Source organism: Ciconia boyciana, chromosome 10 (assembly GCF_034638445.1).
Source record: "Ciconia boyciana chromosome 10, ASM3463844v1, whole genome shotgun sequence".
NCBI lineage: Eukaryota > Metazoa > Chordata > Aves > Ciconiiformes > Ciconiidae > Ciconia > Ciconia boyciana.
In genome coordinates this window covers 35,664,915-35,953,272 of record NC_132943.1, presented here as the reverse complement: position 1 = coordinate 35,953,272, position 288,358 = coordinate 35,664,915, and the positions used below count along the sequence as shown (strand labels likewise).

The 288,358-nt window shown below is 40.2% G+C and overlaps 9 protein-coding genes and 1 long non-coding RNA gene across 39 annotated transcripts in view; 4 read left to right on the top strand and 6 right to left on the bottom strand.

The window, feature by feature from the left end:
- The window catches only part of ASNSD1 (asparagine synthetase domain containing 1), a 9,514-nt gene extending 5,044 nt beyond the window's left edge, over positions 1–4,470 (top strand). The window contains exons 4-6 of one of the 6 annotated variants that reach the window (XR_012044372.1): positions 1,301–1,397; positions 1,502–1,560; positions 4,391–4,470. Coding sequence is in view for 3 of the 6 variants with exons in the window: in XM_072874657.1 (XP_072730758.1) it covers positions 1,301–1,362 (62 nt within the window). In the remaining 3 variants the exon portion in view is untranslated. Of the gene's footprint in view, positions 1–1,283; positions 1,477–1,501 lie in introns of those variants that run through there. The other 5 variants (XR_012044373.1, XR_012044374.1, XM_072874657.1 and 2 more) reach the window with 5 other exon arrangements.
- Positions 4,471–7,764: 3,294 nt separating this feature from the next.
- On the bottom strand, positions 7,765–14,194 carry OSGEPL1 (O-sialoglycoprotein endopeptidase like 1). 7 transcript variants are annotated; one of them, XM_072874663.1, is made up of 8 exons: positions 13,709–14,194; positions 12,284–12,639; positions 11,249–11,636; positions 10,143–10,347; positions 9,911–10,059; positions 9,262–9,392; positions 9,037–9,108; positions 7,765–7,922 (listed from the first exon to the last, which is right to left on the bottom strand). In XM_072874663.1, exons 2-8 carry the CDS (start codon positions 12,493–12,495, stop codon positions 7,829–7,831), a joined length of 1,251 nt encoding a protein of 416 aa, XP_072730764.1. In that variant the 5' UTR covers positions 12,496–12,639; positions 13,709–14,194; the 3' UTR covers positions 7,765–7,828. The 7 variants fall into 7 exon arrangements, with proteins under 7 accessions (XP_072730764.1, XP_072730762.1, XP_072730763.1 ...); XM_072874661.1 differs by lacking the exon at positions 13,709–14,194 and adding an exon at positions 13,189–13,312; XM_072874662.1 differs by lacking the exon at positions 13,709–14,194 and adding an exon at positions 13,083–13,156.
- A 149-nt stretch (positions 14,195–14,343) lies between these two features.
- Positions 14,344–21,215, bottom strand: ORMDL1 (ORMDL sphingolipid biosynthesis regulator 1). Of its 2 annotated transcripts, none has more exons than XM_072874669.1 (4): positions 21,076–21,215; positions 19,318–19,498; positions 16,766–16,917; positions 14,344–15,261 (listed from the first exon to the last, which is right to left on the bottom strand). In XM_072874669.1, the coding sequence occupies exons 2-4, from the start codon at positions 19,489–19,491 to the stop codon at positions 15,126–15,128; spliced, it is 462 nt and encodes a 153-aa protein (XP_072730770.1). In that variant the 5' UTR covers positions 19,492–19,498; positions 21,076–21,215; the 3' UTR covers positions 14,344–15,125. The 2 variants fall into 2 exon arrangements, with proteins under 2 accessions (XP_072730770.1, XP_072730769.1); XM_072874668.1 differs by having other exon boundaries at positions 19,318–19,511; positions 21,076–21,208.
- On the top strand, positions 21,082–73,028 carry PMS1 (PMS1 homolog 1, mismatch repair system component). 6 transcript variants are annotated; one of them, XM_072874651.1, is made up of 14 exons: positions 21,180–21,300; positions 23,901–24,041; positions 24,332–24,486; positions 31,776–31,958; positions 34,066–34,168; positions 35,850–36,013; positions 47,085–47,201; positions 50,989–51,111; positions 53,165–53,308; positions 54,654–55,549; positions 60,870–61,325; positions 61,872–62,002; positions 69,766–69,926; positions 72,634–73,028. In XM_072874651.1, exons 3-14 carry the CDS (start codon positions 24,355–24,357, stop codon positions 72,823–72,825), a joined length of 2,802 nt encoding a protein of 933 aa, XP_072730752.1. In that variant the 5' UTR covers positions 21,180–21,300; positions 23,901–24,041; positions 24,332–24,354; the 3' UTR covers positions 72,826–73,028. The 6 variants fall into 6 exon arrangements, 5 of the variants coding, with proteins under 5 accessions (XP_072730753.1, XP_072730754.1, XP_072730752.1 ...); XM_072874652.1 differs by lacking the exon at positions 23,901–24,041 and having other exon boundaries at positions 21,082–21,183; XM_072874653.1 differs by lacking the exon at positions 23,901–24,041 and having other exon boundaries at positions 21,168–21,300.
- Positions 73,029–112,455: 39,427 nt separating this feature from the next.
- Positions 112,456–118,117, bottom strand: MSTN (myostatin). The gene is made up of 3 exons (XM_072874359.1): positions 117,745–118,117; positions 115,201–115,574; positions 112,456–112,836 (listed from the first exon to the last, which is right to left on the bottom strand). The coding sequence occupies exons 1-3, from the start codon at positions 118,115–118,117 to the stop codon at positions 112,456–112,458; spliced, it is 1,128 nt and encodes a 375-aa protein (XP_072730460.1).
- Positions 118,118–146,815: 28,698 nt separating this feature from the next.
- LOC140657531 (uncharacterized) lies at positions 146,816–159,411 on the bottom strand. Its single transcript, XR_012044378.1, has 3 exons — positions 158,358–159,411; positions 152,282–152,512; positions 146,816–148,708 (listed from the first exon to the last, which is right to left on the bottom strand). It is a non-coding gene; the product is annotated as an uncharacterized lncRNA (long non-coding RNA).
- MFSD6 (major facilitator superfamily domain containing 6) lies at positions 155,681–260,852 on the top strand. Of its 11 annotated transcripts, XM_072874698.1 has the most exons (13): positions 155,681–155,817; positions 162,891–163,128; positions 164,173–164,225; positions 224,241–224,295; positions 227,734–227,964; positions 228,214–228,295; positions 229,617–229,666; positions 240,787–242,383; positions 247,868–247,965; positions 253,573–253,734; positions 254,314–254,412; positions 256,197–256,477; positions 258,362–260,852. In XM_072874698.1, exons 8-13 carry the CDS (start codon positions 240,840–240,842, stop codon positions 258,542–258,544), a joined length of 2,367 nt encoding a protein of 788 aa, XP_072730799.1. In that variant the 5' UTR covers positions 155,681–155,817; positions 162,891–163,128; positions 164,173–164,225; positions 224,241–224,295; positions 227,734–227,964; positions 228,214–228,295; positions 229,617–229,666; positions 240,787–240,839; the 3' UTR covers positions 258,545–260,852. The 11 variants fall into 11 exon arrangements, with proteins under 11 accessions (XP_072730799.1, XP_072730800.1, XP_072730798.1 ...); XM_072874699.1 differs by lacking the exon at positions 227,734–227,964; XM_072874697.1 differs by lacking the exon at positions 229,617–229,666.
- On the top strand, positions 155,748–159,563 carry C10H2orf88 (chromosome 10 C2orf88 homolog). The gene has a single exon (XM_072874711.1). The coding sequence runs from the start codon at positions 155,748–155,750 to the stop codon at positions 156,009–156,011; it is 264 nt and encodes an 87-aa protein (XP_072730812.1). The 3' UTR covers positions 156,012–159,563.
- On the bottom strand, positions 159,464–211,090 carry HIBCH (3-hydroxyisobutyryl-CoA hydrolase). 3 transcript variants are annotated; one of them, XM_072874708.1, is made up of 15 exons: positions 210,834–211,090; positions 209,826–209,868; positions 208,904–209,044; positions 207,342–207,426; positions 205,756–205,836; positions 203,578–203,630; positions 184,861–184,939; positions 177,682–177,827; positions 176,681–176,767; positions 174,651–174,709; positions 173,784–173,865; positions 167,317–167,436; positions 167,011–167,044; positions 161,858–161,910; positions 159,464–160,440 (listed from the first exon to the last, which is right to left on the bottom strand). In XM_072874708.1, exons 1-15 carry the CDS (start codon positions 210,863–210,865, stop codon positions 160,225–160,227), a joined length of 1,311 nt encoding a protein of 436 aa, XP_072730809.1. In that variant the 5' UTR covers positions 210,866–211,090; the 3' UTR covers positions 159,464–160,224. The 3 variants fall into 3 exon arrangements, 2 of the variants coding, with proteins under 2 accessions (XP_072730809.1, XP_072730810.1); XR_012044377.1 differs by having other exon boundaries at positions 160,300–160,440; positions 161,690–161,910; XM_072874709.1 differs by having other exon boundaries at positions 160,302–160,440; positions 161,799–161,910.
- A 608-nt stretch (positions 260,853–261,460) lies between the features above and the next one.
- NEMP2 (nuclear envelope integral membrane protein 2) lies at positions 261,461–283,307 on the bottom strand. Its single transcript, XM_072874976.1, has 12 exons — positions 283,066–283,307; positions 281,984–282,040; positions 279,791–279,890; positions 276,566–276,860; positions 273,932–274,047; positions 272,107–272,335; positions 271,862–271,934; positions 270,755–270,848; positions 269,930–270,044; positions 268,973–269,198; positions 266,532–266,708; positions 261,461–264,336 (listed from the first exon to the last, which is right to left on the bottom strand). The coding sequence occupies exons 1-12, from the start codon at positions 283,305–283,307 to the stop codon at positions 264,111–264,113; spliced, it is 1,950 nt and encodes a 649-aa protein (XP_072731077.1). The 3' UTR covers positions 261,461–264,110.
- Positions 283,308–288,358: the final 5,051 nt, after the last annotated feature.

The following is a 288,358-nucleotide window of genomic DNA, read 5'->3' as shown; positions in this document are numbered from 1 at the left end:
GCTCTGCTTTAGGAGAGGGTTATGGTTTTAGAAGGGAGGGCATGGTGAGGAGCTGGCCTGGGTTGCCAGGGACAAAAAGAGCTGAGGGTCTCGGGCCTTGTCACCTTTTGGAGATCCGCCCTTCAAGCATTGGGCTTGCCCTTTTGTTACTTGACAAACAGACACCCCACATGCACCCTGGGTGTTCAGGGTCATCCCGTGCAGCCTCCCAGTCCTTGGCTGGTTCTGCAGGGCTGTGTTGGTTGGTGGTCCCCAGCCTGGGGCTCCTCTGCTCCCAACCTGGGAAGCTCCCTCCAGGCTGTTCTTTGTCCCTCACTGGCTCTCCTAGCTTGCTGCCTCTCCTTTTAGCTTTAGCTCTGCTACTTTTACTTCTAAAGTTGCAAAGCATCCATTGTGTATTTCAAGGAAGATTTCTTTTAAACAAAACAAAAAAAAGATGTCTGTTAAATTAAAAAAAAGGCACTCTGGGTGAGTATGTGGCTGCAATCATGGGGTTGAAATAGAAATATGAATGGACTTCCTCTGAAGAGAAGCTTGAGTTAGCTTGTTTTTCTAATTATGTATGGAAGGATTGCAAAGGTAATGTAAGAAAAACTGGATACATGCTTGCCAGTGTTTTTGGTAAGGTTGGAGCTTAGTACTCAACTTGATACCTTATAGTTCTAGTTTTTATATTTGTCCAGTTAAGTAGAGAAAGGAAAAATCATACCAGAAAAAAAAATTAATTTTCATACAAAGCATAATATACCTATTCCTACAAAGTATCTCTAAGAGTGTAAGTAAATTTTCAAAATAATTTGTCAAGTCTGTAAAGAAATATTTATTACAAAAACTTAAGTTTCAGACTGCTTCAAAGCACTAGCAGATTTCTTACTGGTGCTCTGAGGAAAATGGACTCCCTAGTGCCCTGGGATGTTTGCAAGAGTTTTCTTGCATCATGCTCTGAAGCAGGTGGAGATTGGACCAAGAGGAGCATTAGGTTGATGAAATGTGACTATTCATTATTTGTTATCTCTGTAGTAGTGTTGCAGTATTCCTAGGAGTTATGTGTCACCTAAGACTCTAAGAAAAAAAAGTTGTGCCTCTTATACATAGGCAAATAGTTTCTTTTTCAAACTAAGAGGCCCCTGACACTCAGAGAAACATGAGAAAAAAATTTGGAAGGCTTCTAAAAATAGTTGTAGATAGTAGGAAGAAACCATATAATTTGGTGTTGGCAAACTTTTCCTTTTATCCAGTTATAAGAAATTAATTTATTGTTGTTATTTATGGTATACTTACAGAGTTTATAACTTTATAGAGTTTCTTGGCCAAATGTTTGGTTCCGGGGAGGAAGACATTTTAAGATACTTCATGTATTGAAATCACATTCTATACTATTTTAGAGCAACCTACAGGTATGTTACTGTCTTTTAATGTTGTCCTTAAAAGCTTTACTGTTTTCTTGCAAATACTAGTGTAGTTCTTGATTAAGTAATATTCTCTCTCCTTTTTTTGTTAGCCTCTCTAAGTATTGTATTTTAGAAACTAGAGAATATTCTTGAAGAGTGCTCAGGCCTGGTAAGTGTTCCCTAGAGCTGAATAAGCTTGATGAGGCAGCCTGCTTGTCAAACTTAGTAGCACAGAAGAATGCTAGTGCCTTGTTTGTGAAGTATGACAAAAGTAAGTAGCAAGAATTACTTACTGCCATGTCCCCTAGTTGGCTGGCTTCAAAAGGTGACGTACAGTGCTCAGTGGAGATTCCCAGTGGGCTGCTGGGCCAGCTAAAAAATTAATGTACCCAGACAGCAACTTTGTAGCACTGATGGATTCAGATATGCTCTTGTATTATTAAGAAGTTCATCAGATTTTGAGAGAATTGGCTGTTGGAATTTGCTGTTTAAGCCTTCCATCAGTTCAGATGCAAATTATCATCACAGAACTTTTTGTCAGCTTCCTCCAGCTTGCATTGATACAAAAATGGGATAAATTTTGATCAGTGTTGATGACATGGCAGAAGTTTGGGGTATATATACCCAAAGAGAAATGTGTCGGGTTCTTTGAGCTCTGGTGCTCCAAAATGGACATTGATACTGATAGGAAAACCCAAACAGATGGAAATATTTTTTTGAGTCTTTGTTCAGGAGGTGAGTACAAAAACATTCCTATTAAAAAAAAAAAACCTAATATTGCATGTAGTTTATACATGGCATTCCTAAAAGCTGGGATTATTACTTGAAAGAATACAGCTCAGTGGATCGCATGCAAAATTATAAGCTGATATGAAATACTGTGAATTAGCACATTTCCAAAAGAGCTCAGCTTCCACTGTGGTATTTAAGTGATTGGTCAGATTTTCAAAAGTCCTCAGTACTCTGAAGCACTCTCTAAGAATAACAAGAGCTCCAGGCTTCTGAATTCAAGATACATCTCTAAAGACACATGCATATATTTTTTCCTAACATTTTACATACTTTTATTTATATTATTTGCCATGTCTGTATAATTAAGATTTAAAATTAGTTGCCTTGCTATATAAGGTGGTGCTAGCAACAAAAGAATCTTCTAACTTTCTAACTAACGTATAACTAGTAATTCCCAGTGTATTAATAAAAATACTGTCAGGTTATATATGCAACAGCAAAGTGCATCTGACACATATATTTTTAAAACAGAAGAATAATGCTTACATTTAGGTGGTACAAACATATTTTTATGGCAGGCAACAATAGTGTTCTAAAAGGTTTCATCTGACTGTGAAGAATTTTGTACTCATTCCTGATTTGCAGGTCTAATTGGCTTTTTTTCACTAAACATGATTTTGAGGGAACCCGTGATGAAAATACGAATGAAGATCCACCTTACAATCCAAACAGTACAGAAAAGAAAAAAGTGTCTTTTATGCAATATGCTGATAATATGCTGTTTAAATTGACACTTGGCAGTACACAAGTTGAGCTACATGAAAATGTATTTAGGTTTGATGCGGTGAATAGGTTCACCGATGTGATAAGATCAACAGAGGCCTATTAAGATACGGTAACGTATCAGACCGCAGCAGAGGTTAGTTAGCTCTTCGGCAAAAGCTTCTGAAGAAACAATTGGAAAAAATCGTAGCTGTCTGCAGGAATACGGAGTACCTCAAGTTAATGAACTCTGATTCAGTTTTTACTGGGGTTTAAAAAGAAGATGGAAATCCTGAATTTAAGTAAACGTCTTCAGCCATATACTAGTAAGAAAACTGTAAATTTACTGACTTCTAAAATTCAAATTTGACATTGATATTTTTATATCTTCTAGATATCATATCTTGTAGATTTTTCATATGTTTAAATGATAATATAAATATATCTTTTATATATTAAATACTAAAATATCTTCAGTGTTTTAAGCTGTTGTCATATTACTACTTCTAAAAAAGAAAAAAAAAACATCTTTTTTTTATATCTTGTGGAGTTTAAACTGAAAGAGAACTGCCACTGGTTTGTTTTGGGGGTTTTTTTTGACCACATTTCAACTGTCAACACTTTCAATATGCACAGAGTGAGGATTTTTATGTCCGTTGAGGGAACAGAGTTTGATGTTGGTACTCCATCAGTAAAGGATACTTCATTAAAGATCATGATTCTAGTTTGCTGTCTTTCTCGTAGTGTATGTGTGTGTATGTCTTTACAGCTAATAAAGTATGAGAGAATATTGTACTTGGTTAAAATTAGCATCAGAGATAAGGAAAAAAGAGGCTTGCTCCAGGAGTGAATAGGTTTGTCTAGACTATGTTGTTGCTTGGTTACCTAAGTATTCTTACGGACCAGGCTAACACAGAGTTCAGTACTTATTTCTCAAGGGAGTATGCCTGAAGAATATTTGCTGCTAATACTGAGCTGGACAAGCTGGCACCAGATACTTTTATCGTAAGGACAGCATTGCCCTAAAAGTAGCATAGCCTTTAGGTGGCATTTTGGGATGGCCTTCAGTAGTCTGAAGAATGCTCAAACCAGATTCACCAGCGAAGGTATAAACTATTCCCTGAGGGATGCTTCATATTAGATACGGGTTTAATTTGCCGTGGCGTGTGCAAATGATCTCTGTAAAGAGGCAAAGCACTCTTAAACGTGAAATGAAACCAAAATTGTACTTCAGCTTCCTTGTTTGCTGAGCATCTGAAAATGCAATTCTATCGATCATTTTATTGATGTAAACAATCCTTACAGCTGATGTAGTAACTGTTTTCTCATAGGCTTCTTGTTGTGCCTCAGGCTATAAGGCTCAGTTGTTTGACAGGGGTATGCCAGCTAGAGAATACTACCCCATCCCAGGGATGGAATTTGATGGTACGAGGTAAGGAATGTGCACAGGAATATAAATACTATAGTATAGTCTTTAAAATAATACAAGTCCTTTCTGATTTCAGGTTGGCGTTCACTTAACTGAAATTGCTGAGTATACTGTGAAGATTTGAGAGGAATAAAGATTTTTGTAGCTTAAAATGTATTTTGATTCGATTTTTTTTTTAACAGGTTAAATGACACTCACTATCAAATACTAGTTAAAGTTCTGTACATATAGTACAGTTGCTGGCAACATACAGGGTTGCTGGCTAAATATTGTGCAATCATTTATTTTGTACAATGCAGTTACTTTTTCTGGAAATAATGAAACGAAAGTTCTGTAGAAACAAATGAAAATCATAATTGTTCATCAAAATAAGAACTTGGTTTTTTCGGTGCTTTAAATTCAAGCATGTGAAAATATCCTTACAAAAACACAATAAAACCAAGGGTTAAATTGTAGACGAGCAGAAACTGTGGTTGGAGGGTTTTTTTCTTCCCTTATTTGAGCACTGTAAAACTTTAAAATATCCTATAGGAGGCAGTGGTTGTATTATTTCATGTAAGAAAACTGCTTATCTTGCTATAGATATATTAAATTCCAAGTAAATGTTTTCAATTGTACTAACTACTCTGGAACTTATCCGGATATATTTCATGAAGACAGAATTTCAAGTTTAAATTATTTTTAGGTTTAAAAATCTTACCAATTGTTTGACTGTTACGGTTACTGAATATACTTTAAAAACAAAATGACTCCTGAAGTGACATAAAATGATGACATTCTATGGGTTTTAATAATGTCCAGAAGGGCAACAAGCAATGAGGACAAGGTGTATGTCGTGTACACTATAGCAGTGTAGGGCTGCAAGGGATCTGCAGAGGTCATGTAGTTTACAGCCTTGTTCTGAGTGAAGAATGAAGTATTTGCAGAGCATTCTAACAGTTATTTTAATACATAACATGCAGTGATTGAGGAATCTGTTTCAATAGGTAACATGCTCCATTACTTCCCTTCCTTAAAATAGAAAGCTTCTCCTAACAGCTTTTTAAGCCTTTTCTGCAAATTAAGCTAAACACTTTAATCCGTCCCGCAATGAAGAACTGAATGCCGATTTTATAACACATTTTAATAGACTGAGAGTTCTTCAGTATATCACCTTCCTTGTTTTAGTCAGCCTCTTACTGCAGTAAAAAACCCCAACCCTGTATGTCTCTTATGTGTTATTCCTATAATAAAGACCAAATATATGCCTCTCTTAGCACTATATTGTTGATTCATATTAGATTTGATTCCATTACAGTCCTACCAATCTACCTCATTATTCCTAGTTGGTATTTTGTATTTGCTTGTCTTTAAGTGTACTAGCCTACTGAATTTTATTTTGTTGATTTTTTTTTTTTAAAAAAAACAAAGATCATCGTATTTGTAAGTAGGTTTTCAGAAGTGGTAGCAGCTGCTCTCCAAATGGTGTAAGATGCAATTTTGCCACTTCCTTTTATGCTTTCAATTTTCAGCCACAAATTAAAAAAACCAACGGTACAGAATGAAACATTGAAGCAAACCTTTCAAGACCTTGTGTGGTCTATAATCACAGTTCCTCAAAAGGCCATCAGTAACCACTCACTGAGCACAGATTTTCAACCAGCTGTGTAATCTATTGGATTTACTGGGACAGAAATGCTATCATGACAATTTCCTGGCCTAATTCCTTGTTACAAGACATCTCCACTTAAATATTTCACAAAGTCTTTACTATAATTACCTGGGGCATCGTTCCCATGTACTTGTTTTGGAAGAGCTTTAAGTATTTTTTTTTCTTAATTTAAAAAAAATAATCATTTTCACTGTGTGAAGTCTCAAACACTTGATTGAGACGAGAGAAACGTAATAGCGATCTGTTAACTGTATTTGTAGCATTATGCAAGAAGGTTTCTGTGGTGTTAGAATCAAGCTCTCTGCTCCAACCAACAGCAGTTTTGGGAGGTTTGGGACATACTGGAACCACTCCACCTCCAGTTCATAAGGCTGCATTGCTGTATTGGATTTTGTCAGCATTTATTGTATCACAGAACACAGCTATTGAGGGACTTCTTCCTCCTCAATGTTCAGAAAGTTTGGAAGCAGGGAGAGACTTTTGAGCAGCAAGACTGCCTGGCTTGTTGATCCCAAGGAAGGTACGACCAGCACTAAAAACTGGGATAACTGAGAGATGAGGTGTAATACGGAGGAAAAAAGGTTTTGCTCGCTGTTAGTTTCACAAATTCCAATCTTTCATCTATGCTGAAATCAGTGAGCCCCATGTATAAACATACTGCTGGATAGGGCCTATGAAATGTGTTAGTTGAATTTATTAAAGAATACATTACTTTACCAAGAAGATAAACTACTTAATGATACCGATAAATTACCTTACCAAAAGATAAATTACTTGTAGTTGAAATCTCATGAAAATGAGACTCCAGAAATGCTACGTAACAAGATGTAAATACTATGTACTCTTCCAGTGCTTTCTGTTCAATGAGGAATCTTAACCTTCTTCCAAAAATTAAGTATTGGAGAACAAATAATGCCCATAGCTTGTTAATTTGTTGCATCTTGCCCTTAAGTTAAAAAAAAAAAAATTAAAAAAATTTAAAGAAACAGGCAACTTGTTTGTCTGTTTATAACTGTCCCACAAATCCCAATTACTTGTTTGTATTTAAATGGAGGCAATTTTAAACACATGCATTATGAATTAGAAAACTTATTGAAGAGGGGCTTAATACTTGAAGTACTTATTTCAGTAAATACCATTGCAATGAATAATAATGTAAAAGCCTATTGTATTATCAACAGTCAAATAACCCATTATTCACATCAAAACGCAGAACTTGCATCTTAACAGCTCACTTACACTGTGATTAGCTCTACTGAGGTGTTTAGAAAAAAAGGAGAAAATCAAAAGGCACTAGCCCTATACCCTAACATTTTAACTTTGTATAAGTAAGTAAAAATAGGCTTCTCACACCAGCAGCAGAAAATTAGGTACTGCTGAAACTCAGTTGTACCTGCACAGCTAGCACATTGAGATCTCCTCGAAAATCTGTGCTCTCTTGTGTTCACTTTCTGTAACTTTTCAATCATGAAAGGTATGAATTTTTTTAACAGGTAGTGTAAATTATAAATCTTACATGAATTATATATTATATATTGTTAAATTATAATATGGTATCTATTAGAAATACATAAACCTTATTATAAGTTATAAAGTGTAAACAATGGAGATCTTTTCATTTGTGCAAATTTTTACTAGAAAGTACACTTTTAATTTTTTGTTTTGCTATTGTTTTAATACCTAGAACTCTTAGACATTTGTGGAACAGTAACTGAAATTATTTTGGTGATACCACACAGCATTTGTTTCTCTGACAGGTGATTTTTCAACACTTGTAAACCAAGTACTGTCAGTAAATGTAACAGCATTGAAACAGTTTTTATTGAACAATTTATAGTTGCATTTACTTTACTAAGTTACTTTTTAAGATGCCAACCATCGTATCTTCTTGTTTAGTTTTGGCACCTTGATGGAATCTTCTTCAACTCTTCTTGAAATATCAATTCCAAGGGGAGCTCTAGAAAATAATAAAATGATGTATTTGTTAAAAATAACTGACATTGTTGCCATCTCACAGAGATGTGCAGATTCACAGACCTTTTTTACAACGAGCATGGGAGTCACAGTATTTTTGCAGATTCCCTGCACCGTAAGACTGCGTGACCGTTAAAATGGTCCATCTGAAGCTGTACCTAGGAAACGTCTTCACATTGAGGAAATGTTTGCATTTAGCCATTCCAAACTCGGGGAAACACAGTTGTGATTTCAAAACCATCTTTTGGGGGCATTGTTTTATTCAGATTCTGATTTTAGTTAATAACTCATTTTACATCTCACTGATGAATGCAAGACACACTAGAGATTCACAGGTATCTGTTTATGTGATACTCTTAAAGAATGTGCAGTCTACAGCAAATAAAACTTAGTATTTTATTCACTGAGATATATAAAGCAAGTTATTTTTGAAGAAGAGTATTTTATCATTTTTCATATGAAAATTATAAAACAATTTTTTTTGTCCTGAGACCTTCCAAGTCTGTATTCCTGGAAGTGGAAAGAGGAAAAGCCTGAAAAAAATTTCAAGTTTAAGACCAGCTGGTACTTTCAAAATACTAGAACTTTGTTTGGCCTTAAGCCTAGGATCTACTTAAATCCATAGAACAAGTCTTACCTAAGAAGTCATTTAAAAAATCAGTATTACCAGTAAAAAAAAAAAGTTATTATCAGATGTTGTAAGTCAAATTATTTTTTTTAAATTGATTGCTCATTTTGAATACACAGTTTGACTTGGAGCACTTTGATTTATGTCTAGAGTGACCGAGAAGCTAGAGGGAGTGTATTACAGCTTAACTTGCCCCAGTTTTCCCATATCACAATGGTAATAGGAAAATACATAGAACTGTTATGATGTATGGTAATTTAAGTTTCTGAGCCAAAACAAACATAAATACCAGACACGATCATTTGTATTTCACAACTACATTGAAAAGGAAGTGCTGGTAACTTTGGAAGCTTACATGCACTGCAAAGACACCCCTCATCAGCTTCTGCTACGCTTTTTAGTCTACACCTCCTTCCACTTTCAGTGACCACAGTGAAGAAACGGACTGTGAATGAACTGAGTCACTTACTTTGGTTCATAGCGGATGCCATCAGTACTATATAAAACACCAAGTCCTGCACGTAACCTTTCAATGCCATTCCTAAGCAAGAAAGCAATTATGTAAAAATGTATGTCATAACTATCTGAATAAGTGTATGTATGTGGTTTGGTCACCATAAACAGAAGTTCTTGATTCTGACATCAGCTTTTAAAGAACATTATAGAAACACATGCAAAGAGAAACGACTCTTACCACGCAATCATAACACCGTTATCAGTGCACAGTCTTGGAGGAGGACACAGAAAAGCAAAATCATTTGCATCTGCCAAAGTCTGTAGACCTTTTCGGATATACTGATTACTTGCAACTCCTCCTGATACAACCTGAGAGCAGTTTCAAAAAGATAAAAGGCATTAACTCAAAAGTACTGATGGGTCACACTCAACTAACATCCATTTTAAAAAAGGTTAATCGGATGAAGTTCTAAAGACAGCAATAAATAACGCATTTGAAGATTAAAACCCATCTTTGAAGATGAAAACATATCAGAAAAGAGTATGATAAAAAAAGCTTATTACGCTAAAAGAGATTCCTGAATAAAAGCATGTTATAACTAGAACAGCTGTCAAGTATTGGGGACCACTAGGTCACATTATGTGGCCTAAATTGTTATGGAAGGTCAGATTAGATGGTAAGAAAATATCTTTCTAGCTTAAAACCAAACTATGACAGACTTTATTGTAAATATTTGTATGACTATTACTTTAATCCTCGTATTTTAACAATGTAATACATACTGACATCTTCCTTGCCTGTCAAGGGAGAAAGCACAACAAAGCACCTGCATCTTCAAATGATGTTATACCGTCAAATATAAAAAGGAAAAAAAAAGTATACCCACCAAAGTTGCATTTTTTGACGATAATATGCTATTTTTTATGCAGAACAGCATGGCTCGATATGTCCGCTGGATAATATGAACCGCCACTGCATGCTGTACAGCAGCAGCGATATCCTTAACACAGGATAGGATCTCACCTTCTTGAATACCTATAAAAATGTATGATCAAATGGGTTTTCCCGAGTATAGCTCATCAGAAACATGGTTTATATCTGACTTTGTTTGAAAATACCTTCTTCTTTTTCTTTTTGGATAATGGCTTTATTGACAAGGTTCTGAAGTCCAGAAAAAGAAAAATGACAGTTACGGTATTGTTGCATGGGAAGTCTGAAGGTGTGCTGTTGCCGGTTTCCAGTTTGAGCCAAGTGCTCTATCGCCTTCCCCCCAGCCATGCTGTGGCACTCTGGGTGCTTTCTTAAAGAGAGTCTTCTTGCTACCTAAGGAGGTAATAAACAACAGACTCGGAATAGAGAGCTAAATTAATTCCTCCTGTAACTGCATCGCTGTATTGTAGACCGTGGAGTAAAATTAGACACCACAAAATCCAATCCAGCGTGAAATTACAAACAGGGTGCAAGAAGGACAAGACATGCGCCAGCTGGATTTTTTTTTTTTTCTGGAGTAATTAGAACAGTTCTAGAACAATTTGGGCAAACACGAGGATCAACAAATTTTGCAGGAAACAGTAATTACCCAATTTTTATGCTATAGGAAACACACACGGACTGCCATACTGTATCACCGGATAAACAGGAACAAAATTGGTTTCAACTTTCAACAATCCCCTTTTGACTCCACTCACTCCCCCACTTTTTTAATTAATACACACAAATACTGTTTAAAAACTCTGCTTGTGTTTGAGAACAAAACTGTAAGTGATCAATTTTACAGATTGTACTCAGTGACCCAGATAACTTAGATTCTGAAAGCCAAACCAGGCTTTTCAAACTGTACAAAAAAACTGGTAAGGAATGTTTTAATATGTACGCTTTTAATCCTGACAGCATCCTTTGAAATATTACTATCGATCTTCTCAAATTCATACAACTCATTTGTATAAGGGGTGTCAATGAAACTTCCAACGCCAGTTTTGGTTATGTTATTTGCTAAAAATATAATTAGTTTACATATGTTACAACTGATGCCATGCATAGATTTTTAATAGCCTCTTGTGTCTTAAATCTACGGTATTTCAAAATAAGGGGAAAAAAAGTTAAGTAAAGCTCATATTGCACTGTATTACTGTCCTCGGGCTGATGATAATACTACCATTATGTAGTATAGCCAAAATAAAAAGAAAAAAAAAGCACTAGACTCACTCACGTCAGGAAACATTACCTTGTCCAGCATGTCCCCCGGTGCTATATCTATGGACTGTCCAAGCAGAAGGAAATCTGAAACTCCTTGTGCTACTGCCAAGAGGCAGTGGCCTCCAGAGAGTAAAAGAACCAAGAAGGGAAATTCCACGTGATGCGTCAGTCTGACGGTCAGTGCGTGAGCCTCCATGTGATGGATGGGTATGAACGGCTTCTGGCACCTCTTCACCAAGTTCAGGCTGTACTGCAGCCCCACTCCAAGGCTTAGTGCAAGCCCCGGTTTTACTGTAGTTGCGATAGCTGTGAGTTCATGTACAGAAACTCCGCTGACACTAAGCACTTCTTTTACTACTTGCTCGATGTTTTCTCTGTGAAGTTGCTGTGCCACCACAGGAATTATTCCACCTGCTCTAGTAAAAGCAAAGAATTACAATGCGTTTGTATTTCGTAACAGATAGAATGGCGTAAAAATAGATTTTAAACACCTCTTAACCTTGCCACATCCTGCCTCCTTCCTTAGTACACTCTCAAATGCCTTGTTTAGTATAAAGGGCATCTATGCACCGAAGAGAGCACAACTGTCACTGGGAGGACAGAAAAGGATGTCACTTGCCCTTTTCTAGTACACATACCTCTTAAATGTATCTCAACGCTGTTCCAAAACAATGCCTGTAACTTAATAGTCACAACCCCTCGCTTGTCAGTTCATGTACTTAGCCACCAATGCCTATATTGGATTAAATTTCCCTTAAAAAATTTGAGACATGTAGTGGTTTTAACAGTAGTAATGATTTCCTCTTTAATTCAAGCTAGATAAGTAACCTGTCTCTTTTTGAAAGAAAATACTGGAGGAAACTTGTTAAATGCACAGCATTTCTTTCCTCACCCTCAGTAATATCTCGAGCAGAACGTGGCGTGGCCCAAGAGCTAGGTCTTTACACCTACCCACTTCTTACTGAGTTTTCTGGAGGAGAGAAGACTTTTATACGGATGATATTACAAGAATAACAATAAAATCATTATTAAGGCAAAAGCCCTAAGAGAAGTATATTCTCACTGTAAATGGACTTCCTTCTGACAGTGCAGCGCTTCTCCCAGAACATTGCCGGCATCGTCCACCACAGCAGCGCCGGTGTCATCGCAGCTCGTCTCTATTCCCAGAACTAGTTTCCGAAGATGCTCTTTTCCAGAGCGAGCAGAGCTGCTTCTCAGCCACGCCGCTCGGCCGTGTTTAATCGATTTCAAAAGGCTTTTGGCAACGCCGTTCATTGTTAAAAATCTATCTGATAGTTATGTCTGGAAAAGAACTGTACGGTTTATTATTACTGGAGGGCTTCCAAGCACATGCTCTGGTTCGATGTTCTGAAGAGGTGCTATTAAAGTTACGAACGACCGCACATGACATTTAAGACCCTAAGAAAAAAAAAAAAAGAAAAAATTAAGAGTCGGGAGCTAACGTCTTTGTTTTACCTTAATCACGCTTCCAGAGACTTCTTCGCCCACGCTTGCTGCGTACGGCGCTTCCTGCAGCCCTAAGGGAGGGACACAGCACAGCGTGAACCCGCAGCGGGCCCGCGGCGTGGGTTAGCCCTCCGCTGCCCCCCGCGCGGGCGCCAGCGGGTGGCAGACTTGTCTCTTAGCATCCTCTTCGCTGCTTCGTGGTCGAAGCCCGGCCGCCATCCGCAACAGGCCGACCGAGCTGCCTCGCGGCGGCTGAAGGCGGAAGGAAGGCAAGGCGCGGCCCGGCCCCGGCCCCGGCCCCCCGCTGCGCAGGGCAGCGCCGCCCGCCCGGCCCCACCGGCCGTAGCCACGTTTGTCGCCGCGCACTCGCCCTCTACCCTTGCGCCGCCATTTACCGCCCCCTCGCCTCCCCTTTTCCCAGCGGCACGTTTCCGCCCCGCGGGGGCACACGGCCAGCCGGGGCCGGGCCCGGGCAGCCGGCTCGCCCGCCGCCCTACCCACCCGCGCAGGCAGCAGGCCCCGCGGCCGCGCACCGCGCCGGGGCGGGCCAGGCAGCGGCGCTCCCCGGGGCAGCGGCGGGGCACGGGGCGGGGCCGCCGCCGAGGCCGCGCACGGGGGCGGCGGGGCGAGCGGCGCGGCCGCAGCGCGCAGGCGGAGCGGCTGGGCGGGCGGGGGCAGCGCGCTGCGGGCTCCCTGGAAGGCCGGAAAGACCAGGCCGCCGGCCCAGGGCAAGTCACGATCGCTCCGCAAGTCAAGAGCCTTGTGCAGCCGCCCGGAGGCCGCCCGGCCCCGGCCCCGGCCCCGGCCCCGGCCCCGGCGCTACCCAGCGGGCGCCGCCGGGCCGCCGTGCCCATAAATGCGGTCCGTGCCTGGAAACCCTTGTCACCCGTACGCAAAACCGCGATTTTCCAAGGCCTTGTGATGCTCATTATTTACAAATTAGCCGGTTACCACTTCCCCTACAAATAACACAAAGAATTCATTACTTCCAATTGCTAAAAAAAAATTTGTAACTCATTACCTTTTGCTTTTTGAAACAGCATCTTTGTCGATAAAGTAAATAGCCAGAAAATTCTCTTAGCAAGAAAAGAAGTAAGCCAGTGCAGGCTTTGCTTTTTTTTTTTTTGGCCTTTTTATTTTTTTTCCAGCTCACTGGCTGTCACTGCAACCAAAATGTAAACCGAGCCTTAAATGGAGTCTTCTGTTAAATCCGAGCTGGTTGTGGTGGGCAGACATACAGTAGACTTCAAAATTCATCCTTTTTCCGAAACAGAGAAGTAAGTGCTCAGAGCTCTAGATGTATCTCCTTCACTCTAGTTCCAGAGTTGCCGATATACAAGATTACTCCGTACTACACAGTACCCCTAAAACACAGCATTCCTCCACGTTTCCAAGACATGCAAATTCTCTATACCTTTTTCTGCAAAAGCATACAGTTAGTCCATGGGATTTGCCTATTCACCTACTTCTAGTCCAGCTTCTAACTTATGTCCTACACAGAGTTTCTCTTAGGTGTTCTGATGCTGTTGCTCCATAATGGAGCTACTTCTACACCACCAGCAACCCCTTCCCCCACAATTACGGGCCTCTCAACTACTGAAAAATAACCCATCAGTCAAGTATCAGAGAAAACAGTCAATAATCCACACCATCAAAGAAATTTCACTTTTTCAGGATGTCCCACTTACACATAGAAAAGTCAGTATCCTGGTAAGCAAAATGAAATAAACACAACAGTAGCAACTTGTAAAAGCGTACATAAACTGAGCTATCAAGTTGATGTAGAAATCCCCTGAGCTGACAGTTAAGGACTTTCTTCGGTCTTTGTGACAAAAAAAAAAAAAAAATAAATCACAAGAACAGATAAGGCATGGATTACACCATCAGTTTATGCTAGCTGTCACAGTATGTACTGTGAGACAAACTTTCACAATGCACTAACAAGCACAACCACCTACAATCCATACAGCAGAAACTAGCTACTTTCACTTAATCTAAGAATGCGGCCTCACCAGTCCTTGGCACTGAGGATCCTGCATTTCTATGTACAGTTACCATTTGCATTATGGTTGACTGCGTCTTTGTGAAATGTTACTCTCCATTTCAACTGCTACTCGCGCCTTCCTTACACGTCTCTTGCATCAGCCAGGCATACATACAGTCTTAGTGGTGATTACGCTTTAGAGCTGGGCCTGCCCAGTTCTTAATGGAAATCTTTCTTCTAGAGGTTTCCGATTCACATTTAAGTATTCAAAGGGATCTTCTTATAAACTCAACTGTCATCCCAGACAATGCTGCAGGAAGCAGGAATTGTGTCTCAGATGTAAAAGCATCTCTCATTGAATACGATTTGATACACGGCACAGCAGACTACTCGTTTCCTTCATCTGGGGAGCATCAGTAGCCATGTCGGGGGCAGTCAGTGTCAGACCTTCTGCTTAATATTTATTGATGCCAAAGATTCGAACGCCATGCAACTGTGGCAGCTTGGGGATAAGCACGGTCAGGAGAGAGGTGGTGTTGAGGATAAAGTGTGTTGGATCATACTTTGTGTAGAAACTCGCCAGGAAGTACCTGCGGGAGAAAAGGCAGCAAGCTTAGCTGCTAACACCCTGGTCTAAAAAATAAACAAACAAAGCACAGCTGAAAAACGTGCTTTAGTAACCAGTCATATTTTACTGATTAACAACCGATCTATTCCTGTATTAAATATCTCACCTGAGATTCTAGAATATCTACAGCAAAATTGCGGACTAATTCTCTTCTTCCCATACTTCTCAAGGTGCTAACAAGCAACTCTCGGCTAGCATTTTCCTCCAGCATTTCTCCCTACCCTTTAAGTTGGAGTCGCTGACTTCTGCACCTGATTTGTGACACAGGTTTTAAATGGTCTAAGATCTGTTACCAAAATACTCACAGCTCTGCTACCCTAGCAAGCTCAGTGACAAAGCATTTGACGTTTTTCAGTTCAAAAATCATTTATGCCCAGCACATGTGCTATTGGTGTGATTTTAAAATGCTTCCCATCTGGCAGACATTCCCAGTACATTTTTCTTTTAAGCTAGTCCGCAACCTGTTCAACTGAAAGAATAAGGAAATGTGCCTCAGAAAATCCAATTCACTACCACCTTCTTTACGCTTTGAGCCAATAATTTCATCTTGTTCTTTGCAAAAACTAGTCACAGAAATGAGGCTGATTGTTGGGTTTTTGGGTTTTATTCCCAGCAAAACGGAGATGTTTATTCAGCTACTTATGCATTATTAGTGCATGAAGAGAACCATACGCAAGTGTTATGAATACAAAATTCCCACTGGAAAGCGAGAAGCTATCTTTGAAGAAAGAGAGGATTTTTTTGAGGAGTTATATGTATTTTTTCAGTTTCTATCCTTTGTGAACCAACTTTCTAAACATGATGCAGGATCTTCCCTTCCCCCCTACCCCACCATGCAAGTGGACAACTTCCTTAAGGGAAAAAAAGAAAGACGTTTTAGAGTTGGATACTAAATACGTATCTGATTTCCTTTAGTTACACAACCATACTTTTGCCAACAGAGACAGGCGGAGTAGAATTTCTCAGCCATTTACATAACTAGTGTAAACAGAAGACAATCTGTACAAAGCAAAACCAACGTGCAAAATCCTGGACTCCATTCAGTGAGGACTGCCACGCTCCTCGTAACTCACCAGTTGCAAAATGGTTAATAAATGCTGTCATGTGCTAAAGGCAATTAGTTTAGATTTTCAGTATTCATGACTTCACAATCTCTTAAAGAACTTCAAGAGTTAACAGTAAGTTTTCCTCATAACGTTTCTAATCTTTAAAACTTGCCCCATTAATAACTGTTTACAAACTTGGACTTCAGTATGTGAATTAGAGTGTTGAAAGCTGCAGGAAGAAAGATTGTTGATTATATGGCCTGTAAATATGTAGTCCCTACCTCTGTGATGTAGAAACAAACAAACAAGCAAAAAAAGAGAGAAAATGCTTTTAGAATGTAAATTGCAACTCATTTGGTTGCAGCTTTTGAAATCATGGGTTTATCATTCAATTAATCCATAATACGGTTTTGAACTCACAGAATTATAGGAGAGATTGTGAAGAATTTTCTTGAAGATGTAAATTGTACTCCATAATCCAGTTGTTCCCAGTGTGTTAGTAGCCTAGCTTTCCCCTGATCAGGTGTTTCAAAAGGAGTTCCCTTTACTGCATGCAAAAACACATACATTCCCTGGGGAAAACAAAAAGTGAATAGAGTGGCACTTTCAGCTGTATTTTGTTATAATTGTTACATTGTTCAATGCATTGTAAAAAAAAAAAAAAAGAGAGTAAATGAACTCTCACCCAGAAGAGCTGCTAGCCTGTAAGGACAAATTATAGAAGAGGAAGGAAGAGACAAGAAGTGATTTGCCCGAGGTTGGGCAGTCAGAATTAAAGCCACAGTCTATGTGACATCCGATCCACTGCCTTATCTTCTACATTAGCTAGCAAAAATTGCATGAGATCAACAGAATTTTAACAAGCACTGTAACAAGTTTAGGGCTGCCAATTTATATTACTGCTTTCCTAAGACAGCGTTAAATGAGTTATGAGGTAGAGTCCACACAGAGCAAAAAATCTGCCTACGAATACTGGCAATATTACAAGAACTTCTGAAAGCTTTCTCAGTCCCCCAGTGCTTCAAATACTTAGAAGTTGACTACGAGCAATCTGTTGAATAGCATCTGTCCTTCTCTTCGCTGCTTCTCCTTAACGACATTGGACTGTTCTTTGCTGTTGTTTCTATTTGATCGGAGCATGCCACGTCTGGCTGTTCTGAAAGATCGATTTGGGACCAAAGATCAATCAGACAGGGCAGTCCACCCTCTTCCAGTTTTAAGAAACATTTGTTTTCTATCAAAGAGAGCACACCAACTGCAAGCAAGAGGCTCTATCAGAAAATATCAAAGACTTCCATTTTCTTTCTTTCAGGTGCGTTCATTTCTTACGCACAAACAGAAATTGTTATAGAAAGCTTTATATAGAAAAATCACATTTCTTCTGAATTCTTCTGAAGGAGGTGAAAGTTGAGCAAGTCACTTCACGTCTTCTTCCACTTTTGTTTGGAACAGCCCCCTGATTGGAGACCTATTAACCTAAGAGATTTAATTTGCTTAATTAATTCTTCAATTCATGATGTTTGCAGCATCTCAGTTTTAATAACTTAACCAAAAAGGCACTTTTAGGACATATCCAAATGCTTACTACACATTTTATTTCGCACTGGTACTTGCAGAAAGGACCAGCAAAAATGCTTTCAGGGTCAGCTAAGAGTTTTCCATTAGTGGAAATCCAAGATTTTTTTGTTTGTCAACAATTCAAGGATTTGTTTCCAAAAAAGTGCCATTTAAATGCTGAAACAACCAACAGTGAAGTTTATACTCATCTTCTAGTGTTCCACTAGAAAACTACTTGCCAGTGCATGCTCTCATCCCTGTTGTTATTACAGCTACTTGCAATGAATTTGGTAAGGCATTTGGGAAATATTTAGTAATGCTTGTCTCTGCCAACATCTTCTGAATTCAGGCATGTCTGATGCTGTCAAAGATAACATACAAAATGCTCTAATGATGCTTACAAACCCACTATTAGTTTTAAACCTAGCTACATCTAATCTAACCTAGCTAAACCTAATACTTTTTTACAGGATTCTAGAGGATATTATCCAAAGTCAGTCTTTAAACTATCATTTTCCTAAATAAGGAAGAAGCTATCTTTTTGTCAAGACTTCTTTGCTGTTAATCTTGGAAAGCTGAGTTAGCAAACCTCAAGCATGATGTAAATTGCTGGATTATGGCCCTCTTTTCTCCAAGCTTGGCAGGACCAATATACATACTCGCATTACTTTATAATGATTACAGCAAAATTATAGCATCCTGGGGAGAGGAAGCAGAAAGATTCTTAAGGTCTTCAGCTTCCAAATCCTTTTGCATACCAAAGTCATCGTGCAAATCACAATCCACTGAACAACAAATGGTTTCACAGCCTGGGTCAAAGTACTCCAGTTTTTCCCTCCGCTTTCAAATACAATTTTTCTTATGTCATGTATAGTGACAAAGTTGTACGCGGAAGTCATTCTGAGCTAAAATTTAGCTAGCTTGACCAGAAATCAAAGCAAGAAGAAAAAGAGCACAAATGTTTCTGTCCAAGAAAACAGGTAAAGTGCTGAAATTAAACATTTTGGGATACTAACAGATTTATGTAGAAACATTAGTAGATAACATCCAAGCATTAAAAATTTAATTTATTTTATGGATTCAGCACAGCTCTCTAATATACAAAACACTGTAAAAGTCGTTTGGCATGATGATTTTATGTTTGCAAGATTCTAGCTTAATTAAACGCCTTTTAAAAGAATACATAAAATATGTAAGGAATATTTCACCTCTTTTGTGCTTAAACCCAAAGTGATCACGTATCATTCCTCCTCCCAAAACCAGCCAACTCATTTAATAGTGGATAAGCCAAGGTGGCGTTTTGGCTAGCTGCATTTCATTATCCATACAGCCTGGCTATTTTTCTCTTCTCCTGCTACCACAAATAAATACGTATGACCAACTTTTCAAATTTTGTTACGAGAGAGGGTACTTACCAGGTTGTGAATCACATTTGTTAAAGTCCAGGCAACAGGAACAGTAAAGAAAGGAATGCTGAGCAAGACAATGTGCAGCATGCCAACTCCAAGTGCGTATGTCAGCCACATTCCACGACTGTTCATCACCCGTGTGTTTGGATTTACCTCGCTGTGGGCAACTCCTACGTTCATTTTTACCCTATAAAACAGAACTGTTTGAAGATTGAGACTACTGTTATAGAGAAGTACTTAATGTATGCAATTTTCGATTTGGGAAAAGGCTGTTTTAAATACGCAGGTCTGGAAGGAACACAGTGCATAAGCGAAGATGTACCTCAAGATCTTCAAAGAATGGTTTATAGACAAGTCAGTACAAAGGGGCTGTTGGGAACTGGTTTTTAACAAAAGCCCAAACAAATAAAACCTACAAGCCTGCTACAGAAGGGACATTTTTAAAAAAAAAGTAAGCTGTGCTGCTAGAAGCTGAAGATGCAAACCTGTAAGAAACCAAGCTTTGTAACTTTTGTCCTCTAAATTCCTTTCTCCATCCACAACAATATCCACAGTTCTTTTCCACTTCCCATATCAGACAATTTTCCTCCTGTTTCTCATTCATGTAATGGCTAATGAAGAAGCCTGCGTATACCCATTGCCCAGCCACCGACTGCTAGAAAGAATGAATAAGGACTAATTTATGCTTGCTTTTCTTGCAGCAGAGCACAGATTTCAGATTTTCCTCCTCTCCCCATCTGTTAGTTTTCAGACAGACATTTCTGTCTTTCAAATCTGGCTGAAATTAGCCAACGGGTTCCAAAGTTTTCTAAGTGACACACATACGCAGAGATACACAGAACAATTTCACAATGCTGATTTCTTCAGGAGATTGACAGAACTTACTGGAGGCGACACTCTCGTCCTATTGTACTAAAATTTGTAATAATAATTAGAAAAACCTCATTGCATACTTCATACTCACGCGATCTGTAAGTCTATTTATATTAATTTATGGGACTGGGAAGGAGACTTTTGAACTTCCTTCTAAATCAGTCTATAAAAGCATTGTTTAACCAGCAAAACCAGCTTGCTTTTGGTAGGATGTTTGTTTCTTATACTTGCTTAGTGCTGTAAAGCACTGTTAACACCCAAGTATTTTGCACTGTTAACAGCAGGCTGGGGAATAAAAATAGAGGTGATGAACCTGAAACTGAACCGGGGCAGTGCTGATTTTAATCAATACTTGTTGCAAAGTATTTCAAAACGTGCAGGGAACACGTTACCTGAGGCGGGTGAAGTGCGATCGTTCCCCTCTCCCTCCCGCCCTCCCTCCCTGGGATGCAGCCCCGCAGGTGAGCGAGTGCCTAGCCATACCTCTGGACATGGTCTACCATCTCTTCCTATCTTTTCCTCACGTTCCTTGTCTACTCAGGTAGGACACCTTGTCTCAGTTCGCTGCACCCCTGTGTTATCTCTCTCATGGCCAGGAGCCCAGCCGCACGAAAGAAGCGGGACGCTGCGCCCGCACTCCCGGCGCAGGTCGCCCCCGCAGGACCCGGGGCCTCCCTGGAGAGCCGCTGCCCTTCCCGGCCACACACCATGCGGGCTCCCCGGCAGACCCCCTCCCGCCGTCCCGGCCCGCCGGGCCCCGCCGCTCGCCTCAGGGCCGGGCCTGGCAGCAGCCGCCGGGCGCCCCGGGGCCTGCTGGCAAGCACTGGCGCGCAGCCGGCAGCGGCGGCCCAGCCCGCCTTCCCGCCCTCCGCCTCCCGAGCCCGGCCCCACCTTTCCGGAGACCCGCCGGGCCCAAGCGTCGCCGGCTCAAGAGTCGCCGGCCGCGCTGTGGCCGCAGCCGCCTAGGAGCAGCAGCGGAGCGCAGGCTGCCGGCCGCAGGTAGAGCCCGCCGGCCGCCCGGTGGGCAGGGCTGCCGGGGAAGGGAGGGGCCGGGCCGGCCGCACCGCCCACAGGAGCGGCGGCGGCGGCGGGAGCGAGGGCGCCGCAGACGCGCAGGTAGCGCAGCCCTGGGACTCTGCGGGAGGCGGGCGCCCGCGAAGGGCGGAGGGGAGAGGGGTGGTGCGGGGCAGCAGCCCGCCCGCCGCGGGAAACGCCGCTGCCGCCGCTGCCTCCCCCGAGGCCACAGCCGGGGCGGGGACGCTGCTTCCCCGGGGCAGCTGGCGGCACCGCGGCGGGAACCGCTGCCGCTCCGGGCTGCGTGGGACGGGCCCGGGCCTGGGCCTAGGCCCGGGCCTGGGCCTGTCGCGGCGCGGCGGCCCCCGAAGCGGGGCCGGGCCCGGCTGGGGAGCGCGGCCCGCTGGCCGGGGCGGGGGGCGCGCGTCCCTCGCGGCGGTGGCTGCCCTCACCTCGCCCCGCCTCGCCGAGGGGCGCGGCGACGCTGCGGCCGGCCTTGTTTCGGCGCGGCACCCCGTGCTTTTCTTAGCGAAAAGCAGAAGCGGGAACTGGGGCCGTTCGTGTCCTTTTAGGTGACCTCAAGGGTGACCGTCCGCAGGTTTTATCTGCAGCTTTCCTCTGTTTTTTTTCCTCATAAACTGCAGAATTACCTGAGTAGGTGTTCTGGTGGACTCCTAAGAAAGGTGGCTGTTGGAGTAGGGTTTGGGTGCTGCTCTAGAAATCTGTGAGGCTGCAACTGTGAAGTTTAAGGAGTTTTTGTTCGTAGTTTACCTGATGGCATGCGGTATTCCAGCTATTGAGGGAGCCCTGGTTGCTGGGGTGTCTGTCTTCGTTTAGGGGGATGGAAGGACTACATTGGTGATGGTGCTCAAACACAGAAAATACTATGCCTTCCCACTGAGCACGGATTATAGTATGTCTGGTCAGCGAAGAGTTATGGTAGTAAGGTGGCTTGAGCTGAAATATGTATCTTTTAGCTAAAAGTAATCGGGTTGGATGCATTTCCATCAGTAGCAAGTACCAGAGGTCCCTCCCTCGCAGCAGGTGCCCCTGAGATGTGGCCAGCATGGCTGTATGACTGCGCGCGTCCTCCCCTGCGATGCAGCGAGCAGCCGGCAGCCCTGTGTTGGGGTGCTTGGGTCCAGGGAAGGGGAGGGCACACCAGGAGCTGGTTCTTCTCCCAAACCACCTTCATCAGTCACACCTCATAGAAAATTTCTCCTTGGAATCTGCAGCGTTTTTGTTTTAAGACCTTCCCTTGTCTCAGTCAGTGTCTTTTGATAAAGATACCCAGCTCTGATCTGTCACTTGTCATTAGTAAATCATGAAGCACTTGAGATGGGAGTCCCGTATAACACGTGAATGGATGAGGAAAGCTGCCATCCTGAATGTGTGTACATGATTAATATTGGTCTGTCTTCAACAACATACGTCTTCCCATGCTCTTCTTCTTTTCCAGTTTGTTTGCTGGAAAACTGATCGGTCAGATCTTTTTACCACATCTGAAAGGCAAACTTCCTTTGGAATGTAAACAACAAGCATGAAGAGAAGACCTCTTTGTAGCTGTTCTTAGAAAAGTTTTAATGCTGCTTCCTCTTCAAAACACTACCTTTTTTTTTCTGCAAGTAACCATGTTTTTGCTTTGTCTTTTATGTTTAAGGAGTGGCAGTCTTTAGAAGCATATCGAGGCAGCGTCTCGTAATTGTTTTATCAGCTGCATGTACCCTGCAGGATAGTGGTGCTCTGGTGTGTTGGCCGCAGTCCCTCGCTGTGTCCTGACTGTGTCAGGAGGAAATCTGGGTTTGCTCCATTCCTCCACACGTGCTCATATCCTTGGGACGGGTGCTAAGTGTGCGGTCAGTGTTCTCCAGCAGATAGCTTGGACTGAATCAATGGGGAAGCCAGGACTGCCGGGATTGTTTGCGTTTCAATGCAAATAACATTACGTAAGGTAACCCAGTAAAGAGTGCTGCTGTGGAGAGAAGAAACATTGCTTGTAGGACAGAAAGCAACCCAAGTCTGAACCATTCTTGAGGTGCAAAGAGTTTTCTAGCAATCGTCTTTCTCCCCCTCTTCTCACATGCTTGAAAAACTGTGGTTGAATTCCTTGTGTCATGCTACAAGGATCAGCAGAGATTTTTCCTGGAGCTTGGTTGATTGTGTCTACTTGGGTACTTAAACAGCAGCGCATGCAAAAATTTGCAGATCCACTTACAGTCTCTTCATGGAAGAGTGTCTCTAATGCAGCAGGAATTTTATAACCCTTTGTAAGTGTTTTCAGTGATTTAAAAAAAAAAATAAATCTCCATTTGCTTATGGTAATATGAGGCATCTCCATTTTCAAGTGGAAGATACAGAGACACAGAAATAAAGTGACCTGCCTGGGGGCATGCAGTAAGTCTGATCAGAAAGGCAAGGTTATAATTCAGAAGTTTTTCTTTTTCTCATTATTGCCAGTAGATCCCATTGCCATTGAATATAACTTTTGCCTCAGCACCACTGTGCTTCCTCCCCACTTCTTTCCCAACTCCAAAAACTCACCTTCAGGTCGTATTGCTTCCATGAATTTTGGGGTACTGGGAATTATATGTGCAACACAGCAGTGCTGAACTCAGAAATTGTAAATGTAGGGAAAACATGATGCAAGGAGTTTGTTTAAAAAAAAAAAAAAATTCAATTTTTTTTTTTTTTTTTTAAATCAGTGCTGGAATTAGACCTGATGCTGGGTAAATACCCTATCTGAAGACATTTCTGACTAGCACTCTGGATTACCATCTGGTCTGTCTACTCTGCAAGATCACGACTGCATGTTATAGTAGTTTACAGGAGATTACTATATACATGTGAGATACTGTTTTGTTCAATATATCTCTGAATTCTTGATTTTTTTCATTAGAAGTTTAATCTGCTGAAAATAATGTTTTCTAGTCTAGACCTCTGTGTTCTGTTTCTTCCACAAGTCAAAGTCCCATTGACTGAAGAGGAAGCTGGGTCCTGCTGTATCTGAAAATTGTACTCTTTAGCCATAATGTTATGTTTCGCCTACATTTAAAAGTTGCTGTAAAACAATTCGTTAGAAACATGTATTTGTAATGTGCCTTTTACATTCTTTTTCTGTCCTCTTTCTGTGCAGCTTCCCTGACTCTTAATTCCATTATGAAACAGCTGTCGGCAGAAACTGTTCGTCTCCTTTCAAGTTCTCAGGTGATTACATCAGTTGTCAGCGTAGTGAAGGAGCTGATAGAAAATTCCTTGGATGCCAGTGCCACAAATATTGACATTAAGCTGGTAAGTCCTCTTTCTTTCTCTCACAAAGAACTGGATGTAAAATAAGATGCCAGGAAAGCTCTTCCACTGCAAATGTATTTCTTAGGCTATCATGGTTTGGGGAATGGAAGGGCATTAATAGTATTTATACATATATATTTTAACCTCAAATAAAAATGGTCCAGAATCAGTTTCCGTTAACGTTTTTGAGGCCCTACTGAAACAGTAAGGCATATTTGTGCTCCTGAGTGTATCTTGGGGAAAAACTGTCAACTTCTTTAATACTCCTTTTCCTACTCACAAATTACTTTTTCTGACTTATAGCTTGTTTTAAAAGTTGTTGGACTTAAGTTTCACTGCTAGACTGGCATATTTAATGCTCATGACAAAATTTTGTCGGGAAGGTGAAAATGGAAACAATGGAAAAGGTTGATGGCCATGCTACATGTTTTTGTAATATAAATTACCACATGGTCCCTAATTAGCATGGTGAGCTCTGGCTACTTCTAACATTTTATTTTTATAAGATGTTAAAAAAAAAGTTGGCATATCACTCAAGGGTAGTTTCTGAAAAAAGAAAATATTGCTTATAATAAAGAACTTGTGCTTTTTTCCCCAAATTGGGTAAAATGGCTAACTGATCAGCTTCTCTTGCTGCCATGAGTAGTTCTGGTTTTGCAGTATTTTGTCAACAGCTCCATAGTAGCAGTATCTCCTAGTTAGTAAGAAAGTGTGTTGTAACAGTCTGTATAAATGGATGTATCCAGAATTGCATCCAATTTCCTTTCCTGCAAGTAACAGTGAATGTATAAGCTATTCTTGAATTAAGTGTTAGACAAATGCTCTTAATTAGGAGGGCAATTCAATTTCTGGTTGTTTCTTTGTCCATGTCATTTCTGTCTTTTCTGAATGAGTCTCAAGGGTTTTCCATCTGAGTATGGTTTCCTGCAGATGCCAAGGAACACGCTTAGTTGTTATTTGCCTTAAGTGAGCTGAAGATACTCGGTCTGCACTGTGGTCTGCGATGACCTCTATCTTCTCAGTATTTAGACTGCATAGTATCTTGCTTCATGAGTAACTCCAAAGTGAGTAGTGTGTGCACAGTTCTGGGGGTAAGCGTATCAGAACCAGATCCTGTGAGCCGATCAATAACTGCAAGAAGTCAACAGAAGGTTTTGGAGCCTTCAAAAATTGTTAGAACAAACCTTGTCTCTTCTACTGGAGTGCTGATATGGAGGAGAAGGCTCTCTAATCAGTGTGGGTTTCACGGTGCAATAACCAGCTGTTTCCATAGTGAGAGGTCCCAAATCAATTAAAAAGAGGATTTTCAGCCATTTCCAGTGCATGAGTCATCTGCACGACTGTTACATTCTTTGTCAGTTCAGCCCAATGCAGATCACTGTATTTCTAAAACAGATAAACCTGGCTTTACCCAGGTTGTCAGTGAGTAAACGAGATTTGCTGATTGTTCTTCTGTGGGTACTAGGGGAGAAGAGAAGACCTGCACTTTGCACAACTGTACACAGTAATACTGTAAAACAATGGATTTTTTTCTGGGATTTTTTTGTGATAATATTTTTATATCAAAATACTAGTTTTATTGCATGAAATTTAAATAAGGTTGACCACATAATAGAGTCCAATGACCACATTAACTCTGGATTTGTTCAAAAGCATAATAGAGAACAGAAACTTTGAAATTTCATTTTACAGCTTGATGTTTTTTGCCTGAAACTCTCAGCATTTTCATTGTTTTAACCTTTTTCAGATGGATTAGGAAGGCTACCTGATTCATTCAGACTTGTTACCCGATTTGCCTAAACAAAGACAGGAATGGCTTTTTTGGAGACAGACAGACAGGAGTTAACCTGCAGGTGGGATGGTTCTCGGGTAGAAACCGAGGCAGTGGGCAGTTGTAGTGGGAAGCTTTGGCTAGTGTTTTATTCTTGTTAACTTCTTGGTTGACTGAACTCCAGGGGGTGATGTTATAGAGCGTCCTTGCACTGTGTATCAACTAGCTTTCACACAACACTGGGAAAAACATCAGCTTATATTGTAGTTTTAGATAATGTGATAATGCTTTAATTACAATTAAAAGCCAGTCGTTTGATTAGAAACTGAACTGTGGCCTTTCTATAAGGTGTTGAGTGGTATGTATTTATTAATTTGAACCTCAGCTTTGTTGCTTTTATAAATACGAACGTAGTGGAGCTTGCCTTGTTGTTAGCAGCAGGGTCAACTGCCTCTGTAGCATGGCTGTGCATTAAGCATATGTAGAATGCTGGTTTTATTCTTGACATGATGTCCTGGCTTCAGGTTAAAGTATGCTAAAAACCATTGACACAGCAATATAGTTGCTTGTGTATGGATAAAGAGACTTCACGGGCATCAGTCTGTCAGTTTCCCTGACTGACCTCTAACAACAGGAATTTATGAGAATAATCTGCACAGCCTGACTGAGACCTGCATATTTTAATTAGTAGAGAAGATGAGCAACAGCCTGTGCTAGTAGTTGGAGCAAAGTTGGGATTCGGGAAGGACAAATCTTAGCTACAGGTTTACTACTATTACATGAAATGGCTGTTGTAAAAGGCAGACACTTGTTTCTGCACCTTTTTTTCGATGCATGAAGTGGGAGCTTTAATCCTTAGAACCTTCTCAAAGGAAGTTTAGCTCGGGGTGAGGTTCCACTGTACACCTGATCCATCTCATTGCCTGAAAAGCAAAGTCCTACATCCATCCGCACGGCATTGCTAGACATTTCTGCCTCTCATTATCCATTCATGTTGCTAATGCAAAAGAAAAGTAACCCAGCAAGAATAGTGGATTATTTGTGCCAGTTTAATAAGCTGAATTGACCTTAGAGTTCTCATGAGTAACAGGGCTGTAGCTGAAACAAAGACAGGACGGGGCAGTTGTGAATAAAAGGAGAGAGTTGAACCATATGGTTTGGCATCAGTGGTCTGGTAAAGCAACTTAAACATCTTATGGGATCACGACCTCAGTAGTATTTAGGTTGTGTAGCATGGTGGGAGGTGTTACAGAATACAAAGTTTAAGCACTGTAATATTTTAAGTGAAATGTGTGCAAGTAAAAATGAATAATATTAGAAAAGAAATATAGACTCATTCATGTAACATTTTGATTCAAGTTAAAGAAGGTAAATCTCACTTTTCCTAAGCAGTTAAGTGGTCTGGAAGTAAAAATTAGAATGGAAAATAGAGATTCATTGTAAAATGCTCAAACCCTAGTGCATACAGCAGCAGGGAAAGGTTTCCCATTTATATCTCTTTATGTGTTTTTATGTTCAGTTGAGGTGTATTGCTGTTTTGCTTCCCAGTAGGAGGTTGACTCAAATATTAGCAAAAGCATTGTTTTTCACCTGAAGATAGCTTTAGCACCATTCATTAATAAGGAAAATGAAATGTACCCACATTTCTGTTGTGTATCAGTTAAACATATACAGTTCTGTGCCTTCCTCAGAGGCTTTTGATGTTTCCTAATGCAGATTATGTGTCAATACAGATAGTATCTTTAGATACCTTCCTTTTGTTTTTAGTTGCATTATTTTTTTACTTCGAGAAATAACCCTGGGAGTACATTATATTTTTTTCATAACTGTTTTCAGTCTATGCCCAGATGGGACAACAAAGTTAGTTCTGTTTAATCAATCAGCTTTCTGTGAGCAGCTATCACATGCTCTGTGCAGCATCAGTGTTGGTAGCCGCTCATTCAAGATACTCTTTCTAAGCAAAAACAGTTTTAAGGTCGCCTACATGTATTACACACTATGGCACATTTTTCTGTATGTTGCACCATAATCTTTTCAAAGATCCAGATGTGATTCTGTAAAAGAAGTGTAGTTAGGGATCCTGCAGCTCTAATTGCTTTGTCCTCCTGGCTTGTGATTCTTTTGGGTGCAATTTACATGTGCAGATTATAATGTAGCTGGAAGGAAGCATTTGTTTGCTGCACCTCTTTGAGATGTTATAGAACCTGAATTCCATCTTTCATTTAGCTGTCCTAGTTATCTGGGTTTTAAGAGTGTTAGCCTATTTATGCTGGTGCTTATGGAAATGACATATTTAAATTAGAATTCAGTAAAATATGTATTGCGTATATGTAAAGGTAAATCACAAAGATTGAACTTTGCTTGCTTGAAAGCTATTTTTAAAAGAGTCTCTAGGAACCTTTACTTCATTCTGTAAAGTATTGTACCACTTTACAAACTTTCTTACTTCTGTCCCCTTTCATGCCTTGCCCCCGTTAGAATTTCAGCTTCTTGTTGTGGTTTAACCCCAGCCGGCAACTAAGCTCCCCCCAGCCGCTCACTCCCTCCCCCTCAGTGGGATGGGGGACAGAATCAGAAGAGCAAAAGTGAGAAAACTCGTGGGCTGAGATAAAGGCAGTTTAACAGGGAAAGCAAAAGCCACACACGCAAGCAAAGCAAAGCAAGGAATTCATTCACTCCTTCCCAGGGGCAGGCAGGTGTTCAGCCATCTCCATGAAAGCAGGGCTCCATCACGTGTAACAGTGACTTGGGAAGACAAATGCCATCACTCCGAACGTCCCCCCCTTCCTTCTTCTTCCCCAGCTTTATATGCTGAACATGATGCCATATGGTATGGAATAGCCCTTTGGTCAGTTGGGGTCAGCTGTCCCAACCGTGTCCCCTCCCAGCTTCTTGTGCCCTGCAGCCCACTGGCTGGTGGGGTGGGGTGAGAGGCAGAAAAGGCCTTGACTCTGTGTAAGCGCTGCTCAGCAATAACTAAAACATCCCTGTGTTATCAACGCTGTTTCCAGCACAAATCCAACACAGAGCCCTGTACTAGCTACTGTGAAGAAAATTAACTCTATCGCACCCCAAATCAGCACATTCTCCACCCCTTATTCCATACCATATGATGTCACTGTCAAGTCCCACACTATCCAATACATCCTCATTAACCACCAACCCCCTTCCCATCCTTTGGTGTAATATACAGATATGATTCCCTTAGTCTATGGACCACCCCTGTGAAATGTCTGTAAAATGTCCATAAATGTCCACAAAATGTCCACTGAGTTCATTTAGTCCATGACTTTGGGCTCCACCTGTTATGGTGGTCACTCAGGACAGGAGAGGTGGTGCGTTGCGTGGAGTTACTGGGCACCAAAGCCAGCTCAGCTCTGGTCACTGCTGCACTTGCGCTGCTTCTTGTAAGGCTTCTCCTCCATTGGTTCAGGTGGTTCCTGCTATAGTCATTCCTATAACATGCAACTCAAATCCCGGGTTACAACAATTTAAAGGTATTTCCATTACAGTCTCCGCCCCTGGTCCCTTTGGACCAGACCATCAGGTTTGACATGGCAATGAACTCCTCCCCTTGCCCCTTCTCCGGCTTGGGCTTACCCACAGACTGGAGTCCCTTGGGGGCGTACCTGCTCCAAGTGGAGCCTTATCTATGAGCCACGGTCTCTCCAGGGGTATACCTGCTGCAGCGTAGACTTATCCACAGTCACTTTGAGGTGCACCTCTTCCGGCGTGGCCTTCTCCATAGGCCTCAATGCCTTCAGAGATAGACCTGCTCCAGCGTGGCCTTACCCACAGCCACAGTCCCTTCAGAAGTAAACCTGCTCCAACATGGCCTTACCCGTGGCTGCAGTCCCTCCAGGGGTGTACCTGCTCTGTTCTGGGCTTACCCCTGGCCACACGCTTTGAGGTGCTCCAGCACGGCCTCATGCAAGCCTCTGATGCTTCAAGGTGTACCTGCTGCAGCATGGGCTTATCCACAGCCACAGATGCTTCGAGGTGCATCTTCTCCAGCGTGGACTTATCCTTGGGCCACAATCCCTTCAGAGGTATACCTGCTGCGGCACAGACATAACCACAGCCACAGACGCTTTGAGATGTACCTGCTCTGGTAGAGGCTTATCCATGGGCACAGACCCTTCGGGGTGTCCTGCTCCCACATGGACTCATCCACAGGTCCCAGTCCCTTTGACTCGAGTTCGCACTGGAGTTCCAGCCTGTCCAGTGCAGCAGCAGAGAAACAGCAGCGATGCCCTGGCCATCTGCCAGCCCAGGCGCATCGCCATTGCTGTTATCAAAATGTTCCCAGGCAGAGCAGTTGGGTGATCAGCAGGACAGCAGCACAGCAAGCAGCGTAAGCAAAAAGCAGCCACTAACGAGCACCAGGCTCTAATATACAGTGAGGCAAGCAAGCCCCATGGCAAGCACAGGAGCCTGCCCATGAATAGCTGAACAGCAATAACAGCTATAAATTTGATCTAGCACATTCCAATCAAAGCTGTCGTTATCTTGAACCCTTTGAGCCCCATGCTGGGCACCAAAAAGGACTGTTGTGGTTTAACCCCAGCTGGCAACTAAGCCCACCCAGCCGCTCGCTCACTCCCCCCCAGTGGGATGGGGGAAGAGAATCGAAGGGTAAAAGTGAGAAAACTCGTGGGTTGAGATAAAGATAGTTTAATAGGGAAAGCAAAAGCCATGTATGCAAGCAAAGCAAGGAATTCATTCACCACTTCCTATGGGCAGGCAGGTGCTCGGCCATCTCCAGGAAAGCAGGGCTCCATCATGTGTAACGGTGACTTGGGAAGACAAACACCATCACTCCAAATGTCCCCCCCTTCCTTCTTCCCCAGCTTTATATACTGAGCATGACGCCATATGGTGTGGGATATCCCTTTGGTCAGCTGGGGTCACAAATCCAACACAGAGCCCCATGCTAGCTATTATGAAGAAAATTAACTCTATCCCAGCCAAAACCAGTACACTTCTGTATATTGAGACACAATATAGAGACTGGAAAACTACTGAAGTGGTGAAATCACATAAATGAAGACTGAAATTGAAAACAGTTCTAAGTGAGGGCCCACTGACTGCAATGGATACAGGGCTGCATTTGTGGTGATTTCAAAAAAATCAGTACCACAGAGGTGAAAAAGTCTTTAGCTTTCCAGCTATGGATCTCTTTTTGAGCTTAGGTTTTGCAAATTTCATCACAGTTTAAAAAAAATTTACTTAATTCCTGTTTTAATTTTACTGTATTTATATTAACGTGCTGTTTCCAAAATACAGGGTATGAATTACATTATTTAATTAGGGAAACCATCACTACTACCCTAACATGTTGTATTTTTCTTTTTTTCTTTTTTTAAGCTGAGACATTTGATGGTTGCTCAGTTTCTCCAAATAAGCAAAACTCCCACTTCTATCTGGATGGCTAGAAGCTGTAACCTTAGCTGCTTCAAACTTGTGTCCTAATTCATTCGGTTGTTTTAGTGCTCCGTTATGTTTTGTTCTTTTTTAGGAGAATTATGGGTTTAACAAAATAGAAGTAAGAGACAATGGCAATGGAATCAAGGTTGCTGATGTTCCAGTTATGGCAATTAAACACTACACCTCAAAAATAAGCTCTTCTGAGGACCTTGAAAGATTGACGACATACGGTTTCCGTGGGGAGGCTTTGGGATCAATTTGCTGCATATCAGAGGTGAGCAGTTGCTATAAATGTGTCTAGTCTTTTGTGTTGTGGGGGGTTTTTTTGTGTGTTTTTGAAAGTTTCATTAAAATATCAGTGCAAAGACTTTAAATTGTTCCTGCAGCCTGCCAGGGGTATGTTTTCCGAACAGTTTGGCTTGTGTATGCTGCCTTTCCCCTCCTCCCCAGAAGTCATGTCATACGGTTAGGAAGCAGTATGGATTCCTTGTTAGTGTCAGTCCTGCTTTTCTGTCAGCACTGCTGTAACCAGTATCTATTTATTTTCCTCAGTTAGAATAGGTCAGAGACAGATTGCTTAGTGTTTCCTTTTCTTTTGTGTCAGGTTATAGATAGATGATTCCTTATACATACGCATATAGATACCATGATTGCTTACAACACTGGCTTATCCTCTTTAGTGTTATCAGCAAATATAATGTCAAAGAGTATGGCTGAGTTTGCTACCTGAGTTAGGGGAAATCAAAATGAGGAACAGCAGATGGTGGCCAGGAGAAATAACTTCAGGGAACTCATGGCCCACATAGCTACTGTTCCAGTAAGGATTTCTGCCTTGATGTTATCTAGGTGATTAGCAGTCATGGGATCTTGCCGGGCTCTGTGTTGCTCCTTGACATGTATGTGACTGCAGTTGCACAAACTTTGTTGTTGTATGAGTAAACAGGAACCTGCTCCCTGGCCTATCTGAGCCTGATACATATGTTTGTGTAAAGAGGACTGACAGCGTACTGATATTTAGGTTTTAACTTGTTGACTGGAAGTAAGTTGATTCAAAACCATCTGAAAAGTATTCAGGCTATTAAGGGCACAGCATCTACCTCTTCCGTTGTGCTCTGCCTTTTTGTATTTGTGCTGTGCCAAGGTCAAGTTTTGGATTCTTCTTTCTAAGCCTGCCAAGGATTAGAACCTGCAAGAAGATACTGATACCTGTGTCTGACCGGAACCGTCAACTGTTGAAGTCAGGAGAGATGTTAGAGCTTGACTCCTGGCTACCTTGGGCTACATTCACCTTGCACTAAGTAGGAGTGGGTTGTGTGTTTGGATGGAGATTTCCAAAGATGCTTTCAAAGTGTTGGTGTTTTGACAGATGATGACAGACCTCAATCACTGGTTCCTTCTAATGAGTTGTTGGAGCAGGATGCCATCTGTTCTGAGCATTTAATCAGCTCTGTGGTATGTTTCTTAAGAGATGGGAGGTGGCCTGAGTATATTAAGTACTTTAATAGCTATTACTTTAACCCTTGGGTCAGTAATTATGTTAATTAAACACTACTGGCATTAATCGCATTCTGGCTACCCAAACTGCCCCCTGAAGTTTCAGTTAAGAGGTACTTTACTATTGGCCCTTAAGTAGGTCTGTAATATTGTCATTTCCAATTAATCAATTACTGTTTTTTCTCTCCAGAGGCATGGCTGAACTCTGAATGATTCATATGAGACACTAAAATAAACCAAAATACCCTGAACCTCTATATGTGTGATACCCTTTATGTCTTTCAGGTGGTTAAAAGTGCAGTGGCTCTATTGTTCAAAGTATTGATACTTGAACTCAGGGAATTGTAGTTTTATTGAACTTCTGGTATATGACTGGTCTTGCTAAAGTCATTCTGTGTATTACCTTAATAGCTTACAAAGCATGCAACTACTGATTGCTAGATACATTTGGGTGTGGAAAGGTAATATATGGTTTATTTGATAGTAGTTATGTTTGTGGAATCTCACATGAATTTAAGAAGTTGTCATAGTATGCCTATGGATGAAAATGCAAAATTATCAATTGATTCAGTTGTTTATTTAACCTGTGTTTAGAATAGAAGATATAGGAGTGTGTGTTGTAGGTAGAGGTAGTAGGGATTGCTATGCTTTGTGTATTAGTGTGATAGAAGTGCGTAGCTTTTAGTTGAATGGGTGGAAAAATGACTAATAATGCAGCGTGTTTCTGTGACTGTAAGAAACATCTGTAGAAGAAAAAATTTATAAACTAATTAAATTGTGGTGACTAAAATAACGCAATGGTAAGAATGGTAGCAAAGCTTTTCTAAGCGCATTATGTACTTTGTAAATCCTTGATTAACATGATTTTTTAAAATTACTCTTTTCAGGTTTTGATCACAACAAAGACAGCTGCTGATGATTTCAGCACTCAGTATGCTTTGGATAGCAATGGGCATGTAACGTCTAAAAAGCCTTCCCATCTTGGGCAAGGTAGGATATCATTGTTCTGGTGTTGCACTGTGACAGGATTGTTTTGTTTCTCTGGGGCTCTATTTGATGTTGAAATACCTGTTCTGTACTTGAAGGCTGAGTATGAAATCTTTGCAGCTGTAAACATTTCTCGCCTTACGTCTCTCAACTGAGAATGTGGTTTTATTGTAAAAAATAATGTGTCTTGGAAGTTTCTTTAGATACTAATTATAAACTAGTTTCTCCTTCTCTGACTCACTTCTTCAAGCTGACAGTGGAAATAAAAGCTATAAAAATTCAATGCCCCAGGTCCAGGCAGACACTATATAAGTATATGAAAGATTTGTCCAGGACCAAAATAATGTTTCTGTATGTAGCAAAATCCTTGCTTAAAGGACGAGTTGCCCTGCTGCTATAGGAAGGAGTTGCTGGAAGCAGCACGGCTGTAGGACTGGGCAAAGTCACAGTTTTTTCTAACCTGCAGGAAGGGTGTGTCACTAGAAATCCTTCTGTGTGTTTGTGTGGAAGGTTAAAGGTTGCCCTCACCTCAGAGGCGGCCTTGGTGCTTCAGATATAGTGCAGGTTTGGGTTAGTATCTGTTCTACTTTGTGCTCTGCTCAGCTAATCGTTGCTCAGCGAGGGCTATTAAAAGACCACGCTGTGTCCTCGCATTCACACTCCAGCCGGTGTGTATTCCCAGAAGAGAAGCGATTTACTCCTTTCTTGTGATGAGGATGTGCTCCTGAGGAAGCAGTTGCAGGTCTTCTGTAAAGCTCAGCTTTTCCCAGCTGAGCCGCAGCGGCTGCTTGTCAACATTGTGCCCGCAAGCTGCCCCCCAGCCGGCTGCAGCGCTCGTACACCCAACGGGGAGCTGACTGCCCACCCGACTCCCTTCCTCCTCAGCACTAACTGGCTGCAGGGAGCCACTAAGCCAGAAGAAGCTGCTGAGGATTAGTCAATGGGCAAATACTGAAGAAAGAGCTGAAGCTGAGAACTCTTAATTTTAGCTAATTTTAACTAGTGACTCTTTTTAAGAATTAGGCTGTAGTATTTTCCACAGCTGGAAAGCCTGTGGGTTGCGTTGCCTTGTCTTCTGTCAAAATTGTTGAATGATTGACTGGTTTCTGTGACATATATTTAATACTTTGCAATATCCTTATGGGCTACAAATTCATGTGATTGTGTTGGTAGATGAATATTCCTCCTCTTACTGTGTACTGTGCCTTGAAGAGAGGTATCAGGCTCTTTAGGTACTACCCTAAAGCAAATGCTTGTGAAGGGCCTTAATCGAGCTCATTGTTCCTTTGCCTCCAGCTGTATCTGATTAGATTCTAATCTGTTAGTCATTTTACTAATGAAAGTTAACTTAATATGCACTAAAAGTGTCTTCAATTTTATTTAGTGCTGATTCTCGCTATTGTCGGTGTGTATGAAAGAAAGCTTAATGCTGCGATCATAACTCTAAATAAAGGAGGGGAATCACAGCTCTTGAGGCCTATAGGTACTTTTTGGGGGAGGGTGACTGCTAATTTGGTATATTTCTTCTCATGCTAATATAATCTAATTTAGAGTTACTAAAGTTTCTTTTGTATGCAGCAACATACAGGCAGGTCTCTTCAAGTAAAAATTAAGTTTCCTCAATATCCAGTCAGTGGTGTGTTTTCAGTGTAATTTCTACTTGGTTTTTGTCACCTGCTTGCAGGTACTACAGTAACAGTCCTAAAGCTGTTTAAGAATCTTCCTGTAAGAAAGCAGTTTTACTCAACAAATAGAAAATGTAAGGAAGAACTGAAAAACGTCCAAGATCTACTGATAGCATATGGTATCATAAAACCAGACCTGAGGATAACCTTAACACATGATAAGGTAATAATGAGTTTTTCTCTATCAGCTATCTTAAGGATCAGTTTCTGATGATTTTATGCAGTTTATCTAATACTTAGATAAAATCTTTCATTCTTAGGAATTTTCTTTCATCATAGGTTTGTTTTGAACTTGCACTTCTTTCTTCCTTTCATAGATGTGTATTTATGACGGTTACAGATTTTGATCCTAAACTTCTAAAACTCAGGCTCAGATCTGCCTTTTGGTCTGCTCCAACAGATGTCTGGTTAGATATATGAAGTATAAAAATTATTTTACATGCTAGTAGTATAAGAATGATTTTACATGCTAGTGGTTAGTAAAGATGTTGGTGGTGTTCTGCAGAACAAAACAGTGAGACCTTACTAGGCCACAGGGCCTGATCAAGTGTTAACCTAAGCAAACTGAAAAAACTCAAAACTTACTTGGTTAGGCTGTCTATCTGGATAGACACTATAGCGCATACAGGTAGCTTGCTGTATGCTGAGTCATAAGAGCTTAATACATAATGGTGGTTTTATTTAAAAAGGCTAAAAAATTCAAAACGGTTTGCTACATTGGTGTAAGTAAGAGTAAAGTAGGTTATAACAACAGGCTTTAGTTGAGGTAGTTGTTCTTTGTTTAGACTTGGGGGAATGGATTCAGAGGCTGCTTGGAGGCTACTTTGACTTCACAGCATACGGAACAGTAATTTTACAACACAGAGACAGAAATTGCATGCACAGCTACAGAAATGAGCATTGAGCAGTTCTCCTTTACCTGACACCAATTTAACATAGCTAATTTTATTGGCTGTACTCCTGTTTTTAGCACCTCTGAGAAGAAAGCTATGCTAAAGAATTTCCAAGTTTCCACAACGTAGAGAGTGACATCTCGTGGCCAGATCCCTCAGCAATTCTTTTTCTGTTCTAAAATAATTTTGTTTGTTGATCTTGCTATTTGGCCTGTTCATTGAGCAATTTTGATCAGTTACTCTATCGACCAAACATTCACACTTGAGTTCCTTTTCAGTGGGAATGATGAATGACACTGTGCTTTCCTAAAATGACAACAGATTGCCTATCCTTTTCTGGAGTTGTATAACATGCTCTGATTATATTTATGTATGTATTTCTAAATATCAAAGTGTAGATACTGTGAAAAACAAAAGCCAGCCTTGTGGCTACAGAATTAGTATTCCAAAGCTGAGCAAGTATAGCTACTTTCAGTCTTATTTCATTGGGACTACAGAAAGTTTGAAACCAGAGATCTCAGGGGTGTGCGCTTCTTAGATTGTGTTTAAGCTCCTTGACATATCTAGCAGTGCTTCACAGTATTGGTCTTAAATGTTGGTTAATAAAACCAACATTGGCTTTCAGCTAATTTTGGCTTTTATTGGTGGTTTGTTTTTGCCCTCTGACAAGTTGCAAATTATTTTTTATGGTATTTTGATTTCATCCCTTTTGATTAGACTATTATATATCTGTTTTTTCTTTTTTTCTGTGCTTATTTTAATACAATGGCAATAACGTGCAAGAAGTTGATCGCATATCTTTTTCACAATACTTACTGCAAAAATGGTGTGGAGAGCAGCATGATAGTAGCCATTGCATGTTGGTTTTGACTACGTATCCTATTAGCTTCAGAGGTAAATTCTTCAATACACAATTTGAGTAGGTAAAATAAATCAGTACAAATTCTATCTGCACGCAGTATTATTCATTGTAATGACAGAGATGGTGCTGATTTTTTTGGCTCTTCATTTTGCACTGCTGGCCTTATGTTCATTTAATTTATTTAGAAAAAAAGAAAACAAGTAAGAAGCTGCTCAGACATGTTTCAACACAAGATGTCGCTCAGTAGCTATTGCTGAGCAGGAAAAATTAAGGCCTTAAGAAACCGTAAAGTGTAGTCTGTCTCTGTGTGTGTGTAAATGCTTTAAAACAGTCTGAAAATGTTAAAAAGCTTTGAATGCAGATTCCCATGTTTCTACTGCTGTTGTCATTCCTTGCAAAATAAAAAATTACCTATTGCATCATACCTTTTAAGAAATCTGAAATTCTGAAATTCCAGTGCATAACTTTCAGCAAGTCTACGTGCATCTGTTTTACCATAATATCACAGAAAATGAATATTCATTAGTTCTTTTTCCTTCAGATGCTGAGTATTATTGTCATTAAAATTATTAATTCAGATCAGAAGGTGTTTTTCCTATAGTGGTACTACAGTATACCTGTGCTAGAATAATACTCTACTGAATAGGCTTGTCTGTGGTTTGTTTGGTTTTGGTTTTTTTTTTTTTTGTGGTGGCTGTTATATTTCTGTTTCAAATGTACTAGGAGAAAGAATCAACTTCTTAGTATGGCTTTATTTTTCATGTAGCTCATAGATTATATATTAGTTTAAAAAAATGTATGTGCAGTTATTCAGAGGAGTTCCTAGAATCCCAAATTCTTGAGGCTGAGCCAATACTTTCTGTTGCAATGGAAGAAGATACACGTCAGGAGTAAGATCAGGTTCCAAGGCTTAAAAGAGCAAGAAGGTAGCAGAGATGAGGTATTACAGAAGGAGACGAGGAGAGATGGGTCGAAAGATTAGAAAGGGCAGTAACTGAAAAAAGTGTAAGTGAAAGTGTATTTCAAAGGAAACCTTGAAAATAAATTACAAAACCAGTACATGGAAAAAAAAAAAAAAGGAACCAAACAGTCTTTAAAGTCCTGTATTTTATAAGAAATGAAAGGAAAATGGAAGAAAGCATAGCCCTGGCTTTACCAAGGAAGAATGTAATGAGGCTGAAACTTTCATAGAAGTGCCTGAGGTTAGGCTTCTGAAAATGGTTGCCTAATTGATTCTAGCAGAAACTTATTTTGACAAGTCAGGCCTCTTATTGAGCTGTTGAATGTATATATGTTTTCAGGATGCACAATGCATTGCAGGTTTTATTTCCACCATGTTTTTTTTTAAAGGTGTATGTCTTGTGCTCCTGAAGTAAATTTCCAGAAATTTTTCTTGTTATTGTGCCACATCTCTTATCTGTGTTAGTTTGGAAAATACATTAAGTTTCTGATTTCTCTGAAGAACCACGATGGCTCTTATTGCCTTTGGATTGTTTTCTAGTAAGTAAGAAAATAGATATCCTTTTATCAGTCATCCTAGGGTTCATTTATTGTGTACTCTCCGTCAATGCATTTCTGAGATAGGAAATACTCAACTGCTCTTTCTGCTCAGAATGTTTTGTTTGCATTAGCAATAAATAATGAATCACTTTGCAGATCAACCCTTGAAGTACTATTGCTATTTTGACAACTTGGATTAGCTAGTGCTCCTTCTTTTTATGAAGGTTTATCCTGCCAAGACATTCTTTGAATACTGATAATGTTGATCCTCTTGCCAGTATGGTTATGTTAGAAAGAGGTATTTTTCTTCTTTCATCACCATGTTCCTTGAAAGCATATTGAATAATGAGACAGCCAAATGGAAATAATTTACATGAGTATTCAGCAAGTTTATTTAAAGTTAACATTATCTGAAGGCGTGCTAAGAACATTCCAAAGTCAGCTACCGCTTAAACTGCGTCAAACTCTTCAGCCCGAAATGCCATGTTCTAGCCACCTATGAGCTCTGGCTGTATTTTACCCGAGGTGGTGGAGGCTCTTGCCTGGAACAACAGTTTTCACACTCTTCACTGTTTAACACCAGTAGCCCTCGATTCAGTCTTACAAGCCACTGATGTTCAAGAAATACCTTTGTGTGTTGAAAGGCTGATGATATGGAATAATTTAATTCTGTTCTAGTTGTCCTTTTTCCACAAATGCGGAAATGAGAGAGGACACATGATAACTATACCTGTTTTAACAGTTTCAGATATAATAGGGCTGAACAAATTATGGCAACAGGTGGTTTAGATGGTGCCTATCAGCAAGTCATACCATACACAACTGGTCCCATGTCTTGTGCGAAGCACAGGTAGGCCATAAGTAGACTTAATAAATTTTCCAGTTCCTGTTGAGGAAAAATCTGCATAAGGGAGTATTTTTTTCCCAGTGTTTTTCATGCATAATATTTTGAAGCCTTGGTCACACAGAGTTCTGCCTCGAAGAACTATGTCTTGTTTGTTTCTTGAGACAGGCATGGGTCAGAACTTCTGGATGCAGGAGGTCCATTTTTAAAGCTTTTATAACTGTGGATGGTATTCTTCCCCAAATCCCCTTTGTGGTTTTGGTTGGTGTTGGCCTAAAGGATGCCATCTTCTTTTTTTTCTTTACAGTGAGTCTTCTCTTATTCCCAGAGTTGGATAATCTCAGCCTACGGTCTGTATCCAGTAGTCCAAAGCCAGTTTGTTTTCTGCGTCTGAGTCCTCTGTAGTAAGTGTAGGTTTTTTGAGACAGACTAAGTGCATGTGGTGGGTTGACCCTGGCTGGATGCCAGGTGCCCACCAAAGCCACTCTATCACTCCCCCTCTCAGCTGGACAGGGGAGAGAAAATATAATGAAAAGCTTGTGGGTCGAGATAAGGACAGGGAGAGATCACCCACTCATTACCGTCACAGGCAAACCAGACTTGACTTGGGGAAAATCAGTTTAATTTATTGCCAATCAAATGAGAGTAGGATAATGAGAAATAAGAACCAAATCTTAAAACCTTCCCCCCACCCCTCCCTTCTTCCCGGGCTCAACTTCACTCCCAAATTCTCTGCCTCTTCCCCACCAGCGGCGCAGGGGGACAGGGAATGGGGGTTGTGGTCGGTTCATCACACGTTGTCTCTGCTGCTCCTTCCCCCTCAGGGGGAGGACTCCTCACGCTCTTCCCCTGCTCCAGCGTGGGGTCCCTCCCATGGGAGACAGTCCTCCATGAACTTCTCCAATGTGAGTCCTTCCCATGGGCTGCAGTTCTTCAGGAACTGCTCCAGCGTGGGTCCCTTCCACGGGGTGCAGTCCTTCAGGAACAGACTGCTCCAGCATGGGTACCCCGCAGGGTGACAAGTCCTGCCAGCAAACCTGCTCCAGTGTGGGCTTCTATCTCCACGGGTCCACAGGTCCTGCCAGGAGCCAGCTCCAGTGCAGGCTTCCCACAGGGTCACAGCCTCCTTTGGGCATCCACCTGCTCTGGTGTGGGGTCCTCCACGGGCTGCAGGTGGATATCTGCTCCACCGTGGACCTCCGTGGGCTGCAGGGGACAGCCTGCCTTACCAGGGGCTGCAGGGGAATCTCTGCTCCGGTGCCTGGAGCACCTTCTCCCCCTCCCTTCTTCACTGACCTTGGTGTCTGCAGAGTTGTTTCTCTCACATATTCTCACTCCTCTCTTTGGCTGCCATTGCGCAGGTTTTTTTCCACCCCTTCTTAAGTACATTATCCCAGAGGCGATACCACCATCACTGATGGGCTTGGCCTTGGCCAGCAGCGGGCCTGTCTTGGAGCCGGCTGGCATTGACTCTGTTGGACATAGGGGAAGCTTCTAGCAGCTTCTCACAGAAGCCACCCCTGTAGCTCCCCCACTACCAATATCTTGCCACGCAAACCCAATACAGTGCATTAGGATAAATTTATCATTTTAAACAATGGGATTGTAAATTTACCATTTTTAATAATGGGATTGTACTTTGCATTCATTTGTTGTGCTTCCAAACTCTGCTGTAGCTGCATGTTGAAAAGAAATCTGCGTTGAGCAGAAACAGCAGCACGTAAGCTCTTTCTTGAGTTGGAAAGACTACTCTGTTTAATGTAATGATGATAAATTAAGTCCCTCCCTAATCTGTGTGTCCTAAAATATAAAGAGGAATTATGATTAAGAATCTGCAGTGCTCTGCAGCCAACATGCTTTCATGCTGACCTGGAATATAGCTCAGTCTTTACTTCCATTCGTTGTTCAGTGGCTTTGCTGAGAAAGCCAAACAGAGAGTTAATTATGGTGTTTTTTGTGATGAGGACACCTGTCCACTAGGAAATGCGCCGAGACCCTCAACTCAGTTTACATCAGCCAGAGAACAGCTGCCAGATGGTAACTACTTTTGGTCACTACCAACCTGGTTGAATTTGAACTGGTGACCTAGAGGTGAAATGCTTTATATCCTATTACTAATTCCTTGAGGTTTCCAGTTTCTCATCCATCACTTTTTTCAAATGACAGCACAGTATATGTCTGAAATCTCAAAACAATTACTGTTTCACATATGCAGTGTGTGTTGCAGAATCTGAGATGTGCCTTTAGCTCTTGCAAGGCTTTCACACTCACTTTGTACACTTAAAAAAGGTTAGCAGAAAAGGCATGTTTCCAAAGCCGCCAGGGAGTTTTCCCTCTTCCTTACCAATGCACTTTGTCACAGTTAGGTATGTTCTCTGTTACTTCTGTTAACCGCTATTTTACAAAAGGCCTTTAAACCTCCTTTATTTAAGTGGAATTCACTGTAATGATGTACATCCTCTGAATGACAGTTTAGGATTAGAAACTGTGATTTTTTGACAGTAGTTTAATTGTTTGGGAGGTTTTATTATTATTTTTTTTTTCCTGCTGCTATGGAAGTGGAATTTCTCTAAACACCCACAGTTAAACATGCGTGGTTAAAGCAGCCAAAAAACTTACTACTCTCTCTCTCTAGTCTTTGTAATTCTTGAAAGGCCCGGAAGATGTGTTACCAGGTGAAGGTCCTTGGCTCCTTGTAATATGTCTTAGCTCCTCTCCTAACTTACCTTCCAGCTCCCAAATCCAAGCATTTCTCCACTGCACGATGCTCAAGAAAGCCTTCTCATTGAGAGGTGCTCTCGTGTCGCAAAAGGGAAATCTGATCAGGAATTACGTCAGAATTTGTAGGATGAACAGTGTTGTGGAACATGACTGTCTTTCAACAAATCCCCTTGATAGCTGTAATGGCTGATGCCCATGGGGTAGATAGGTATGTCATCTGCATCTAATGAGGAAAAATGGTGCCTTGAGTTTCTCTATTGCATACCTCTGCTGGCAGTTGTCCTACCATCATTTATGAAGTGGATGGGACAACTGATTCCTCAGGGGCAAGTATAAAATATATGGGAAAATAGTTATGATTATGTAGAGAGTTGCATTATTATTCTTTATGCTAAACTGAAAAACTGCTGTGATTTCTGTTTTCAAGGGAAGATTATGCAAGAACTCTCTCTTAGGAAGATAACTTACCATTGGTCTTAAAACAAGACACCAATTATGGCGTGGAGCTGATAAACAACATCGACACTTTTCAAGGCTGGGATTTTAAAGAATGTGGTTAAGACTTTATGTTGGTGTCTTCTTGATCTTAGCTGATAGGTTTTCTTCCACTGCAGAGAACATACCAGCCCTTGCAGCTAGGTGTCTGTGCATTGTAAGTAAAAGAGATTATATACATTGTACAAGGTGATGTCTTTTTGTTTCCCTTTGGCTGAATTCAAAATTTTGGTATTACTGCCTGGCTTTGTTCCCGTTTGTATGTCCTCTTAACAGGTAGACAGCGATGTTTTCAGTTTTGTTGGAGCCTAATGAACTATTAGGTTTTAAGTTCAGGAAAGCTAAGGAACATACTGGCCCAAAGAGTTAACTATCTGCAGTGAGATCTCAGATGCTAGGGTGACAGGATTTTTGAAGCATGTAAAACAAAATTATAGAGACTGTGAAATACAGTTCTCTTTCACAGAGCTGACTCGTGTTACGTTACCAATCTACAGTTCATGTACAGTGCTTGCTCTACTAGACTTTTACACCCTCAAACTTTATTACAGGATAAATAACACAAGGATTGTCACAAAGTAAATACAGAAAATAGATGGTTTCTGGGTCGTAAAAGTCCACTTGGTTAAGTTACTTCCATTATGTAGTAGTAAGGTAAATGGGATGAATCTGACTCATAGAATCATAGTTGCACTGAAGTAGCCACAATCAGCAACAAAATCCAGTCCCCAGCTCTAATTAAAATTTTTCTGTTGTCTGTGATTGCAAATTATTGTGGCTGCTGCTAGAAGTTCTAAAATATGAAGGATAGTTAGGGACAAGGAGTGGCTGCATTTTTTCTCTGTCCTTCCTTGGTGTCTTTGAGGAGACAAATAATGAGCAGCTCTTACTCTCCTTAGTGCCATATACTAGGGACGCCAGTGAGAAGAGGTTGCATACTCTTTCTCCACTCTTTACACATTTTTCAAGGAATCCTTCTGGGCTATGTGTATGCATTCTGAAATAACAGAGGTGCCTGCTCCATGTGTGCATGTACATTGTCATCCTCCACAAAAGTATGCATATGCATATGTCCTAGGGCTGGATGGGGGTGGAGAAATACATACACACAGACACACACACAAGTACTTATCTTCTGTAAGGGCAATCGTTTTTATATACATTATGACATTTTGTAAGATCTAGATCATGTAATCCCCTTCAATGAAACAAGGAGGGAGGTGGGATATATTTGGCTAGCTCTAGCAAAACCTAAGATGGGCCATATGTAATAATATATCTTTGAGTAGGCTGTTTCTGCAGTGTCATCATACTGACTAGAGTCAGATTCTTCCTTGGCTCATCCTGGACACCCGCTTTATATGACCTAGAAAAAAAATATGGGGGGGGTGTGTGGGTGTGTATTTTTAGCTAAACTAAAGGGTATAAGCAAGGTTAAAAAAATAGGGTATTGCAGGAACCTCATGGAAACAGGCAATTTCTAAACTAAATTAAATGGAACAGGCATTCTTTCTTTGTGGATTTTTTAATGCCTGTTGATACATCTGGAGAGTCTAGAAAAATAATTTTCTTTAAATTACCAGCTATTCCTGTGTTGCTTCATAATGTGCAGTCAGGGCTAAAAATGAACACACAATCTATTCTGTGTTTATATAGTATAGAAATTTAGGAGTTGCCTGGCCTCTTTAGTATGTAGGCTTTAATTTAACCTACAGTGGTAACTAGTTCCTAAAATTTTGTCTGTAGTTCTGAGTATTAATATCTGATAAATATATGACTAGGTTAAAAACCACCCCCTGAACTTATTAACAGTATCTACTTATAGCAAGTTTGCATTTAGTAAGTTCTCATTTTCCACAGCTTTCTTAAAACCACCTTACTGAAGTGATCTTTGCACAGTCCTGAGTATCAGCCATTCAGCTGGTCAAGCAGTGTAATAACCTTGCATTAATCAGCAGCTAAGATTTATATCTGTACCTGCGGCATCACACTAGTATAACCTAAAATAAACAGAATCATGTTTATATTAGTCATGTAACAAGTGTCTTTCTTGGTTTGGTCACATGCATTTAATTTAAAATATCCAGTAAAGAAAAAATCACTTGGCACTTTGTGTTTCCATTTTAAGTAATCAATGTTAAAATAGAAGCAGTACAGGATATGTTTTATAAGAGGAGCTCTAAAGAAGAGGACAAATTCTTTCATCACTCCAAAATGTCGTTGAGGAGATTTACAGCAGGTGTAGAGGAGAGAGGCTGAGAGGCAGCATGCTTTGGGCAGCCCCGGGCTGTCCTTTGCCGCTGCCTGCTGCTGAAGCACGGTGGGGGCTCTCCCTGCCAGAGCTGTGGACACCCAGCCCGTGTCTCTGCTTGCTCATTTCTTCTTCTCCCCTTTTTGTATTCACTGCCCTCCCCGACATAAATTGTCCTTTATGTTTGAGGGGTTTGCGCTTGCTGTAGGATGACTGAGCTATGATCCAGCATGTGCAAAGGGCTGTCAGGCTTGTATCTAGGAGGTGAGTTAGATTCAGGCAGGACTAAAAAGCCCCACTTCACAAATCCTGCAGAGTGTACATGGAAGTGGAAAATTAAAGATTTGGGGAATAGTTTTAGGCTCAATAGTCTCAAAGCTTTACAATTCCACCTGTCCTGTTAGGAAGGGAATATCATTTTACAAGAGCACCGTGTTCTTCCGTGGAATTCACCCCTCAAGGCCAGCAAATATCCCACTGGACAGGTGGAATTTTAAGGCTATGTATTGCATTTCTTGAGATGGGTGCATGTGTATTCTTTGATTGCTCACTATGCTTTCACATAACATCCTGTACCAGAATACCGTGAACTCATTTTGAATTTATTGGACACCTAGCACCTATTTAAAACATCAATTTTAAACAGCACTGTAACATCAGATTTAAAGTTCAACTTGCTACATTTTTTTTTCCTTTTGTTTGAATGTTGCACATTGAAATTCAGTCAGCTAACAGTGACAGAAATAGATATAAAGTGGATCTGAATCTAGCAGTCTCAGTTGCCTAGAAAGCAGAAAGCCAACTAAGCACAATTTTTTTGTTGTTGATGCACAGCAATAAAAGTCAGCAGATTCAGAGTTAAATTTGTGGCTGTTTAGTATAGGACATCTCATTAGTGAGAGACAAAATTTCACCTCCCAAAGTAGCTAATACTTTCTGTATATGTAAGTGGACTTGACAGGTAACTTCTGATGCAAGTTGCAGTTCATACTGCCTTACTGTATTTATTAAATCTTTGCAATAGTATTGCAACATATGTAGCTAATAGAGCAGATATCCTTTTATCCTTCTAACTTTTACAAAGTTTTCATTAGGCAAACAACTGCTTTCCTTATAAATACTTCCTTAGAAACGGCTTTCCTTTCTAAATAGCAGGCTTGTCATAGCCTGGAGTATCCAGATGAGAGCTATGAATGGACATCCAGTAGCCTGATTTGTACCAAAATGGCCTGTCTCCTGAGGATAAGCACCATAAACATTGCAGTGCCCACCTTCATATGTTGATCACCATGCCAGAGGCATGTCATGCTTGGTAAAAACACAAAGCCTACTGCTATATATCTAAGAGCAGAAGTAGTATTTTTATCGATTTTGTTTCTAACAATTGTTTTGGGTGCAGAAGTCCAGATTAGCCATGTAACATCCATAAATACAAGCTTTGCTTAATTTTCCAATTGCTACGAGTCTAAATAAGTAATACAATATGAGAAGACATGCCAAAAAGTACCATACCGTGTGTGTTAACGCTGAAAGTTGTGAATGTAAGCGGGTCAAAGTACAGAATGTTACATATACAGTATGTGTGCAGTTGCATATGCATGTTCATAGACATGACTTGAGTTCAACAAATATAATGTCAAAAATTTGACTCTGTGCCATTTGTTTCAGGCAGTTATTTGGCAGAAGACCAGGGTGTCAGATCACAAAATGGCCTGTATGTCAGTTCTGGGAACAGCCGTTATGGGCAGTATGGTACCTTTTCAACACTGCTGTGAAGATCCTGAGGTGAGTTTAAGCTTCCTTCTCCCAAATCCACTTAAAGCCTGTCAATGAAGAGAGCTAAATCAATATTCAGAAAGAAGGAGTGTTTGAAAAAGAGAATATTATCTCCAGATTGACATCTGATTAATGCATTTGGTTCTATTACTGTCCTCTCTGTAAAATTAATTGGTTTGGTGATTGAAAATCCACTCCAAGAATCATCTAGTCAGGACTCATGTGGCACTGATCAAATGGCAGTAAAAACAGTTGTGATGACAAATGCAGAATTGCTGATTGCTCAGAGCTGTCTAAGTTGGGATGCCTGGCCCACAGGCAGGTTGTGCTCTGATTAATATCTAAGCATTTATATCATTCTCATTCTCGTGGCCTCTTAGCCTTATACTCTAAAGAATATCCCCTCAATTTCAGTGAGGGGCACCTGAGCAGCAAAAGAAACACATACTTAGAAGGCAAGTTATGCAAAATTTCCACTAAACATATATTTCAAGGAAATACTAGGTAGTTTTCAAAAAATTCAGTGCACTTGCTTTCTTTGTCCCTGTTGAAATTGAGGGAATTCCCCATGATATTCTCCTTTGTCTAATATTTTCAAAAAATTTTTTACTCTGCTTCCATTTTTGTTGCAGACCTTCTTATAAAGGGGAGTCTTGCTACTGCTGATCCTTCAAAGTTGCATTTTCCTGTATCTTGTAGTAATAAATCTTGACCAGTCACATAGGTGAGATGAGTCACCATCCATAAAGTCACAGTGGCTATTAAACACAATTTACTATGTTGCATTCAGCATGGTAAGTTGTGTTTAATGGCATTATTCAGAAAGTCTGAATATATATAGTAGTATTAATGTTTAATAGCGTTATTCAGACTTAAATCTTAAGTTTGTCAGAATGCTTGTAGTATACATATGCAGGGAAATGAGGGGAAAAAAGCAAAGTTGCTTCTTGTAGCTTACAAAGTTTTAGTTGCTGAACAGAACATCCAGCGTCATTCTTACCTCAGTGCAAGTTGGATGTGCCCCACAGGGCAAGTTCAGGGGGCTCCGAAGGGAAGACATGGGGGTATTTAGAAGGGACTAGCTTGAAGGAGGCACCCAGGTTCTCACATTACCTCTCTGCTATATCATGAGGCATCCATATTCCTTGAATAGAAGTTGGGGAACATTCCATCTCTCTCTCTGTCTCTAAATAGTGTGTAAAATACCACGTGCATCATTTATAGGTGTATAAGTGATCCATGCATATTGCTCACGCACAAATCTATGTTCAGAAACCATGGACATTTCTAAATTAAGCAGCTAAACACAATGAAATGACAGAATTAAGGTTGCCTGTGTAACCCTTTCTTTCTCCCTTGTGTGCAGGTATTGGGATAGGTATTTAATGACAAGGCATATGCTGCTTTTTTTCCTTCCCATTAGGTCCATGCCTCATTCAGTACACGGACCAGGGCAGCTCTTTAATTCTTTTCCTTTCCTACTTGTTCATTGTGTAGCTTCATACTCCTTTTCTGCAACGTCTACCCTGAAGACAAAACTAATCTTGCTATAAACAACTTTCTGTAAGCTGAACCTTACTAACTGCAGAGTTAAAACTTCTGTAACAAGTGATCCAGGGGTTTTAAAGACTGGCCTTCTTCAAAACATCTCCATTATGAGCACTGAATTAAACAAGAACACATTTCAAGCTGACTCCAAAGCATGCAAACTCAGGAGCTACTCATAAAATAAAAACTAAGAAAATAAAGAATTCACACCACTTTTTACATGTACAAAACAGCATCTGTGCTTTTAACATCCTCAGTCTTGTAAATGGATGGATCTATTTGACTGAAAACTTTCATACAGGAAATTTTCCTAGTCTCTTCTTTTTCTGTGGAGGTTAAGTTTAGCAGATACACATGCCACTGGGAGAAAGATAAGTGCTTAAGAAAGACATTCTACTCAACACAGGTATATCTTAATATGTATATAAGTTGTTTTTTATTAAAGTATTAATTTTGAAAACAATTGATCTAATTTAAAAGGAAAAATTCTGTAATATTTGTCAGTCTCTGTAATTTTGTCTTTATACTTCATATACTTTTGTATATGAAAATTCTAATAATTAAGACTAGTTTTAGAAATTGGTGCTAGCTTTTAATAAGCATACTGATATTCTACGTGGCTTTAAATAGTAACAGCAGTCAGCCATTTCTAAATCTGGCAACTTCTTAAATGAGTTATTTAGAGACTTTCAGTTTTGCTTTAATGTTGTCTGTATATAAAAATACTGTTTGAAGTGAAAGACTTGTACAAATATTTGGGAATTAGAAAAGGAGCTTGAAGAGTAGAGGACGAACATTCAGGGAGGATGTGCTAAAGTTGCAGAATAAAATCTAGAAGTGCTTCATGTTGTTTTCTGATAATCATCCAACAGATATTTGACACCTCTTTTACTTGACCAGTGGTGTTTGGTTATGTGCGACGTTGCTGACCAGAACGCTCCAGCTTTAGCACAGAATGCTTATTACAAGGTCAAGAGGGAATAAGGGAGCACATGAGCAGATAGCTGGCATGACGTAGATGAATGGGAAGGATAGGCCAAATCCCAGGGATTTTAAATTCCGTTTCAAATGCATGATGATTTGGATTTTAGTAAATACAAGTGGTTCTGCCAAGAGCAAAGCTAACAAGGTCTGAATTCTGGGTTCAGTGATCCACCCTGCTACCAGAACATTCTCCAGACTTTCCCATATCTCCAAAATCTCCATCCTCACAATGCCCCAGTGTTCCTTCACCTATTAGTTTGGGCAAGTGGCAGTGGGATGATGTGTGGGGCAGTATGTGGGCTGGTCGGCATGTCAGTTCTTACAAGCTGATGGATCCTAGCTTTTGAAAAGTTACAATTGCCTTTTCCTCAGTAAGGTCATTATCTTAAGGCTCTCCTCTCCAAACAGCTGTCAGTTATCACAGAAATTGTGGAAATATAATATCTTTGGGATTTCTGCTTCTTCATCAGATTGAATTGAAATCAATCCAACAGTTTCAAAGTTGCTTGGTGGGGGAGAGGGGGAGGTGATGGGACAGGCAGCACAAGTCGTCGGCCTCATTTTGACCTAAAAAAAACTAAGCTAAAGAATCTCAACAGAAAAATCTTAAAACTTGGGTCTTAATGTTAGGTACTCTAATCGTGTGATTTTCCGAGGCTCTTTGGCAGTGCTGTGTGCTCACAGGTTCTGCTGCGGTCTGTGAATCATGGGTGCTCAGCACTCTTGAGAGTCAGATGATTTGGATACAGGTGGCGTAGGTAAATTTAGGTGCCCTGAATAAATGCCCTATGACAGGCTATTTAAGGTGCCCTGTGTGTAGAAAGGGAGGGGTTGTGTGTTTGGGGCTTTCCCCGTAGGGGTAATTCACTACTGCCTTCACCAGGTTGGGCAGCAGTGCGTGCCTGTAGCTTGTACAGGGGTTAAGTTGGCAACCCTACAGTCAGCAAGCCTAAAGCTGGCTGGCGTTGTTCTCTGCAGCCCTCGGCTGCAGACAGCAACCTGCTGCAACCAGCAGTCCAAATGGAAAATTTCTCAGTAAATTCATCAAGGAAAATAGATACAAACCCATCCTTCTCAACCTCTTTTTTTTTTTTTTTTCCTTTAAGTGCTTTTATTTTTTTGTATCATAACTTTCAAGAAGCAATGCATGCATTTGAATGACTTGGACTCCTGTACAATTTCATTTTAATACTTCACCTCTAAAAAAACCTTTTTGGGGCTCTCTTTAAAAGACTTTTGCACTGTATTTGTTTTGTCTTTGCAGATAAATCTTTCTGGATTTCTCCCAAAAGCTGAGTCAGACAGTTCTTTGACAAGCCTTTCAAGTTCAGAAAGGAGTTTCATTTTTATAAATAATCGTCCAGTTCAGCAGAAGGAAATACTGAAGGTAACATCCTCTAGCTTTTTATTCAAGGAATAGAAATGTAACTTCTTTGTGGACAGAGGCACCTATGCAATCTACAACCCTTTTCCTCCATAAAATAACTAGAGTATTACAGGTGAAGATACTAGCGTTTACAAGAGAAACCTCTTCCACAAGTCTGATGGTCCTGGTGCCTCAGTTCTGTTCCATTTGCTGTAATCGCTTACAATCACAGAGCTGGAGGTTATGTTTATGGCTGTTTAAAAAAAAAAAGTGATTTCAGATACTCTATGCGAGAGATCAGAATAGTTGATTCTTTCTTTGTATTAGCCTGCATAAATACACCTGTGCAGTTTTCCATGAGGGAACTTTTAAGTAGTTTCTTGTAAGAGAATTCTTGTAAGAGAATTCTTCTAAAAATAAAGTTTTAATTTTGTCCACTTCTTGCTGTGGACTTATCAAGCAAATACACATACTTTCCCTTTAAATTTGTGTATGCATTGGATAAAAATGAAAGTGATAGTGCAGCAGCATTGGCTACAGCTAGGCATTGTGTAGGCAGAATTTGATACTCTTGGGTTTCTCACACTACTGAACCTTGAAGCACCTCACTTGGAGCAGCCTTGCTGTCCTAATCCTTGCCCTCCCCAGAAAAGAAAATCACGTTCATGCCAAAGTGTACATGTAGGTTTTAAAGTGGAGACAATGAAGTAGTTTTCAGTTGGCAAGCAAAGCTTTGTAGATGTAAACCCTGAACTTGTGTTGGTACGTTAAGTGCCAAGTAAGGCTAATCCATCTCCACACAGTATTTGATGTGCCTGGTTCTTCGGGAGTTCAAAGCTCAGCTTGAATCCCATGAGAGAGACAGCTTTTTAACCAGAGCACGGAGGCCTAGATTCTAGGTGAGATTCAGGGTACTATCATACAAAGTAAAAATATGTTGCCCTTCATTGAGGGCTGTCCTTGTAGTAGCGCAAGTGATAGTCTTCCACTGCCTTTTTTTTTTTTGGTCCAGTTCTTTAATTGGGTGTATTTTTGGCCAGGCGAGGATAACAGTACATCTCTAAGAATACATTTTGATGGGTTTGGAAAACAAGCTATATATCACTTACTTTTATCTCCATCCTATGTATGGGGAAGAAGTGCTGGTGGACCTCATTACTACAGTTCAGTGCCAGCTGAGGACAGACTGTGGGAATATGAAGGTTAAAATAACTTGAAAATATTTAAATAAGTTTAATGTTATTTAAACAATGTTTAAGAATTAAAAATTAATTAAAAATTAAAATTTAATCTACAGCAGCTCTTCATTTTTTACACTTTAAATTTTTTTTGTCTCGTTAACATATTCCTTTCTCCAGTATGTGTGTCTTTTGAAGGATCCCTGATAGTAGAGGGAAGTGCAAGGATCTTTATTTGATCTTTCTAGTTAATGAGACAAAAATTCTGAAACTAAAGAATTTTGTAGTCTTTTGGAGGAGTTTTTGGGAGGATTATAGAGAAAATAGTAAGGGCAAGCAGAGTTTGAGAAAAGCTGTAAATTTATAATTGAGTTAATAAAAGGAACAAGTTAATCCTGTTCTGGGAAAAGGGCAGGTCTGTGGTGCAAGTGTGACTTTCTCAAACAGACTTTAGTTTGGCTGAAAGAGACAACAGTGTAGTTGCATGCTATGTAAGTAGATTTTCTTTAAAAAGCAAACAAATAATAGTATTTGTGTTGATTGAGGAATTAAGTATTGGAGTTGCAGTCCAATTTGGGCATATCATCTCTCTTTTTCAAAGTGTGATCAATACATTCATTCTGAAGGTCAAAGTAGCTACCACTAGTGTCTTGGAATTGGTTCTTTTTTTTTTTTTTTTTAGTTCAGCTGTGAGGACGTGGAAACCACCGATAACTGCCCTTTTGGTGATTATTCTGGCATACATGTATACCCATGAGGATCTTTTTAGCGTTCCTTTAACTTCAAAAAAAGCCCCAACAAACCAGTTATGCTTTTATAATGTCAAATTTTGTTTCTGTGCCTTTGTGTCTATCTTATTGCCTTTACTGACATCTCTTTATTAAATCACTCTGTAGTTAATTCGACAGTACTACAGTCTGGTGACACACAAGGACTGTACACGTTTATATCCTGTTTTCTTTTTGAATATTACTGTACCTGCCTCTGCTGTGGATGTGAATTTAACACCTGATAAAACTCAAGTTTTACTGCATTATAAGGTAACTAAGGTTTTAATCTGCTTTTGAGTTGTCAACATTTTAGTTATGTAAGCATAATAAGGGCTTCTGGGACTACTGAAATGTTCGAAGGTAAACAGTGCCACTGATTTTTTTTTGGTTTTTTTTTTTTGGTTACATGAAACAAGTTAGCTTGCCTTTATCGTAGGACTGTTTTGTTTGAAAAGTATTGAACAGGCTAAGTGGAGGTTTATTGACAATTAATTTCCCAGTTGATTTCAAAGACCTTTTTTACACTGTCAGCTATATGTGTGTTTTCAGATGGCTTATAGTGAGAGAAGCTAAATGGAATTATGATGTGTGTCCCTACATAACTCTCATGCTTAACTTCATAATTACACTAAGGAATCACTTTTTAAACACCACGTACATTAAGGTGGGGGCAGCGGGAGGGGGGAGTTGATTTCTGGTCAAAGCAATATTTTGCCATTATGTGCATAGATTATTGTTGACACCACTTAAGTTTCAGGATATCCTGTTCATACTATCAAGACCTGAAATTTAGACCATATATGCCTGTGTTTTAGCGGCTGTGTAGTGATAAATTTCCATAAAGTCACTTTCACTTACTAGCACTTCATATGAAAAACAGTGCTACAGAAATTAAGAAGGCTACACAGGTAAGGTGGTTATTCAAAGTGAATGTAGATAGTCACACCAGTATGTTAATCCTCTTCTTAACTGAAAGTTTTTGTATTTGTCTATGTTTATCTTTGTCCTGGTTTCGGCTGGGATAGAGTTAATTTTCTTCCTAGTAGCTGGTACAGTGCTGTGGTTTGGATTTAGGTTGAGAATAATGTGATAACACACTGATGGTTTAGTTGTTGCTAAGCAGTGCTTACACCAGTCAAGGAATTTTCAGCTTCCCAGGCTCTGCCGGGTGCACAGGAAGCTGGGAAGCTTGGAAGCATGCACCATAAAAGCACCTACACAAACATGCTTACATGAAATGGGATGTTGTTGGTGCATCTGTCTTGACTATAAGCCTCTAACTCCATATTAGGTGGGAGTAGCTTTACCTGATACTGGTTTAAGCAGTCAGTATCCTGTTATAAAGAAAGCAGTTAATCAGTTTTGTGATATGAGAGTAAACCAGTGAAGCAGAATACCTATCACAAAGTATTTGAGGCTAAAGGTGTCCAGTTCAGAGTCTTTTTGAGCATGTGTGAACAACTGAAATGCGATAATCTGTCCAGATTTGTCTGAAAATATTCTGAATAAGATCACTTTGTATATTGTTCTATATTCTCAATATCTGTTAGTTACATTTTCAGGTGTGCTTGTGTGTGTGGCTTTTCTGGTTTTATTTTTTTTTTTTTTTCCCCAGGAATCTGTCTTACTTGCTGTTGAAAATGTGTTGAAATCACTGTATGGGCCACTACCTGCTACAGTCCCTGGTGAAAGTAATAAAACAGATGTTACCTCAGAAGACATGTTTGTTCATAGAACAGAACAAACAGATGTGGTTGTTAATGAAATGAGACCATCTGGAAACGATGATCTACATGCTCATACTTCATTCCTTTCATTCAGCAGTGATGTGCAAAACTGTCAAGCAGGAAAAAACACAGAGATCTGCTTAAATCATCAGACATTTTGTGGTGATAATGTACATAGTCGCCTGGACAAAAAAGAGGTTTCTAAGAGTGATGCCTTTCCAGACAGTTCCTTAAATTTATTGTGTGAGAAGGAACAGAATGGACAGAATATGACCAATATTCAAAGTAACAGTGTTCCTGTGGACCCCAAGTCTAAAAAAGCCGATGAGCATCTTTTGAGTTCTGATAATATTGATGAAATAGAAAAAAATGAGGAAGCCTTAGTCCCTAAAGACTTACCTGAAATCTCTGCTGATAATTGGAGTATGGGAAGTGGATTTAAAAACCGTCTAGGAGACAACCTGGAACCTGTTAAGATTTTGATTCCTGAAGTTGGAGGAACAATTAATAAGCAAAGTGAACATACTGGTGAACAAAGCAATGATCCACAAATCTCAAATCAAAGCATAAAGAAAAGAAACGTGATAAGTGATAAATTCGGACATGTGACGGGTTATGACTTAATTAGTAGTAGAATAATAAGGAAACCGAAGTCTGCAATTGGATTTTTCACTCAAGAATGTCGTCCGAAATTGATAACTGATAATCCAAAGACCAGCATGGAGGACATCCTGCTGAAAATTGAAGAGCAGTGGAAGAATTTGGATGAAGAGGAAAAAAAAAAGTAAGTTTTCAGGCTGTCTTGCTTCTAAATCTGGTAGTTATCAATGGGTCACCTGTAGTGAATTAAAAAAATTGTAACTTCCCAGTTATTTATGGAAAAATAGAACAGAAAATGATTTTTGGCTTTTCAAGATCAGCATCGATATTGTGAGTTGTCATCTTTTGCTGTGTGCATACATGCACTGCTGATTTGAGTTACTCATTTTGCCACTGTGCCACGCAGCAGTTACGTAGGGACAGTTTTGCTGAATTGTTATTTAGAGATAACAGGCAAGAAAATGTACTGTTTGAATCCTACCAACTTCTGTTTTCTAATGGCTGCCTGTATATTGTCACTCCTGATGCACTGTCAGTGAAAACCAGCATGGTGACAGATGAGGCACTGTGTAGTTCCTCCAGAGCTTTCTCCAACCAACAGTGCTTTTTTAGTACTACAAACCAAGAATTCTTTTTTAGGATCTTTAGTATTCAAACATTTGGTAAACTCCTTTCCTCTATATTTAGTATGTATCCCAACCCAGACTACCTCAGAATTGTATTTATAAAACCCAACCAAATGATAGTAGGAATTTCTTTTTCCCTAAACAGCTATTCCAGTGCTGGTTCAGCGAGTATAGTACAGTTTGAATTTTAATCTGTTTCAATCAAAACCAAATCTCTTTTTAGATTACAGTTTGAATAGCTAAATTCCATATTTTTCTAAAACGAATTGTCACTGAGTTTTTGAAATCCACCTGCAAGTAAGGGACATGTTTTAGCCTGATCTGCGGAAGGGATTGGATTAGTTAAAATATTATGTATATGTTGTCCTTTATGTGGAACTTATTCTAATTCATCTTTTACTATAATATAACAGATTTTGAGACATTCTAAGACCGTTTAAAAAAAAAAAAAGAAACACCGAACCTTCCACATTTTGTTCGTACTTTTATAAAATGTAAAACACTGTAGGGCGTCACACAGATGAGGAAAATAGAAGTAGTTCTTCAATAGTTTTACATGTAATGATTTGAATATGTATTGTGATTTGTAGTAGAAAGTTTAGGAAATGAAATTTTGGTTCTGAAGAACAAACTCATTGGAAGTGTTGTGAAAATGTGTTTTCTTCATGTTATGGAAGCACGCAGAGGGACTTAAGACAGACCACTGAAAAGGAAATTATAGTAGCCAAAACAGTGTGATTTTAACACTAGTGAGAGATTTGATTAGGAGAATAGTAAGAAAGAGGAGCTATACCTTATTGAATTACTGTTAATATAGCTGTTTTTTCCTTGATTTTGTTTGAAAACATCTGCATAGTTCTGAATACCAGCTATATCAGAGTTAAGTAAAACCTTTTTATCTAGCTTCTGATTTACCCAATTCAAAGCTCACTAAGCAAGCAACATACCATGATCACAAAACCATACATGTGAGAGTGTTTTGTCCATCTCTGCATTAGCAGAAATATTAATGTAATAGTAGAAATCTACTTCAATTATATTCATGCTTTTAATGAACTGAAACAAAAGGTTCTGCCAGCTGTTTCAGAAAATTTTAATTTGCTCTGCTTTAGCTTTTGAGATTTCATGGTTGCTTTCCTGGTACAACTGTTATGTTTAAAAGTGTGCCTACAGATTAACTTTGTATTAGTTCAGGAAGGAGACCTCTCTGGTAATGTTTTCCTTATATGTAGGAATGAATGCAGTATGGTCCAGTGGGTGTTGAAGTGAATGAAAAATTTATCACTAGTTATATCCATACATTTCGGCTTTGGTGTACCTCTTTTCCGCTTTTAATCTTTTAAAATCGCCACAGAAAATAACACATAGGAAGAGATACGCAGACATCTTTTCCTCCAAGGCAACAATCCAGAAGAACTGTTGTACGTCTGGCAGAGAACATAAGTCTTGCCTACCAGATACTCTGGATAAATTGGGCCACCTAGAGGTAACAACAAATGTATATACAACAGGGCAGCCAAAGTGCCACAGTTCTACTGAGCACACTATACCTCCAACTTCATGCAACCTTGCTGGCAAGACACCACTTTTCCTGGGCTCTAGTCCTCCATCCTTCTGTGATAGTGTCACACGTTTATGATACAATGGGTGTGCTTGGCTTCAGCGTCTCTGTTTCTCTCTGTGGCTCCTCTAGCAGGTCTAAATGAGTTTAAATCCCTTTTGGGAGCAATACAACCAACAGATGTCTCATAGTGACATAGGATAGCCCTTTCAAAACAAGCCAGCATTTATTACTCAACCGGAATGTAAAATGTTATGGTTTTTAGGTTATAATAGAAGAGGAAAGCTTCCATGCATGTCCATGTTGGCAGCATCGCATATCCCCCTGCTTTGCAAAGCCAGGATTTAATTTCTTGCACTCACTCTGCTCTTACTTCATAGAGCTTGCGTATGTTTCTGGCCTTAATATTTCTTGCATATCAGGCTCAGGTAGGAGTGGGAGAAGTCCCTCCAAGTGCCATGACAGTGGCAGCAGAAGTGATCCTGAAGGTGTAGGAAAGGTTCAGAGCTACACACACATTATCATGGGGCTAACAAATTACCTTATCAGCACTCTACAGTAATTCTTCATGCGTATATTTGTACCTTGGGAGAAACATTATTTCAGGTAGCGTAGCCTTTGCTGTCTGTTGACAGGTGAGGGCGTGCACATAGACAGTCATTAGTGGCTAGTAGTAACTAGCTCATGAGTGGTAGCTTTTTATTGCCTGATAGCTTTCCGTGCATCTCATGGCTTGTGTGTGTGTGTATGCATTATTTGCAACTCTTTCACATTGGGGAAAATATGCTTGCTTAGCAATTCCAGAAAAATTCTTTTTTACTGTATTTTAACCTTTTAGTTAACATGTTCTCTTTCCTTTGGATGGAGGTCATTTGGTGGTACCATCTGGTCATTGGCCGTCCATCGTATCTCTAGCCAGCTCCATTCATATACTGCCAGATATTAATCATGAATAATGTTACTAATAGTTGGTATCAATCCTTCCATACTGTTGCTTGTCCCCAGCATCTGTTCAGTCATAATAGAATCATAGAATCATTTAGGTTGGGAAAGACCTTTAAGATCATTGAGTCCAACCATAAACCTAACACTGCCAAGCCCACCACTAAGCCATGTCCCTAAGTGCCACATCTACACGTCTTTTAAATACCTCCTGGGATGGTGACTCAACCACTTTCCTGGGCAGCCTGTTCCAATGCTTGATAATAGTAGGTCCATATTGTCCACTCCTAGGAAATGGTGCTAGTCACCTGAAACCTATGCATTTCAGAAGACGACTGTGAAAAGCTGATATGGGCAATTAAAGGCTTTTTTTATTTTCCTCTTCACAAAGGAAGGAAACACAGAAGTAGAGTGCAATACTTATTCATGGTAATAGTTTGAGTAGATTTGGTTTCATTATGTGAAGAAGCTGATGCTGAGGCATATTACATTCAGAATGGGATGGCTCTTTATGTCTGAGAGACCTTATATTAAAAGGTTTTTGTTATATGCTAAATATTTCATTTGGGTTTCAGGTGCAAGGGGAAAATAATAAATCATGGATCCATTTTTCTAGTTAAACCAAATCTGCCTTTGAAGCTAGACTTCATTCTAGTCTTCCACTTCCCTCCTTACACCCAGTTTTGCACATTTCCTTGGCTTTAGGTTTTGGAGCTTCAGGAAAGGATCCTAAATCTACAGTCTTAATTCACAAAGCAGAGAAGAAACTGTTCTTGTAGCGCTTGTTGATTATACTTGCCTCTGTGGAAGGATTTTTGGAAAGGCAAAGGTGTTCCTTCATAGTTTGTAAACCTGCTGTTTTCTTTGATTCTGAGCAAATCACTGATAGTCATGTATATGGATTTGCAAAACCCTCACAATCAAAGCTTGTAAGGCTAGAATTTTTCTGATGGTACCCTAAAATGACAGGCAAGTTGGACTTTCTTTGGAGGTGCTTTTGGTTTGGATTATCAGTGTATCACTGAAAGCTCAGTTCTCTTATAGTTAAATATTCTCCTGCATTACAATTGGGTCTATTCAAAACAAAGTATTTATTGATCTGGTCAAAGCTATAAATGTATTTGGGATAAAAAAAATTCTGTTCAAGTGATTCCATCCATTCTTTTTAAAAGGAGCAGATGTTTTTTATCTTAACATTTACGCCATATTTTCTAGGACATGATTTATTGCAAGAAACTATTTAAGCCGACTTTTTTAGTTAACTAAATATTGGTACCATATGTGAATGCTAGCACATCATAATTAATTGCAAATGGTGACCCTTTTGTTGACCTTAATTTTCCAGCATGCATACACATAATTGAATCAAACTGTTCCAGCAAGTAGCAATAAATAAATATGACCAGCTAAAATACTTATTTCCAATACTTACATATGATAGTACTACCTTTTTTTATTGACGATTCAACCAGTTTGAATTACCTGCTAGAATTCAGAATATCAAATCAGGGCAAAAAGAGGGAGTTCAGCAAATCACTCCTTTGGCCTTCAAAAAAGTAAGATTTATATGCAGTAGGCAAGTATAAATGTGGCATCTATAAAAGTTTAGCTATCTTCCTGACATTTGTAAACTCATGAAGAATCCGTTCAGGTTGTGGAGATTTAGTATGTAGTAATGTTTTAACCATTTCGACAGCATTTAGGAGTAGTTCATTATTGAGTACTTTTTGAAAAATCTGTAAGTTTATTAGTTACAGAATTCTGTGATAATCATATCTATTCTGTATTCTCACGCTTTTTATTTATGTGGCTAATTTTAGGCCATTTGAAATGAAATGTACTTCTTAATATTAAGTAAAGCCTCAGGCTTATGAAGTTATTTAGGCTCCAAACTCTTACCTAACCGCATGGACTCCCCTTGAAGTCTGTAGAGCTCTAGAAGCTTAAGTGACTTTGTGAATTGGACTGGATGTGCCTGTGACAAAACTCCTTCCAAAACTGTGTATCTGATTGTGAATTAGGGTTAAACAAAGTCTTTGGGACTGAGGTCAAAAGTAACTTGCTGTAGCTCTTTGTATGGTGCAGTCTACACCAGTCTACACCTCCCCCTTCAGTAATTCAGGTTTTGCTGGCTGTCATGATGCAGGAAAATTTCTAACTCAGCATCTTCAAAGGGTAATGTCATATGGGCACAGTCCCCAATGTCCTTCCATCTCCGTCATAGTGGAAAGCATAGTGATGTGACTACTTGAATCAACCATGGGAGTTGTTCTTGTCTGTTGAAATGGTTACCTTGCCTTTTGTTTTAGTATGTTGGGAGTTGGGGTTTGGGGTTTTTTATCTGATTATGCTACTGGTTTGTTTTCTCTTTTAAGTTATGAAATAAAAGCTGCTAAAGACCTGGAACGGTACAACAGAGAGGTCAAGAAAGCTATGGGACGGACAGTGCACCGACCAACAAAGGAGGCAGAAAAACAGAAACCTAAGCTGAAGACTTCCCCATCCGACCAGCAGAAGCTTGACGAGATATTTCATGCTCAAACTGAAAAGAAGCGGAAACCTGAACAGCCTATGAAAATTGTGACAGTACCTTTTTCTCTGAGTTCCTGTAGACATCAGCTTCAGAGACATGAGAAAAATGATTCGGATGAACACGAGCTTTTCCTGATCCGTCGTCAGAGTTTTCCTGATGTCTGGATATTTGCTATTGAAAAAAAGCTGATGTTGCTGAATCCATATAGATTGGAAGAAGCCCTGCTACGTAAAAGATTACTGATGAATCATAAGCTTCCAGTAGAGAAACTGGACAAGCCAATTGTGTTAACAGACAGGTATAGTACAATTGAGCAAAAATTTGTATGTTATTTCAAGGATAATTTGATAATTATTGACAGTAAAGTCTGGTAAGGCCCCGTTTGCTAATTCTGTGATTATTTGTACATTTGTTCATCTGTAAGAACAGATTTTTATGTTTTGTGTACTTTTACCTTATAGTAATGAGCAGGCCAAGTCATACTCCAGTTGAAATAAATATGAATTTTGACCAGTTTCATTGGTAATGCAGCGAAGACAGATTTCTTCCCCCAGAGGAAAATTAAATGCTCCACACTTTAACGACTTCACTCTAGCTAACTTTCCCCCATGGATTAGGGAATGGCTGATGTAATTATTATTATACGCCTAAACTTGGTCACTCTTTAAGATATGTGAATAGTTGTGATTTTGTTTCTTTAAACAAATTGCTTTTTCAGAATACTTGTAAAAATCTTGATCACTCCTCATCACTTACTACTTTTTTTTCCTGTATTTTTCTCACAGTTTTAATTTTCACATTAAGGATTTTGGTTTTTAACTCTTTGGGGATGTTTTTTTTCCAGTCTTATTGGTGGATTTCAGTATATGGCTGCTCTTTATAAAATGCAGAAGGATTACCAGAGTTTCAATGGATCGGGTTATTTATCAGATCCAAGGCTTGTAGCAAATGGATTCCAGATAAAAGTGATAGAAGGTATGATGGTTTTAAAATCTTTTAGTCGTACTGGGGCTTGTTTCTTCTGATTTAGCAATTTAAATGATTGTTAATGTAGATCATGTTGTTCTATATCACCTTATTTAAAGCACTAACATCCTGCTTTCCTTAACATTGAGATTTTATTACTTGGCAAAGAATGTAGTCTTCTACATAGAACACTGAGTAATGGAAACTGATAACTGAACAGAAAACTTTAATAGTATTTCAAAGGATGCTCTGAAATCCACGTTTTCCTGAGTTTTATTGTTTCTTCTTTTCTCAAAATGCTGGATGTCGATATCCTTAATTGCTGTTCTGACAGAATTTAGATTAAACTGATGAGAATTCCTTAGTCCTGGCAGCTTCTTCCAAGATGATACTTGCAGAAGCTTCTGTGAGTATGTGCTTTGGCTGACTACTCCTCTGCTGTTGAGCGGTTGAGGAGGTCCAGTAAGGAGCTGGGTCTAGTTATTGACTTACTTCCATATCAGAGTTGTAACACAGAGCCCAAAGGGGCCAGTAAAGAGAGGGTGACAGGATCACCATCACACCTTCTGATAGAGTTCAGTCTGAATTTTTTTTAAGACAGCCTACTTTTCAATGCCTCTACATTGATCACAAAATAAATCTGTTTCATGTAAGATCCTTTTACCTTAGGAAGAGCGATCAAATGTTTATACATTTTTCTGAAGAACGATTTATAGGGATGCTGTTGGAAACCCGGGGGCAACCCACCCAGGGTCAGTTCTGCAGATCAGGATTTCTCTAGCAGAATTCCAGGAAAAGCAAACGTCTTTGGTGGTAGTACCTAGCTGACAGCTCAGAGAAAAGATTCACTATAAGAGCTGTTAGAAATGCTATAGCCTCATGTGTTACAGATCCCCACATATGTACAGTGATGACAGATCTACTGTAACATATGGGATCTTTTGAGAGTAGGTACAAAAAAGGGATGTAGAACAACTCCTTCACTCAGAGGCTGGCTCTTGGGAAGACCAGAGCCTAAGCTGTTTTCTTTACTGAGTCATGCACAGCAAAACCAAGGAAACTTCTTTCTGACTGGCTAAATCTCTACATAAATAGCAAAAACTTTGTAGAAGAGGCGTTCATGGTAATAATCTTAGATTGAATTATTAGGGGAATAAAGTGCATATTGTAAGAGGCAGCTCTTAAAAGGTTTATTCAGTCTAGCGAATCAAAAGCTGAGGAGGTCTATGATATGTCTCTAGACAAATATGGGAGAAGGGGATTGTTGCTTAGCCTTTTTGCTCACATATGTTTTTCTTCCCCCACCTCCTGATATTGTAAGTTTGCTCAAAATCTAATTAATGTAAACTGGATGTGAATAAATTAAATGTGAAAATTTGAAGACAGTTTCTAGGCAACAACGGAGGAGAGTTGTTGACTGATCTTGTGGTACTGGAGATGGGAAACTAGTTTTAAGATAGCTGGATTAGTTTAAGAGCAGAATTGTACAATATAACAGCAGGGGGCTCGACACAGTAACCGGGAAGTAGTAACCGTCTTCCAATCCTGTGTTCCTAAGTGTGTAAAATTCAGGAAATGAAATCTTGTGTGGAAACTGTTCTCATTTGGTTTATAGTTAGTGAAAGTAAAAGTGCTTTATATGCACTATACAGGTTGACAAACCGTGGTCGTGGACTTTATCAGTACCATACGGCTAGCCCATATGAAGAAAGGGAATCTAATTCAGCTCTTTGTCCCCATCTTATTTTAACTACTTGAATGAAACGTAAATAACATCTGAGGCTTGTCAGTCATGTTTATAAGCTTCTGCTGATGACATTATACCAGTTACAGCCTCTGTTATTAAAAGAGCATACCATTGCAGATGAAGGTAGAAATACCAGCAAACAAATGGAATTTCTCCCAGCCTTTTTTCCAACTGACCCGAAGATTTTTACTTAATACTCATCAGTCCCTCCTTTTTCTTTTTTTCTTAAACTCATCCCTGAAATATGCTATCTTCTACAAATACGCTACTATCTTCAACAAAGACTTATTACAACTGATTTTTAGAAACACGGGTATTAATTATTAGCACTCCTTACCTGTCCTTCTGTGGCAATTTCACTACGCAGTTTGAGGTTCTTTAATTTATCTTGTTGTATAATCTTTACGGAAAGTGACCTGCAGACCAGGAGTGATTTGTCTGACTTACACCTGAGTATTCTATAGGTTTTCGCAACTTTGAGAGGACAAGTTCGTCTCATAAAACATTCTTCACTGTCCTTATAGAAGCATTTTTTTGTTCACTGTCTGAATTCAGTGTCTATTTTTACAGTTTTTTGAAACTCAGACACAGCCCAGAAGGGCAGCATTCAGATGTTGTTGAACTAGAAGTTGCCTCAGAAAAGTTTTGTTTCTTCAGGATATATTGTTAATTTTTTTGGACAGGTGTTGCCACTTTGCATGGTGGATGATCAAGTCACAGCTTCCTGTGGAGAGAAGTCCAGAATGCCAATGTGCACTTGACCCATGGTAGCTGGAGAGCTTCACTTTAGCAGCATCCATAGGATCACACCTGAACCCCATTCTCTGTGCATGTACCTTTATCTCTTTTTTTTTTCCCCAACTTTTTGGGTGAATTGGATCAGTCCTAGTATTTGCTGTTTCTCAACTGAACTATCAACTCTTTCTTGCTGTCAGGGTCCACTGTAGTGTAGACTTCAACCCTGACATGGCCATATTAGATGTCTCTTTCTGACTGCTAGTTGATTTCTTATTAATCGCCACTAGTGCATGGCTTCCTTTTTCATCCTGGGTTAAGAGTTTTATTTTCTGTAGTAGGAAACTTCCTTTGTCGGACAGAGACATTCTCTTTTATATCACAAGCAAAGATTCCATTTCTTTAGCTTTGAATTTGAATGTGAAAGTGGCATTTCTGGTAATTTCTTCTTGCAAAATAACAAGCCTTTCTGTTGATCCATGTGGATAAGTCCGTGATGCCATCGGTAGCTCTAAGATACCTTCTAACACAAGAACAAAGGAAACTTAGCTGCTCCAATTCGATGTTTGGCACTTTTGGCCGCAGAAGAAGAGGCTTTCCTTGACCCATGGTGATCTCTGAAGAGGACTGTCAGTCTAGTAGGTTGCATTGATTATTTGTTTAAATGTCCACACATATTCTGCCAAAGGAGAAGAGAAGGACCCTGAGTATTGCTGCCCATTATCATATGTTAAGTCTACTCATAATACTCAGATACTAATTTGGAATGCAAGACCTCTTGCTTTGGTATGGAGCACCTCACTAGGACTGTTTCCTAGGTGAGTATAATGACTTGAATATAGGACCATAGATTAATTCCTTATATCCTCTTGGTGTGGGGGGTGTTTTACAGAACTGACTGTTTATTTAATAACAAGAAAATCTGAACAGCTGCCTTAATTTGGAAGGTGACTTTGGCAATTCCCTTGTTGCGCTGGGCTTGCATCTCAACTGGTGTTTGTTAAAGATGCTTCTTCGCAGTTTAAATTCCTACCTTTTGGCAACTTATGGCACAGAAGAACTTTTTCTAAAGATTTTGATTCTGATAGTTTCTTACTTGAAAAAAAAAAAAACAAAACCCACGTAGTATTGGTTTTTCCTTACTTGGATGACTGGTCTGTAAGGGACAACTTCTCTCATAGGATAAAAAAAAATAATTCATTAGTCTTGCACTAAATTTGGCAGGTCTTGGGATTAATACTTGGAAATTGAATCTTAGTCCCTCACAGTGCTTGGAATTCATAGAAATACAACTGTACTTTTTAGTGGCCAAGACCTTTTAGGTAGTGGGGTGGTTGTGAACTTTAGTTACTCTAATAACTTACCAGGAGTCTTTCTCACAGGCATAGCACGGACATGCCTCGCTCTGAACCCCATGGTACCATGTGACACCAGATGGACTACTCCTAGTAGGTTTTTGAACGGTCTAATTAGGCCTTTTCTTCCTAACAATTTCCACATGGATTTTTGTTCTTGTTCTGTCATTTTGGTGGGAAAACTTCTGGCAGTGTTTTCCTTTTTCACAAATGCAGCCTTTGGATAGTTATTTTTACAAGAGTGTGAGAGTTTCAGGCCTTACTTGCCTGTTGTTTCATTTGAGGATAAGTCTGTCCTTTGAATGCTCTCTTGTTGTAAGACAGGAATGTAATTTACCTTTGCTCCGTATTGTTCAAAGTCTCTGTATGACTGCAGCCAAAGTTGTTCCAAGTATCCTAGATCTTGGACATGCCCTATCTTCTTGTTTTGGTAGACTAAGATCTTTTGTAACATCTCCTTGTTTCTCTTTATATTGATTGTTCAGCAGTCTAAGGAGTTTTCAACTAGATTTTTCTCTGGATAGCTGACAGTGAAAAACATGTTGTGAAATACCTCAGAAAAAGCTTCTTGCTGTAAGTATGTCAGTTAGGCAAAATCAATGGTTTCTTTGTGGAACGTGCCAGTTGTTGTGATTTGCAAAGCTGTGACGCTGAACTCCAGTCTGTCTTCCACTGCCCTCCCGCCCCCTCATGTTCTGGCCTTACTGAGGCTTCAAGTGATGCTACCTTTGGGAGAGCAGTCTGTTTGCTTTTACTTAACTCAGTATTCTGGGATCTGCCAGGCATTTGTTTGCTGGATATAGCTTGCAATGACCCCTACATACAGAGAGGCATTTCAAGAAGTAAGATGGATTACTTTCCGTCCAATTCTTCTTAAGATGTGTTTGTTATATGTACCTTCACTGCACATCTGTCTGTCTGCTTTTGTGAAAGTCCTAGAGAGAGATGTGAATTCTTGGCTGGAAAGGAACTGAGAGCAAGGAACAAGTCTTACCTATTTTTTTAACAATGGTGGGCCCTGGGCTATGTTCCAAGGCAGGCTTTTAGGGTAGCATTGTCTGCCTGATAGAATATGGGTACCCAACATATGTATATACAAAGAATGTGCTTACAAGACCTCAAAGAGCAGTAATAGGTAAATAACCCATCTTCCTTGGTAATATAAGCTGCCTCAGCTCTTGTAACCGACCAGTGGAAAATCATGCTGCTACTTAATTTCAGTTTGATTTTGACCATAGACTGGAAGATAGCTAGTCTTATAGTGTCACCTAATCTAGGTGGCAGCTGGAAGAGAACAGTTTTTCCTGGCCATCAAGAAGGAATTATCCAAAGATGATTGTGAATGCTTTGTTTGGAAGGAGAAAGGGGAAATTTGTAGCAATGAGAAATCCACGTTTTTAGTCAATTGAAAGCTAGTTTATTTGTTCATGGAAATATTTTCCTTGGAAGTTGCAAAGCATTTCATAGAAACTACCATGGAAACTGCTTGAAGACTGCTGTTTGAATACTCAAAAATCTTAACGTGTATTTTTGTCAAAAATTTACAAGTACATGGAGGCTTCGACATCTGCTTATATCATCAAATGTTGCCAATATCGGAATTCCTGCAAAGACTTGCAGATAAATATATGGTAATCAGCATGCAATGGGCTACTTTGCAGTCTAGAGAATGTAAGCAGAAAAGGAGAATGACACACAAACAGAAATACCAGAGAAGAAAATTTCTCTTAGCCAGGATTTGTATTGTTTGTTCTTATGTTAGACTCTTTAAAGCCCCCTTTGACTTTTGAATTAATGAGCAGTATGGTGAAGTCAAGTCTGGCTGTCAAAATTTGCAGACAGAAAAATTGCTATTGGTAAAACTGAAGAGTATCAAGCGTTAGCAGTCTTCGTTAGCAAGCACGTATGATTGGGTTACTGGATTTGGGGGAAAAAAAAAGAAAGGTTTTGCAAATCCAGAATCTCACTGTCATGAAATTTTAAGACGAAGCACTGGAAATAGAAGTTTTTAAACTGAAAATCTTAACACTTGAAACTTAACAAAATTGTGTGTCCCATCTTTGGTAGCATATAGAGAGGTAATTATTGAAAGGTTGTCAAATAGACTAAGTTCTCATTTTAGAGAGAAAGCAGCATAATCAAACTGTCTGGAACAGTTACTCAAATCTCATCTTTCATTAAAGCAAAATGGGGATAAATATGAAGAGAAAAGAGCTGAAGGACATTAAAAACAGACTTTATCTTTTGCTCCTATCTCTTACTGGCAGCCTTTCCCATGGGAAAATATTGGCATAGTACATCATCTTATCTCGCCTTTAATAACAGGTGAACTTTCAGATAATTTAGCATTTTGCTTTAAGCTGAATCTGATCACAGGCTTACGGCAGTACATAAAAAATATGTCTGTTTTTGCTGGCCACGATTAGGGAAAGACAGCTTGAAAAAGAGAAGACAATGCTGTGTGAAAAAAGGAAATGAAGTTTCACATTTAAATCAGTATTAAATATGTAGTTGGAAGGAGGTTATGTGATTTTTTTGGGGGGTGGGAGGCTTGTTCCCTATATCAAATTCCCACTCTGGTCAAAGTATCTCTTGCCATGAAGCTTAAAAAGGTCCAACAGCATTATTTACCTGGTGACACACCCATATTTAGAAAAATTTTCAACCTGCACAGTCCTCCTGTTCATCTGTGCTCTTATTTAATGACTGTCAAATAAACAGTGCCTGGTCATGGATAACAGTCTCATTCTACTAGCTAATGAAAGTACATTGTGGTGACTTAATATTGCATATATATTTTCTCTCACTTCTGAAATCCTTCACATTGTTTGTATTACGAACATGAATGATCCCTTATCACAGTTGGTTAAATTAATCCACTTTGTAGCAATCTATTTGTCTCCAGCTTTTTTGACTTTGCAAAAACCATTCATGACTCAGGCTGAATGTAATTTATCCTACCTGGGGCCATTACACAAGAGTGGATTTATTTTCATTATGAATTGTATTCTTCAATGCTCTCCTTGTGAAGCTCTTTACTTCTTAGACTTGTAGAGGAGGAAAAGGGAAGGTAGCCATGTGGGTTGGGTTGAGATTTCTGTGCACCAAACATGAATGAGAGGAGGAGCTCTGAAGAACTGCACGAGAATATGTGAGCCCGACCCCTAGAGAACTTGGTTCTGAGAGGGAGTGGAAGAAAAGTTAGCTGTACAGTAGCAACATCAAATTTTTTGCAAGTAGTGTGAATGAGAAGTGAAATGTCCTACACCTCAAAGATTGAATAGATATTTTGTTGGAAAGGTTGTTTAAATGTTTTATTCATCATTCCTATTCAGAGTGGTACCTGGTGCAGCAGTGATATCCTATGAATGACAGTATGAAGTCTGTCACAGAGCCTTTAATTATACGGGCTTGAGTTCTCCCTGTTCTGTGGTAGGAGAAAAAACTGCTTTTTATTTCAGTAGAAGCTGAATTTGTTATGATAACATTTGAACTCTACAGATGTTTAAACCACTTACATAGAAAATAGTGCCAACACTCTGTTTTCATTTTTTTCAAGCTAAGTTTTATTTTATTACTAGCTTCTACTTTAATTTCATGTATGTTTAATTAAAGCCATAGAAGCTTTAATTAAAGCTATGCTCAAGACTGGGAATGCTGCAAAACGTTTTAAGCATTTAAACAGTGCCAGCTAGGATTTGAATTAAAATAAGCTGAGACATTTGTGGTGTGAATAGGCACACATCATCATAATGAAACATTGGACAAATAAATGCTTTTCACTCCAAGGGAGGAGCAAAAGAAGTTTCCTAATTGTATTGAATTTGTGAGACTAATTTACGAAGTTATTTTACATCAGTTTAATTTTCTCTGAATTGCTCCAGAATAGAAATCAAAGCAGTGTATAAATTACTGTTTCATTTTTGTATTTTCAGGTGCTTCAGCTACAGAAAGTCATCTGGAAATAGAAGGGTTGGCAAATTGCCTGCCATATTATGGTATTTCTGATTTGAAAGAAATTCTGAATGCAGTAGTTAATGGAAATGCAAAGGAAGTATATGAATGTAGGCCTCTCAAAGTGATAAATTACTTGGAGGTAAGACAGAAGTTTGCTTTTAAGTATTGGCCAGCTAAGCTTATAATAAATCCTTAAACAGCTTGAAAATCTTTCTTCGGCTTTCTGTTTTAATTAATGTAGTTCTGTTCTAAACAGAAGTTACTTTTGAAAAGGAGAATGTCATATCCTCTCCGAGGTGTATGGGTTCTGCATTGCTTACCAAAATACTTCCATCAGACATATCCAAAAACAGTCATCCAGCTGATGTTCGCAAAGGGTTTCTATATAGGCAGTTTTCAGACTAGAAAGGCATTTCTCCATGTTAGAATACAGAACTGCCATAAAATTGCTTTACAAAGTCTAGAAGGCAGTTGAATCCAGAACAGTCATCAAGGTTTAACTCCTTTATAAATAAATCTATGAAGAAGTTATAAAATTAAGGTAATAGTTTATGAAAAGTAGGCGTTAATTGAAGCTTAATTCTCATGTAAACCTCAATGAGATGTACATTGTGAACATCCGAAAGTGCACCATTTCCACTTAAAGAAGAAAAAATCCTATGATGCATTCAAAGAAAGGGCAGAGATAGACAAATGGAAACTTTTTTTGCCAGAAAAGCAAGCTGTCGCTGGAATTAAGACATTGAAGTAAAAAATGAAGTCTCACATACTGTGAACCCCATATGCCTCTGCAAATGCTTGTATTTAGTTAACATCAATAACTTCTGCAGTTAAAGGAAGCACATACTGACAACCAACAGAGTCTTGTAAGTCCACTCTATTCAATGCAATAGTGACGAAGTTCTGCAGTGCACCGAAGGGAGGAAACCAGGTGTTCTTCACAAGCAGCCAGCATTATTAGTTACCAGAAATATGGTACTTGAGTAAAAGAATCTTTAATGTGTTTTCTTACAGAAGTTATTATGCAACAGTTGGAACTGGAATGACTCTTGTTAATATTAGATATGCAAATAGATAAAATCGTCCATCCAGAGACAATAATGGGCGAGAAGCTTCAGAGACAACTAATATATGTGGTACTAGTTAAAGCTGCAGTAACTAACAATAGCAGTTTTCTACCACTTCTTGTCTAGATGTTTCACTAATGCTATCTTTAATCCCAGTTCTTACGATCTCTGTGCAAAAAGGTCACCAAAATATATGTTAAGTCTCTTCTTACTTAAGCATTTGCTAACATGCTTTTCTGAATTGGGCTACTTCAAAATGGGACCTGGGCATTTACACGGAGTATGTGTTTTATCTTTTAAACATTTATTATACAAATCTTTCCCTGTCTTTTTGGAGCAGTAAACTTACAGCTGCCTTTGGAGCAAGTGATTCTGTTGTGCACTACTGAACTGTTCTTGTGCACTCATGAAAGAAGCTTAAAGAAGGGTTAAGTGTTGAGACAGGAATGGTTTGTAACTTGGTTTGGAGATGGAAGCTTTATTTCCTCTACCTGCAAATACTCATCAGTCAGATTGAGTGGGATGGAGTTGGTTTATATGTAGAGAGAGATACACACACATACAAACGTACGTACGTGTGTGTGTGTGTATATCTATATACAGCTATATGTAGATACACACACACACATACATATAAAGGTATATATCAAGAGATTATCAAAGGAAGTCTTCTTAAGAGCAATGTTGATCCTGTGAGGAACTGTTAGAAAGAAGATGCATGTGCAGCAGTAACAGTAGCTGGAAAATAAATATTAACTAGGAAGTATATGGCTTGCTGTCATGAAAAAAAAAATACTATAAAAATAAGCACTGGGGTTTTGACCATTCTGGGGGGTAAACACTAGAAGCGCCATTCACTGTCATGTTCAGAATTGCAACTTTTATCTTAAGTTTCATTTTTGAGCAGGCAGCATGTCTGCAGCTTTTGCTGTCTTTTGGTAGACCCAGAAGAAAGAATAGGGTAATGGTTAAAGAAGCAGCCTTCCTAGGTAGAGAATAGTCCATAGTGATCTTTTTTCCACTTGGAAGAGTGGGAGAAAATCCCAGACAAACAAAACGAGAAGATTCAGATTAAAATGTTATGAACTCTGCTTCAGGTTTGTACAATGTGAAGGGAGACTGTATGCCACATCCATTTCTGTCTAGGCAAGATTACTAAAGAGAAGGCAATGGCAGGAAGGCCCATCTTGGAAGAAGAAACAAAAAACCTGACAACTTCTTTTTGAAGTTGCTTGATTATTTGAGGATGGGTGCTTCAGTAATGGTGTCTAGCAGCCACTTCTGCTTTCTAGTATGGTGAGATAACTGGATGCAATAGACAATAGTTAATACAACATTAATCTAAAATTTCACTATAGTATTTTTAAAACTTTGTTTAGCTGACTTTGACTTCATTTATGTTAGTTCTAAAGTTTGTAGTGCAGAATGTGTCTTGTGAACTGGTAAACCTCTTCAGCTGATACTGGTGCCAACAGGAAATAGGATATTCAGAAATACAAAGCATCTTGCAAAAGTGGACCCTAAAAGAAAGAGTGCAGACATGACCAGGAGACTGACTGTGTGTGACTCCATTGTAGAAGTGTCATGAAAAGACCAATAAGATATATTTAGAGATACATTTGGGTTTCTGGGATTTGGAATATTTATCAGCAGAAAAGAGAAGAGTGACCTTTAAACAGTGAGTGTTTAATTCCTACTTTCTGGTAGCCCCAGGTGAATGTGTTAAAAAGTGGTACTTTAAAACTATTGGAGTTTTGGTTTTGTTTTTTCTTTCCACAGGGAGAAGCAGTACGTTTAGCTCGGCAGCTGCCCTTACATTTGTCAAAAGAAGATGTACAAAACACAATTTACAGGATGAAGCAACAGCTTGGAAAGGAAAATAAAGGCTGTGTTCATGGTCGTCCTTTTTTTCATCACTTAACAGATATTCCAGAAGCTGACAAGCACAACTCCACGGAAATTATTCAGTAAATGAAACATTTTGTTTGGGTCATATTTCTCTTGCTTAATTTTGATCATTACTCTGTAATTTCAGTATGTTTTGTGCAAAGCTTTTGTATAATGACTTTTCATTATCATATGAGATATGATACGAGATATCCTAGGAACCTTTTTATTTAAATTCAAATGCTACTTGAAAACTGGAAATAAATACTGTAGAGAAACAACATCACTATTTTTTTTAAAGAGTTTATTAAAGAAATGTTCTCAACTGGTTTGATGCTTTTCTTATTGCTGCAGGTTTAGAAAATGTCAGTATGTCAAAATTTTGTAGATAAGAAGTGGTTAGAAGTTGCTTTCAACAGAGCCTGGCAAAGTTTATTGTCCTAAGGACATGAGATGTTAATTTTCAAAGGAATGACAGATAGCTGTAGGTATTTAAATGTGGCATTGCCATATGCAGTTATTATAGTTACACTTTTATGGTGGTGTATTTCTACTTGGAAATTGTTAGCTTGCGTAAATGAGTATTGAAGTCCTACTGTCCAATCTCCAAAAAGCTTTTTTACACACTTACCGAAGTGTGATTCTTAAAAGTATAGTGCACTCTTAAAACTTTAGATCAACAAAAACTGGCCAGTGACTTGAAAGATGAAAGGATCAGAGTCACGGGAGCACAGGTTAGCACTGAAAGCAGATGGGTGTTGGTGCAATGCTGTACACAAACTGTTTGGGGGTGGGAAATATAAACTGTCCTCACTCAAGGAGAATGTGGCGTAACCAGGGCAAAGCCTCCTATAGAGAGAGCTACTGATTCTGGTAAACTTGTTCATTCTCTTTCTACCAGAAAGTAGCGTTTACTCCTCTATTTCAAGTAGTAGCCTGCTTCCATAAAGCTACCCGCTTGTGCCTTCTGTGCATAGCAGGTGAAATGTGTCTGGAAGAGTATGTTTTAAAAGTTTCAAGAAAGATCATCTGAAAATTCCTGTCTGTCCCCCATTGTTCTGTTGTTAGGAAATCTTGGCACTATGAAAATGTGGTGGTAAGACCTAGCTTTGTAGTGTTTCTGTGGCTGCTAGGTAGGGGGTTGAAGGTTGCTGAAAGATCTGAGTGCAAGCTAGTTTGTGAACAGGAGTATCAGACCAGACAAGCAAATGTACAATCTGAAAATGTAAATTACTGATCTATTGCTCTGTATCAAACAGTGCTGAACTGGTGAACTCAGTTAAGAAAACACATCACAGCAATACATGACAACATATACATTCTAAACTGAAAGGTAATAATTATGTTTTTATGCCATTAAAGTAAGTTTATCCTTTTCATGGGGAAGAGAGGTTTATAACTTCAAACTGGAGAAAGGAAAAACAAGTACAGAAAACATTAACTGCACTCTGTAGCAGTCATTTTAAAACACGGTGCTTGTTTTAAGTATCCGCCCCCATTAATTATAGTGTGTTTGCCTCAAAGTAGCTCTGTTAGTCTTACGTAGAGTTTATTTATGTGCATTTGCAGTGAACTGCTGGGAGCACCTTGTGCCCCCACGTAGGTGGAAGGCAGGCTGAACTCGATGGTCTGCTCGGTTCAGCAGCAGGTGTCTGGGTGATCAGCACACCTAGACTTCTGCTCCATTCACAACACATGCTGACTTTTGCCCAGGAGGCACACAGAGGAAGGTTCAGGGGACAAAGAACGCAAATGCATAGGAAAGCTTTGTTGTTTACCTCTCCAAGTATGTGGCAGAGTGGTGCAGAGGCCTGAGGTAAGATAAGATACAGCAGCAAACAAGGTGCTCTCTTGTGACTGTTTTGGTGTGTGCATCCTTCACGGCTGCAAAGGAGTAGGAGCACAAGAAAGTGCAGCCTCCTCTGTTTCTGTTCCCCAGCTCTGCCGTGCACATGTGTGAGGTTGGATTGGGAACAGCTGAAGGACATCAAGTGAATGCTGTGTGAGGGTAGTTCAGTGTCAGTTGGGAAGGAGAGGACTCTTTCTGGAGGAAGAGAAAGTTTGATATCTACTGCCGTACTGAGGGAGTCTTAAGACATAGCCATGAGTAAAATACCTTTCTGGTAGTGGGCACCAAAGGAGGGTGGGCAGCATGGGGACTGATGGGGGAAAAGAGCAGGGAGGATCGGAGGGCACAAGCAGGATATCTTTCCAAACTTAACTGGTGAGCAAGGCACAAGATGAGAATGTCACTGGAAAACCGGACACTTGTTGGCTGTAAATGTCACTCGGTGCAGAAGATGTGAATTTTTAGAATGGAAGTGAGAAGGTGGATGGAGACACAGGAAGGAGACGTGACTCTTGGCTCTGAGGGGGAAACAGGATCCCAGCCTTGTGGTGGATGCAGAAGGTTATAGTTTGTTTATTTTTATTCTTGTTTGGATACAAACTGTGAGAGTTTAGAGAGTAGCTGTTACAGTGAGAAAAGCCATAGGCAAGCTGGAGAACAGAAATTTATCTCCAAGCTAAGTTTGTTGGAACTTAAATGAATATGTGCACCAATTTTAGTCAGTTGGGAATATAATGTGCAGTATTTAATGAGATTAATAATTGCTAGTCCTTTTCCAAAAGGTAAAATAGCTGTATCCTAATTATATTGGAGCAAATGCTAGTATCTTTGATAAGACTAGAATCATCATCAAGTGCTTTCATATAATAGTACCGTTGCAGAGGACAAGTTGTTTAATGGTATTCAGGCTTTAGGTTGAGGATGAAAAGTGATAGGTAAATTGGTATTCACAGATGCCAAGGTGGGCTTAGTTGCTATGGAAGCAGATCAGTGTCAGGCATTGCCGTGGGTGCAGGTCCACCAGGTTTGGTAGTTGGTAGCTGGCTCTTCCCTCCTGGCTAGGTTTGCTGCCCTTTACCTCGGAGGGCTGCTGTGGATTTCTTCCTTAGGTATGCGTACATACAGTTTGTTTTCTGTCTCTGTGAGATATTGGGGATTGTCGTGTGGCTGGGTGCCAGCAGCGAGTGCTGTAGCATGGCTTCGGAGCTGTAAGTCTGGGTGTCTCCCCACCACGGAACTCGTGTTTGGGGGTTGTGCTGGTTTTGGCTGGGGTAGAGTTAATTTTCTTCACAGTAGCTAGTATGGGGCTCTGTGTTGGATTTGTGCTGGAAACAGCGTTGATAACACAGGGATGTTTTAGTTACTGCTGAGCAGTGCTTGCACAGAGTCAAGGCCTTTTCTGCCTCTCACCCCACCCCACCAGCCAGTGGGCTGGGGGTGCACAAGAAGCTGGGAGGGGACACGGGTGGGACAGCTGACCCCAACTGACCAAAGGGATATCCCACACCATATGGCGTCATGCTCAGCATAGAAAGCTGGGGAAGAAGAAGGAAGGGGGGGACATTCGGAGCGATGGCGTTTGTCTTCCCAAGTCACTGTTACGCGTGCTGGAGCCCTGCTGTCCTGGAGATGGCTGAACACCTGCCTGCCCATGGGAAGGAGTGAATGAATTCCTTGCTTTGCTTTGCTTGTGTGTGTGGCTTTTGCTTTCCCTATTAAACTGCCTTTATCTCAGCCCACGAGTTTTCTCACTTTTGCTCTTCGGATTCTCTCCCCCATCCCACTGGGAGGCAGTGAGTGAGTAGCTGGGGGGGGGGGCTTTGTTGCTGGCTGGGGTTAAATCACGGCAGGGGTGCAAGTTGAAATTGTGAGTTGGTCTGATACTGTGCTGGTGGGAGATGGCTTTAGATAGCGTGGGTCTCTCCTTGCTTTATCCAGTGTGGACAGAAGGAAATGTTACTTTCCGTTTCTAGAGATGCTCTTACTAATGCCCCTGGTGATGCATCCATTTTATGTTCCTTATTTAAACAATAAAAGTACCCTAGTTCTAGATTTACAAGCTTAAAAAGTCAAATGGTGCGCTTGATTTAATGGTTCTCGAAAAGCAAGGCACATCAACTTCTTGCCGTTGCATCAGCACCTGGTGCCACTCAGATGTTTCATCAAGTGATGACCCCCAGGCTGCCTGTCCTTGCCGTCAGTCAGTCCCCAGCTGTATGGGCTCTTTGAAAGGACGAAGAAAACCTGAAATGTGTAATGGTGACTAGACGTGGTTATTGTTGTGCTTGACCTCTTACCTTAGAGGAAAAAGCAGCGGGGCAGGACGTGGTGGGCGCATGTCCCGGCAGCAAGCAGACAGGCTGCCCACACCGTTGTGACCCACGCCATGGACCCACGCAGCTGTTTCCACCACGAGTGGCCAGGTCGGGGCATTTCAGGGGACTTCTAGTATTTGCACTGCCCTCTGCTGGCATTTTATTTTTGTACAATTTTGACCGCTTAAAATGATGGGTAGGCAGGTCTGAGGTTGACCATGAACAAGCATCGCTCCTTCCTCACTTTCAGTCACCAGCAGGTCAAAGTGTTATCGCTTACGACGCTTCTCGTGGTGCGCGTGTTTGCCTTCCTAAAATATTCCTAGTGCAGGTACCGGTGTTCCCTAAGTGATAATCGGGAGCTTTCCAGACTAAAGCATGATCTCGTAATAAAACTTAAAAACCCTTTTGGTTGTACATAGCTTTGTATTTTTCAGAGGATCATTTGTACGGTCAGTTTGGCTGGGTTCACTTCTGGTGGTGTATTTGCAGCTCAGGTGTCCGCCTCGCCCAAATTCTGAGAAATTGCATATTATTTTCGTAGGAAACCATTGAATATCAATTTTCTTTTTAAATACAGGAAAATCTCATTAAAAAAAAAATTATTTTTCCCTGCATGTAAATATGGGTATAAGCATGAGATGGAGGTAGCGCCTTTTACGTGCTACTTTTCTGAATGTATTAGGAACCTTAATAATTAAGTTTCTGTTTTGTCTCAGTGAAGAAGTGTGTGTATGAAAGGATTTGGAGTATTTCTGGGGATTTTTTTCTTCCTTTAGCATGAATAGTAGCAGTTCAGAGAATAATAGCAAAAACAGAGGAATGCTTAACTTATTTCAGGAGCACTCAGCAGTCATTGGCAACAGTAAAATCTGTATGATGTAATTTGTGATTCGTTCAAGTGGATTCTTCTTCTGTATTTCCATATTCTAATACGGAGTATTTAAAATGTCTAGCAATAGAATCAATACTCCCAAGCAACACTCTATTTAGTTATACAAGCACCCATTCCTCGGTCTCAATTTATGCAAGTGGTTTCGTGCCTTTTTTGTTTTGGTTTTTTCCCCTGCCCTACATACATATTGGTATTACTCTCATAAAAGTAAGCATCAAAGAGCAACTTTTTAGGTTTTTGAAAGGGTTATAACATTTGGTCTTCAGAGCTTGTTTTATCTTCTGTAAAGCAGGTCTAGTTTTGGTTTGGTAGGGGGGTTTGGTTTTGTTTTGTTTTGTTAAACAAACTTATAATTCTGAATTAATTTTTTGGCTGCAATAGCAATATTGAAGGATTCTTGAATGGTTTTTCTTTTGTACCCAGCATTTAACAGGCTGGGTTAGCAATTGTAGGAAACTGAAGGTACGTCCATTTAATTTTGCAGATGGAAAGCTACCAGAAGTAGCTTTTCTTTTTTTTCCTCTCTCTAAGTATGGAGTATCGTATCTGAAATTATGGAGAGTATAAATGTGGAAATGTTAAATCTTTTGTTAATGGCTTCGAATTAAGCACACATTGTTGCAGATGATTTGGAGGACTTATTTAAAGTAAATATACAATTTCAAGCTCAATTATCATTCATAGTTTAACTGAACATAGTGAGATACTAGGTCTGTGAATTTGATACAGTGTTACTTCATAATTATGATGCTTTTTTACAGTAAATTTGATATAGAACAGTTGCTAAAGGAAAGCTGCTGAATAGTGTGACCAACCATTTTATGGGACACATCTGGTGCATTAGTTCAGGATGTGCGCTGCAGAAGAACAGAGCCTTTTGCACAAAATGAGAAGGAAGCTAACTCCACATGTATATGTTTTGCGGACATGCGGAGAGGTTAAACAATTACGAGTTAATTGTGTAAGCTAATAGGAGGGGTGTTCGTAATGTCATTTCAAAATAGCTATGGAGGAAATGGAGGAGAATTATTGTTTTAAAATCTCAAATGAACGGTTTACACCTGTTAATGTTACATTTAGAACAGCTGTTTCTTTTATTATCAGTAAACAGATGCAGAAAGTAATGGAATGTTTTAAAGCAAGATGTTAATCCTGTCTTCCACTACTGAACATTCTCACAATATCATGATTAAATATTAACTGTAATGCTGCTGTCATCTGCAGTTACAGAATTCTTACTTATTTTTTTTAATCACTTTTGTATCTGAAGTTGTAAATGTTTGTCCGAAGTTATTGTAGTCTTTCATCAACCCATTGTCAGTCTTTTGCACGTCAGTAATTTCATTGATGATTTCGTTGGGCTGAATTACTCAGCCAAAGCAGCCCTGACTTTGGTTTTGCTCAAAGGTTATTTCTCTATTTGTAATTTCACCCTGAAATGAAACAAGGTATCTTTATAAGGAGAGAAAAAAATTACTCTTGAGGGCCCAGCCTAATGCACATTTCCTATGAACTCCATATGAAGGTGGCTGGTATTATAGGTGAAGCTTTGCCAGAGCATGCTCAGTTAGGTCCAGCACTGCATATTGGGATAGTACCAATCAGGTGGTAGAGGAGAGGTTCTTGTTTAGTGCCTGGAATTTTTCATTGTATGTGAAAACAATTTTAATCTTAGTTCATTTATTTTCTTTATGTCTTGTGACAACTGTATTGTGCTACTAAGGTTCTGAACGACAGAACAGCTATGGTTCTGACAGCCTCTTGGAAAAAAATACCTCAAAACTGCAGATGCAATACCACCTGTACCTAGAAAAAAAACCTCCAAGTATTTCAAAATATTTAAAAATTAGTGCCTAAACTGACCTGAAGTTCCTAGAAACCAGTAGCTGCCACTCAGATGCTTAAAGGTAGTAGTAGTTCTTCAACTGGAAAATAGATCTGTCTTAATTTTAGAATTAGAGTATCTGAAATGTTCTAAAATATGTAGCTTTTCAATGAAATAACACATGATTGTGGAGCATTACTAACTCAGCACTCCAAGAACGGAAGCGCAGAAGATTAATAACTGTATAACTTGTTTGGCAGATTAGTTTTCAGGAAATGTAGAGACCAATGAATATGGCAGCTGCGTTATTAAAATACTGTATTCAAGCCCAGGTCAAATTGTTCATTCATGCGTGGAGTAACTCAGCATTAATTGAATCATTACATTTTTTAGATATTTTAGATCACCGATATTTTTTGCTTCAGCACTTAAAATGCCTGTTTAAATTAAAATATTCACAAGGAGCAAGCGTTTTGACAGAGGAACGCTGTATGAAGCATTTATATATGAGCGTTCGCTTGTCAGGTCATTGCAGTAATAAAACTGCATTGGTAGAACTAAGGTTCTACCTTATTTCTAATGTCAGGACAGCCTATTTTTGGAGGATTTTAAAGATGCTTAGTCAGGTAAAATTATCTAAGTTGATATAACAAAGAGGTAATGTCTTTCCTTGTTCTTGTTAGCCTGGTACGGTTTATGTTAGATAAATGAGAGAGTGTTCCTGATGAAACATAAGAGAATTTACTTTCTCAATTAAAAAAAGGGGGAGGGAGGAACCGTCTTGTGTTTAAGTAGCTTTAAAAGAGTCCTGTCATCTCACTTCAAGAGAATGGAAAGGAAAATTCTTTTGGAGATAATTTGAGCTTATTTCATGTAAAGTAGTTGTTGAAAGGCAAATGCTTTCAGCTCTGAGGAGCGGATCTAGGTATGACTCTTGTCACACCTGGCCAAAACTGACTTGGAATAAATAGATTGTTTCAAAGCAACGTGCTGCTGCATTTCTGTTCTTCACTTAAAGCAGGCAGAGTTTCAATATTATTTAGTCAGTTAACATTCCTGGGGTTCCCTGACAGCTTAGGTGTGTATGATTTAGAAGAAGAATCTGTTAATAGTTACTAAGACGTGTGAAACTATATGCGTATAGTTCTAGAAAACTGTTCCCTCACCAGAGGAATTAATACAGTTACTTCTCCCACAAAGTAGCCACCTCCATTACAGAACATTTCCTTAATTGTTGCACTTAAAACTTCACATTCAGCTTCAAAATCCTCTTTTTCAGAACTGCTTGCTGAAGACCCCATTGCCATTTAGGAGAGCCATAACTTCTATGCTTTATTTACAACGACCTTTGAGCAACTGAAAATGCTGCCAAGTCCTTTAGGAAGTGTGCATTTGAAACTTGAATTTTGTTCTGCGTTTGCAAATAAGTAAATGTGATTATGCGTCAACTATAACAGCAGTAAAATGGATACTGGCCTTTTAGAATTGTAATATTTTACACTATTAGTGAGCTTTACTGTAGAACCGGAAAACGCCTTATGGTGCACCAACCACTTGTGGATTATGGAAACTGAAGAAACGGCTCAGTCAGCCTTGAGCTGGATGTACAGGGGGGAAAAGCCTAAACTCTGCAACTCAGCTCCCACTGTTGCATTTTTACTATAATGAGCATGAACCTAATGGTTAACGGGTGGGTGCAGTTAATTCTTGCCTAATTATGAACTCTTTGTGGAGTTCTCAGGACTGTAATTTCTGACTCTATACTACTTCGAGTCACTGAAAGTGATACAGGTTTTTATTATTATTCTGTCCTGTTTCTTCTGAATTTATTTGGATGCTATATAGCAAGGAAGTGTTGTATTGAATTCTTAAATCATGTAAAGTAATGAAGGTTTCAAGCACCACTAGATTTTTGGTTTAGTTTGTTTTTTTTAAAACCTGTGTGGATGCAGAATTAATGAGACTAAAATCAAGTCCAGGTAAGGAAATACTTAAATGATAAAATATATTGGTATAATAACTGTCTTACCAGTTTTCTTAGTTTTCTTCTGGTTGTCAGTCTAAGTCTTTTAACTGGAGCTCAAAAATCTGGAGCGAGTATTTTGGCATAGCACAGTTTGTTGTAAGGAAGATTTAATAGCTTGTTGTGTCCTATTTCTATAAACAGAAGTCATTTAGAGTTCAGCAGATATATTTAGAATCAGCATTTGTGCTGGTAGTTACAAGCTGAATAAAATAATCTTTGAAAAGCTGAATATACAGAAGGGAATATGCAAGTTCAAACTTACCTCACAACTAATTCTCTTTCACGAGGCTTTGGCATATTCATTAATACTAACCTACAAAATTGGGAATCACATTTATTATTTTATTTACAAATCTTTTTAATAATGAGTTGAAGTGTTGTGTGCAAACTTTAATAGTTTTCAGAGTTTTATGATAATTGCTGTACAATAGGTCTGACCTTGCACACTTTACCATGGCAAAATTCCCGAGTCTCCATAGAGGAAGGTTTCTCTGTCTTAAGGAGTGCAGTGTAAGGCCCAGTAAAATGGAAAGCCAGTTCTGGAGAGGTCTTCTCTACTTTGGGCTGGTTTGGGTCAAAATATTAATAGGAGTTTATATTGAGTGATTTGTAATCGAACTTGTGATTTGTTGACTTCAAAGTATGCGTGATATCTGAAAAACATGCGAAGTCTGTTTAAAGATACAAGTTTTATAGCAAATAGTAAATTAAAACCATAGTGACCTTTTGGTCTTGCTGATCATGTGCATAAAGATGTTCATCTGTTGGTCTGTACTAATCACAGTAACAGGGCTCTTGCTCAGGGGGTAGCCGGCATGAGCAATACTCTTGTATATTTGTTCGTCTGCTATGCTTTTTATTGAGAAAATTTTGAAATTAAAAAGTTTGTAATCACATCTTGATGCAATTTTTGCGTATTCGGTTTTGGAAAGGATAGTAGTTCTTTTCCTGAGAAAATAAGGTTCATTTAGTGGTGCAAATAGACATCAGTGCCCTAATTTAAATTTCAGTTGATATTTCTGCCCCTACTGCTGACTCTGGCAATGTTGGTGTGAAGTCTGATAATTTTTACTGTATCATTTCTGGTACAGATTTTGCCAAACAGGAGTTTGAAAACATTGAATTGAAAGTATATTATATGTGGTGCTTAAATATCTTTTTTCCTCTGTTCCAATGTATTTTAACACATTAACGACTGTTTTCCTTTCTCCTATATTAAGTGTCCACGCTTTCAGCATCACAAAAAATGTCACCCGATCAGGTGATCACCCCATCACCTTGCTAAAGAAGTATCTTGCAAGGATTGTTTTGCAAATAACTATAAACTTCATTTTATATTATCATATCTAAACAGGACATTTTTCATTTTTTACCATCTTAGCATTTTGATTGTTTCAGTAAACATCAGAGAAAGTTTTCATGTAGGTGTGGGTTTTTTTAAATGTCATTACTGAAGAGAGAAAACATGAGTACGTTTTCTGGTGTTACTTACAGAGATGATAAAATGATACTTTGCAGTGTTCGTTGCTGTTCATCCAAGTGTCAGAGTCGTGAAGTTGTATACACAAATGAGAGTCTCATTATGCCCATTTGTCCCCTCATTAAACTGGCGTATTGAAAAGAGGACTGGCCACATAGCTGGCTGTTGGCAAATCTGGGAACAGAACCTAACACGCTGATAGTGTTTCTCCACTTTAACTACATTGGAAGTCGACTTGTTGGGGAAAAGGATATGCTGGTACCAAATGATATATATGATGTGCAACACAAAAGATTTCCTGTTTTCAGTTTATATGACATGACCTGTGGGCTAACTGAAGAAAACATCATTGAGAAAGTGCTATATCTACATATACAAGTGTTCCTATTGATACGTTATTTTTCTAAGATTTTGCTGAGTAAAGCTATTTCCATACATAAGCGTTTTGGCCATCTGCAACTGCTTGTCAATGAGCCTGGTTTGAGAACACTGGTCGTAATTGTAACCTCAGGAATGTGTGACCAGCTCGCGGCCAGCTGTGCATGCCCTGACTTTTCCCAGGTGTTAAGATACATGGCCACTTTTGTTCACTTTAACCAATGGGGCAGAATACAGTCCTTGTTCTTCCCCACCTTGTATTAAACCTAAAAACTGCTGGGTTTTATTATTTTTTAATATGTCATAGCAAACAACTAGATGAAGTTGTCCATGTCGTTTAATTATTGTGCATACATGACACGGTGCGCTGCATCTCTATGATAGTATGTATTTAGAGAAATACAAAAAGGGTCCTCAGTGTGCTGTGGTCTTGCTATAAATTAACAGTGCTGACCCTGCAAATCATGCAAATGCTCTTTTTTTTGTTTGTTTGAAAAAGATTTTACGTATGTTTCAATGGCATAGATATTTCTGAAGTTTAAGCCTCTTCAGCCAGAGTGAGTTTGGCTACATTTTCTAATTGGTTTTATTTTAATGATCCATTTCATGATTATAGGAACGCTTACTAGCTGTCTTCTGCATGGGAGCCTAATTGGAACTCCTCCTGAATCCAGCCTGGAGTTGTCTCTATAGGGGGTTTTGTATTTTGTCTTTACCTGCGTAGCATTTTCTTTACTTGTGTAGCATTTTCTGTATTCAAGGTGAGGCATGAATAGCTTGAAAACAATACCTACGAGCACAGGTCTCCTCCTTACAGGTGTTGGAGGGGGAGAGCACTTCTAGTAATCATGAGGACAAAATTTGCCCCATGGCCTGTGACACTCTGTTTAGTTAAGTAAAAAGTGAAAGCATTAGATGAATTTATGGACATGATAATTTGCACAGTGTGATTGTTATAAAGGAATAAATCCACTTCTCAGGTCCCTGCTGTTGGCTTTTATTTGCCAACAAGCTGACATGATCTCCACATAGTAGATATGGACAAGAAATGAGTTTGTAACTTAGACCTATTCTTTATATGGTCAAAAAGACACACGTTATCCCTAAAAGTAACCTACCTATTCAGATCAGTTTCCATGGAATGAACTCAGACCTTCAAGCACAGCAGGTCTGTGTCTTCTGCAACAAGTTCTAAGTTCACAAAGTATGAATTTCTGCCTTTTATGGCCTTTCAAAGACCTTGCACTGTTGGTTTTGGTCATCTTTGAGTGTCGTAAGGACACACAGATTCTAAACCAGCACTGGGTTTTCCTAAATGTTCAGAAGTCAGTGAGGGATGAGCACATGCAAAAACTTTGTATGTGCCTAAATGCTTTTCAAAATCTAGTTCTTGCTGACTCAGAAAAGCTCGTTTAATCTTGAAAGTCAGTGGAAAATTAGGCTCCTAAACACTTGCTTAGACCTTGAAAAATGTACCAGAACTGTTTGGGGAGGAGGAGAGGATCATACCAATCCAGTGCCGAGACCTGCTTAAACAGAAACTTGTAGCAAGACCAGTTCTCCTTTATAGCTGCAATGATATGGAGCACTCTGGCATGATGGCCTTATGTAACAGACTGAATGATGGGATTTTTCAAGCGTGTTTTTGTAGTTAAAGTACTGGTCTGTGAATCCTCTTTAAAAAGCAGGGACTGTCCACTCTTCACCAGAGCACACGGGAGAGCTGATAAGACCTGGGATAACATTGCATGGTACAAATCACTCGTAAGTGATTTGTGCCTCTGACTGACATCTCTCCAGTGAAGACTCCCAGATCTGTACCAGCGTTGTGAGATTCCTGTAACCACTGGTCTTCGGTATTTCCTGTGAAACTTAAACCTAATGTTCGAAATCTGCATCAGCACTGAACTATTCTGTCCTTTGTTTTCTGTTCGTCAAGGTGGCTTTTCTCATTAGCATAAATCACAAAGCTCCTGCAGCAGTAGCGTTGTCCATATGATCTACAGCATCTCTGCTGTGGCCAAGGAATATTTACAACCCAAAATGCTCTGCTTTGCTTGATTTGGAGAAGCCTTTCATTGTTTCTTCTTTCACAGTTTCTTGCATCCTAATGGTTATAAGATGGCACAAATAAGGGTCTTTAAGAGAAAATCGTATAGAATACCATGATACGTCTATTATTATGCATGTCTGACGTGAACAAAATAAATTAGCCAAAGGCAACTAAAATGCACCCCTGTGGACATTCGGAAGTTTAAAAACAATGAAATAAAAATATCTGCAGTGCATTACATTAGACTATGGTAAAGAAGTGAAATGGCTCTAAATTGTGTGTAACCTAGTTGAAGAAATAAGATACTTCTGTGGGGTATGGATACATAATGTAAACAATTTCAAAGAGTATTTGGCAGTCTCTTGGAATTTGCTCCAAATGCTTTCGGTTCAATAGGAATGAAAAGCTATGCTCCATTATAGCCTCACTTGATATTTTATTTTGGAGGAAGGAAACTTGGAAGCATGTCTGTGGGGTTTTTTATTGCTTAATGGTGACAGTGGAAAAAAAGTAAGATGAGCTGCATGCTTATATTCCTTCCTACCTGCTCATCTTTCTTACTTTCATTGTTGCCTTTAACTTTCAGCCTTACTTAAGCAAAAGGAATTAACATGCGCACACACATCTACTAACATAAGATATATTAATTAATGTAATTGGTGACAACTGCTTACTTCCTATATGAAAGAAACTGATCTGTACACATGCTTTAGTTTCCTTCTCTTTCTCAGAGGTTGCTCTTGGAGGGGAAATAGGTATTTCTGATGCTACCTTCCTATCTGCGTATCTGTATAGTATTTATTTATTGTTATACCTGCTGAGATGATCTTGAATGCTTTCTTTATGAGGACTTAGGACTCACTGGCGTAGGAAACATTTTCTTCCTGTACGGCTTTTGAAGGATCAGTAAGAATTGCTCCGATTCAGCGCAGCTTTCAATCATGTGGCCTTCTGCTGCATTTTCATCAGATATTGCAGACTAAGTAGTATTAATGTGCTTAGTACTTGGGTGGAAACCGCAGGGAGCCACTAGAAGTTGATTTTTTCCCCGCTTCCTATAGCGGCAGACTAAACCAGTTGAGCAGAGCTGTTAGCCTTGCTCCTGAGGGCTAATCGAAATTGAAGGTCCTGAGCACTAGAGGTTGTTAAAATTCTCATAGGGCTCTTTATAAGATGTTAACCCCCGTGGTCTGGCCAGGCTCCAAACGGGGTAATTACATTCTTCCTACCTAAATTCCCCCTGCAATTGCAATTCGATGTGCTGGTATTCCTCACTTCCTCTCCTCTGCCGTGCCCTGTGGAACAGTTGTTGCGTTTCATCCCAGAGGTACTTGCTTTCAGTGACTGATGGAGTGAGCTGTGTGTAGAGTCTATAAAGCATTTTAAGAGCCGTTTGGATGAAATGTAATTTATGATGCTTAATTCTTTTTTATTATCTGCTGTTTAAAATGGACTAGGTTAATCGGAGCTCTGAGTGTGTGTGAACGGTGTGCAACAGACCTGGAATGAGACAGTATCAACAACTGTTCTCGTTCCTCATTGAACTTCTTCCCAGGGGTTTTTAGATAGAAGAAGCAACAGACCAAACCAAAAGTATAGGAAGGCTTTTCTAGGGGGTTCATTACAAAATAGGAAGAATATGAACTATGTAGTAAGGCTAATGTGATTTTTGCCTCAATTGAAGTACATATTGAAGTGTGAGTGTGTATATATATATACACACACACACATATGTATATATAATCTTCCCTCTGCTGAGGGATTCTGTTGTAACCTTAAGAGCAGTATCTAAACACTCATGTTCTAAACGTTACTCTCCTTCTACCACTACTTGTACTAGAAATGCCTTTTATTATAAAAGCACTATAATTTTTATTAAAGATATTGCATACTAATTGGAAGTAGAGTAATTATGTATAAATTTAAATGTTGCCTGTAAGCAGACAGATATGGAGTTAGTATTCAATGTTTAACAAGATAGTAAGGGAATATCTGTATATTCAAATACAGTGTTCTCTAAATAAGGGATTTGCTTATCATGTATCTGCAATACAAATAGAATAAAGTGATGCTGGAGGACAACTTTGTGTTTAGTTTAACGTTAGTTTCTGTCTTCACTCGTGGATTGACTCATACTAAGCCTAACTGTACTACATAGGAAATCTTTGTACAGACACTAACCTGAATGAACTAAACTTTTATTTCATGAGATCACTTAGTCTGCTCGGTTGTGTATGACAGGCCATTGCATTTCACTTGGTATTAGTGTCAAGCCTAAATATTTGTTTCGGTCAGATATTTCTGTCCTAGAGCATCAGCACATAGGCTACAGGTAGAAACCCAAGATCTCTGTTCACTTGTGCCATAATGTCCTGGCTAATGAAGTGAGATCTCTCAAGGTGGTCTAAGCAGGTGAACTACTCGCCATGCTGCAGGGAAAGTTGAAGATTTTGCACGTGGCTTGTCCGGTAGCACAAGAAATGTATTTCCAGTCCCAGATGGCAAAAATCACTATACGACCCTGCACAAGTGAATATGAGGCACTACCTGAGCTCCTGGGGGGATTCTTAGTGTTACTTTCTGAGTCAGTGCCGATCTCCAAGCATCTTGACCCCTGCATCAGCCAGTCGCTCTCTGGTGCTTCTGAGGAAGGTTGAAAAAGCAAAAACAACCAATTGACAAACTGAAAAAACTCCTCTTTATGTTTAAAAAAAAATTATAATCTGTCTAGTATGATACAGTAAGTTGGAAAGCTCGAAGCATAAAATGTCCTTGCAAGGTCTTTCATTGTGTTTCAGTGGAAAACTACGCTATTATGAACATAAGATATCTTTCTCTTTGACCTGTGACGAAAGCTGAAATAAATTTACTTAAATATCTGACACCAAATTTAGCTCAATGTGCTCTACAGCTTGTTGCTTAGAAAGGAGCCTATACTAACTACATAGCCAGATGTTAATGAGTTATATAATCCCGCTCAGTGTGGCTTTAATGGATTTTAACTTGGAATAGAAGATTTAGTTCTTTTGCCTATGATCAATTCAGCCATATTCTTACTTAAAAACAGTTTGCCATTTAGAATTGAAATAAGCCATTTGTATAGTTTTAGTACTGTAACCTTTAAGAATGTGCTTTTTTAATTGCAATATATAACAGTAAATATTTGCATAAAATACGGCTGTGCTATGAAGCATTTCTCTTATGATCATTTATAGTTAACATTACCAATGCAGTTTAAAAATACATTTAGTTCGCAATTCTGTTACAGAAGGAAATGTCTTATTTTTAATTAGTTTATGTGTCAGTAAATATAAATAGCTTTATTCGTACTGATGGTCTCCTAACAGGCACAAGAGCAATGTACTCTCGCTTGCCATCAACTCCCACATGCAATCCTGTCTTCTAAGCATCCTAAAGTGTTTATATTATTTTATTTGTTTGAGCTTTGGCAAGTCAGCATCCTTTTACGTTTTGTACTAGCTTGTGTTTCCAAGATGAGACACAAATTACTGGAAACTTTCATGCAGAAAAAACCCCATGTATTTTTAATATTATAGGAACATTTCTTGTATCCAATAATATTTTTAGGTGAAGGTAATCTGACAGAATAACACAGCAAAGGATTTATTTAAATGGAAGATGATTCATAGCTAGATATCGTGGAGGTGCATACACCATAATTTTGTGTATCTGTGATCTTTCTAGCTTTTCTTGTTTTGTGTCTTTTTTCTTTACCTGACACTGTGGTGTAACTTTTTAAGTGTCTGTTTTCCATTAATATAAGTATCGAATTTATTTTTTCAGAAATTAATATCAAAGAACAAGGTATGAAACTTATCTGTTTTGAATTCTTTTTAATTCTGATTTTCTATTCTTTCAGCAAATAGTCTCTGTTGTTTGCCACCCCCCATCAAACTTTATTCTTCTCCAGTAAATTCCCTCCTTCACTGTTTTTTTGCTGCTGCTGCTTCTTGCATCCTCTCCCTCTGGAAAGGAAGAACATGCTCTTTTCTTCTACTCATGCATGGCTTTCTCACTCTCTCTTGCTCTTTGTTTTTTGTTACCCACAACTGTCTTTTTTTTTAAACTCTCCATCTACAGCTTCTTTCCCCCCTAGAACTCACTGCTCTCCTGAACAACTTTAATTGAATTAGAAATGCCTTTTTGTTGCACTATAAATTCAATTTTATAGGACTCGGTAGAAGCTTTCATATCTAAGGTTGAAAGAAAAAGGTTGTTTTCTGTTCCACATAGTTTCCTACCCATTTTTTCTTTTTTCTTCCTCATTGATACCATTTTTCTTCTTTCTCAATCTGTCTCTTTAACACTCCAAACTCAAAAATTCCCTTCTGTGGTGGCATATAATTAAAGACACAGTCTGATAATTAAATATTCTAAAATATGTACAAAATTCAGTTCAGTGGATTTGCATTAAGCTTTTTTAGAGAAAAATAATTTTCAGTACTAGTGTCCGAGCCAGTGTGGGAAACAGACTTTAGAAATTTCAAAAAAAGCATTAAAGCAATGTTTCTCAGAGCCCCAACCTCTTCATGTTTAGGAGATTGTGTAGTCTACCCAAAAGAGTAGATTATTATTGCCATTCATTGGAGTGAAACTGTAGCAGTATCTGTACATACTCCAAAAATTCATCATCATTAGAGGATGTTGTCTTTAATGACTGCTCTAAATTCCATTTTTTTACAACTATGTTGTTAACTTGGTTGTGGAGACAGGTGGATATTTACACAAAAATTTCGTTGTGCTCTTGGGGAAACCAGCCATACCAGGAATACTCACTTTAACTGAAATTGAGATAAATAATTTGAGGGTGACTTACTCAAGTTTTGAAACAGTTAATGCTCTCTTAGGAGGAGATGAGGGGTAGATAAATGGTGAACAACTGGGAAGCTGGCTCTGAAGCACGTGCTCATGAATTTGGACACCGACTAATCTGTTTTGGCTGTTGCTGGCACTGCAAATAACAGCATAATGCAAAACCTTCCTGTTTCTTCCCACTCTGTCGTTTTAGCTTTCCACCGAGGGCAAGCAGCGGCCACGGGCCGAGCCCTCAGCGGCAGAAGTGGGAGCAGCAGCTTGGCCAGGGCTTCTCGCATGGCCGAGTCCGCAGCCTCCCTCTCCCCCCTGCAGCTCTCTGGCTGTTGTGCTGATCGATGCATGGCAGAGCACGACTTTGGGAGCTTTTTGCCCTTTGCCAGCCTGGAGTCAATCCGTGACGTCAAATGAAGCATATGACTGGTGAAGGGGCGTCAGCTGCAGCCGTGTGGCTTGCGTATGCCCAGGAGCAAAACTAGGCACCTGTAACTGGTTTATGTTGTACCATCTCCCCTGTTTGCCTTGGCGGACTTACTGGCCTGAGAAGATTGCCTAAAGAGAGTTGCAAATATGGAGATGTTACCATTCAGGGTTATCTACCCGATCCTTTGCCTTGTCTTGCAGAGAAGTCATGCTCTTCAGAACTCATCACAAACTTAGTGATATCAAGTAAAGTTTGCCCACGGTTTCATCACCTTGTTCAAAAGTTATGCTAGCACTTTATCTGCTTTAGAGTATCTGTCTTTTTCCCTTAACTGATGACCCAATGATCTAAATTTAGCCTAGTTTTTTTAATTTTTTTTTTTTTTAAAAAGGCATCAATAAAATGGAATTTATCCTCTACTTGCTCCTCTCAGATGCCTGAGCTTGCATTTTACCTTAGCTTAGGTTGTAGATGTGTGGTAAATCACTCGGTTACTGACGTGTTCTCTGTATGCTCGCTCTTTCATTCCTGAAACACAACAGTGGTTTGTTGTTGAGGTATGTATCTAAAGGGTGGTACCACCCTGCCGTGGTTTAACCCCAGCCGGCAATGAAGCCCCCCCCAGCCGCTCGCTCACTGCCTCCCAGTGGGATGGGGGAGAGAATCATGAGAGAAAAGGGAGAAAACTCGTGGGCTGAGATAAAGGCAGTTTAATAGGGAAAGCAAAAGCCGCACACGCAAGCAAAGCAAAGCAAGGAATTCATTCACTCCTTCCCGTGGGCAGGCAGGTGTTCAGCCATCTCCAGGAAAGCAGGGCTCCAGCACGCGGAATGGTGACTTGGGAAGACAAATGCCACCACTCCAAATGTCCCCCCCTTCCTTCTTCTTCCCTAGTTTTATATACTGAGCATGACGCCATATGGTGTGGGATATCCCTTTGGTCAGTTGGGGTCAGCTGTCCCACCTGTGTCCCCTCCCAGCTTCTTGTGCCCCCCGCCCACTGGCTGGTGGGGTGGGGTGAGAGGCAGAAAAGGCCTTGACTCTGTGCAAGCACTGCTCAGCAGTAACTAAAACATCCCTGTGTTATCAACCCTGTTTCCAGCACAAATCCAACACAGAGCCCCATACTAGCTACTGTGAAGAAAATTAACTCTACCCCAGCCAAAACGAGCACACACCCTGTTCCTTGCATCTGCTTGGGCTTCCAGCTTAGATGTGGCTTCAAGACAATGTGGAAAGTCTGCATGACTAATGAAGAGTGTGTTGTGATGCTCTTGGACACCAAGAGCTGAAGGTGTAATTTGAAATAAATAAAAAATATGCAGAGAACCTATATATAAATGTATAGTAATGAACACTTCATTCTGGAAATAGGAAATTTCTTGTGTTAGTATATGTGCTAATGTAATTCTGTGTGTTAGTCCTACAGATGTAGGGTTTGATTATTTCAAACAATGCTGCCACCACCTGCCCTCTGGGTGCCCTCTTTGCCTTTGTGTCTGAAGAACTGAAGATAAGTAGCTTCAACCACATCATCTTCTCCTCCTCCAACCCACTTTTGCAGTATTTCATGTTCCGGACTGGAAAGAATATTATAGGCTGCCTTGCCCTCAGGTCTGATCATCTCCTTAATGGTCCTGTTCTTGCCTTCATGGGCTGTTCTGGCCCCGAATCCCTTTTTAGCACTGCTATCTCTCTTGGCTCTGTCCCATAGAGCGTCTAAAGGAAATGTTCCCTGAAGAGCTTCTCATCTTCCATTTGGCCTGGTTTGGGTTGGCTTTTTTTTTTTTTTTTTTTTCCTTCTGGTCAGTATAGGTGTAGGACAGAGTCCCTGCTGTCCGTGTCCTTTCTGGACACTTCAACAGCGCACCTTCCTGTGCTCCCGATGGCTGCCCTCTGGGAAGCCACGGCTCCATCAGAGGCTGGGAACTTGTAAGGAGCCGCACGTGTCCATTCTGTCGTTGGATCCACACTGAGCAACCACTTACCCAATTCTGGGAATTTTAAATTAATATAGCCTTCTGTATGGCTATTGCTTCAGCTGGAAGAGATGATAGGGAAAGGATCTTGTGGAAAATCTCTCGTATCCTATGGTGCAAGAAGATTTAGGTATGTTCTCAAGTTTCTGTAAAAGATAGTTTTAGACTTTCAGTGTAACCAAATGATTTATCTTCTGTTTTTCCTCTTAAAGCCCATGTTTTATTCTGAACCATGCTAAATTTCACACTTTCTATGTGAAAAGGTTTTTGTGGTTCAATGTAGAGAAAAACAAATTGTTTTCATTATTTCCTAGACCTTTTTCATACCCTCCATGTCTTTGTGCCTGCTCCATAAAAGTAATAAGTTTTATCAATCCTGTCTTGATAAAGCCAGCCTTCATCTGTTTCAGACTCTTCTAACTATATTAAGACTAGCTATCAAATAACAAGGAACGTATTAAAGCCCTGTTCCTCTGAGGCTCAGACAGTCCCTGCTGCTTCCCTAGGAACTACAGCAGTTCCTTGGGTTTTTTTCAGGTATCGCTGTTTAGAGTTAGATTCATGCATTAATTTCCTTCACCTGTTGATGCAGAGTTGTAGAAAGGATTGGTAGTCTGCTCTCCTCACTCTTCAAATAAGAGCACTTTTCTGTCTTGAAGCTCAATGTAGAATACCTTTGAATCACATAGACGAGAGTCTGTGTGGGCAATTGCTTGGGGAATAAATTTAATTTATGCTGAAATATGTATATACCTTCAAAGTAAATTTGTGTATAGTTGCAATGATCCTCATTCTGATACACACCCACCCCCCATCACAATTAGTTGAAGAAATATAGATTCAAAACTCTGAAATCTAGGTTAAAAAAAAAAAAAAACCAAACCAAAACCCAACCAACCCTGGTGAAGTGCAGTTAAGGCTCTGCTACCCTTATAAAGCAATAAGGAGGGCAAACAAGGTACAGTCACAACCAAAGGAACACTTATTCCAAGAAAATCTGATTGCAGGCATATAGCAAATATGCAGCTTACGCAGATCTGTGTGGGCAAAACATTTTCAAGATCTATTCCTCTATAAGTGTAAATTTTTTATCACATTCCTTAAGAACAGGAGACAGTCTGACAAATTAAGGGAAAATACATTGACCGTAGCTGGAAAGTGGTGACTGGAATTAATCAGTCTTGGTATGGTGAAATTCATGCATTTTCCTTATGGTCCTATTTGCTCCTCGAATAACCTCCTATATTTTTTGGTTTTAGCAGTGATGTCAGTATCTTGGACAAAGTTCAGCAAAGGAACTATATTCGTTTTAAATTTTCCCAGTAGTTCCTTACATCATATTATGGCTCCAAAATAACTAAATATTGTCATCATGTTTGGTTTGTGCTTTTGATTTCAATTCCCAAGTTACGTAACTCCTTCAAAATCATTCAAGCCTGATTCAAACTCCTAGAGCAACTGTAATACTAAAAATGGGAAGAGGGACTGTTCAGTGTTTGCATATATAAAAACACCGTTCGCCTCCATGCTTGTGTTTGGAAGGATGCTTGTGTAGGTTACTGAAGCTGAGGAGCAAGATCAGTAGCAAATGACGATCTTCAGGGATGTGGTTTCTGTGGGAAAGGGGCATCTAAGAGAAGGTTGGTTATGTATGTTTGACGTGGGTTGGCAGATGGGTGGCTTCCAAGATCTTCAGGGAAATGTTGAATGAACGCACATAAGGATTTCTTTAAATTGCAGAAGTTTGGACTGATGCAGGAAAATAAAATGGCAAGTGCCTTTGGGGTTCCCTGTCAGGGAACCTTTCCTGCAGGTTCCCTTTCCCTTTGGGGTTTAGAAAGTAAAGATTTAAGCTTGACTGTAAGAGGGCATTGAAGCAGTCGTAAAGGAAAGCAAGTCTGGCATGAATGTATTTAGTCAGATGTAGAGTCAAGGTAATGATGAATAATGACTAAATACATTTGTAAACAGGTGCAAAACATTTTTTTTTCCCCTGCCTGGAGGGCTGCCACTGTTACGTGATAGCTTAATATTTCAGCTAGAACTACAGCTGGAAAGGCAATGATATTGAATGATTTTCATTATCCATTCTGTGCTGCTGAAATGGACATAGCCGTGTAAAATAATACTAAAATAAACTCATCAAATAGACTTTGCTAAAAGCTTTATAAAAAGGAATTTTATTTTTTGTAAATGAGTTTACATCTGTGGAAACCCTTTGTAAGAGCTTTGGGCTGCTGATTGGGGTTTACAAGTAATGTTTTAAACCTGTGTCATTTAAAGTACTGAGCTACAGCTATAAAAGGCCTTACCCCTGAACTTGTCACTACTGCTGCTCTGTGATGTGGCAAGTAGCCTTTGAAAATGGACCAGTCTCTGGGCCGGGCCGGTATCAGCTCATGAATTTTTCCAGTATTACTCTTACAGCACTAGGACTCTGTTGGGGAAGCTGCATAAACTTGCAGCAGAACTGCAAGCCCTAACATAGGACAATTAGTGACAGTTGCAAGACTCGGGCTAATTAAAAGCTTAGGAGTGACTTGTTTTCAAATTGCATTTCTTGGATTCACTAGGGTCATGCTACAGGTGTCTGGAAACATGTTCCGTTTTGATGAGATCATAGCGTTGACTTAGCTTCTTGCTGTCAGTGCCTTATATTCAGAGCATCCAATTTTACGCATCTAACATCTGTATGTCTTATAAAAACCTGCACAGTAGAGATTGTAGTATTCCTGAGGCTCGAAGGAGACCAAGAAAGCAAAAGCATCACTAGCTAACTGAGGATTATTATTTTTAATTCAGTATAGCATGCATAAACAAACATGAAGAGGACCACTTGCTTTAAAAGTCTAAGTAGAGAGTCCTTAATAATAAATATTTCTTCTAGCCTTGGATTTTTGAACTTGGAAAATCTATGAATATGCCAGTACTAAATATATAATGTAGTTTAGCTTTCCACCAATGTTTTTATTTTCCCAGCTGTTTCTAAATGTTTGGTTCAACATATATCAATGTGAACATATCAAATGTAAACATCGTCTTTTTAACACAGTCTATTATGTTGCCTTGTTTCTGAGTTGTATTTCAGCTTGAATAGTATAATGTCAGTACTGAGAAAGCAGGATGCCAAAATAGGCAGTATTGACCAATTAACCAGGTATTTAGAAAGCTCTAGTTAATTTTGTAAAGACAAATTTGTCCAAAAATCTTATGTTAATAACAGATATAATTTATTACCTTGGAAAATCCATTCTGTATTTTAAATTGGACTACTGCTGGATTCAGAAGGATGGAAACCGCTGCTGAAGTGTATCAGATTATTCATGGCCCATAGGGGAACTGTGCACTACAGAAAAGCAGGTGTCTCCTTTCACTATGAAGGCTTTCCATTACAGGAACAGGATTCGGAGGGACACATGGGTGCCTGCAGAATCCTAAAAATCTCTGCTTCCTGCAACTCTACATCCTTTTTCAACAACCTTTTGGCAAGACGAGGCAAAATCATGTTTACTCGAGTTCTCTACTTGCATAGCAAAATTGCAATCTCTTTCAAGTAGTTTTAGTTTGGGAGACTGCAGCTTTTTGATAATAAACTAAAAATTCTTTTTTTTTTTTTTTAATTTTACTGTCACCTATTCATTAATGCACAGGGTGTAGCGGTAAAATCACGCACATTTCTTCCAAGTTAACCATATTCAAGTAATTTCTGTACCCATCCCAGTCGTGAAGCCTGGGAGGGGTCGCAGTGGTGGTGGCCTTGTGCTGGAAGCTGTGGGGGTCTCTCAGTTTCCCAACCCTGCGCTGCCCAGAACAGAGGAGTTGCCTGGGTCATGGCTCTCCCAGAGCAACCATGGTAGATAGTAAATGAAGAAAAGCTAAATGCAGCAGATCACTGTAGAGAGCCCGTCGGAGCTCAACGTAAAACAAATTGCGGGTGTCTTTGTGGAAAGGCAAGAATTACCAAACACTGCATTAAGGTCCCAGAGGAAGGCTAAGAAGCTGGCAACAGTACAAAAAAAAACCCCAAAACCCCTTGTGTTGCGTGGCTCTTCTTTGTGTAGGTCATGGGGATGATGAAGATGATGTGTTATCCACCCTTGTCCCATCAAGGAATGATTCATATTTTCTACGTATTTTCCCCTTTCTTCTGTATGTTACATTTGAGAGGAGTGCATTTTGTCCTAAAAAGTGTCCACATGCAGAGATTATTCTGGAATAGCCCTTCAGAAATGTTTTATTTCAAGGAGCATTTGCAATTTGTTGTCTTGACAAGTAGCACTAAGTCTCTGCTATTAGTAAGCCTCTTGCAACAATGTTCTTGAAGCAATGGGGGTTTTTTTATCACTTGATAGTTTTCAGCTCTAGGGATGGAAATCGAATTTCCAGTTGAATATAAGTTAGTGATCACTTGATGACAAACAGCTTCAGAAAAACCGACAGATTGTAAAATCTTTGGTGCTCTATGCTACGAGATTCGGTGTCGACAGCATTCCTTCGGGGTGATGTGAAGTCTCAGAGAAAACACCCTGGCAGGTTTTTATCTAAATCGCAAAGGAGTGTTCAGAGACAGTGAAAATCCTGGGGGAATCTTTGCACTGGTCTGCTCGGAGTAGATGTATTGCTTTGAGGTAAAGGACTGGGCTTGCCCCAGTTGTGATTTAGTTCAAGTTACTTGATGTGAAATTGGGCTTCCACGGACGGGGTCCCCGTTGCCCACCGATACATTGCCCCTACAGCACAGGTAAACTGTATCGATGTGGAGGGAGGAGAAAAAAAAAAAAAAAAGAAATGTTTTAGACAGGGTATTGCAGTTTCCTACTGCACTTGGAGCCATTTCACCTTCTGGAATAGTACTTTCAAAAAGCAAACGTTGTATTTCCATTATTGGTGTATCCTCACTGAAATGCTTAAGATGTTCTAAATTTCCCATTCAGTTCTATGGTCGGAAATTTTTTTTTTTTCAAAGGCATCCAGTGGTATAGGATCCTTCTACTATAGCAGTATGTACATTCAGCAGGGAACCTCAGTTAGTCAAGGAGTATAGAGCTAATCAAAGCTAGCGAATCTTAAATATGCTGTAGAGTGTACGTTAAAAGTTGGAAAACATTTCATTTTTATTTCTTTAGACTTTTCATCATTTTGCAGTATTATGAAGTTATTTTGCATATCTTGTGGTATTGCAGATGTGTTCCTAAGATGTCTAAGTCACTGTGCTGTATTTTACAACTTCTTTGCTCTGAAATTTTCACGTATGTGCACATATCTACTGTCATACAGGCTTTAAGAGCTGTATGCACTTCTTGATGGGGTTTTTTAGTACCAATATTTTAATGCATTCTGGAAGGATGATTTTTTGTTGCCTGTCCTCCATTGTCTTGAAGATAAGAAAGCTCACTAGTAGTTGCGTTTTGCTGACGCTGCTTAATGATTCTCAAATCTCTTCAAAGTAACTTTTCTCAATCTTCCTTCATATTGCTTCTTCATTTACCATGTACCAACAGGAATGGGGATGTTTTGGGATGTAGTTAATTAGGATAAAATCTTCTGCATACACAAATACTTTCTTTAGTTTTAGGAGTGATTACTGACTTGCCTGTTGCAGGGCAAGAGGAGATACAGTTATTCTAGGAAACCTATCGAGTGTATCACCAGAAACTGCAGGAAGATGAGAGGCTGCTTGTGTCCCCCCAGCATGTCACAGTCACCCCAAAAGATCAAGTCTGGAGCATGTATTAGCTTTTAACCTACCTTTCACCAGCCTATGGCTGTGATAGTTTCAAATGTTTATACCATTTAATCTTGAAGGTAGACTTTTGCATAGTTTTGTTTTAAAAGTTAGCTGGGAATCAAAGTATGAATTAGAGTAACGCAAAGGATGCTGCTTCTAATTTCTGAACTCTACGGATGGGGTTAAGAGCAGCTACTGTAGCCAGAGGTACATTTCCAGACCTCAGCACTTCATGCAGGGTATCCTCATAAACGGAACAGAAAATCTTCAATAGGACTATTTCAGTGACTGTGCCGTTGCTATAGGATTATCATAATTTCATTGTGAAATCTTCAGGTGAAAAGAGAAGCTCTTTTAGACGTCACTTTTTCATTAAGGTTATTTTCATTAGTGCCATCTTGTGAAGACGATACATAGCTGTATCTATATGACACATTTAGAAAGGATGGACTTTCTAAATAAGTAATTTACAAATACTCTATATATGAATCAAAATCTAGGTATCTATTGTTTTTAGTTTTCAGTAGGGAAATTATTAGACTAATTGCTGGTAAAGAGAATAATACTGTTAAGTCATCTGTGAATTACTCGAAATTACGTCTCTGTTTCTTTGTACAGTACTTCATGTGGCTCTGCTATCACTAGTACAAATTATGAAGTCTGCTTTTAGCATCTGGCAGTAGTCTGGAGTTTTTGAACAGTGGCACAGAAGACAACAGGGTATCCCTTTGGTCAGAGTGCATGTGTAACCCGGTCTGGGGCAACGGGAGTTCATCCTCACAGTGGTATGAAAAATATATCCTTGAAATATGCAACTAATTATGTTTATGATTAAGGAGTAATCATTCTACTCTATGATACACAGTTTTAGTGCAAATGTGAGTTGTGTGTGACAAATATACATTATCATAATTTTCTTACGGTACTTATTTCAACTGTAAGATGAGTCTTTCTAATTTTTTTATTTGTGTAGCACTATTCAGGGAAATCGGAACACAAGATCATTATTCTTCCATTTTTAGAGCAAGCCCTGTGCTGATGAGTGAGGCTGTGCATTAGCTGAGAAAAATCTTCTGTAGTTCTCAAGGGGTGCTTGGTCAACAGTCTCAGAACAGGGTCACTTAGTGCATTGAAAAACACAAGAGTAAAACCAACAGAATTTTGCACTCTAAGAATAATTTATTATAAATTACAGCCTGCTCTGGGTTGAACGCTTAAGCAGGAATGAGACTGTGGAATAATGCTGAAGTTGAAGTTTCATGCTAAAGCCACTTCCCCACCCAGAGGTTTATGTGCAGTCAAACTTCCCTTTAATCCCATATGTGAAGTATAAAAAAGCATTAAAAATATCTAACTAGAAATTTCAACTTTGAACAGCCAAATTTCACTATCTTACTGACAGCGAGAGTGAGTGAAACTTCATTTTTTGTTAACAGGTGTACCCAAAGTCAAAGGAAAGCTGGGTAAGAACGGGTATACAAAGAACTCAAACCAAGAAATCTAGACTCCTGGTTTCGGAATAGCAGGTCAAATAAATGTTTGTGTGTTTCCATCCAATTGCCCATGTAGCTTTCTTGGTATTCCCAACTAAATTCCTGGGATAAAATACATTTATTCATAGTAATCTCTGTAGTGCGCTAAAGCAAGCCACTATAATGGCAATATTCTCTTACATTCTTTCCATGTGTATAGAATAAAGATTACTTGAGTATTTTAGCACAACTGAAATCTGGAATTGAAGGCTTTCATCTCACTTACAAAATAATGGTCATGAAATTCAGATTCCAGTCCATCATTTTGTCATTGAGTCCAAGGGGGTTTTATTCATTGTTTTACTGTTTGCTTAAATACGACCATCTGGACAGACAAAAGAAAGAATCTTTCTGTGACTTTTTATAATAATGCCTGTAACTCTTCCAGTTATTTGTGCTGGCCAAACATCATTGTAAAAGGTCAAATATTTAAAAAAAAAAAAAAATTAAAGAAATCATTAAAGAACATAATTAGACTTATGAAACTTCACTGGAAGAGTTTCAAATTTTTTATTTTTTATTTTTTTTACAAAAAAAATTACAAAACATTCTTTACTGTCTGAAGCCCACGCAGCTCACAAAGCGGGGTCTTGTTGGAAATCTCATGACCTGGACAACTGGTGAACGGTGAGAGAAGATTTAAATATTAACTGGAACAAAGGATGAAAATATTTTTCCTTCTCCTACCTGGTGAACAAGTCTATACCATTCTCTCCTTGCCCCACGTAATACATCATTACTTATTCCACATTAGGTAGTAGTACTTTAGTAAAATTATCCCATAGCTTGCGAGTGCATTCATCCAGGAGAAAAGAAACACAGAATTTAGAAGGTTTCCCATATGTTTAAAAAGACGAAACACACACACACACAAAACAAACAACAACAACAACAAAAAACCCACAAAAAACCAACTAAACCACAAAAAAAACCCCAACCCAAAAAAACAGCAGCACAACACAGTTAGGTAAAAGGGAAGGAGGACCAAAAGACCTTTGTGTTACGCAGTTGTACCTTTGTAGGACAGATTCGGCGTTAGGGAGAGCAAGACTTAGGCAGTTGTGGATCCTGACACAGAAATGTAGTTGCTTGTGAGGGGCACCTGTGTGTTAGACTTAACTATTTAAAATGTCTATTTTGAATTTACTCCTTAAATGTTGTCAGGTTGTCAAGGTTTGGGTTGAAAAAGGTATTTTCAGGGATGTCTTTTGGAAAATATTAATCCACAGTATCCCTCTCCTGTAATTTACAGTAGAGAGAGAATATTAATGCCAGGAGACTTTTGAAGATGCTGATCCATGAATATGTCACCTTCTCAAGTCCCAGAGTAAAAGTTACCAAGTTAGTTATTCTCCAAAAGATCATCCTGTTTGAGAGAGGATTTGCCTGATTTTAGAGAAACAATAATTTTAGGTGCAAGATGGAGATTGGTTATCTGATTCAGTTATTACACTTTTTTCACATGACCTTCTGGATATTATCTGTAGGATACTTGAAAACTTGTGTTTTGTGTAGAATGTAAAAAGTATTACTCTCTTGAATACAAGTTCAAAGCCAGGTGCCTCAGCACAGTAGGAGGACCAGTGGAACAAGGGCTTCTCAGATCCAGTAAACACTTATTTTTCTGTCATCCTTTCTCTAGTAATCAAAACCATTGGCAATTCAAGGTGCCTGGTTCTGATTTCCGTGTTAATGCCACACATCCTTGAGTTTTGCCAAAGTTTCACAAGCTTTTAGGAAAGCAAGAGTTGCTGAAGTTATGCTTTGGTTTGGGTTTTGGTGTTTGGGTTTTTTTTCCCCCTCTTTTGTTATGGTAAGTATTTGGCTATTATAGAAGAAAATTTGGCCTTCATTTTTCCGTAAAGCTGGCTATAAGTGCCTACATATTTGTGATTTGTGAAATAAAAGGTCTGATAGTGGTAAAGGTTATAGAGGCAATACAGCGAAGTGCAAGAGGTGCTTTCATGGAGTGACAACTGTCTGATTTGGCTTTCTGTTATTGTCGTGTCATACTTGCATGGATGGATGGGAACTGCTCTAGACATGAAAACATGGTGCTTTGGCTCAAGAAAAGGACAGAAGGTCATTCTTGAAATTATTCCCTTTGAGCTTATCTGTTTCTATTTCAATCTTTCAGTTTCATGCTTGTTTCAATTTGTTTAGCGCTCTTGAACAGGTGAAGCCCATAGAAAATAATACTCTGAAAGAAAAGGTTTTAAATCGCTTCACTGACTTCAAACACCAGTTCTGCCTCCTTGAGTTTGCAAGAAAGAACCCAGAAATGTTGCAGCTAAAGAAACAGCTGTCAAAATATTGAGTCGACTTTTTTATTGTGTGGTTATTTTCTTTTCTGCTGTCTGCACTGATAGTAGCAACTCTGATCTAATAGGAACGTCCCTTTCTGCACACCAGACAGGGACCGTTCCCAGGTTGCGCAGAGGTTGCCCTCTGGATCAGTGAGTTCCCCTGGGCCCCTTCACCTTTCAGGGCAGCTTTGCACCGTGATCCCACCTGCCAGCTGCTGGAACAAGCCAGAAGCCCAGGGCTGCTGTCCTGTTATTTTGCCTCCCTCAATTCCCTTGCCCTACTGTCTCATAGTCACGACAACACCGTTACCCTCGGTCATCACGTTCCTACCCAGGTGTGAGTAGCAGAGCCAGCGGAATTTCTCTCTCGTGCAGCTCATCCTGCACCTGTCTCCCAACGTCCTCCGGAAATCTCTAGGGTTGCTGGTGCCCTGCTGTGTTGCCCTTCCAGCAGGTGCTGGGGTGGTTAAAGTCCTCATGTTAACCGGTGACCGTGAAGTTTCATCTAGTTCTTTAAAGAAGGCTTCCTTATTTCTTGATTAGATGGTCCATAAGACACCCACCGTGATGTCTCCCTTGTTCGGAGACATATCTTTGATCCCAATGGCTCTGCAAACGCTTGGAGATCCCTAATTCCTCCTGCGTGTTTCCCCCTATGTATGATGTTGTGTATGGGCACTGGAGATGGACCTGATGGTTTCGCAGCTTGCTCAGGGGCGATACCACCCCTCCATCCATGTGTACCTCCCCTATTCCCGCACTCACTAGGGGCTTGGACTCCACTCCTCAAATAATCTAGTTACAGCTCTGCTCGCTGGTTTGCGAGCCTGCTGGCAAAGATGCTCTTGGCCACTTTGTCAGGTAGATCCCACCTCTCCCCAGCAGTGCTCGCCCTCAAAGAGGGTCCTGTCAACACAGAAACCAAAGCCCTGCCTGCAACCAGCCGCACATCCAGCTGCTGACCCTCAGTAATAGCAAAGTAGGCATGTACCGCACTCTTGCTACTTCTCCCTGTCAGAAGAGAGCCTCGTTCTACCTATCTAAGCCTCATACAAATGCAATTGTCTTTAAACTGTTAAAATGAAAATCCAATACCTTTTTTTTAATAAGCCATGTACGAGTTGGTGTCACTTCTAGAACTGCGCAGAAACCGTGTAGGTCAAGTATGTATAGGGAAGTCAGGTCCTTGTCTCCACATATGGCACATTTGGGAGTGAAGCTGGCTTTTGAGGCCTGGCTTCCTTGCTGCTGAAGTACTAACCACGTGCTCTTGCCTTTGGCATGCGCCTTACACAACAGGGATAGTTTTGTCTCTCCGTGGAAGAGTGGAAGGAACAAACTGTGAGGCTTGTGGAGAGGTGTTAGATCAGCCCAGGCTGATTCAACCTCACCAGCTCTAGCGAGAGAAGCTCGAGTGCTCGGTCCTGGTCAGCCGACTTGCAGGCATACGTCCAACTTTTTGCTGCTGCATCTCAACTGTTGCTCTCACAACAAGTAGGTTATGCTTAGCTCGGATATGTCTGTCTAGTCGGTAACTGCATACTCTACTTACAAGAAGCTTTAACTTTTTATTGTGAAAATACAGTATCAGGTACGGTGAGAAGAGCTCAATCTCGGCTGACACAGCATCCCACCCTTCCTGTCATTGTAACGGGCAGGATTTAATATGGATAACTTACAAATTGTGGTATAAGCAAGCTGTGGGTGTGCTGGAGACGTTGGTGTTTGCTGTAAGCTGGTGGAGAAGGTGTTGCTAAATCTCTGAGTGAGATCCATGGCAACGCTGCCAAGGAACAATTGGCTTCCGAACCAGAATTAGGGTCCGTGGGAGCGGATCTGGAAACGCCTCGTGAAGGCTGCATGGCCAAAACCGAGTAATCACATTTTGTTCTAACTAAGCTCCTTCTTAATCACAGTCGAGAGAAATTTGTGGAACCAATTTTTGGTTCTTTTTCAGCTAAAGATCTGAAGTTTAGCCATTTCTAATCCAAACAACAGATACCGAGGATTGCGTTGTGCCTTCTGTAGGCATAATTTGTTTTGAGATCCACTCAAAAACAAGAAAGAGAACTGTCATATATGATTATGTGGTAGTAACAATAAATGCAGATCTAGTCAAACGAGACCTTGTACAATTAGGTAGGAGATTTAAAGAAGTGGGCAGTCATGGACAGCTACGGATTTCTGAAGCGTTTTGTAAAGGCCAGTGGTCTTAACACAAGTACACAGATAAAAGTAAGGTAACAGGAGTGTCACTGTCGCCAGAAGAAAATGGTGGTAAAAGGCACAGGTCTGTGTAGGATCTCTTACCAGACCGGTGTCTTGCTGCCTAAAACTTGTGCTCTGAAATAAGAACCAGTGAAAAGTAATTTTTCTATTGCTCATTACCTATGATGACAGAATATGTAAAAAAAAAGTCACCAATAAATATCTTGTTCACCAATGGTTAAGATGGAAAATGTCTTTTACTGAAAAATACTTTTTTTTTCCCCCCAATGTTCCTAAGACTGCTATTTTTAAACATAAATAAGTAAATGAACCCCTTCAGTAGTTTTTAATATGGATAAAGCACTAAAAAGCTTGGGGTTATTCTGAATACTTTTTTCCCTGGAACCTGAAAATTTCTGTGCACTTTTAAAAATTTATTATGAACATTTCCTTGAACAAAGATGGAGCTTTAAAAAAAAGAAGGAAAAAGAGAGTTTTAATAGCAGATAAAATTTTTGACAAGCAAAGAAACCTCAGGTGATAGTAAGCCCAAAGGCGACTATCATTTTGTGGCAACTAGAGCTTCAGTCTAGATCGGAGTTGGTTGATCTAGAAAAGGAAAAGTTGAGACAGTTGTTTGGGAACAAGAAGGGTAAAATGTTCTTGGAAATCAGAAGAGAAATCTGTGAGGATGCCTTAATAACGTTTCCAGTTTTGATAAGATATTCGAAAACTGAAATAAAGACATTGGTACAAAAGAGTAGATTAATAGAAGAGTAAGCCACAAGGTGTACATAAAAGCTAGCAAACAAAAGGGGAGGCAAGTAGCCTGAGAATATTTCAGAGGCAACACAGTGGCCTCAAAAGAGAATATTTTGGGCAGCTGCATTTTCTGTCTCCCTAGGAAAATAGCATCACTATAAAGGCGATGTTCTGTCTGAATGGGTGCCAGGTAAGAACTTCCTCTGCAGAAAAAACAAACAAAACCAGATTAAATAAGTTTGATTAGTTTGATTTATCAAGTTTTTTGGCAACCGTTGATACGTAGTGTTGTGAGGACTCAGGTCTGTGATATCTGACTGCAGGCCAGTGTATAAAATTCTGATGCTGCATATTGTGATGTGACTTTAGAGGAACGCTTCTGCACTGGGGAAAAGCCCAGTTTTACAGTGCTCCTAGAAGAATTCCTGTCTAGAAGGCAAATAATTATGACAAAGTTATGCTGCTGTTAGTTGGCGTAACCCATGTTCTTTGGTACCCCTGGACATACGACGATTGTTACTGGAATCCCATGGGATTTGTTGTTCCGTGCTGCGATGGGTGAGCAACGCAACTGAACAGAAACCTCTGGCCAACTGGTGAGGTGAAGCTTCAGCGTATTGTGGCAGGTGTCACCTATAGCAACGAAGCAACAGGCTTTTTTTTCCCTGGACTAGCACCTAGGCTGTGCTATCCCACATGACAGCAGCATACAGTAGGCAGCTGAGCTCAGCCTGAAGGCATGTGTTTGACGTGCCTCCCGCTCCCCCACTGCTGCGACCACCTGGCGCCGCGCGCAAGGCGAAGCTGCAACCTGATGCTATAATGCGTGACAGCCAGGTGTTCAGTTTTGCTGTTTCATATGTCAGCGTTACCGAACCTGATGAATAACAACGTGAAAAATGATGACGAAAACGCTAGCAGGAGAGCGGATTGCTCTTTGACTAAAATCGGAATAAACCTCTCATTCAAAGATGCAGATGCTGTGGCATAAGTAAAGTCTTTGCTCTGCACGCTGTTGTGTGCGATGCTTAAGACACGGCATTGTTTCAGAGTGCTTTATGGCACTGAATTTGCAGTGCTAGCTCCCCAATACTATTGCTTGCTTGGGAAGGTAATTGCTCCTCTCCTAGGTGAAAAACTAATGAGGGAAAAAAAATTTTTGACTGTATTTCTGCAGGAAAAGTCCATGAATCGAATAATCCTAACTGCAAGCTATTAGCCAAGTCATCAGTAATTATATTGTGGATTGCTGCCTATTCAGATTATGATGCAACAGATTATGATTAAGTCAGATTTACTTTAAAACGTCTTTTAATCTTGGCAAAGAACAAACCTTTTCCAGACTTTTCGGTTTAAGCATTCTTATGGTAGAGGAAGTCAAAGTTTAGGTAAACGCCTCCAGTATCATCCTGGATTTGGGAAGATAAAATCTTTCTTACTGTCGTGGCTGCATCCCATCAAATTATCTAACTCCTTTAAATTTCAGTTTTTATATTACGATCAGTTCCTTGAAATATGTAGAAGCAGACCATCCTTTGCACGTGACTAGTTTACAATAAACGTGGTATGCTTTACGAACTGCCTTTTCTAAGTTTTGCGGAAGCTGTCTACCAAGTAATGCCTCCATAATGCTTTCCAGGACACTCTTCCTATGCCATCATAATCTTTAAGGGCTCTTGTTAATTTTACTGGTGAAACATGGAACATGAGGAGCATTTCCTGCCAAAAGCAAGCATTATTATGCTTTCCTGCCTAACCAGATCTCACCCAAAGGTCATACGGCATTCATCAGGAGTAACAGAAAAGACAGTGCTGAGCCAGGGCTTGTCCCTCTGCGTTTCCACAGGTAGGATTCATGCGAGCTGAATCCTTCCAGCTCTTGAAGAGGGATTCGCTTTACTTTTATGGACTCAAGGCAGTATGAGAAATATAATGGAAAAGCAACAGGTTTGAAATTAAACTTGGTTATTGACTTGTAAGTGGAAGACATTTCTATAGGGAGGAAAGGTAATAGGTTTTAGGATCAGTGGTGACTTTGGGTGCATAATTAGATTTAGAGCGCAAATAGCCCGTGGGTTAAGAACTGATGCATCACATGTTGACTCGTGGACACTAAGCTATTTTATTTTCTCTGGAAACTACTGTTTTGAAAGCATGCTTACTGTGAATTATGTCCACTTCTGAAGAAAAGGAACAGTCTTACTGTAGCCTCAGAAAGCCTTAGCGGTCAAGGCTGGTGGAAGTCAGCCAGATTTACACCCAAAATGCTGCAAAGCTCATTGCTGATCTTGACACCTCATCTACAGAGGGATTCAAGGCTTGTTGTCATCTATACTTCTGGAGTACTGAAAAACAGAGGAGAACACCCACTGTTATAGTTCTTCATACCTCAAGTTCACCCTGTCCAACCACCAAAGGGAATGATTCTGCTTAATTTATCAATACGCCTAGTAATTAATTACAGTAGTTTAGTGTTGAATGAACTGTACGTTTGCACCCCTCCACTGTTTTTTTTCCACAAGGTTGCTTCAGCAGATGCTGGCACTATCACTTATTTTGTGATTATTTAGAAATAGTGAACAGAGCTGTACTTCTTGCCTATTCAAATGCAGAAGTTGGCCTGTAGCCCTAACTTCTTCCTTTGGATCTCATCAGGGTTTTTATAAACTAAACAGGAGAGAGAACTGGCGCTTTAGTGTTTCCAGAGCTTGTTAACATCTTATTTTTATGGCTTCAAACATGCTACACATGCATTTCAAGGGAGAGTTATGGTCTTACTGCTTGCAGGGGAAGATTGCATAGAGAAGCAGATGCAGTCGCATTAGTAATTTACTGAGTGGTTCTTTGCCATGTGTTTTGGTATTAAATCAATGTATAGGTATCTACTTGCTGTAGATAACATTGTTGGGATGAAGCTAAAGGGCAAGCACACAGCTAACTTGGGCCAGGTAAAACAGGTAACTAAGGTTCTTCATGACATTTTTGCTGAATTACATAGGTACAGCGTTGTTTTGAAATAAACTTTCATGTCATGTACTGTCATGTAAAGCTCCTAGCTAGTGCCTTCTGTAACCTACTATTTCCTAACTTTTTTGATTTATTATTCACTAAATTTATAAGTGGAGGTAGGATCATTTGGTTATTAAGTTTGTCCGTCCAGTACTTCACATTGTAATACCCTGCTTTGTCTTGCTGTAACTTTAACAAAATGCAACTGCTTGGACTGAACTGTCCAAGCCTAGTCTCAGGCTGATTTCTTTTTTAAGACATCTAGCCAAAAGAGCTCATTCACATCCAAGAATGAGTCAATTCAATAATCTCTGTGATTAAAAAAGAAACCACGCAAAAAAACCTACCAAAAAACCCAAACACCAACGAACATCCACAAAACCCAAACCTAGGCTCTACAGAATTGAGGAAAAGCTATGACTATGCTAAAAGCTATGAAAAGCTATGAAAAGCTAAAACTATGAATGGATTTGGCCTTTTGTTGTTCCTTTGAAATCTGCTCAGATTTAGCAAAGCGGTACATCTGTAAAGAATTTCAGTTCGTATATGCTCAGCGGTGATGACTTCTGTCAGCTGTTAAACTCCCCAAGGGCTCCATTTGAGCATATTGGAAGGTTTCCCCCCCGCAAACCGCAGCGTTCAGCAGAAGCAGGATGCGTTGGGTCTGGTTAACGGGCAGGAGGGCAATACTGCAGGCGGGCTGTTCCCCCTGCGAAGGGGGCCGTGGGGCAGAGCGTGGAGTGTGCCGTGAGCTGGGGATGGGCACGGGCTGGGAGATGCTGTGAAATGGGAAACGTGAAATGGGAGGGGAAGCGCTACTTCAACCGCAGCGTACTGGAACTGGGTGAGAGGTAGGGATAGAATAACGCTGGCAAAGAGACCGGCTCATGTTATAGTTCCTCCCTGGGAGGGGAGGACCTGGGCGGTAGAGCCAAGAGGAAGGGCTGAAGCAAAATCGAGCTGAGGGACTGCCCCGCTGCAGGTGTGCACAAGCATCGTGGGGCACTTGAACGCTGCCTGGGAGAGCTGGATTCTACCTGTGTTGTTCCTATGGGGTTCTTAAGATGCCAGGCAAGGAAACGAGGCTGTTTATTTCTCAGAAATTATCCCTTGTTGCACATTTCTGGCTTTCTGGGTAGCCAGCTTAACAGTGAGATTTGAGTCCTTGACACACAAAGCACTCACGGATGCTGCTGAAGTCTCTAGGACCTGAGCCTTGAAAATATAAGGATGTAACCATAAGAACTGAATGAATTATTGATATCTCAAATTGATTGTCAGTAAACACATCAATTATGAATCATTTAGCAGCTAAAACCAACAAGAGCAAAGCACAGTGCGTGTTCCTTGAGTAGCCACTTGTATGTGAGGTCCATATAAAAACATGGGAGCCAGGACTGCTCTACGACAATTTCAAGTTTGGTGAAATATGAAGGACACATACTGCATAAAATTTCCATGGAATAAAATTTATCTGAACGTCAAGATGGAATGCTGGTCGGAGTAGATCCTTACGGGAACACATACTATTTGTTTTCTTGGGTTTGGTTTATTTTTTTTTCACTGATACCAGCAAAAAAAATTCCATCACTTGTGCGCTGCGTTTGTGCAGGGTACAGTTAATACTAGGCAGCCAACAATGTCACTTATATGGGGGTAAATGAATTTGCATTAGCTTTAGTTTAGCTGTCGTGACTGCAAATAATCATGCAGGTGTTTTATCGGGAGTTCGGTGCAGACTGGGAATATATTCTGTTTGCTGTCAGCTCGAAAAGCCATGCTGCCACATCTCTGCGGCTGTTGCTATATGAACTGAGTCCATTAAAGCTAGTGAAGGTCTAACTGCACAGTATACAATGGAGGTTCATCTGAAGTCTCCGGACAGTTTATGAGGCTTTTGGTATGCCTGTGCAGAGAGATACTATTGATAGTTCAAATGAGCAGGGACTATCTGGTGCCTGAATGTCATGAGTTAAAAGTCAAAGGGCAAAACGCCGGTCTCCCTTAAAGCCAGCAGAAGCTTTGCTGTTAACTTCAACAAACCGAGGACTTCTCCCTTAATTCTGTGCCCTTGGGTTTTGGAGAAGAAGGAATTGCGTTGCGCTTCTACTTCTTGAGGCTTCACCAAGACTCCGTATTCTGAGCGTTTTTAAATCATCTTTTATTTACTCTGATTGTGTTTTGTGGGAAACTAAGTTGAAAGTGTATTTAAGGGCCCCAGAGACCTGCTCTGATGAACTACATCAGGAGAAGCTGAACATCTGCTTGATGCTCAGACACAGCTGGAGCAGAACTCCTAATAGTTCAAAAGAAATTGTAGAAAATCTGTTTGCTTTTAAGTTTCAAACCTCATTGCTCAAAGTTTAAATTTTAATGTCCTTACATGCAAATAAGAAAAGGTAGAAAACTCAGTACAAAATGTTTACCACCTAGGCAGAAAATGTATAAAAGGAGAAGGGAAAGAAAATCAAGCCTTTTTGCAATTTTAGGGTGGTTTTACACAAAGGAAAGTGAATTCTGGAATATAACAAAAATGTGTAGCATACTAACATGAAGATGTTTTAACAGTGATTGTATTGGCTTAACAAATGCCTGGTTTTGTACTTCACATGTGAAATGAAATGGACTTTATAGTAAATAGATTTTTTTAATTTCAATTAACAATTTTTTATCATAGGGAAAATGTACAGAATTTGTGTGGAAATCCATGTACTGTGTTTACTCAAATAAGATAATACTTTGCTGCAAACTTTTAAATATAATAAAATGCATTTAATAGCAATCTTTTTGTGGTATCATCATTACTTATGGACATAACATTCAAAGTATGGAAATTCAGTTGTGGATCAAAATGACCATAAAAACAGTAACTCAAAGAACATTATAAACATGTCAACACCCATCATTTATCACAGATGGCTCATACCAATGTAAAAAACATATAAAATGTAATATAATTCTCAACATATGGTTTACTTTGTTGCATTGTTCCTACATATTATTTGTGTTAAAATCCAGGAAATTATATTATGAAGAGAATATTGGTTTTTGTTCATTAAACTAAAGTACAGGTTAAAGTCATTCTTTTCTTGCGATGAACATATACCAACAGTGATTAAAAAATAAACATTTATTTACAAAATATTGATGCATACATATTACACAAGTCAGTTATATCAAAGTGGTTTTTTAAACAATATCTGTAGCAACCAACTATTTGCATTGGTTTATCATAGTGCAAACGGTAATGTTGCAAAGGCAGGTTATAATGTGGGATTACGGTTTGAACGTTAGACTTCTCTGCTGCCTTTTGTTTTACTACGTCTAGAAAACTATTCCCTTTCATTTAAAAAATATCTATTTCTTGCGAATGTTGAATAGTGTACCTGAGGATAGGGCAAATTCGTTATTATTCTAAATTCTTTCACTTAGATAACTATCTCTCTATTTACTCAGCCTGCTTACGTAGCACCATTGCCATTGATTACTAACATACTAATGAGAAAAAGGAATGGAAACACGCTAAATACACTATGCCATCCCTAATTTCAGGATTTGTCCATTTATGTGGAATTTCATCTGATACATTTCACAATTCTGCACTATATATTCAAGTGTTTAAGGATGATTCTGGTGGTATTGTGTAGTGGTATATATGTTACCAGTATATATTTTCCTGTAAATACAATATTAAGTGAAGCTGTGAAGAAATGGACTTAAAAGCCCGCTCCTTCCGTCCTGAGATGAGAAGGAGCTTGCTTTTGATTACCAACGTGTACTGAAACCTGCATATAAATTTGCGTCTGAATGACTGAATATTGATTCCCTCGCAATGTAAGAACTTCAGGTATTAAATCCGGTGATTTTGATTGTAGCTTTTCTGTTTCACTGGCTCAAAGCCAGCCGTTAGGTAACTATACCGTCCTTTAGTTCACGTTCTGTAGCTGGTGCTGCACTAAATCTGTACGATAGCCTATCATACAGCATATAGGATGTCGGCAATGCCTAGCGTACGTAACTTCACAGTTTCAAAGACTGGTGAGGGGGTATAACTTTTTTTTTTTTTTTTGGTAGCTTCCACAATTTATGAAGCGGTGGATCTCACGACGGTCTCATGAGCACCCGCAGCGATCTACAACCATGGCCGGTATCTTGCCGTATATTATTTGTTCTTTCCCGTTGAAGTACAGCATGTTTATGGGGGACATCTTGGTGGGCGTGCAGCAAGGGCCTGCCGAACCTCTGGGGTTTGCTTGGTGTACGAGGTGAGTGTGCGGGTATTTTTGTAAAAATACAAATTCACATTCTCCGGAGCAGTAATTAGCTTTGTATCTTTTAGGTGCGATAATCCAGTCCCATCCGAAAGCTTCAAAATCCACTGTCAGCGGGTAGCGACAACATCGGGATTCTGTCGAGTGCTCGTCGCAGTCGAGGCCGAAATCTCTGCGAGACCGTTTCGGTGTGTCTGTAACTCTGACCTCTAAAAATGGGTTCTGTGAGGAGAGGAGAAGGAATCAGAAGCATTACTGAGGTAAACCCAAGTTCAGTAAAAACATGCAAATAGATAATATCTCAGACAGATGTATCAAATTAATATCCTCAGGTAATGTTTGCAAACAACACTTTCTCCTCCTGCAAATCTCAGCTACAGTTGATCTCTGCTTAAGGATTATCCCTCTTTTCCATGCTGAGGAACAGCATTTCCCTGCTATTTCCCTATAAGGAGCTTTAATTTCTGAGTATCTCTTTCTGAAATCACCATCATCTCTCTTAACTGCTAAAAGGTTTCAGAAATTTGGAGGATGCTGGATTTTTACTTTTGACGTGGGTTTTGTTTGTTTGTTTTAAACCCCATAATAAGAGCTACTTTTTTTTCTATGGAAGAGCTCCCAAAAGGAAACAAAGAACTCCAAAACCTTTTCAAGGGCAGGACGGACTGGTGTTGGTCTCCCTTTTGTGAGTCCTTCTGAAATTCCCTCCATTAAAGTCGTATTCAGTTCAGGCGTTCTGGATATCAAGGAAGGCTTCTGGTCCAGACCAAGGAGGAGAAAAAGCACTCCATAATTGCTATCGTTCTTGAATGACTGCAATGGCAGTAGAAATGAGCGCTTCACCTGCTGATACAGGTCACTTGTACTTCACAGCTTTCCCCTCTGCCAGAGGGCTGAATTTGCTGTACGGAATTTGGAGGAGAGGCTCATATTTTGACTCCTGAAAGAGCCCTGTGGCCAGGAATGCACTTTTGGCAGATCTCTGAGCCACGTGCTTCCTACCGAAGGTGTGTTTCCACAGTCACCAACTTAGAAAGAAATTGCAAACTTCACAATCACGAGTTTGAAAAAGTTCCCGAAGTTTCCTCCCTTCCACGCACCAATTTCAGCCCTGCGTGTCGGTTTGGCACTGACCGGGCTGTCCCATGAAGGAAGACCATTCCTTAGGAGTAAATAACAGCCCAGCTAACTTTGTAATGTGGATTTGTCCTTTCCAAGATACCCGCCCTTACGGCTGCAAGTTGTCCAGCTGCTGGAGCCGCTCCTCCCAAAGGTAAATGATCCGGGGAGGGGCTTGGTGAGAGGAGCATCCCCGTACTGGGAGCTGCCGGAGAGGAGCCGGAGGGATGAGAAATTTCCTCTCCGCTCATCAGCCGTGCATCTAACCCTGCCCTGCTGCTGAATCGGTTTGTTTTTACAGATGACGATAACCATGGGTTATCCACATGTGTGAAAACACAGCGGTGGGTATTTGAATAGATGGAGGTGGTGAGGACGTTCCTTATCATGATATCCAGCTGGCCTCTTTCAGGTATGGGAGATCCACATCTGTACTGGGTCTACAATTAAGATATCCCAGCGTTTTTCCTCTAAGTTCTTTTAACAGCATTATACTGCTATGAAGTTAAACGTTACATAGCTACATGAATACAGTTGGACTCGATGATCTTAAAGGTCTTTTCCAACCTAAATCATCCTATGATTCTGTGACAAACAGATTGATCTACTGCATAGAAGTAGAAGTAAAATAATATTCTCTATACTTTATTCAAAAGGAGGGATTTCTTGGTTGTGATTGTTTCAGCTGTGATATGTTCACAAGGTTTTATAGGCTGTAGAGGATTAGGGATTTGCAGAAAGAAATAACGAGGAAAATGCTGTAGTTTAACTGGTACACTTCAGATTTAATGTGTTCATTTACACTTACAAAAAGAAACCAGAGAGTTATTTTACGCTCTTTCTCATCATTATGACCCATTTTTTGTATCAAGCAGAATTTCTCTATTCAAATATTTCTAATAGGTGGGATAATGCACTCTATCACACACTGAAACGTACACAACATTATGAAGAAGATCTGTTCTCATATTCATAAACATAGATAATTCTTGCTGTTGTTAATAGAAACTATACACATACAGAATAGGGAGAAGCTCCCTCACAGTTGGAATGCAAAAACCTTTCTCAGCACTATGGGAGGCAGCTTCCCTATCAATGAAATAATCCAATGACCGTGCTTTTTAGCTTTACTGCTTATTAAACAGTATTTGCTCTCAAATTTGAAAACAACATCATTACTTTTGATAGTACCATCCATCACTAATTACCAAAACATTTTCCATTAATGCCTCTCAACATCTTACTGAAGTACTGCAATTTGCCTCAATTTTTCAAACAGGGAAACGGAGGCACAGGAACGCTATCGATTTTGACACGATCAGAGAGCAAAGAACAAAAGAATTGGCTATACAGTACTTGTATCTTCCATTCCCTAAACAATGCTTCCACTTTATCCTTAAAACACAACTTAAATGCTTTCCAATAAAATGCAAGATATTTAAATGGGATTTTTCTAAATAAACTTACCAATCCATCTTCACCTGGTCCTGGGAAAGTTACAGCAAGATCTCGTCCATTCTCATCAAAAGCTTTTATTTCGATGCCTAAATTGGATTCAGGCTGTTTGAGCCAATTTTGCAACACTGTCTTCACATCAATACTCTGCCAAATACCAGTGCCTGGGTTCATGTCAAGTTTCAAAGATCGAATTCCAGTATATCTTGTACCGTCTTTCATGGGTTTAATAAGTCTCAGGATCTGCACAAACACTGTTGTAGGTTTTTGGACTTGCCTCAAGTATATCCACAATTGTGCCTTTACTACTTTGTTATATTGTATTTTAGAGCTAAACTTAAAGAAGCAACATTTTGGTTTTCCCTCCATTTGTACAAGAAAATCAGCTATAAATGAATGGAAAGAACAGATTACTGAACAGGGAACAAAAAGAAATATGCATATATAAACCCGATTTTTTTTTTCCAGACCATGTAGGAAGTCTTACAATATGTTATAAACAGTATCAGTAACAAAGTGGATTTAACTTAATTCATTTTCTGTGGTTTAGGCTCTACAGCAAATTTAATGGATGTCAACAAAATCATTATGCTATCCCCTAAAAGTAACATCATGTGACCAGGAACCGATGATTGTTTTGTGAACAGGCTAAAACGAGGTTTGGCTAATCGTTTTCTAAATAATTCTAGTTGGCGCCTTGTGCTCCGTAGGCTAAGCAGAGCGGAGGTGTGCTCAGGCTGAAACTCGGAAGTGATGGGCAATCACGAGAAGATGCACGCTCTGGAGGACCTTTGCAGTCCTCGGCGTGCTCGAGGCTCCGACCAGTGGTACCAGTGCTGTGGGCTGGCCTGTACAGCCGCAAAAAAGCCTCTTTCCCAAACAAAAACTACCTGGGGAGAGGGCAGAGCCTATTCCACTTCACAGTGACTACTACCAGCTCGCTTCTGCTAGTCATCTCCTGAGGACCTTCATAAAGCATGCAGAATAACAACTTCGCATAAGCTGACTCGACATGTATGTGGTGATCGAGCTATTTCTAATTTACAAAATAGCCTGAGTGTGCTACACATCGTACAAACGGAGACAGCCGTGGGCAAACTACATGAACACTTTGATTTCTTTTCTCAATGGAAAAACAAATAATTAAGAGTATCACTCTAAGGATCATTTTGTTTTCTTTTCATTTGAACAATATTATAGGAAAGTCACGTGCAGGGCAGTGTTCCTGCTTCCTGTAGCCTACGATGCAGCTGTCATACCTAGTCATGGCAATGTCTTTCCATGCCAGGATAAAATGGGTAATCCTCATCTTAAATGGTGCAGGGCTTTGACATTCATAAATCTCACCACTTAAGATACCTGTCTCTTTAGTGCATTTAAAATAGTTCAAGGGCTTTTTATAAAAAGTAGGAAATGAACTCAGATCAATGAAGTTCAATGATTTCTCTTCAGCCATTGTAGTTATATAACAGTTTAATTAAAAATAGTTATAAAGCCTTGGACATAATAGGCTGGAATAAAACTGCTGGCAGAGCTCAACTTTGTGATAAGGCTGCAGTAATATATTGCTATTAAGTGCACATTAATTAATAAGTTGAAGAATTTTACAGATAAAGTCACTTTTTCATCGATGCGTACATTTTTAGCTGGCTGGAGCAGCTGATATTATTCTAGTATGCGTATTGTAACGATATCTGTAACTGCTAACATGCTTTATATGTCCTGTCATCTTTTTCCTTTTTGACATCATATTCGTAAGTGTTATTTAAAAAAACAGCTGCCATGGCCAAATACTTTAGCTGATGAAGAACATAAGATACTATAGTATTAGCCATGCAAAAGATACTTGATAGGAGCCGTAGCAGATGTTTAGCACTCAGAAGATAACTCAGAATCTGCTCATTCAGTAAATGCCTTCATTCTTCCTTGGCACGACTACTGGAGCTGACTGCTAGAGCATGGACATTTCAGCATTTAAATCTGTTACACACATATTTGCTTTAAATATATAGTTTTAACTCAGAGGTGGGTGGTGCTAGTTTATGGGATCAGCAACGAAGCAAGAATTTAACTCTATGCTTGCACTTGCTATAGCATGTTGCAGTTCGGTAGGTCTAGTGCTCTCAGCTGTATTTCTGCTGCTTTCTATTGCTCCTAAAAATACTGGGCAGTGAAACCTCCCTCGGAAAAATATAGTTCTCTCGTTATCTGCACTTGTACTTTATATTTGTGATAGGAAATGCCCTGAGTACTGCAGATAACAAAGTCAACTAAACTGCAGATCTCCCTTTGCTTTCTAAGGCAGTGGGCAAATCCTAAGTGCTACAGGGCATACACATTATAAGGAGCCAAAAACCAAACAGTAAAACAAAGGATCGCAACATGATCATCTGAACCTGGCTCAAATTCTTTAGAAATAACGCTCTCCTCCCTCCCTCTAGCAGACTTCAGCCAGCAGCCTGTTGGGAGAGCCCGAGGAGGAGTTGCGTGGCTCTACAGCAGGGAGACAACTGTCTCGGAGGAGCGGTGGGAGGCGAGAGCAGCAGGGTTACTTACACTCCGTAGGCATTGTGATAATCGTTTCGGTGGTGGCATGATAGTCATCGTCTTCCAAAGAGCCATCGCTACTGTCGTCTCTCTGGACGTCATACTGATCAATCAGTTCCTGTAGTGGAGGAGCTTTGGGTAAAAGTTGTTTAATAACATCCCTGCTAATGTTAGGAGCTTGTTCCAGACGCAGTTTGCTGAGGATTTGAATTTTTATGGCTTCTATTCTGGAAGATTTTGTATTCTGTCTCCACGTACAAGCGTTGCACAGTCCATCTTTTTCGGCGTTCTCTGTGGGCTGACTATTGTCATCAAGAGCCACCGGATCAACTGAAATCAGCATGAACAGGTAAATATAAACATAGATCGCTAGCTTTTGCATGATCTCACATTCAGTGCAGCTTTTTTTCCTTTTTTTTTTTTTTCTTTTCCCTTCCCCTTTCCCTTTTCCTTTCAGTACTAAACAGATCCGTGAAAGCAAATGCACTCTGAGAGACAGCTTGCCACACTGGTGTACCTTATATATTCCAAGGGGGCTTTTTATACTCCAACTTTGATTAGGCTCATGTCGTCAAACCCGACGATTGGTTGCTGTCCCAACAATGAATCTGGCTGTCAGAGGGTAAAGCCCTGTCGATCACAAGTCACTAGACAGCGTTTAGTTACAGCCAAGGGTGAACTGATTTATCTGGGCACTTCGTAGAGGATATGTCTTCGCATACTGAAAGGATATATTTCCAAGTATTGTGGGCAGCAGTACTGAAAGACAGCACTGTCATTCTTAAATATATACCAACCATGTACTTGTACTATGAATCAAGACAGACCTCTCTCTAAACTTGCTTTTGGCTTCTACCAGTTTTTTCGACCTGAAAGTCTGTGCTATTTAAAAGAAAATCCCAGGGGATTACTGTTAGCAGGCAGGGGAGAAATACTTTAGAAATGCATTGCAAGCAGTGCTAACTTATGTTGTTCAACAACTAAAATATATTGAGCAGTTCATACTTCAGAAAACCTTAATGGGTTTTCCTGCTAGGTACAAGCTAAAGCAGTAATAAAGATTTTGTGCGTATATGACTCTCTGTAAATGTATATCTTATCTGTTTGTCCCTTTAGTATATATCAAAACCAACAGAACAAATCCTTTACTGAATTAACAGTCAGTTATGAAAATGAGTCTGTCCCCTCTTCATACTATCACTAGGTCAGCAGAATACTAGGCAGTAAATTAAATATTGAGAGATCTTTAGTAGCAAAGGTATTTTTAAGGAATATCTTTAGCTACTCACTCTAATATTACAGAGAAATAATAAAGCTTGCTTTTCCCATTAGCAGTGAAAGTATTAAAAGACTCTGAAAGTATTAAAAGACTTAAAACATTTAAATCTCTACTGTGAGTATCTCTTCTTTTTCCATGGCATCTTTTATTTCTGTCCAAAATGTCTCTGTATTATGCCAATTTAAGTGATACCTTTCTGTGCTTTCTTTTGCTTTCTACTTAAATATTTGTAAGTTCTCTATATGCGTTACAGTTTTAATATGCTTTCTGCATAAGAGAGATACATCTAGACGTGATTTTATACTTACAGGTTATGGCTTATAAAAATCTGACAGCAATGTAGTTCACATTTGGTGTGCTGTTAGCAAGAATTATGGAACTCAGGCTTAGTTGGGGAGGTGGGGGGGCTGGGGGGTTACTGCTCAGCCTAGGCTGTATGTTACAGCAAACAGAAATCCTGGAATTTCATGCCATATGCCCAAGTTTGCCTATCTAAGTTAGGACTGAATTGTCAGTTTCTCACCGAGTTTCTCTTCTTTTGCCATTCTGAGTACACCTAAAAATGTGGCAAATGGGGTTTTTTGCATATGTTCATGTAGGAAAAATGTTGGTATATAGAAAGACGTGGGACAGAACTTTCAAAGAGTTTTCTGCCTGGTCATTCATATTCTTTTGTATCACCTCTCCAGGACCTGCAAATTCACTGCATAGCATAGAACTGAGCCTAATATTCAACTCATGACCAGTGACGTAAATCATGAGTATTCAATTGAAATTGATTGTCCTACTCTGGTGTAAAGTTGATGCAAGCGATAGATGTATCACGCTCGCACATTCCAGGCCTGTGGCTTTAGGATCAGACCCTGATATTCTGATTTCAGCCAAAATCCATGTTTAAAGGAAGCGGTTTGACTTCTTAGCTCCTCAGCATTTGCTTCTTACACAAGATACCAGTGCAGCTACTCTCAACATGTGGTAACATAAATGGGCTTGTGGTTCACTGGAACTAGGAGTCAGGATAGAGCTGAGTTTGCAGTGGAGACTGCCTGCCATGCCTACAACATATTTTAAACAGACTCCTAGTGCATTTCAAGTGCTGGAAATGTATTTTTATGGAAGACGCATAGGATGATTCACAGTAAGAATCTTTTTGAAAAGCACTGACCCTGTTGGTGAATTGGGGGAGGAGGGGTTAGGTTGGGGGGGGTTGTTTGTTTGTTTACTATTATGACAGAGAATGTCATAATAAAACTATTTTTTATTACTTTTTATTTTAAACCAGAATGATGTAACCAGTTGGGTATAAAAAGGAATCTACCCCCAAGTGGACGCTTTGACAGGTACCAGGTTTCACACTAGAAACAGTTATAAAGAGAACAATGATCCGTCAATAAACAGGTGGAAATAATGATGCAGTCATTAATATCAGAGTAATTAAACGCTCTGGCAGACCATGGCTGTAAGCCACTTGTGTTGGAGAGGGGACAAGAGAAGTGCTCGGCAACGCGGTGCCTCCAGCACCGTGACTCCTCTTAAAGGTGCTCTGCAGCAGCTTGCCCGGTGCTCAGCGGCCACACCGGTACCTGGCCTGCTCCTTCTCCTTCAAGGTCTTCCCACTCCGACTGTGGCTTGCCATGAGCATGCAAAACTCCCATTTATTTTTTCCAGTCTTCTGCAACGATTCCATTGATCTGCAAAAAAGGGCCCCTTTAGCATTTCTTTACCATGGCAGGACCAAAGTCCTCGCTTGTATGCCTGCAACCCCAGCGAGCTCTGAGCAAGAGCTGAGCTTGCTCTCAGCCACCAAGGTGAGATGTGGTGGCAAACAGATCCTGCTGAGCACCGTGCCTCTGCTCGCTATTTAGAAGTAGGAGGCAGCAATAGCAGCTAGAGTGGTGGCACAGGGACTACCGACCAAGGGTGACAAGAGCGCCCCAGAATTCACCAGCAGCTGCGTAACCAAGAGCAATATTTTTCCAATATTTCCCTCATATAAGGCACTTCATATCCACGTACTCTGAATAACTCTAGGCTGTTAGCAGAATACCTTTCTCTTCACCTTTTGTTGTTGCCATCTGCTTCTTTTCTATGAGACTGCAAGAATTTGGAAGAGAGCTTAAACAGTTGCACTGGGTCAGCAGCTATTGAAGTATCTAATTTCTTTAATAATAGTAATACAAGATGCAAATTGTTTTTCTTTCTGACTTTCATGGTAGTGTTTTTGGAAAGTGATGACTACAGAAGTAGGTGGCAGAGGGGAGAAAAGTAAGTGATAAAGTGACCAGGTAAAAGTTGCTCCAAAAATGTATTTGGCAAAAAATAATTAAAAAAAACCCCAAACCCAACACATTACCACCAGCAAAACTAAAGAAGAGTTAAAAATGAAATGCACGTCTTACTGAACTTTATGGCATTTTAATATTATCTTTGGGATTTGTGTCATTCTACCCGCTGTGCCTGCCAATAGTGAATAGTATTCCCAATCCTAACGATTCAAAGATCATGGCTCAGGCCCCCAAAATCAAGCAATGTAAGAATGTGTTCCTTTCTAAAGGAAAAAGGCACACATCTGTCTACCTGTCAACTTCTTCTCTCCTTTCCCCCTTCCAACAGGAGCTTTTGTACGCGTTGGAAAACCTAAAATAAAGAAGGAAAAAAAACCCCAAGCCTACCCCCAACAAATTTGACCGATGTAGAGGTTTCAAAGACACTGTGTTACTGTGAGTTTTATGGAAAAACAGTGACTGTGTAGAGGAAAAGGAGATTACTAATGCCCTCCCTGAGGAGAAGGCAAACGGAGCCCAACCATGACCCATCTTTTTGGCAGCCGTTAATTAGCCAATCAGCTTGTGCTGCTCCGGCGTTAGTCAGCACGCTGATAGCTCTGGACCATCTACCGCCTGTCATCCCTCGCCGCGCCAGCAACCCAGAAAAACTAGATAGGGAGCAGGATGGGATTTGAGCTTGTTTTGGAGGTGGACCAAGTGGACATGGAAGGGAACCAGGACGTTTCTGAGAAAAGGGAGAGTTACAGGGGTATGAAGGAGCTGCTCTCATGGCAGGGAAGGAGAGGGCCGTGGGTTATGACCCTGCCAGAAATCGGACGACTTCATCCTGTTGTAGGCTAGATTTCCAAACACTTCCTTACAGCCTGCAGGACCAGAAATTCACCCTTCTTTTTTCTCTTGTTTAAGTTAAATGAAAGAGTTCCCCTAATTGATTCACCTCAGAAGGTAGAACTTGGAGAAAAAATCAGGTGGTGTGAAATGCCCTGTAAATCTGTGATTGCTGTTTACATTGCTGTCAAGTCCTACCTCTGAACCAGCTGGCTTCTCTCCCTGGTTGGTCTTATAAGGAAGACAGAACATTCCTCCTGAGCCACTGAGGAGGATACTCTTTGAGTCACCTTTTGTCTCACTTTGGTCAGCACAAAGCCTAATTTCTAGAATAGCATATTGAAATGGATAGAAAATTCCATTTTAAATATTTTTGGACCAGATTAATCTCTCACTTAGCTGCAATAAGCTGGGAACAATGTTTGTGAAGTAATTTTGGTTGGAACAGTTAAATGTGAATAGAAAAATTCAGACGTATAATTAAATGCAATGGAGTTAGGGTCTTTTAAGTGCTTAACTATGAGCCCAGCTGTCTTAACTCACCAGGTGCTTGCTCTTAGCCACCTGAATTGCAAGCTAAATGAATTACTTTGAACCTCAAAGCAGATATAAGGTCATGTCTCTAAAACACCTAGAAAGAAACCTTGCAATAACAAAAAGCCTATGAAAACATCATCCCAATCACATTATGTAAACTACAGCTGCAGCTACTATAAGGCAGAAGTAACCACTTTTAAAATTAAATGTATTACCGTGAACTAAAACATGAAAGCTGTAACTAGTATGAATTCTTGCTCTGCAACAAGTGCCCTGAAACAGTTTGTCCTCTGCTATACATTTTTTCCCTACAAAAGCAGTCAGATGTAACCTTCTAAACATTGTGCTGTATCAGATACTGGAAGTCAGCTTTATTTCTTTATTTTGATGGTATGGACACTTAATTCCTTCAACTTACCAAAAAAGAAATAAGTTCATCTTGTTTTCACCAGTTTTGAGTTCCAGGCATCAGAGAGCGTATTCCACACAGGAGAAGAGCATGTGTGGTGCAGGGACGGATGCCCTGGTACACTGGCATCCGGGTGGGGTACGCCGCAACTCCTTCTCAGCCCCTGCTGTCAGGCTGTTTTCCCAGGAAAACCACGATGTTCCGGGATTTGGGATTTTGAGTGGCCTCCCCCAAGGAGGGTCTGTGTCTGCAGTTTGAGTACCAGGACGAAACGTCCCTCTGTCTGGCGGATGATTTCCTCGGCTCAGGAGCTATGGGAGACAGTAGTGAGCCCTACCTGCTAAGGAGTTTCTCACCAGCCATGGTGTGTAAGCATGCAATGGATAAAATGGGGGAAACAGGTAAAACCGGTGGCAAGCGGGTGCTGTGGCCATTTTGGCCCGTGATGCACCTCTCAGCTTGCCCAAGAGATGCTGCTGAATGTAGGCTTCGGGGAAGTCATGGGGGGTGCCCTTCAGCTGCTGCCTTACTCTTGCCCTTCTGGCCATCTCCTGCCTGCCTGCACCTTTTGTGTTGCCATGCATAACTGTATGCGTGGAACGGGCCAAAAATGCCCCATCGCTTTTTTCTCTCCTACATATTCCGGTATATTTTGCTCCAGAACCAACCAGGTACGCTAATAGAAATGAACTTTAGAAACAGGTAGGGAAATATATTCCCATTAGGCTCATTAAAAACATTTAAGGAAGGCTGCAATTATAGTGAAAGCTGACGGTTCTTCTGAGTTCTTTTGTATTCAGGATTTTATTCTGCAGCCTTTGCTATGGTGTCTACATATCTTCTAATAAATCTTATAAAAGAGCCCTGTTAAATAGCTGTTTAATTCTAACGGCTCTATTCTTGTTACAGGATGCTATCTTTTCTTTAGAGTTGTAGCTTTTATGCTTTTACTCAGAATTCCTGACATTCATCCTGACATTCGTCTTCAACGTCTTTTAAAATAGCTGCATCAGCCACTGCATGGCTGACGGGAAACCTTGAATTCCTCTAAGGAGCTGTTACTCTACTTGGAGAGGTTTCACGTCTGCATTTGTACAATCAACGTGCCTGAAACACCAAAATACTTCATCTTGGTATTACTAGCTACAAGAATGCTTGTATTTTCTCTAAGGCACAACTCTTTGAAGGGGATTTTCGGCCCCGGAGGTCAGTGATTTGGTATGAGTGGCCTGTCCTCTGCTGGGTTGTTCAGGAACGGCATCCGCTGGGAAATGAGGGCCGCAGCTCGGAAGAGTCTTTCTGGGTTTTTTTCCTCTTTTTTTTTTCCTTTTTTTTTTTTTAAATACATGATGGGTGAAAAGCTAACAGATATTCTTGACAAAACCAGAAAAATGCAGTTTTGCAAAATGCAGTGAATTTGACTCTGCTTAATCTTGCCCAGTCAGTGCCATAATGGACTGAATTAATTAACTTTTTCATCAGAAGACAGCTATATGTGGGATAGGTTTGGCTCCTCGTCTCAAACTATCCCTCTGCTGCCCTCCCCATGGCCTGTGTGTCTCCCTTGCTTCGGTCCCACTCCGTGGTTTTGCCTCTCCTGGGTATAGATACAGGCTGAATGGGAAGAACCTGTAACACCTGGTACCTGCTTGTCTATAAGCAATAAGTAAAATCACAGCAATATAATGATATACAGGGATAAGAATAGCTTTTTTTTCCTCTTCCGATTTTTGTAAGCAGAGGAGCTGGCTTTGAAGTAAAGTCTTCTAAAACTCTTAGCATTTGGGACAGTGAATTCATAAATACATTGAATTCTAATGGTTAAAATAAAACCAGTTTTCTGGGATTGCAAGCCTGGCACGTCGTTCCAGCAGTGTGCATCTGCAGTGGCAACACACTTGCTGAACTCCTTTTAAGGTGGACATAATGAGTCACACGGTATTACTTCTGATAATAATATAGTGTAATTATTTCACAACGAAAGAGATATTCAAAATGTACAGCAGTGTTCTCTCCTGGTTGCTGTCATACCTACCGGGATCGGCCAACCGCACTCACACCGTGCATTGATTTCTGCATGCACTGCAAAGGTGTTGGTCTTAGGTTTTTATACATAGTGTTTAGATCCGTGTTTAAGTGTTAAAACCACAAATATTTCAAAAGTCAAAACAGCTCCAGAAGTTGTAAGACATTTCTTGTAAATACTCTAGATATTGTCTACTCTGTCTAAGCGTAAGAATTTTTAATTGCGCTAAATTATTTAGACGTTCTTAGGAATCTACTTTAAACCTGAAACAAAAAGGATTATCTTTCAGATGGAGAGCAGCAGATTGTTTAAAATACATACCAGGAGAAAGGGAGGCGATGAGAAACGTAACAACATGATTTTACCCATGAAACTTCTTTCAGAAATGTTCAGTAACGAAAACACAGTAAAGAGCAGTAATATCAACTTTTTCCTTTACCAGGTGCTAGTTCATCCCTCAGAGTGACCCAGGACTGAGAAGGGGGTAATGATTTTTCCTGCTTACGAAGCTCATTTAGGAATACACAATCCTTGCCCAAAGTTGTGCACCTTAGTTGATCTCCTGTCATTGCTCCAAGCAGGCAGGAAGAATAAGATGAAATTACGGTACAGCTTCTCCTCTCCTTTCTGCCATGTGCTGATCTACCATCAGTTTTAGGCTAATTTGAGGCAAAAGCCTCTACAATGGAATGGAAAGCAGTGGTAACATTCTCAAAGGAATCAAAGAACGACATTCAGATCTATAGTCATCCAAGAAAGCCTTTGAATCTGGTGTGTTCATCAGCCAAGGAGTTGTTTAATCGACAGCTTAGAACTAGGTTACCTGATTTAACCCTGGTGTTAAAAATGCTGGTAATGTAAATTCTCAAAAACCCTGTGGAAAAAACCAAACCAGGTAAATTTTTTTATGATAAAATATATCATATGAAAGCTTTCAAAGTCATTTAATAACAAAACTGTATAATGGCAAAAAGCAGGCACAAAAGGATGTAGCTTCTGATGAAGCTGCTTCTACTAAAGTAAGACCCCAAAGAATCAGGTGGGATCTGTGAAAAACCCTGTACAAAATAACGCAGAGACAGGAAATCATAGAAGCTGCTTTAGGGTTTTAGAAGACAAAGAGCAGACGAGAGACTGAGTAAAACGTCTTGATTTTCATTCTCATTTGGAGGAGAAGAACATAAATGATAAGTTTTGTAATGAGGTACCTCTGGAGGGTTTTCACGTAACTAGTGTGACTGTTCAAAGGTGTTGGGGCATCCAAGGGAAGAAGAAACACGGCTTTTACTCCCTCTCCTTTTTTTATCTGCCCTTATTTGTTGTTCGCTCCCTGTCAATGTAGTAAAGATGTTTTGTATTTATGAGCTCCATTATGAAGCATCACGGAAGAGCATCAACTGAAGGAAAGCGGCCTATACTGGCGAAAGCATTAGCTTTACTGCCCTTTCCTCCTGGGGAATTGCCTCTGGCTCCTTTAGCAGACGCTTCCGAGTCCTCACAATTTACAGGCTGATGCTTTAAAAATTTACAAGTTTGGTTTTGGGCTTTTTCGTAGGACTCGCAAGCTTTTCTCTCCCATCAGCCTGCTAATTGGCAGCACCAGCCAACTGGTTGATGAGAAACAGGGATAAGCCACAAGGGAATTGACTGTTTGGTTTTTTTACCTTCAGCAACAGACTTTCAAACCCCCTCTGTCATTCTGCAGATACATAAAACCACTTCGGAGTAAACTCTTCATTGTCTTGTATCCAAGAGCCTGACTATTGCTGTATCAATGGATATCTGCCCTACACTCATGGAAATGATGTAAAGATTTCATATTCTTCATTCACTATGCAAATAATTGAAAGGATGCTTGCAAAACATAATTCATATAATAGATCTGAAATATTACAGTGGATGTTGCTTCAGAGTTTAGTTTTAAGGCGTACTGGCAGAATGCTAGCTGGAATAGGTATACTCCGATGAATGAAGGCTAGAGAATGGCTTTTAGTGAGTAGATCTCGAAAAGTTAATAGAAAAAATATTCCTAGGATACCCAGATTAATAGAGTTATTTGTATGCTACTGACTTTGTGATAACTACACAAAGCTTTTTTTATGTCAGGTGAACTTTGTACCAGGACATTTTGAGTACACAAATCTGAGGAACTTCAAGCAGTAGTTCACAGCTGTTTCTGAAGTTTTAACAAGTAAGGAAAAAAGTATCTTGCTGCATACAAAAGCCAAGCTTATGATGAATTGAAAATATGATAGTTTGACCAAACCTTTAAGGCTTTCTAGCGCATATTGATTAAAAGAGATGGATGGTACAATTAGGAATGCAGTGCAAAATGGAAATAGAATTGACTATATCAAATTACTTTGTTATACTTCCTACAAATTATCAAAGTAGCTCAACATTAAGAAATTGAAGCGTTTTGTCATTTTGTCTGAAGCCTCTAGAACAAAGGAAAATGAATTAATAACTATTGACTAGAATTGTGCAGTTGGCTGCTTTGCTAATTCTAAAGTTTGATTGATGTAATCTAATGATTTATATCAATAACTCTGAGAAAACAGTGTGGTAAATTTTAATCTCCCAGTAATAACTTGGTAGAGAGAAATTGCTTCACTAGATCCTAAATTGTGTTAAAAATATTATGTTTGTATTTGTGTAGTTATAGGGTGTGGGTGTACATATGTATATAGATTTTAATTAGGCATTCAACCAAAAGAGCGGGTTCTCTGCTCAAAAGTTTCCTCATTTTTTCTTACTACACTGGTTGGCTTAATAAAAGAGACTGGTTTTCTGTATATCCCTTCCTCACGTCAATCAATCAGTCATTAGCTAGGAGGACCATCGTGTCACTAAATACTTTCCAGAATTGTGCTATACAATGAATGGTATACATTTCTTATAAGAAATAAGGTCTATCAAAATAATAAGAAGGAATTACTTATTTCAACCTGTATTTGGAATGGCATGAAATGTATATTTGTTATTCACATAGGAAGAATGTTGTACTTGGAAATGCTAATTATTTAGTGACAGATATATCTTCTTGCACTTTGGGTTAAGATTTGGTGTCGGCTGATATCGATATAAATTAATAATCTAATCTATTAATCGTAAATGAAACTGACAGCTTGTTATCTGAGCATTACTATATACGGTTAAGTTTAGTTTTCTCTTTCAGCCATTCAGCACTACTAAAGTGTGATAAAAAGAGAAAAACTGATAGCCAATTTTGTAGCCTCTACTGTGAGTGATACTGAACACACAAACAAGCATGTTTTGAAAGGACGTTATTTGCGTAACACCTTGGAAAGCTCTGCCAAGCAAACAAGATGCTCTGTGTTTCAAGAAGCTCTTCAAATGGTCTCGAGCTGTGTTAGCTTGAGACGGGACGGCGCAGCGCAAGTGCAACCTCACAGGCTCTGTATAGTATCAGCAACTGCCACTGCACAGCACAGGAATTTATTTTTATTTTCTAGAGAGAAGCTAGTCTTCCCTGTTAGGAAGGTAACTTCAAGGCACTGGTCACTGGGACCAAAGCATGACTGGATGGATGCTTGTGCTGGAAGGATCTAGAAACGCGCTGCAGGGTCCCCTGGCACAAGGAGGAACACCTGCTTTAGGGTCGTAGTGGCCTGGCCAAACTTTTCCTCTTTCCATCCAGAAAAAGAAAAATCAGCCGATGGTACGGGGATGTTTTTTCACTCCAGCTTTCTCCCAGCGTGCTCCCTGTGGAGTTTTTAATTCAATATAAAAGTAGACAACACAAGAACACACAACACAAGCATCCCTAATAGCAGGAATTTGTGGAGGGCGAGGAGAGACTGACAGGCAGTCTGCAGCTCCCTGGCTTCCAAAGTCATAGCTCCTGAGCACGGGAACGGTGGCTGCCAGCCGCAGAGTGTGGGGATGGTAAACAAGTGTTTCTCAATCTTCCAGCAACAGACTGAGCCTGAAGTGTGTTATTTAAGCTTTAATTTGCGGGAGGTCAAGATTTCCTCTTGGGACAAGGTACGTATCTGAGCTTTGCCTTGGGAGCAACTTTCCTCGCCTTTTTTCCTTCCCCAGAATTACAAGGCGGGTGCCAAAGGCAGGGGAAAGGCGAGGAGCTGGAACCAGCTTGCCCAAATGCACTGACGCTGCCTCGTTTCAGCTGATGTTGAAGGTTGGTTTTGAGACACGGCTAAAGAACTGAATTGGTTTTATCTTATCTACACTGGTTCGTTTGCCTCCCACGGCAAAGTTGAAATATCCGTCGCAGTTTGCATCCAGATACTCTGTTCACAAATCTCCGTAGCAGCAGCAGCCATTATAAATCGTGTGGGTTTGGGGGTTGGCTCTGGTCTGGGGTTTTGTTTTAAGACCTCGCTTGGCATTCTACAAATGATCAGAGGAAGAGCAGGTGTTTTAATAGAGAACCGCAAAAAACCCAGATCTGGTTAATGAGTAGCGATCAATAAGAAAGCTAATGGGGCTCAGTGCAATTCTCCTGAGCGTCACAGGAGTCGCACGCCTCCAGACCAGGTCTTGCATCCATATGACAAAATCAGTCAGGACCCAAGAATTCCGGTTATTTTAATTTCAATTCAAACAAGCCTGGTAAGCTTTCTCTGCTTTTGTAAAGGTATAATGCAAATATCTTTTAAATATCTCATTGTTGACTCTCGGGGTTATATTCTTGGATCTAATTCAGCCATTCAGCATCCTAAGCATTCACATTCAGTTAATTTATTTTTCTCTGCTTACTAATAGCTACTTCTCTAATATTTACGGGCATCTTTTTCATCACATTCACGTGGCTATACCTAGAGGTGTAAAGGGAAACACGGCTACAGGTAATGCAAACTGTGCTTCTTGAATCCCTGGTCCCCTCTTGTCTTTCCATTTTCTCCTCTGGTTTTCACGGATTTCTTTTGTTTTCCAGCGAAACTGCCATTAAGCTGCGTGTTCTATGAAATATGTCCTTTTCTGTGTTCTGCTGTTTAATTAATAATCCACCAATTTTGGCTGAGGCTGTGAAATCAGAGATAACACGCATGTATCTAACATATAACCAGGTCCTTCAAGTCTGCTGTAAAATTCCTTTTCTTTACCAAAATCACGAGCACTAGGAAATGGTATAATCCTCGAGAAATCTCAGTAAGCCTGCAAAATAACCTGCCACCTCACAGCTCTCCACCTTGAGCTCTGCTAGGGACTGGCTTCAGCATGAAAGCATGAGATCAAAAATCCTTTCCAAACTTTAAGGTGCGCATTGCAGTAAATCTCGGTGTTCTGAATGCATTGTAACGATAGCATCTCCTGTGGGCTGATTATGTATTAAGTAAAGAGATTTCTCTTTTTATCACTATGGAATTTCCTTCCTTTCCTTTCCATTATATGGTCTATTGTACTTTTTCTATGAGAAATAGAAAACAGCAATTTCTTATCTGCCTCCTCTGTTCCATGCATAACTTTAGATAAGTTATTGTGTTCTTTCTTTTCTATAGTAAATAGCTCTGCTTTTTCAATATTAGTGTTTCAGCCCTGTATCATTTTTGTTTCCCTTCTCTAGGGTTACTTTGTCAGGAGTTCGTTTTAAGATGGAGTAATCAACAATATTCTGCAAATGTCTACAATATCTCAGGCAAGGTAACATGTTGGTTATACAGCTGTAGATAAACTACAGTTGTCTTATATGTACTCATTCTGCACACCAGTATTTGTAAGTTACAAAAACCACCCGTATGTTGAACAGAAGTTTTTAATTGAGCTATTCACAGTGGCATTCTCTTTAAATAATAATCATTTTTTAAAAAGTAAAATAAACATAAAACCCTGTAAACTCTGCAGGTAATTCAGTTCTTCCTTCTGGCTGACTGCCTATTCAGTAATCCCAGCTGAACAGTTTGCTCTATACGTCTGTTTGACTGGAAGGCAGAATTAAAGTATTTTTCCTGAAGCACTTCCAGTTTAGCTATGGTCAAACCTCATGAGAACTGTGGCTCTTAAAAGCAACGTTAAATTGTTCCACTTTGGGTGGTTCTGGCTACTTCCGTGACATGAAAGTTTCTGGCATCTAAAAAGAAATTTGCACAGGCTCGATCTGCCTAAACAATGTATTATTAAGTTTCTAAAAATCATATAATAGTTTTAAATACTGCACTGAAGTTTACTGGGGTGATAATTACAATACTAAAGACTTTATCAGTGACAACCCTCAAATGTAATTTAACAGTGAATAAGAACCCAACGTTTCTCAAAGGTGCGTCACATAGACTTTGATTTTCTATACGAGATCTTAAACCTACCTTTCCTTACAAGGTAAAAATCAGAATAAGCTAACATTATTTTTACTACTGTCCAGTGCTGTTTATACTTAATATTGCCTATGATATTTCCTGCTGCGTAGCTAAGACTTCACAAACTAAGTTAGAATAAATTTACTTTCCATCTGCTGTATGCATGAGTGTAGGAGCAGCAGAAGTATATTTAAAGAAAAAGAGAAAAAAAGTTTCAGAGCTTAAATAAACAGACTTTGTTCACTTGACTAACACTCAGTGACGACGTTGAGAGGTGGCTGAGAGTCTTCCAAAATGTCTTCTCGTGACTGCTGCAGCACTGTCTTTGGGGTCTTGGTTTTGGGGATGAGGGTGGGGTGTGGATACTATTGTGGTGACTTGCGATGCACATCAACATGCCCATGTAAACATTTCGAACACATGAAATCCACAGGGGAAAAAAAATTAATCAAGATCTTACTTCTAGTTTTCTGCTAGAGAGAACAAAGAAGCTGTATCAACATCCAGAGATGCAAGATTTTTTGACAAAATTCTTTATTCACACCTACAATACCGACAGAGTCAAATGCAGAGAGTTTATAGCATGAAGTACCTTTCTTCTTTCAAAGGATGAAATAACAATACTAAATTTGAAGCATAATGAAGATTTTTAAAAGTCACAGTGCTGGTTGAAGAGACCAAATCTTGTGTGCAATTCCATTCTCTAACAAGCACATACCCAGAGCCATAAGTAAATACTAATAAAACCTGGCAAAATATCACTAAAGACAAAACATTCCAAAGGCAGCGTTATCCAAATCCTTTGATTTAAAAGATTATAGGGACTTCCAAAGGCTGTGTGGATCAAGCTCTAGGAGAATTCAGTTCTTGGCTTTAAATTCCAATGGCCTTTGCCCTTTTGCATCAAGCAGGAACTTCTTCCAAAAATAATTTCCTGAATGCAAATGACCTGTTATAGCACTTATTACTTGGGGTATAATGTTCGAAGCAGAAGTGAACCTTAAATTAGTTGAAGAACACACATGAAACTTGCAACTTCTAATAATAGTGAAGCAAGTCTTCCATATGTTGTTATAAATTTCAGTCTGAGATGATTAACGTGGCTCACAGGCTACTCTTGTAAGATGATAGAAGAGATATTTTTTGCTGCCTCTCCTGAGAGGGCTAGTGTTTCAAAATTATTTTCAAACAAGCATCTTCCAAGCAGGAGATGTTTCTCATTTTTTTTCCTCACCTTAATAAAAAGGTGATGAACACTCTTAACTGTGTTGTTATAAGAACATCAAACAAATATCATGACAGTATGATGTGATAACAGTGTGTGTGTGTGATATCCATGAAATAATACGTTATATTCACTAATATAAGTCATTAGTTTATTGCTGCTGTCAGTATGTTTGAAATGGGGTGCTTGAATAGTAAGTGCAGGGAATCTTGGAAGTAAATGAAACAGATCCATCTTCATTCAAGTTATTTGTACTTACAGTAGGTTTCTATCTAGCGTATTTTGAATCAATTCTGTCAAAAGACTTTAGAAAAAAATAATCTTACAAAACCCTTTATTAATTAAAATAATGCCAATAGTGAATTGAATAGCAAGTTGTTTACAGCTGTAAACAAGTTGTAGTGGCCTGGGATCTTTCTTTCAGCATAGAAAAACGTGACTGGTAATGCTCAAAGAGTCAGTTTGGGCAATGAGGAAAGGTTATTTGGTTTCAAAATCTTAAAACTTGGGTCTTGGCTCTACTGAAATCAATGATAATTCTGTCACCCACTTATGCAAATATGAATTAATCTCTTCACTATATGAAATCTTGCTCTAAGGAGTGACTATGGCAAACTGAAGGGGCAATTTCCTGGGTCTGTTCTCCAGGTTGTTTGGGTGACCTTGGACAAATCAATTTAGTATTTCCCATCCAGTACCAACAGCAGTAAGAGGGACTAATTTTTAAATGGAGACCTTATTCTTTCTGTCAATACCAGCAGCTATCTGCCTGCCTGGTTGCTGGGCATGCCTGCACCCCACACAGCAATGCTGCGTTAAGACACTGGAGCCAACTCCAAATGGGTTGACACGTCCTTTCTGTCAACGCAACACAGAGCCATACAGCCCCAGATAATTAGATGTGCCCAGCGCTACCCCCCAGCTTGTTCAGAGCCTGCTCAGCTCTCTCTGCACAGCCCTTCACTGCATGCACACGTTAAGCCTATGCATTTTCCAAACCTCCCCACCCGTTCTCCCTCATTGTTCCTCATTTCCCCGCTGTTAAAAAGTAAACATAATTTTCTACTTGGAGGATACTTGTGAGAACAAGATTTATGATGTTCCAAGACACTGCGGTGATGAGACCTCTCTAAGTGTGTAGGCAGCAAGGTAAGGAGATGGCAAGGGGCACAGGTTGCAGAAAGTAAGCCGTTATTGAATTACTGATGGTATGTGATGCTGTTCATAGATGAGATAGATAAAAACACTAAATATTCTTCTTTGGCTGAAACTATTCATCCTGATTCATCCTCTCTGATTCAGAAGAACTGAGGCTTGAATGCGTGTCTGTCTGTGTGTACTATTGACGCTCGCTAAAAAGAATTTGTCAGACCATGTGTGTTTGTGAGCTCTTGGCCAAGCCACTGAACAACTCCTTTAGTTCACTAAATGCAGGCTTGTTTTGGAGCTAAGTGACACAAGTTTTGCTGTGGAAATTGCATCCAGTTTTTGGCTTCTCATCACAGATCCAGTATTTGACTACATTTTTCCAGCTAGTAAGATGTCATGCTGCATACAAGTAGGATCTTGAACTTTGAACTCTGCGAGATGAATAATGTTTAATTCAGACATCAAAAAGAAGACTTGGGGGCGAGGGGAAGAAAGGAGAGCCAGAAGGAGAGTGAAAAGTTACTCAAGTTAGTAGGAGTGAATTTCCAATATTAAGCTGTAGGGTTGTTGGCAGACCATCCGGGATAGGATAGCCCTGCTGGATTTTTGGTGATCCATTTGTCTCTCGGAGATTATATTGCCGTTCCTATATTAACTACTTGATCAAATCAGAAAACTTAACCATATAACATTGTACTGAAACTAAGTGCAAGATGGCTCTTAGGTTTATGAGCTATTGGATCATCGTAGATTATTTGTGTACAAAACTATATATATATATGTACAAAACTATATATCTGTGTATGTTACCTTGTTGAAACTTGGGACTACATCCCAAACTGATATGATACAGGATGTCTCATGCTTCTTGAAAAATGTGCTCTACAAGAGCCAAAGGCTGAGCCAGGTAGGTTTAATTCTCATATACTACTTTATGGCATTTTTCTTGTGTACATTTCTGCTCAGAGATCAAAGGCAGCATCAGTTAATACCAAATGAGATGTGCGTTTTTGCAAGCCAAAGCTTACTGGAAAATGGAGGGAGATTGGAACTACCACCATCAAACTTCCAGGGGCAAAATCTGTAGCTCTGGCCTTTTTTTGGCAGCTCCCTATAACTTGATTTTGCCTGGTTTTTTTTTCCAGCTAAACCCTATTTGTAGGCCAATGCTTAAGCATCACCTCTCAGTGCATTTTGGCAGTGTACTTCTGGCATTAATTTTTGCTCTAGTCTCTGGCTTTCCCCTGGCTCAAGCCCTAGCTTAGCACAGCAGCCCCTGCCAGTCCCGAACCTACAAGTGTACCCGCCACCTGTCCAAGGTGAACACAAGATCTCCATTTACACTGACCATTAAAACCTCGGTCTTAATCCTGGTTTTATCCTGTCCCAAAGCCTATTCCACAAACCCTTTACTAGTTCAAAGCATATGCTAGTGGCATACCAGCTCAACTGTTAATTTTTTTAGGCGTAGCTGATCATAAGCTTCAGTGGGTTGTTTAGAATCATGCATATTATCAGATCAAATATTTTGAGTCTTTTCAGTCATAAAAACTTTTCTACATTCAATCAAAATTAGCTTTTCTTCAAAGCCTGCTTTAATGAAGTAAATGTGTAGCAAGTTTATGCTGTCTAACTTGGTTTTCCAACTAAAAGATTCTCTCCACTGCTATATTTAAGGTAGGAGTGAGTATCATAAAATTAACTAGAAATTGGGAAAACTGAGACTTGAAAGCAGAACACTAGGCCACATCCTAAAAAAGGGCTCCCAAAACATGCGCTCACGCTCTGTTGAATCTCAGTGTAGAGTAACTGTTACACAGACCATCCAGAACTAATACTTATTGCAAAAGAATTGTTCTGCGATGCTCATGATGTCCTCAAGACAGTTTTTCCCCAAGACGGATTACTTGTACCATGTTAAAGGTTAATTTTTCCTCCTGAAATCAAACTGCAAAGTTAGGGTTATGGGGGCCTACGTATACCATGAATGAAATCCATTTTCTTATTTTCTTCTTTGCCATTATGCGGTTATAGATAATATTTCTATTTGTGACCCAAAAAAATTTATTGTGTCTTGCTGTTTGATCTATATACTGTCATAAATTTCACTGTGTACAAGAGCTCTGATTTTAAGATTATGCAGCTGAAAACCTCTTGATACAGTTGAAAGGATATCTAATATTGGATAGTAGCTCAGATAAGACGAGATAATTGGATCATTTGGGTATTGGATAACATCTGTAGGTATCAAATTGTTTATTATGTGAGGTAATCATGAAGACAGTTCTTTGTCAGTAAATTAGACTTTTTTGAAAACTAATTTCAAATTTATCTTCTCATTTCAGTGACAGCTGAAGTAATTTTGTGACTTTATAAAGGAATTTATTTGACATTTGTGCTGCAAAAGGTGATGTTGATGTATGAGAGAAAGTACCTAGGGTTTGATCTGAGCCAGCAAGGCAATTTAGGGAAATGAAACAGTCTTCAGCAGCAATAGCTCTGATTCAGTCACCCGTAAATCTCCCCAGGGGATGCGTATCCTCAGCATCCATATCCTTCAGTCCTCCGTCTTTGCCCTAATGTAGACTCTGAGGGAGTCTCTACCCCAGCTTCTTTTTAAGGCATCTTCTGGCTCATTTCCTATTTGAAAACTCATTTGCTCTGTGCTCAAAAGGAGCCAGTTTTTCTGCCCACTTCATTAGTGCACGGACCAGCTCAGACTGCCCCGCAGGGTGAGTCTTTGGTGGTCTCCCCATGGGCCGCCTGCGCTGGGCAGGCAGCTGGACAACAAACGAAATAAAAGATATCCCTTAAAGTGAGGGGGGATGCATGCCTGTCCTCAAGGAAAAATGGGAGAAGTGGGTCAGGCTCTTAAAATAGCACAAGACATTACAGCTGCTCTTGTGGCAGCAAGAGTCCATCCACCCTTTCACAAGTTTGTTTGTGCGGCTCAATTTCCCAAGGCTGAGAAACTGATCTTCTAGGCAAAGGTGGTTTGGGGAGTTACTACACGTACTCGGAAAAACTCTCCATTTCATAGCCATTAAGCGCCTTTAGCTTTGTCCATGAAAACACAGGAAGAGCGTGTTTCAGGGAACGTATTAGTTCTTAGGGGCCGGCTGATTTACTCTGAACAAAGCTGGGATGAAATAACGTGGTGGGTTGGCCCCAGCCAACAGCCAAACAAATCCAAACTGCAGCACCCTACGGGCCACTATGGAGAAAGTTAACTCCATCCCTGCCAGACCCAGGGCAAATACATAGCCTGTTACTCTTGTTTCATATTTGTTAACCTTCTTTAGTTGTTGCTCGTAACGATGTCGATCTCGGTGTGAAAATGTGAAGGTACAGACGTTGGTACAACATTCCTCTGAAACACGTTACCTCTCCACGTTAAGTACATTAATGTCCACAGTTGCTACAAGATTGGGAGGAGCAGGGTCTTAGCGTGTCGCTGCTCTGCTGATCCATGGCTTCGTCTGCAGCGACGTGTGTCTTTATCTCTGCTTAGAAGCAATTTCCTATTTAATATTTTATTTTAGTATCTTTTTGGACTGGGAACCCTGAGAGTGATTTTTATTTTGGAGAAGGAAATGTCATGGGAAGATTGTCCTTAAATTCCTCTTACTTCTCTGTGTTATTTCCCTTTGTGTAGCAATTTTTGTACAGCTACTGCTTTGTTGCTCTCCTCAGGGCTCTTAGTTTTTGGCGTGCCAGTAACCGTATTCAATGGGATTTGGGTTTTTTGCCAGATAATATTTGACTATCACAAAGCTATAATTTGCAGTGTAGAAAGAAGATGGCGTTGTTTGCAGCCTCGTGTCACAGGGAAGCCTGATGTGATGTGTTGCAGTGCACATCCCAAAGTTTGACTTTAGTCTAGGAGAGATCTAAATGTAAAAGATTTACCCGCTTTCTGTCTGTCTGGCTTCTCAGCTGACCGTAATTCTGGTGGGTGGCTTTTCAGTCGCAAATCTCTTTTGATCCTCTTTGCAATATTCTAATGCCTCATGTTTGGTTAATCTCTTCGCTGTGCTGCTGCCTGGTGTTTGCAGGGCTGCGGCTGGCACGTCCTCCCGTGCCTCATGTTTTACTGCTGTTAGATATTGATTAAAAAATAAAGAAAAGAGGACTTGCATATAAATGAGGAATATTTCTCTGGCCGGTATGTTGCCTTATTAGCAAAAAAGTAAGTAATATTTAGTATTTACTGTTTTCCTGGTTTATGTTTTCTAGTTCTGTGTGCAGAGTGAGGATGCTCTCCATCGCAAGGGGGTAAGTGCCTGACTGCACGGGCTGTATGCAAACCGCACCCGAGCTGCTGCCGGGCCGTGGGGTGGCTGAAGCCATGTGTCCGTGCCGCCTCTCACGGACACCTTATGTTCAGACTGACTGCTAACCTTCTGCCAAACACGATCTCCACTTTCATATATAGACAGAAGCAAAAGGTATAGCTGCTTCTTTCCCCAAAGCTCCTGGGGAGCGTTTATTGCTGCTGTTTCAGTTTTCCTTCATGATGAACGTGCGGTGCTGCTTTGGTGATTTAGTGCTCAGCTTCTGTTTACACCACAGAAGGAGCCATCGTTTAGAAAGGTTTCTTAGAAAAAAAACCCTAGTCACTGCTATGGCACCAAGATAAGCACAGACTTGAGGCCAGTGTTTGCAGTTCCCTGGGGAACAGAGTTTACTCCTGTTAGCGCAGAGCCCAGGTCAGGGCTCACCGCCAGCCTGTCTTCGTTAGCTGAAATGGTCAACCTCCTCCCACTGGAAGAAATTCCACTATTCTGGAAAATCATCACCTCAAATGAGAATTAACACTCAGAATTGTTCTTAAAGATTTCTTGGCTGCTTCTGAATTCCTCAGGTGTCTTTGCTCTGCCTTTCCTCGGAGCCACTGACTACACTGCCTTTGGGGAGCGGGGGTAATTTAGAGAGTCCCAGGAGTCAGCACTGCTCCCCGATGGAGGACACAAAACCTGAAAAGCCCCAAGAGCATTAGAAAGCATTAGGCTTTTATAATAATCGTTGAGCTTTAGAGCAACCCGGGAGAATCCAGTATGGTGAAACTACTTCATATCAGTCACCAGATACTTACAAAAGTCTTGAATTTTTAGTAATTTGGTTTTTTAGCTTGAAAACAATTTTTCTTTGAGTTACACTTCTAGAGCATATGGTGCGTATAAAATGAGGCTTTACGTTACAGAAGCGTCTCAATTTTTGAAAGGAAGGAAGGAAAGATACACTTGTATGTGGTGTGACTAATAATCCAAATGTTGGTTAATCCCGTTCTTTCTCTTACAGAATTAATGTTCTGTATGGTGTCCTCCTGCAGTCTAAAGCCTTTTTCCTCTATATACGTAGGCCAGACTCTGGTCCTGCTTTTACCTCACTCTGTATAGGCTACGACAAAAGTGTCTTTTTGTATTATAAAGTGCTACAAAGGATGGAACCCATGTTAGATAGCTATGTTTGTCAGTGTTTAATATTTACTCTGTCTTATTACTGTTTCTTGATAAATCTGCTAAACAAAGGTATAAGATGGGACATGTACAAAACTGATGGAGAACAGACAAGAGGAGATTTATTACAAACGGGCGTCAGGTTTCTGACTAAAAAGCAGAAATAAGGAAAGCATTTTCAGGTCTTACCTTGCAGAAAACAGAGGACAAAAGCTTCCATGGGCTTTCTCTGACTTAACGTTTTCTTGTAAATTTTGTCTTCTCTGTTCTACAAAAAAAACCCAACATATTTTCTTAATGGGGTCCCTTTAACAGTATTTCAATGAGATGCGGTATGATGTAAGTTCTTGGAAATATTACAGGTTTTATCAAACAACCAAGACCCATTTTGTGGATTAACTTTGTTTTAAAGATTCCTAAGATTTCCCTAGAGAGAATTCCACTACAAACTTTCTATTACTTTCTGGATTAACGGCTACCGTGCATTGAAACAAAAGCATCTGACAACCTATACATTCAACTGGCTAAAAATTTGGGCTGTATAGAAATGTGTAATTTATTTATAACCCCTCTTCTGGTTTCTTCTTTTTTATTACTGATAAATATAGTTGTTCTATAGGAGAAAATAATTAATACCCGCACATTACATCTCATTTTATTTGGGCAGAGTGCCTTTATAGTGTAACATATTGTCGTAATTAACTTTTTAGCACAGTTGTAATTATCTACACAAGTTGTTTGAAGACAAATAATGTTGTTTCTTCATGGAAAATTTTGCAAATACGGTGGCTTAAATAGTTCCAAATGTCTTCGCAGAGGTGCTGGTGACTGGATGAAATGAATTACTGCAACTCTGCCCCTATCCACTGAAATACTGCGGCACACGCTGAAGCGTAAGTACATGTGTAAAACTGAGCACGTGCTTCAAGTTCTGCTGCTGAATGGAGTATTTCACCCATTTTTGGGAAAAAAAAAAAGAAAAAACAACCACAACGGGTCTTTCCCCAAATATCTCATTGCGATCATGATGAAGACTGACGATAACAGTCAACTGTTCTCACATAGTGGTGAGGGTTCATTGATGTGTACAAAGTTCAGTGAATATGCTGATGGTTCATGTCGTTTTTCTCCTTTGAGCTACAGTAGTATATGCACGTTCAAGTAACAAAAAAAAGATTCAGATTAATAGCAATGGGTTAAAGATTATATTTTAAATATTCAGGATATCTTCATACAAGAAAGTGGAATTAGGGTTTACATTTATATTCGAAACTAAAAGTTAAAAGCTGTCAAACCCTTTTTGAGAGCAGGAGGATGGGATGTTCCAAAAATAATCGTGATCTAGAAATCGATGTTGTGCCCTAAGGTTTGGCGCAAACGTGCAATTGCCACTGTCATGTACTTTTGTAGTAACAGTTGAAAACTAGGGCAGCCCTGAGTGATTTCTGTGGCCTATGTTTGGGCATCCTCTAATCATACTTGTCCTTACTTTTAATCAACATGGCTGCAAACATCAAGGAAATACTTTAAGAAAATATAAGCTCCGAGAAAAGGCTTTGGTAAATCTCAGTTGTGCACAGAATACGAGAGCAATGCATAATAAAAAAACAATTAGGTAAAAAAGAGAGAAAAACCCATAGCTGAGGAAGGGAGCATCTTTCCCATCAACAGAGTTTTTGAAAATAGAGCATTTATTTAAAAGGCGGTCACTTAGCCTATAAAGCTGGTTGTTGCAGTGAAGTAGACCTTTGCATCATGGTTTTGATTTTGAAACTACCAAAGTACCTTATTGCAAGGCTGTTAGAGCACGTCAGGTAAAACTTTAAGGCTTCGGGATAATTAGGAGAATTTAGTCATTGAGAAAACGTTGGGGTTTTTCAGCTCTTCAGACTCTATATTGATTCTTTTCAGACTGCGTAACATTTTCCAACCCGTACAGTTAGTGGATTACTGCACATATAAATAGATTTTGTAAGTTACCACGGGACTGTGGGCATGCTGGGGGGGAGCTACTGGGGCAGCGAATACTTGTCCTAGCTTCCCTTCTTTAACTCTTCAACTGCATTAGAAATACACGCCTCAATAAAGCCCTCCCTTATACAGGTGTATGCATGTATGTTAAAAAAAAAATGAATTGAGAAACAGAGCAAGTATGAAGTGGTTCAGCCAGCAAGCGATGACTAGGGACTGAGTTGGATTCGGACAGATCCAGTACCCCTCCAGGGAGTTTTGTAGCCCTTTTTGAATGCCACGTCCCATATCAACGAGATCTTCCATTAATTTAAGCACTGCTTGGGAAAAGGGTTTCTGTTTTTTCTCTGCTTTCTGAAAGAAGGGCAGGGAGAATCTGACCCAGCGTTTGTCGGTGTGCAGGACTGATGGACTGGCCATTGGGCAGCACCTAGTCAAAACCAGAGCACGTGCTGCTTTTTGTCCCCCTGGCCAGCCCCACAGCACAGGTCGGAAGATGTGGAAGCAAGCTGGGGTTATGGTAAATTGGGCACAGGTGAAAAGGGAGGGAGCTGAGATATTGCCAAGCAGAAGAGGATACGAGTAGTACAGAAATGAGCGTAGGATATTGTGGGTTTATGGGATGTAAGGGAGGAATTGGAGGCTCGGAGGGGAAAGGGTTCGCAGACGCGCAGAAGCCGTGACGGGTAGTGGGGTGGACAGGAACTGTGAAATTGTATCGGGGGAGGGATAAACCAGATTTCATGTATTCTCTTGCTCTTGGACAAACTCATTCAAAATTTGCAAAGTCCCATTCCTCTGGTACAGAGCTTGGTAAGTGACAAATTTTACACCAAAAGTAGTAGGTTAGCAATTTCTTACCTAAGTTCCTCTGAAACTTCAGCATAGCTATCATCTAGTCTGGCAGCCGGTTACCGCTCCAGCAATGCCAATACCAGCACCATTCGGTAACGTCCATGGTTCGGTTTGCACCATTTTCCTCCTGTTGCAAATGTATTTACACTGCGTGCAGCTTATTATCGGAAAGTGCTTGTATCACTCTGGAGACATCCAAGCGGTCGTCCCCCGCCGGGGTGAACACATGCACACACAGCAGGGCACGCTGAGCTCTTGGAGGGCTTGGACTGTATCACAGGAAGGTCTAGCAAGCTCTCATAAGTAAATAACTAATAAAAATAACTAATAAATATCAGATCTTATGACAGCAAAAACTCTGTTCCAAAGAATTTCTTCTGGAGGGAGAGTGCCTTCCTTACCCCTCCAGGAAAGTGCTTTCAGCCACTCAAACTGGGGAGAGGGGTGCAAGAGGCAGGATGATCTGGGAAACTGAGTCCCAGGAAAGGCTTTGGTGTCTGTGTCCTCCCAAACCGGTCAGCACGCAGCAGGGGCTCCTGTGCCCTGGTAGAGGGTAGGGCACCCTGGGGACCCCCCGGCCCCGCTCCCTGGGAGACTGCTGCTCCGTGCTGCAGCTGGGGTGCCCCAGATTTGGGCATTGTGGTTTTCAACATCACAGCACCCACGTCTGGCCCCACCCAGCCTTTCACGTTGAAATGCTTTACGAGCTAAATATTTCATCCACTGCCTGGTCTGTGCCTGGTGGTAGTCATTTCAAATGGATGCTCTGCATTGAAAAAGACTGAATGCTTTGCTTGAGCCAAACATAATAAGCTGTCTTGTGCATGCTCCACAGCTGATAAAATATTAAGTACATTTTGGCACCCAGAAATAAGTATCGGCTCGAAACTCTCATCACAGGTACCTCCCTCTCCTTAACTCCCTGTCCCCCCCTGCTTTACACTGAAGTGCTGCTGCTCAGACTAAACACTTTGTCGTCGGGTCGTGAGACGGAGAGGCGAGCAGTGCACACGTGCCGTTGGGTTATTATCCGTTGGGATGTAACGAGGCGATCAAATCGGGTGCTAGTGATGCACTTGCAGCCTGTGCCATGCAGAGGAGGACAGCCTGTGAAATGTCGGTCCCACGTCTCGAAGTTGCTCGGTGGGAACTGCACTCACTTAAAAGCTGAAGTTAAAAGTGGAGCCTTGCGTTAAAAACCAGGGTAGAATAAAAAAGAGCACAGTAGCCATCAACCGCTACAAAGATATTCATAATTTAGTTATGAAATTCTTATTTTAAAACTGTTTGTATACAGTTTAAAAATCACTGTTGTAATAATACCACTGTGTTAAGGCAAGGTAACCGTGCCTTTCCAGTACTCCGTCTTGTTTTAATTCTCAGGGCTATGATTTTATTTGATTTGCTCCTCCACCCACCCAGAGGCAAACTAGAACAATAATAAAAACATCTGACCGAAATCTACCCAGGTCAACGGGTCCCGAGTCAAAGCTCCTTGAAATCAAAGGGTATAGTGCCGCCGGCTTTAATAGGCTTTGGGTCAAGCTCTTAAAACCCGCTCCGGCAAACACTTGCATACACGTGCTTAGCTCCCAAGGGGCTTACTGCTGGCTGGAGAGCTTGTCGCTTAAAAATCGCACGTGTGAGGAACTGCAGCCGATGTTGGTACCTGAGGGTGCCTGCCCTGGGAATGGCTGCGGCGGGGAGGCTGGCGGGAAGGGTCGAGCTTTGCCCCCTGTTTGCACCCCCAGCCCCAGAAACTCTCCCTTCAGTCTCTAAGGGCAGCGTGGTTCCCAGTAGAGCCGGATGAAATGATGCAGCAAACGCAGCGCACGCAAACCCCGCGCACAGCGCTTGTCAGCCGAATGCTTTCTCCGGGCCCCGAAGGCAGTAATTAGTAAAATATGCATTTTTTTTTTATTCACTGATGGACTGTTTGCAAGTAATGAGTGTAATATTGCGTGCTGTTGTCAAGTGGTCACAACCGCTGTAAGCAGTGCTCCTTTCACAGAACGCACTGCTGGATTGCGTTTGCGGAGGTGTACCGGGGTGGCTGCCCGCCGCCGGCCCCCGGCTCTCTGGGCTAGGGCAGAGGGCTGTGCTTTTGCCAGGCACGGAGGGATGCGGCGCGTGTGTTTCTGTGCCTGTCTAGCCCCTGGCTCTCCCGGCCCCACGCAGCCCCTCCGGGACCGGATAACAGCAGTGCAATGGACTAACTGTGACCTAGCAGCTACATTTATAACAGCATTTTTCTTGACTAATATTACCAGTGTGGTGTTTTCTTTGGCTTTGATAACGTTGCAATAAATTCCTTGGCTGGCCGATGCCTAACGGGAAATATGTTAGGAACCTACTTGATAATAAAACTGTTGCCTGAAGACACGGGAAGGCCATTAGCCACAGGTCAGCACAGGCGTTTGAAGAGGGGCAGGAGCGCGGTGCCGAGCCCTGCAGCAGCCCTGCCTGTTGGCCTGTCGCTGCAGGAGAACCCAGGGCCGGCGTGGGCCTCGCGTCCCGAAGCCCAGACGGAGCCTGTCACTGCCGGCACCAGGAGACCGCTGCAAGTCCTGGGGTGTCGTTTTCCAGCCCCGGCCGGGCGTGAGCTCCGCAGCAGCCTCTCAGAGGTGACACCCAGGGCATGCGCTCGTGCGTCTTGCAGTAGCTTTGATGTCAAGGCTCCCCAAAGGCAGGAACGCTTTACCCGATATGTCTGTTCACAGCTTCTCTCGAGAAGCATTTATCGTTTTTAGCGTCGCTTTTATTTTTAAAAAATTAAAGATGCCATTTTAGTTTGCTCAGGTCCTTCATTCAGGAAGATGGCTTTTAGGGTGGGGGTACCAAAGCTTCAAAAACTTCAAAAGCTTTGGTACGATTCATATTTTTCTGTAGTTGTGCACGATTTGATGCTGCCCGACAGGAGAAAACAGGAGAAACATCACCCAGGCCTCACCCCTAGTCTTCCCCCGTTTCCTTCACTTGAATATTCAGCAGTACTTAATCATCCACCGCTCCGTGGCACGTTAGCGGTTTATCAAAGGGCTTAGCCGAACATGCCATTTCGGTAACCGTAAGCTTTTATATGCTACCTCCGTCCTTTAAAAATGCCTCCCCTCATTTAAAAGCAGGGAGGCCAATGAGAGGCGGGCTCCCTGGCGGGGGGGAGCGGGGGGATTTTTTTTTTCCCCTTTTTTCCCTGGTTTGTTTGTAATTTTAAATCGCAGGCCCCATCCCGCTGCGGAGGCACGCCGGCCCTCGCTGCCGCCGGGGGAGGCGGGGGGGCGGTGGGGCAGGTGTCGCGGCGGGCCGGGCCGGGGCGGGGCGGCAGGTCGGGGCGGCGGCGCGGCTGAAGGGCACGGCGGGCCGGCACCGCCCCGCCCCGCCCGGGAGCGCCAGCGCCGCCGGCAGCCCGCGGCCGCCCCGGCGGGGAGGGCGGAGAGCGCCGGCGGAGGGGAGCGGAACGGAACGGAGCGGAGCGGCGCGGCGTGAGTGGCGGCCTCCCCCGGGCGGTACCTGGAGCGCCGGCGGGCCGGGCCGGCTGCCCCGCCGAGCGGGGGGCCCGGGAGGTCCCCGCGGGGGGCGGCGGGCGCTCGGTGGCGAGGGGGGATGGCGGTGCCGCGGCTGCGGGCGGAGGCAGGGCGTTGGCTGCCGGGAGCGGCCGGCCGTGCCCGCCGGGAGCCCCGCGGTGCCGGCTGCTCTGGGCGCGCTTGCGGGTAGTTTCGCCGAAATGTCGTCAGAATGGACTTTGGTGGCCTTTGCACGTTCTTGTCGTTTACGAACAGGGCTCCGGAGGACGCAGCGTTGGTGGGACGAGGGCCTGATCGTGGGGCGCCTTCGGAGGAGGGAGCAGCCCTCTCCAGGAGCTCCTGCTCGACGGAGGGAGCCGTGCTGGCGGGGCCGCGTTTGCAGCATGCTCTTTGCGCTGAACCCCCCCAGCGTGCTGGTAGGTCAGACGGGTTTCTTGCTCGCATCCTGTCTCGCTTAGGACCTACAAGGAGGAGCGGGGTAGCCTGGCGCCGTGTTGCGGGAGGGACGGGCTGTGTCCCCTCGCAGCCGCCACAGTGCGTGGTGACCCGTGGGGTGGCCAGCGGCCGTGGGCAGGACTGGCCTCCAGCATCGTAAGCTTATGCCGTGGAGGAAAGGAAGAAGAGCTGGGCCTTGAGGTGGGGTTTTTCAGGACAGGCGGCAGTGACGCCTTACTCCTCCCACCACCTCACAGTGAGGTTGTGAGCAGCAGAGTCCTCACAGCTGAGCAGAACAGAGGTGCTGCTCCAGCTGGGCACCCGTGGGGTCACCCGAGAAGAGGTAGTACCGTGTGAAGCGAGGTGAGCGATGCAGAGCGGGAAGGTAAATGGCATAGCTGCTTCTCTGTAAGCTGCGTTCCTGCTGCGGGGAAGACGTGAGACAACTGTATTTGCTGGCCGAGGTGGTGCGAGGGTTTCTTGTCTGCCCCTGCTCTGCCACGAGCACCTTTCCCAAGCTTCAGCACAAACCTGGACAGGGCAGGTTACCTTGATCTAGCGCATTGTAAAATACAGATTTAGTAGTGCAAGATCAGCCGTGGCAAAAATTGTAAAACATTGAGAAACATCTCATGCTTTCTCATAGTTCAGGAAGTAGGAGTCCAAATAAGGTTTCTAAATATAGTAATTTAAAAAAAAAAAAATTACAGGGATTTATACTATAGTCTTAACAAAGTGGCATTTTTAACCTTCAGATACAGACAAATTGGTTTTCTTCTGAACATTGTGTTCTGCTGAGAAAATTCTTTCTTGAAAATCGCTTTGGTTTGTACGTGTCGCACAAGGAGTTGGGTAGAGCCTCGCAACACTCATGTCTCCAGGGTCAAGGTGGTTCCGTGGGCAGGGCCCTGCGGGGGGGAGCCGGCAGTGCCGCCAGGGTGCGTGGGGCTCGACTGCCTCGCCTGGCTGCCGGCCACCCCCTCCTCGGCCGTGAAGGCGGCAGCTCCGTTAGAAGTAGAAGCTGGCACGTTAGGAGTGATGAAATTCAAGAAAACAAATACTGGGGGAGAGCCGTGAGACAGAGTGATTTTTTAAGGCTGACGCAATTCTTTATTGCAATTCTGGGCAGCTTTCGTACAGCTGGAGCATCTGGTTGTTAACTCCTCGCTTTGTTCTCTTATTCCTCAGCTGATTTCTGCCAATCATTACTAATGTAGTTGTGATTTTAAAACGTGGGGCTGTGTTCTCGTGCACGTTCCTATGTGAGACGTGGAAAAGCGGGTGTTCTGTTGTATTCCTACTTCTGATTCCCAGTTTTACAATTGGCTTCTGTATAGGGAGACTAAAGAACAGAATGGGGTTGTGTGCTGCTTTTCTTGTACTCTTCTCTGGTTGATCTTGGGCAGATCCTGGCCGTCTCCTTCCTTCTGACTTTCACATGCGTTAATCCACTGGGGCCTTTGCCTTTGTAAGGGCATCACAAAGCCAGCCAACATACCTCATTCATGCCTTATGATCTGCAGCTCCGTATGTTCGCAGTTGAATCTTGTGACAGATACTACAATAAAACACGACCCTGTCAGACTGAGATACTGATCCACTGTTTTACCTGCTGCTGCTCATCAGTTCTCACTGGCAGGATCCCCAGGCTGAGCAGCAGCCAGTGATAACGGCAGGAGGGGCTTTCTTGCTTGTAAAGATTTGTGCATCCCTGTTCGTCATCTGCAGCAGTCTGTCTTTGCCTGGCACCTGTGGAGGACAGTAATACACCTTTATAAACAAGGCCAGTCCTGAGTTTTAGCACAAGTTTAAGTAGCTTGATGTTTTAACATGTTCCTGAAGGTGGGCTGTTAACAGGTAGGCTGTGACTCCACAATTGACTCGTTGGGATGGAAGTTTTGTGGCATATATAGGAAAATATCAGTTTCTGCTCTAGTTCATTCAAAACAGTGTCACAGCATTGTGATGAACCAACAGGCTGCTTCGTTTGGACCCAGTGCCATGCTTTAGAGCAGTTTAACCTTGGTGTGGAACTCAGCCAGTTTCTCTGACACCCTTTGGTGGTACGCCTTGCATTTTCCCTTGCTGTGGGGAAAATGTTTGTGGGGGTCTTCTTCAGGCTATAGATTTGCAGCTAATACATATGCAGGGGTGGGCTGATAACTGTAAGAACTGTGGGCTTTGCTAAAAGATGTGCTGAACCCATATCTTTCCATGTTAGGCAGAGCAAAGAAACAGCTGTACATCTACGTTAAAAAATTTATATCCATTTCTTACATTTTGTTTCATTTTCACTCACTAGTTTTGAGCATTATTTTGTGTTTGGGTTCTTGGAGAGTTTCAGATCTCCTCTATGACCATTAGTTTTTCCTTCCTGTGAAGGAAATATTCCTCTCTAATTTCTGTAGTTGGGTTCCTTAAATCTTGGCTAAACTTCCTGCAGATAGAGTTTCTGAGAAGCTCTGCATCTTCTTCATGCCCTTTCTTCTACAGCCTCGCTCCGAGGCCGCACTTGCTGAAGAAATCCATTGGTCCACTCTTACTCATCTGGAAAACAGGCTTTCATCAACAGTAGGCATCCCGCTCTCGTTTGTATGAGGGTAGGTTACGTTAATGTTCTCCCTTGTCCGTGATCTGGCAGGGAGTCTGTACTGATAAATGTCTGCTTACTGGTATTCTGAGACGTTGGGGGGGGAAAAACCACCAGGCACTGAAAAATCAAGCAGAATTAACACATTGTACATATATCTGTCCAAATTTGGATAAAATAGTAGTACGTACAGTTGAAATTAGACAAGCACACGGCGTTCTTTACTTTTAACAAGACTTTCTTTCCTGTATGAAAACAAACCTTGTGGCTGCTGAGGACTGTACCTACTGGCATTGCTGTCTTCTGAACTATTGGTATTTTCACCTAAAGGTTCCTTGCTGTTACTATATCAACTGTCCTCTTACTGCAAAGCCTTTTAAAGTAAGCTAGAGATTGTGCTCGATTCTGAAAAGTGAGAGTGTTGTTTCCCCATTTGGTTACAAACTGGCTTAGAAGCCTGAAAAAGTTTTATCAATTCTGGCCGTGGTGGGGGGGGGAACCAAGCCTTTGAAATTCCAGTGTGTGCCCTGAGACAGATAACCAGGAGACTTTCATTTACACACTAATCCTGCGCAGCAGTTGTTTGCGGTTCCTGCATCCAGCCCTTTCCAATCTGTAGCTCTTATCTCTTGTTGGCAGTAAGCGACATGAGAGGGAGAGGATGGCCCTGTGGGGAATGAGGTCTCCATTTTTGCTCTTTGTTGCCCAAATTGTTTTGGTGTATTTAGGTGTTTCAGTAATTGCCTGAGGTAGCTGGATCTTGGGAATCATGCTTGTCTTAAAATAACTCTAGCTTTTTAAAACTTTATTTTACTATGATTAGAAGGAGACTTTTATTATAAACATTACTCCAGTGCATCTGCTCTGTAGGATTTGCAGAAAACTGGATGTTAAGGAGAGGCAGCAGTATAAAACCGGTGGATTGGACTGCTTTGAGAGCCCCTGCCTGGGGCTGCTCTGCACGGGGAGCCCGAGTCCTGCAGCGATGGAGGCAATGCTGTGCACTAAGTGAATGATTCATCCCTCTACCATTTGTGTGCCGCTGCTCTGTTCAAAACTGCAGAATATCCAAAGGCATAATGTCACATATCCTCCTGAATAACTTCCCACCTTCTTAGGGAGAGGAAAGGCAGGCGTAGGATGTTCTGGGTTTCTGTTTCTCTGCAGAGAGCCACCCTGCAGGAAGACCTGGATAGGCTGGAAGAGTGGGCTAACAAGAACCTTACGAAGTTCAACAAGGACAAATGTAAGGTCTTGCACCTGGGAAAACATAATGCAGGAGCGCAGCACAGGCTGGGATCAATCCGGCTGGGAGTAGCTCTGTGGAAAGGGACCTGGGGGTCCTGGTGGATAAGAAGCTTGATACGAGTGAACAGCATGCTGCCGCGGCAAAGAAAGCAACAGGATGCTGGGTTGCATCAACAAGACCATCACCAGCAGAGATAAAGAAGTCATTATCCCACTCTACTCAGTGCTTGTCAGGCCACACCTGTAATACTGTGTTCAGTTTTGGTCCCCGCTATGCAAAAAAGATGTGGACAGGCTGGAGAGGTCCAGAGAAGGGCCACAAAGATGACCAAAGGACTGGGAAGGCTGCCATATGAGGAAAGACTGAGAGAACTGGGTTTGTTCAGCCTTGAGAAAAGCAGGCTTAGGGGAGACCTTATCACCACGTTCCAGTATTTAAAGGGTGGCTACAAAGAAGATGGAGACTCCCTTTTTACAAGGAGTCACATAGAAAAGACGAGGGGTAGTGGGAACAAGTTACTCCTGGGGACATTCCCGTTGGACACAAGAGGAACATTTTTCACAATGAGAACAATCAGCCATTGGAATAATCTCCCCAGGGCAGTGGTGGATTTCCCAACATTGGACACTTCTAAGATTTGTCTGGACAGGGTGCTGGGCCATCTTGTCTAGACCGTGCTTTTGCCAAGAAAGGTCCCTTCCAACCTGGTATGCTATGATTCTACGATTATTACATGGAGGACGTAAATATTTAATGCGATTAGGTGCAGTTCAGAGGTCTGGATGCCTAAACGCTGTTTGGTTTACCTCTGCTGGTACATCAGTTGAGTCACCTGCCTTGTTTTTTGCCTTGAGTTTGAATATCTTTGTTACGACGAGTAGTGTTTATTGTTTTCATGATAATGACAGCACTGTGGTTATCTGACTATTCTCCCTATGCGCTTGGATGATAAAGGTCCAGGTCTCAGCAGAAGCTCTGAGAGGGAGAAGGGAGAACGGGAGAACTTTTAAGCTTAGGCAAAAGATAGGGCGCTCCAGATGCTGGTGTGTTACCTTTCCTATATCCTTGTTGAAATGGTCCTTAGCTAGACTTGCTGTGGAAGGAGGTTGGCATCCTGCATGTCGTACACTTGCCCAAGCAGTGGCCCCACTGTACGCCCGGGATTAGGTGTGTATAAATTGTTGCAGCCTGCCATTCAATCTGACTTCCCAAGTGCTGTATCATCCTTTTACCTTCGGTGAAGTCAAATACTGTGGGTGAACAGGCAAGCAGACTTCTGCAAGGTCAGCACTACAGATTCATCTAACTTCATGATAATATGTAACTCTGACATCTTCATGAGTGCTAAGTTTTATTTATTGATTCCCTTTGCAGAGTCCCAGTCGTGAAGCTGTCTGTGCTGTACTGGGGACAAGTGGGACAACTTATTAAAAGCAGACACGTTCTTGGTAAGTAGCCTACCAAGCTTCTCTTGTGGATACTGAGGAAAAAACTAAAAGCTTCCCTGGCTGGAGAAGGGTTACAAGGAGTCACATTTGAACCTAAAAGTTTGGACCAAAGTGAGGAGCCTAGCTCTGTGACAGCCGAAATTACTTGCTGTGTTCAATTGGGCAAAGCTGCACTAAGCTATTTTGAAAAGTATAACTTACTTTTAATCCGGTGACTGCTATAACAGAAAGTGTTACAGAAAGCAATTCCTTGCAGTATAGCATTGAACTTCAAGATTTTTTTCAAAGGTCTTATGGATGGAAACCATTTAAATGGTAGCAGGAACTTATTTGCCCGTGATAGCTAGAGATGTTGCGTAACAGCAAAACTCTTTCTCTTATGCCTCTCTTCATCATATGAAGACGTATTCCAGAGAGGCAGGCAAACCTCTTATTTTTGGATAGCTCGCATTTATTCTTTTGTAATTATTTCTTATTGACGATTTTAATACCTTAAAAAGTCTTATTTATCTAAATAAAACTGCAGTTAGCTATTGATGCTTTTTTCCTGTATTTTCTATTGTATAATAGTGAATTGCAGGCATCTTTTTACCATTGTTTTGTTTCCTTCAGTGGTTAGAAATGAACTTACCTTGGCAGGAAACACTTAGCAAGGCTGACAAAGAGACTGCTTAGCCCTCTCATGCAAGGTGAGTTCAGCTATGTGGTACAACTTCCTCAATATTTTCTCTCTCCTTCCATTACCACAGGGCACGCGTGTAGTAAATAACAACATAAGAAGTGAAACAACACCTGAACTTGTCCTCAGGAGCTTCCAGTTCCAGGGATATGGAAAGGAATCAATTGTTTTCAGGACTTTTCTTAAAAAAATGCACAGCTTTTATAGTATTGAAGTTAAATGAGGTATTTAAAAGCATATTGACTATATGTCCACTGAAATTGAGCACAACTAGGAACTTGTATTTTTAAGATGGATTAAATCAACATTTCACTTACTGTAAAATCGGTCTTTCAAAAGAGAAGATATGTTAAGGTTTGTGATGGTGCTGCTTTAGCTCCTGGCTGACAGGGTAACAGAGCAGACTGCAGCTCCCTAACCTCTGCCTGCAGCTCAGCACAGCAGCCTGTCACGTGGGGAACTGCATCTGCAGAGGTTTTGGCCTGAGCCTTGACCCATCTACGCAGTGGTTTCTGAAACACAACTGGCAACAGATCAGACCTTGGATGCTGAAAGAAACAGATTCCTATCAGACAATTTTGCCTTGTGCAGTTACTGAATGAAACATCGTGCTGGGAATAAAATGAAGTTCTTTTTTCCCCCCCTCTGAGGGTGTGAACGTTGTGAGGAAAGCTAGAGATCCCTAAAATCCCTGTCACAACTTAACACTCTGGAGATGAGTTAGGTAAAGAGGATTTAAGTGGTGCTTTATCATGTATGTGCAAGCAATGGTTGTCAGAAAAACAGGAAAGCAGTCAGAAGATTGAGAGCAACTTCACTTGCGATCATTTATGTGCCAACAATTATTAACTCGAGTAGAGCAGGCAAACTATAAAACTTACTACAGTGACTTGGAAAGTACTGTGCTCTATAAATAATGAAATGAGCTACAGTCAAGGATTTAAACTAGGGTCGATAACTTTGCTTTTAAGCTCAACTAGTAATCAATTTGGAACAATTTAATTGTCTTACATGCCTTGCTATCTAGAAGTTTTATAGCTTGTCCCTTTCTCTGTGTAGGACAGTCAGACAAACATTGGATTTAGTCCAAGTGAAAAGGCAGAGTTAAGAAGGTGGGAACAGAGGTAAATCCTGCAGAGGAAGATGCCGACCTGTGGAATTTTTCCCTGCCTGCTTTAGGAGATGTTTGTCCTCCTTCTACTCACATTCCCTCCTTCTTTCTGCTAGACACTAGCTTATCTGCTGGTGTCCCCTAACAGAAGAGGAAAGGAAATCTCCAGTTGTAGGATAGAAACATCTTAAAACAATGATAAAATACTAACTAAAGCCACCTACTATTTAACAGACCTCCTTTAAAAAGCGAAAAAAAGGATAACATATGAAAGAAAACGGCTCCAAACTTAGATAAAAAATCCAGATCTGAAAGTCATTAGATAAAGTGTCAGGGATGAAACTCTGATAAAATTGTTATATCAACTGTGGCGTAGAGCATTTGTGTGATTGGGGAATCTGAGGTTTAAATCTGCAATATTTACAGTTCTGGCTAAGCCTAAGGAGGACACGATATCTAATCTAAAACTTCTAATTGTCACCAGTAGTATAGTGAGAAGGGATTAGACAGCATACCTGTGTACCTCCCAGTGAAGCTTGTGCATTACCTTGACTGGATACAGACTGCAGCTTTCAGGTATCGGCAATGGTGGGTTACAGATGCTATTAGTGATTCTTTGCCATATTGGATACTTGGAGATACATATTTGTCCAGAGGAGCAAGTGGAAATTATTTTTATTAATGTTTTATTAATGGTAAATATTGAAATTAGATATGCACAAGATATTACTATTAGAAAGTTTTGAATTATTCAGGTGTCTGAATTGCTTTCAGACATCTCCTTAGCCTCTGGTCTCTAAGCATGTTCTGTAAGCATTTTAAGTTTCATCAATGCATGCAGTTGATAGACATGGATATAAAGCTCATGTTTTTTTTTATAAACCTCCATAGGGATAAATGTGGTTTCTTGGGCAGTGAAGGGAATCCTTCCTTTTACTCATTTAATAACAAGTTATTAGAATAAAAATCTCACTGATAGCTTAGTTCTCCTCTGTTTTGGGTAAAACTACAAATGCTAGCGGCAAGGTTTGTTACAGGCTTGTTAACTATACTGCCTACTCTTAAAATACACCGGCACATGCTGCAGCATGTCATTACACACAAAAGAAACTTACTGAATTTTATTAAAGCAATTTACAAACAATTCTCTAAAACGCTGAAATGTTCTGATACAAAGCTAAAGGTATGAAAACGTTCATGGTTTCAGAAGCCCTTCAGGTCTGAATTTCTGCCAGGAACACCAACCACCACTTCCAAGTGCTGGCCCTTCAGTCCTACAAACTGTTTCCTAAACAGGTAGTGATGTTTTTATGAACTAGCAGAAAGAGGAGAGAAGCTTGTCACCGTGAACCTGGTTCTCATGAGTCAGCTGCTGGACTGGGGAGTCCCGTCTTACCTGTGAATCACCGTTTGCCTGCAAATGGGATTGATTTCCTCTTCAAATACTTGCCTGTGATCAGGTTACTGGATTGGAGCCCCTATTTCCCCCAGTATATAAAGCACATAAATAAGGCTTAACATCTTTGCCATGATTATGTTTTCAAAGGCTATTTACAAAAAAATCGTTAACTTTGGCTGACCTTAGTACGACGTCACCGGGTGAAGCTGTAGGGAACAGTTGGTTTCTGTGCAGCACAGTCTTTATTTTGGCTGGCAGTCTATTAACTCTGATAAGTGGGTAAGCTCATGCCAAGCAAAGTCAGGCATATCATGAGATTGTTTTGCCTGCATAGAGAAAGTAGCCTGAGAAACAGCTTCATAGGCTAATAAACAAAAAACACATATACCAGAATTTGGGGCTGACCAATTCTGATTCTTGAGGAGTTTGACAAAAGGTGTTTCATTCCTCACTCTCCCTTCTCTCGATCTAAACTTGTCCTGCTTTAGTAAGAATGGTGCTCTAGCTCTGTCAGAACATAGCAGTCCACTGCTGCTTTTCCTAAACTCTCAGGGGAAAAAACGAAAAGCAGCTCCTTTCTCCTGAGCACTTTCTAGTGACTGCATGCTCAAGCCTCCTTGAGCAACAGCAGAGTGACACTGAGAATTAGTGTCACTCCTGCCCAAAGGGTGTACAACAGCCATGACACAAGGCTCTTGTTAGGTGGTGGTTATGTGGTGCTTTTGTGGGGTGGTTTTGGTTTTTATTTTTATTTTCTTTAGCAGCAGCAGTCACTGGAGTTAAACAGTATTTGTTTACAGATTCAGGAAAATAGCACTCCATTGTCAGTTTGGAAGAAAAAGTTTTGTTTTTTTTTTTCTAAGACCTTTACATTCCTAGATGGCTTACATCACATACTGGGAATTGCATTCAAAGGCAGCTTGAATTCAGGTCAAGCTTTGCCTACTTGTAGTAGATGGATGTTACTGATAAAAACATTTTACGCACACCATGCAGAGATTTATTACAGTTGCTTCTCCAAGCGTCTGTAGTGAATTTAGCTTTCCTTTGAGCTCCCTGAGAATGGCAAACTACTTACTGCATTTATATGAAACACTATTTTGACAGATTTCTTCAGAAGTAAAGAAGCACAAAAGGAGACATTCTGCCCTTTGAAAATAACTGGAAGCACTGGCAAGAAGCAGCAACACTGTGCATCAAACAAGGAAACCATTTCCAGGTTATCAAAACATGCTGTTGAACTGAATTTTGCAGCTGCATTTTCAAATGTACCATGGGATGCGTCAAATCCAAGGATGCCTTTCCAGGTTCAAACGCTATCCAGGATGAAAGGATCGGGGAAGGTAATGAAGGATGCACTGGGGAGAAATCATCACTGATAGCAGTGAGGGTGGATGAGAAAGGTCCATCAAGCACTGTAGTGCTAGACTATGCACACCGTCTCTCCCGTGAAATTGTTGATCAGGCGGTGAAACAGTGGGCAGTGACGGAAAGCAAATACAGTGACATCCCTTATATTGAAAGTGATGTGCCCTGAGCCCCGACTGGCAAGGACTGTCTTCACAGTGAGTGTCCTGTCTGTTAAGCAGTTTGGTACTAGCGCAAATAAAGTAAAATCAGCTGTGATTTGAACATAATGGCACTATATGAATGTGTTTGCAAGGAGAGGCTGAAAAAAGTTGCCTTTTAATCTATATTGCTAAGAAACTAATTGGATTACAGTAGAATCTATTACTCAAGTGTCATTTGTTATCAGCCATATGTTGAGTATATTCTGTCTTTGTATGTGTTGAATGTGATCAGAAATTAGTGTTAAAAAAGAGAATGAGAAGAATGTCGCTGCCCTGCAACTGTACAAGCACTGCCACCGAAGCCCCAAAGATGCTTAAGGACAAAGCATGGATTATTTTTATGTACTGCATAAAAAATCAGTGGCCTATTTGTAGGTGAAAAGAGAAAAAGTCTTTCTGCTTGGTAAATTTGTCTGCATTTTGCTAAAGTGAAACCAAGGTCTACATACATGTAGCAAAGATAACGGCTGTCATAAATTTTACTTTGATTCTTTGACCTGACTAAATCTGTAAACCACAAAATAATGAAGGCGATGAGAAGCATTTTATAAAACCAAGTAGTATTCAGGGAACCATACGGATTATGATACTATTCAACTTCCATTCTTAAGTGAACCAGTGAGAAACATTACAATATTGATAAACAGTGCATTATAATTAACAGATGCTCTGGCTTCTGTAAATGCACAAAGGCTATTCTCTAAAATCCTGCAGTAAGATAGTTTAATTACATCTGATCACTGTGTTCAGACCAAAGCTGTTTGGTTTTTTGGTTTCCTTTTTTCCTTTGGTGTTAGGGTGCTGAGTTTTGGGGGTTTTGGGGTGTTTTTGTTGTTGGTTTTTTTTTTTTACTGTAACCCAGACAGGTGTGCAAAACCTACTGATGCTAACTAGTGAAAATAACTTTCAAAGGTGTAACAGTGTTTTAGGACTATGTATTTCATGGGAACTATGGCTGCATTACACTGAAATTTCACTCTAAAGTAACACCCTTGGGACAGAACGCCTTCCTTCAGCCTCTGTAGGCTCATTGCTTACCCGTTGGTTAAACGATGTATGGCGATGCAAACATGAGCTACAGAAACCTAAAGCCTGAGCAGTGCACTGAATTAGTGAATAAGCCTCAGGTCCAAAGCTAAAGGGCTACATTCTTTACCAATTTTATGTAGCTTGCATCAATACACTGCACTCTGCTTCTCTGGGACTTGCAGCCTGACCTACTGTACTCATAACTAGCATTTGAGATATCAAGAAAGGGATGAAATAGTTATAGTCATCTTAAAGCTACAATTTTGCTGACATTTTATACAAAGCAAATGCCTTGTAGAAGCTTGGGTTTTTAGCACCTGTTTGTTCCCTTTTCTGTTATGGCCAGTTTAAAAGATGTAGGTTTTTTTCCTAAATCAAAGTGCTTTTCATTTTATGTTTTTGTTTTATAGAAAAATGCTTCCCATACTGGCAAAAACTGTTACTATTTTTAAAAGGTACAGGTAGTTTAGTAACTGATACAAAGCATGATTTTCAAGCCATGGTAAGCAAGCAGAAAGAGGACCATGCAAATAATTATTTTTAGCTTATTCTCAGATATAAGACAGTCTATGAATTGAGCTGTTTTGCAAACTTTGTGACACAAACTTAGTTATTTGAAGTTCACCTGTATGGGGAAATGGTTGTATCAAAAGTAAATGGTGAAAAATACTTCCTCGTAACACAGTGGAAGACTGCCATTAATTCATACTTACCAGACCCTGCTACTAAGACTGTTCTCAGGCTTTTGCTGAAAAAGGGAAAAAAATCTGCTTATGTTGTAATGTCTTCTTCTTTGAAGTAATGTAGTCTTCTTTGAAGCCATATGTAAAGTGGGACTAAGGTATTAGGACCCATTTAAATTCTACTGCTAACAGTGATGTTCCTTGAAGCTCTAAAGCATGTAAAATGTTAAATCATACCCTACATTAGATCTATCTAAAAAAATTCCACGCCATATACTAGGGTGAATTAAAAAGCAAAACCAAAACACTGATCAGATCAGTACATATTAACTGGATGTTGCTTAACCACAGTATTAAAAAAGATTCCTATTCTTATTATAGCTAAAATAAAGCTTTATTACAAAAAAAGGCCAGGCTTTCTGTAACATTAGTCTTGGCTCAAGAATGTTAACAGTGCCAAAGACAGTAATTAAAGAAAATTTTAAAAGCGCCCAAACTCCATAGACATTATTTGCCAGATAGGTGAATAGCAGATAGAAAACTGCACTCGCTTTAAGAGTGCATTTAGGTATATATCTGTCTTGACCCTTGTACAAATACCTTGGTGGCTGCCATGGGGAGTTAGGTGCTGCAGTGGTTGCTGTTGCAATGTCTCAAATCCTTTCTTTGGATGTAGCCTTAGCATCTGGCACTCTTCTGGAGTCAGAATATCAGACGCACTTTTGAAAGCGGCTTCTCCATTGGCAGGCTGCCACTGCACGGTCCAACAGCAGGCAGAATTATAAAATAATATAAATTAGCCTCAAGTTAAGTCATAGCATCTGTACTGACAAACACTCAAAATTTCCCCAAAGGAGAAAGTTACCTAGGTATAATTAAACATGCATCACAGTGAGCTTCCATTTAGAGTACTTGCTGCGTGGGATGGCTGCACTGCTTGCTCAGAGAGCCACCCATAATGCGATAGCGACTGAATCGCCTGCTGCTTGTGTGCAGACAGTCACTTACCTGCAACCACAAAGCTTGTCTTCCCTCATTAATGCTTGAAGATTACAGCAGTTTCAATATGGCCTGAAGTGCAATTCCAGCTGGTTTATGATGCTTTCTATGACATTGGCACTTCAGGGAAAGCATGCAGCAAATGGAAAGCAAACAAACTTGCAAACAAGCTTACAACAGGGAGACGGCTTCTCACCAGGAAAATAATGTCTCTTACAAAATGCTGTCCTTAATAAATGATGCACTTACCTTAATAAAAAAAAATAAAAATCTGTTGAATACTACAGTCTGGTGAGAGATCGAAGGAGATCTCATTCCAGAGTTCTGCTGTATTTTTAATAGGCACAAAGTAATACATAATAAAAATAAAGACTTCTTTCCCTAAATAAAATTACATCTGTTTACTTAGCATTAGGTTACTCTAAACTGTGCTATAGTTTTATAAAGCCACTTATAGTGGCTTTCCAGCTAAGTTGCCACTGATTCTTTGACTTGATTCTGTGTAACAAAGGCACTCCAGTATGGGACTGGTATATTGTGCAAAACCATTTACTTCTATTTCGGAGTTAAAAATACATTTGCATTGTATTTTCTCCAAAACATAAGTATAGTCTGAGTGGGTACTATGTGACTGACTTGATATTCTAATAATGGTTCAAAACACATTAACTGCAGCACAACTTTGTAAAACTGACATTCCTGTAGTAAGACACATCAGTATTCCCAAATAAAACACACTACAATATATTTTTACAATATTTTTGTGGAAAATACTTTCTTGTGGACCAAATAAAATTAAACTTACCATCTGCTTGTAAGACTTTTATTTGATAAAAATGCACAGATTGGACAGGGTCTTGTTACTATGAGTTTGGGATAATTCCCATTCACATAAATTTTGGAAGCAACTGAACATGCAAGTCAAAGTTTATTCATTGAGAAGTATAGCCGTGCTAAAACATTTTAAGTCCTTTTCAGTCAGAGAAGGCATGATCCCTACTCCCTGGGGATTATTGTGTTTTTCATTAAATATAGTTGCTGAAGACTGCTCCTTTTGTACAAAAATAAAGGAATGAACCAATTTAAAAAAAAAAAAGAAAAATAGCAATTGTTTAAGAATCTAAAACAGATAAAGTTTTTAAAAATAAGGGGGGAGGTTTACGTTTCTTAAAGAACCAGCATGAGGCAGAAATTCAAGTCATATTTTCAGAAGTTACCCTAGTTAATGAAATCTCTCAATTACTTGTGAAAATAAACTCAGGGACTGTCTCATAACAAATATGTACATGGTAACATTAACTGGCAGCTGAAATTTTAACTATTTTCTTGAAGATTCTAGTGACAAAGCAAGGTGCCATTTTTTCTTGATTTTGCTCTCTATTTTGCTCACCTCTACTTCTTTGAAAGTCACTCTAGTAGTTCACCTTGATGCCTGAATTTCCTGGACTTTGTTTCCAGGCAACAGCTTCTAGGAAGGAAGGAGCCTTAAGCCGGTGTAGACCATTACTGTCGGTAATAAAAACTGCCCAGTGTTGAAAACTCTGTAACAGTTCTGCCGTAACGCTGACTTTTTGATTCCCCAGTGCTGATTACTGACTATGTTATTTGAACAAAAGTTTTCTTCCTTTAGTCTCAGTGGTTGATCTTCAGAGAAGCCAAATTTGTATTTGTGACCTCCCTTTAACTGTAGAAACAAGTAGAAAGAGATACTGATATATGATTTGGTTAACCATAAAAAAGCATGCAGTCTTAATGTTGAAGAAAGATTAGTAGCTATGTGTTGCACACAGAATAGAAAAATGAATTTTACTCCCCCAAAAGATTATACTTTTATCAAGGGGCTCTGGTTATATCATAGAGCTTCAAGTATTATTAGTATCAGAACCCAGCAACCTTTAATGCACATCCAACGAGGGTTTTTTGATATATATTTAAATTTTGATCCCAACAAATATGTTTGTTCGATGTGTTAAACAACTATACGATCCGTCTAGCAGCAGATATTGCATGTTTTCCCCTATTCATTATCTTCAGTACATATTGCTGTGTTCCCCTTACTTTTCACAAATTTTCCACCCAGCAAGACAGGATGTTCATGGGCACAAGCAGACGGGAACCCAGACTAGTTGGTGTAGACAAACGCCAGCCACTTGTAGTATTAGGGCCAGGCTGAACTCTACCACTAAAATCATTAGACAATCACTAACATCAAGAGGAAATGTGCTGCTTGGTGTTCAGAGGAAGGTCTGAGACAGTTATTTCTTCACCACTGTAAGACCAGGAAAAACTAGCAATTTTTTAAATCATGAAAAACTAATTACGCAGTTAACTCAAACTTAATGGCATTTATAAAAAATTGGTTTTACAAGCAAACAGAAGTGTGCTCTAGGCTCTGACAATATTATGACATTTGAAACAATGTCTACATCACATAGAAAGCCTGAATGCTGACCAAATGTTAAATCAATAGAACAATTTCTTGCTTTCAGACTAATAACGTGTCAGTCTGACCTTTTATTTAAAAGACTGCTTAACACCATGCATTTAGCATGTCTTGCATTTTCCTTTGTAGCTCTGACTGTTTTAAAACTTTAAGTATATTTTATTTTCATTGTATAGAGAAGAATCTGAGGCACAATCCCAATTTAACAGATCAGTGACAGAGCCAAGAGCACAAAGGTCTCCTGACTTCTTGCTTATTAGGTCATCCTTTAACTATGCTGTCTCCCCCAAAGGTTCATCCTCAACTAAGAGTTGATGCAAAAAATTAAATGTTAATCATTGTGTAAAGCATTAAAAATAACAATTTGCCTTGAAAAATAACAATTTGCCTTGAAGTAATTTTTCCCCTTATTAACTAGAGATATGATTATTTTGTCATTATGCCAGCATAACAAAAGAGAATGTTCCTGAATGCAAAAAATTAGACTTACGAATCCCAGGCTAGCTAAAAGAGTCTCGTCAAACTTTATCACACTACTATTAATTTTTATATCATAGAATTAAGCAGATGTATAAGATGCCAATAAGCTTGATCTTTACAACTTGAGATCGTTGTTTCCCAATGGCTTAAAACAATCATCCACAAATTCATCACTGACTTCTTCTAGAGCAGCTGGCTTCCATCTGGGGGACTGGTCTTTGTCAATAAGCACTGTCAGGAGGAGTATAAAAACACAAAAGTTACTTGTAAACTTGCTCTAATTAAGATGACTTCAGATTGCATCAAGACAGACAACTCCAGTGAATACATGGGGAGAAAAATCAATATGCTCTGGACAAGACAGTTTTTGTAACATACCTATTTCTACTCTAATAAAAATTCTTGAGTTGTGACCTGTCTAGAGACATATCTGGGAGCTGCCTGATGATACGAGGAACAGTGGATCACTTCAGAAGTAGCCCAAGCTTTGAAGGAATAGACCTGAAATTAGTGCTTTCTGTTAGACCTACTACTCTTGCCTGTCTTCTGCCTTTTCATGTGAAAGTGGGAACAGTATGCATAATGCTCCCTTTGGACAAGGGCTTTCACATCTCTGTGCAAAATCTGACCCTTTGTGGAGTACAGGAGATGACTCAAAGTAGGTGTTAAATGCCTAAAGCTAATTTAAACACATCATATAAACTAATAATGAAATAACTAATGAGGAAAGAGTACAGCAGAGTATCTTTGTGGGAAAATCAAGAATATTTATTTGTAAATACGGACATACTGCAGACTTACGTAGATTTAACTGTGAAGATTTGTATAATCTTAGTATGTATACTTTATGCTGTATCCTGGGAAATACATCACTGAAGATAAAATCATCAGTGAATGAATTGCATGTAAAAGTGTAACAAGAAAATATCAATTCTCAAAAAGCATTCCTTGTATCACAGGAATGTTGAAGGCATGTCACTAAGAACAGCTGCACTAGCAAGACGAGAGAGTTTATTTGTGTGTAAAAATGACCGATATGAATGGAATTCCAGAGCGTCCTTTCGAGCACCTTTCTGGCCCCAAGAAGACACATAAAGGTGCTATTCAGAATGTGAAATTTTTGTAATTTAAAAAAGAACAGCTATAGTAACTGTGGCTCTCTAGGATGCACTGACCACCCAACATCCCTTCTCAACGCACATTCCCTTCAGATGTGTGATATCAGCACCTGATCTGGAGATGCACCTGTGTCCTGGGAGACCTCCTGACCAACACAGCCCACAGCATATAAGGGAGGACACGCAAAAAGCACCTCTCAAGTTCTTCTGCCAAGAACAGAATTTGTTTGGTTTTCTTCTGGCAAAGACTTCCAAGTAGGATGGTTCTAAAGGCATGTGGACAGAAGACTCACAGAGATGAGGTATTTTGAAGACTAACAGCTGGTTTTTGGTAAGTTGTCATGTCTTTCTAAACAGACTTCATTCTTGGTGACTAAATTAGAACCACCTAGGATGAGAAATGTGCAAAGGAGTTGGATTTTAAGTTCTGTGGAAAGAATGCCCACCTAAAGATTGTGTCTTATTGAAAGATGGGCATTATGACACTTTGTGGTAGAAAAATGTGACTTGAAAACTTCTTTTTTAACTTTTCCCTCTATAACCAATATTTGGAAAATGCCTAGAAAATACATACCATTCAAATGACAACTGTGCTAATTAATATTTCTGTAGCTGAAGATGTACAGGCATCACAACTCTTTAGCTTGCATGTCCAAAGAGAAAGGAGAATCAGAGCCCTGTATCCATTTACCTGCAAATACAGGACTAAGGACTCCTTGGATACAAATAACACTAATTTTGAAAAGAAACCCATTATATAGATAGAATCTGCAATTCCACAGAGAGTAGAATCCATGTGGGCAATTGTTTGAAAGAAATGTGCTGTAAAAATTATTTTACTCGGTCATTCAACTGGATAACTTACTGAAAAGTTATGATCCTACAAGTTAATTTTAAACATTGTGATGTGAAGCCATTGATTGGTTTGGGTCAAAATACGTAATTGTCCCAACTCAACTATATTTATTCCATTGGAGTACTACTTATCTAATTATTTTCTTCAATTTTAGTTGAAGTTCACAATATAGCCAAAATCATCTCAACTGTTACCCACAAAAGACAACACTGACAAGAGATGCTTTACATTATAGAGGGGAGAAAAAAAAAAAGTCCATGTGTATACTATTACAGCTTCAACTCTGAAATACAGTAGTGATTGCTGATAATTCTCCACTCTATGTCACTACTGTGTAATCAAGTTAATCTTTCTGTTTGGATCTGTGGCCAGTTTTACTCTGGTGGATAAACTGAATGCTTATAATGGTCTCCCCAATGAAATCTTTAATCTTATATGAGTTAAAATATTTGTTTCCTAATAGTATTGTGAAAATATTCCCTTTCTCCATTAACTTCTGTATATTTTGTGTTTCTCCAGCTTGAGATATCAATCACTATAAGAACAGAACAAAAATTTTGAAGACTTCTAAGGTAGGCTAAGGGAAGTTCATTAAGGTAAAAGTAACTGAACATAGACATTGTGTTAAGGGTTTGTTCTTATGTTTTGTTTTTGTTTGGGTTGGTGTTTTTAGAAAAAAATAATCCAAAACCCCTCTGTTCAGTAGCGGTGACTTTACCGGACTTCAGTTAGTGTTCTATTCTTTAGCTTCATTCAGCCCAGTCAAAACACTGATATTTCTAAGCACCTGAAATTCTGTTGCAATGCCTACCTACCTCCCCACTGACTGCAGGGGGTTTGTGTGCCCAGGGTAAGGCTTGCATCTGCCAGCTGCTAGCACTGCAGGAGAGAGGGCAGAAGCCATACAGAAATAAGATCTTTGCAGGATCAGCAATGTGTAGAAGGCCTTTACAATTCAATTTGAAGTGTACATTCCTGCACAAATAATTAGGAGGCTAATTTAACAGATTTTTGTCCCCTCAGGCTGTTGAGATTGTAGTCTACCTGGATGTGTTTAAGCACTGACTCCAAAAATGGCCACTTTTCTTACGTAGTAAGAATTAAAAAACAAAATTCTTGGAAATTACCCAGAGCTAAGCGTTTCTTAGTTTATGTATTATTCTGTAAATCAAGGTAAAAAATGGATACCTAAGGTGTTCAAAGACCACATTTACCATTATATAGGAAAATTATGAAATATGGTCTGTGTATTTTAGGCTTAAAGGGTTTTGGCTTTTCTTTAGTAGCTCAGATCACAAGAATCATAAATGGGGAAGACTGTTTTCCAGCAGATTTTCAGTCTGATTGAAAGAAAACTGGCTAAAAGAAAAATGAAATTTTGACCTCAGGTCAAAGCAGGTTTAAAAAGCTTTTAAACTAACTACTTCCCTAGCATTCCTATTAAAATTATGGTTTGAAGCAGATAAAAGCTGTTATTAAAACCTGACCTATGGCCATTGCTGCTGAAAAACAATCTTCAAAAAGTAAAATCTGATTACTATATCTTAACTTTACTTTGTGGTAGATCCTCTTGTGGTAGACAGGGTCAACAGCTGGCTCTTAAATGCTTGGAATGTAATGTTTTAATAAAGAAAAAGCTAATACTTAAATTAACATTTTAATCATTTTTATTTACTATGGTTGATCCTCTGAAGTATTTAATAATCTTACTTCCTATTAAGAAGGATGCTCAGCACACTGTTGGATAATTATTTTTATGAGATTAGACCCAACTACAAAAATGATCTTGAGTCAGATTCTGCACCACTCTTAAACAAGAGAAACAATTTTAAGACAAATCTGAGAACAAGATATATGCAGTAAGCAGAGAGCAAAAGTACTTCAAGAACAAATTATTGTTCTTGGCAATCCCCTCAGTGCAGCTGGATCTCGGGGGGATTTTTTTCTTTGTCTGATATAGTTAAGCCTTTGCTATATCATCCTACGTAAGAGAAGCTTCCCAACTGCTGTTCTTGCAGCTTCTTTCTTTACAAGCAGTTTGTGTAATTTACTGGCCATACTGACAAGTGATTTGCTTTTGTCCTCTACCACATCCCCAGATGGTTTAATGACCTTGTGCATTACAAGTGAGAATTTGGTTTGGTGTTCATCTGACTCTCAGACTCTGAGTTTGTTGCTTCCTGAATAACTACATTTCAGCAGCTTATATGGTGACTTAGAATATATCCTAGGAATATTCTTTTTAAGATCTCTTTGTTGCCATTACCCACACAACGAAAACCACATACTTCTCAACATGTGCAGTAAATTCTTCAGGAATCTCTGCTAATAAGTGCTAAAGATTGATTAATTAAAATCAGAAACTTTTTTCCATGCTGTACAAACAAACTGCATCTCTCACCGTAGGCTATCTTTAATATGGTATTACTAATAGTGAACACTTAAACTAATATCCACTACTCAAGTGGATTTTAAACTACTTTATAAAAAGACAGATATAAAAAATGAGGAGGTGATATATATACTTGAGTATATAACTGTGTGAATTAAAAGCCAGGTTCCCCCAAGCCCGAAGTGTTATTCATCCAAATGTCTTGTACCGTAAGCTCCTTGGAAAAAGAAATGCCTGTGCTTTGTTTCATCTTGCGCTGAACAGTACATAAATAATTACTACAGTTTCTAAGAGATGTGACATCGGGTTTGACAAACTGCATAGTGAATCAGCAGTAGAATCAAGGACAGAACCTAAGTCTGTCCCCTCGATGAACTTGCTGAGCTGCTGCTCTACTTTTACCACTACCTATCTTGACCAATGCCTTAAAATGCTGAATTATTTAACATTAAGTTTACATATATAGTTTTTTAGTAGTAAGACACCTCTATACAGAGATACTTTGGACATGGGTGAAAGTAGTGTCTGTTCTAACTATTTTCTACTCAAATAGTTGTTCTTGACTTCTGAGTCTTAAACCATCTTATAGCTGGCTGAACCAGCTATGTGGCAACGCTAAATCTGGACACACAAATTACACACATAGCTACTCACTACTGTCAGCATTAAATATATTTTGAACTTTCCCAATGAACTGGTGAAACCTCTTCATGGTGCTGCGTTACCAGGTGGATAAATAACGTTAGGAAACTGAGATTACACAAAGGAAGCAACATAGCTGTTACACTTTGGAACAAATAATAAATTTTGGCCATACAGCAGTCCAATAAGCAAAAACTGTCACAAGCTGGGAAGTGTTCTCTGGGCTGTTGCTGCATGCACTTTTCTTAACCTCCAGAGAAGCAACACAACAGTGAGTTTTCATACTATTAAGTTTGAGAAATGTTTCTGGTGTGCATGCTTACCTGCCCGAACCCCTTCATAGAAGTCATGGCCTCTCTGAAAGATAAAAAAATTATCACAGTTTTCTTAACAAAAGCCCTCTACCATTCCCATCTGACTATCATTAATGTAGTCTCCTTTGAGTTGCATGTAAAGACATGGAACTGGAAAAAAGAAAGTGACAGCCTAATAAACACGCAAAGAAGATACTGAAAATGAAAACTTCTAAATTGTGAGCCCTTGATGTAATCTATATAAAACTTAGTCTCTGATAGACTTGCTACCCCTCCATGGCTGGGAAGAGACAAAGGGCTCAGCTGCTTGCTTACCATGCATGCTTGGCTCAGTCTGTATTCCATTGTGAGTACGTCTTGTAAGCTCATGGAAGCTCCTTCTCTGAGCTGTCTGAGAGTCATCTTTAAGGATGTAGGTGACATCTTATTAATAGTCTGGGGAAGACATTAACAATTATTTTTATTCTCTTCAATTTAGACACCTTTGCAAGTCTGTCTTTTTTGCATTTTAAACTTTGTGAAATAAATGATGGCACTCTTCTCCCTGAGCTCACTTGTGATACCTATTCCTCTCCCCTCCCTCCCACCACGCTGTCATACTAAATGAACTCACTTGCATAAACTTTTATCAGCAAGATCTCTGCAATGTATGCCATCACTTGTGGAAAGCCTAAAACACCTAAGGTCACATAATTTATGATCAAATTACTACTAGCCAGAAAATCTAATGCAGCTTGAAAGCCATTTCCAAACAGATTCTTTTGAGAAGTGAATGCAAGTGTTACAATTATATTCCATTTTTTAATATCAGATATATAGTCTGAATTGCTCTTAGATGTTACTGATATTGTAGCTGATATTAGTATTGTACAGCATTTAAGGTTTATTTGGTACAATAGTCAGAGTAGTAAGGTAATAATAGTGAGATTAGCCAAAAACTTTAAGTAGTTGCTTTATGATCATCTGAAAAGACTAGGCAATATACTAAGAAGAAAACTGTGGAAGAAAAAAAATATTAAAAGAAATTAAGTATAAATGCATATTTGTCCAGGCTTCTTGTCTGGGATCAACAGATACTGCAGTAATTTAGCCCTACATTGCTCTGCTGATAGGAAGCCTGGAGGTCTTTCCTGCCTTCTTTTGACAGAGCTACAGGCTAGAATATTATGCAACAGACAGGATCTGTTTAAGGCACACAAACAAATGCTGTAAATCTGGCTCTCATGACTATTCTTCAATTAACAGCATGCCAGTAAACAGTAGGGGGAGGTGGGGAGAAAGACAAAAACCTAGTTAAGAAAACAGAACTGAGCTTTAAAGCTTTCAGGGTTGTGCGGGAAAGGCGCTAAATCTTATTGTTGCTGATCTTTGTTTTCTTCCTCTAAACAAGGCTCTTCTTCCCCTGTAAACCCAACTAAAAGCTCTGTATTATTCACAGTACAATAGGCATTTCCTGTTAATCAGGACATTTTTACCACTACTGAAAAGCAGCAGATGGTAAGATTTGCCTTTTTACATTATTTTCATTGCAGACATTAGACTCCTTACCCACAGACTGAAATGGCAGGTCATCAACATTAACATCTTTTCTGGCTCCCAATTACTCTTCATCCCTCTCCAGACACCAGCTGATACAGCAGTGACCCATTTTGCCTAGTTAAGCTGGAAAACATGCAATTGCTATACAAGCAGGAGGCTGTGCAATTGTACCTTAAAAGCACTGGTTCTGTCAATCTGTTATTTGTATGCTGACCACTTCGCTCAAGAGAGAAGCTAGTTTAGAAAGAACTAATGCTGGCGCAAACTGTCAATGTTTCCTGAGTTCTGGTAAAGCTCTCTAACAACGAGCTGCCTTTCAGCAAATAAAGAAACCAGCTATACCTCTAATTACATCACTATGTAGGTCTCAGAGGGATAGCAACTCTGGACCCATTATTTCCTGTAATATGCTCTTGCTGGCTTTACCTTTGAACTAGACCTTTTCTCCTTTGAGTTTCGCATTGTCATCTAGATTAGAAAGTATTTGCTCAGACCAGGTTAAATGGTAAGCACAGTGCAACCAGATGGTTCCCTAGGTGAACTGGTAATGGCAAGTTCTTTCTGGTCAAAGCAAGCACTGAAATGGGGAAGATCTGAAAACAGCACTTAACTAGTCTAGCGCATCCAGCACCTGCCTTATCTTGGCATATCAATGAGGCTGAAGGTGGAGGAGGCACTGTCATAAATCAAGCTGAAGGAAGAGGAACAAGGAAAGAAAATGGGTAGGTGTAATTGCAGAAAAATGAGTCACCAGTGTGTCTATAAATAAAGTCTCTGTACAAAGAGGAGGAGGGGATTGGTGCTAGGGAACGAGCCTGAAAAGGAGACAGGATAGGCTGAAGTGGGGAGTACTGAAATGCAAAGAAGTCTTCATAGAAGTATTTGACATCTACTCCAGTATCTTTGAGACCATCTTGATTTCAACATAATGATCCTGAAAGCTACAAGCTGAATTTGCAAGAGACCTGAATTCCAATTATATACTATCAGAAGGTGACTGAACTAAGTGGCACTGACTCAGTGGAGTCCTTTACAACAGTAACAGCTGGAATAGTGGCTGCATCTTTTGTCTCTGAGGCCCATTAAAGTTTCTGCCTGAGCTGCTGAGGGTCCTTGAGGGAGGCTTTCTTTAAGTTAAAACAAACAAAAAAAACCTTCCAGAGGTCCAGTGTATCACTTCCCTTGCAATAGGTGAAGATACCCATCGCTTACTTTCTGAGATCCAAAGCATTTGTTCGTCCGCACCAAACAATGGTTCTGGATGAGCTTTGACAAAATATGAGTATCTAGCCAAAACATCACAGGAAAGCTGCTTAAGGACAGATATATCACTCTTACTGATCTGTTAACAGAGTTTCAGAATGCTTCTTTACTTGAATTCAACACTACCAAGATACCATCCAGCTTCATTCCTGTAATCTGTCTCACCCACTTGCTGCTTACCCATTTAAAGTTTCAGGAGCTGATGTCTGCATCCCAGCCTGACCAGTAGATCTGGACAAGGTGTCTTGTAATTCTTAGTCTCTGCAGTGTCCTGCACACTACACTGGAATTAATCCAGCGACAATGAAGGCTATTAAATCATGAAGTATCAGTGCTCAGGGGGTGCACTGTCCTGCCAAAAAAAGCTATAAGAAACTATCATGTGAAAACCAAGGCCTTTCAGTACTTAAAGGGGGCTTATAAGAAAGATGGAGACAAACTTTTTAGTAGGGCCTGTTGCGATAGGACAAGGGGTAATGGTTTTAAGCTAAAAGAGGGTAGATTTAGGCTAGATATAAGGAAGAAATTTGTTACAATGAGGGTGGTGAAACACTGGAACAGGTTGCACAGAGAGGTAGTGGAGGCCCCATTCCTGGAAACATTCAAGGTCAGGCTGGACGGGGCTCTGAGCAACTGGATCTAGTTGAAGATGTCCCTGCTCACTGCAGGGGGGTTGGACTAGATGACCTTTAAAGGTCTGTTTCAACCCAAACTATTCTATGATCTGATGCTTTTCAGGTTTTGACCCCACGTGCTTACTTCATCCAATTAGAAGTGGTACTTCTGTCACCCAGATTAAAGCTTTTTGGCTTGTGTAAATCCTGAAAACAAAGTAATGCTATAAAGTAAAAGGTTTTAAAATACATTTTACTATGAGTTCAAAAAGTGTGTTAATACTCTAGCTTTCTACCTATTTGTAACAGGGTTCAAAATGTGATTGAAATTATGAAGCCGTTCTCAAGTAGAATTTTAACAACTTTATGTTCTTCTTATTCATGCAAACCACTTTAGTATCAGATATGTGAAAGCCTGCCAAGCAGGCATGTTTTGAAAGTAAAAAGCCGAAGTACTGTAGATTGAACAGAACAGGATATCTAGGATAGCATGGCTCACAGCATACTTGGATTATAGCAGAACTAGTAGTTCCATTTTGTTAACACTAAAAGGTATCTTTACATCCAAAGTGTGGATGTACCAAGGTGTACCTCCAAATTAGGGTATTTGTATTAGACTTTCAGTTAGGGCTTATTTCATAAGCTTACTAATACATATCACAATAAATATACAGGGAAACAAAATAAGCATACACATTGCTGTTATGGAATCCTTTACAGTCTCTGTCATTTGAATGTGCTGTTGTTCCTGTACCTGGACACTGAAGTGAAACCAAGGTTTCACAAAGCAACAGGAAACTATCATCTATGGACATACTCCTGCTACTTCCTACTGATGAGGAAAATTACTTGCTTCACGCAATCAGCAAACTGCTATCAAGGATAATGTCTCAATCTCAGACTGTCATGGTTTTGCTATGTATTCCCTGCTCTAACCAGTTCTTTGAACTCCACTCCTCCGAGCGATGTGACAGCAGGCCAGTGCTCTGTCTGTAGGTGGTATAAAATGCTCAACTGCCGGGGTGCAAGCTACCATTCTTTCTCCAGTTACAATTAAGTTTAATTACAGTTCTGCTTCCCTAGTAAAACAAAACCTCCAGTTTAACTGACAAGCATTTCCTGGAGAAAGCCAGATTTATACCTGAATCCCTTTTTAACTTCTTTCCCCCACAAATGTATTTTCCTTTTTCAGTTTTGTGGATCTTTCACAGAAGAAATTAAGTATCTGATCCTACAAGCTTACTTAATCCTACTGCTTAGCACAGAATATGTGCTGAAAACTTGTCTGAAACTTATGTACTTGTTCACACTAATAAGCCTTGCACCTGCTAGAAAATGTGGGGTGTCTTTTTCCCCAACAAATTTCTGTAGAGACAGAAGCAACTCATATTAACACAGTCTCATCTCTTGAACAGAACAGACAATTGTTCAGCAACTTCTGTCATCTCCAAGGACAGTCATTCATTTATGAATCATATGAAAGAAAAAAGCTGCTATAAAGTCCTATTAAAGACATGAAATAAGAAAACCAAAGAAGCAACAAAAGAGCCTTTTTTTGTTGTTGTTCAGGAATTTAAAAAAAAATCAGTTATACAAAGTCAAACTTTGAATTAGATGACATAGTTTTAAGTTCTAAATTTAAAATATGAAACAAATGGACCCCCCTAAACAACAAGGAACAAGAACTTTTTTTTTCAATAGGGGAGATCTGAGTTATGAGGCTGCAGATGAAGGAAGCAAGTTGAGCAGGTTTGGGTAATTAGAGCAAACATGGCAGAACAAACTATCTAGTTAACGTATTTCAGTAACAAAGTGTTTCCAGACTCCTTGCATCTTTTGTAGTAGAAACTGTATTTTGAACAAAGCACCCTTTAAAGGCTATATGCTATTTTAAAAAGTTCCACTAAGTCTGATTATGTTTCAAAGTGCCATAAAATTGTATGAAATTAACTTAGGACAAGCTATATGCAAATAATTCTTGATTGTTTTCAACCTCCACTGAAACTAATCAATATAATATCCCTGCAGAATTATACTAAACTTCATAAAATCTACAAATAAAATACTGCCTTGTAACTCAATACTATAAAGAAATAAGAGTGACCAAAAGTGATTGCTATTAACATGCTATCAAACTGTCTCTACAGACCTTAATGTAAGTACTTTCCCTGCCATCTATAACATATGGAAAAAGTGAAGAACTGAATCATACAGCCTATATAGTTTGGGGGAAGACCATGATGGTAGCCTATGGTAGGATTCAGGTCTACAAACACATACAATGATGATTCTGGCACTAGCTCATTTGACTACTTTATTCAATGAAACTTGAATACAAGTGGAGGGAAAAAATTAGCTTTCCCTTTCATTCAATTTTGCTGTTGTAATACATATGCTAAACTTCTTGCAATGGACTGGGCATACTGGTTGGCACAAAGACCATTTTAAAATTTCCTTTCTCAAAAACTGTTTGAGTTCTAGTGACAAAATGTTAATCTTTAATTAAAAACTAAAAAATGTATTTGTGTATCTGGGACAGGATATCTAATGTTGATGATACTGCATTATAAAATTATATTCCTTCTGCTCAAATGAAAGTCTGAAGATGACAGATGTTTTATTTTATTACAAGAGCAGGACTACTTCTGTGAGCTATAACTAAAGTTAAAACAAAGCTTTTGTTGGGGAAATGCTTGTGTTCTATCCAATTGTAAGTAATATTTGAATAGCTCCAAGACAAACTTTTACAAGGCACCTGAATACAGATAGTTCAAAGGAAAAAGAAAATACACACATTGCTTATAAATGAATATAAGTTGCTTCTTGCTTTTGAGGCTGAAGTGTGTATTGTGTGTAGTATTACTGTACATTTTTTGAGTTGTGACTATATCCAACACTCAGAAATGCATTAAAAAGATAAAAAAATGCTTTGTGATGATAAATTGCTCGCTGTTTACCCAAATGAGATATCTGGAATGGAAGAAAACTAACAACATTGTTCTGGGACTGTTTTATTCCAACCCTTGGCAATAAAATGAGAAGCTATAAAAGGAACCTTTGTCACCAACAACCCCTTGATTGTGGGGAGGGGGAAAGGGAGTTTGTTTGTTTGTTTTTTTTACTAGATTACAATTTTATGCAACATATGATGGTATTCACACTGTGTGGTTATACAGAGGAATATTATTGTCCGAGTAGAACTACTGACAATCCCACAGGACTATATGTGAGAACCGGAGGATCTCAGTCCAATGTCCTACTGGTGTTACATAGTATTAGTTATGGTAATAAGGTGACTAAAGTCTGCCCTATGATAAGAAAGTACAGAACCAGACTTAAAACCCCTAGCAACATCGAAGACATTACCTCTAGCTGCTTAATGGCAAAAGGAGAACCATCTTGCTTTAATTTTCTAACAATTTCTTCCATGCTGTTTGCTGAAAAAAGACTAAAAGAAAAAAGTTAATAAATGAATGAACTGCTTCAGCCTTCCTCTTCCCTATGAAGTGCTAGTAATGCAGAAATTAGAAACAGAGCGTAACCATCTGATTTGTCTTTTCTTAGCAATGTGTTCCCTGTACAGTTTTAAGTAACTCAGTTGATAGGCATGTCCTCTTTCTTTACAAATATCTAGCATTTTGATAAACCTCACTTACAAACTCTGATATTTATCCAGAAACTTAAATTACTACCATCAGTCTTACCTGTATTTTTATTACACATCAAATCTCTAGCTATCAGCTCCATTCTGCTGGTTTGGTGTCAACATCTTTCATCTCTAAACTTAGTTAGTGCCATTCTTCTTCAAGAGTTTTAGCTGCTTATCACTCACTTATTTCTTCTTCCCTTTCTGATACACAGAAGTTCCACAGTCATGGAAATGGCCTTACACCAATGAGTATAAATGCGCTACATAACATTTCCTGTCCAACTGAACAATTACTCTTACAAATCCCCATCCAATTTCTATAGAAAATGTTCATTTTAATGTGCCATAGGGTAGTTACTTAACATAATGGTGTATCAATCAGGAAAATATGCTCAAGTATTTAATATACTGATGAGTTAAATGTTTAATGAGCTTCAGATAAAGCTCCCTAAAGACCAAAAAGTTTAAAGGACTAACTTGAATGTAATTTCTATCACCTTATCTGTGGAACACTGATCTGTTACTGGATTTAACTTCATGTTCTCTATCCAAAAGAATAAAAAAGAAGAAAGATTGCTGGATACCTGTTAATCTTCTCCATGTGTTCATCAAGTACAAACTCCTTTTCTTCATCAACTTTGCTCTATTTCAAAAGCAAATACATATTTTACTTGGTTATTTTGGACTGAAAAGCTTATCGGTACTGAAAAATGTAAATGATTGTGTTACAGAAATATCATAAATTAACATTTAATATTCATAAGACACTGACATTTTTAATGAATTACAATTTTGCAGTGTGTATAAATGAACTTGTCACTTTATCTTGTGAATGTTAAAGATGTCACCTCATAATGCAGTGCTTGCTCTGAGCTACTATTTATGCATATTTGACTGGGTGGTTATCTTGTACACAAGTAATCGTGATTATTCTATAAATACATTGCTATCAAATACATTAAGAAAACCAGTGTAGATAAATCTACTCAAAAACCTGAGAATGTCTTAAAAAAAAAAGTTGATTTTCTTAAAATATACAGGCATGTATATATAGATTTTTTTTTTAAAGACCAAAAAAAAGCATTTCTCTTCCTTATCTTTTCTCTGTCATTTTACTAAATTTTATTTAGACAAATAAAGAGCGTGAAAGATGTTAGCCTTATGTGGAAAGGCTGTCAAATGTTTCAGATCTTCTGGCATTAAGGGGTTTAGGACATAAGCAGATGTTCCACTAACAGCAGCTGAAGCTGAGAAAGTTATCTGAGCTGAAATGACAGGGAACCTAAAAATACACAGCTTCCTTTTCCATTCAGTGTCCTCTTGTAAAGCAGTATACTGCAACATATAATCACTCCTATTTCATAGCTGTCTATTTTGTCAAAATAATCAGTACTACTATGTAAATTAGTTTATCCCATTTATTTTTCTAATTAATCTTTATATATGAATTTAGTAATTCCAAAACAGAAATAACAAGAGTAGACACTGCTCATTTTAAAGCCAAACAACTGGGGAGTAATACTCAAATTGACTGAATACATTGAATGCTGATTTGACTCCAGAAGTTTCCTTTCTTTTGAAACAAAATTACAATGCACATCAAAACAGCTACAATAGCCACTGAATAAACTGATTGTAAAGCCAAACCCTTTTATTTTCATGTCCATTGTTACATGGGGATAATACAAGTACTAATTATGTATTATCAATACAGTTACATTCACCTCCAAAATCACAACAGAGAACTATGGGTTTGTCCACTGGGAAAACAGCACCTTTCTCCCCCTGAAAATATTGCTTTAAGACCTGAGATGGTTTCCCTACCATGTATCTGCACTCTGCTAATAATTATCCTATTGATAACTCCTGTACTTATTCACCGTCTTTCAATTATCTCAAGGCTACAAACATAAAAATACTTGAGAAATTAAAGGAACAACTTGAGCCTTTAAATTCAGGCTTCAAATCTGGACTGCAGATATTCTGCATGAAAATAATGCTAAAATTTACATCAATTGCATCAAGCTAGGAAAATATTTCTTCAGGTCGATAAAGTTTCTGGGATGGAAATATAACATCCCCTTCCAATTCAGCAGTGTAGCATTTAATAACCAGCACTGTAACTTCTGCAGCCTCTGGACTAGGCCAGTAGTTCTACCCCTGTTGTTTGTGTTTGTCAGAATCCCTGAATTTCAGGCTAACTCCCCAAATTGTACTTGCCATCATGTACAACTCCCAGGCTGCTAGTGGCTATCTATTTTGCCTTCTGCAAAGCATGCTAGAAATCCAAGAATAACAGGGGAAAAATTAAGGAGCAATATATTTTCTGCATCATCATGCTACTGGCTGGAAACTTACATACACACATACAAAGAGAGAGCTGATCACAATAGGAATTTGAGGGGTATCCAAAATGAATAAAAAGTGAAGAAAGACTTTTAAATTTTAATTTTGACCACTGTAGGCATTAGTGCTACAAAATAGCATGTTATAGAGTGCAAAGAGTTTGGAAACCTTTAACCATAAAACAAATTATCAGTAGCATGGATAAAAAAGAATTTGTATTTACATGTATTTAATAATTTTGCTTGATTTCAGTAATTCATCAGATTACCTTCACATGGTAAGAGTTCAGTAAGTCTGCAATATTTTCTGTTGAAGGAGATTTCAGTGCTATCAGGTCTTTCTCTAAGGCAGGTAGCTATTAAAAATAAGATTTAATTAAAAGTAAGTAAAACAAAATGTAGTACTTGGATTATTACTGCAATGGTAATAGTACTATATAGTATATATGCATATAAACACCCCCCCATTCCCCCAACTTTTGGACAGATCTTAGAAGTACCAAGTAAACGATACAAGGAGCCAGAGTTCACTTTTCAGTGTTGAACCGTGTGGATTTAATTATGTCTGCAGTGATGAGCAAAGAACTCCGCTTCCCAAGCAGACTGCCAATGCAGTGCTACAGCTGCAGCAGGTAAAGCCAGCCTACAACAGTCTGAGAGGAAAGAGCAGGAGCCTGGCAACCATGCTGTGCTCAAAATAGTGTCTAACCAGCTCCACAATGACAGTCATGGGTCTTTACACAGAGAAGGAAAGCAAGTCACTGTTTCTCCTTTGCTTATGTCCATGCAAGTTACTGGAACATTATGACTTTAACTCTATCAAATATACTAATTTTTACACTTTCTTACAGCCACTGTAAGAAACAAATAGGATCTCCTTTAAGGAGACTGATAAAGAACACATTAATGGGGTGTTACCTAGATTAAAAACTGCAGTTGTACAAAATCTCTAATTTCGGACACTGTTGTCTAAATTTTACAATTTTTCAAGCAACTTCAATTATGCTTAGTAAATCGTGCCCTTCAACAGTAGAATCCTGAAGACAGCAACATTTGCTCCCTCTTCCAAGCAAAGCTGTCACTAGCTGGCAAGTGTTATAATGACAGCTTGAGAGTATCTTACAATCCCTGTTCACAGTACACCGCCAGCTAATGTAATTGCGCCTCTGCATACACTCAAGTTGGTAAAAGTGTATCGGTGTGCTACACAGCTCAAACTTGTCATTATGGTTGTAGGCTGTGCCCTTGCTAGCACTGGTTAGCAGCTTACCTTTTCGGATTCTACAAAATGTGTAGCGATGCCAGCTTTTAGTACATCTCTTCCTTTCAGCCGAAATCCCGTTAGTGCAAGGTAGTAGCCAATCTTTCCTGGTAGTCTTGGCAAGAAATATCCTCCACCTACATCAGGAAAAAGGCCTGTAATAAAACAAAAAAAAAAAAGTGAAGGGAGAAGAACTTGCCCTAATCATGCATGTAACTTAGTAGCTATTTTTTCTTGTCTCACTTTCATCTCCCTGACTTAGTCAGGGCTCTCTTTCCCAAGTTTCTCCTTGACTTGGTTTGACATTTCTCTGTCATCAAAACCCTTCCTAAAAGCAAACTCTTGAACACCTTCCTAACTATCCTTTCCACTGGCACATAATTTACAAACATATACCAGACAATAGCGTTCATTCTGTTTGCCAACAACTTGAGACATTTTTAGATGCCTGAAGAATCAAGCGTGCTCTCAGCAAAAAACCACAAGTGAGACAAAGAATTGTGAAATAATTTGTGCAAACTCAAACTGGATGCTGCTTTGTCTCTGAAATCTTTTATTACGATCAAAATATCAAACAATGATGAAGTGCCTCTTGCACAGCTAAGTTTGAACAAATTTGGGGGCTGACAATTCATTAATAGATTAACAATATTGACAGGGTTTTCCTGAAGCTGGAGGCACAAGATGCTGACCTAATACCTGGTTCTTTGACAGGACTATGACTAACCTGCAATTTAAAAAAAAAATTATAAAACTTTCCTGTTTAGTGATTGTCTTTTTTTTTTTTTAAATCTACAGAGTAGGATAACTTTTAAAAATTCAAAGCTGTGAATAAAATTTAAGATTTTTAAAAGTTGTAATTGAAAAATACGTAACTACTTTTATCAAAGTTTAAATAATTAAAATCATCACTTTGTCAATATCTACCTTATTCTCTTATATATATTAATCACCTACAAAATAAATTCAAACACTTTTTGTACCTTTTAACTTAAACTTAAGAAAACTTAAGCTTAGCTATATCAATCTCAGAAATCAAAATGGAAAGAAGCAATGTCCAGTTACTACTTCGAAAAAATCACCAATGGTACATTCATGAAATGGGAAGTCTTTTAAGAAATTAAAGGTGTGGTGTTGTTTTTTTCACTTTGAGAGAATAAATGAAACATGAAAATAAATTAAAAAGAATACAAATGAGCAATAAGAAACTCAGAAAACACTTGCCAAAGCAGAGATATTAACTGCGAAGATTAAGATGTACATAGGGAGTTTAAATGAGGTTCTGATAGAAGGTGGTAATTTTTCACTCACAAGTAATTGCCTTCAGTCACAAAAGAGTCAATGTATGCATTATAGAAAGACAAGTATTTTAAGATGTGGGAAATTAGTGGTCCCTGAATATTCCTCCCCCTTGGATGGAATCAAGGGGAGGTTTCTTTCAGACAGCTTCTCTGCAGTGTTTTCCTCTTCTCAATAATCTTTAAAGTTCATTATGTTCTTATGTTCTCACCCATCTCTCAGCTTCTCCTCTGGTTCCCTCTTGGTCCTCCCTTAGTTCTGCTGCCTCTAATACATCACATAAGTTGTTTTTAGGAGCCACTTCCAATCAGTTATAGTTGTAGTATTCTATTCCCATTCCCACTGATGTGTGTGTTGCCATTCACTGATTTATTCCTCATCCCACAGGCTACTGAGACATACCGCTTTTCTCCTAACATGCTGTCTTGTTGGCACCCCTTAAAAGCCCTAAGCTGTATTAACCCCAATTCATCGCTTACCTTCTTTTTCATCTGTACTCACATTCCAAACAGTCTACTCTGCATTTTACCTTCTCAGTTTGAGCCATCATATCTAGAATGTTGATGCCAAGACCGTCATTTAGTTTTATGTTTCTATTCATCTGTCTCCCCTTGGATATTCTACGACTGCAAAACAATCCCTCATTTCAAAATGAAACTTCTCTTACAAATGCCCTCCAAAGCAAAAAGGCAATTACATTATTCTCCCCATCCACCAGGGCTGCAACAGCAACAACCTTTTCCTCTTTGCTGCAATTAAAATACTGATGCTGAAGTGCTATTCTCCCCATGCTCCAGTAAGTTTCCAGAGGAAAAGCCATCTTCCTATTGGGATCTACAGGGCCCTTCCACATGGCCATACACAGGGAAATTAGTTCTAAATAAACTGTGAAGTTGATTAGGTTAAGTTGCTTCAGAGGCAAATAAAACTAAAGTGAATGAAGGTTTCTTTAATTATTAAGGAATTTACAAACAGGATTAGTGAAGGTGTAACTAATCCACTTTAAACTTACATGGTTGCATAAACGTAGTCCACTATAGCTTCTACTGTATCCTTTTCAAGGTCACTGTCTTCCTTTCTTATAATTTTACTCCTCTTGTCCCTGTTCTGCATGTTCCTCTTAATTCTCTCAATAATGCTTCCCATATATTTCTGCTTGCTATGGGCTTCTCTTAATATATTCCATATACTTGATTTTTTTCCCCCTTTTGATAGTATTTACCAATTATTTCTCAAATCCCTACTTAAATAAGAGCAGAACTGCATGTCTGCTGGGCTGACCAGGCTAAAAGCCTATGCCTGTAATGCTGACTTGCAGTCTGTGCTCTGAGACAGATGCAACACGCTTCACTGTAATCCCAATTGTGAAACTCTGCAGTTGCCAAGCATAAGATAAAGGTAGAGCTACTACATTCCTACCTTATCTTGCAGAGGTCGTTGGAGATTTATTAGTAAATGAATTATAGAAAGCTAAAAACTTAGAGGGATATACAAGAAAGTGTCCATTATTATTACAACATCACCTTAAAGCCAACTTCTTACAATATACTTTCATCTTTTGTTCTTCCCACCAGTGGTTTTTCCATACCCTCCTATGCCTAAGCTGCTTTCCAGGGCTTTATCTTATCTATGTCAGCTTCAAACTCCTATGATCTAGAACTGCCTTTTATTTCTATTTGCAAAGTGGCATATCTATCTATATCCTTTTATTTATGGAGGTGTATAAATGCAGAATAATTGTGTGAAAATGTAGCAGCTGAATGAACACTTTGTTTTCATTTCACAGAAAAGGTGTAATGCCTACTGAAATAAGTGAACATATGAAAAAATCAATTAATACAGTATCTAGACAGCTAGACATTTTAAACATACACCACAGAGATCAAAACAGCTAAGCCCTTAAACCCAAACGGATTTCAGTGGTTTTACTTCTAATTGATCCTAAAAGTGTTTTAATTACTTTCTTTCCTAAGCAGTTCTAAGCTGTTTCTTTACATGTCTTCACAGTTTATTTTTGTTTAAATAAGTCCTTGTCAACAAAAGAAATGTATGTAAAGTACATAATTTTTGTTAATATAAGACTAGTCATATCTTTACCTTTGAAGAAGAAAGCGAAGAAGGTATCTTTATTATTAGAATAATTTTATATGCCAAAGAACCTCTCTGTTTAGTTTTTTAAAAAGAATTGTTTCCTTCAAATGGTTTTCTTGTACAACTGATTATGAACTTCAGGAGTTTAGCAAATTCATGTTGTATTAATGCTTGAGCTATTTAGTTTAGTAAGTTTTCCTTCGGCAGAGAAAAATATTTGGAGGGCTGCAATAGTTTTTGTTTTTCTCATCCCAAACTTATTTGTTCAGAAAAATTACATTACATTTATCAGCTAGCAGGAATTGCTCTAATATTTTTTTCAGGAGTTAAAATGATAATGAACTTGCTTCTGTTTGGGGGGGTTATTATGTTTTATTTGGCTTGACAGCCACAGCTCATTTAATATTTTAAGAATTTCAGAGTAAGTCTTGTGAAATGTTTCATACAGGCTGGATAGCAATAAACAGTAGATAATATGTGTAAGACACCTTTTTAAAATATGAAAAATGCTAGACCTTTTAACTGTTACTAACAGGGTGCACAACAAAAATCCAATCATTAGCTAAGCTTGCATTTTAACTTTAGTTGTAATGACACTATTTAAATATTCTCAACAAAAGCAGAATATTATAACTTTTATTCTCTTTTCCGAACTGAGTCCTGATTTTTTTTTTTTACATTATTTCTTATTTTTAAAATTACATAACTGTTTGGAAATTCTTTTAAGAAAATAATGGTCACTACTCCTTACAACTAATTCTTTGAGGTGAAACTAAGATTGAACCTAATAGCACCATGTCTGGGGCCATTTAAGCTGTTTAACCACCTGATAAAATTCTCTATTCTGAATAAATGCATTCAACAGGGCCACATATTACAGATTAGCCTCATTCTCCTGCTTGAGGATGTAAAGAACAATTGCAATTATCCTTCAGCTTCCTTGCTTTGGAAAAATGTAGAAACTAGAAATTTTGCAGGAGAGAAATGCAGGATAGGTTATAGGTTTTGAGCACTCTTCATAAACGTTGTTGATAAGCAGGGAGAAGGGACTCAGACGTTGATAAGCAGGGAGAAGGGACTCAGACATTGATGAAAGTGTTAATGGAGTATATATGCCAGACAATAACAACTTCAATGTGGATACCCTGTTGGTGCCAGCATTGTCTTGAAGGGAAACATGAATGATTTCACAGGAGGGTTCACTTTAATCTGACTGACTTTTCTTGAGCCATACCACCATCTTAGAATCACAGAACCGTAGAATAGTTTGGGTTGGAACGGACCTTTAAAGGTCATCTAGTCCAACCCCCCTGCAGTGAGCAGGGACATCTTCAACTAGATCAGGTTGCTCAGAGCCCCGTCCAGCCTGACCTTGAATGTTTCCATGGATGGGGCATCTAGCACCTCTCTGGGCAACCTGTTCCAGTGTCTCGCCACCCTCATTGTAACAAATTTCTTCCTTATAGCTAGTCTAAATCTACCCTCTTTTAGTTTAAAATCCCTTGTCCTATTGTAACAGGCCCTGCTAAAGTTTGTCCCCATCTTTCTTATAAGCCCCCTTTAAGTACTGGAAGGCTGCAATAAGGTCTCCCCGCAGCCTTCTCCTCCCCAGGCTGAACAACCCCAACTCTCTCAGCCTTTCTTCATAGGAGAGGTGCTCCAGCCCTCGGATCATTTTTGTGGCCCTCCTCTGGACCCACTCCAACAGCTCCATGTCCTTCTTGTGCTGAGGGCTCCAGAGCTGGACGCAGCACTGCAGGGGGGCTCTCACCAGAGCAGAGGAGAGGGGCAGAATCACCTCCCTCGACCTGCTGGCCACGCTGCTTTTGATGCAGCCCAGGATATGGTTGGCCTTCTGGGCCACGAGCATGCATTGCCGGCTCATGTTCAGCTTTTCATCCACCAGTTACCCCCAAGTACTTCTCCACAGGGCTGCTCTCAATCACATCATCCCCCAGCCTGTATTGATACTGGGGGTTGCCCGGATGCAGGTGCAGGACCCTGCACTTGGCCTTGTTGAGCCTCATGAGGTTCACACAGGCTCACTTCTCCAGCTTGTCCAGGTCCCTCTGGATGGCATCCTGTCCCTCAGGCGTGTCAACCGCACCACTCAGCATGGTGTTGTCTGCGAACTTGCTGAGGGTGCATTGGATCCCACTGTCTATGTCATGGATGAAGATATTAAACAGTACTGGTCCCAATACGGACCACTGAGGGACGCCACTTGTCACTGATCTCCATCTGGACATTGAGCTGTTGACCACTGCCCTCTGGATGTGACCATCCAACCAATTCCTCATCCACCAAACAGTCCACCCATCAAATCCATATCTCTCCAATTTAGAGAGAAGGATGTTGGGGTACTGTGTCAAAGGCCCTACAGAAGTCCAGATAGATGACATCCGTAGCTCTTCCCTCGTCCACTGATGTAGTCGCTCCATCATAGAAGGCCACTAGGTTGGTCAGGCAGGACTTGTCCTTGGTAAAGCCATGCTGGCTGTCTCGAATCACCTCCCTGTCCTCCATGTGCCTTAGCATAGCTTCTAGGAGGATCTGTTCCATGATCTTCCCAGGCACAGAGGTGAGGCTTACAGGGAGGTAGTTCCCAGGGTCCTCCTTTCGACCCTCTTTAAAAATGGGTGCAATGTTTCCCTTTTTCCAGTCACCAGGGACTTCACCTGACTGCCGTGACTTTTCAAATATGATAGAGAGTGGCTTGGCAACTACATTAGCCAATTCTCTCATGAGTCTGGGATGCATCTTGTCAGGTCCCATAGACTTATGTATGTTCAGCTTCCTCAGGTGGTCACGAACCTGATCATCTCTTACAGTGGGAGGGACTTTGCTCCCCCAGTCCCTGTCTTGCGGTCCATCCACTCAAGAGGTATGGGAAGAGAAGTTGCCGGTGAAGACTGAGGCAAAAAAGTTGTTGAGTACCTCAGCCGCCTTCTCATCCCTTGTTACCAGTTTGTCAGTCTTGCTCATCAAGGGGGGTATGCTTTCTTTGACCTTCCGTTTCTGGCTGACATACCTGTAGAAACCCTTCTTACTATTCTTTGCATCCCTTGCCATGTTCAGCTCCAGCTGTGCCTTTGCCTTCCTGACCCCATCCCTACACAACTGGGCAGCGTCCTTATACTCTTCCCAGGTTACCTGTCCCTGCTTATATCTTCATATAGCTCTGAGACACAACATTTTCTTTTGTACATCTCAGAGTTGACCAAGAAGCTGTAGGATCAAACATTAGAAAACACAAGGTACATGTTGCTATTTAAAAAAAAAATAAAACATGACGACACTGTGATCTCACCTGCACACAATCTGCACATAACTGTAATGCGTCTATATTAATAATCTACAAGACAAGCTGGAGTTTCAAAATCTGTCTCATTAACATTGCAGATCAGCTTATAGTACAGCCAGTTCGACTCATACTGAGTTGCAAATGTACAGCTGACATACTTGCACTGGGATCTTCAGACTTTACCTGCCTACATCTGTAGCAAAGACTTAGTTCCTCAGATCTACTTCCTTTTTTTAAAAAATTGTATCCTAACAGTCTTTGTGTCAGTCTAAACAGTAAACCCCAGGCTAAGAACCTCAATGATCAACCTCCCAGAATACAGATAAGTTTCTATTAATTTAATAGAAAATACTTTCCATATATGGTCATCTCCAATTCTTTTTTAAAATTCTTTCATTACTGCCACTGCTTTCAGTCAAAGACATTTCATCCTGATTACACAAACAGTGTAACTTTAAACATGTTAACATGTGATAAGCTGTTAAAATACTTACCTATTGCTGTTTCTGGCATGGCAAAAACTGTCTTTTCTGTAGCAACTCGGAAAAGTCCATGGACTGAGAGGCCAACTCCCTATGCAAGGAGCACACACAAAGGACACAGTTATAAAATTACCAGTAAAAATAATCATAACCATAATCCTATGTAACACACCTCTTGCTTTGCTCTACAATTAAATAATATTTAATTGAGTTGACATCCTTTTGCTAATGTTACCCTATGTATTATTTTTGCACATACTTCAAACGACCAACAAAAAGAAGCCGATGCTTTTGGAATATACATGAATTGCACAAAGTTGTAATTATAATACTTTTAAAAGAAATAATAATTAACTATTCTTATAATGTGATAATTACCTACTTTATCAATACAGAAGTATTTTAAGCAGGAAAAGCCTTCAGCATTATTGACTAAAATTCAAAGTATGTGGCTAGAAACTCATTTAACCTGGGGACTTTTGTTCTCCAAGTCAGAAATAGAGTTCACATTTCTAAGTATCTAGCCCTCTTCTCTAGGAGTCCTTCTTGATGAGACACTTCCCTCAAGAGCAGAAGAGCTCCTGGTGTTGTCTATCATATATGTTCTGATTTAGGTAGTGAGCAGCAGCAAGGCCCCCCAAAAATATATCTTTTCAGTTCACACAAAGTTAATTTAATTTAGAGAAATGTTTAATAGGCAAACTGACACATTTAAAGAGAAATGGTTATCTGACAAAATTACTATTATTTAGTAATAATATTTGAAGTAATCCAAGAATATTTGGATTACTGGGCACAACCACAACACATGGGTAAAGGAGCGTCACTTCTCAAAGCTTATCTACATGATACATATCAACAGAAATGTGTGTTAGATCCTACCTGGAGACAAAACCCTCTACTGAATATTTCTGTCGTGGTTTAGCCCCAGCTGGCAACTAAGCACCACACAGCCGCTCTCTCACTCCCCCCCCCAGTGGGATGGGGGAGAGAATCGGAAGAGCAAAAGTAAGAAAACTCGTGGGTTGAGACAAGAACAGTTTAATAATTGGAACAAAATAATAATAATAATAATAATAATAATAATAATGAATTATACTGAGAAGGAATACAATGAGAGAGAAAGAGGAACAAAACCCAAGGGAGGGAAACAAAAGGGAAAGGGAAAAAAAAAAAAAAAAAAAAAAAATTATACAACCGCTCACCACCCGCCGACCGACGCCCAGCCAGTCCCCGAGCGGCGATCGCAACACCCCGGCCAACTCCCCAGTTTATATACTGGGCATGACATCATATGGTATGGAATAGCCCTTTGGTCAGTTTGGATCAACTATCCTGGATGTGCCCCCTCCCATTTTCTTGGGCGCCTGGCAGAGCATGGGAAGCTGGGGAAAAAAAACAAAAAAAAAGGTCCTTGACCAATGTAAATACCGCTTAGCGACAGCCAAAACATCAGCGTGTTATCAATATCATTCTCATACTAAAATCCAAAGCACTGCACTATACCAGCTACTAGGAAGAAAATTAACTCTATCCCAGCCGAAACCAGGACAATTTCACAAGAAGTTTCTTCATACAAGTATTTTCTCTCTTCCTTTCCACTGTTTCAGCTTACTTCCTTCCCCCACTGTTAAATTTCCCTTTGCTTAGTCCTCCTATCCATCCAATTTTTCTATTAAAACTAAGATATCTTAAATATCATTGGCCAAAAGAAGTCAGTGTCTAATGAAGGTGTAATAGATTTTTAAGTAACATTTCTGATTGTTTAGATACTAGAAAAATGGCACTTTACACAACTAAGGCTACTACTCTTCACAAACGCCTTCACAGTATTTCATACTTTCCATCAAAAACAGTGGGATTAATACCTGCTTGATACCTGATTAGTACCTAATTAATACCTGATTAATACCTAATTGATACCTGCTTGGACCAGCATTATATATTTGATAGGCTTTTAAGGAGAGAGTAGAACATCTTTTCATTTCACTTATCTACAGAGCTCTTTGGGTGGTTTTTATGTTAAAATTTTTAAAATTTATCTCAATTTAACAAAAACTACATCCATTTCCTCATACCATTCTCATGCATTCTTCCCTGGTCTCTCTTGAAATTCTGCCCAGCAAGAAAATAATTTTCACTGCTTATTCCATTAGGGTGATACATGACTGCATTTGAAAATATCTTCAAGTTTTTTCTGTAAAATGAGTATCTGCCAGTCTCGAGCTTTAATACAGATGTATGAAGTTTTTAAGATTCCAGTCTAATTTCCTGAGAAATGGACACTAAGATAACTGGTTATCGTACTTGATTTTTTTTATATCCAGAGACTAAGCCAAATCTATACGCATGAAGTACTTGTGAATCAAGGCAGCAAATGGGATTTGAGCAATTATCTGAATCTTATTTGCATAGGGTACAATCTTATGTCTCATCCCTTATCTGTCCTTCAGCCCTTTCACTTGAGGACTGGTCAGAGGCTGTTGATCTCATCTGAGCAGCAGCAAGGGCAATGGCTCTGTATTTAGTTCTCTTGCAAATGCAAAGCTACATGTAAAGCTACATTCACTCCTAAAACAGCTCTAGAATTCTTAAATGAAATGGAAATGTGACTTCATCACTTCCAACTTTTTTTTATATCATAACAGCATATTTTCACTGCATTGGGTAAAGTCTTTCCTACAGCAAGAGAAAGCACAACATTTCTGCTGTTATTTTTATGCATGTTCAGCAATAATTATGACCTTTTTATAAAGATAACAAAATTAAAATAAAATCATGCCCACTTTGCTCTTTCTAATTCTTAAATTAATTTTTTCTAATCCCATATCTAAGAATCCAAACACTATGTCTCATAAAGCATTTTTTCTGGCTTATTTTCTAGACAATCAGAAGTTTGTATAAGGACTCAAATTTTCAGCTTGAGTAAGTAACAAAGACTAGAGTGTGAACTCCGTGAAGAGAGCTTTTCTTCCAAGCTTGTTCTTTTTTATAGTGATAAAAATAACTATAGAGTTTTAATAATAAAAAGTTGAAAGAGATAATTTTATTTTGAAAGAAGTAATTAAATCAGATTTCACTTTTTCAAGTGCTTAAGCCATAATTGGATTTGTTTTCTAGATAGCCTTCAAGTTTTATAGTGTAGATAAGAGTTTAATTCCAGATGTATATTTAAAAGACTAAAACTATATTTTCTTCTTATCCATTATAAAGAAAATGGTGCAAATACATCCTTATTTCTTTGAAGATAATTTCTAAATAATCCAACATTAAGATAAAATTAGGAGAGAAAAATGAGTTAATGCTTTGAGGGTACAAACCCCAGTAATTTATTAAACTGGTGATCATATGCTTTCGTATGTTTGTTTGCAACTTCCTAAATGGTTATTTTAACACATTCACTGTATGTGTTTAACCTTCTCCATCTAATACAGAGGACAGATGCGTATTAGTTTAACAGTATCCTGTGTAAAGAACGAACTCTTCCAGTCAGAAGTCTAAATGCATTCCTCCTCCATTTCTGGATTTTGTAATTTTTTTTTTTTTCTTAAATTGAACTGAAATCTTACACAGCTAGAGTCCCACTTAGGAGGCCCTTCACACTATTAAAATACCTGCAGTTGGGCTGTGTTCACTTCACCAAACAGTCCCAGCATTTATACATATAAGTCTTGATGCTATAATGTCTTTATTAAAATACACTATCCTGCACTGTCAGAGTCCTACCTTTCATGATCTTCAAATATATACTAAAGCTAATGTCTTCCTTCAGACTTTTCCAAGATAACAGATTCCTATGGTGAATCAGGCTTGTTTTTTGATCTAGATAGTTTATCTTAATACTGGCATGAAACTTTTTTTTTTCACTGACAGCTGAATGTTTGAATTTTGTAAACGATACTTAAAGAATAAGACTAGAAATTAAGGAGTTAAGAAATTAACAAGCAATCAATTTAAACCATCTTTCTGTAGGGTTTATATATGAATTAATCAAAAACATAGATAAGAGCAGAAATGGTGGTCTGACAATGTATTACTGGAGATAGATTTGCTATGAAGGTGTTTGGTTACAAATTACAGATTTATTACTACATGTATATTAAGATATTAATCTTAAAAACAGTGTGTTACAACTCGACTGTTAGACTCAGCACACCTCAAGGAGGCACATAATATTATAGGCAGTTCAGTCTGAATTCATCAATAAGCTTCTGAAAAAGCCAGTAGAGTATCTGAATTTTACTTCCTATACACAGGATTTCCTACTCAATGCCATATTTCAAAAGTCATTATGTGACTGCGTATAGAAAATTTATCACTGATTTCCATTTTTTTTCTCATGATGAATACAGAATCTTATTAAAAGTATTTTTCTAATGAAAAACAAAGTGCAAATTACTGAGAGATGGAGAAATGGAATACAGCTACTATAAATCTTAAAAGTTAAGTTGTAGCCGGGAGGCTGTATTATCTTAAATTGAGAATGACCCATATTAGTAAATCAGAGCGCTCATCACATCTAGGGAAGTTATTAAGAAATTGAGGGCCACCACAACAGAGAACCATACCAGAGAGCAAAATAAATATGCCCTTCCTGAATGACATACGTAAACATCTGTTAACATACAGAAAAGTAGATCTGTGTCACAGCAAAATCATAAGTCACACTTGTCTATTTACTAAATAACCTAACTCAGACTGTGAAGGAATCACTGCCTAGGAAAGCATAAGCGACAGAATAAAAGAAATACAAACAGAAAAGGCCTTCAGGAATGTTGCTCGTATGACCTTTACTAGGCTGATAAAGAATTTTTAGCTGTTCAGGCAAACAATTTTATGATAATACCAGTATTAATATTGTCTGTAGAGAAAGTCCTGTTGTAACAGTTCACATCCGATGATTACACTCATTTTTAACTGCATGAGAATACAGTTCCTGATAGGGTTAGAACCACAAAAGAAACATGGCAATCAACAAACAAACTGAGCATAACACAACAAAGGGCAAATATATCTGAATACAGATGTGTAAAAATAGCCAAGGTGCAGCAAAAATGTTTTCAAAAGCATTAGTTGGCAAACTAATCGAGTGGAATTGATTCAGGAAGCAGCAGGAGCTTATAGCTATGTTTGATCAAAAATCACTGATGTAAGAGCATTACCCGCTGCATCCAGACACAGCAAACCTTAAAGTGAATCAAAATTAATCTTTGTTCATCATTAATGTTATGGACCATTGCAAAGAGTATTACCCATTTTTATCTCTAGATACTAACAGACAAGATGACTTAGTGAACCAGAGCGACGCAGCATAACAGATCAATCTGGACTAAGAATATCACTTTCTTTGGTTGGTGATATATAAATCAACTTTACACAAGTATTTAAAAAATATAATTGAAACCAGTGCTTTTTGTGAACTTTTCAATCATTTAGTGTGGTATTTTAAAACATATGATATTAATGTAATATAATTTAAATATAAAATATTAATTTCCACATACTGATTATGTACTAGAGATTCTCAGCCCAAATTTCTACAGACATACAGAAGCGCAATGAGCTGACTGGAGATATATTATCTGTAATAATATCTGATGTTTCACTCTTAAGTATTTTCCTTACAGCCTAGTGCCAAAAATGCAAGAAAGCTTGTGCTATGATTAATGACCAATATTTGATGAATACTCTGATGCTTTGTGGCACAAACCAGTGACACAGCCCATTCTAGCCCTCTGTTTTCAAAAGTATACTTGTATCTTCACCATAGATTCAAACATAATATTAAAAAAAAACAATTTCTGAGTATCCGATATGATGAACTACCAGCATTACTTGTTCTCCTGAGCCCTAATTATTTAAACAAATTTGATCCAACTACATTAATAGTAATCATTTATGTCAGGTTCTTCTTACAGCAGAACTTGGAAAAAAATACATAGGTCATTCTGTGCACCAATGCTGCTACAATGAGTGTCCTTTATCAACAGACTTTAGGTTGAATTTTTAAAAGCCCTGTTTTGATTTTTCTACTACCAGACAAAACTTATCAATTATTTCAAACCATTTTTATTAGGGTAGTTATCTGCAACAGCCATATTTTTTCCCCTGCATAATCTGCAGGGACTGATCCGGTCTTCTGGTGGTGAGCACCCATACTAGTGTTGTGATCCCATGTGGTGGACCATACAGAAGCCATGGTGGCAGTTAAACGCGTGCCTCCGCCGCAGAGACTGAGTGCCTGCAGTTTCATGTCCTCCCTTTCCATGTATGTTGGCTTCTCTAAGGCAAAAAGCTGCAGGTTGAACAGTTTGGTCTCATGGCTCAGTCTGGCCTACAGACACTGCGGCTCAACAACCATGACACAGTCATAAAAACTTCTACCAAGAATTGCTTCTGATTACTCAGAATTTTCTGAAATAACTTATTTCCAGAATTAATAATGTTTTCCTTGTTTCTTTTTTGCTACTGTATCTTACTTTCTAAGACTCACATTTAGTAAGCCTACAAAACCTCCTGGCAACAAGTCACCTACATCTGTTAAAAAATACTCTTTCATGTCAGAGGAAGCAGAACTTTTTATGGACACAAAGACTTCTCCTGCAACAGAAAGAAAAGAGAAGATGTAAGAGGACTTAGATCTGAAAAGCCTGTAGCAAAAGTAATTAATTACTAGCCAGTGAAACTTTTTCTAATGTTAAATTTGAAAGCATTCTTTTTTCCCCAAGGTTGTTCCCCAGCATTTCCCTATACATAACTGGCCATGTATGTATCAGAAACAGCGTGGCCAGCAGGACTAGGGCGGTGATCGTCCCCCTGTACTCGGTACTGGTGAGGCCGCACCTCGAATACTGTGTTCAGTTTTGGGCCCCTCACTACAAGAGAGACATTGAGGGGCTGGAGGGTGTCCAGAGAAGGGCAACGAAGCTGGTGAAGGGTCTGGAGCACAAGGCTGATGGGGAGCGGCTGAGGGAACTGGGGTTGTTCAGCCTGGAGAAAAGGAGGCTGAGGGGAGACCTTCTTGCTCTCTACAACTACCTGAAAGGAGGTTGTAGAGAGGTGGGGGTCGGTCTCTTCTCCCAGGTAACAAGTGATAGGACAAGAGGAGATGGCCTCAAGTTGCACCAGGGGAGATTTAGACTGGATATTAGGAAAAATTTCTTCACTGAAAGGGTTGTCAAGCATTGGAACAGGCTGCCCAGGGAAGTGGTTGAGTCACCATCCCTGGAAGTATTTAAAAGACGTTTGGATGAGATGCTTAGTGACATGGTTTAGTGGTGGACTTGGCAGTGTTAGGTTAACAGTTGGACTTGATGATCTTAAAGGTCTTTTCCAACCCAAATGATCATATGATTCTATGTTCAGAAAAGGATAGTAAGTGTGGGGTTTTTTATTATTTCTAAAATTCTGGAAGACAAGCTCTGTCCCTTTTTCCCTCTCTATCACCTAAAAATGTAGCTACTGCAAGAAAACTGTATGTCCAACTCGCCACATCTTAATGTCTGAAGGGAAAGCGGGCAAGTGGGAGGGAACCCATTTCAGCAACTTGCATCAATGCATAACTAAGCTTTTAGTTTTTTTCTTAAAACTCAAGAAACAATTCTTGAAGACCAGCATATGCAACAGAACTTTATTTAAACAGGGACACAGTTATTTGGGATGACAGGATTGAATTGAGGGGATTTTGTAATGACGTTCTATTTCTCAGGAAAAAATGCTTTAAAAGTATAAGACAGATTAATGCAAGGAGAAAATGAGCATCAAATTATTCTGGAAGTGAGAAAAATTAGCAGAAATATGAAAGGATGGAGAAGCAGGCAAAGATAATTCTCTTCAGAACTCTTGTCCTTGATCTATTATAAAGGGAAGGAGAGGGAAATAATGAGATAACTCCCAATATGAGTCTAGGCATCTACATAAAGGCCTAGAATTAGAGAAATATAGTGGAACTTTTAGGAAGAAAGAGTCTAGTGTTAAATGGAAACAACAAATCTGTGCAGAAGCCTGCAAAAATCTCTGCAATGACAGTCAACAGTGCAGGGGTAGGAAAGCTTTCCATGAAGCCACAAATAAAACCTCCTTTAAACATATGCAGGTTTCAGAAAAAAAAAATGTAGAAAGTACAGCTTAAAACTTCAACTTTAGTCTCAGAGTAGACAAGTGATGTTTTCTTTATGATGTGATCTATATGTCATTATATTGTGCAGGAAGGCAAACACTCTGTCATTCTAAAATACAAAGTGCAGTACGACTGTATAATTCCAACATCTGTACAAGGTACATTCAGGAAGGCTGCCTTTCTTTTCTGAGTGTAAAATAGTGGCATCCATTCCTTTTCATAGTGTACATTAAACAACCCAGTCATTGTAGATTTGGGAGAGGGAGAGGAGTTTTACTTATTGCACCACTACTGACCCGTAATTTAAAATACTTGTTTTCAAGTCAGTGCTTTACAATAAGGCCTTTGGGGAATAACATCACATGCAAATCGTTGAACATTCAGTGGTTATTTTTTGTTGATGTCAAGAGCTGCTGATATTATAGTCCGATTAGCTACAAAATGAAGTGCGCCATTTGTCCCTAGGATCATACACAGGAGCTTAGCAGGCAGACCAACGTGCCAGATGGTAAATATACTGCAATATCAGCAAAGAGTGAATCCTTTCTTAGTGTTGCCTCAGCATTGTTTTCAACATCCTATATTACAAAAGCTGTGTGGTACACAAGTCAATCTCACAAAGATTTGTTTCAAAGTACAACAAATAACTACTTGCAAAATCGGTATTCTATTTTACAGTAAAAGCTGACTTCAGCTTTGAAGCACTGGCAACAAAACAGGCCACGAGCTTCTATGTGGTACACATGCATGAATTTCCAGAGGGAGGGAGAGAAGGAGAGAGGAAGAGAGAGAACTGGAAAGCAGCTTATCTAGGTTTAGTATGACAATTACTTTTACTTCAGGGCAGATTTTAGAGCATAAATTAAAACAAAACCAAAGATGTTCAAGTTTCAGAGCATGATGACTGACAAGAGGCATGACATAGTTATAAAAAGGAAGAAAAAGAAGGATCAGGAGAAGTCCCAAGAAGCACTGACATTTCTAAGTTCCAGTTTCCTAGCTGTAAAAAAGGGTTAAAGGGGTAATAAGGTCCATTACAGTATAGAAGAGCTGTGCTATGTAAAATAATATTTTTTATGAACTTTTATATGCTGCAGTTAGTCACCCAAAGCACAATATTTATATTAATAACTAATAAGCAGAATTTATTATAGTTTGCAATAAATTTGCACCACACATTAAACAACAAATGAATGGCTGTTTGGTCTGTGAGCAATATCCACCTGTGCACTTCATGAATGCACATTCCTCTAGTTAAAAACTGTATCACAAGTGGGCAAAAAATGTGAGATTTTACAGATATGGTTAATTCTAATATTTCCTAGTTTTTGAATGTTAGCCTCAAATGCTGCTATCTACACCTCTGTATAAAAGCTAAAGCTATATGCACACAACTTATATGAATACTTCCTAAAAGCAAATAAAAAAAAACAGATGGAAAGACATATTACAATGTGGAGGAAAATGGGGAGCTTCCCCCCCGCCCCATTGTAGTTTATATGCCTGAGGAATACGAGAAGACACTTAACTTAAACATTTACATAGCAGCTGCAATTGTTGCAGCCTATAATATTTGTCTGGCTTCTTTTTCTGCGGATTCTCTATTAACAGCTCATAGTTCAAGTGAGATCATGACGAAGTAAAGCAGTTGGTTGTCTTTACACTTCCCACATTCCTCTTTCAGGCTTCAGTCACTTCAGCTAAACATATTGAAATGCCAATATTCAATGGTTTACAAGATTTTAACTTTGGTTTCAGATATAGGCTCAGAACTTTTACTTAAATACTTTTTATGGAAAAGAACAGGCAAACATCAGGTGTTATGTTCACAATGATTTTGTTTCACTAGTCTGCAAGATAGCAATGCCAGGCAAGTTGATCAGAAGGAAAGACTGTCTGCGTAGATGTCCATGCCCACAAATGGCACAGAGAGCAAAGGCAGACCCTTCTCTTCTACTTCTACATCACTGGGAACTGGTTTTGGTAGTGGGCAGATTCAGGCTGTGGACCACTGAATCTTTGAGACGTTCCCTCCCTTTCCTCCTCCCACCTACTGCAGCAGTCCAGCTAGTTGTAACTCAGATGCTAACTCATGAAGCCTAGGAATAAAGAATTTTATTTGTGTTTATCTGCAGCAGTAAGAAAGGTGTGTTTTTCCTTATGCTGCTTTTTGTCCTGACTACAGAACACCAAGCAATCAAAAAACCAAATAATTCCATTTTACAAATACATAATTTAAATTCAATGTTGATGTTCACTTTTTAAAATGTATTTCAGAAGAAACAAGGAGCAATGTTACATGCAGACGTATGCCAGAAATTTTACGTATATGTTGCTAGTGAAAGGAACATTCCTAAAGAGTTACAGCCACACAATCTGGAGAAAAATGGGACAGGATAAGGACAGCTATTGCTCAACTCCAGCTCCTTTGTGTACTGGAATTCTACTGACTAAAATGTATAAAATACAAGCTGCTTATGACATTGCTACCAATTTACTTGATAAGAAATATTAATGTAATAAGAACTGTTGACCAAATCCTGCTAAAGTGTAAGTTCAGACGTTTGAAACTATATTGGTAGAATCCCCATGGTACCTATAGCAAGCCTCTAACAACATTGTTCAAGAAAACATGATATTAATTTATCTGTTGGAAAGTGTTTACTGTAAATTACATTTCTAGTCTCAGTAAACTCTTTTAAACTTGTACTGTATATCTAAGTCCTCATTTTCTTTGATGAATGTGGTCCAGATCTGTCAGAGGACTCATATATAGGCAATATGTTACATAAGGTAATACACAGATACTCTAATAAATAACCAATATATTAAGTAAATAAAATACTGTAGGAACATCTTCCCCTCAATAACATTTCAATTTAAGTAGTTTAGAAAAATGCAAGATGCAGCTGATATTTTGAATATTGCATTGGAAAACTTTGTATATGTTTTTTTTCTGTTAAAATAAGCTTTAGAAAAAAATGTTACATCTTAAATTACATGCAAGCAGTGCAAAGTGTAAAAATAATCCTAAAAATACTCCTGAAAATTGACTTCACCTCTCCTTGTAAGAAATTCCTTTATATTAGGAACTGGTCTTCTTTTCACATAATTCTTCATATTTCTGTGATTGAGAATGATTTCTATTAGAAATACCGATTCCTGAAAAAAGACAACAACTTCATATGATACCTTTGGAGCAAACTCCTCCACAGCTTTTGGCTATTTATTTCATGCAAGAACCTCAAACAGCTAAGAAATAAGCAAATATGTTCTTTTCCATACTGGGCAACTATGGGAAGTAGGCCAATTCCTATTGTGACATGCCAACATGTATTTTTTGGCAGCAAACATCCCTAAACACACACAAGAGCCCAGGGGACTATTTTTTTTTAAACTGTTTTCAAAAACTGCTGATTGATTTCACTAGCACTTGCAGTTAATCTAATATTTTGCATGTCAGGCATTTACTTTTGCCTACTGAAGAACTTTGCTACTAAGAAAAATTACACATCTGATGTAAATCTCTACCAAGTCTATCCCCATAGGTCTCAGAACATTTTTATAAAGAGTTAACATTGGAAATATACAAAGCATTACAGAACAAACTTTTATAATTATAAAACCTTTTCAGAATGTTGTGAGGTAAAATTTCACAAATATGCCAGGCTAAAATTGAAATAAAACACTGCAAGCTCCCTCCAGAAAATTATTAATTAAAATTTTGACAAGTCTTTATTGATTAAAGCAGAGTAAAAGCTTATAAGAGAAGTGTTCCACTTTTTCCTGAAGAAAGTCAAAAAGTCATCCTTCCCCAAAAGTCAAATTCTTCTTAAACCCTTACTAAGACAAATGGACTTCACATGATGCAACAGAGAATAATTATAGAGGAAAGATGCAAACTTCAACTAAGCAAATTTCTGCCTTAAAGACCTACATATCAGGTCCTGAGATCTGACTTACAAGGAAAGTCAGACTCCTCTAACAATGTCAGCCTCTGGAATCTTTTGCTGAAAATGCAGTGGTACTAACACAGAAAAGAAGGAAAGCTAAATATTAGGTACTCAGTTCACTCTTCTACTGCAACTTAAAAAGACGCAGTAAGTCTGAATCTGTAGTCCAGAAGGGAAGCACAGTCAGATGCACAACAGAAGGAATATTTCCAAACCATAGAGTAGGGTCAGGAATTTGGCTGCATCTGTTTCTCTGGAACCCCTACATAATCCCCTGATTAAAATGATGTTGTCACTCAGTAAGTGGCATGCTGAAAAAGCTTCATGTTTTGAACCGTGATGTTTTTGATGCTTCCCCGTACACAGCATAGTTTCCTCTCATGAACAAACTAAGGAAACATAGCCTAGATGATATCGCTATGAAATGGAGGGCACAATCATCTGAAACTATATTAAAAGTTACCAGCAGTTTGCAATCAAACTGGGAGGGCACCCTAGATGAGGTCATACAGAAGCCAATCATTAATGAAGTTTCATTTGATATTTTCATTATCTGCTTGGATGATTAAATAACGAGGATTTCTATAATTTACAGATTACTTTTTGGGAAGGCGAACACTTTGAAGGGCAAGATCAGAATTCAAAAGCGTCTCACTTTGGAGATCAGATAGAAACTAATGAAATGAAAATAACTACACTTAAGAAAGCAAAATCAAATGCAGAGATTACAAGTATGTTTTCTACGGAACAAATGCCTAGGCATTTTTCAGAGGTTTATAGCAACCATGAACTTAATACAAATAATAATGCAATGCTGTTGCAAAAAGAACTACTGAAGGTATCACACTACAGCAGTCTCTACCAGCAGGCACCAAAGGGCTGAAGCGTACCCACTCAGCCTAGATTCAATACACCCAGGAAGCCTCATGAGCTTCATGTGGTGGAGCTATAAAAGGCAATGCCAGCTGCTAGGGTACTCCAGTTTCTTGAAGGAGGAAATTAGTACTATTTTTTTTTTCTTTGTAGTCTTTGAGGAAAAGGGTAGCTCCACAAGACAGACTCTTTGACAAACAAGTTCTGTTCAAGAATTTAAAAATTGGTAAAAGGTAAGCAATAAAGAAATGTACTGTGATGGAAGTTTATGTTATGCAAGGAGAAAAGAGGTTAGAGCGACAGCTCTAAGAATAACTAGAAGTAGTGGCCTCCTAGCACCTGATGCTTTGAGGGGCTGCTATTTACATGAGCTATTTGTGACAGAATATCTGTGTAATATATGGGGGATAATTATTCTGCTCTACTTGGTGCTGATGAGTCCTCCAGCTGAAATATTGTCTGATCTCTGGTAATGAACTGTAAAGTACACAAACTGGAGAGATTCCAGAGGATTGCAAGAAGACCAAGAGACTTAACCTATAGTAAAGGCTGAATAACTATCCTTATCCCTATTAAAGAGAGATGGCTGGGAGCAAGGAATGCAAGTATCTCAAAATGGTCTTAGAGAGCTGTGACTAAGACAGGAGTATATTGATTTCACATACTAAAGACTTAAATTAGACACTAGGGAATCTTAATTTGAAAGAATAACTAAGCACTCAGGTGGGATATCTAGAAAAAACAGAATTCCTGCTGTTGGAGAGTTCTGAATGCATTAGGCGAAAATCTGCTAAGCAATTGTCTAGCTATATTTAACCCTACTTCAAGGGCAAAAGAATAATCCTGAGGCTCCTCTCAGCTCTATACTTCTGTATAGTCTAACGCTTAACATATTTGGCATTACTACCTGAGTGACTACACAGACTCAAACAGTACTTTAAAAATTCTACTCTCTAATAGTCACCCTAAAGATACTCTATGTAAGTAACTTAGATGTAGACTCTCAGCTTAAGTAAAAGCCCTTGCCTAAAAAACTGTACTGCTAGGTGTGTTGACAAAACTAGTGGAAAGCACCTCATGAACCTAAAGACCCAATTAACAAATTAACAGGTTGTTTTCTCATATTGCAGTCTGTATACCTGAGGTCCTTCTCTCCTGGGGAGAGAATAAAGCAGTCGGTACTGCATACTGTTATCACTCTCACAAACTGGGCCCTAGAATCCAAGGGAGTCAGGAATGGAAATAAGGTTGGGTGACCTTTATCTCTTTAAATTGTGAGCTATATTAAAGTTCCAACTTCCTATTACTCTCCCTAAACATGAAGATTAGAAAATAAGATTCTCAGAATAACTCAAAGTACAGGGCTTTGCAAAGGATTTAAGAGAGCTGGCAACTCTACCAAACTCCATTTCTGTACTGAAAATGTTGCACGTTACCATATAGCTTAAAATCTACTTGCCCCACAGGAAGATGTTTTCTCATTCTAAAACTCAAAGCATTAATTGTTAAAGCAAGAAGCGTAACATGATGGCATAACCTTTATCAATCTGTAACTTGCTAAAATAAACTTAGCAAATACACTGTGTAAGAGGTCAGACTAAAGGATTAAATCCTGTATTTAATTGTCCAAAGCTAAGAACTCCTATGTTTGAGCAACAGTCTTTACTCATCAGTTAAAAAAAAAAAAAATTTTAGGGCCTATTTTGGCCTTATTAACAATTAAATACATAAGCATTCAATAATATTAGATGATAGGCCTGAAACAAAGCACAAAATTCAACTGTGAAACTGATTGCCACAGGCCTTTCTGAAGACCAAGCCTACTTAATGTCAAAAAATACTAGATGAATAGAGAGGTGAGTATGATTACTGATGGTTATTTAGCACTGTGGTTCTGAAATAAAGCCTAGCTCAGGAAGTTTCTAAATCATGCATGCTCTAGAATACGATGCTAAGGAAGAGGGTACTTTGTACAAGTTGTCACAGATTCCTCCCTAAACTAAAAGCAATGGCCTTTGGCTCCAGGAAATGATGTACTTCTGCTTTGGCAATATGCCACTAAAGTTTTAAGTACGCTTTACATGAAGTTAGCCCAGTGACCTAGACCACATTCATTAACTTCCAAAGTCTATGCCCTGTATTTCTTCTTTTTGTTGTTGTCAAATATTCACCTTGAATTCTAAGCCAAATCATCTGAAAGCCACCACTCAAATTCTGTCTAGTGTACTTTATTTGGCTCTGAAACATGTTTAAAATACATTTTTATTAATCCTTTTAGTCTGTTAGAGCATCTGACACTGTAATATACTTTGTACTAAAGCCCTATTTAAAACCATAGATTTAGACTGAGCTTATAAAGCACACTTTTGTTCATCTCTAAAGAACACAGGAAAAGATTGGGACTCTTCTAGAATGAAGAAGCCCAAGTTTAGGACCTCATTTACAGACAATAATATTGTTTTAAAAAAGTATGTTTAAATATTCTGCATTTCTTGTCTAGTGCTCAGGTATTTAATTTCAAGGAAATAAAAATCTATGGATGTAAGTCTACTAAAATAATTTGAATAGTAGTTTTTAGCAACATGAGAATATGTGCCCAGCGTGCCCTTCAACAGCATACGCGCTTTAGCAGTAAATGTGGTATTCATAACTTGTTTCACTATTTTTTAGTAAAATGCAGTCATCTTTGCTTCATCAAACATACTTGTCACTTGAACCTACTGCTCTGAATAAGTACAAAAAGATGAAAAGATACATTTATATTGAATATCAATTTTTGATGAACTACAGGAGTACAGGCAAGAAGGTGCAGAAAGCAAGCTCCACAGCCCCATCTGTTGGGTAATTAAGCTCTGAAGAAAGCCATCTACCAGCCTCTAGCCAACAATGCTGAAGTGGAACTATTTCAATTTTTTGATACAATTCCAAGTTTTACCATCACAAATCTGGTATCTGTGCATCAGTAGCAGCTTTTACTACCTAAGCACATAATAACTGAGTTTCTCATACGCTGTGTGATTTTCTTATTTAGAACAAGAGACCACTCCATGTGCGTAGTGCTTCTTTTTTGAGCAAAGTCAAGATTGACTTGCTTCCATTCTCATTCATGGATAAATAGTCTATAGTGAAATTGCAGTGTTTAAGAGGTGTCCCTTGATTTTTTTAAGCCCAAGCTTAAAAATCCCAAGCTTTTAAGCCCCAGCCACTTGCTTCGAAAGCCAAGGGCTTGAATGTAAATTTTTTTTAAAGGCATTTACTGTAGTTTGTAAGTGACAAATGTTTCTAGCTCCCACTGACTTGTAGGGACTAAGATAGCCAGATCTTGAGCATATGAAATAGATGAAATATGACCTGATTGTGTCAAAACATAGTTCCTAGCATGTGACTGATTCAAAACAAAGCATCTAATTATACCATGAATAGAGTAACTCCTTCGTATGAATGCAGGTCTAGTGAATAATTACAGTAGGACAGAGTACTTCCATACAGCAAGCAGAACAAGATTACAGTATGGCCATGACAAGTTCAAGGGCTCTTCTAGAGGTTTTAAACTATAAAATCCCACTGCAGTGAACCTATTTGTACCACAATAGAAAACAGCTGCTGCAAGCCTTAAATTTGGTTAAGGTCAGTTGTGATGGGGCTCCCAGTGCTGAAAATGGTGAGAGAAGAGGGTGGGGGAAAGATGGGAGCTAATGCACTTTTCCTATGTAAGCAATGTTCCATTTAGAGGAATCAAAACAAATTTTACAGACAGAGGAGGTGGTTGAAAGGAAAAGCACAGAAGACAACTCAAAACTAACACAAAACATACATACAAAAATTAATCAGTGTTGAGAAATACTACTTCTGACCTCCTTTGTTAAATTATCAGTAGATACTTCCATGTACTGCCAATGAGAGAGGGGAAGAAAAAAAAGTGTGTTGATGAAAACATGTGCTCCTGTAGGAAGGACATTATCTCAGAGTAAACTGCAGCTGCATTAACAAGTGCAAATTAAATAGTACTCAAGGTTAAAAAAAAAGTTTAAAAGTAGTCTGGAACTTGAGACCTACCTGCTTGTTCCCTTAAGTTAGGTTGCATACTTGCTCAATCGAAATCTAGTCCCCTACCCTCAAATGAAGATAACTGCTACTAGTATCATCAAACTGAGGATAAGCCAGTAAGTTATCATTCAAACTCTTATGGCAGTTAAATTCTGGCAAGGTCCCACTGAAATTTGGGTATCCTACACTAAAATTTGGGTATCCTATACTAATATTTGGGTATCCAACTAAAGTTTCAGACTAACTGCTGTCTTTTAAAAGGTCTTTAAAAAGAAGGGAACTAATAAAGAATCTTAGTAATGTAGGATCATCTGAATCCATTATGCTCTTCCCAGTCAAAAAAAACACCTTTTCTTTCAAAGGACAAAATTCTATTCCTGCTTAGGCCACAATCATAATGAGCAATCTGTAGAACCTCTAAAAAGACATCAGCTGCTGGGCAGTCTTGCTCTTTCATAGCTATCCATGCTATTATTCAAAACTCCATAAAATAAATGGACTCCCTGTCTCTTATCCATAAATTTTCAGGTCTCTTATGTTCAATAAAAAACTTTTTCTGCAAGAGCAGCGACAAGACTCGTTCCCTTTATGCTGGAAACAATTTATGTATACTAGGTCAGGGGGAATGGTTATCTACCTGAGATCTTTGGTAGCAGAGAAGCATAGGGGAAGAGAGCTATCATGCATTTTGATCACAAGCTGAAAAAACCACAACCAAAATAGACAAAATGAAATGTGCAGGAAAGATGGAAAGGGAAGAGTCATGACAGGTAATGGATCGTGTAGTGTTCCAATTTGTGCATCCTGTCTTTGACACACTCAAATTGACTGTACACCTATATCATACTGATGTGCAAGAAAACTATAAATCTAAGTTGGCAGACAATATGGCAGACAGACTTCACTGTCAAACTAATTGTTCAAAATAACTTAAGATTATTGTATTCTACTCCCTGCTATGATGCAAATATATCCAACAGATGTCAAACTGAAGAGAATATCATTTTAGCATGTAGAAAAGCATGGTATTGCCCTTTTAACTACCTACTCATGGTGTTTAGAGCCAACAATTGCTGAAACAATTATTAGCACTGAGTATAACTAGCAATGTGATGGAGTCTTCTCCATGTTGCTTTGGTAATGAGGTGCGGCCTTGGAGGGGTGGGGCGGAATCAGGATCTTATAACTCGTGTTTTAGGAGCACTGCAGAGGTGAGAAAGTAGATGTATTTCCAGATTATTTGTTGGAAAAATACAGAACTCATGAACGTCTGTTAAAGTATAGCTTAGAATGATATTTTTCCAATTTTTCAAAGAGTTGTCCTTTAATTGTATTTTTATATAGTTCTATTTTTTAATACACTTTGAGTGAAAAATTCTTCTCAGGTCTTGTATGATCTACAAACTCACACTTCAGTATTCTGAAAACCTTTGTGAGGGGTGTTTCGTACAGCAACAGGATTCTGCTCTCTTTCTCAACACAATTGCCAGATCCTCAGAGAAAGCAGTTGCACTAGCTATCAAAACAGAAGCACTAGAAGAGCAGCAATCTACCCTGCAAGCGAGAGGGTAGCAATCTACCTACCCCAAGCAAGAGACAAAGGTTCAGATTATTATATTTGTTCTTGAATTGAAGTGTTTGAAATGCCATGTGTGCAATTCATTCAACTCAAGTACAGAATATTACATTACTTTAAAACAAATTATATCAGATATCACACCAAGGTACTTAACTTACCCCTCCCATTGTAATGCCATCGATAAGTGCCACATATGGCTTCTTACAAGTGCCTGTAAGAAATGTAAAAAAAAAAAAGTATGTTTTTTTTTCAAAAGAGTGGACCTATGACTACCTGCATACATGATATACTTCCCCATGTCTTACTTCAGCAAGAGCAACAGAAAATAAATGGTAAATTAAACAGTAAAATACCAACTTATAATGAAGGTACTTCATGTAATTCTTAAGCAATGAAAAGAAACACCAGTTACTGACTTACTGCATTCTGAATGTTGTAAGAGAACATTATACAACCACCAAATGTCAGGTTGATTGCTTTGTGAGTACCTGACTATTTAGCTGCTGGCTACTGGCTACTATAAATAGCTTTGTGGGACATTGGAACACAACAGTTTCCCTTTCACCCCATCTCACAGCCTGGATTAACAGCACAGAGTAGAGTGTGTACCAGCACTCCAGTACTTTACTACAAAGCCAGATGCACTGGTAGGTTTCAGCCAAAATGTGACTATAAACTACTGCAATGCAAACACGTTCTGTCTTGCCAATTCTGTTACATGTTACAATGCTGAATGTGATGCAGGCGGGTCAAGATGATAATGTCCTAAAGTACCACAGTTTTATCTACCAACTTTATCTGTTGGGGCCTTTAGGAGGCATGAAACTAAAGACCTCATGCTTTCAATTACCATTCATGGAAGGATTCAGAAGTTCACTGTGAATGAAACCGCTGCCTCATATGCAGTGTTTTCAGCTCAGACTTAAAGTTCAGTCAGGTTGCCGATACCGGTATCCACTGCAACCATGTTGCTAGCTTTTCTACAGCAACTATAGATCCTTGTTTAAAAAAAGAACTACTTTAAAAGGCAGTTCAATCCTTCAAATTAGTAGTTAGAAAATACAACAGGATTGCATTTTTAACTTTGTTCTTACATGAACATAAAAGCAAATGCACGGGCTCTAGATGCTAGCCTTTGAACTAAATTTCTACAGAAGGATGCCTTTCCAATAGCAAAAGCAGCTATGTGAAAGCAGCTCCCCTGTGTATTTTTAATTTTAATTATTTAAAATACAAGATATAAATAAATCTTTTTGGCAGAAGTCTCAGTCTTAAATGAATCCAGTCATACCAAAGTTATAAAAAAAAATAGGTTTTGTAATTACGTGCATTATAGACATAGAACACCCTAATCATTTAAAAAAAAAACCAAGACTTTTAAAGTATGTACCCTTGCAATATTAGAATAGACTAGAATAGTTAGTTGGAAGGGACCTACAACAATCATCTAGTCCAACTGCCATGGTAATACTAGTTTTTCCCAAGTACGTGAAACCTTAAACTATTTTTCTTGATGAAGGCAAGAAAGGCACATGACAAACATGCTAAAACTGGAAACTCTGTCAAATGAAGTAAAAATACTTTTCAGAAATTACTCTTACTCTAATAACTATGCTCTTCTGTCAACCTAAGTTGATACGTAACACGTTCACCTCCCCTCCTGTAGTGACTAATACTGGATACAATGCTTAAAAACTCAAACTGTATTCAATGAAAGTATGTTTGGAGAAGTTTCTTCTCACCAAAACATTCAACTCCTTGACTTTCACCCTAAAGAATTAATATCCTTTCTTAATATCCTTTACCCTAGTAAACTTTACCCAGTGTCTTTGCTGTCAGTTATTTTAAGACCACATACTCCTAGGTTCTTTGCAATAAACTAAGGCAGTTAACTCCTAGCTTGAGTATTCATTTATGCAGTTTATTTAAATGGAAAGCTTTAACATAATTTCATCTTCTGCTTTCTGACTGAATATTAATGATTTCCATGCATCTATTGTCATCTCAGGTCTTCTTTGAAGTAGAGCAATGACACTTAGTGCAGAACTGCACTGTCTGCATCTAAGACTTATATGTCCATAGCAATGGATAACTACCCAGAACAATGGGATGGGATAAGGTAGCTATCGTAATAGTTTAAACAAACGAAACATTCTGCATGCAAGGTATAAAAATGAGATATGTTACACTACTGGTATTGAAATTGGTAAAAAAAAAATGCTACTTCCACTTTGTTATTGTAGTCTGTTATAGATTAGCAAAGAGAGAAAGTGAATTTACATTCAAAGCCACTATTATGAAAACTGTACTGCTTCAGAATTTGCTATTAAACATACCAATGGCATTGTTCAGGATATATTCTTGTCTGAAGAAATCTTGTGCCAGTCTATCTCCAACTTTTCCTGCATCTGTGATGGCTTAAGAGAAATAAAAATTCTAAAGATAACTATAAGTTTAATAGAAGACATAATAACAAGTAAAAAAATTAACACCACACAATAACAGTTTTTTTCTGTTGTGGTTTAGCCCCAGTTGGCAACTAAACCCCACCCAGCCACTCGCTCACCCTCCCCCCCCCCCAGTGGGATGGGGGAGAGAATTGGAAGAGCAAAAATAAGAAAACTCTTGGGTTGAGATAAGAACAGTTTAATAATTGGGAAAAAGGGGGGGGAGATATATATAAAATTGTAATAATAATAAATTGTAATGAAAAGGAAAACAACCAGAGAGAGAGAGAGAAACAAAACCTGGGGAAAAAAACTCAAGTGATGCAACTGCTCACCACCCACTGACCAATGCCCAGCCCGTCCCCAAGCAGCGATCGCTGCCCCCTGGCCAACTCCCCCAGTTTCTATACTGCGCATGACGCCATATGGTATGGAATAGCCCTTTGGCCAGTTGGGCTGTGCCCACTCCCAGCTTCTTGTGCATCCGGCAGAGCCTGGGAAGCTGAAAAGTCCTTGACTGGTGTAAGCACTGCTTAGCAACAACTAAACCAGCAGTGCATTACCAACAGTATTCTCATCCTAAATCCAAAACACAGCACTGTACCAGCTACTAGGAAGAAAATTAACTCTATCCCAGCCAAAACCAGGACATTTTCCTTCAGCAATCAAACAGCAACTTAATCCTGCTTCATTTTATTTGAGAAAATTTGCTCAAACTTAAACATGCAAAGTTTCAAATTTGAGTCAATTCTATTAAGCCGGAGACTTTGTCACATACTTCTTGTGAGAGTGCAGTCCATTTTCTATGCCATGGAACCCCTCCTAATGTCTGGTAGTCTTGTTTGTGATATTTCATATCAATGTATAGAACAGCCACTTAAAACTGATTATACTGAAGACTCAGAATACTAAAAATGAGAAGCCAATTAGAGCAGGGCATAATTTAACAATAACCCGTGCTGCTTGTTTACCTAAAATTTAAAACAACTGCTAATTTTCACAGTTTGGAGACTTCCTACAGTTCATAGTTACAAAGTTATCACAGTTACATTGATCACCATTGTCAGCTCTGTATCTAGCCATCTCAAACATCAGACACAAATTATCCAGTAGTAACAGAGCTACCTACTAGGACCCTTCAAATTTCTTGTAAAGAAGCTGTCAGTAATGAAAATCTGCAAAGAAGAAGGTAGAGACAAGAACCCTCTCTTCTCAGGAATGACTGGCTGCTGTTACCAGTTATTCATAAAACCCCCAATTTTTACTCTTTTATACAATGTTTCACCAGCTGTCTCCTGACAAATAACTTAAATAGCATCTGCACATCAAGGTGTTATAAGAAGTCAGCACAACTAATATCTCTTACTGTTGTGTAGCAAGTCTCTGTTTACCTGAGTCACTGTAAATAAAGGAAATCAACGCAAAGTAGTAACTGGCAAAGATATGTAAAATGTTTAAGTGACTACAGTCCTTACCTTTGATGTCACCCCCAGCACAAAAAGCTTTTCCTCCAGTTCCCTTTATAATTATTAGAAAAGTTTCAGGATCTTTCTCCCAAGTCTAAAAAGAAGTAAATGTTTCCATGTAAGATTAAAGTCTGTGCAAAAAATACTTTCTCTGTGTACTGTCTATGATTATTTTACTTTTTCAAAAAGCAAATCAAACCATACTTAAAATAGCTTGTCTTAAACTGAAGTTTGAGAGCTAAATGTCTTTCTGCCATTCCTGTGTCCTATTCAATCCTGACATCAGAGAACAGCAGAGCTGCCTCGCGTATTTCAGAGAAACACCTATGCAGAGCTCCCAAATTCTGAAGAAAGGTAGTACTTCCTAAAACGGGGTCTGATATAAATCTCAATGGGAACATAATGCTGGGGCAGAAAGCTGGGAATATGGAAGATATAACCACAGTGTTTCAGGCCAAAGCATGAAAGTTGTGTAAATCTAAGATGTATGGCAAGGAAAACAGCGTTTAAATTGCTGATGGATTTTGTCAAAACGACTGCAATCAATGCTAATCAAGGACTGGATCAAATCAATTTCTGCACAGATGTTCTGCTAGGTACAAAGACTAGGGTGGGGGGGTGGTTGTGTCTGAATTAAATACACTGGTACAAGACTTCAGCAGTGGTGCAACCATATTGAGAAAAAGATGCCTTTTACAGGCTTCCCCCCCGCCTTAAACTATGCTTATATATCCCTTATTCAAGTAAGCGTACCCAGATAAGAGAGACAAGACATTTCTGTATACCAGCAAGTGTACTTAAAATTATGCCACCTTTTAAGCTTCAAATAAAGCCCAGTACTCAGCACTACAGATTTAGTATTTTTTTCTTTAAATGTTTTTCAAAGAATGCATAAATTTGCAACACAACCGTCTACCAAAATACCAAAAGGCAGGCAACTATCCAACAAATACTGGTACCTAATAAGTCTGACTTTGTGCATATGATAAATAATATCACTAAATTAAAAAGGACTATTTGCATGCTTAAAATTTCACGGTACTTCACTAGCTTGTGGAAACAGTGCCTGTAAATCCATAAAGTTGTTCTTTATGGAACGACACTGATAGCACCTTACTTCCTAATGACTTGTATCTTGTTTCAGCCACACAGCCTCCCCACAAAACATAGACCCAATCAACAACTGTATAGCTGGACCCCAGCAACACCACTGTATAGCCTGGAATTCATACATGCCAACTGACCAGCTGGGTATTGCCAAAAGGAACATATAAACTCCAAGTGCTGCTGGCTTTTAATTCAGTCCTGGTTTTAATATGGGTGTCTCTTATCAGACAAAGTTAAATTTAGCATCTGGAGAGACAGCTTGTTTCTTAGAAAGAGGAGAAGACACATCAAACTTGCTTGAAACTGTCTGTTCTTTCCCATCCTCTAAATCTGAGCTCATTGGCCAATGCACTCACACAGACTTTCATTCTTTAAATCAGTACACTAAGAAGTGTCAGACTGAATTTTAAAATTGGTTTCAGATAATATATGTACAGTGGATGAGTAGAAGCGGAGCTACTAACCTTTATTTGTGGATAAATTTGTTGGATCATAGAAAAATTTAGTGCATTGAGAGTCTTGGGTCTATTCAAAGTTATTATTCCTGCACCTCCTCTCTTTTCCAACAACACTTCAGCTGTCGAATCTGTATGCTTGGACATTTTCTGTACATGCAAAAACAAATAAATAAAGCAAATGTCATCAGTTAGATACCTTGAGTAACATACATACAAGAGTGTTTATGGAAATATATTCTCAAAACACAGTATTTAAGATCATAAAACATGCATTTTGGAATTGTGTGCTAAGGCTTTTCCCATTGTACTTCAATATTTATTTGCATTTCCTAAACAGTTCTTTTGAAACCACTTTATGTTTGAGTCCTTCAGAGTAATAACCCTCAGACAGGTTTTTGAGCCACACAGTCTTTGACAATGACATTTGAGTTAATTTAAAAAAACAAAACAAAACAAATAAAAAACCACAAAACCATGGTTCTTTAAGACTTGACATTCTGAAAATACCTGCAACAATTATAACAATGACAGTTCCATATGTCCCTACTGGCAGTTTCACACTGCAAAACCAAATGTACACATTGCTTTCTCTGTAAGTAACTTTTAACAGTAGAGAAGAAATCACTAAACTATTTTCACAATTGATTTCAAACTCACAGGTCAATGATATTTAAGGAATATAAAGAAGCTAACATAGAAACTAACTGTAAAGGCAGGTAAGGCCAAAATAATTGAACTTTAATTTACAGTATAATAGAAACTTGTAACAAAGTGCTCAAAGATGTGGGCAATGTTATGCCTGAGCAATAAATTATGGCATTCAGAACCACTGTGAGCAGACACACTGGAAGTTGCATGTACTGTCTGTCTCAGGGGAGTTAAGAGTTCTAAAAGCTTCCCACTCAGTCAAACAAGATGCTGTTCTTACCAAATGTTGTAATATTACTTGCAGTCTGTTGAATGGCTTCAGCCTGAAAAAGAAAATTAAAAAGATAGCTAAAACCATAAACCAGCTACATAATCCCCAAATATATGACTGCTGAGTTAAGCAAAGCTCTGTCAGAAAAATTTCTGAACAAAATTGTTTTACATTGTCCTTTTTAAAATCAAGTACGATTTTGATATCAAAACAGTTGGAAACTTCTTTGCTCACTAGTAAATAGATAGCAGGTACCAATGCTAACTACTAATGTTTTCTATGTGTTCAATTTCAAGTTAGAAGGAGAACCTGGAAACAGTAAGACAAAGAGTTTTGGGGGGGTGTGTTTGATACTTAGCAGTGTGTGTCTTTTAAAGATTTACAGCCTTTTTCTGGACATTTAAATACTAGCATTTTAAGAAAATGGTCTTGTCAAAAACTTGTGCATTTCCAAAGCTTCCATTACGCCAAACCTGCCCTCATTGTCCTTGTGTGTATGTACATTTACATAGGTTTGTGTAACAGCTTGAACAAGGCTCAGAGGAGATACCCATGTGACATTTTGTGAACACGTTACCCAATTTAAGTGATGAAGCTGTTATTTATTAGTTGTTACTGTACTCTATTGAGGAAGACAGTTAACAACGGCATCTGCCGACCTTCAAACACTTGGCTTGCATCAACATTAACGAGCAACTTTATCCTTCAGCTACCTAAGAGCACAGAACACAGCCATTTAACGTGTTACATGCTAACACCCCGGCACCCCAAGACAGTTTTTAAGCATATGCTGGTTTTAGAGTGGGATAGCTCATCTAGGGCTGAATTGTATTTTATACCAGTCCAGGGGGTCACAATCCCCAGCATTAGAGGCCTTCCCAGACTCATCGCTCCCTGCCGCAAGGCAACCGCGAAGCTGCGGGCGCGGCCGGCTCGGCGCCATTTCAAGCCCCTCAGAGGGGTGCGCGGGAAAAGCTTCGCAGCGCCTCAGGGCGGCCACCGCCGCTTCCCCGTTACCTGGGCAGCGGTCTCAGCACCCGGGCCGCCATGGCGGCAGCCGGCGCGGTCGATCGCCGTCATCGGGTAACCGGTACGCCGGGGTGTGAGCCGGCGCGGGTGGGATAGGGCGCATGCGCGGGGAGCGGTCGGCGGGCCGGGCTCCGTTCCCCTCAGGCACCTTCACCCTGCACCGGGAAACGGGTGGGTCTGGGGGGCTGCCGCCTCCGCCGGGCCCCTCGCTCGCAGGCGGCCGCCCGCCTCCGGGCCACTCCCCCCCCCGGCTCGCCCTCCCGCGCGGGAGGGCGAGCGGGGGAGGAGGGTGGCCCGGAGGCGGGCGGCCGCTCGCTCGCCCCCGAACAGCTCTTTTCCAGTCAAGATAGCGACTAACAAAGGCAGAAGGTCAACCGGGCGACGGCATGGGGTTTGTAAGCAAGGCTGCAGGCCCCTTGCTCGGTAGTTGCATGAAGGGGATTTCCTTACCTTGACAGGATCTGGGCTAAAGGGCTACTGCTCCCGAAGCTGGATTAGGCCAGGAGCTGTGAGGACGTGAGGTGAGGCTGTTCCTTCATCGGTGAAGCAAATTATAGCGTATGTAGCAATAACATAAACCATGGTGGCTGCTGCCCAAGGTGGAGAAAGCCGCATTGCTAAATTACCTTCAGAGCCGAACTTTGTGGACTGAAGCCACAGTTTGACTATGTATTGTTTTCAGCAGCAAAAGCAGTTTCCTAATTTCCGACCTCCCTGTTTCCCTTCATCCTTTACGCCTGCTGCCACACCTGTGTTGCCCTCTTAGCTACTGACACACAGATTAGTGAGCCAGGAGATTAAACATCCCACCAAAACTTGGTTATACTAGAAGGTAAATACAGGGATTAAGCAGCTAACATGGTTACTGCCCTGACAGTAGCTAGAGATAGAACTGTGAGTTCAAACACATCATGTGTTCAGCATAAATAGACTCAGAAATTGCAACCACGAAAATTGCTATTTCTTTTTAAATAGAAGATTAAGGCATTTGAGAATTTATGGACATCATAGTAGGAGTCCATAATACTAAATTCACTTTTATTTCAGTAACTATGTCAGACCAGATTTTTTTAGGCTGACACATACCAACATGAGACTGATACTGAAAAGTGTGATGAACCAGAGAGTGACAATACAGTGCATTAGGTAGAAATGTAGCTTCATCATCTCTCAATGTAGCAAGTTCTTAGCACTGGCTGTCTTGATTCACATTTGTATTTAAAAACAAAATAATCTTAAAACCTTGTAGCAAAATTATTTTACTGGAACAAGAAAAATCCCAGCTCTTGGAAACACTTCTGGAGAAGTCCCCAGAGGGCAACCTTGCTCTTCATTTCAAGAAATGATTCAGCCCCTGCTTATAGCAGCGTCATCTGTATTGGCATTTCCGTTGCAGTAACTCTCAGGGTATATTAAATTTGGTTGTAAAAATCTTAATCAAACTAAATAGGCACAAAAAAAGACAGAGAACATTTCTGTATTATGCAGTCCTAGCTTTCAGTCGTGTACACTGTGAACAAAAAATAACTGAGAACAGGACATGAGGTGCTTTCGCAGGCATTGGGAGACTGCCTACTGCGAACTAATTAATTGCAGAATTCATTAGGCAATCCAGACTATTCAAACTCTTACCTACCGATTATATGATCATCAAAGATGCAGTCTATTAGTGTCATATTGAGTATATACAGCCCTATATGCTGTTTTACAGCAGGTACCATGCACTTAAATCTAAACCAGTCTAAATGACACCAAATTGTCACAGTTGCCAAATATGAACCCTTACTTAGTTTGGGGTTTTTTAATTATTTTTGAGGATGAGATAACTCTGCATCTCTCATCCAGGCATAACCAAATTATGGGGATTTTGATAAGCAGATAACATTTTTGTACTTTGTATCCTATGTCTGAAAGTCTATGCATTTTCACAGACAAATACAAACAGAACCTTTCTGTAGGGTAATCTTTTTGTTAGTGTCATTGTAGAAATGAAGAAATCAGTGTGTGGAAGCTAACCTTGGGTAAGAGCAGGTGGAGGCTGTTTGAAAGCCTTGGAAATCTCTTAATAAATTCCACCTGCTTATGGTGCACATGGGCAAGGCTGTAATCAGGACATGATTACATAGGATGTCTGTTTCTAGAGTCCAAAATAGAAGTCAGTGGTCTGATTCATCTTTTACTTATGCTGATTTTAATGTTTCCCCCCATCTGTCCCCCTCCCAGCTTCAGTAATGGTGTAGACCCTTTATTTGTTGTCTTCCAGCTGTATGTCTGACTTAGAACAAGAGTGGAGCCTGCTTATTTGTAAACAATGAAGTAACAGCAAGCATTGTCTTGCAACAGCTACTGATTTCTTTCCACAGTGCTGACATTTAATTTATGCTTAATGTTTAAATTCTTTCCCTTTTTTTTTTTAAACTGGTTTCAAGAAGAAGAGGTGGTGACAGAAGAGCCATCTTCCTTGAGCCTAGCATTCTACTTCATTTTAAAACATACTGGTGATGGCTTGAATTTACCTATAGTTTGGGGTTGGGGTTTTTTTTGGGGGGTAGGTGTTAGAAAATTGCAATTTTCTTACAGACAGCCATTTAGTGACTGAAAGCCAGTCCAAAAAGTAACTCAGATATCATCCTGATTTTTAACAGTCCTCCTGCACATCTCATTTTCTGCAGAGTGGAATATCAAAGTGAAAATGTTTTCTAAAAAGTAAATAAAATACTTTTATAAGTAGAAATAGGAAAAAGAGTGAAAATAATGGAGTCGCATGAGAATAAGCAGAATGAGATGACCTTTAACCTGGGAGTTTATGGATGATATTACTATTAGCAAAGAGGGCTGCAGGAGACTGGGTGTGCTAGGAGTGAGCAGCACCCCTAGTAACCAAGCCAGGAACTCCAGGAGTGTAAGTGTAATACCCAGAAGGATAGGCAGGTTGTAATTCCTCCCCTTGGAGAAATTTCCTGGCAGTGTGTTCAGCAGGTTTGGAAAGAGAAAACAAATTGCAGACTGTAGGAGGACTTTAGAGTTGAGCAGATGTTTTGGGGTTTTGTTTCTGGGGTTTTTTGGCTTCTTTTCCAGAAGAACATATAACATTAGGATCTGGGAGCTCTTGCTCCCAAGAAGGATTCCAAGAGCAGCTCAGCTGTATGCCACCTATATACCCCTAATTAATCATTAATTTGTACCTCTCAGTTACTTGCCTCTGAGAGCTCCCAGTGTAGTTCACCAAGACCAGATAATAAATGGTACAAGTACTTCATGGTGTCCCGTGCTCCTGCATCCAGGCTTGCTGTAAATTTAATCTTTTCCTCTGCTGGTCTAACAGCTAGCATCTAATTTCTCTATGTGTGGGTAGTAAGCACATCCTTACAGTGTATGAAGGTAAGGAAAAACGAGGCTGTGAAGGCTTGAGGAATAGAATGGGAAAATTTCCAGTTCATCCTTGCTAACTGGTTATTACTGTACTGACAAGCAATCCTCAAATTGTTTTTTCTTAGTCCAGTCTCAGTTGACAATATTCTAAAACACCTCCACAGATGACACAGGTTCAAATTTCCTTGCACCAGCGTGGATGCCTAATACTGCAGTGGAGAGTCTTCCGTTGACATCAGTGAGAGTAGAAGTAGACTTAAAATAAGTGGAAAACTAATCTGTTTCTCCACTTTCTAACAATAGGCCAGCCCAGGGAAGGACTTGAAACACAGGAAACACATATGTAATGTGGAGAAGCAAATTTTTGCTCTTGTCTGTAACATGAGTAATCCCATGGGAACAGAGTGCCTTCCCAGGCGATTTAGAGGCTTTTCAGATAATGCATCCATATAACATCTGAGGTCTAGATTTGGGATGAGGGAACAGCTAATGACATGCAGTAGTGACTTTCTCCTGTAACAAGAAAGTGTGTGTGAGAGGAAAAAAAAACCCTTTTTTCTTTTTTTCCTTTTTTTTTTAACCAGTTAATTTGCATCTTATCAGTGGGGAACTAGAAGTGTTTGGAAAAGGATGAAAGCAAATCCATAACGAAACTGTGTGAGTGAAGTAGTTTCCATTTTCTTTTGGCCTCAGAGTGCACCGGGGAAAGCGTGGGGGTGGCTGGGTGCTGCTGCAGGCGCTGCCGTGTTGGTGAGGCCGGGAGAGAGGCCCCAGGCAAGGTCCATCCACCCGCGGGTTCCTCCCCTCCCACCACCCTGGCTTAGACATACCCCTCGCGCTGCATCTCCCCTGCCAGCACCCCCTAGGTTAGACGGGACCCTGGGCAAACACCCTCCTACATCTTTCTTCCCTGCTGCCACAAGCAATCTGTCACTCCTCCCCTCGAACCACCCTCCACCCACGTAGAAAACCATAAGTGTAAGGAACGCCCTCTTCCCTTCCCCCTTCCCTCCCCACGAGTCTGTTCTTCGTGGGTGAAAAATGCTGGCTTCCTAGAGATTTGGTCACCCCTGGATTTGGCTTTGAGACCCAAGCTGTTTGATACCTTTTAGGACCACCGCTTGGAAAGCTCTGCTTGCAGATCTATTGTGTTAGGTTTTCATTTGCATATAATTGCACATGTGCAGGTGGGAAGGGGCTATTTGCTTCCCACTTGCTTTGATATGCCTCCGTTCCTGAGAGGACCGCTTCCTTCCCTTCCTGCTCTCGGCCTCCCACGCATCCAGCAATGAGAAATGCTGCAGAAAACTGACCAGCTACCAACCCGCCCACCTGAGGAGGAGGAGCACCAGCAGCAGCAGCACATTTCTCTCTCTCAGCTTTTTAAACACAGTTAAAAAGAGCTGTAGTGTGGGTGGAAATAGCTGTAGGGAGTGTGTGTGGGAATGGGGCCAGAGGAAAGTGAATTTTCTGTTGGTAGGACAGTTACTTCTAGTGGACCAAAAAAATCCCCCAAGGATATCTTACTGCTGAGGGTGTCTTTGGGCGTATAATTAGTTCTTAAGGTTGAGTTTCCCAGGTCTGGAAAGAATGAAACTGAGTTTCTTTTTCCCTGGTAGTGCAAGTGAGGGTACAGTGGCAGCCAGCACTCCTCACTCGGGGGAGCTTGCCTACAAGACATCAGGAGTCTGCTTAGCAAATAATATTTGTATTGCATCCTGTTGGGTCATCATGTCTCTTCTGCTCATGATGTATGTGCTTTTCTGTGAGAGTCAGAGCTGCCTATATGTAGGAAGAGAAAAAGGCATGTGGTTTTCACACAGTGTGGGTCTGTATTTCAAAATACCATCCCTCTTGGACCTCTTGAAATAGCACTATCCCAGAATATCAGTTAATTCAAGATTTACTCTAAATGTGTGCTTCTATAAGGAATTAAATTCAAGCTTATTTATGTGAACAGGATGTTATTTGAGGTGCTTTGCTTCTATCAAATGAAAATAGCAGTGAAACTAGTACAAGAAAACAGAACTTGTAAGACTAGTGGTATAGAGTGCAAAGTGGTACTGTTGTTTCTTAAGAAGTATCTCTGATAGACTCCAAGAACCCAGGGTACAGAGCAGCTTTCAGGTTCTGTCTTGGTTTGACTTAGCTATCTGGAATACAGGTTTTACAATATGTAATCCTAATCAAATTTGTCCTAACTTGAGTTAGTTACATGCATTCTTCTCAATCCAAAACTCTACCCATAAATTTATTTTGACTAGATTTCTCACCAGCATCAGACTTTCCATATGATGCAGAATCTTATATCAGGAGGTGGTCTGTAATGATTCAAAGAGATGCAGTAACAGCCAATTAATGAAATGTGAGTCTCAAAGTATAGGAGATTTTTTAAAAAATATTGCATAGGGCATGTAATTTTCTCCTAGTGAGTAGAAACATCAGACTTGATATTTGAATGGTTTTTAGCCCTGTGAAGTAACTTTCTTCATGGAAAAGGAGTGCACACTGGAGTGCGAAATCCTGTCGCAAGGCAACTTACCTTCCAGTCAAGACAGCAGTTTGCCAGACCCATTTCACAGACCAGGACTGCACAGATACAATGCAGTAAGGAACTGGGCTCACTGACTTCAGTGCCTCCCCCCCTGCCAGCCTATCTCCTGTAGCTCTGAAGATCTTACCCTAGAGTAGAATGAAAAATGCAGGCATAATTCCTTACACTGATCAGCTCAGAAACAAAGGAAGTTATGAATAAGCCTAATTAACACATTTGCATGTGACATAACATAAAGATCAGCTGATGGACTTACGTTCTAGCAAGAGCTAGAGCAGTATCAATGGAGATGTAACCTTAATGGAACTAATTATCCTGATGTTTTAAAAGTCCTGTTTCTGAATGGTGATTAATATTTTAAATATATCCTTATAACCTTCCACTGAATCTTATGTAACTCATAATTATAATCTACTGGAATTACATACCCACCCTGAGAAGGAACAATATTCCAAATAGTAAGTTCCTGTCACTTGACTGATTTACTTTAAAACATTGCAGTAATTCCTTTGTCAGTAGCATTTTGAAGCGCTATTGGCCCACTTGTAATTCTATCGCGCATTTAGTATCAGTTCAGTTAACTTTAAAGATAGTGCTTTTCATACCTTTTATATCAATGAATGTACATCAGATTTTAAATGCAGATTATATGCTTATCTTGCCACCTACTATTAGCCTGAAATTTTCCTCGTATGATCTATTGTGGTGGAATGATATTATTCAAGAAGCAGTAAAAAAACCCCAAACATTTAGAATCATTACAAATCTATTTTAGGAGCTCAGTCCTGTACATAACATTCCTGTTGGCCTCCCTGTTTTATCTCTTGTTCAGCTGGAATGTCACATGCTTTGGTCTTGAACCATTTGGTATCAAACCTTTCCGTCTCAGGGGTCATAGTGAACACCTAGTTACCTCATTTTGTTTCAGTCAAAATCATAGTGAATTAAGCACAAAGGCATTTGATGCTAATTAGTAGCTTTCTGACAGTCCAGGGATTTGATGAGTACAGAGAGCACCTCAGATGTTTATTTTAAGAATTTGTTGCTCTAAATTAAAGTGAGGCTCTTCAGCAGGGCAGTTTGGCTGACAGTGTGACAGTCAGTATCTTATTAAATGGATGTGTGTGTATTCAAACCTGTCCACGTTACATGTGACACCTTGCACAGGTATTAATTTTCACTTGAAAAGATCTACATTTGATTTTAAAAGCCAATATTAAGAATATTTTTCAAAATTTCTTTCTATTTTATTTAATTCTGGAGTACGACTAAAACTGTTCATAAAATAATGCCTTTGAAGAACATTGCCTAGGGAAAGATATCTCATTTAATGCCACAAATAATGCAAAGGACAGCAGAGCAGATTGGAGAACTTAAAAATGAGGACAAAAATAGGTCAGCAAAATAAATAGAGGCCTTTAAGCTATCAAAAAATAAGCGTATATCATTCATTGCTGCAGACGCATTCTGTTTGTAAGTATAAATTACCAGCCTCCAATATGGGGTAATTGTGAGCAAACGCTAGCTTCAGTGCAACTCAATTTACCAGCTCTGTGTGTAATTATTAACCTGGTGAAAAGGATGTGTAGGAAGTCAGAAGGGAAAGTGTTTGTTTGTTTGTTTTTTAAAAAAGAAATATGGTCATCCTGGATCATAAACAAACTTGCAATGGAAGTGACAAGGACAGAGTACTTGGTTCCTAGAGCCCTCATCCAGTGGATATACCTCCCCAGGGATACACTGCTCGGTGAAGAAAGGCAGTGGCAGCTGTGGCAGGGTGCAATATAGATCTAGGTTGTTCACAAGGAAATATATGGTCTCTAGTCTCATTAGTTCCTCTCTGTAATCTCAATCTTCCATCTGCCCCGTGGATTTCATGATGCCACTGGTTCTCCTGTCCAGACCTGGACAGTCCCTCCTTCTCTCACTCTCTCTCAGTCTCTGCAATTGCAGGCTGGAATGGAGGTTCATGCTGCTAAGAGCAGTATATGGGAATATATAATTATTTCAGAAATAACATGCAACACAGTGTGATTTAGTCATACTTTGACACACCTCTGTCTGCCAAGAAAAATGCAGGCACTACCTTATAGAACTGTTGCTAAGAGCACTTCAGGCTCTAGGAGTGAGAAGATGCTTTATTGTATGGTTAACTGCAGGAGTTAACAGCAGGGTTTCAATCTGGGACCTGCCAAGATATTAAAGCACACAAATCTGTTGCTTGAATTAAAGGCTGCACTTCTGCCTAGGGGACATAGCACCATGTAGAATTAGCCTGGGACATTATTTCATAAATTTAAGACACTTTGAAAAGTGATTTTATTGACATTTGTAGCCTAAAAAAAATTAAAGAAGAGAAAGTTCTGGCCAGCACCAAGAAGAAACATCTTTTGTTTGTTTTATGCTAAGAGTTAAAAAATTTTCTAAGAAAGCAGAGACTTTATGTTAAAAAAAATTAAAGAAAAATCCATTTTCAATCTGAAATGTTAATGGAAATCTTTTTTTTTCCCCATGACTGAGCAGAAGAATCATGAAGCACATTTGGACTGTGCATTCCTTTTCCTGTGCCACCACTAGCATCCCTGTAGCTTTTGTGAGCCTTTTGGAACATTCACCATCAACTAGTTTCTTCCTAGTAAGAGACAGCTGAATTTTGCAGGTACAGCTGTCAGTCATCTTAATTACAACAGCAACATACAATTTTCAACATTCTTTAAATAGTCAGAAGAAGCAGACATTGAGAAATAAGTTTGTAGCTTCTTCACTATTCTACTTTAGTTTTCACTTCTGTAAAGTGAAGAAAGTAACCTTTACCGTCTCATTGTAATATCAACATTAACTTCACAGTTGAAACAGTAAGATGCTATACACTGGTGATAACAAATGGCATCTTGTCATTGCACAAAAGATGGCTCCTATTATTGAGCTAAAGCTCAATAGTTTATCTATATGCTTGCAGTGCGTATACCAGAAAATGCCACATAGCACAATTACCCAGGATTATGGGATCCAGAGGAAGAGGATTCAGATACCACGTGCTTTGAATTTCTGTGTTGCTTTACAGATCACCACATAGAATATATTTTCTGCTTCTTTAAAAAAGAAAAGAAAAGTTGTTCTGTAAACTGTTATAAACAGATATCCAACCAGGGTCTTGTATGTATGTTAGAAAGGATGCATGCTTTTTCTTTCTAAACAAATAATCTGACCACTGCTTCACATGCAAGCCTGTAATGCTGCCATCTATCAGCTGTTACCCAGCTCTGCAGAAGGAAACGCTTTTTTTTAGCACAGGACAAACAAATCCATGCTATATTAAAATGCGCTCACTCAGCCACACTCCTTCCCTCAGGAGTATTTCAATTATCTTTTCTTCTGAGGAAATTTCCTACCTATCTGAGAATTTCCCACCTTCTTCACTTTTAAAGTAAAAAAACCCCTAGTATTTCCAGAAGTAAAAATCCCAACATTCTATCAGGTCCTCCAGTATGCAGTTTCAGGAGGTTTGTAGGGTATTTGCACAAGCAGTCAGCTCTCCGTTTCACAGTAATTCGTTTGCTAGTTATTCACAATAAGCAGTCATAATGCTTGTAAGTAACATAATTACTCACTACAAAATGACTGCAACAACGGATTGTGACTTTGTCACTGCACAATAACAACCAGAAGCAGAGCTCTCAGGAATACGTGGAGTTATTTCTAGAAGGTGAAGGAAAACATCCTCCCTAGAAGATGTCACTTCATCCTAAATACCTGGAAGCTTTTTGCCAAAGATTTCGGTGACCCATGCTGTGCAGCCTTCACCTTTCTTGTCCAGGAAGGGCAACTGTTTGCAGATCTGTGTTAATCTTTCCCCTACAATCTTACACCTATCTAACATGTAGAACGTGGGCAGTATTTACATATCTCATAAAAAACTATAGCTCAGCCGTGTGTTTAAAGTGCTTCAGCTCAGTAAATAGCTAAATGAAAGTTCAACGCTACAGAGTTGAAACTGTAGTTTAGTTCACTTTCTGTCTCTGCTTCCCAGATAGGCCTGAGTTAATCAGTAGCCAACCTTCCAACACCCGTTTCCTCCTTTTGAGCCTTTTGTGTATAAACTATGTATATTTGTTCAGCCACTGTTGTTGCAAGGAGATCACCCCTACCCAGCTCAGAGTCCAAAGGTTTACCAGTTTTATTTAGCTAATAAAGCTAAAGGTGGGTGAGATAAGACAGGTTTTGTAAACCAATTACTGCAGTCTATTTTAGTGATACTGCATTTACTTAAAATTTGGTGCTGTTGGGTCAAAATTTAAAATACATTGCAGTTTGAGGTCTTTAAAATTCTTCTCCAGTATTACTATTTGGAATGGTACTTGATGCTTAAATTATTAATTTAGAAAGTAAGAGAGACATACAAGGTAGACAGGCAACCTGTGTGTCATGTATATTTATGTCCATACACATTTTCATTCTTGCCAAAGGAAATTATAAATAACCCAGTTTACTGGAGAATTTTCAAGATCAGAAGTCTTACTTCTGAGAGTGCTGTCTGAAGGGTTTTTAGGCATCAGGAGGGCTGATTCACAATTGTCCTCCATAGTGTTTACGTTAACTGTTTAATTTTTTTTATTCCACTACAACCTGAACAATAAAAGAACCTACAGTTCAGAGCTGGTGGCATTTGCACTCTTTGTAGTTATATTATTCAGCACGCATGCTACAAAGAAGGGAACTGAGCCCTTAGGCTTTCCTTAACATTCCCTGCTGATGCTGCTATCAGTGGCCAAGGCTATGGAAGACACAAGGAATGTTTGACTACTGCTTTTCTGTCTTAGATACGACTGATGTCAAAAAGGAGCCAGCTACCGACAGCTTGCTCTGGCTTCTCTTTCTGTCACTCATGTACTGATGGACCTGCACTAGTAGGAAATACTACTGTTTTAAGTACATTAGAATGGCTCTGCAGACAAGGAAAAATGCCTTCCTAACTCAGTACATCTATAAGCTATTGTTTAAGGCAAAGCATGAAGGTTAGTAGCACTTCTTACATGGTGGCCTAGGGAACTTGAGGGTCCATGAAACCATCAGTGGCCCGAAGGTGATCTGCAAAAACAGGTCTAGTGTTTACTTGAAACATTTAATTATAAGAATGCACAATATTTTTAAAAACTGAAGGGAAAATAACCTGTGGTACAAAATATTTGAGAACTATTGATTTGTTATTCTAATCTCTTTTAATTGTTCCCCAGAAGATTACAGCACTTAGAAACAAAAAGACATAAGAACAACCATGCTGAGTCAGACTGAAGGACATCTAGCCCAGGACACTGTCTGCCAAAAACGGCCCTGAGGGGCAGCATGGGGAAAAGTAAGAACAGGGCAGACATGGCTCACACTCTCTTTTCAGTTCAGGGGACTCCTGAGTTGGATGTCTTGGCTTTTATTTTTCTGTCTAGTAACCTGGGGATTTCTCTTCCATGAGTTTGTCCAGCCTCCCCTGGGACTTGACAAACTTTTAGCATCCACAGTATCTTTGCAAGCTTTGGACATGTCTCCTACTAGCTTCATTTGATGTACCCTAATCCATGTATGAGAAGAAAGAGTAAATTAACCTGCTTTCTCCAATTCATGGCTTTGTAAGTTGCCTCTTTCCCTGACTGGTGAATACTAGGCTACTCAGCTGTTCCAGGCGGAGAAGTCATTCCAAACTTTTAAGCATCCTTCTCTGAACCTTTTCCAACTCTAATATATTCTTTTTGAAATGAGGAGACCATACTGCTTTTTTCCTATAATTCATATGGGATCCATGTCTGAATTTCTCTCTGTGTGAAAAAAAAAAATCCATATATTATGCTAAAATAGAATTCTTTCTTACTTTGCCATTGATTTTGCACTTACAGTCTTTCTTTTTTTTTTTTGCCCTCATAAGTACTTTGACAGTTTTGAACCTTCTGGTAATAAACAGTTTACAGCACACTGTAGCAATATAAGAAATCCTCAGGGAGCTAGGTTGTACATCCTAAAAGCAGATAAAATTGTCCAACCCTGCAGGCAACAGACCTTTTCTCAACTATTAATAGAACAGGGGGAAGAGAGGGGAAAGAAGAAAAGGAATTAGTAAACTACTTTAAAAAGCATAGGCAGTTAGAATTCATAGTTGATGTGCTGATTTAGGAAGTCATGAGATATAGCATAGAAAAAAAGGTAAGAAATGTCAATACTGTTACATAGACAAAGACTATTTTTTCTGCTTTTGTCACCTTCCTGTGTTTTTTTTTCTTTTCCCACCCAACCATTTCAAAGGCATATCCTTAGAATGACGCATCAATTTTCTGTCTGCTTGAGGTTTAGAAATAGCTGAGCTGTTATAAATAGATCACAATCTGCAAGAGACAAAGAGACTGGAAATATTGTAAAAGGTTAGCTAAAAAATTTAGATGTGGATTGAGATTTCAGATGTCTCTGAGAGTGGAAGTACTCAGTTCGAAATGCTTTATTAACTGCAGCAGAGGAACCCGTGCTCCTTGTGCAGCAGTGGGGAACTGCCAAGTGGAATCAGGTGGCACTTCTGGTCACAGTGCCGAGCAGAGAGTGACGTCCAGCCCCGTCTCCAGGAGCTCACAGTTCAGTCACATGAGAAGAAGGCACCTTGACATTCCTTACCGTGAGGCTAAAACACAAGAGGCGATTACTGTTTTATACACTGTAGAGCCACTAAATCCAAATGTATAACTTTTACACCGTAATTTTTCTGGCAGTACTCATGTACTCTGAATTGGTAGCATTCATCTAGTTTGCTCCCTTTTTTCCCTTTGCCTCCAACACGCCTTAACTTTAGTGAAGCATCTTAGCATATGGTTGAAACCTTGTCCTTGTCCAACAAGGCAGTGAAAAAATCAAAACTGGGAAACGGTCTAATGTCTTTTTGTTTCTCTTTGAGTACTCCCTTTGTAAGGTCATTTAGATCCTGCTGACGCTTCCAAACAGACTTTGGGAGAACAAGTAGTTGTCCTGCACTGAAACCTGATACCTGGGAGTAGTAGTATTCCTCCAGCCATATACATACAGTTGAGGTCCATTTTATTATCTTCCGACTATCTAATTCTGTTAGAGTGACTGTGAGAAAGATGATTTGGTGACTGTGGGTAAAATAAGACATTAAATGGAAGGGACAAACTTTCTCTATGATGTGTTTCTGTTTTGAAGAGAAGCTGCTTCATGAAACCAGGGTGGGTTTCACAGTAGCTATATCATGGCAACTAGCTTGACATAAGCTACACATTCTCAATCTTTGCCAAATACAATGTCATACCGCTAATGCAGGACCTGGTCTTTGCTTGATCTGTGTCTCTAACTGTCACTGGTTTTAATAGAAGTTTAGGCCAATACACACTGCAGAATCAGGTTCTTCAAACCTAAATTAACATTCTGTTGAAAACTAAACATATGTTGTTTTTTTTCACTGTCAACAATTTCGTTTCCAGGTTTGGAAAAGAAACATTGCTGGGGAGGAATCCAATGAATTTATTAATGAGCTCGGTAAGTATGGAACTATTAATATCTTCTGAGATTTTGTTTGTCTTATTTTTATCTTCAACTTCAGACTCTGAAATAAACAGATGTTCTGAAGCTTTCCACTGGGAATACTACAGTATGTTAAGTCCTATCTTAAATACGTTGTGATTATCAGGATATTGTAGGAAACAGGTGAATAGCTGCATACAATATTTCTGAAACAATTTGTACCATTACATGAAGTCTTTATCTCACATTGCACTGATAGCCCTAAAAAGAAAACATCTAAAACATTTCTTATATGTTACTAATGATTTTTATTTCCAGGCAGAAATCTGAATACAAAACTGGAAATGTTACTTTATTCTTTAATATTATCAGAGATCATTGAAGCTGCTATTACTATTCCGTGGCATGACTGACAACCTAGTTTACCTGTCCTAAACACATTTTAAATAGATGAGTGCTTCTATTTGTCTAAAAAGGTTCAATTTATTTCACGATCATTTTTGATCAGAGATACTGCTTTGAATCTCAGTGTTACTGAAGTCTATGGCAGTCCTCCTACTGACACTTAAGTACTAAGGTCCTTTGTTCTTCCTCGTGAGGAATATCATCTTGAGAATTTGAGAAGGGCATCAGTAAATTGCTCATTGTTTTCACACCTTGGGGAGGGGGGACTGTTTGAAATTCACCTTGAAACTGAACTCAACTACTAGTATTGCTTGGATGTTGTCATATTAACCAAGAAGTTAAAACAGATTAACCAATCAGTTATGCTGGAGGTCCTGAGATGAAATACAAAATAAAAAAGATCAGTCTGCTTTCTGGAGAAAGAGGTTAGATAGCTTGGCTAAAACTGTGACTCCCTTATGTATGAAAAGTGACATTTACTGCTCCTATTTAAAATGAGGCAAATTCAGCCCTAGAGAGAGTTAGATGTGAGGCCTCTGAAGTCAGCAGTTAGCCTTAGCCTGAATTTGGTGCAATGTGTCCCTCAGTACAAAAGATTATTTCACTGCTTGTGTCACTCCAGTAGTTTTCATCAAAGATCACATTTGCATGTACCAAGTAAAAATGCCTGCTTTGGTCTTGGTTTAGGTTTACAAAGCTACATTGTAGAAGACCTGAATTTAATAAGGGAGATAAGATGATATGACTGTCCTTTTTTCTGATTCAAAAAAATCCTCTTCAGTTAAAAACTGCTTTGAGCAATCACCATTTTTTTTAGCCATATAAATGGTGAGAGCTAGTCCTTGGATTAAAGGAGAAGAATATATAATGCTGTGTAAAATCAGAAGTCATTTTCTTGAATAATCTTTCAATATGTAGAATACTGAACCTCAATTAAAATTTATTTTGGTCAGGGAATATTTTGCTGTGCAGTGGTATTGTATTTCCTTTAAAAGCTATTCTCAGAAACTTAATTTAGTCAAAAGCTGAGAACTCAAATTCCCATTGACCTCAAGTCATTGACTAGTAATTAGGAAAACAGAGGTATCTGACCCTATATGCATTTTAGGTCATACACCCTATATGCATGTATAAGCAGATACCATGCAAACACAAATCTAATTTTGAGGGGGGAAAAAAAGGCCTATCCGGTAGGAAAAAGTACATATATACACACAGAGTAAACACAGTTTCTGGAACTACTATTTGCTCTTGCGCATTGCTTTGCTTCCTCTTTGCTAATGAATGTAATACTTCTAAAAGATTAAAAATCTGAGGAAGAGAATCCTCTGCTTCCCTGCCAAACCAGACAGACCACTGCAGTGGTAGCTCGTTGTCTTACCGGCTGTGAGTATTCTGTCCTGGGTTACCATTAACATTGCTTGCAGCTGTGTATGATTTGCTGATTCACTGGATGACTATTTCTCAGTTCCTCTGTTGGGATTTTTCTCCCACTGGTAATAGAGTTGCTTTTAGTCTTTGAAACAGTAGGGAAAAGCTACTTTGTTTCTTATCATGACTTAACTTCTTCCCAGATTTACACTGGGATATATGCAAACTGGCCTGTTATGAAGAGCTTCCTAAAGAAGAAGAAATGAGTGCCATAGTTGCCTTAATGAAGTGCCTCTCCTAGCAAAAGATTGACTAAAAAAGTAGTTTTGTTCATGTTATACAAAATGTATTAAAGGTCTGATAGAAAGGAAAGCTTTTCTGTTGTCTTCATTGTACTCTGGAGCAAGTCCTAGCAGCACAAATCTCACCTTCAATTTACCTTTCTAATCTGACTGATGTAAATGATTTTTTTTCCTCTTTTTTTTTATTTTTTTAGCTCAGAGTTAAAAGCTGCTAAAGGACTGCAGAATATTTTGTCAGCCAGAAATTCTTGATTTCAAAGTACAGTTCTAGCTTATGAAAGAAACCAAGAAGTTTTTCTATACATTAAAATTTAAGCTCCTAGAAACCAGTTCCATAAGATGGGGCTCAGATACTTTACCTTTGCCATTGCTGGAAAATATCAGAAGCACAAGATGCATATATCACACGTATAACATACAGGATGTTTTTCCATGAAAGCTTTGTGTGTTATGCTATATTTGCTTTATTTTTCCTCTAATGTAAGGAACAAGTCACTGAGTCAGCTGACACCACTGAGTCTTTTTCAAGCAAAATCTAGTATGGTTAGCAATGTGCAGTTCCAGCAGGTATTTGTATGTAGTTTTGTTTATTTTACTTTTAAAAATAACTACTTTCCTTTCTTTTTTCAGTTTATTTGGGGCTTTCTTTTAGACATTACAGATTTTTGTTTGTTTGTTTTTTAAGCAGTGAGGCATTTGTAACTATTTTTGGCAAGTATTCTCACCGTGATATATGGTAAAGTGGTATAGGACACATAAATCAAAATCTTGGTAAAGTAACATATGCATTTAACCAAAAGCCCCCAGGAATCCAGAGGCATTCTTTCCATTCCATGGATAAGTTTAACCCAGGTGTGGGTTTACAGTACAGAGTTTATTTTATGGCATGTGTATGAATGAATTATTTTTATGTTACAGTTATAAAGTATTATTTCTGAATATTCTAATAGCCAGTGGTCAGGTACATATTTACTAGTGTCACTCTATCTATTAGCTAAAAGAAAAAGATTGCTGTTTGGTAGTTTCTCCGTATATCACATTTTACTGTGATTCAGAGCTTGATCCAGAGGTCTTTGAAAAAAGAGATCTTTCAATTAATTTCAATGGATTTTACACCTGACTCAGCTTTTTATTTTCCATAATGTTTTATACTAGCAAGTGTTTTAATAGAAAACTTGGTATTTAAGTAGCTTACAACTACCTTTCTTTTTCTCTGAACACTGCTTTGGCTAGAAATATATAGCCTGTTGTGATAAAAATACATTAGGACAGTTTGTGTGCAGTGCACCAGTTTATCCATTTTCGCTAATCCTCGTTTTCATAGCTGAAAGAACAGAGAAAGAACTCTCTGAGCAAGTGTAACCATTTCTAACAGGCTGTAACCCAGACCTTTACATGGAGCCTCACTGAAAGAAATAACCATGCAGAGCCCTATTATGTTCAGTTCTGCTCATGCTGGAGTGGCTGGTCAGACTGGCACAGTACTGTGCAATGCGAAGGCTTTTCGCAGTGCCTACCTTACGATGCTTACCCAATGAAGGCAGCGCACCCCAGTCTGAGCTACGTGACCAAACTCAGTCAGTGCTGGATTCGGCTTTCAAACTCAGTAAGAAACCATTTTTTAATATATATATAAAAAAAGATATATGTATACATATTTTATATATATATAAAGATACTTCATATATATATAAAGAAAACATTGTAAATGACTGTGTATTAGTCATATTCTATACTCTGGTCCTCAGCTGTAACTTCTTGTTCTCATAACAGGTTATGCAACAGCCTGCAAAGAAATGTTACACATTTTGTCTTAATTTCTCCATTCAGAGAGCATTTTTATTTATTTATTTAGGAAATATCCCTGGCACCTCTGAAACCAAGTGGAAGGGGGATGATCAGGGTGTAACTCCTCAAAAACACGGCTCCAAGAAAAGGTAATACAAACAAAGCTGCAGAAGACGGTCATGTTCTTAGTGTGTGGTGGGCAATGTTGAGTTATCAGAGTTCAGGGACAGGCTGCTTTCATGGCTCCAGTAAATGTAGTCTGCGACTACAAAGATCAGCTTTCCCTTTTCAGTTCACAATGACTGGAAATGATTTGAAATACATGTTCTCCCTAAAAGCATTTGTAGTAATTTGCCAAAAAGTCTCCATCAAGATTAAATAATTTTGGTTGGAGCTGACATCTGGTTTATTACAGTAATATTTTGTAATAAACCCCCCACTGTATGAGCCAATAGTTGTCTGTCTCGGAATTCTGCAAGATTACAGGAGGCCTTGCGTTCCTGGTCTCCTCAGACGTGGTTTCTCCCTGTGGTTAATGAGCCGTGGGGGAGATTCACAAAGATGAAGAGTTTTGAAAATCCTTCCAGAGACAGATGATAAACAAGCCTTCTCCTGCCCCTGGTCATCTCCCCTAGGAAATTCAGCTTTTGTCTCCTGCCTCCTTCAGGAGAGGCCTTTACTGTAGGGGTAGGCAAGCTTTTAGTCAGGTGGTGTCCTCAGTGGCCTTTGTGTCCACATACAAAGATCGCACCCCTTCGGTATGTTAGCGTGGCAGGGGAACCACCTCGGGAGAGCAGTGCCTTCCACAGGGACTGGTGTCCTTTTCACTTCAGGGAGGACTCAAATTAAATGGGTCGAATGCCTGTGGTGCACCCGTTCCTCTCCGTCTGCCTCAATTATGCAAACTTGTAGTTTTCTCTCCATTTCTTCCCTCTGGCAAAATAATGCAAATTTTTCTTCCCTTGAGGAAAGGGGGATCCTTCCTCAGAAAAGGGAGCTACAAATAAGAAGATGCCAGTAGTACTGCATTTGTCCTGCGGTATCCCAGTTAACGTTGTCCACAGTGTGGTCGCTCTCCCGGGCAGACACCGCCTGTGCTGTGCCGCTGAGAGGGATGGCCAGCGGGGTCTACCTGCTTTATTGACTTTGCTTGGACTATGGCCCAGTCTGAGCTCCTGTGTACAGAACACCATCACTGGAGCGCTTGAGCTTAATCCTCAAACAACTTCACTACCTCCTGTTCCGTTCAGGGCTGATAAACACCCCAATTCTCAGGCTGGCCTTTCACTTTCTGTCTTGATTATTCCCCTTCTTTAGCTGAAGACCGGTGACCTTTTGATAGTGCAACATGGCCTCAGCTGTTGCTCAGGAAGTTATCCTGCCTGCCTGTTTTTCAGCCTCTCTAATTACTGCGGGGGGGGAGTTTGTTGTTGTTGTTTTAAGCATTTACATAATTGTACATAATTCTAGAAACAACGTTACTGATGAGATGATGCCAGTGGCTGCAGAAGGTGCTACAGGTAATAATTTAATTCTTTATGCTGCAATACGTGCTTGGAAATTCCGAGGAGCAGGAAGCGCTACGACCGTTGAGTGATTCGGTTGTTTAGGGTCCACGAACGCTCCCCAAACACTATTTTTGACGCAAACGTCCAGCCCGCGGCCCAGCGCAGGTACCGATCTGCCACCCGCGGCCTCCACACCGCACGTAAGCGGGACGACTCTCCCCGTCCTGCCCGCAGCCCCCGCCTGCCCTCTGCTCACCGGCCGGGCCGGGCCGGGCCGGGCCGGGCCGTGCCGGCGGCCCGGGGGACGGGGCGGCGGCGGCGAGCGGGTGCGCGGCCCCCCCGCGGCGGGGGGCGGCTCCGTCCCTCCCCGCAGCGCCCCGGCGCGGCGGCACGGCACGGCGCGGCACGGCACGGCCCGGCCCGGCCGGGGGGGGCGGCCGAGGGAGCGCGGAGCCGCCACCCGCAGCAGCCGCGGCGGCAGGAGGTGGTGGCGGCGGGAGGGGGCTGCGATGCTCCCGGCTGAGCGCCCCCCCGGAGCCGCCCCCGGGCGAGGTGAGTCAGCGCGGCCCCGCGGTGCGCGGGGGGCCGGGCCGGCAGCCAGGCCCACGGCAGGCCGCCCGGCTGGGTGCCGCCGCCTCCCCTGCCCGCGCTCCGCGGGGCGCCGGCAGCGGGCGGCCCGGCCGCGGGCCGGCGGGTAACCGACCCGGGGGTCGCCGCGGGCCGCGTCGCGGGTCTGCCGGCGGGCGAGGCGGCCGGCGGGCCGGCTGTGGCGCACCTCGCCGCTGCCGGTGGGAGTCGGGCAGCCGCCGGGCCGGCGAGGCCGTCGTGTGTCGTCGTCCCCGTCCCCCCCCGATCTCTGACCCGGCACCGGCTGCGGCTCCCTCCCCTCCGGGGGCGACGGGCCTCGTCCCCGCAGCCGCCCGGGATTCTGCCGTTGGGTCCTTGCCTCAGCCTTTTCCTTCCCTCCTTAACGGCTGCTCTCTTCAGCTTTTCCTTCTCGGAGGTGTTTCCTGCCTGCGCTGCGCTGGAGCCGATCAGCTGCTCCTCAGCTGAGCCGGTGGTCGCCTGAGCGCTGGCTTCACTCTTGTTGAGGTCTCCTGACGTTAATTGTGGCTAAGCGGTGACCTCATTGGGATGCCGGCCCGCATCTCCAGAAGCGTTGTGGTTGAAGCCTAACCACCGTACATGCGACCGAGCCATCCAACACCAAATGCCCCACGCCCTCCCGCATGACCACCGGCGACAGCGTCGGGGTCCCCAGGAGCGGCTGCTGGCTGGGCCCTGTCCCGCGGGAACTCCCGCACAGGTATCCCTGTGTTTGCCCCTGCTGCCAGCGTCCAGGCGTGGTGTTATGTGTAGCTGTCGCTCGGTTTCTGAACCCTTAAATCCTTAAAATGTAATGATTTTTAGTAAGCAGGTTGTCAGTTGCTCCTCTGGTCATTAAAACAAGCATAGGAATAGATGCTTGTTTAAGAAATTGGTCCTGGAGGTACCACAGGTGTTACGGATGCCTGTTATATCCTGAGTTAGATGGCGTTTAAAACCCATGTTTGGTCAGCAGCTCTAAAGTTTTAACAGCAGGCTCTTTTTAAATGTTGTGTTAATGAAAAATGCCATATTGAAGAGTGATAAACTTGGAGTTTAGGGGAGAGGAGAGTGGCTGTCTGAACATAACACTGAAGTATTTCAGTAAACACTCACCCAAAATGTTACTACCTTACTAAGATACATAGGGTCTAGTTGTCCACTGTATTTAGTGGAAAAAGATTGTAAAATGCTAGTTTTCTAGTGTGGGTTGTTTTTTTTATTTGTTTCCCTGGATATAAATAGTGGACAAAGGCGACATTTATTTTATTGTTTGTATTCTCTGAAGACCCACTGGGGAATAGAGGAAAATAAAACAATCTGCTTTTTAAGGATGGTGTTTGCGATAGCAGTCATAAACCCAGTAAAAATCCCAAGCAGGTTTAAAAAAAAAAAAATTTGAACAGGTGGAGTGAGAATATGAGAGCAGAAGCTGATGATGCAAGGAGCTGATGTGAGGAAGTTGTGGTTGATCACTAATGTAGCTAGTGCTAGGGCACAACTTAAACACCACCTAAAATTCATCTTAGTCTTCAGCTACAGCACAATGGGCCTGAGTTTATATAGCAGCGTGGGAGAGTGTGAACCGGTGACATGATCCGGCCGCAGTAGCGGCGACTGGTCCCCGAGGGTGGGTATTGCCTGGCAGGCCTCTCTGTTTTGAAACAGACCGCTGCTCCTGCCGCTTCGAGACTTGGTGGTGCAGCTGGGTGCCTGCGTCCCTCTCCAGCCCTGGAAGCAGCTGTGCTTGGGCAGTACTTCAGCTCTGACTCTGGGCCCTTGCCTGGTCTGTAGTTGAAGGCACGGGTGTTACTTACTATCATTAATGAAGTGTAAACCTTGGCCGTGTAGATACGTAGTTGGTAAATTAAAAACTGGTCAAAAATATTGGAGTCCAATACTGACTAAAAATAAACTGATTAAAAACTAGAGTCTACTAGGACATCTTAATTTGCACATATTAAACGGAAAACATGATTGGAAAGCAGGAGTCCTAAGATGTGAGTTTAATGTTTTTTCTTTAACAGATGAGGATCTGATAGTGTTCTTCTCCTCTTCTTTAATGTTAATACTAGCACTATTGTATCAACTTAGCAACTTCAGACCCATTATAAAGTGCATTAAACCTATTATAAACCTGATCTTGACATACTTCAGACATACTGTAGGCTCTCAATCTAATTGACTAAATGTGTCAAAGTATGTGGGGTTTTATATGCATATTGAATGAAGTAGAAAAACATATAGACCAACACATTAAGTAAGTGCATGCCAAGCAACACAAAATAAAGCAATTTTAAGAGTTAAGTGTTTTAGAACGAGGTGGTTTCACTTCATGGAAACCCTAACTATGGTGGTTAATGTTACGACACTAATGTCTTGATTCAGACTTGAAACAAATATATTTCCCAGCACCAAGTTAATTCACTAAACATGATTTATTCCTGATTTTATAAATTCTGAGTAAGGTGTCCATGCTGGGGCCTCACAGGAGGACTGCTTGCCTTTAGAGGGCAGGGGATGGTGATGTGTGCAGGTGGGTCAGCCTGCCCCAAGTTGGTCTGTATGGCTTGGCAGGGGACGGCCCCTCCAAGGGCTCCGCCTGGAGGCTGGCGTACCAGGGAGAGGATTGGGAACCTGATGCAAGAGTAAATGGAGTCTATGCACTCCTCTGTCATGATCTAAGTTGTTTGCATAACATTCTCCTCCTTTTTGGCATGGACGCAGGCGACAGCACCAGGCTGTTCCTTAGGGGTGAAACTTGCTTGGAAATGGAAAACGTGGTCTATTATTCAGGTTTATTACAGCAATGCCTTGTAGGCCTGCTGAATGCGAGGCTTAATTCTGAGAGACGCTGCACAGATACTGTAGCAGAAAGCCTTTAATCCAAAGGTTTTGTAGTTTAGATCAATGAGACAAGGCAGGCTGATGAGGAGGTAGTGTGCATGAGCAGTATGATGGGTGCACTCGTTGTGGCAGTTTCACCAGCCGGGGGATGAGTGAGGTGAGCTTGCTTTGGAAGATGAATCGTTTTTAAGTCTACCTCTCCAGCACAGACCTCTTCCGAATCAAACAATAATTAGTGCCATAAAGGTTTATTCAATAAACATGTTTTGTATTAGCAGATTTAAAAATGTTCGTATGAAAACTTCATGTGGAATTTCATGTGTTTGCTACAAAGTCAGTTTGCTAGTCAGTGAAAGTCTGAAAGGGATAAAGTAAGATGTGATGCCATGTTGGCTGGCTTTGATTTATCCACACAATGCAAACAGCAAGCTAGTCTGCTCCTTCTTACAGCTGCATGTTGCTTGAGAGATTAATTAATTATTCCTGTTTTGAAATTCTACTCTTGGAGTATGTTTTCTGAGAATGTATAAATATAAATCTTCTACAGTGGTTTTGCTAGGTATTTAACAGGTTAAGCTACTCTTGCTCATTTGCGCTGTCTTCTGATGAACTGTCCTGTGGGCGTGTTTTTGTTTGTATTTTTGCATTCAGTATACATCCAAACCCTGATTTTGAGGCTCTGCTTTGTGAGTCTTAATTATACTTTAATTCTCAAAGCCTAGTGAATGGAATATATATGCTGAATTAAACTTTATTTAAAAACAGCAGTACTCCTTCACCTCAAATCGAACTTTCTGTTGGTCTGCAAGTGAAGTTTTAATGCCTTGCGCTGGAAGTGCCATGATATTTTGCCTGAGAAAATATCCTTAGGGATTTGCTACCCCAGTCTGATCTGTTGATTGGCTTTTTTTTTTTTTTTTCTGAGATGCAGTGCAAAGCAGGTGTTTTGAGGTGTTTTGATTTGTTGTCCTCAAGGCTTTGGGAGGAGTGACTTCAAGGGGAGAGCTGAGGTTTTAGTATACTATTTTATTATTTTCCTTATTGTAATTTTCCTTTGTCTTATAGGGAACTTCTTGTAATGTCAGGTTGTCTTGAATAGATTAGCTTTTTATCCTTTCTGACCTTTAAATCCTCTTAATTATTAGGAGAGCTAGAGTAAATGAGGATCGATTTAAGAAATAAAAAAGGCAAGAATGCCAAGAAGATACTTAACTAAATGTAGAATACCCATGTTTTTCTCTTTCCATCTACCTGCCAAAGAGCCTCGTTACAGTCATTAAAATGACCATGGCATTGTCATCACTGAAGTCCTTGGGACAAACGGGTTTTCCTCAGGTAGTTTCTCAAAGGTACAAGTCTGCAGGAAGGTTGCTGTAGCCATTTGCAGAAGATGACTGGATGAAAGACCTGTTGTAGATGTAAGGGTTTGAAAGTGGATTTTGACTTGCTGGAGGAATAGATGTAAACCAGGCAGCAGCAATCTGTGACAGGAAACTGAGAAAAACCAATAGACTCTGGTACTTACATAAAAAAATCCTGTCTGTGCAAAGCTTGAAGGAAGAATAGTCTTGTGGTTAACAGGTGTCGTCTTTATATCTGAAAAGAAGTGTATGCACTTGTACATAAACAGGGTCAGAGCACGAGTGATCTTGCAGAATAATCCCCAGCCTGAGAAAGCCGGGTCGGCCGCAAGCTTCCTGTGCAGCTGTGAGCAAGGGACTTACACTCCTGGGCCTGTACGATAGGATCATGGGTTGGGGGGTAGTGGGCCGTTCAGATATTAATGCAGTCTTTTTCAGTTGTGGCCGTGTCAGGGGTGATGGGATGACGAGGGAACAAAGACTCAGTTCCCTTTTCTGAATTCTGTGGTGGTTTGGAAACATAAACCTGTGGGAAGACAAAAGCTTGCTTGTCTGTTGGAGGACCAAGGTGCTTTCTTGTGATGTACATCTGCTGTGCTGTCCGCTTGCTACGCCTCTTCCCTTTCCCTTTGCGGGGCTTTCTCAGGATCTTTGCAGAAGTTTCTTCCAGTTTGCGTGTTAAGGCTTTGTCATCTGTGCACTTACCTAAGTTTAGGGAAGATGGCTTCAAAACTGTTACTCCTGTTTTTCCAAGTGATGTTACCACTCTGCAACCTCTCTGGTCTCACTTGTCCTGGCTGGACTGATGATATTGAACAGGCCTCTACCAAAACTTCATGCTCTGTTCTGCCTCAAACGAGTTAAAATTTATATTCACAATGAAATCCATTTTGTTTACGCTCTAAACCTTTTTTCCTCACTCCTGTTCTCTGTTGTTCATTTTAAACTTGGTAGTGCTGTCTTCTATCCTCCTACTGTCTTGTGGATCAGAAAAAGCTTTTGCAAAGTGAAGATATAGTATTTGAAGGCTATGGTTAAAATAACCAGTAGATAACTAGTCTCTTCTCACTTAAAAGTATGTTGTTTTTCCATCTGTTTGATTTGCTGCACATTCAATCCCTGACTGGCATGGCTTTTTTGTCAGTACAAGGAAAGCCCCGTAGAGTATTATTTTTTTGGTAGGTTTTTCAGTAACAATACCACTTTGTTGGCTTTCTCATTTTCAGTAATTTTTATTTAGCAATTTTTAAAATTCTAAAAATAATTACTTTCAAAAACCTGACTCCTAAACAAACTAGTGATCAAAACATTAGAGAATGCCATATGGCTCCTACCAGTCTTGATGCTGTTATATTTCTGAAGAGTATATTCTGTGTTATTAATAATATTCAATGAAACACTCTCAGGATGGGAAAATATTTACTGAAATTATTATGAAAAATACTTTTCATAGCATTCTTACCCAAGATGTTCTAGTCAAAATGCTAGGAGTGTATCTTTTGGATTAATCCTTGCATGCAATGGGTTAGAAGAAAATGGATGCTGGGGCAGATATAAGTTATGGAGGGGGGAAGAAGGTGCAGTAGCTCAAGTGTTTAAAGATTAGCCGTATAACAATTTTTAATATACCCGCTATTCATACAATGTACAAAATTTAAGTCCCATACCAATAGGGACTGAATTTCCAAAAGGGAAACTGAATTTAAAAAGATTGAATACTAATTGCTCTAAAAGCCTTCAGTATGATTTATATGAAATCAGATGGTTCAGAGCTCCTGTGTAAGGATAAGGAGTATGGCTGCGTTGTTTAAATCAGGATAATTTCAATTCATGCTTGCAAAGAAGTTGTCCTAATATCCAAGTGGTTAAAATGTGAGTACTGTCGTGTCATGTCATGGGGGCAGGGGAGGAAATATATTCTTCAAAATTCAATGCTGTAAAGCTCTGATACAGCTAGTAAGCAAGTTGCTGTAAATAGATGAGCACATACTGGTTTTGGTAGGACACAGGAACAACACGGGAACCTTGGTTATGCCCCCTTGACGTAAGTGGGCCCTGCACAAGTTCTGGAGTCTTTGTTGTCAAAGCAAGGGGAGGTGTAAAGAAAATAAAAGCACAGATGATGGCTGATTTAATTTACTCATTAGAAGGAGTTGTTTTGTGGATACAGAAGCCAAACATGAGCAAACGTATGAGCAAAAAACCCACAGTCCTTCCAACTGTCAGGTGGAAGTGGCTGACAACTGAAAATTGCAGGACCTAACTAGACAGCTGCTGGGTTTTGGTTCATGTGGCTTTTGATGGTAGCAGGTAAGAGTAAGAAAATGTGTTTTCACATTTGACTGTTCTAATAACTAATTAGGACTTTTTCTAATCTTTTGGCACTTGAAATACTTTTTCTTTTTTAATTGGATTGTCTCTGAAGAAACTGGAGAAAAAAGCAGTCTGTGTGTATGTGCTGGCATTGTTTTGATTAACTTCTGACCTTGAATACATGAATATTTAAGGTTCCAAGATTTTTATGCAACCTTTTCTCCCTAAGTGAAAACAGAGATCTTCGTAGATAGTATCCCATAGAAATGACATTTAAAAGTGAAAAACACACACAAACCTCATGAGTGTTTGGGATTTTAATGGTGGTGTTTTTAGCCTTGTCTATCACTGAACCATGTAAGGTCTAGATTATTTTAATGGGCTGTTGTTTTTAGAAGTATCCATGGCTTGTTCTGACAACTGTTATGTGTATGTTGGATCAGTAAGAAACAATTTAACATACTTGTGAATGTTAGAGTCTCTTTTCTGTTATTAGCCTTGCATTGGTTTGCAAATCCATTGTCAGTATTTAAATAAATTCTGAATTATAATTGAACAATTTAAAGGGACTGGATGTATTAATGCATGACTAATTTTAAGGGGATGATACCGTGCTTTCAGTTGAGTTTTGAAAGACTGTGATTTCATTGGAGCTCTTCTAGTGGGTATAAAGTGTAGACCTGCAAAAAAATACTTGAAATTGCTAGAGAAGATATTCCCAGTCATAAATTGAGTGGTCTTAGAGAAATTTCAGGTTCTTCTGGAATAAAATGCTCTTTTCAAATATTGGTCTTTGAAAAGGTTCCTGTGTGATAGTAACACTAATCCAAACACTAAAGGGATGACAAAACCAAAATATATTAAATGTTCAACTTTCTCATAATGAACATGAGCTAATCTTTCTAGGTTAAATTTACAGATATTAATATAGAAAAAATAGTTGCCTAATATAATGATTTTGAGCTGGTAGCCTGCTGGCAGAACTTTTTTTTTATTCCTTGAAAGGAAAGCTTCTGTTAGCTAGCCTAGCTTATCAGAATGGTTTGTTGTTTTTAAATGTGAAAGCTGGTTGGTCAAATCAAAGTCTAAGTAGTGGTGAATTTATTTTTAAGTGTTGCTTGTCAGTTTTGCAATCTTTTACTTCTGCAAAGGATAAGCGTGGGCAGCTGCAGTACAGTTATCTTCCAGTCCACCTTTCTTCAATTTCAGAATTTGACTTGAAGAGATCATTGTAGAGCCTGTACTTATTTTCTGTCCCTGTGTTTCCTTGCTCCCAGGTCTTTGATGCCTTTGAGGTTGTTATCCTAATTTTATAGAACCATAGAATGCTTTGGATTGGAAGGGACATTTAAAGGTCATCTAGTCCAACCCCCCTGCAAGAGCAGGGACATCTTCAACTGGATAAGGTTGCTCAGAGCCCTGTCCAGCCTGACCTTGAATGTTTCCAGGGATGGGGCATCTACCACCTCTCTGGGCAACCTGTTCCCGTGCCTCACCACCCTCATTGTAAAAAATTTCTTTCTTAAATCCAGTCTAAATCTGCCCTCCCTTAGTTTAAAACCATTGCTCCTTGTCCTGTCACAACAGGCCTTGCTAAAAAGTCTGTCCCTGTCTTATTTTGGTAAAGAACTGGCTGGATGGCTGGGCCCAAAGAGTGGTGGTGAATGGAGTTTACTCCAGTTGGCGGCCGGTCACAAGTGGTGTTCCCCAGGGCTCTGTGTTGGGGCCAGTCCTGTTTAATATCTTTATCAATGATCTGGACGAAGGGATCGAGTGCACCCTCAGTAAGTTTGCAGATGACACCAAGTTGTGCAGGAGTGTTGATCTACTTGAGGGTAGGAAGGCTCTACAGGGGGACCTGGACAGGCTGGATCGATGGGCCAAGGCCAATTGTATGAGGTTCAACAAGGCCAAGTGCAAGGTCCTGCACTTGGGCCACAGCAACCCCATGCAACGCTACAGGCTTGGGGAAGAGTGGCTGGAAAGCTGCCCAGCAGAGAAGGACCTGGGGGTGTTGGTTGACAGCTGCCTGAATATGAGCAGTGTGCCCAGGTGGCCAAGAAAGCCAATGGCATCCTGGCTTGTATCAGGAATAGCATGGCCAGCAGGATTAGGGCAGTGATCGTTCCCCTGTACTTAGCACTGGTGAGGCTGCACCTCGAATACTGTGTTCGGTTTTGGGCCCCTCACTACAAGAGAGACATTGAGGGGCTGGAGCATGTCCAGAGAAGGGCAACGAAGCTGGTGAAGGGTCTGGAGCACAAGTCTGATGAGGAGCGGCTGAGGGAACTGGGGTTGTTTAGCCTGGAGAAAAGGAGGCTGAGGGGAGACCTTCTTGCTCTCTACAACTACCTGAAAGGAGGTTGTAGCGAGGTGGGGGTTGGTCTCTTCTCCCAGGTAACAAGTGATAGGACAAGAGGAGATGGCCTCAAGTTGTGCCAGGGGAGGTGTGGACTGGATATTAGGAAATTTTACTTCACTGAAAGGGTTATCAAGCATTGGAACAGGCTGCCCAGGGAAGTGGTTGAGTCGCCATCCCTGGAGGTATTTAAAAGACGTTTGGATGAGGTGCTTAGGGACATGGTGTAGTGGTGGTCTTGGTAGTGTTAGGTTAACCGTTGGACTCGATGATCTTAAAGGCCTTTTCCAATCTATAGGATTCTGTTATTCTGTGATTCTGTCTTTCCTATAGGCCCCCTTTAAGTACTGGAAGGCTGGAAGGTCTCCCCGCAGCCTTCTCTTCCCCAGGCTGAACAACCCCAACTCTCTCAGCCTGTCCTCGTAGGAGAGGTGCTCCAGCCCTCGGATCATTTTTGTGGCCCTCCTCTGGACCCGCTCCAACAGCTCCATGTCCTTCTTGTGCTGAGGGCTCCAGAGCTGGACGCAGCACTGCAGGGGGGCTCTCACCAGAGCAGAGGAGAGGGGCAGAATCACCTCCCTCGACCTGCTGGCCACGCTGCTTTTGATGCAGCCCAGGATACGGTTGGCCTTCTGGGCCGCGAGCGCACATTGTTTACTCATGTCCAGCTTTTCATCCACCAGTACCCCAAGTCCTTCTCTGCAGGGCTGCTCTCGATCACATCATCCCCCAGCCTGTATTGAAACGGAGGATTGCCCCGACCCAGGTGTAGGACCCTGCACTTGGCCTTGTTGAGCCTCATGAGGTTCACACAGGCCCACTTCTCCAGCTTGTCCAGGTCCCTCTGGATGACATCCCGTCCTTCTGGTGTATCAACCACACCACTCAGCCTGGTGTTGTCTGCAAACTTGCTGCGGGTGCACTCGATCTCGCTGTCAATGTCATGGATGAAGATATTAAACAGTACTGGTCCCAGTATGGACCCCTGAGGGACACCACTTGTCACTGATCTCCATCTGGACATTGAGACGTTTTGAGGGTCCCTTGTTTTAATCTTAAAGCCCCATTCTAATTCCCACCTCTCTTCCCATTCAGCCTAGAAGCTCAAGCCTCCCAGCAATTTCTGCTGTGGTTGTGGAATGCTTAGAAAATCACGTTTCAAGAGGAGATTGATGAACCTTTTGAAGGCCATCATGAGGCTTCGAATAATAACTTGTTTTGATAACTAAAAAAAACCCAGATACATATGTGGCTGCATTATTTAATTACAAAATCCTTTGGTATAGTAGGGAATACTGGAAATAAAGCAGTTAGCCTTGGGGGAGAAAAGGCAACTTGAAAGAAAAGACTTGCAAATGCTAGCACTTAATTGCCACAAGTAACTTTGAATATATAAATTATTCTCTGTCCTAAACATGAAAGATGTTTTATTGCACAGTATTAAAGCTGCTGTTGGGAGAACTTCACAGAACTGGTCATAAAACACATTTTTATTGATGCTACCATGTATCAGTAGTCTAGACAAATGGCCTTCCCCACCCTGATATTGCATTTATTGCTCAGGAATGTCACTTACAAAAAAGAAGCCATCTTTGTCCTTGATGACTGGCATTGCAGGTTTGTTCCGATGTGGTACCTTAACCACGTTCTGTTTTATTTGTTCACAGGGTAGACCTACTTCCTTGAGAGTACACTAGATATTGGATGCTTGTGGTAAACCATGGCAGCTGATGATAAGGTTGCCATTCTAACCGATGATGAAGAAGAACAGAAGAGAAAGTATGTGCTTGCTGATCCTTTCAATGGCATTTCGAAGGATCAAGACTTGCCACCCCAGAATGAATCCCCTTCGATGGAGACAACCACTGTCCCAGATGAAGAGCTAGATTGGTTAGAGAAGCACTGCGTCAAAATAAACAACGATCTTCTGATCTCAAAGGTCTTTTATTTTTTCTTCTATTCTGCATATGGCTCGCTCTACCCCTTGCTGCCTGTGTATTACAAGCAGCTGGGTATGTCACCCAGTCAGAGTGGACTTCTGGTGGGCATCAGGTACTTTATTGAGTTTTGCAGTGCTCCCTTCTGGGGAGTGGTGGCAGATCGCTTTAAGAAAGGGAAGATCGTCCTCCTCTTTTCGCTTTTATGCTGGGTTTTATTTAACCTGGGGATTGGATTTGTTAGACCAGCCACCTTAAGATGCGTACCAAAGGGCCTTCCCCCAGCACATCCCACCAATGCAAGCAGCCTTTTAACAACAGTTTCGCAAAATGCCTCGATGTCTTCTGCACTAACCACAGTGAGTACTGCATCCCCAAAAGTTCGTGGGAAGAGACACCTGCTCGCTTCCAGTCCGGTCACTTTGGAAGCAACAGGGACAGCTAATCCTGAAATAACATTCCTGTTACCTACGCAGAGCAATGATGTGGAGTTTGTCTTGGAAAACACCACCCATTTTATTTCGAAAAACACCACCACTGTCCCAGTCTTACCAGGGAATGTGACTCCGAGTACCACCCTGGCTGCCATCACCACAAAGCCGATGCCTTCTGACCAAGCTGTGCTCGTTTATGATCAACAAGAAGTAGAAGCCATCTTTCTACTCATTCTGCTGGTTGTCATAATAGGAGAATTTTTCAGTGCTTCCTCTGTTACTATTGTGGACACCGTAACACTGCAGTACCTCGGCAAACACAGGGACCGGTATGGATTGCAGCGTATGTGGGGGTCTCTGGGCTGGGGGCTGGCCATGCTGTCTGTGGGAATTGGCATTGACTATACCCATACAGAAGTTGGCATTGAAGGTCAAGGATGTAAAGCTCCTGAGTACAAGAACTACAGGATAGTTTTCATCGTTTTTGGTGTTCTGATGACAATGGCATTAATTGTGGCCACCCAGTTTCGATTTCATTATGCGCACTTCAAGCAAGACGAAAATCAGAGAAAAGAGGTAGAAATCCCACAGGTGGACAGAAGTGCCTCCAATGAATCCTCCGATAACACTCCTACCAGTATGAGCCAGTCGCAGTCTTTCAGTTTTTGGGATCTAATAAAACTGCTGTGTAGTATCCAGTATGGCTCAGTGCTCTTCGTGGCGTGGTTCATGGGGTTTGGATACGGCTTTGTGTTCACCTTTCTTTACTGGCACTTGGAAGACCTAAATGGCACCACCACTCTCTTTGGAGTTTGTTCTGTGCTCAGTCATGTGTCTGAGCTGACTGCCTACTTCTTCAGCCACAAATTGATTGAATTGGTTGGTCATATCAGGTAAGATGTTAGCAATCATTAGAGCTACACAAAAAATGTTGAATTTCAGGCCTAGCCTTGTGTTACAAAGTGAAATTCAAGTTAATCTTTTTATTTTAAAATTCCGAGTCCTGCTCAGTTACATAGCTTGCCTGATGGAGTTTTTTATTATTATTTTAGGAGTTGAAAATGCTCTGAAATGATTCCTTCACATTTTAGTTGCATGTTAGTATGTGCATTATGCCTGGCACCGTAACCTTTTGCAGATGGTTCCAGAAGATACCCTAGTTCACTGATGCAAAGCTCTGTTAGAGATCTTTACAAATCGCCACTCGCTCAAGGATTGTCTGTTTTGACATATAAATACCATTAATTTTACTATTTTTTCCCTGATGAGTAGCAGCATTCTGGAAACCTGCTTTAGCGTGCTTCTCCTTGCAGGGCAGTTCTTTGCCCTCACAATAGCCTAGAAGGGTGTCACTTGCACGCTGAGCAGGGAGGAGGATGAGATGAGGAAGCGAGGTGAGCACCTTCTGTGCACATGCCCTTATAATCAGACTCAGGGTGTTGGCAGAATGAGGTTGCAGCCTGGTAGTGTCGCTTACCAGTTCATTTCCTTGCTCTCTTTCTTTAGTTGCAAATGCGTGTGCTAGCTACTGAAGTGAGATGGCTGTGCAGGGCTTCTCCCGTAGATTTTGCCTTGTATAAATCAAACGGATTACTTCAAGCATGTTAGTGAACATTGTTTTCCTCTCAGTTCACAATTGACTTAATTTCTACATATTCTAAATCCCTTCACTCTTCTCTAAAAAAGCTCAGGGGAGGAAAGATAGGGGGGAATCTGACTTAATGAAGTCATAAAGGGTTTTTTTTATATTTACTCATGTACTCTGTGCAACTGAGCACAGAGCTCTGTGTGCTGTTAGCATCATGTCTTTGCCAAATGCCCTGTTTATAATCATACAGTCATTGAGATGTAAGTATTTTTTAAGCTGTCTGCACTGTTCTTTTTGTGCATTCGGTTCTGTGATTTTGCTCTTTGTTTTTTTGTTTTGCTTTTATTGAGATGAATTTTTTGATTCATTTGACCTCTACTAAGAATGTTTGAGATGGTTAGCATGGTAATTTGAGAGATTACTTAAAATATAGTTTTATATCTGCCTTTAAACTGAGGAGGATCTCTTTACTTTAAGCCAGTCTTTTAATCTCTGAATTTGACAATAATTGGTATGAGAAAATATGACACCTTGCATGCAAAGACTGGAGGAAGGATATGATGATGGAGGAGTGGTGAGAACAGATCACAGTCTTGATAGGTAAAGATAGGTTGGATATGCTCTTTCAACATATACTGTTGTAGTACAAAATTCAGGCTTAGACTTCAAATAGAGAAAGAACGAAAAACAAAAGAATGATAGGCGTGTGAATAAGATGAAATAGAAGGGGATAGGAGCATTGGCCAGTAAAAAGAAAGATGATGTACAGGATTAACTCCTCTTTTTTTTTTTCTTTGCACTGTTAAGACTATGAAGCCAAGATTGGATCAAGATTAAGTTGTTAAAACACTAGCTCCTATTTGCAATGAGACAACATGCTTTATACCTACACCTGGGAAATGCATATTAGTCATATTTTAATGTTATCTAATGCTTACTTGTATTTAGTCATCACAGTTTGAGATGTCTCCTTCTGGTTGCCTTTCTTCTTGTGCTTTTTGAACTTTGTATAATGCATGGTTTGTTCAAGAGGAGGCAAACTTTTTTTTAAGAAGAGGAATGTATATATTCTTTGATAGTTCTGTATATGTCTGCTGCCTTATAGTACAGATATTCTTTCTCCCATTAATAAGAACCAATAGCCTCCAACTATACGTCCTTCTTGGAACCGTCTTAGCCAGAAGCATTTGGGAGCGGTATTTTTTTAATATATATATATTTTTTATTTTATTTTTTTTTTAAATAGCTGAAAATTCCTTGTTTACTGTTTTGGCATAAAAGCAGTTATATGTTTATGGGAATTCTGGTGTAAGGTCTTGTATGAAATAAGATGGAAGTACCTCTTAATCCACAGCTAGCTGTGAATATTTCACAGGGTATCTTACAGTTAGAGGGAAGGTGGCTTTACTTCTCTTTTTGGTAAGATGACTTCAGTGCTGAGGTTGTCTCACCTTCCATTAACTTCTGTCACTAATGTTTTAAAGAAAAAAAATAAGGGTATTTGCACTCCTTCTGTGTTGTTAGACTCCTAGATGTAGACAGTCTTTTTGCAGTATTTATTTGAACATTATCATTCAGTCTTTCCTTCCTGTCCTAATTCTTTGAAGACAGGCATGAGTACCAGAATTGCATGCCCTGTCACAGTAGCAGGAAACAATGCTATTGACTGTCCTTTGTAGAACTACAAGAAAACAGGCTTTACAACCTTGTCAGATAGAAGCTCAGTTTTCCTTTTCTAGCCTTGTAAAGCTTTCTGTTTCTACCATTGTATGTGTTGGCATATAAGACCCTTACAACATTTTGAAACCCGTTCTGTTTTCACAGGTTTTTTTTTTTTTAACTGATACTCAAATTGTTGTCCAAGCTTTTTAAGCATGACCGTACTAAATATGTGCTGATTAAAATGCCTGATTTCTGACTTCATTAGCTTTACTGTTCGTACACACGTGCACTGTTATACATAGTGTGCATATGTTATACATGCTGCTAGTGTTTCTAACGTTGTACATTAGCAAGTCACTAGATGAATCTGGAGTAATGACAGTGATCGGTTCATCTAGAAAGCTGTTCTGTGATTGTACAGATTTCCGAGAGGAGGGAATATTGCAGATGTTAGAAGGGCATTTTTTTGCCTTGCCTCCTCCAGGCACATTCTGAGAGATGAGAGAGTAGATTTTCATTTAAAAGTAAACTACAGAGTTAAAAAGAAATAAGTCATGAGAAAGTGTGGTGAAGGCCACAAGTTCTTTGAGAGGATATTGCGATGGGAAAGCGTACAAAACTGGCTATCCAGTATTTAGACACCATTGTTGAATAGTATCCTGGGTAGAAGCATTCGTAACTGCCATTGAGTTTAGGAAGATTATGTTAATCTCTGAAAATAACTTACTACTTGAGGTTAAGCTTGAATGTGTTTGTCTGACCATAATTCCAGCATGTGAGTTTTTATAGGAAGCAGAGACTGGTAGTCATGCCTGTAAACAACTTAGTCTCCTTAACATAAATACAGATTCAGTGCTTTAAATGTTTAACCTGTAAATTGAATATGGTGTCTCTGTGGATATTGCATATAGGGTTCATAAGGAACATGTTTACATTATCCATTTAGGTCTGATAAAGAGCCCAAGTGATTATTATAAATACATGTTTGAAAAGACTCTGTAAATACACAAAAGTTCTCGTGTGACGTACCCCTCCAGAGGCATAATTATAGAAATCTTCCTAAACTGTAATTTACCTAAAACTCTGTACATATTCTAACAAATTAAAAGGTAGAACCTGACTAAATTGCTGCTCTTAAACTCTGAATCCAAATCTTTCTGCAAGTGTAACATGGTGGAAAAGCACAGATAGCTGAGTGTTGTTAGTGATGATGGAAAAACTATGAAGCAGGAGGAGACCTCTTCACATCTCTGGTCTGGCTGTGACAGGGAACAGCTGAGATGGGAAGAAAGTTCTTGATGGACAGGCAAAGTTTTTGCTAGACAGAAGTGAAATTAAGCTGGCAAGAACTGGTCCTAAGCAGAGAGCTGGGTGCATCTGTACTGCTGATGAGGAAAAACAACTATATGGTGAGGTGATTCCTTTGTATCCCCAAGAGTGTGCATCACCCTGGGCCTTACTAGTAGGGTAATGAAGAAAGGAGCCTACAGACCTTGTACATTTGCTTACCTTTTGTGGCAAATGTGTCCTAATATGCTTCAGAAATGTGATTGTACGTAAGAATTACATTAAATTCTGGCTATGGAAGGAACAAAGTTATTTGTTTGGAACAGAAGGCATTAATTAAAGGGAGAGATGACATTTATGATGCATGGTGCAAAGAGCAAGTTTGTTCTCTTTATTGTATAATACTGGAACTTTTTCATGGCTTCCCATGTTTTCTTCAATGAATGCTTGGGCTTGTGTTGCCTAAAGGCAGCTTAAACCAGCTATTCATGGACCTTACATGTATCTGGAAGCAACACAGCTTGGTCTGGTGTGTGATTTGGCCTGGGGAGCTTCCTGCAAGCTTACCCAACTTGCTGAAAGGAAAATATATTGTCTTCTGTAGATCCATGTTGTTGTGAAACGCACAGACCTGTCTTTATAATTTTGAATGTTTTTTGATACCACTGACATGAGGAAAACTGTGGTACTGGTATGTTAGCTGTCAACAGGTATATTTGGAGACCTCAAATGTTAACAAGATGCTGCATTTTTATGATTGCATCTCACTCTAGATTTTTCAGTGGCTATGTACCATTTAATTAAATCTCGGTGTGCTTTTGTAGAATAACTAAAAAAGCAGCTCAAAGAATAATGAGCCCTTTCGCAGTGTCTGTGCTTACACCTTAATTATCAATTGCATTTACTTCACTTGTGCCAAACCAGGGGTCAACCAAGAAGCCATGTTTGGGTAACAAATAATCCTTGTCCCTGAAAAAATCTTTAAAGGTTGCAATAGCATCTTTTCTCAAGCTAAAAACATGTTTTGAATTAAGTCTAAGTTTCCTAAGATCCGTCTAAAAATAAGAGAAAGATAGCTGGATGAATAAGCACCCCAGAGGTAAGCTAAGCTAAACCTGAAAACTGGAAGGGAAAAGTCATCAGGTTAAACGTGCAATGGGAAATGCACTGCACAAATAGTCTTTGTGCTTCATTGTCTAAAAACTGTTAAAAGAGCTTTTTTTCTCTTCGTTCTGAGATGCAGCATCTGCTGCTTTTCAACAGGATGGTTAAGTTTTATCCTGAGGCATGTTGTTATAAACCATATTGCTTCTGTGGGATGTGTTTTTAGAGTAGTTCTGAGCGGTTTGCAGATACTAGGACTATAAACTTATATTTATTGGGGTAAAATTAATTCATCTAATACAAACCTGCACCAGGCTTACATTAAAATGGAAGAATGAATCTCTGAACAATTAGAAAAGAAGATTGTTTCAAAGGGATGTTGAATGTGCTTAGAAATGGTCTCTCTGAAATACAATCCTGTATAGAGCGTGGCATGGAACTACAGAGCTTAGTTAAAAGCTCAGTGGATCTGCTGTCCCTCTGAATTTTTTTTTTCCATTAGGATTTTGAAGAGAGGCTTCACTTTAGCCTCAGTTTGAATATGTGTTTGGAGTGGGCAAGAGGAGAGTTTATGTTTGGGTGCAGGACTTAAATAATGTATTTTGTGTTGAGCAAATGCTTTAGACTGGCAAACTGTACATGTGCAAATGATTTCTGAAGCAGTAAGGTATATTATAATATACCAAAAAAGGAAAGTGCAAACTATCCTGACTTCTCTTTTCCTTACTTCCTTTAGAGTGCTTTATATTGGCCTTGCCTGTAATACAGCTCGATACATTTACATCTCATATCTGGAAAATGCCTGGACTGTTCTTCCGATGGAAGTACTTCAAGGTAAGACAGTGCAGTAATGCCCTTCCAGTATAAGATCAGGTGCTTACATTTATCTTGTTTTCAAGTCAGCTGCGATTAAGTAAAAATCTGGTATTTCTCTATTTTTTTGACCACAAATATCCCTGAATACCCAGGTTCATAAAACATTACTGTTTATCTTGGGAAATATTTGACGTCAAAGGGGTGGGTTTGCATTTGATTGTGCACAGTTCTCTGTTTATTCAAACAGAACTGTGCGAGACCAACACACCCTTTAACTAAACAAAGAGACAGAAGCATGAGCTGAGTACACACCTACTGCAAATCCTGTGTGGTGGTAAATGTGAACTTCATTAAATGCAAAAGGTTGTGGTTCTTGAAAGGATGCCATAAAAAAAAAGAGCATAGTCTGAGTCATTCTGTCTCTGTTAAAATATTTTGTAGTTTTTCAGTGGTATTGTTCGATCAATACCTTTAGACTATATAATTTTCTTTTTTTAATAGCTGGAGAGGCATTTCTTTCAATAGCTTTGTCTGTGCTAATAGAGCTTCTTTAAGATATTTGTCCTTTAATTAGAAGGACAGAGGTGTGATCTATGAAAAGTAATGTGAGCCCCGTTTTCAAGTCATGTTGTCAAAGAACATGCATTTCTTCATTGCAATGGTAAAGTATAGATTGTTCTAACTTAAATTTTACGACATTTTTTCATGTCCTTGTAGTGGGTACCACTTCTCAAAACCAGGAAAAATCTAAACTGTTTTACTTTCTGTTTCTTCAGTATTTGAAGAAAGGGTTTGTAAGCTTGCAAGAGAATGGTTAATTTAAATGCAGAAAATGTTTTCCCTGCCTTTAAAGATAATTGTACTATCTTTGTAAAAGCCAGTATTTTGGCTTTATACAATGCTAAGAAAATTTTCCACAGATTATACTTGGAAGTTTTATTCTTCTATGTCCAGCATAATTTGAATTTGCATTAAGTTTTTCTACTACATTTACAGAAATCTTTGTAAGGTAGATTTTAACTTGAGTTACAAAATTCCATTGGAGAGCACTGTGTAGATCTCTACATATACGTAGAAAGATACATATACATAGAAAGAAATCTGTTTTGTGTTCTGGTTCCTTCCCTCCCTGCTAACAAAAACAGTTTGTTGTATTAAAACTGCCACAACAGCAAGCTTCTTAATTCTGTTATTAAAAAAAACCCCAAACCATAACTATTGAATTGATACTTCATCATTCATACAAAGTGTTAAAATATGAAAATGTTGCAAAGAACCTGAAGAATGCATATGTGTTATACTCTTGCCTGCTTAAACATCTCGGGTGAACAAATGATGAATACAAAGTTTTGGATATTACCTTCTAGGTAATCCTGTTTCAAAGACACTCAAAATATAGGAAAAAACCCTTGTGTCCAAATACAGCCATAAGTTTGTGCTGGAAGCATCCTATAGTTATGGCTGAGAAAGAAGTTTCTTTTACTTTGAATCTTGTTTTTATTCTGCTGAAATTTCAATATGAATTGCTTAATATGTAGGTTTGCTTTTACAGCAAGGCTGTGAGGGAGCTGTTTTGGAGGGGCTTTTTTGTGTGGTGTAATTTTGAGTAATCAAGATTTAAACAAAAAAACTAAGGACCTTCAAAATAATAATTTCTCATAAATTTATCTGCCAGACTTTTCTCTTTATCTAGCCACTGCTGAATCATGTACGCTTGGGTTCATCTTTCTATTTGCAGTTATTTATAGTCAGTAAATGAGAAAGTTAAAAACAAAACAAACACATACACATAACCCCCCCGCCCCCCCCAAAGCCTCTTCGTGTTCTATGTGCACTTTTCAGCCTGCATCTAACATGGTTTATTAGTGTCCATGGAGTCCATAGGTGCTTATGTGTCCATATGTGTGTCTATAATATTTGTATGTCACACATGTCCATATGTGTGTCTAATACTGCCACTACATTTGGTACTTTCCAGTAATCTCATTCAGTATTGCTGAATGGGAGATCAAGTTTATCTTTTTAGAAATACTGGTGACTTTTTTTTGTCCCCCCTTTATTCTTTTCCCCTCCTTGCTCTTACCGGTTTTAATCTCTTCTTGATTCATTATTTCTTTTGCAGCAGTTACCAAATCCTGTTTCTTTGGGCTCTACTTTCTTTCCTACACATCCACTGAATCTGTTGGTAGGGATAAGAGGTGACACCTTAATGGAATTTGGTGAGGTGGAAGCTCTTACTTTTGTTAAGAGAGTTTGTTGACAGAGGGAGGTAAGAGTTGTAGCTGCTTTGCATATGTAGGGTTAGGAGTATTTAAAAACAAAAAGACAGTAGATTGTGCAGAACATGTGGGTACCATGTGGGCCGCATGACTGCATCATGTTGATAGGTCTTTTAAACCCCTTGCTGAAATTGTTGTTATAATTGTACATAACACATTTTCTGGGAAGCCATCAAATTCTATGTGAATTCCAGTTCCATCAGCTGGAGGGGTTTTAAGGTCAACAGCAGTTTCAGCTGACTTTTGTAAATAATTTATTTTTCTTTTTAATATGTTTCTGCAATACAAGAAGGATTATCCCCATGTACTGTGCTGAAGGGCATGGAGAGATTTCTGGAAGATGACTGCAAACTGCATCTATTGATTGTAATAAGAACCATGCTGTATTTCAGTTTCTGTCTGTAACTGGGATGGGGAGGACTCCTTAAGTGCATTGCACTCTCAAAGGAGTAAATGAGGAGATTTCAACTCACTTCTTAATTTAGAGTTTTGAATCTGTGTCCTGTATTGACTTGCACGTGCAATGTATGGAAATAAGGGCTTAGGCTGAATCTTTAATAACTGAAAATTTCAAGACATCCTCATAGGCAAATGTGTATAGTGTGTATGTGTCATCAGTCTACGAACACACAAGCAATCTTGTTCATTTTGGACTTAATGGATTAAGTTTTGATATGCTAGTTAGCTGCAACTTATTGTTCCAAAGCAATGGTCCAAATTCTCTGGTAACAGCTATGCTAGCTCACCAGTTTGCATAACAGGAGTTTTCTAAATTACAAAACTATATCGATAACCTGAAAATTAGCTATTTTTACTTGACAGTTATCCAACAAACTCCAAAACAAGTACTGTTCTACGAAGTGACTCCTAGTGATGCTCCAGCAACACAGTTATGTCTAGAGACCAAAAAGCTTGGGTCTTTAACTGGAAATAATTAGGATTTACCTCTCTTGAAATAAATTTGGCTCCCCAAATCTTCGACTCTTGGTTTTTGTGTAAATTATCCTAAGTTTGCTAAATATTATTATTCTAAGCATAACACTAGGGTTGTTACACTTGTTGGAGCTATAGTCCAGATGGTGAAATGGTGGTTAGTGGTTTTAGCGAATAATGTCACAATAGATATATCGTGAACAACTTATTTTTAAAAGAATTGTGGTTAGCAGTAATCCAGACCAGTCTTCTTGTAAAAGTTGTTGTAAAAACTGTTCCAAATAGTCACTGTTGTATAAATAATTATAATAAAAATCACATTAGTAATGTACACACACAAAAACCAAAAAAGCCTGTACCTTTAAAGGCAAGTGAAATAAGCTGGTTTAAAGGTATGGATTTGTTTCCAGAGGAACTGGGAACACGATGTTCTGTCTGGATTGCCTAGTAAAGGTGAAAACATCGAAGAACCTGTTGGTTAAGTTATGGCCTTTTGTTTTCAAACAAACACAGTGGTATTGTGCTTCATGGTTCAAATAATTTCTGATGTGGTTTTGATTTGCCTGGCTTTAAAACTTGACTTACTCTTTAATAGCTGATAAAACTGAATGTTTTACATTAATTGATGTCCTCTCTAAAACAAAAAACACATTATCTATATTGGATTAGCTTTGCTTTGTTATTGGGACAGTTCTTGGTTGCTCTTTTCAATGCATATGTGGGTCTGCATTAAAAAAAAGTAGATATTCAGTGAGTTTTAAAACTCTGAGCTTTTTGGATGGAAAATCTGTGAGTTTTAAACTGTAAATGGTAAGGTAAAATACACTCATCCTAATGTAAGCCTTTTATTTTTCAAGAAGATGATATACTATTACCAAAACCAGCTCTGCAATGTAGAAAGGTGGCCTTTACAAACCCAAAGCTTGAGAAATTTTTATTTAGGTTTGGAACGAAAATGAACTGTACAGCCTCATGGACATCTAACCTGTCTATACCTGAACTGTAGCAATTCCATACAGTGCTATTTATCATTTTACAACTAAGCAAAATCCAAGTTATTCTGTGAGTATGTTACAAAATCATGTGTTTTCTTGCTCTTATGAGTCTTCAGCCTAAATGCCTAAGTAATTATTGGGTGTCCAACTGTTCAGTAATAAGTCAAGTGTAGAGGACAGAAACATGTTGACTGAATCATTGGTTGTACCAACATTCTTTTAAAACCGAGGCAGTAGAGCTTAGGCATTGGTAAGCTGTGATGCCTATTTTTAATACCACTCAAATAAGAAAAAAAATATTCCCACTCAATCTGAGGGTGGCAAAATAGCTCAGGCTTATTTAATGTGTGATGAGCTACAAAACTGTTTTGTTTTTCCAACTTCTCCACAACCCTGCCTTTTCCTGTCCTTCCCCATTCCACAAAACCCCACCAAAAGCAGGTGCTCAAAGACGAGGGCTCCACCTGCAGCCTGCTTCTGCATGCTAATGGTCATTCACTGTCTGTCCCCTTAGCTGTCCTTCTGTGGTAGGAAAAAATGTTCATAGCCCTGAACCTACAAGGCATATGCCAGAATGACACTTCCAAAATCTCTGCTGGGGAGCTGGGGCTGTCTTGGATACGTGGCCATTGTCTGTAGCAGCGAGGACCTCTGCGGTGCCCAGTCCCCAGAGCAGGAGTGGGTGAAATGCGAGGCAGCAGCGTGCGGCAGCGCCTACGCAGGATGCAGTCATAGCGGGCGGAAGGGCGTGCTGACTCTGCCTCTGAACAGCAGGCGTGAAAATCGGCATCTTTGGCCTACACTGGGGAGCTTCCCTGCTTTTCCCGTCCAGACCGTGCAGTGCTAAATGCAGAGTGTGTTGGTGTTGAGTTCAGAAAGAGTTTGTTCAGGGGTTGGTTTTGGGGGGGCATGAGAAGGACAGGAGGGGATTAATTCTTGCCTCTGGAATGACATGGATATCTCTGATACTGTTTGGCTTTTATGACCTTTGGACTGCCTGCGTTGTGGCAGTAAGGAGACTGCTGAGAGGCACCAATACTTTAATTGCCTGCAGATTATGAAATCAGGACCATATTTCAAAGGCCCCGGGTCACTCTTGGAGGGATGAGGAATCTGGCAGAGAGACTTTTAAGGTGCTTTAGTCTTTCTAGGGACTGCGTCTTAAGAAGAGGAGTGAGGTCATCTTAGAGGGAGAAAGAGCTATTGACAGACTCTGCAGAAGGATGCATCATGTCTCCCTGTGGCTTGGTTGCCACTATCACATTACCAAAAGCTGATTTGTACTTCACAGGCATTTGTCAGTGAAAGGATTTTGTTGGTTTTCTCCAACACATGCTCCAACTGATAAGTGCAGTTGCTCTGATGTTGTGTTAGTACACTTGCGACCCTGTAGTCCTCACAATGTTTCATCTCTCTAGGTGTCACACATGCGGCTATATGGGCGGCTTGTATTTCGTACCTTAGTGCGGCAGTGCCTCCGGAGCTGAGAACATCAGCCCAGGGAATCCTGCAAGGTCTCCACTTGGGTCTGGGCAGAGGATGCGGAGCTATGGTTGGAGGGGTTTTGGTCAATTACTTTGGTAAGCAAAAATTGCATTGAAGAATTTTATTTTATTTATTGAAGTTCTGGTTTTACTGAACTACCAGCTTTAAACTTATTTATGCTTCAGATATTGTTATGTTTTAAAGAGTAATACACTTTGTCTAAATCATGGAATCATAGAACTGCTCAGGCTGGGAGGGACCTCAGGAGATCTCCAGTCCAGGCCCCTGATCAAAGCAAGGTTAGCACTGCATTCAGACCAGGTTGCTTATGGCTTTGTCCTGTCAGTGTTACAGACTGATTAAATATGTTAGGCCTAGATATTTTTAGTATTGTGTGAGCAAATCTCCAACCTGATCCTTAAGTAAGATGAATTAATCCTTTGTGAGAGAATACGTTGATACTATGCAGCCTCTCGATGAATAAATGATAATCTAGTTACTTGGTTAAAAATCCTTTGCAAAGCCTGTAGAAGTATTGGGGGAGGAAAATCTAATAAAACAAGTTAATAAGAGTCTACATGGGACAATACATACCCAAGGAGCACATATTGCTGACTCATCTTACTTTAATTGAGAAGTAGATTCTCAATTAAAAAAAAAAAATCTCATTACAGGTCCTGCTGCCACATTCAGAGGAATAGGAATGGCTTGTTTAGTGATTCTTCTTCTATTTGCACTGATCCAGTGGCTGTTGGTTCCTGATGAAGAAGAAGGTAAATATTCATGTCACTGAGATACCTTTTTTTAACTAGATCTAATTTTGTAGTATCTCTGAAGCTGCTCCCTGCAGCTTTAATTTTGTATGTTTGGTGTCTCTACTCAGATTTTGACAAAACACTTTGTTTTCAAGTGAGAAGTTTTTTCCTGAGCAATGATAGCAATTGAAGTGGTGTGCTGCTGCTGTAAAAAGGGCAGCATTGAGTTCTTGGAGGTCGATAGGAGGAAAGCGTAACATATTTTACTACCTGTATGTCCTCTCAGTTCTGGGAATCCCTTAGGTTAGTCTTAACAGCTGTAGTGAGTCATTTCAGCTGCATCAGTTCTATAAGGTCACCTTGACCACTGCATGCTCTCATACTCTACCAGTCCAAGCCATCTCTGCCAGAAATTGTAGAGATGGCTTCAGAGGACAGAAACTTTTATAACTGCCTCAGTTCTGTTTTGGCACTCGAGAAATCTCCCTTCATGTGGAACGTGAACTTTTTAATCTCTGCCTTTATTAATACAAAGGCTAACCAGAAATGAAATACTTAGTGCAAAGTTAAGGATTTAGCATAAATCTGATTCTTACAAAGACAATAAAACTGTGGCAAATTCTGAGAAGTCATGAATTTTTGATCTGCTTTTTACCCAAATGTTACTTTCCAATATGAGCTTTGAGCGTAAAATAAAAGTTAGTTTTCTTTAGCTGGAATGTTAAATAAATTGTCCTTGACTAGTTATCAAGTTGCCTGTACTAAGTGTTCAAATATTTATTTTGCTAGAATTTTCTTCATCTCAGTTCAAACGATAATGGCAAAAAATGGAAAGGTGAAAAGGATATTTGCTATTTCAATTTCCTGTCAACTCTCAAAATTTACAGAATGTGTTCTTTACAGACTTGAAGAGAACATACAGCTATTGCTTAAAATATCCAACAGTTTCTAACAATCTCTTTAATTACATCTGGTGTATAAATACTCTGGCTCTTCAAGATTGTAAGGCACATTGTGTTGGGTTGTGACAGTCATTTTATAGGTGACATTTCAAGACAGTTGTGAAAACTCTTTCAGATTATCGGAAGACCTTAAATGTAAAGATCTGTTGGGAGGATTTCTTCCTTTACCTGAAACTTTGTGACAGATATTTTGTCTCCTCCAGTGTGTCACTAACCTTGCTCTTTTCTCACTAACTGCATAACTTCATCTCAGTAACTATGGTGGGATGGTTTGTTTCTTAAATAAAAAAGTGGTGAAGATGTAGAACAACTTCTTGAAGTCAAATCAGTAGGTTTAGAAACTTTAAGATCGGAAATGGCTGTTCTGATGATGTAGGCCATGGGACTTCACCAAATGGTTCCTGTTTGAAGCCGGTGTTTAGTTACGAGTACGAGTGAGTTGTAAGACGCAGGCTTTATGCAGAGAAATAAGCTTGCTACAGGTCTAAAAGACTTATTTTCAATTTGCATGTAACATGAAAATTACTCAAATTTCCATGTAACATTCTAATAGCTAGCTGGGAACAAATGGACTGCTTCATACTCATTAGCCCCTCCTGTTTATGCAGCCATCTAAAATACCTCACTGCAGTTGCAGAACAGCCTTGCTTGTAAGGACAACATCCACATCATGTTTCCCTAACTAGATTGTGGCATGCCTCGCTCCTGGCTGTTTGTGCCAGTGTTCTGCTTTCAGTACAGTGATAACCATATTACGAAAGCAAGAAACACTTAGTCTTCATTGTCTGCTTCACAATTTTTTTAAGCTTTTGCCAGTGATGATTTTGTTTTAAACTTCAGAAAGGACAATGCTGGCGGAAAGGATCCCAGTGCCTTCCAGTCCTGTTCCCATAGCAACTATTGACCTTGTACAACAGCAATCGGAAGATATCATGCCTCGGACTGAGCCCAGACTCCCTCTAAAGAAAACAAAACACCAAGAAGAGCAAGAGGATGTGAACAAGCCTGCCTGGGGCATCAGCTCTTCTCCTTGGGTCACCTTAGCTTATGCTGTCTGCCAGATAAAAGAGATGGTTAAACTATCCAAAACCCATCCAACTCCTGAGAATCAGCCTTTGCAGGTAATCTTCTAATGTAAAGGAAGTTCTTGGGTATTTGTTGGATGCTTGAAAACCTTTAGAGCTGTGCAAATCTGTTAGTACCTGGCAGGTATTCTTTGTCAGCTTGTAATAAATTTGGAGTTGTGAAACAGTTGAAATACTGCATGAAATAGAGTTGTTTTTTATGTATAGTACAGCAGGAATAAGTATTTTTGCAGGTATTATCTTCCTGAAGATGGGAGGAGAGGGAGAGACATAGAAAGAGACTGGTTTACAGGCTTGGATATACTTGAATTCCCTTTAAGTTTACATTTGTTTTCATGTTAGTTGGAATCTGTGGGTTATGCATTTTGCAAAATTTACAAGGTGATAATTGAACATGAAGATGCACAGCTGCTTAACAGAGTGTAAAATTACTTTTATTTAGTTTTGCTTCCTTGGTGATGCTGTCAAATGTCTACATTGTTGCAGAAATAGGTGTTCCAGACAACTACTGATGGGATACAGAGCCTTCTGTTCAAATAAAGTTCATCTCTTTTTGTTTAATCTAGAGTTACACCATATGAGAGCCATTCCGTGACTTAAAATGTCTGATTGCTGGTGCTTACTTTACACCATTTCCCTTCTGTCCAGTCTGCTCTCAAAATACCTTTTAATACCTTAAGCTTCGTCAATGATTGAATGGACTTGGATCTTGAACTATCATGTAATGCTTTGGACATGCCTTTCAGAATGGAGCTGAAGCATACTGCTTAAGCAAAGTAGGGAAATGCTGTCAATGCGAGTTTTAGAACAGCATGGTTAATGTTAAAACCACTGTGTTTACCTGTCTGGAAGGAGTGGGTGAGGTTCCTTCTTATGCACCCAGTAGGCGTAAACACAGAAATGCTTTTTCCACAACTGCTGTCTTTAGAAATGGGTAATTTGGGATATGAGCGTGAATCAGCAGAGCAGAGCGTGTAGGAATTTCACCTGGTCAGTGATCTCCTGCCTTTCTCATTTGTCTTTATTCTTGAAAATATATTTACAGGCATGTCTGCTTTAGGTTGGTTGGGGGTTTGTTTGCTTGTTTTTGAACTTCCCTGAGTCAAAGAACGTGTTTTTTATAGTGACACTGAAGATATCACTGGGTCTCTGACATCAAAGTAATTTGTCCAGACAAACTGCTCTGTTTCCCATTGGTAAATGTCCTCAGGGTCTTGGTTAGTATAAGCTGTCCCCTTTTAAAAAGAGAAGTCAGAGAAAAGCAGTTGCACAGAACTTACGCAATGAACATGGCAAGAAAAGAATGTTTTGCAGTTGTGTGGTGTCTGCGAGGGACTTGTCCAACTGCTGGATGCCACCCAGCTGCTTCATTGAGAACTGTGAAGAGGCCAGAAAGGCTTTTGTGCCTATTGGCATCTATGTGGCACATGATCTCTTCATTATTCTTTCTTTCCTGTAAAAATACAGTCCTGATACAAAAGTAGTTCTTGTTATCGGAACAGTATCTTGGGGAGGGAGGGAACTATTGAGGAAAGCTATATTTAAGGAGCATGAAAAAATTTTACAGAATTGTTTGGTCAAAATAATGATCTTGTCTGAACACTTTGAAGTCCAGTTAATTGTTTTTTTTTTTCCCTTGAAACACAACAAGTTTATTTTTTGCATGCTTCTTGGGAAAGTGCAGTTAGGAAAAGAGATGGAAGGTAAGCTACTGTCTGCTTGCTATTAGTGTCATCTGGATTTAAATGTACTACTTTTGCTTTGCTTCTTTAAGTTTGATTTGTTATGTTGCGGGCATTCAAAGTAAGCGCTTTGTGAATTTCCAGAAGTGCCTGAATGCATCTGGGGGTATACCACTGGGGATAGTGCCATCAGAGTTTATACTTACTTTTTGTATGCAATCCTTTCCCCTCTCTTTAGAAAATCAATGAGAATTGCAGTGCTTCATCAGCCAGCTCAGCAAGAGAACCCCAAAATCCGACAGATTCTGGGCAGTCCAGAAATTGTTCAGCACCACCACCTACAGCAACATCAGATTCCCAAGTAGATGGCGACCGCGTTGTGTCGGATCATGATGCTCAGCCTGCTGCCGCAGGGCCCTGAGATGCGCTCATCTTATCAAATCCAGTGCATGGAATTCTGCTTCTTACCTGGGAAATGCTGGAGTAGGAGCTCAAAAGTAGGACTTCCTTAATCTTAACAATCATAATGTGATGCAGTGCAAGCTTTCAACTATATAAAGAATATTCATATGACTACACAAAGCAACATGAGCAGGGAAGCCAAAAGTTCGGAATTCTTGAGGGAAGTGATGTGGCCGGATCTAACGGCAGGAAGAATTCTTGGCTGCTTTGCTAAAGCTGAGTCAAGTGCTACGAGATTTCTTTGCAATCTGTAGAAAAAGGGAGTTCACTTGTTGAGGTATGGAGTGTCTGACTTGATTGGATAATGTTCTTCTTTGAATTTGTTCCCAAGACAAAATGAAAAGACTTTTTAGGAGAGAAACTGAGTTTCCCTGCATAGTCTATTAGAAATATCAGATCCAATAAATATAGGAACAGCATGAAACTGTCTCTGTAAAGATTTCTCAGAAACAGAGTAGCTTTAGCAAGCGTATCTTCATATTATGGTGATGGATTAAGTAAAACACACACATATTCAAAGAATATGTTTTTGAAGCTAATGTTATCTTGTTTGAGATAAAGGTTTAGTTCTGCAAAGCAAAGATTTTGAACTGGCATTTTAGTGAAACAAAAAAGCTGGAGGAAGGCTTCTGAAGAAGTTAACCTCCGCACTTGCAGCCCTTCAGTTGGGCGTAGGTTGTGTGCGTTCGGGTAATTTTAGGTTTGATGTTGTACTGAGACAAGAATCTTTGATCAAGATTGCACAGCCTGAGATTGATCAAGGTTTTCAATGGACACACTGTCTTTTTGGTTTTTTTTATTTCATCATCTATACAATGGTTTATTTAATGCAGTGTAGTTACTGTGGTTATTTATTAAGAAAACAGTAAGCTTTAAGTGCCTAGGGAAGGTGGGGGGTGGTAGGGAGGAATCACCTAAAAATCTTAATGATTGGGATTATAGGGGCAAAGTTGTTGATGCAGAAATCAAGTAGAGTGAGAGATTCTCAGGAGGAAGCAAACGTAACTAAATTGCAGTATGTTTAGGAAATTACTTTGCCCAATGTCAAGACACTGGAAGACTTTGGATTATGCTTTGTTATGCTTTTGAATATTAACTGCAGCCAGCTCGCTTGCTGGTGCATAGTGAAAATTGCTGCTGGAGGGAAAGCCTTGGGCTCAAGGAGGAGCCTGGGGGGTTTAGTCAGGATAGTGTTTTGGCCCATTTGTTTATATTAACAGCTTGTTCCTGGGAGATTCTGAGCACTCAGCTTCTACGGGACCGAGTGAGTATTGCTCAGCCCTCCTTGAAATCAGATGTATGTGACGTGTCAGGCCTTCCATGGGGAAGGTGCGTGCTGTGGGACTGTGCAGTGATCCAGAGGCAAGATTAACAGGAGGAGAGGGTTAGGGGAGAGGAAGATGGCAGCAGCTAAGCAGGAAAGGGGGTGCGCAGTTGTACCCACTTTGACATCCAGTTAGCTTGACTGAAGGGGTGTCCCGTAGCTGTGCTTTAGCTGTGCTTGTAGAACAACCCATGTTCTGGTGGTGCCTGGGACCAACACCATCAACAATAAAAAGAAACATTGATGACTAGCCACTAGTTACTTTTTTTGCACTTGAACTTAAATGTACTGTACTCACATAAATCCTCATGACTTGTCTAAGTGTCCTTTAAAATCAGAAATGTTTTTATTGTATGTTTGTATAACTTGGGGGAGAACTAAAGACTGAACAGGTGACAGGACAGAAGGATGCTAAAAATCATCTTGAGGCAAACCAACCATTTGTTGAGTTCACGCTGTACAGTGTTACCTCAGCTGCTACTGCATAGCACCTGGATTGTGAGGTGAAGAGCTTGTACACTGTGTTTACACTTCAGAATTGTGTATTTGAAATGCCTGCTCTTTTTGGAATTGTATAGTCATTCTATGTTGCAAAATGGACATGTACACCTGGGTTTTGATATTTGTGAAACTGTAAAAACTGTGGTAAGAAATATAAAATATCCATAATGTATTTAATAGTATCAATCTGAACTTTTATTACATTTGCTCATATTACGGTGCCAGCAGTGAACATAATCACTTGAATTGAAAATAATTTGATGGTAATTACCTTTTGCTAGGTTCACTGCCTGGAGGATAGTGAACCTAGAGCCTGGGAACTACTCTTGTGCAGCATTAAAATCTGTTTCATGATAAAATCGGACTGTAGGTACAAATTTCATTGTGTGGGGCGAGGAGGATGTAAGGGATGCACACCAATGTGCATCATAAACAGGTTGATATGGAAGTGTGCAGGACATCATGAGTGAAGGTCAAAACTGGATTACATTTGTCACCTAGCAATTTTGAGATAGAGGCTGTTAACGTGCTGGTCATGTCAGCTTGTATGGAAATACTTCCAATTTCTATTTCTGATTATATTTGCACTATTGCACCTGCCCTATACACTAGCTCATTTGTCTGGAATTTATTTGCATCTTAGGTGTAGGACAGTTAAAATTTTTACTATTTCAAATGCTTAATTCGTATGCATACAAAAGTGATAACAGGGAGAGATCTTGGTTTTGTTTTGTTGTTTGCATGTGTGCAACTGCCAGACCTCACTTGTCACTTTAGGTATTTGGCTTTGTGGTGGTTTGGATCTGTCATGAGTGGAGAATGGGAATGGCAAGTTTCTTCAGGGAGATGCATTCGAGGTAGAGGGGACACTCCGTTTGGAACAACCACAGCTAATGCAGTTACCATTTCTTAAATCTGCAACAAGGGAGAAAACCTCAGGACATAAACACACCCAATTTGCTTGGCTCCTCCTTGTCATATGTCCTGCTGCTCTGAAAAGAGTAAATGCATGAGGGAGGAGAACCACATAATTGAAAAATAGTTTTATTTAAAAAAAAATCTTGACAGTACAAGATAGCATATCGAGTATGCTGTACCATTAATACAAAATAAATATGAAATTCTAACTTCTTTTTTAACACCATGAAACAGAAGTTAAATGTAACTTGTCCTTCTTTAAGGAAGAAAGGCTTTTATAACAGTTAAGGCAATGGATTAACATCTAGATTCTGTTCCCAGATTTCCTGGCTGAACACTGGACAGTACCTAACAGTTGTTTCAGTAAACCTATGTAATCTCCATATCTCACAGGAGCACTGTGCAAGTAAACTCACTGTTGGCAAAGGGCTCAAATGACAGCAGTCAGTTTTGGTGGGTTTTGTCAAATGCTTCCCCACATGGATTGGAGTTCTTAGCTAGCTACAAAGTACACTGAAAAAAAATGTGTGCTTTAAAACATGCAAAAAAACTTGAAGAGATATCTTAAATGTATCCTTTTTTTGACTAATCTGTAGTAATTTTGAGTACTTCATTTTCATGATGGCAACACAGGCAAAGGTAAAATATATCTTTAGTCTACTCAGATAATTGTTCAGAGGGGTTTCCATCCTTCTCCCAAACCATCAAAGATAATGAGGCTTTCCTCCATTTCCGCAACAGCTAATGCTTCCAGCTTCTTGCTCGTGACAGAACCCCCCAAGCCAAGCCTGACTTCCAGAGTGTGGGTGGCAATTTAACTGTGAATTGGTAGTAGCAGCCTCTCTTAGAGGTGACTCTTGCTGCTAGTGGCCTTCCTGAACTTGTTCTATTTTTGAATGTTGTGGACTTACCAGTGAGTGTATTTGGGATCGCCTGCTTGACAGGGCTTCTCTCTGCTAAACGTGCTGTACATTCTGCATATGTATTTATAAATTTATGGCACAAAAGGGTGTTAAGTATCTCTTTACTGTAAAATGGAAGAGTTCCTTTTAAAATGAAGCAAAGTTGAAGCAATATAAAGGAGGAAGGACCATGTAAACAAGGCTTTCAAGCATCAACTCTTGAGTCCTGTTTTATACAGAGGAGCTCTTGGAATATGGTACGGCAGCACCTCTTAGCACTGTTAGAGGTAACAGATTTTCGCCCTTGTCCAGTGATGGACAATGAGAAACCACGATAGTGCATGCGCTGCTGAAGTCATGCTGCATCACTGGGCATGTTACAAAGAAAAGATACCCCTTTTAAAAAAATTTATCCTGGTCTGAAATGCCCTTCTGGAGAGCTAACTGCTTCCCACTACGTGGGTTTGTAAGATCAGACAGTGACAGAATTAATGGTCTTTTGTTTTCTGCAGTTTGGAGACAGTAAAGGCAAACAGGAAGGTGAGGATAGAAGAATGTAGGGATAGTCTAAAGAACAAAAGAAGGAAATGACCTCTGCAGGTGGATGAACTGAGGGGACATGATCTACTCCCTAGCCAAGGATTGTATAATACATAAGCTGAAAGACATCTGTCTAAATTTCTCTCCCTGTTCTTTTCTTTTCCTCCCCATACACCTCCTATGCTAAGTCCCAGAGAGGGCCGAAGAAGGGGAGGTAGGAGCCAGGTATCCCTCCCTCCTTGTTTTGCCAGGAATTACTTTCCACTTTTTATTGAATGAGCAAACTACTGAGTACTCTAAGGACAGTGGAGCTGTATGTGGGTTATCTGTATTCCCAATTACATGGTTACAGCATCACTCTGGCTCTGCTGACAGCAGTTCCTCCAAGCAGCTGAAACAGCCTCAGCCTTTGTTGCCTTTTCTGGGCTGTTGAGAGGCCTGGAATAGAGGGCAGTACCCATCTGAGGTAAGGTGACAGTGAAACTGAAAGCAATAGTAAAAATACATTTGGGGATGGAAATCCTCTCCTAAATCACCTGCAGTTGTCAGAGGTAGAGAAGCAGAGGACTGAGGAAAGGTTCAGTAGAGAGGGACCTGTAAAAGAGGGAAGAAGAGTATGTGAAGAAACAAAGTCGTGGAAAGAACAAAGTGCAGTATAACTAGAGCAGAGACCAAGAACAGAACAATACAAGCAGAGGGTGAAAAGTCATGCAGGGTTCTGAAGAGTAAGAGGCGCTTAAAAGAAATGTGGAGAGGCAAAATGAAGCTAACAGACAGCAAGCCTAGCCAGAAGAGCAAACAAACCTCGTTCAGCTGTGTTAACTCTCTATTGATCTTTAGCACTGAAAAGTCTCACAAACAATAAAAATAGTCTATCAGCGCACTAACAGCGTTATTAAAATTGTTGACACATAGGGTACTTAGTAAAAGTACATTATTTATAATGGCTTCTCCTCCCTCTAGTGCTCAGCTCGGAGGACTTGCCAGTGAAAAGGGCCAAAACAGATTCTCTTTTCTCTAGAGGTAGTATCCTTGGAAAAACAAGGCATCCTGGTGGGACAGGCTGCTGCCAGTACTTGCTTTGGAAATAAGCAATGTTTACCTCCCCAGTTGAAGTACTAATAGCATGAGAATCCTCTTCACTTGAACAGCCCCTATGGTTTCCTTCTGTTGCTCTAATCAGGCAACATCAGTGATACAGGAAACAGTTTTTTCAAAAAATCCTTGTTTGTCCACCAGCAACCACAAGAAATCACCAACCGTGAGTTCTCAGTCTGTATCCTTCCTTTCTAGGATGAATGTGTTTTCCCTCTCTCCTTTTTTTGGTCATTTCCCAAAGCTCAGAGCAACTCAGTAGCATATGGAAATGAAACTTGTTTATGCGTTTCATCTTCACCCTCCTTATCTCCTTCATGGATGGAATTGGCTGGATCATCTTGCTCAGATTCTGCCCTTGTCTCAAAGAGCTGCTCTTCCAGGAAGAAGCTCCCAATGCCGTATTCCTCATCATGCGCCTTTGTTTCTGCAGGTGAGACATGGGGAGATCCCAGAACAAAACCTGCAAACCTGCCAAATTTTTAAAGGGAGAAGTGATCAGCTGAGAAATGAAAAAAAAATACTGTAAATGCAGGGGATGCTGCCAGTTAAGCAGGGATGTTGTAAGGACACGCCCACAGGCAGTGCAGATGAGGGGAAGTTGCAGCATGAGCTAGGGGGTCCTGAACAACAGAGTAAATGGCAACGGACGGCAACAACCTTGAAGATTTGTTTTCCTGCCTCATCTTCTTTTCAGTCTTCTTTCCTATATAAGTAACTTTTGCTCTTCTGGAGGCCATCTGCAAGGTCTTGTGACTAAGCAAGAAGATCTAACTTCGTTTTCACATCTTGTCAGTACTCGTGGGGTAATCCAGAGTAAGCGTTTGTACAGTTGGATAGATGGTACTTTAGCTTCTAAAAATAAATTAAAGCTGTAGCATATTAGAGACAAAGGCTGTAAGAATGCAGGTAAGTTGACATTGCTAATGAAAGGAAAAATGGTGAGAACTTCGCATTCCTGCATTGCTGTGCTATCACCTTGCTTCTGGTGCTGCGTGCACACTCTGGGCAAGCTGAGCTCAAGTCTTGCCACAGAATTCCTGCTTTTGGTGAACTTGAAACTGCAGACTGGGAATTCTGCAGCTGCTCCAAGTAAATGCCAAACTGGAGGTCTGGCAGAACAAAGCATGAACTTAGCACTGTCCCTACATTTCAATTCGCCACAAATCTTACTTTCAATGGACAACTGCATTGAAGAGATAGAATGGAGCTGGAGGTTTCTGGCAAGTGCGTGGAGACAGACGGCAGTTCTGACACCTGGGTAAGTGTCGACAGCATCAGAGAAATGTAAGAAAAAGGAAATGCAGCTACATTCTGGAGTTCTGGTAAACTGATCAATAATTTACATTTTAGACTTAACATTTCTGTGAGATGAATGTTGTCACCTCGCTCTTCTTGGAAGCGCTGTTAGTCTAAATGGGGAACAGAGTTGGACTGGCTGTGTTTTACAGGTTTGCCTTGTGTTCAACTATCTTCTGATGCCTAATGGAAGCTTGAAGGGGTACTCAACTTTAAATCAGACTTCTGTTGGTTCTCCTTTTTATTTTTGTATTTTTATAGTGAACAATTTATAAGAACTATATTAACTAAATGATGGCTAGAAAATACATGTGTCAATTGTTTGTTTTGTGCATTTGGCAGTATTTTGTTTTGCAATACTGCAGTGAGTTTTCACTTTTAGTGAAAACTTTCACTTTAGATCTTTCAATCATGCTACAGAATGCAAGTATCTCAGAAAATAAGATAGTTTAACAGTAAATCTATAAAACCTGGCATAGAAGCTGTCTGTGTGCCCATCCAAGGAAGATGAAGGTTCTGAAAGTAGTTTTAACTTTTTATTGATTAAATTCCAAGCTGACTGGAGCTCCTTTGAAATTGTGATACTTGGTTCTGTGGCAAGGGCCAAGTCTTTGTGGCTGAGTAATATGTGAAACTCTGCTTCTGATATCTTGAAGCTTCAGCTTCAACAGAAATACACTATTATGATTAATTTTATATTCTGCAATATTTTCTGGCTTTATTTATCTGACCCTTCCCTTCCTAATCCATATTTGTCTTAAGTTTTTCTCTTAAGCAGTATCTGGAGTAGCTCTTCTACCTGTTATACTTCTTAGGTGCAGGCACTGATTTCCGCCCCCCCCCCATATTTCTTAGTCTTAGGTATTGGTTGATGACTTCAAGTAATAGGATTTCTTGGCTGTACAGGCTTGCAGTTGGAGAGCTTAATGCAGGTAATATTTGAGCATGTATCTTCATCCTGCCCCAATTTTACACAGTGCAAAAATGTAGTGTTCTAAAAACTGAAGAAAGGGGCATTTCACTGGTTAGAGCACCACCTGAGTCACTGTGCAGGAGCTTGCAGAGGCACTGTAGGAAGCCCGTACGTTTTAGTGAAAGCTGCCATTACCATGAATTAGCTGTGAACATCTGCAAACTCTCAGAGTAACCTATGGTCAGAGAGGAACAAACAGGAGGTTTAATACCACCAGCAAGTAATCTCCTTGAGAGGTGTGGCTGTGATCTTTAGTGGAATTACTCAAGTATTTACAGCTACCCGCAGGCCTGACTGCATGCAAGATAAATGCGTCTGAAGTAGCATTGGGGTCTGCTGTGTAACAGTGTCTGTGCAATGCGTCTCCCGTTTGAGAGAGGCCAGATTTTCTTACCTGTGTGGGGACTGGAGTTTGGATACAGCTAACCACGATGGGAAGTCAGGGTTCCTGCAGAATGAGCGTAGCTCCTCCAGAGCTCTGATAGTTTCTGTTTCACCTTGTTCTCGATACTCCTCTTCAGTAAGGCATTTAAATACTAACTTTTTTGATTTAAAGTGGTTCTTCATTTTTCTAGAATGACATGAAAACAATTAGTATTTCTAAAGCCTTCTGGCACATAATTGTCATCGTCCTTTTTCTCTACTACCTGCTATTAACATGCATTAATCACTTTTATCCTTTCCAGATGACAAGCTGCATCCTTGCATTAAAATTTCGGGATAAAGCGTCTAATGTTTGCTAGCCTGTTTACCCTAGGTCTTAACCAAAGTTGTAGAATTCCAGAGAGTGACATCTAATGAGCTTCAAATGAGCTTTGGATCAGGTCCTTATTGTGTATGCATGGACTAAAATCTCATAGAATTAAATAGATGGCTGCTTGCTCAGCCATTTTTAGGTGCAATATGCAAAATGTGTCTGTGCAGAGACATGGGCTGAATCAAAACCCAGTCTGCATATGTAACTTCAAAGATAAGCAATGCTCTAAGTCTGTTACAAGTTGTTCATGTTGTTTACTAGATCGCTTCTCTTAAATCTTGCTTTAAATTACAAAACTGAGTAGTCTGAGGCCAAAATGTTTACAATCTGATGTTTTTTTAGCTGCTGCGTAGCGATGTATAATATAATTAGGTATCAATTAGAAAGTGTGCCATGTTCTGTTCCCTTCTGTCGACTGCTTTCAATTTAAATGTTGTGATGAGTTAAGATAAGCAAGGGCTGGATGCCCATAAAACTTTCAGCTCTGTATAAAAACACCTGCTCCAACCAGCAGCATTCACTTTCCTCCTTATTTCCCTGTAAAGCAAGAATAAACTGTAGCCCTTATTCAGGTCAAATGGTAACAGCTGTGCTGGTTTCGGGGGGATCAGTGCTGATCTTAACAACAAATAATGCAAGATTCTTAGGTATTTTGATGTATCTGCTGCTCTGGACTGTGTATCTGGCATCATGGCCTCACAGTTTGGTACTACTGCTTACTGTTTTGAAACAGAAGAAAAAATCCTTATTCTCCTAGGAGAAATTTGTAGAGCTGTATTTTAGTGCTTTTTGGCTCTATAGAAGCATCTGTTCATGAAAAACTAAGAGAGGTCCACGTGGAGAACAAACTACAGTGTTTCAGGGGAAAACAGGTATGTTCTGACTTTTGTGAACTCGTAGCCAAATCTTACTGATTTCAGAGTGAGCTGAACCTGCTTACATCAGGTAAGTACTGATCCTATATGTTGCTTTTGAAACAGTTGGTGCTTCTCAGCTGCAGGCAAAAATCAGTCTTCAATAAATGATAAATTCTACTTAAAATAAAAAAGCTTCAACCCAGTCCATACTTCAACATCTAAAAAGAGCACAAGAGCAAAGCAATATGTTCTTCAAAACTAAACAATGTGTAGAAGACTAAAAAAGAAATTATTTGTTTTTTATTCTTTTGGTTATGCCAGTTCTAGCCTTTGCGTCTTCCTGGTTCTCTGCGGTTCAGCAGAAGGCCACAGCTAAGGAACAGTCTGCATTAAAGTCTCTTAATCTGGATGCAATCACTGAAGGTAAAAAACAGATGTAAATTGGCAGGACTTTTTAGAGTCTTCATTTAAGTGTTGTATTTGTGATAAAACACGCTTCAAATTCAAGGATGAGCAAACACGTCCCCATATTGCTAATGAAAATACTCAGCAAACTAAGGTCTACATATTGCAAGCAGTTCCCATTCCAACTGCCACAATATAAATGGGGCTCTGGGAATATGGGGGAATGTCTCCACAGTGATAACAGATTGTTTCCACGAATTAAGAGATAGACATGTACTTCTAGGATAATAACCCTGGAAAACTAAAATCAATGGAAACCATTATTTTTGTGGACACAGGTTTTTAATCTCTGAACTCTATGCTAATGTACAAGGACTGTCACTTTTTAACATCTGCTTCCTAGGTGACAGTACACTGTTTTATCCTGTAAGATTCAGTACAAGTTACCTGCAGATTCTCTCACTACAGATGAAACCAAGGCAGTATTGCTGCAGTCTAATCAATCAACCAAACAGAAATGTTTTGGTTACCATATGCTGCAGAATAGAAGGTGCTACATTTGTACTTAAGAGCACAGTCACATTTCTCCGTTCTACATGGAACAAAACTCATGCTTAAAACTGCCAAATGGGAAATAATTAAATTCCCGTGTCTTGAGGATTTAAACCTTTTCTGTTGCAGCTTTACATCTGGTAAAAATACAAACTCGTATTAGAAATTCGTAAATCATTATTGAAGTGTAAGGGTTTTTTCATTATCAGCCTCCAGTATTTCCTCGTGATACAGGGACTTGGACATGCACAAATACATACAAACCTGCCTATGTGACAAGCAGCACCAAGGGGGTAACACAGGCCTTTTGAACAGAGGCTGACTGCTATCACTGCATACGCAACTTGAGGTACGGTGACACCACAATAAATCAAGACAAAGGCTGTTAATTGTAGCGTCCACGTGAACAAGGTTATGCTCCGTTCAGAGGTAAGCGGTCCGTGCTGATAGCAAGTGGCAAAGCTGATAATTCCAACAGCCAGAAAATACCCTGTAGAAACAGAAAAGAAGGACATGGAGAAAAAGATGCAAACTAGCCATATAAACATCATTAGTTTGGTTCACAAAGCTTGCAACTGCTGTGAAGTATAGCCTTCTGTTTCTTGTGTTGTCTTACAGGTACCTGCATTATGTTGTATGCACTTTATATTTCAAAAGCGTGCAGAGAGTTCACGAGGTGAACAGCCTTTAGCTAACGCTATGAGCTGCACATGAATTCTCTCCATGCAAGAATGTCGAGGCAGGTATCAGATCGATAGATCTGTCAGGCCCTGCAGCCACGTCCAGTTAGCAACTTATGCATCCAGTTCCCAGATCCAGCAAAATACAAACCAGCATAGCTGCCCTTTTGCTGTTACAGGGCAAGTACGTAATGACAAATCAATGAACAAATAATACAGGCAAAATCTGCTCTTAAAGCTGCTACTGGCCCACTATATCAAACTCCTTATTTAATGATACAATGTAAGTAAATCCTCATTTGAGTGGATTAGGAACCTTTGGAATATTCCAGGATCTATCACAGAATCGTATAGGTTGGAAAAGACCTTTAAGATCATCAAGTCCAACCGTAAACCTAACACTACCAAGACCACCACTATGGCTTAGGAGAAAAAAGTACTCCATAAATGAGTCACTTGATTTTGTTTTTTATGGGCAGGTATTCATCTAACCACTAAATTAATCCAAAATCTGCAGTGCATTTTTTGATAATTTTCTTACCCAACAAGTAGTTTCTGTGTTCAGACCACAACCACTGCATGTTCTCTTTGAAGCAGTAAATAAAATAAAGGGAGGACATCCAGCAGCCACTCATTAAGATCCAGAAGGTACTATGCTGGAAATTAAAAAAATTTTTTAAAAAATTAAAAAATAAAAAAAATTCAAGTCAGAATCAGGACCACTATGTGCAAGGCAACTCTCAGGCAAAACCAAATGTGATATTTGGTAGACCTACCCGGCTTATGATCTGTGTTAGACTTCCACTGTACAGTGCTCTGCATGCTACAACTAAACAGTATCAATTCTAAGTGGAGCAACCTCATCTCTGTATTTGTGTATCATGTCCCAGTGTCACGGTATAAGCCTACTGCAGTGTATTTCCAATTAACATATCTCAGCAATATTGTGGGAATGCACGGACTTTGTAAAAGTAAAGGAAAAATTCACATCTGCCTTGCAATGAATTGTCTCTGGTGAACGGAAGAGAATCTGTCCCAGTTGCCACTAAAACTACATTTTGATTTAGACTGATTCATAGATTCAAAGGTAAACTTAGCTCCAGTTCAGTAAAAATAATTAATGTTTCAGAATAAACTCTTCTTGTACATCAACAATCTCCTGTTTACTTTAAACTCAGGAGCAAGCTAACTAGAACTTGATTCTGACCTAATTATATTTACTTGACGCAAGCAATCCTGCAGTCATTTCAGTGGAGTTACCTGGCCACAAAACCAGAGCAAGATCAGAATCTGGCTCTGTACTCTTCACTTCCTATATTATGATGTTGATGATTATTATTATTTTGTTTTATAAATGTAGATTTACCCTTGGAATAAACCTTTTAAGTGTCAACAGGACAAAGACTAGCAGAGCAAGAACACCCAGTATTATTCCAGAAAGGTAAAAGAACTTGGTACTCCTGTAAGAGAACAAGAGAGAATACAGTGAGAAGTATAATTTGTAATTGGTTAAGATGCCAACATTTGTAAAAACAGCAGTGATCTTAATAAGAACTTAACACAGCTGTAAGTTAGAGTTGTAGTTACATGGTTAACAGGCCCAGTTTAGATATTAAATCCGTGTAAGGAAAAATTCCCAACAGATACTTAAGGTCACTGGAGTTACAGGCTAGGAGATTGTGTTGGTTTTTTTAAAGCTCACACTATTTCTGATTTCATTGACCACCTACGTTCTAGTAATTTCATCTTCTTCTATGTACCGATATGGTTCTGTACCGCAAGAAAAGTTTTATTTTTTTAATTTAAAATGTAAAAAAATCTCCACAAACCCACAAGTTTTTTTTCCTAAGCTTACGCATTTATAAAGTCTGACTTTTTAATTCAGAGTTAACTCTATAAAACCTATTGCTGCTCTGCTTGCTTTAGAGGTGCCTCCTGAAAATTAATTTGTGACTCATTTTGCTTTGAAGTCCTGGGACACGTGTTGCTATTACAGTAAGTATCCTCCCTTACATGCTATGCAAAACGTGCACCAAAAGAACAATGGGGAAAGGTTGGCACAAAGGTGGAAGCAGACGAGGCCCCAGATGACCTTATCCTGAGCATTTCTCGATGCAGGAAGGCATCATTTATAACACATGCAGCATTATTTAGCATTCAGCTACCCTCACTGGCCTACAAAAGGGAGAGAATTTTTCTGAATCCACACATTTGCTCGCTGAGCATTGTCTTAGTGTTGCCCAGTGCGGGAAGCTTGGATACAAGAACCCTACCACAGCTAAGTGATTAACAGAATGCAGCACTCCAAGATTTGTCACAATCTGTCCAAACACAAATGGTATGAAGAAGTTTTAAATATAAGTTCAGTTTCCTTATTTCACTTTCCCAAAGAACTGCCTCTTTAGCTCAGAAAACAGACCAAAGATGCACAGGCTTTGGGAAAGAAAGTGAAAAACCAGCAGCTAGTACTCACCTGCTCAGGCTGTTTGCAAAATGGAACAGAAAAATTCCAGCTACAAACAAAAACAAGAGTTTTCCATCTAGCACTAAAAAAAGGGGAAAAAATAGAAATGGACTTTAGACTAATTCAATCTGAAATGCTGATTGCATAAAAAAATCAACAGAAAAGTCCCAAGCTTCTTAGAGAAGACATGGTACATTCAGTAACACTGGCAATACCAATTTATCTGTAGTCTAAACTGAAAGCTTTTTACTTACTTTCTCGTTCCACACTCACAGTGTACGGTTCGGTTTTGAAGGGCTGTATTTTGAAACAAATATCCTCTCCATATTGTTTTATGCTTATGAAAGTTTCTGTCGATGTCTCTGGTTTCCATAAGATTTGAACAGCACATGCAGCAAACTCAAAAACAGTTTCTGAATTACGGCAGTTGCTTTTTTCTGAAATAGGCTCAAACCTGAACATTTCTCTGCTGTTAACTTTTACCTGAAAACAAACAACAGAATACACAGAGAAGTAGCTCAGAATCACTGGCATTTTTTTGTTTTTCTGAACTATATAGCATATAAGCCATACATGTAATAATGAAAATCAGTATAGAGAGCTCGAGAATAAAATGCTAGTGCAATTCTTAGTTGTTTAATATTGGTTATTAATAGTATGCAAAGATTAATTGTTTAGGCCTTACAAGGTGATTCAGAAAACTCAAGGTCAGCAAAGTTCTATGGAGGGGCTTCCATCCATCCAAAAGCTTGGTGGGTTTGGTTTTACCATGACACTTGCCCACACACGAATTTCTAACAAAACCAGTAATATTTGACTGACCACAGTTTCTTTTGTGGATATTCATACGCTTCCCCATTCCCCTCCCAAACCGTAAGAAATTGGACTTGCTTTTCTTGTAGTTAATAATGCAATCTTCATGTTATGGACAGAAGAGAGATAAGAAAAATGAAAGATATCATAACTAGAAATTTAAATATAAGCCCGTTCCTGTTGGGTATTTAGGGGTTTTTTGCTAGTTCCTACCACCCTCCCCCACCAAACTGGTAAAAGATCTTGTCGATCTTCTGAAATGGGATAATCTTCCTGAAGATTGTGATTCATTGTGAGCTCTTGATCAGGGCCTATTAGACAACAAAGACCCATCTACAAAAAAGTGATGCAACAGGTAATAAAACAGGCTTCTACTGGGAGAAGAGACAACACGTCAGCAAGTAATTTGTTGTGGGAAAAATCTGAACTTCCTGCTTTTAAACGTTTACTCCAGGAAAGCTTGTACAACTGCTGGAGAGTTTCACCACCTTAAATCTGCTACCATTCATAGGAACATCTGCAGCATGTTCCTGAGGAAAATAGTCCTGGGAACAGACAAAGAGATGTTCCACTTCCTTATATCCAAGAGCAAATTCCTCCAACAGAGATGAAGTGAAACTGTTTCCTTCCCTTGTCCGGAGAAACACTTCCCAGGAAAAAAAAAGGAACCACACAGTCAGCTTGTTCCTTTAGCTATTATTGCTTCCACTGTTAAGAGATTTTTATATCGTTTCGAGCTAATCTCTAAACACGTTTCTTGTAAGATGACCCTCTGTTACTCAGAAAAACAGAAATGCACTGCTACTGCTGTTTTTTCGTTAGTCACAATGATGTAATACACCTTTGGTTCCTATACTGTGGCCTCGTATGCTACGAGTGAGTCACAGAACTGCATTTTATCCTCAAATTTAAAAGTTTTATAAAGGCGTTTGGTGATACGCAAAAACATTTGTTGCAGAGGTTAACAGTGGTCCATCAGTAGAAAAGGTGTGCAACAAAATAATATGCAACACTAAGTTATGTTTGTGTGGCATCATACTATAAGCCTGGTTGACATCCTTCTAATGAAGAGACACCAAACCTCACTGCATCCCAAGCGGAGGATCACAATGCTGCATTTTTATCATGATCCTACCTATACACCGTTCCAAATACTAATTACACAGAGATACTGCTTTGATCTTGCTAACTGATCATACACTTTGCTGGCAAAAGTTCACATGAAATGTACTACGTATCTGAATGATCCCCAAAACAGCCTCTTACCTGAAGAGTCGACCAAATGTACTGTAAGTGCATGGTTCTGTTTTGCACATAGCAGTAACAGTTTTCATCCCGTTTCTGGATAACATCAGTTTCCTGCAAAAAGCTACAGTTTCTACCTGGGGGAGGGGAGGGCAGAAAAGTTAATTTTAAGCATGTCTCAAATACAAATGTATTATTTTCCTCCATTTCATTGTTGTATATGCTGAAGGAATCGCAAGAAATTTGCAGGTAATCAAACAGAGAAAGTATGCTGCAGGGTAGTGTGTTCAATATGATTTAGATGAAAATTCAAATTAGACTTCTAATAAGTCACTTAGGCTCCAGAGTAAACTGCAGCACCTTTAGAAAAAAAAATAATACTCTCAGGTGATATTTTTAAAAAATGTAATCCATAAAAGCTTGGCTTCGGTATCAGTGTTTTGATGGCACTGGAACAGGGCCTCTGGGCCAAATTCACTGCTGGCACAAGTGGGTGTAACTCCACTGGAGTCAATGCTTATACCAATGGTGAATGCAGCCGTGGGAGTCTGAGCAGGTAAACAGGCTTACATATTAAAATAGTCATTTAGCACATGACATGCCTGCTGATCGCAGAGATCATACTCCTCTCCCTCAGAAATCTTTCTAGTGTTAAATAACACAACTCTTCTCTTCAAAACAAATTTTCCTGACATAGTCCAGCCATGACATGTAATAAGGCAACTACACTGACAGCTTGCCATAAGTCATTTAATTAGGGATGCTAATTAGTCTAACTCCTGAAATGTTAGTGACCCCCTACGATCTTTGGAATTAGATTGCACTTTTCAGCAGAAATGCACCTAAAAGATTATGGAGCAAACTTTGAAGAATAATATACATTCCGATCTATATACATGTGTAAAATATACCCTACAGTGCATTACCGCCGTGTTCTACAAACGTAATTAAAGAGAAGAATAAAGGAAATAATTACAGATCTGAACAGAGGGAATCATCTGGCTCACTGAATAGAAAATGTAGGTCTAAGCCAAGCTCAATAATAACTGTTAAAACATTGTCATACACTTAGAACAGCAAAATGAATATGTGCAAAAGAGTCTCAATCTGGACAAGGAGGTACTGTTTGCAGGTAAAAACCTGCCCTGTCTCTGTAAGGAAGCTGAACTTGTGCTAAATTATTTTTTAACTAATTTAATTAAGCCAATGAAAAATACCTGTGTGTGGATGTTCTTACATAAGTTAAGTCATTCCAGAATTAAAGTGTCCACAGATGATGCTGCTAAAGTAAATTGGTTTAAACTTAAAATTTGGGAATTTTTATTGGGAAAAAATAACCACCTGATTAATTTTCATAGATGGCAAATCCAGTGGGAGGGAGCACAACCCTTCAGACAAGGGCTGGCTGCACCTCTTGACAGGCACTTCCAGAAAGGTCATCAGAGGAAGTTGCAAAAGGATTCATTTGTCTCTGAAAAGTGCTGTGTCAGCACCACCCAGGGCTACGACCCAGTGATAGGAAATGGCAATACCCTAGCAGGACCAAAAGGCAGCCGAGAGCGCCCACACCTTCCCTGCAGGTGGGTTAGGATTTTCTGCCACTACGGATAAACTATCCGGCCACGTGAAAAGTAATGTCCTCCATATAAAATGCTAGAAAGTATTTTCTTACCCCCCTTAATTTTAAGGCATTTTCCTGAGAAAAATAATTTGCTTCAAACATGACATCAGCTTCATAGAGTGAAACAATCACATTCCAAAAGGAAAGATGCTCCCGAACAAGTAATTGTGAGATGGAGGAGGACTGTAGCTACCATGAGGACTCTCAAGTTCTGAGATTGCGAGCAGTGGAGAGAATCGGCATCTGCTGCAGAATCCAGAGGATGCCCAAGACTCGGGAAAGGCAAGGGGCGAAGCAGTTTCTTGAGGTACGCATCACTACTACAACTGAGAATAACCTTTAGGGTTTTCACTGCCCTCGTTAGCAACTGATCTGTTCTGCGCTCAATTCTCACGAACCAAGCTAAGGAGAAAGCCAGAGGGAGTAACACACGCTCCAGGTCAGTTTCCCCTGCCAGTGGTACCCAGCCTTCCAGCCTCTGCCGCGGAAAGGGACGAGCGAGGCACTCGTTCTCCGTGCACCTGGCGCTGCTTTGTTCATGGAAGTTCTCCCAGGCCGGTCCCCAGCGCCCGCGTCTGCCTGTCCCACAAGGTACCGCGCAGAGCATTCTTGTGGAAACTGGACTGGCACAAGCGGGAGGAACCAGCAAAGCGCCTCAGGGACACCCTGACAGGACTTCAGCTCTCGGCCGAAGCGGGCAGGGACGGAGGTGGGCGGGGAGGCGGCGGCCCCGGCCTTTCCGTAGGGCAGCGCCATTTTGGGCAGGAGCAGGAGGCACCGGGTCGCGCTGTGCCGAGGCCGTTGGAGACCGAGGGAAACCGGGGGGAGGAGAGCCTGTCCCCCTGCTCCCTCTTCTCAAGGAGGCTGGGAGTGAGGAGACCCCCCGCCGGCCTGTGCCCTCTCGGGCAGGGGAAACGGACCCCCCCAAGACCACCACCGCCGCCCCGCCCGCGCCCTGCTCTGCCCCGCCGCCGGCGGCGGAGCTCCCCCGGCCCCGCGCAGGCCCCTCGGGGGCGGGAGGGGAAGGCCAGTACCTGCTGACGGCACCTCCCCGCTGCCCCCGGCCGCCCCGGACAGCGCCAGGAGGAGCAGCCCCAGCCCCGGCCCCGGCCGGGCCCGGGGGCGCTGGCAGCGGCGGGGCGGCCGCGCCGGACTCGTGTGGCGGCCGCCGGCTCCGGCCTCGCCCCTAACGGTCGCGGCGAGGGCGGGCCCCGGCGCGGGGAAGGGGCGGTGCGGCCCTGCGCTCCCCGGCCGCCTTCTCCCCTCGGAGGGCCGCGCTCGGCTGGCGGCGGGCCGGGGCGGCTCGGGGTGACCGGCCCGGGGCAGGGGCTTCACCGCGGTTTATCCCAGGCGCTTGTGCGGGGAGCAGGCAGGAGCCCCGGCCTCGGGCAGCGGCCTGTCCGGGGGCAGACGCGGCCCCTCGGCGCCGCTGACGGCGGGGAGGCCCCTCTTCTGGCGTGGTACAGCCTACCTCTTGCTTCTCTTGTGCGTTAGGGCTGCGGTGGAGTTAAGACCGTATGCTTGGAAAGAAAAAGAAAAATCATATGAATGTAACAGCTCAGCACAAGCGTTTCCTTGGATTGTGGTCCCAAAAATGTTGACTGGACTTACCAGTCAGGGTACAAAGTGGTCCTCGAACAAAGGCTCACGTGAGCGGCTTGCGACGCTTCCCAAACCTCAACCAAGGCAGCCAGCCCAGCTGAAGAGAGGAGGGCGAATATTCGCCTCCGTAGGCACCCTGTTCCCCGTGCCCCCTTCCCCACCCAGCCCGAGGGGAAGGCCGAGCCAGGCCACCAGGCCCTGCAGCTGGCGGTGGCCGAGCCAGCCGCTGAACGACACACGCCGATCAGAGCCTGTGCCCAGCCGGAGGAACTCCCTGAATGAAGTGTTATTAGATGCTTTGATGGAGGGGAACGTCCACAGCTTTTCTGTATTTCCTAGGCAGCCACAAGAAGACCCTGGAGCAGGAGGCAGAGTTCCCCCGGCAGCGCTGTGAAGACACGGGCAAGGTCGGCCTCAGCCCAGTCCCCGCTTGCTCATTGCAGTTGTTTGAGATCGCTTGTGAGTCACAGTCAGCAGTCAGGGGCGGAAAGGGCTGGAGCTTTTCTCCTATTCTATGAAAATCAATAAACACAATTTTGCCAAGGCCTTCTGGCATCACCAACGTCTATTTTTGTACCGAGCCCTACGTTTGGCCTTTCCAAACCACTTGCTTTGCTAAAATGCGTTCCCTTCCTTGTTCTTAAAACTATGCTGTTTCTCTGCATGACGATCACTTTTGGGTTTATTTTTGATTGTTTAGGGCTGGATCCAATTCCCGAGGGTGCCAGGATGGGCTTTTTTAACACCTGAAGGGGGCTGCCCACTGCCTCGCACCTTGTCTCGGCGCTTACATCTGCGGGGAGTGGGTGGTGCGGGGCTGCGGCTCTCCTCGCCTCGCCTCGCCTCCTACGCCCGCTCGGTGCTGGCTGGGCTCACATGTAACTTGCAAGTACTGAGGAAGTGGAGAATAAGGGCAAAAATAGTTGGGATTTGATAGCGTGCACAACATCTGACAAACTTCAGTCTCCAAAGGAAGCAGCGATTGATTTATATCTTTATTTGTCTTTATGTAATTTGGGTGTTGTCTTTATATAACTTTTCAGGCACTTTCTCTACCAAATGTGGCAAAGGAAGAAATGCTGGATTTTGTGCCTACCTGCTTTCCTAATAAACCCTTAGAAATAGGTTACCTCTCGGTCGCGTGTCTAAACAGCAAGGGACAATCATAGCCAAGTTATTAGAGGAATCCCTTTCACATTTTCAATTTGCAATATTTTTTTGGTTATGTTAACCTTCTTGACAGTATTTTTTCTGGGAAAGGAGACACTCCACATTCAGTTCTCACTTGTATTTTCATTCCTAGAGCTCTTTGCACTTCACCGCTAATTAACTTTCAATAACTGTCATGGGGTTACAGTCAGTCAGCATGAATCAGACAGAAAATGTAGCTTTAGGGGACCGCACTCTGTCAAAAACGATTAGAAACCTTTGCTTGATTTCCAAGGAGAATGTACTCGCTCAAGCAGGATACAGCAGCTATTAGGCGGTGTTCTACCACAGTAAGAAATCCTTAATAAAAGAGACTCGGTGCTTCCACTACAGCCCTCCTTCCAGGGTGGCTCTGAGTAATTATGCGGCATTTTTCTTGCTTCCCATTTGTTTGTTTGACTTCCTAAATGGTGGTGTTACTTAGGCCAAAGCTTGGGTTCTGAGCTTAAAGGCAGTATTTTTAACTGTTTGCTCACAAAGATAATTCAAAATGGGGGTGAAGGGGGAGGTCGCTTATGGGTGCAGCTCAGCTTGTGGAAGCTCTGCCCTTCCCAGGTCTCGTAAGCTGGGGAGAGTCGAGTGAGACCAGCTTTTGGCTGGGAGTGCTTGGGGGAAGACCTGGCTGTGGCAGGCAGCGATGCTGGCGGTACTGGGAATGGGTGCAGCACGCAGGGCCCTCAAGCTCCACGCTTTTGACAAAGTGCCACTTTAGTAATTGGGAAGGCAGCAGGTGAGCAGTGCAGACCACGTCCCCAGCGTGCACTTTCCTCTCAGGCTTTTGGACCTCTAGGTTATGCCACCCAATACGCTCTGGCCCCTGAAATACTTCTTAATATCATCTGCAATGCCCTTGTCTAGCTGCTTCAAAGCTGACTGCAATGTTAGATGTAATACCAAATCCTCTTTGTGCTGCTGAGTCCTTTTTCTTCCACAAAGACCCCAGCTACTCACTGCTGATGATTTATTTGGCCTGTGCAGCCACAGAAATAGGCTACAGCTGTGCAAGGCACTGATGGGGACGTCCTCTGTGCTCCTCAAAGCCTTGCCTGCCTTGGGCCCTAGTGCAGCAGGGGAGATAGCTCCTCTCCCCTGCAGCATCTGCAAGCCCAAGCTGGGTGCAAGGCACTCAGGGTGCCAGTTCCCACCCTGCAAGGTGATGCTCATTACCTAGTTGTAGCCTACTGTTTGCTTTCTAACCAGAGCTAATATAGGCTTTTAATTTCCAGGTGTGCTGTTAAAATCTCAACACATACTCTGGATGACTAAGGATGCTTCCTCTGATTTACTTAATTTCCCCCCTCACCTTTGCTCTCCCTTCCCCCTCCTTGCGTCAGCAGGGGGTATAATTTGTTTGCAGAGTTACAGGGTGTTTTATCTTTCTTTGGCCAGTCCCAAGCGGATGGGGGTTTGTTGAAGCCACGGCATTCTTGCTTTCTTAGAGCTGGTACGTGGGCGTTGGATTGTGTCATTCGTAGGAGGTGAACGTCAAAGGAAGCGGGATCAACTGCTGGAGGAGGTTTGTAAGCCAGGTACTTAATATTTGGTTTCCTGGAAAAGCAAGAAAAAAAATAACAAAACAGGCAGCCTTTGTGTCTTTACTTTTCCTATGTAATCAGAATAACACAATACCTATACATGCTTAAGCACAGTTTGGGTTGGGTTTTTTTTGCCTTGGTTTATTCAGGATGGAGGACTACTGTATTTCCCTTTAAATAGTTTCACGTGTTGTGGTGGATTCTGTTGAATGTTTATTCCAGTAATACAAATAACTTGTGTTCCGTAAGTGCCCTCGCAAATAATGTGATTTATTATCAGGTACATTATGTTGTCTTTTTATTTGATGTAAAATGGTCTCTTAGAGTTAAAATTAGACAGAAGAGCCACTTGAGACTATTTTGTTCATCTCCAAATGTTTTTTCAGGAGTGCATTAGTCTGAAGTATTTCACGGGCAAAATACTGAGTTATTTTGGGGGAAGAAAAATGATCTACAAAAGAAAAGTATAGCTACTTATTTTTACAGTAGTTTTACGGTAATTGCTATTTTATTTGACATATATAGATACTGAGCTAGATACTGCTCTACTAGGAATATTTCTTTCTCCTAAACTGCTCTAGGTAGTAGATACCTTTTGTAGTCCTTGTGCAGGCTAAGCTTAAAAATTAACAAGAGAAAGGATTTTTTTAAAGGTTACCTGTGTCCTGTCTTATGGATTAGGCAAAAGGACCATATTTTTTCATTATGCTGTTTTTTTCTTAAACCTTTGGCTGTTTAATCTAAATGCAAGACGCTTACTCTAGCTGTCCGTGCTTTTGAAAAATCTCTGTGCCCTAACACATGTTTTCCCATTGTATCACTGGTGGGGGCCAGGCGTGTCTGAGACGGGTGCAATCTGAATGTTTTTCGATAAACCCCTCTGAGTAAAGCAGCTTTTTCCTTCTTGTACGGCCTCCGATTTACACAGCTTTCTTGGCATTTAACCCTATGCTTGTTTTCCCATTGCTATCAAAAGGGACCTGTAGGTCAGGAGGAAGGAAAGCTCAGTCAGCTGATGGTAAAGTGTCCATGGGAGGACTTGTCTGCAATTGCTGGAAACACAGTCCCTCCCTCTGACTTCAGCAAAGTATTCTGGTGTAAATTCATCCATCTCCTTGATATTATTCCTGATTTACACAACAGTAAGCAGTAAGTAAGTAAGCAAGCACAACAGTAAGTTAAGTAGCAGTGGGCCTTAAATATTTATCTGGTTTATTTTTAGCATGCCAATTGCAGCTATTTATATAGCAAGGAAGCAGTGATACAAATCTGACTGGATTCCTCCGCTTTGAATCTGCAATAGAGAGGCAGCATTTTTTTTTTTGACCATGAGCTCTTATTTATTATGTTAAATTTGCTCTGATTAATATGTTATAGACTTAATTTTTCAAGGGCCTCTTAACCCCCACTTTTAAGCATAAGGGATCTTGTTACTTATCTAAAGGAGCATTGATGCAGCCTAAGAGCAGCTGTGAGATTGTCCTGTGGTGCTGTGCAGGCACTAGTACCTTACATGGATTTATCCTTGAGGAAAGGTCCCAAAATTGTGAGGAGGCTCCTCGGTAGAGCAAACAATGTGAAAAGAGCCGGTAGTCTTTAATAACATCTAGTACAGTGAAAACAAAAAGCACATTTATGGATGGTTATTTGCTTACTAATAAAATCCTAGAATAAAATGTATTCTCCTATGAGAGGCTTTTGCTGGATACAGGACAGGCAGATGGGGGTACTGCTGTGAGTGAGCCCGTATCTATGCCACCGTGGCGGGGAAGGACATTCCCTCTGAAAAGGTGTGTGTAGGGCAAACCAGGCTGGTGGATGGAGATGCTGGAAAATTGCGTGTGGTTGTACGTGCTGGCTCAGAAATTAGCATTTTTGGCTCTTAGGCCACTAGTTTATACATGGCTCAGCTTAGTAGTTGCCAAAATCTATTACTTTCTTTCAATTACGGATGGTCTGTGGTAAATAGATTGGTGATCCTAGCACAGTCTTTAGTTGGCAAATAACCACATCACAAAAGCCAAGCCCTACCACTAACGTTGGCATCCCGACGGATATGTCTCGGACACGTACCCAGGACTTCACTGGCAGCTGAACAGCCCTCACCCCTGAGACACAGGCAGGTCATCAGCTTGCAGGACCAGTTGTCTTGCTGCATCCCTCCTGTGGAGAAACAGAGGACTTTAAAACATCATTCCATATTTGATTTAAAAAACAAATGTTGAGAGCCTGGGAAGGAGAGGGAGCTAATAGATAAAGTCAGCCCCTGTGCCTGCTATGAGAAACCGCAGGAGGCTCTTACTTTGTAGAGAGGCCATGGGAACAATGTCTTGTTTATGGACAAGTGCATGTGTGTCCGTCTTGTGCTTTCAGCTTTACCTTCATATTAACTATTGTTGCTTGTTACTACATTTATACAGTAGCCTCCAGTAATTGTTCTGGGATTTGACAAAGCACTCTTGGAAAAATGAATTGCTAGCAGTGTTAAACAAATGTGAAAAGAATTATTCTCTTTACGATGGTTCTTGAAATGAAATTTTAGCCCTGATGTGCTCACCTACCTTCATGATTAATCTCTGTGTTGTCAGAGGAGCCTGTCAAGCTCTTTTAGGTCAAGGGATGCTGTTTTGTATTAAGAAGATTCTGATAATGTCTTCCAATTACTTTGTAATCACACTTTTGCATGAATGCCATTGCACTTGCTGGTGTGCCACTACACCAGTTGGGGAGAATCAAGGACTTTTGATCAGCCAGGTGTGTGTTTGGTAAGCACCTCTTCCAAAGCGGGCCTGTCCACAAGCCAGTAACAGGGTTAAACTGGCTCAAAACCTAGTCCTTTATGTTGATGCTCTGAGCTTGAGTAATTTGTTAATAGCCAGTTGTTTTGTGGAAACCTTCTTGTGAGGCTTCACGTGAGAAAATGCTCCCCAGAAACTTTAAAGAGGCGGTAGCCTGCCTTAACAAAGGTAAGGAGGACAGGGGAGTTCAAGGGACCTGCTGCCTTAGCCCCGCAGGGTGCGGGCATTGCCCGGCACGGTGCCGAGGAGAGCCGCGGTGCTGCGGCAGGGCCAGCCCTGCTTGTGTTTGAAATGGTTGTCGCGGGCTTTAACCAAGTGAACGGTGAGGAAGACAGGGCAGCCTAAGCCGCCCCACCGGCGTGAAGGCCCGGGAAGGACAGTCCCTCTCACAGCTCTGGGGTGCAACACAAAGGTAGCCTGTGGCTCTCTGCTGCTGTTCCACCGTGAAGCGTTTGGATGTCTTGCTGCATCCTGTTTTCTGCTACGCGCGTGCTCTGGCTGGTCCGGCTCAGGCTGGCGGCTGTTAGCACACCCATAGCCAAGCACTTCCAAACTACCTGAAACTTCTCCTTGCTTTCTCCCAGAGCCTGCCCGGTCTGGGTTGCTGACCCTTTTTTTTCGCAGTCCGGCATTGCTTACCCATGCACCACTGTACCCCTTCACTCCACACCCACGTGAAATCCACTGGTGTGCAATTCCTGTTACCAGCAAAGTATGCCAGCTTGGCATGCACCCCCTCCCTTCCCAGCACGCCTGGCATTTTTAAATTTCTGCTTCTCCTGCTTTCAGACGTAGTCCTCCTTCATTGTAAAGTTTCCATGCATCTCCAGACAGGCTGCTTAATGACTTTTTCTTCCTTATCAACTCAGAATTTTTTGACTGCTCATTTTTCCTATCTAAATGTAAACGTGGGAGAGACTAAGAAATAAGTGCTATTGGATGATTAGGTAGAGATACGCCAGTGGCTTTACTTGATTAATGGATTTCCATTGTACATGGAAATTGTACATTGTACATTTCCATTGTACGTAGGCAGCTTTCCAGTGTCTTTCCCTAAAACAAGGTAATTTGCTTAAAGGGCTATCTTTTGTAAAATACTGATAAGCAAGAGATACTTGGTGCATGTGTGAACGTCTAGGTAGGGAGAGCCAGGATGTACAGTCATTTTGCCCTTGCTAGTCACAGCCGCTCCTGCAGGCACCTGAGGAATGCAGGATGTGCCCCAAATAGGTCTTTACAAATATTCCCCGCTGCAGTCATTTCAGCCTTTCCTGGCATTTGTATTAGCTCTTGCTGACAACAAAAGGATTTTCGTGACGGTGACTGCAGCAGAGTACAAATGCTTTTTTTTCCCCTTTCATGCCAGCTGGAAAGCGAAGGTGAAGGCTTGCTATACTGACTCAGATGAAAGGTTGAACAAGCCTGGGCTCCTGTCTCTGGCAGTGACCAGAGAAGCTTCAGGAGAGTCGAAGAACAAAACAAGCATAAAGTAATACTTTTCCCTACTGCATCCTCCTCACAAAATGAGTGTTTCCAGCTCTGGCATCTATTCTAAGATAAGAAAGAATAACTTAAAGACATGGGGTGGTGAGGTGAGGAGAGAGGCGTTCCCTTCAAAGTACAAGCAGGGTTTAGTTTTCTGATCTGGTGCCAAATGCAACAGAGGTACTTGCCAAATGCCCTTGCGATGTGACTTGTCCTGGGGCTTTACAGCATTGCACCTCCCTGTCTGCACCCTCCTGTTCTGCTTCTGCTGGAGTCAGTGGGGTCCCTCTGATGCCGAGGCTGCTGCCCAGCCCATGCGAACATCCTGCTGCCCCTGGCTGTGGGGCGCATCTTGGCAGCATAAAACACCAGGAGAGCCCTGTCCGTGCCGTTAGCAGGGCAAGCTGTTAGCGAGAGCTGCAATTTCTTCTTGGCTAGTTGAGACTAGGGAAGGGCACTACGCTGCGCAGGGAGACAGCCTGTTTCACAGTACTGTGTCATTTCCCACAGCACCCGTGGATTGAGATCACCTTCTGAAAGTTAGGGTAGATGCTGGGCTGGTCCCTGTGGTTCCTACCATCTACTCCTGACCAACCTTGTATCATACTCCCGTTTCGTCGACGTGTGGAGCCACGTTCAGTCTGGTTACAAATCTGCTAAAGGTGGTGGCATCAGTACCGTGCTCCTCTGAGGCGCTGGTGCCTGGACAGTCCCACCTCAGGATTAGGCCTGCTGAACTAAGTATACGTTTACTGCAGAAAATGCACGAGAGATGGAGGCAGAAGAGTGACGCCAGTTTGAAAGCCAAAACTCTTTGTTTCCATGAGATGCCAAGTTTTTTGACTGCACAGCACTCTTCTAGCCTTTCCAGTTGTATAACTCAGGTGTTAAAGCAAAGGGATATTTTATATGTCTGTCCATTTTGATGTCAAAGGGTTGAAGTTAACTGTCTGACTTGGACATTTTCTTTCACTCCCGAAAAAAACTTTTAAAGCTTTTAATCTCAAAAGCAGCATGCTCTGGAAGCATCAGCTTTTCTTCTGTGTCATGAAACCTCAAGTCTGAATTCCCAGAACTGTTTTTCTAAAGGAAAGTGTCCATAGGCAGGTGTTATTTGCCAGCTCATTCAGACCTTTGGCAGCTCCTAGCTCCGAGCAAGCTTCCTCGGTGCGGAGACGCGCTGCAGAACTGGTAAGCTGGCAAACACCATTCCCTGCTTCAAAGAAGTTACAAGTACCAAACACACCGGGGGTCCTGCCAGCTCCATAAGCGAAACAGACTGCAGTCGAAGGAGGTCAGAAACAACTTAGACATACCTGGAAATACTCATAAAACACTTGAGCCTCATCGCTGTTGCTCAAGGTGTCTATCAGCTCTGCAAACATGCAAATGATGTCTGAGCCAGGCAGGTGTGGCTTCAGCAGCTTGGATGCCCAAAAAACCTCAGCAGGCTAATATCACACAGCTAACGCTTGTCCGTTTCTTAATTTGTTCGTATCTATGTCTCTATAGCCCTTGTGTAGGGAGAGAAGATCCTGGCTTTTCCAGGTACGCGGATGCAGAAAGGACAGGAATAAACACATCCGTGGTTGTGTTCAAAGCGGGAGAAAAAGCAGTGCCTGCTGGCATCAGGCCGGGAGAGGCTCAGAAACATTCTCCTCACAGGCGGGTCACTGCTGCCAGTGGCACAGCTCTGCTCCTGCCCTTCCCGTCCACCCTGCCCGCCAGCGGCAACAGCATCTTCCCGCCCAAGATGGCCTTGCTCTCTGAATTGATCTGGCGTGGCCGTGGGATGCCTTTAGAAGAATGTTAATTTTGGAGAAAGACAGGGTACAGCCACTTTGGAGAATTAGGCACTTTTAAAGCATCTCTAAGCGACCAAAACTTGCAATGCTCAAAATCATTGGCCAATGTTATGTAGGCATATATTGCTCTGTAAATATTTCCCGTTGTTGGTTTTACTTCCTAGCTGTGCATTCAAGCCGGGTGTTACGTTAGTTTCTTTTGCTGTGAGTCACAGCACCGCAGCCTTGAGAGAGACCACTGCTATGTCCACTGAAAATGGAGGCTTCAAACCTTTGAAGAAGAATAGTGGAAATCGGAAGGTTGTGACGGGGTTACCTACTGTGTGTGTAGAAACTAGCAGCTAGGAGAAATAGCAACGGGGAGACTGCACAGGAGCAATGGCTAAGAGCGTTCCTCATCCCCTTCCAGCTGAAGGGTGGAACGCATGTAGGCTCGCTGCACTCCCTTTATTTGAAGGATAATTAAGCTTTGAAGGCTTACCTAAATGGCTAACGTGCGGTTAGGATGCTCAGAAATGGAGGCCAGTGCTGAGATGCCCCCCACCACTCAGGGTTTCCACGGTTGTGCTGCAGCTGGGACCAGCTTTCAGCAGGCATCCGCGCCAGCCGCTGCTGCTTTTGTTCTGAGCACTCATAAATAGAATTTCCTCCCTCATGAGAAATACTGATGAGGTAACATAAATTGTTTTGGTGATTTTGATGCAGAGCAATGGTATTATAGATACCATGCTGTTATTAATTTGGTAGTATTCATTTTCAGGATGGCTAACAGGTAGCCAGCGCAAACCTCGCCATGCATTGCTCGATGCTCCTCAGAAGCAGAGGCTCTCTGGACAGAGTTTCTCGCTCCCTGATGCTGCAGTACACCGTGCTCTTTCCAGTGCAAAGGCAGCATTCCTCCTTTGTTCTGTACTGGCATCTGCAGGAAAGAAAATCTTCAGTCCCAGGCTGAAATAATTCCTCTTCTGTGGTAGCTGTATGCTTTCAGTGCATTGGGAGCAGAACATCAGACTAGAACCAGGCCTTCGGCTTAATCGGCTTTAGAAGTGTGGTTGTTATCACTAACCACGTTTTTTAACAACCACGGGGAAGTTGAACAACACTTTGTCGAATGAGTTATTTCAAGACTTGTGCTTTTACAACTGGTTTTCTGTAGTGTCGCACCCTGAAATTGGGCTTACCGGTATTGTGTGGGGCATGGCACATGCGTCTGCAGGACCACATTTGACTTTTGGTGCTTTCTGTTACTGCAAGTGTCAGTGTCGTACCTGAAATGAAACGCTGCTTGTAACAAAGCCAGGCAAACCTCGTTCTGATGTCCTCGGTCCTATTATCAGCACTGCTGGAAGAGGCATTGGAGCATCTTGAAGGAGCCAGCTGGGGCAGAGGAAAGGCGATGCCAGGACTAGGCAGGGTGAGGGTGAGACAATGCAGTACCACCGTGGGCGGGAAGTAAGTGAGCTGGGCCTAAGGAGTCTTGGTTCGGCTGCCAGTCCTCTCAAGTGAGGCTTGACTACAAAATTGTGAACCTCAGGCAGCTAGGAACTGTGATTTCTTGCTTAAAGCTGGTATATTCCCTGCCACAGAAACTGCATTAACTCCTTTAGTGACAGTTTGTAGCACAAATCCTGGCTGTTTAATTGGATTTATCATGGCCATTGGGAGCATAAATGTGTTTACAGATTTGTTGTGAAAGCTTTTTTGTGTGTTTTTCTCATAGCAAGTCAACTTCCATGTGGTGTAATTATGTTCAAGATGTTCCCTGTAGCACTGGAGTAATGTCAGATTATACTGTGTGTGCATGTTGTTCTTCAAAAGGATTTTATCTGAGGCACGATGCGCCGTGTCGGAAGGAGAAAGGGAGCTTAGTCTTTTATTAAGAAAGGCATGCAAAGCTTAAAACACAAGAAATTCTCTCCAATCCTGTTGTCTTATTATAGAGAAATGCTTGTCTCCGTCTACTGAAAAGTGGAACTTTTTCCCCATTAACTTCCTTCCTGCTCCATCCAGCTCTGCCAGAACTAAGTCTATCCATCTGCAGCTTGCCACTTTTGTGCTGCAGCCTTTTCAGCGCTGAAAGGTTGAAGCAAACACAGTGAGACATTTCAGAGACGAGTCTAGGGGGGAGGAAAAAAAAAAAGGTGACTTTCATTTGGTTTGGAAAGTTTCTTAGTTTTCGTTTGGTTTGTCATCCTGTATAGTTTGGCCTAGAAACTTGCAGCGTGTTTGATGCAGTTGTACAGAAGCCCCGCGGGAAGGCTGCTCGCGTTCCCAGCCGAGGGGATGCTGTGTCAGATGTCGGGGGCTACGGCAAAGCTGTGCTAGGGATGAAGCTGGCCCCCAGTGCTCACTGTCAAATTTTTCTTTTTTTTTTTTTTAAATTAACTTGGGTA

Excerpts from the sequence above, each read along its gene's own strand:
- OSGEPL1 (XM_072874663.1), bottom strand. The coding sequence starts at position 12,495 with ATGAACGGCGTTGCCAAAAGCCTTTTGAAATCGATTAAACACGGCCGA. Across the intron at positions 11,637-12,283 it reads CAGAAGGAAGTCCATTTACA|AGCAGGTGGAATAATTCCTG; the intron begins GTGAGAATATAC and ends TGCTTTTACTAG. Across the intron at positions 10,348-11,248 it reads CGGGGGACATGCTGGACAAG|GTAGCAAGAAGACTCTCTTT; the intron begins GTAATGTTTCCT and ends TTACCTCCTTAG.
- ORMDL1 (XM_072874669.1), bottom strand. The coding sequence starts at position 19,491 with ATGAACGTAGGAGTTGCCCACAGCGAGGTAAATCCAAACACACGGGTG. Across the intron at positions 16,918-19,317 it reads CAAATGTGATTCACAACCTG|GGAATGTATGTGTTTTTGCA; the intron begins GTAAGTACCCTC and ends TGTTTTCCCCAG. Across the intron at positions 15,262-16,765 it reads ACAATCTCTCCTATAATTCT|GTACTTCCTGGCGAGTTTCT; the intron begins GTGAGTTCAAAA and ends TTTCTCCCGCAG.
- PMS1 (XM_072874652.1), top strand. The coding sequence starts at position 24,355 with ATGAAACAGCTGTCGGCAGAAACTGTTCGTCTCCTTTCAAGTTCTCAG. Across the intron at positions 36,014-47,084 it reads TAACCTTAACACATGATAAG|GCAGTTATTTGGCAGAAGAC; the intron begins GTAATAATGAGT and ends CATTTGTTTCAG. Across the intron at positions 53,309-54,653 it reads AAGTTTTACTGCATTATAAG|GAATCTGTCTTACTTGCTGT; the intron begins GTAACTAAGGTT and ends TTTTTTCCCCAG.
- MSTN (XM_072874359.1), bottom strand. The coding sequence starts at position 118,117 with ATGCAAAAGCTAGCGATCTATGTTTATATTTACCTGTTCATGCTGATT. Across the intron at positions 115,575-117,744 it reads TATCACAATGCCTACGGAGT|CTGATTTTCTTGTACAAATG; the intron begins GTAAGTAACCCT and ends ATTCATTTATAG. Across the intron at positions 112,837-115,200 it reads GACCAGGTGAAGATGGATTG|AACCCATTTTTAGAGGTCAG; the intron begins GTAAGTTTATTT and ends CTCTCCTCACAG.
- C10H2orf88 (XM_072874711.1), top strand. The coding sequence starts at position 155,748 with ATGGGATGCGTCAAATCCAAGGATGCCTTTCCAGGTTCAAACGCTATC.
- HIBCH (XM_072874708.1), bottom strand. The coding sequence starts at position 210,865 with ATGGCGGCCCGGGTGCTGAGACCGCTGCCCAG. Across the intron at positions 209,869-210,833 it reads GTGCTGAGACCGCTGCCCAG|GCTGAAGCCATTCAACAGAC; the intron begins GTAACGGGGAAG and ends TTTCTTTTTCAG. Across the intron at positions 167,437-173,783 it reads TTGCCATTAAGCAGCTAGAG|ACTATTAATAAGATGTCACC; the intron begins GTAATGTCTTCG and ends TGTCTTCCCCAG.
- MFSD6 (XM_072874700.1), top strand. The coding sequence starts at position 240,840 with ATGGCAGCTGATGATAAGGTTGCCATTCTAACCGATGATGAAGAAGAA. Across the intron at positions 242,384-247,867 it reads GAATTGGTTGGTCATATCAG|AGTGCTTTATATTGGCCTTG; the intron begins GTAAGATGTTAG and ends TACTTCCTTTAG. Across the intron at positions 256,478-258,361 it reads CTGAGAATCAGCCTTTGCAG|AAAATCAATGAGAATTGCAG; the intron begins GTAATCTTCTAA and ends CCCTCTCTTTAG.
- NEMP2 (XM_072874976.1), bottom strand. The coding sequence starts at position 283,307 with ATGCCGGACTGCGAAAAAAAAGGGTCAGCAACCCAGACCGGGCAGGCT. Across the intron at positions 276,861-279,790 it reads TGACACAATCCAACGCCCAC|CCCCTGCCCCGGGCCGGTCA; the intron begins GTACCAGCTCTA and ends ACCGCGGTGAAG. Across the intron at positions 266,709-268,972 it reads GCTGCTTGTCACATAGGCAG|AAAAATGAAGAACCACTTTA; the intron begins GTTTGTATGTAT and ends ATGTCATTCTAG.